This window comes from Cuculus canorus, chromosome 17 (assembly GCF_017976375.1).
Source record: "Cuculus canorus isolate bCucCan1 chromosome 17, bCucCan1.pri, whole genome shotgun sequence".
NCBI classification, from domain to species: Eukaryota; Metazoa; Chordata; class Aves; order Cuculiformes; family Cuculidae; genus Cuculus; species Cuculus canorus.
The window spans coordinates 4,289,257-4,577,614 of NC_071417.1; the positions used below are offsets into that span (position 1 = coordinate 4,289,257).

The 288,358-nt window shown below is 40.9% G+C and overlaps 1 protein-coding gene across 1 annotated transcript; it reads right to left on the minus strand.

Moving 5' to 3' along the window:
- Window positions 1-9,243: 9,243 nt before the first annotated feature.
- TMEM132C (transmembrane protein 132C) lies at window positions 9,244-225,193 on the minus strand. Its single transcript, XM_054082172.1, has 9 exons — window positions 224,940-225,193; window positions 162,551-163,436; window positions 104,392-104,538; window positions 65,284-65,467; window positions 37,864-38,007; window positions 22,052-22,257; window positions 21,299-21,572; window positions 20,040-20,231; window positions 9,244-10,498 (listed from the first exon to the last, which is right to left on the minus strand). Exons 1-9 carry the CDS (start codon window positions 224,986-224,988, stop codon window positions 9,305-9,307), a joined length of 3,276 nt encoding a protein of 1,091 aa, XP_053938147.1. The 5' UTR covers window positions 224,989-225,193; the 3' UTR covers window positions 9,244-9,304.
- Between the last annotated feature and the right edge of the window lie 63,165 nt (window positions 225,194-288,358).

Below are 288,358 nucleotides of genomic sequence, written 5' to 3' on the forward strand. Positions count from 1 at the left end.
CTAATGTCCAGTCTAAATCTGCCCCTCTCCAGTTTACACAGCCCCTCCCCAGCTTTCATAGAATCATAGAATCACCAGGTTGGAAAGGACCCACTGGATCCTTGAGTCCAACTATTCCTAACACTCCGTTAAACCATGTCCCTAAGCACTTCATCAACCCTTTCCTTAAACGCCTCCAGGGAAGGTGACTCAACCCCCTCCCTGGGCAGCCTGTTCCAGTGCCCAATGACTCTTTCTGTGAAGAATTTTTCTCTGATATCCAGCCTTTCTTGCAGCCCCTTCAGGTACTGGAGGTATTTTCCCCCTCCCCAGCAGCTTACGCATAACTTGCTGCAGGTCCACCCAAGCTACGTGATTCTACTTAGGGACCCGACGAATGCAGGAATATTTAAACACGGTACAGCTGGCCATGCCCTCCAGGTGCCACCCCCATGCCATCGCCTCAGCCCCTAGGTCCCACATCTCGGACTGCAGTTACAGGATGAGCTTACCATGGCAGTCTTTGGGTCACTGAAAAACTGTGGGACATCCCCACACCTGCTCTGATGAACAGAATGGCACTGAGAAGAGGCACTGAACATCTGCATCTTCAGCCTTGCACTTCCAGCTACTTCAGTTTAACTAGACTAGATTTTTTAGCCCAGCTTGACCCCACTGTAGATAGCAGGGGAGAAAATTTGAAGGGGAAAAAATGCACCTCTGTGTCTTTAGCCTTTTCTAAACAGAAGAATCGTGTTTTGATCTGCTGCTTTTACAGGTAGCAGCTGAATAAATATGAGTCCTACGATAGCAATTACTTCATGGACAGATGATGCTGCTGGAAGGACTGCCAGGAGGAAACCTGAAACATGGAAGGCTCTCCAAAATCCTGTATTACAAGAGGTCTGTTCTCACAGCCGTGCATGAATATGAAGCTCTGTGAAACTTAAGGGGAAATGCTACACTTTGTAACCATTCATTGCTGAACCACAGCACTCAACTCACGATCACACATTATCCCAGGTGATAATTCCACTCCAGCCACTTCTCAGAATGACACATTCATCATTTTTTTTATAAATATTTAATTCCTTCCTACTTGATATAAGCTGGATACCTCCTTAGTACATTTCTAGGCACCTTCCCTTTAACCACAAGTGTCAGGTTTTATCACCAGAGTCCACAGGCTTCTGTTCAGAGAGCAGGAACCAGGGCAGCCTCATGAGATGTTGAAGTTGGAGCACAGACACACAGGTTCCCTTATTTCCTCAGAGCTATTTGCAACTCATGCAGCAGTGAAACCCTCAGTCACACGTACTTGACTGTAGCTATTTGGGTCTCCTTGGTACTACCTGAGGGAAAGGGCAGGTCTACAGATAACACTGCAGAATTCTGGTAATCATGGGTAATGCTGCGGTGAACAGCATTCCCTCTATGGGGGAATATGTCTGGATTTAGAAATGGTAGTTTCTTCCTAACTGGGAACAAATCCCTTTTGCTCCACATTTGGGGAAAACTTCCATTTTAGTCTGCTTGGTGGGTTTCCAACAAGCCCTGAAGTTGTAGGTTATCAGACCTGCCATTTCCCTCTTCATAGAATCACCAGGTTGAAAAAGACCTCTTGGATCATTGATTCCAACCATTCCTAATTGCCACTAAACCGTTTCTGTAATAACAGGCTTTAAACTAGTAAGATGCAATGCCTTACAAAGCAGACACTACGCTCTTGAAGCACTTGCAAATATACCAAAAGTGTTTAAAATTCCTGCCATGCTGATGGATGTGGTATGACGAACCTAGAGGCGTGATGGAGAAAGTAAATGGCAGATCCCAAAACGCAGGGGTGGAGCGGAAGAATAGGAAATGGTGACTTGAGTTGCCAAAGTGTTTCTACTAAAGAATATTAATCTTTTCAGACAACCCATGAAAAGGCCCTGTAGCAATTTCATATTAAATTAATAGAGTCTCATCATTATGGTAACCTCAGCTCAGTTTTATAAGATGTATAGTGTCATCATAACCAAAGAAGAGTCCCCAGATAATTTGCTCCTATAGCGATTGCTACTAAATGACACTGAAGTGACAATCCTTAGCCACACAGCATTTTGGGTGCCCGTCTGTCTCAAATGGTGCTTTCTGCCCGCAGTGCAGTTGTCCAACCGGAGCCTCAAAAGCTGTACAGTTCAGTTTGGGAATCACAGTCTTCCCCATCATCAGAAAATGTACATTTTGGCCTGTCCATAGAATAAGTCACTATCACATTCAGCCAGATTATCAGCTATATGAACAGCCCTTACCAGCAGTACTGATCATCAGAGTGTTCCTCAGGTGTCAGCACAGATCAACAGAGTGGAGGCTCTGGTACGTGCTGTGCTGCTCCCTCTCCACGCAACAAGAGCCATCCTAAGCCTCAGGAGAGTTGCGTAGATCTTACCCTCAAACCAGGAAAATTATGACTCCAAACCAAGAAAGACCACAACAGTCAGGGAAATCGTACATAAATTACAGAAGGAAAACGAAGAAAGCAATGCTAGCCTTTACAACTTAAGTCTTTATCTTTTTTTCTCATGGGACTTGGCTCTTATTCTTCAGTTCCACAACATAAACTATCCACATCTTTTTACACCTTCCCTCTCCTCAAAGTCTACAGTAGGAGATCTGAATAACACGAATTCGTGCCAGTGGCTTTTTATTAGTAATGCAGAAAGTCAAACCAGCAGCCTCAGGAAGCTAGATGGCAGCTAAAAATAGCCAAGAGGGGAAGAAACAAGCAGCGAATGAGTGGAGTTTGATATGGCCGATGGCAGAACAGACATTTCACAGCCAGGTGCCTCTTAGGCCATGTGCGAGACTGGCAAAACCAGCAAAAGCCTCCTGTAAGATTTCCCTCCTGTCCTGCATTCATAGGCAGACAGAAGCGCCCACATTATTACGGTGCTGCAATCAATTTTTGAAGGACTCCAACCTAAATTGTGTCTTACAGGAATTCAGCTGCTACTCCCACTATTTGAACTCAAGGGTTCAAATTTGACCCTTGCAGGTAGCTGACAGCAAAAGGCTCAGAAGCTGCTCCAGCAGCCAGGGCACAACACCACCTCCGTGTCCCCTGCACCCCGAATAGCCACAGAGCACAGTGGAAACCGGCTGCCTGAAAACCTCCAGATACAAGCTCAAGGCTCAAGGAGAAAACATAGAGAAGGAGGATAGCCAGGTAGGTAGTTACTAACTATCTCTAAGCATGATACTGCACCTCCAGAGAGATGCACAATTGGCTGCAAGGTGCCCGATAGCGCACTGAACAACCCCTCCAGCAGCCAAGGGGATGATTAGCACAGGGTGTCTTTGCAACCTGATGTGGCTCAGCTGAGCATCAGACATATTGTCTCCAAGTTGCTCGTGGCTGACTTTGACACCATCGCTTCACACAAAGAGCTTTAATCCTTCCCTAGCATAAGCATAAAGAGAATGGGTTTGAGTTTGTCCAAAATAAGTAATCAAGAGGGAGAGTTATCTGGTAATTTGCATCATTATCTCTGTCTGCTGCTGCATCTTTGCTGACAGCTTATTTTTAAGCACTAAAATCCAGCTTAGGAGTCTTTCCAACAGAGTAACACACTTGCTCCTATGTCTACTTGTGTTTGGAGCTTGGCAAGAAGGAAAGAAGAAATATATGTGCAAGCACTGTCCTGTTTCCAACCCAGCAAGCTGGATGTAGGACCATGAACTAACAGCATCCCTGCTTTCCAAAAGAAAGAGCCTTTTTCAGGTCATCTCTCAAATTTAATCAACATCAAAGTATTTCCAGAAGCTGAGGGCGAGTCAGCACGCTCACTGGTTGAGGGAATATGGACTTCCTGGCAGCTAACCATATCAGAAGGATTCGGGATCCAGCATCTGATGCAGGATGTGCTGTGTTGACTTTGCACTATGAAGCATTTCCATGCACATGTATCAGGCAAACTTATTCCCTCAGCAGCACCCTTCCCAAGGCATAACCAACTCACATTTTCTCTTACTGATTCCCAAACTCGGGAAGGCTAAGCAAGCAAAAAGATTGCTCCTTCCCCTCAAGCACATCCCAGTAATAAAAAAAATAAACCCAAATCTTGCACAACGCATTTTTTCACCAAGATCCATTCTGTACCAGTAGCCGGTGACCTCACAGCAACAGGAGAGCTTCACTTCTCTCCCCTCCTCTTCCTGCACCCACCTCTCTCCCATCCCACAGGTGCCTCTTGTCACACAGCACCACCCCACCAGCTGCACAGCTTTCACACAATGCTTGACCTTCACCTGCAACAACTGAAACGCTCTCTTCTCCGGCAGCTGGCTGGGCTGCACCAGGTGATTTCACTACATCCCTCCCAGTGTGCTCTTGGACCTTGAGAAGGGGAGCATTCACCCTGTGCTGTCTCGTTTCTGAAAGCAGGGCCCCTTCAGCCAGCTCACATTCTTATCCTTTACCAACAACTGGAAGTGACCGAGATTTTCAGATGAAAGGCTCTCCTCTAAGTGCAAATTATTATTAATGAATTTCCATCTTGGCTCCTTGACAGAAAAATGTACCTTGCAGCGTGTTATCTTTGCAGCCATGCACCCCTGGCACTCAGATTCCCTCATCTGGCGAGTAGGGTGTGCTGCCAAGAGTGATGTTCAGAGCAGCTCTCTGCACCCGATCCCAGTGCCTTTGTAACTGCGGCACAGCGAAGCTTAAGAAATGTAAATCCTGGCATTTGACCCAATGTGAATTTCTCAAATAAATGATATTTCACAGCCCGGTGGTTTCCTCCCTGCTGAGATGATCATTTACGGTGGCTCACTCAGAATTGGGCTTTGACAGAATTTTTGGTCGGTGGAAGATAAATTGAAAAAATTCAGTATCTGCCTCTGTCTCTGAAGCACCATGTTCTGTAGGTTCAGAAAAATTAAATGTGAAGGCAGGGCCGAGATTTTTTCTTTATTTAATTCCCTTTTAATTCTCTCTGTTGTCTCCTCAAATACAGACTTCCTTTGCAAAGATCATGCCATTTTGAGGACATGCTCCTGCTCAGCCATGAGTCATAGGAGTCAAAATCAGTGGCCTCCTCTAAGCTTCCTCTGGGATTAAGACCTACGAAGAGTGCAGAGAAACACAGCACCAGGATTTCCAGGGCAGACAGCGAGCCTCTCTGCAGCTCAGCCAGCCCAGACCTGGGCAGCAGGTACACACGGCATCCTGAACAGCCAGGCTGGCTGGTGATAGTAAAGGAAATATCAATACACAGGAAACAATTCCTGCTGCTGAGGAAGAGAGCAGGCTGTGCCAGGAGAGGCAGGCATTGTCCCCATCCCACCCAAGTCTCCAGAGCACTCCTGGTAGCCCTATCTCTACCCACTTCCACGGCAGGGGCAAACAAACCTACATATATGGAACAGAACCTGGAGCAGTGGTTCATCTTCTTTGCTGCAATATGATGGAGGCAGTACGTCAGGTGTCTTCATCTTACAGCCTCAAAACCCCACTGTGGTGCCACTGTGGAGGCAGCTGAAGTCCATTAGTTGACAACTAAAAGACATCGATGACAGGCATGTATTAGTGAAAAAAAACAGAAGAGAAACCCATTTTATATGCTTCAGGGAAGTAATATTGCCATTCTGTTTGCTGAGCGAAAGAGCCCACGCTGATCGCCCCAAGTCCTGCAGCACTTGAGAAACCGCTTTTAAGCCTCTCACTTCAGCCATGCAAGTCCTCACGTTGGCTGTTGTATATGATTATCAGCGTTTCCAAGGTGCTTATTATGACACAGACAAGATGAAGACTTAGTCAGAACTGTATCAAACGCCCATGGTGATCTCCAGCGTGCATGAATTGCTGTATTTCTGAATGCCAAGTGTCCGAGCCAGCGCTGCACGCTGTGGTCAATGGATCCATGTGTGCAAGCCTCCGAAAACACCCACTCTGGAGAGACTCCACAGAGACTATTTTTTCTAATTCCAACATAATGACAAAATATTGTCACTGAGATGTGACACATGGGTAGCAGTCAATGAGATCGTGCTCCCAAGGGGGCATCATGTGTGTACTGGCCAATGCCACAACGATCATCACTGTATATTAAATATTTTTCCAAAGAGGAGTTATTTCAAACAAACAGCCTAGTCTGGATCGACAGACAAAAGAGAACTATACATGCAGACAACAAACAAAAAGCAAAACCACCCAGTGACTATTTTAATGAATATTGAAACAATAAATAAATTATAATTTTCCTATTCCTAACAGAAGAGCTCTGCTCCTCTTTGGGAATGTTGAATTCAGTCTGAGTTACACTAATACAGGAGTGTTTTTCAACAGAAATTTACATCTCCGGTTTTGAAAAGGAATTTCAAAATAGTTTTTCACAGGAAACTTTGGTTCTCTTACCCCCTTCCCTTTTAATTTCAACGAAGACATCCTTCTTTCTTGATAAAAGTACTTGAGATTTTGGAGAGGAGGTCAATTAGGAATTTCATTCACTGTGGAATACTTTCCTTAGATAATGTGGTGAGATAGCAAGATCAGGAAAGGCACACACGTCATCATGAAAATAGAGAGCAAGATGAATTCTGCTCAGAAGGTTTTCTTCAGGAGCTGGCTGTTTATGTTGGATGGAGATACCCTTTTCTCCTCTGATCCTATAAAGCCTCAGCTGCCAAAAGGAAAGAGGAAACTCAGGATGCCTGGACTAGAAACAGTGATTTAGTAATTACACCTTTCCTCTCCAGCCAGTGCTGTACCAGCATCCCAAAAAAAGCTTGGGAGCCGTGGGTTACTGGAGAAGCCAGTCTTCTTCGGTTGCTCAACAGCCCCTGTAACAGCACATTAACAGCCTTCTTAAAAATGCACTTTAAACAATAATATTCTGTGCTACCATGGTGTATTAGTTTTGCTCCATACAATTTGTCTTGTTCCTCTGCTGTTGTATTTTGCAGCTCTGTGCTGCTAATGCCTTTTTCACCTCAGAGACACCTGCATTTTCCCAGGAAGATATAGTGATCCCTGAGGTGTGGCTGATGCATCACTGTGCTTAGCTTGTAAAGCAGCCTGGGGTCCTTTGGGATACAGGGTGCTTTGCATATGTCAGTTGTGATTCAGTGAAACTTGCTTCCATCTGAACCTACTCTATCAATCAGGGAAGCAACCTAATTAATTATGACTGAGCTGCGCAGAAGTTGCACATATCAAAAGCAAAGAGTCCTGGAGTTGTTCTTGCTGATGGTAGGCATGAGGAGGAACAAGATGAATTGTGCACTGCCACGAACTGTGTCTGACTGCTGTCTTCTCCTGCCATCCATCATCATCACCACATGCTGGGTGGGAAGGGGAAGCAGCTCGCCAAAGAAGGGTCAGAGCAGTGAAAAACTTGGATACATCTTTATCTTTCTCCCTTCAAAAAGCAGCTTAAATTCTGTTGCAGCTGATAGACAGTGGATGAAATACCTCAACACAGAAATGACAGGAGACCCTCTCCTCAGAAAAGAGAGGTGAATTTGTCAAGCCATGTAAAGCATTTTAATTACAATTCGTATAACATGTATAAATAAATATTACATTCTTTCAGTCTACAATGCATACTAGGCATATCTTGTTAAAACATCCATCTATGTTACTGGGTGGCAGGGTTGGTTTTGTCCAAGTAAAAAAACCAAACTACTGAGTTTAGTAATAAAAAAAAAAAAAAAAAGAAATACATGGGTAAAGACAGGACAATGCAAGTGCTTCTGGCTAACAGTCAGGACATAATACTGCTTTCCAAAAGGCTGGATATACCATCTTCCTTTCAATTACAAAAGGTTTTGGATGACAGTGGTTTCCTCATTGTATAGATTCTGATCTGCATCCTCCACTAGCATAAACTGGCACTGAGTCAACACAGTCCTGCCAGATTACACAATGAATCTACAACTCTATTTTGCATTTGCTTCAGAATTATCACTGGGTTTGTATTTGTTTATTCCAAACATCGGCTTTTACAATCTAGTCTAAAATTTTCAGTCTCAGCTGGTCCGATGGCAAAAAAAAATAAAAAAGTCTACAGAATAGCTTTTTCGATCTTGCTTCAGCAATATTTCCCTCCCTCCCAGCGGTCTGTCCAGAGGCCAGCTCTCGCAGTATAAGGAAATAAAAATCTGGGGACAATCGGTGTCTTTCTCTCTGTTCTTCTTCTAGCTTTCAGAACTTGATGACAGCTGGTGACATTAGAATAAACAGAACATTACAGAACAAAATTACGAATTCATGGACTTGGCAAAACCCCCAAATCCAGGCTGTACATATTTGGCCTGTGATGGTCTCCATTCCAGGTACATTTAAAATGCACCAGCGGGGCACTCCTCTCGGTTGTTCCTGCTAAAAGCTAACATAACCCAGCACCTTCTTCCCTTGGTGAAACATGGGAACTTTGGTTGTGGAAATTGCAAACGAACAACTAAATAAACAATCCAAACCTGAAAGTAAAATGAATACTACTTCCAAACAGAACACAGTTCTAGCTAAGGTGAAACAATGGAAGCTTATGCTTTCAGAAGAGACACCACATGGAAATTATTAGTCAACACTTATCCCCTGCATTCTTTAAATGACAGGGGAATATTCATTGCTAACTTAGAATGTTCTTGGTCCACTGTGAACTTGGTGAACTGAAAATTTTCCTGGTTTTAAGATACTTAAAAGAAAAACACAAGAGGGAAAATTATTCTGTTTCAATTTACAAGACAAACAAAAAAGTAAAAATAAAAATACCAGGTAATTTCTTCCTCCTTCATGTGTAATGCCAAAGACTCATCATCACTTCAAATGAAGGAATAAAACCAAACAGGTTGAGTAACAATTTAAGAAGTGTCCTTGTGGGTCATATGTCCACAAGTATGATGTTTTATCAGAAATACAGACAAGTTATTGTTTGTCTGGCTTATTCTTTTCATGCTCTTATAAGCTCTCTTTTTTTACAAATATTTTTGGTACTTTGAGACATTACTATCATTATTACTTGTATGACCCATAAAATAAACTTTCACAACCTTATCCTGCCCAGTTCATCATAGTGATCAAACCATTTCCTTGTTCCTTTCTGCTATTTATAATCCACTTCATAAATCCATGAGTAGCAGAATAACTGCTGGAAAAACAAAACAAATGAAAACCAAAAACAAACCATGGACCGTTTGGCAAATTTCTTTCCCTGATTATAAAAACTGCCTCATCATTTCTCCTGGTGATTCCTTCCCCTCCCCCTCTTCTGTCCCAATATATACTGTAGAACTGAAGGCATCAAGGTGTGGTTAAACCCAAAAAACCAGCAAGGAGCTACACTTTGAACTTCTCCATGTAGTTTTGTATCTCTTTGGAGTCCCCCAGGTCCATATCCTGGCACACCCACTTAATGTCATCGTCATTGCTACTTAGGATTGAGTTGACAGTAGGACAACCATCATCAGGTGGGATGGTAGTGAACGTTGTGAATTTTACCCGCTTCCGTTTAGATGTCGGTGAATGTAAAGGCTCAGATTTCTGCTCCTTTCCAAGCTTGCCCCCTGAGTCAGCACACCTGTGAACCTGGCTCTGAATGTTCTTCTGAGCACTGCCATTGAGAAGCTGGTTGCTCTCTTCGCAACCCGAGCCTCGGTCGATAATGGTTGTGTGCTCATCCTGCTGAGGTGATGACTCTGTTGTGTTCTCCAGCAGTTCTGCTTCATTACCCAGCCAGACCCAGTCATGGGAATGGGTCATGGTGGCCTGTCCTTCCACCAGAACCTGCTTGTGACGGTACTTCAGTGCAAATGTTGCACAGTTTATTAGGAAGACTAGAATTGCCAGGCAGAAGACCCCTAGCAGAGCATACATCCCGATCTCCAGATCGCTAAGGCCCCTAGGTGTCTGCACCAGGTCATTTTCCTCCATGCCTGTATTGCCTTTTGGGAGGTCTACTTGACCAGGGAAGTTGGTAAAGTCAATAGGAATGTTCTGCAGCTGGCTATCATCTGAGAGTTTGCCACCATCCAGCCTATTGTTTTTAATTACTTTATTTTTTATTACAGATTTTGCTGTGGTGCTGACTTTCCTCATGGCTCCTTCCTCTCGCTCTGCTGATGAGCTACCATAATATCGTCCATCCTGGCCATACCGTTCCTGATCTGACACTTTGTGCCTCCGGTCGCTAGCGTGGTTTTCAATCTCATCAGCATCATAATCTCCACCTGTATCAGAGTCTGCATCATTCTGGCCAAACTTGACTTTGACATTGCCGTTCCCCACAGCCAGGACACTTTTCCTCTTGGACTTTTGGCAGGCTTCAGAAATCATCATGTCCACTTTGATTAACGTGCCCTGACCTTCACCTTCTGCTGCCACAACTGGCCATTTAACGGCAGCGTTCTGGTGGATTGAGACCACAGCTTCGTCTAACGATACTGCAGAAAGGGAGAAGTCCTTAGAGTCATAAATGTCCAGCGGAGTAACAGAGCTGTCACTGAACTGAATCCAGGTGCTTACTACAGCTTCCTGAAAGGAGAGGGATATGGTTAAAGACAGGGTCTTAAATAAAACAGCTCAACCATTGCAGCTCATCAATCTCCCAGCTCTGTATGGCAGCTGGAGGAAATGGAAGACAATGGCTCTGCACTGCATTTAAAGTGAACCAAGCTTCAACTGATGGGGCAGAAAATTGGTCACATTTTTCAAGAAAGGTTCCACTGTTACCCTTCCTGTAAATGTTTTGCAAAAGAACATATATAATAACTGATATGAGAGGTCTGTAATATCAAAGTGCCCGTTAACAAGCTACAATTTACATGATTTATTAAAAAAAAGTCATCCCTGTTGTACAAAACCTGAAAGAGACAAACCAGAAAAATTACTAGAGGCACTTGACAGAACACTTATTTTCCTCATGTTCCCCATGCACAGGTGTCACAGAGAGCTGTCAAATTAAACAAGGCATAAAAATCTTAGCAGGAATAAGGAGCCACCACAGTATCTCGAAAATGGCTGGAGCAGAACATTCACCTGAAAGAAGACTCATGGAACAATTGCCATTTTGCTGGAGAAAGGTTTGCTCAAAGTAAAGCACACTTTATCCTTGATATAATTTAGAAGTCCACTGCATTTCTGTGTCAAGGAGAGCAGAATGGGGATTCTGGTATTATCTCTACAATAAAAATACAAATGGCCTGGATTTAATTGGACTATCTTTGTTCTCTGCAGGTAGCACTGTTAGAAGTCATCATAAGATGCAAACACAAAGCTACAGGTCAGCTCTTTGCCATTTGAAATCCTTTCCAGACGATATAGATATTTACTTCTCCACGTCTCAGTAGCTTTCTTTGCAGGAGATTTCTTTATTTTTTCATTTGCTCTATGTCTTGCCTGTTTAGCCAGCAGACGCGCGGGCAGATTGCCGGAGTGCAACTTCACACAAAACTGAAGTTCTTTTCTTCCCAGGCTTAAACCGCAGATGGCCCTAATAACTTTACACTTGGGTACGTGAGAACAAGTGGACTAAAAATCACCATCGGGAAAAAAACATGGCCACTCTGTTAACATCCAGTCATAATACAAATTTACAACCTAATATGTTTTTCAATTGGCAACAATTTGTTATGCTATGGTCATAAACAAAGGGAATTGCTACCCTTCCAGTCAAATTTAAAGCTTTTCAATGAAAACAGCAAGGGGCACTTAGCTGCACAGAAGGTTGAACTACACTGAATATTTGATTTCCAAAGTGCTATCAGCAAGTTCTTGAGGGACTGAAAGAAGAAAAATAAGTCATGGCACAACAGGGAAGAAGGCAAAGTTCTCCGTGATTCAAATGCACTTCAAACAGCTGAAATGGAGCCAATGTAGCTCAGATGCTGGGAAGGGTGAATTGAGTAAGGAAATTAAAACAGCTGATCTTTCATTAGAGAAGCAATCCTGAAATGGCTGAACAGACAGAAACATAAAGCTGCAGGGCACAGTCTAAATTTATATCATAGAAATCTTTAGCAGAGCAAACCTAGAGGTGGGAAGGTAAAGGATTATTTCTTTATAATGGATACGTGCAGAGAGAAAGAGATGCATCTCCTCCAGCAATTCAACACCCTGTTGCCTTTCTTCTCCCTAGAACAAGAGGACAGGCTTGCATATCATTGGGGAGGTCTGCAAGATACACTCACTTTTCATCAGCCTACGGAAGGCAAAACCACCAGCCTAATTTCAAGCATATATCACAACAGGCTTGGCGCTGTCTGCCAGTGGTACTGACGCTCAGGGAGCAGAATGAGAAAGTAAGTGCAGAATTTTGCATACTTAAGGTTAAGGCCTATGCCTCCTCCCAGCTCTCCGGGGGACTTGCATAGTTCCACAACTCTACAGAAGTATTTACATTACTAAATCCTTTATGCAGTCCCTAACAGCCAAACACAGCATTGCAGAGCCCCAGATCTGATGATGGTCCTCTAAGGGATCTGTGGTCTCTGTCCAGACATGGGAAAGAAACACCTACGAGGAGCCATATATTCTTTGAATTCTTCAAGACCTCCATATCTCTGTTTGGTTTTCTTACCTTTTCTCCTTCCTGCTTTAACAGTCCTCAGGCACCTTTCAGGTTAGGAGATGATGAGCATAGAAAAATTCAGCCCAAATAGCTAGAATTTGACAAAGTAGTAAGCAACTTTAAAACAACTTTTATTCTTTACACTATTTCTCCACTATTCTGTATTCCTGGTTTTATGAAGCAGAAAAATGAAATGGCAGTAAGCTGAAATTCGCAGGCACACGTGTGATTTACTATAGATAACAGAGGTGTGCAACAGCTGAGTCATGATTTTCAGCCACCATTGGGTGTTTTTTATTTTCAAGAGATATTTGTTTCATAAGAAGAAACAAATTTTTCACAATACAACATTGTCATTCTTATAGAATCATAGAAACCTCGAATCATAGAATAGTTAGGGTTGGAAGGGACCTTAAAGATCATCCAGTTCCAACCCCCCTGCCATGGGGGGAGAACAGTGCCTCCCACTGGCTCAGGCTGCCCAAGGCCCATCCAACCTGGCCTGGAACCCCTCCAGGGATGGGGCAGCCACAGCTTCCCTGGGCAGCCTGGGCCAGGGCCTCACCACTCTCATGGGGAAGAAATTCTTCCTTATGTCCAGTCTAAATCCGCCCCTCTCCAGTTTATACCCATTCCCCCTGGTCCTAGCGCCACAAGACTTTATGAATAGCCCCTCCCCAGCTTTCCTGTAGCCCCTTCAGGTACTGGAAAGTCGCTATAAGATCTCCTCTGAGCCTTCTCTTCTCCAGTCTGAACACCCCCACTCTCTCAGCCTGTCCTCATATGGGAGGTGCTCCAGCCCTCGGATCATCTCTGTAGCCTCCTCTGGACCCATTCCAACAGCTCCACTATTATGCTATAGACAGTATTAATTAAAAGGGAAATAAAACAAATGAGAGAAAGAGAGACAGAATCTCAAATCCTGCTGAAATATATTGTATCAGCTCAAATATTCTGTCTGGCAAGAGATCATCTCCTCTCACACACATTGTTAAAGGAAAGATGAAGGCAGGGGAAGAAAGTGAATTTCCCAAATGATTACAAATTCTGAAAGGCTAAAAGAAAGAAACAAAGAAATGATTTAGTACCATGTCCTTCAAAGAGCTGTTTCTGCAAATCCTATGTACCGCATCAATAAATCCCCTCCGAATCTCTGACAAGGTCCTCCAATTACTATCAGCAGATGAAAATGGATTGGAGGATTCTTACCTGCAAAGTTGCTGCCCTAGTTTGAGGCCCTCAACACTGAGGTGACAAATGCTTGTGCCCATTAATTATGAAGCATAAACAAATAGTTTGAGGTATTATCTGGCTCTCCAGTTTTCTTTCCTCCACTTTTTCCCCTCTTTCACATATGCACGCGCACACACACACACACACACTCACTTGCATTCTCAGAACAAATGAACCACAGCTACACACTTACAGAACAGGATGATATATACAGTCACTATGATGATGTGAAGTGAGTCAGATAATGTACATTTGATCATGTTAATGATAGCAAAATGCACTCCAGAGGAGAGGAAGAAACTGCTTCACAAAACCACTGTTGATTATCAAATATCACATTTTTCCTAAGCACATAAAAACTTTCTTTATGAAGACACATTTCGCCTAGATTTTCCCTTTTGCCTTTGCTGTTCTTTTCCTCCACTTCAGGCATAACTACATGCCAGACCAGCAAGTTGGCCAGTTCTTCTTTATCTGCTGCAGCTCCACCACCTTTTCAGGCCTTGAATTACATTGCTGCTTATCAGTTCAATGATGCCACTTGATAAACCTTCTTGGACAAACTTGCAGTTTGCTTTTTGTTAGTAGTTTTAGCTCCCTTGTAATCCACTGCTATGTTTAGGTGGGTAAAACAATGGGGAAATTACCAGGGTATACTAGAAACATGGCACTAGTGGAAACCAACAGTCCCCAAGGAGCTCTGTATTGCCTAACCTGTAAGGCTTCAAATCCTGCTATATGAGTTACCTCAGGCACTATTGTTTGCTGGCTAGGTCTGTTCCACCTAGATAAAACAAGAAGGCTCACACTTCAGAAGGCAAACTGAATGCAGGCAGCAGAGCTGGTCTGGAAGCTCTGTAGAAAGCCCATCATACAGAGATCTAATGAGTCCCACTGTGCTGGGACTCACACGCATTACCTGGGAGCCAAAGTGATGATTATTTTGCCCTTTAAAGCATCACACAACATTTGAAAGTCTGCTTATGTTAGGACGTTCCACTGAGCCCACCTGTAGCATCACAGTCAGTGATTACCAAGCATCCTTCACTGCCTCCTCAAAAAGGACGGGGTCAGCTTGATACCAGGGCAAACTATCCTGTATTCTTCAAGAAAAAAATAGGGGAGTACAGTGTGCAGGACTGGTTGCATTTTAGAGAATTCTGCTGCTTAGAAACACCGATGTGCAGACTGATCAGTATATTTGATTTTATTCCACACTGAGAATAAAGAGCCCTTTTAATGGTCTTCATTCACTAAAGCTCAAATAAAAGTAGTTGTGAATAAGCCCTCAGTTGCTGGGGTCAGCTGCAATAGTCCTGGAGTGAGGAGGGAGACCAAAGGAAAGAAACGGATTGCTGGATGGCTCTGCAGAAAACAAATACATCCCTTCCTCAAATAAAGGCAAGGGGATATTGTTCTCAGCAGCTTCTATTAGACCAGCTCTGATTGTTCTGTCTGAGGACTCGAAGGCTGAAATGCATTTTCCTAGCAATTTTATCACATGAAATATCAAAGTATTACAAGTGCATTTATTTTTAAGCCTGTGGCTTGTGTAGCAAAAATTGGGCTTGATCGTTATGATGTGGAAATGAAAGACAGCCAAGACTCAGATCTTAATTCAAACCATGCTCTCCCCTACTGTGTATTTCTTTCTCTCCTTTTTGTCCAATCTGCTAATGTGACATTCCTTTCCAGTGGGAATTTGCTTGTATTTGCAAGGGAAGAATTTAGAATCTCACCTAACAATAAATCCTTTCTCCCCTTCCCATGCTGCTTAGTTCCTTTGTCACCCTTGTGAGGCATTACATGGCTCTGTCAGTTTTAAGAAGATATAAATACAATTTAAGTGTAATTTACACTGCCAGAATGGGGTAATGAATACACACCATAAAAATACTCCTAATATCTGTTACTTAACTGTGAGATGTCAGTAAATTCCCAGAACTGGTTTGCATGAAGGACATAAGCTAAACCAGGACAGAATTCAAAGTGAAGCCCTGGAACAGAGAGGTTATGGAGTCTCCTCCTCTGGAGATACTCAAAACCCACCTTGAAGCATCCCTGTGCAACCGGCTCTGGGTGAACCTGCTTTAGCAGTGGGGTTGGACTGGATGATCTCCAGAGGTCCCTTCCAACCCCAACCATTTTGTGATTCTATATCATGTCAACCGAAAAGGCAGAGACATGCAAGAGATTTTAGCTTGTTGCCCTCATTCAGGTGGTGCTGAGCACCCTCACCTTCTATCAGGGTGAGAGCTGATATCTTGGAGGACACTTCCTGAGTTTAGGTATGACCTTAAAGGGTTGGGGCTTGTCACTGTTAAGAAAGAGAAGAATTTGGCCTTTAGAAAGAACTAACATAGTGGTTCTTTCCGTGAAGAAAATGTCTGCAGTTTCCCAGAGAATTGAGATATATATTAATACACAGAGCTATTTATTAAAGGCTCTCTTTTTTTCTTCCTTTTACTCCATCCATTCCCTCATTTCAGTTCATTAGACCACATGCAATACCCTACGGCAATGAAAAAGCTATGATATGACTGTGAGTTTCCCTGCAGAGCCAGCTGAAATGTAAGAGTCCTTGAAGCTCACTCAGATCAGAAAGCACTTAAAACACTGTACGTTTTCTTTTATTTACATTTTGGAGAGGTCTTTAAGAAGGCACTGTTGATTTTAACAATGGCCAACAAGCCAAACGGAACAGCACTCCTACCTGAGCAGGCGGCTGCTAAAAATACGACTGCTCAGAGCTACAGTTCCCAAATTTTGGGAAGATATTTCAAATTTGATAGTTAAAGGTTGGTCAACCTGCCTTTATTTTTAGGCCCCTGAATCATTGATTCACTTTTCAATGCCAATGAGCTCCCCATTGATTTAAAAGAAAGGGATTATGGGCTCAGCATCCCTCAAGGTCACCTCATCACCTCAGTTAATTCGTTGCCCAACTGTAGATAAAGCTAAATAACTTAAGGCATCCAAGATAAAAGAATTTAGTTTATCTACTTTAGATTGCTAAGTATTTGGTGAAACTACCAGCTTTTCAGGACTTGTGTTTTGGCTGCTTTGTGCTACTTATGCAGATGTGGTCACTATAATCAAGGAAATAATCTAGTTATTATAGTCATTGAAAGCGAGTCAATGTAAAAATACTAAATTAATTCCTGTATTAGAAAGATGTGTAATAGCACAATCTGTATAATGCTCTCCATTGCACTATACAGATGTACTGATTAATCTGCTAAGGACAATATCATGCTTACCAGAGCACCAATTACCCAAGGGCGTTTGCTAATCTGTGTTGCAGCTTGGCTACTGAAGGTGCTAAAGTCGAGCCAAGGAAGACATTTGGCTAGGATCACATGGACTATTTCTTCCATATAACAATGCTGAGAAAAAAATAAAACTTTCAGCTATCTTAACTGTTATTTTGATTTTCAGTTGCATCAGTAAGGTTTGCATGAGTTACTTAGACCTTTTAATAAATTTGTTTGAGAGGAAAAGACACAAATAATGAAGGCCTAAGTATATGCTTAGTTCTGGCCATCCTCTTGAAGAAACCTCTCTTTCAAAAGGGTCTGATTTTCAGAAAACACTCAGCACCTGCCTTCTGAACTTCCAGCTCTGTAGGGATCTCAGCTGGTATACTCTAAATCACGAGTCTCTTCTTGCAAAATGTAGCCACAAGCATTTCTACATTTGCATGAATTCTTCTAAGAGCAAGCGATTTAAATGTTCTATCCTTCATCAGACTGCAAATGAAAAGACGTATGTGACTCGATAGGCCACTCCTATGCTCAGACTATTTCCTTCAACGCATTTGCTAGTGGAAAATCTATTTCTCTTATTATTTGTGAAGTCCCTAAGGTCTCTTTTCAATACTTCCTTGGGCAAGTCCTGTCTATAGGCTGAGTAAGATTTAGGCCTGAGGACAAATGAGTGGCTTGTGATGAGGTAGGAAGTGAACCGCACAGTATGTGGAATGAGCTCAGGTCTCCGGGATGAAGCCACTGTGAAAGCGCCCAGTAACGAGGGACTGTGCTCAGGTTCCACAGGACCTGGCGTGACCAGGATCAGGATTGCAGACACACTGCTTGAGCAGGAATTGATCCTCACAAATACGTGAGGAGTGATGCTCCCAGTAAGGCCTTCTGTTGGGAAGCAAGCAGGATACTTGTCTTTCTCCTGGTGAAGAGGAGGCGGTAGAAAGACAAGCAGCGGCAGTGGGAGTGCACAGGCTGCAGACTGGATGAGACGGAAGGAGAAACAGAGGCTGAAGTGGGATTCCATGAGAACATGCTGCTCTACGTTTGCATGAAACTGGGACAGAAGATACCATGCATAGAAACAGTGGGAAAAAAAATGACTAAATTGGGACTGCTACTAAGCAACCAGATTTTCCTGGGTGTTACAGATCTTTGTGTAGAAACCACCAGGTTTTCCACTGCTGTCTAATAGAGTCTAAGTCTTGCTTTTTGCCAGACAGAGTGAAGAGAAGAAAGAACAGTTTTTAAACATCTTTTACTGAGAAAAAGGTGTTTGATTTTCTCTTGCTTCTTGTTTTACAGTCTGTATCTTCAGTGAGCATGATGCAGCAGTGCTATCTGCAGGCCCAGGAAGGGGACAGCAGAGACAGCAGCATCCCTCACTGCTCAGCAGTCCCTGAAGCGAAGGCATCACTCGGAATGGGAGCCCGATATGCCCAGTCCCTCTATATCAGAAACGTGCCGCTCTGACAAAACTGAAATTACCTTGCAAAAGGACATCAGCTTTAACAAAACATTTCACTAAAATCATTCCATAACAGAGATGTTAATGATAATGATGATAATTTCAAAGCAAACCACATTTACATATTTTTACTTTTTGTATTATTTCATAACTTGCTGATTGTAGTGATATTCAATGAGGCATCATATCATCTCACCGTGCCAAAATACAATATGAGATGCCATGTCGTGCGCTACTGAAATGCCCTGTCATAACCTGCCATAACCTGATCTTGATAAATATCTTTGCATACTCAGGACAGATTATCTACAAACCTGAGAAGCTGACAATATATCTGCGCAACGTTTCCAGTCTCAAAAGCTCTCTTATCTGCAATCAGAGCCATCATTCTTCCAATGGTACTGCAGGACAAATGGTGCTCTGTACTACCTAATAGAATTGGGTTACGCGTGCTTCAGCTTTTGCTTTTACAGTTTTTGTCTGAAGATAGCGTGTCAGAGATGGCTTCTAAGCCCTGGAGAAGGGTATAAATGGGTTAATTACATAATATTCTTATGTTTACAGGATGCAGTAAATGGAACAGATGGGCAACATGTCCTTCTAGCTTGGATATTTTCCTGTCACTAAGTTATAAAACAATCTAAATTATTTTTATGTTCCAGAAAATTAGGTAGCAATAATCATGAAAATGGGCCATAAAACTTGACTTGAGATCTCTCTCTACCTATGTGAGATGAAATACAGTTTCTGCAAGAAAAGAGCTGTGGGCAGAGATAATTCAATGGTCCCCAGTCCCACTCTTCAAATCAACTGACTGAAAGAGCTATGAACACACAGCTTGTTCCACTCTTACTGACCCTTGGTTTTAATCTGTTCCAGAACAACTATTTGGCTTGATCTGGCGGTATTCTCCAATCTTCTTTTCCATGTAGGTTGTGACTTGAAACATGCTGTTCGAAAGACTCCCTTTACAGAGATGGAAATTTGCTGCCTTAAATTAAGTAGGATCAGCACAGTGATACCCTAATGAACTTAATGACAAACCCTCTAAAACCCATCTAAAATATGAAAGGAGAGAGGAGCCTGGCAGTCTGCCATGACTCCAGGAGGGAAAAGAGATGTTTCGGCTATCTTCTGCCTCTATTTTATAGCTCTTCAAAATATTAAATTGTTGTGACACACAGAGCTCTGTGCTCTCTGGCATGGAAAACAAGGGCATGCTCATTTAGCAAATAAGGATCACTGTCCACAGACTGACTGTGTCACAAAAATAACAGATGTTGCATCATTTAAAGAAAATTAAAAAATGTGAATAATCTAAACTTGAGTGTAGTCGGAACTTTCACTGCAGATTAAGTCCGTATTTGAAAGAAAGAAATGCGAAGACAATTCCAGAGTACCTCTAGAGGAAAGCAATTCCCGTGGCCAGGTGCCACTTCAAAGTCTAACTTCTAAACTTGTTATGAATTATCACCTGTACTTCACATTGATTAAACAGTGCCCCATTCCAAAAGGCAATAACAGTAAATACGGAGTGTACATTACCTGCTTAGGAGTATGAAGCAGCTCTTGGGCAATGGTTGTAGCCACAATAGCCCGACTACTTGCTGCACTTGGCTGAAGAAAGAGCGAAAGCCCAGCCACCAGCTGGACTCCAAGGTCTGTTATAGTCACTTTGTCATCTAGCACAGTCACTGTCTTCTCTGCCAGGATGGAGTCGGACAAAGGAGACAAAACCTTTGGAAAAACACAAAATAACCAGCTTAGGAAAAGGCTGATCAATTAAAATAATCTTTCTTAAGGTCATCATCCCTTCTTGTCTCCAGAGCTTTTTGCGTAGAAATGAAATGGCAGAAGACATTGAAAAGGCAGTCTGATTTCATTAGCAGGGTCAGATAAACATTCAATAGAGAGTTTATGGCTGAGAACATTGCATCCAATACTGAGAGCTGTACTATCTCACTTATGCTATTTGCATCATTTCACTAGAAGAGCTGATTCAAAACTTTCTTCCTTTCTATTCTATGTCCCAGTATCAAGCAGCTCATCAGATTTACTTCCCAACCATTTCAAAAGGAGGCTAGCAACATCCAGGATTTTAATTTCACTTCTTCGCTTGGAAATTCTCATTTCTCTACTTTTTCTGTTTCAGGTGGAACGTGAAGGTAGTAAGATTTCCTTTTTCTTTAATGAAACTAAGGGCCATACTGCTATCTTTAGAGAACTAAGGATAGTTGGTTCACGCACATACTGTCTTCTTGACCTTCCCCATCTCCCACCTACAGCCTACATTAGCTATACCCACTCTTTGTGCATTGGCTTTAGTAAAGATTCAGCTGGGACAGAACTAGGAAATGGTCTTGGCCTCTTGTGCCTTTCAGGGTTATTAATGAGGTTAGTAGTTTTTGGTTTTTTTTCTCCTGAATTAATGCTTAAATAAGTCAAAACTTGGAACAACTTAAGATCTCTGTATGAAACAGTCAAAAGGGTGGCCAGCAACTGACTGGTGGTAATCTGCATCCATCTGGGGCAAGAGTTCTGACTTCTCAATAACCCTGGAAGTGCTGCCTCTCCTAAACACCCCTGAAGGCTCTATGGCTTACCCCTCCTGGCCATCCTGCATGTCTTGGACCTTGTCTAGCTTGCATCACTGCCACTGCATTAACATTGTGTGTGACACTCTAGAAGGTCACGGGAACGTAATGAAAAATTAACCTGTTTCAAAACAGCAGAACTGTTGGATTTATAGCCCCACACAGGTTCTCTATTGGAATGGCAGAATGTGGCAGTCTACAGCACAGTACCTGCATTGTTGTCATTCCTACTTCCCGTCCGATCAAAATCCTGCCTTCTTGCAGCTTGGCAACGTGAGGATCCTCCAGTTTCATAAAATCCATCACCAGGTCTGTAATGTCAAACTGCCAGTCTGAGCCCAGCAGGTAGTTCAGGTGGCCCCAAGGGTTAGAATCCTCAGCTACGAATTGTGTGAGGACTCGCACCATGGCGTGCTGGTACTGCAGAGTGCACCCTCTTCCCTTCCGCTCATCTTCATCCTCATCATCGCTGTCTCTGGTGGGTCTTTTTTCATAAGAAAATGAAGCATAAAGAAATATTTTCAAGAACATTAGTGAAAACTAACATTAGCGTGCTAATGGAGAGCACCCCCTCGAATAGCAGCCCTCCCTTGTTTTGCTGGAACATTGCTGATTTATGGCTACCTCGCATGACAAAGCACCATACGAATGGCTATAGCACTTCTTCATCTAAGTTAGTATGTCTGAACACCATCACCACTATAAGTGGTCCTCAGCAGAGCACCGCACTGTACTCTGCCGCACAGAACAAACACAGGCACAGAAGCAAAAATCCCACATATTTTAAAAGCTTTATTATATCTTCAGATATCTGGTACACCAGGTGCGGATTCCAGTACTGCTGTTCCTCAGGGAAAGATGTTGCCTTTTGGGTGCAGGTGCTGCAGCTGTTCTTGCTAAGAGTTAAAATCAGCTCCGTTCATTTTACAAAAACACCCAAGAAATTTAGCAACTCAAACCCACCTCTTGTTGGAAACAACAGGGACTCGCCAACCTTTTATTTGGCTCAGCTCTGTGTCTGAAATGTCGATCTGAAGAGGCAGGCGTGGAACCCAGACCGTGATTTGCAGAGGAGCGCTCAGATATTGATACGTGAAGTTCACAAGTGCATTCACCTTGCCTTTCATTTCTTTGCCATTGACAAAAACATAGTCACATCTGTCAGAAACCTGAGATGGGAGGGAGAGAGAGGGAGAGAGAAAGAAGAAAAGGTAATCACTGTGACAAAACAAGCTCAAAGTGTAACCCTGGCATCTCAAAACCAAACCAAAACAAAAAAGGCTCCCTTTCCTTTATGCATGTTAATGATAGCCTTTTACAACGGGAGCAGCTGAACACAAAATTCCTTCATTGGCTCAGGAGGCATAATTATGCTGGAGATGCCTCAAGACAGGATACTATTTATGAAGCGGTGCTTGATTTTCAGTTCGTTATGCAGTCAGCCACTAGGCGACCACAGTGCTGTGGGATTTATAATGAGCAAGACTCCTCCACAGCTTGGTCAAGAGAAACCCAACAAGGCAAAACAGGTCTCAGTGCGGGCAAGAAGCAGATCTACCTTGATGAGTACATACATCAGGGGGTGAGTGATGCTGCTTTCACACTTCAAGACAAAGCTGGCTCTGGAGTGGATTTTCGACCACAATAAACCTTATCTGTTTATAAATGTTTACATTTTGATTAAAGCTGCAAAGTATTTCTAAACACTACAGTAGATTTATCATTAACGTGTAAATGCTGTCCTGAAATATAAGCAAGCATTATCACAGTCATGTAAGAGTTATATCAGTAATCACTTTAATCAATGTTGTAATTTACAGACCATTGAGTTTTCTCATTTATTACGTTACTGAGTACTAGTGATAAAATCACTCCTGAATATATAAATCATTAAGAGAGATGCAGATAGTATGAAGTGACTCCATGTGATAAAGTCATTGTCGTATCTATTCCTAAAGGTGTCATAAACGTCTAGGGAAATCTTGTGGCACATTAATCATACATTAAGTGGCTAGCAATGGGAGCTGTTACATTTCTAAATGAGCTGGTATGTCTGCAGAAATTAACAGTGAACCCAGCAGATCTCTTCAACGCCTGCTCTTGCTCCCGTCCCTTTAGAACTCTACTTCATCACCCATAACGAGTATCGTTTGTGGTGGCAATGTGTGTCCCCACCTGAACATATATTTATATTATCATCTGCTCCCTTTTATCCCCACTCCCATTCCCAATGCCATTTTAATCAAATGAAGATTATCAGATGGAAGCTTATTGTCCTCAGGCTAACCAAACAGATGGGTGTCCTTGTGCCCACAGATACAGGAGCTAAACTGTTCCTAGGTTGGCATATACATTCTGGTTTTATTCTGTCAGGTTTAGGCACTGCTCACATTCTGGTTAAAAAAAAATAATAAAAAAAATCAATGGCGAGATAGCAAAAGGAAACTTCAGAGAACACCATACAAACATTTTTATGACTCATTCTCTAAGAGGGTTATCCCGTAACAGGGCTCTGTTGACTGTAAACAGTACTGCATACTACAATACCGGCCCCATCTGTCTGTTTAGGCTTCTCTCTCAGACCATCTGAGACAGGTTTGAAAGTCTGAAGGTGGCAGAAATGTCTTCATTTTATCACTGTATATGGCATGCCCTATTTTTACAGGTATTAACTTGAATGGCAATACAGAAAGGGGTCTACTTCACACTGGGCTGTTTCAGAATGCCTGTTTGAGCTAATCTAACCGTTACTATGCAGCAGAGGTACATAATAGAATACAATATAAGATAATATGCAGTAATTCAGAACTCTTTCCTCAATGGGCCATTATTTCTTTCTATGGTGCCACTGCATCAGCTTCATCCTGGAAGAGGAAAGACAATGAAAATGTTTCTCAGGCGAACAACTCCAACTGTATAGGCAAGCAAGGGCTACATGTCAGGAGTTACAGTCTTGGCTCTCTGATCATGAAGTCATTTCTGCCTAGAGCCACACTCTGGGATCCACCAGGGGGATTCAGCTACTGTCTTTGAGCTGCTGATGTTTAACACAAGCCCGTTGTCTTGCTGCTGTCTCAGTTGCATGGAATCAGGAATGGCCAGTGGGTGACTCTCCTCGCAATGCCTGGCAGTGTGACTATCCCTCTCCATGTAGCTGCTCATGTCTCTCCACCAGAGAGGGAGATGAAGTATCTCAGACCAGATCTTGGGTATCTTAGACCAGATACCTAGTTCTGAGATGGCTGAAGTTAAAAGGAATTCATAGAATCACAGAATAGTTTGAGTTGAAAGGGACCTTAAAATCATCCTGTTCCAGCCCCCCGTGCCATGGGCAGGGACACCTCCCACCAGATCAGGGGCTGCAAGCCCCATCCAACCTGGCCTGGAACCCCTCCAGGATAGAGCAGCCACAGCTTCCCTGGGCAACCTGGGCCAGGGCCTCACCACTCTGATGGTGAAGAGATATCTAAACAATATCTCACATATGAATGTTACCTATTGCACAACAGTAAGATCGAATGGAATTCTGCTTGGAGCAGCAGCAATTGTCATCCTGAAATTGGTTCCATTCTACTCATGTCTGTAGAGTTGATCCCAAAGACAAAGGAATGAACTTACTGAGGTAGTTGTACAAGTTGCTTATTTATGCACATAGTAAACCACATACACACGCTGATAAAAGATTTCTGATGACACACGCAGCTTCAGACTGACCACGTCTAATCTAGATGTATGTTTTACTGTTATCTAAAGCCCAGTGTTGTCAGTAACAGAACAAATGCAACTGTGAGAAAAAAAAACCCAGTAACAATAGCAGCAAAACTGCAATTCCTAAATGGTTCTGGGCTGAGATCCAATCTCCATCTGTATTTGTAAAGCTGCTATATGCTTTTATGGGTATGCAACAAACAAATGGCTAAACAAATACACACAGCATCCTAAGGAGGTGGCTGCTGTAGCTACTACACAGCCTTTAAAATTGCTACAGGATAATATTTATTACTGGTCATGCATCAGCAATAGTGGCAGGTCTTTATGAGTTGCGTTGAGAAAAACATTACTCTTTTCACCAAGTACAAGCATTGCTAATGTCCTTACACATGTTCTTTCCTCTGTTCCTCTATTTCTGATAAAGAGGGAGCACACAGAGAGTACAGGAGGAACAAAGCTTATATCGTACTGCAGTGTCGTATGCATTTTAACTATTGTGCTTTCAGGTACCTGTTCTTGATGCAACACTGATGGATTTTGACAAAGAAAGGCAACAGACTTCCCAACTACAGCCATATAGGGGATGAAAGGCAGAAGGGAAGAGCATCTCGGCGACTAATTCATGGTGTGTGTGCTCTCTGTATGTACAGGATTAAGGATACTCCTCAAGAAACATTAAATTAAAGCTATTCCACCATCTACAACTTCCGTAAGCAACACATCTCAGCTAAGCTTAGCTTTAGCGGGCTAAGAAGAATAAGAGCAAGTAGGTTTGCTTCCCTCGTCCGTATCTCACACAGTGTCACTTTGAAAAAATAAATAAAACCCATTTCTTAGCCTTAGAGAACAAATCCAGGTGTACTGATTCTGCTCTAATTTACACCATCAGCAAGTCACGTGTAAGGTCTGATCTGCTAAGCAGACAGTCCTCGCGAAACAAGGGTATCCAGATCCCCTTAGCTCAGATTAACTCTGATGGAAACAACATCAGTCAACTTGGTTTTGGAGTTATTCAAAGCAGACTTGGCAAAACGATTTTGATCTGTTCATGTATGAGGTTAAAGGAGATAGAAACACAAGACCAGTAGGGACAATCTAAGCCACTGCTGAATGGCATCATGGAGAAAGGATAGATGGGAGATTAAAAAGTGTAATCAATTAAACTGGATCATATTAGAACACAAGTTCTTTTTAATTAAAAAAGTATATTTGTTTAAGCAGTTTTGACAGATAGAAGTATCCCTCTGCTTCCCTCCAGGGTTTCAAATGCTTCTGTAAGGTCACTGAACAGGACAGTGACTGGGTCTCATCCGTGAGTCCTGCCCACAGAAGACTAAGGGGATTTCTAATAGAGGCTGAGGCTCTGTGAACAGTGATCTGTCTCTCATCTCCTGTAGCAGATGAAGTAGTTTTCACTATGAAAACATTTTCCTTCTGAAAGTGTTTTTTTATCTTTGGCATCAGAAGTGAGAGATGACGAAGGCAAAGCCTGCTTAGCCACCACCGTTAAGTGACTGCTTTTTCCCATTCTGCATCGCAGATCAGCAAGAAATTTTGCATTATAAAGAGCTTTCTGATGCTATTTCAGCAGTTTCTTTCATTATTAAGCTGCATTCAGCTACTTTCCCACTTTTTTCTTACTTTTCTAATGTCTTTCTCCAGATTAAAACTAAAGTAAAGAAGCTAGACAGCAAAAGACAGGGCTAAGCAAAATTCTCTAGAGGCTTCTTCTTTGTCTTCTCTTTTTCTGGCATTATATTTTTGTGCCCCTTTGTAACAAAGGCCACTGCCTTTCCAAATGATTCGGAAAGACTCTCTCTACAACAAATGACACTTTGTTGAGCTGACAGAGAAAACTACTACCTGAAAATCAAGAGTCACTCCTGAATCACCACCTACAGCACAAAGTGACTGTCATCTGGGGAGTGAAGGCACCTTTCCGTCTGGTAACGAACACATTAGCTGCGGTGAATATTAAGAAGATTCCTAGAACCGTGATTAGTCAAATGACAAAACTCCGCATCTGCCTTTACTTACTCCTCGCAGATTAAGGTTGTGATCCCACAACGAGCTCTGTATTGCAGAACTGCAAGAAGAGAGCATGAACTGCTTGAAGTCACCGTGAAGGATGTGACAATGTGCTGCCTTGGACTCTGTTGCCATAAAGGGGCTGTTGACACTTCTGTAAGAATATCCCTGGTTTGCTGTATTAAATTCCACCACAGATTCCTGCAAAATCTTTGTTCAATTACTGGTAGAGGGAGATAGTTTATGAAAGACACATTTCATGTCAAATATAAGCTAAGACTGTCTTTCAATAGAAGGTGAACTCAAACAATGTCTGTTCTGTTTCATATCTGTTGTACACAGGAGTGGAAAGAATGACTATAAGACCTAAAAATAAATGAATGTTAGCAATTCTGTGAGTCTAGTCTAAGCTTGCTTATTCTCCTAGTGGTTTTTCACCTCTGGAGACATCAACCCATACCAGAGGATCTCTGAAGGAAAGTTCTGAAGGACAAAAAGAAGCTTTTAATATGGCAATCCTGTCAAGTTTATGAACACCACAAATTTGTGAGGCATCAGACCATTTTCTAGGTAGAAGTCTGTGTAGTTTGCCCTTAATTAAATGCCCCGAGGCTTAAAACATCTCAGAACTTTAAGACTGGACAGAAATGAGGAGATATGATGATGGCAAATGTCCTGCTTGCATTCATCAGATTCAGAATCTTGTATTTTGGTATGTAAACCCATTTACCCGTTTCTGTTACACTAATGTAAATGTTGCTAAAATATTCAAAGGTTACATAAATGTTTAAATATTTATGAAAGCAACTCCATGGGCAAAATTTTTTTTCCATTATTTCTTAAAGGAATCTCAATTTCAATGACAAAAATGTCAAGATAATTATTAAAGAACAGTGATGTTCAGCACTTTTCAAATATACGACACTCCTAGTATTACAGCTCAGTATCATCACTCTTACATACCAGAAGGGCAACTGAAGCTCATGAAGGTTAAGCTTTGTGAACAAAGTCATTTATTCCACTAAGGAATAGAGAGCATCAGAATGACCTATCCACAGAATATACTGACACTGGTATAATATATAGAAAATATTAGCCAGTGATAATCATTCCACAAGCTTTCTGGACATTCCTTTAGAAATTTGTAATATTCATGTCCTCGCTATAGAATTTATTCTAAGATTTTTTTTTTAACAATATCCACTGTAAAAAAGGAATTATCCTCTATTAAATTCTAGAGGTTTTGAGGGACTCTATAAAACTCTCTAGCCTGGATTCCAATTAAACACTATGGTTTTATACATAAAGGAAATCCTATGCTGCGTGAACATTAGGTGAGGACAACTGTTTCATAAGAAGGATTTCAATGCCTGGATGCGTAATCCTGAATACTCAATAACCTACCACTGGAAAATGGAAGCTGTCTCAAGGCCCATACTATGCATTTTTTCACGTTAAACTCTTTTAAGTCTGGTAAGAGTTAAAGCATCAGACCTGAGCTCTTCCATCATCTCTAGAATGACATTTGCAGCATTGTGACACCGTTAGATCAGCCTTTAAAATGGAAGCATTCATTATAGGAGTTGCTAATTGCCAGCGTTACTTGACTTGCCAGAGCCACCCGTCATTCCCACCGACTACAGCTGGAGCTGTGCTCAGTCACTCGGAAAGTCAAGCTAAAAGCTCCTCTCACAGGGTGAGCATAAAGGTATATTGAGAAATCACAGATTCATAGGATAGTTTGGGTTGGAAGGGACCTTAAAGCCCATCCAGTTCCACCCCCTGCCATGGGCAGGGACACCTCCCACTGGCTCAGGCTGCCCAAGGCCCATCCAACCTGGCCTGGAACCCCTCCAGGGATGGGGCAGCCACAGCTTCCCTGGGCAACCTGGGCCTCACCACCCTCATCATGGAGAAATTCCTCCTTATATCCAGTCTAAATAGAGAAATGAAGCCTTAATAGTGATAAGAATGTCATCTTTGTATAAAAAGGAAAGGCTTAATTTTTCACATTATGTGCAAGAATAACCCTGAAAGTTGTTTTGACCTACAGCCCACCAAAAGAGAAAGAACGAATTTGTTTCTTGTAATAGTTGAGGAATAACTACTCCCATTCTGGAAACGGCTATGCGGGAGCAGGTATTACACCTTAAAAACTGATTAAAGCCTCTTTACATTCTGCCTCTCTTAAAATTAACTGCCTGCAGTTTTCAATGGGCAGCACGGCTTGAGTGTCGGTGTTGCTTTGTGCTTGAAAGCAGCTGTCACATTCCAAATGTGGTTGCCATCCCTGCGATCAACTCTCAGGCCAAGTTCCCAGCAACCTCCTCTAATAACACAGGGATTGAGCCCTGAGTGCTGCAGAAGAGAATTCTGTAAAATTTGGCTCATGGTTTATAAGCTATTTGGACTTTCTCTGCGGAGAAGGGTCTGCATTTTCAGTATCTGCAGCTAGATTAGCAAAACTAAGTAGAAACCCCCCCAAAGCTAGAGAGCTTTTCTTAGGGAAAAGGCTGTACATTATCTAATCTCATTACAAAGATTTTGCTGGCAGCTTTGCAGAGCAGAAGCAGTACACTTAACTAACTGAATATCATTCCCTACGACAGAACTGAGAGAGTAAAAGGGGCACAAAATGCCAGCTGAGACTGGAGGGCATCTATTTGCTCCCAAATGACCAGCTTTTAAAGCTGAACTGTAGCTGCGCTGAGCCACGGGAGCTCTCTGCAGCTGGCATCATCACGTACAACAAAATCTGTCTTGTTTTGTGCACTCTCGAGTCAAGTAATTTCTGAAAATGGGGCTGAACAGAGAGTTTGGCTCCTACCCACCAGGGACATGCCAGACTATATATGCAGCATGGCCCCAAATATCTTGCTTGGCAAAGCAGCATCACGAGGCGAATGCTGGGACTAAAGATTCCATCTACACACTTTGGACAGTAGCTGCGTATTTGAGAACATCACACACTGCTTGTCATTTTCTAACTTACCACGTATCTACAGTATACGAACTCACAATGCGCAAATTACGGCTATTGGCAAAAAAGGAAAGGAGAACTGAACCATCGTTTCTTTTGTATTACTCAAAAAGGTCTGGAGAAAGCTCCTTATCTTCCTATTGTACCTCTAGATATCGGAAAACTAAACGTTTACTTTCTGGGTCTTGATCTTGCAGCTTTGAAGTTTCACTCACTTTCTATGGAACCTGAAGCAACGTTACTACCACTCTGCTTTGATTTTTCATTTGGGAGGTATGGGTTTTCCATACTGCCATCACCAACACAGGTAGTGAGCTGTTTGAAGGTATGAGATGATTGGGAACGCAGCCTGCAAGGACAGAGTTTAAAAGTTTCTACAGCTGCCCTTGAAATTTTTGCATTTACGTGATGGCAAAGTATTTACAACTTTTATCGCTGAAGTTAAGTATCGCAGACCATGTCAGTCTTGAGTTTCAATTTCCACAGAACTGGCTGCTTGGGGAGTAGTGGGATCCATTAATGATGCAATGTATTCTATGAAAGCTCAATACATTGCTGGCTTATACGCCGTATTTGCATCTGACAGAAGTGTGCAGTAAAGCTTCATTTTTCCAAAGCTCTTCTGAAGTTTTTCTGCTCTTCCGATGTATATTGATCTCAGTAAATCACAGGGCTATGAAAAATATGGAGGAGGGCAAGGAGGTGGACTTTCTATTTGCAATTCTGCTCAGAATATAATATTAGATTTACCAGAAGAAAAGCCTAAAGAGTCACAGGGCTTTAGAACAGCCAAACAAGGGAATTTCCATGTTGTGACTTTCTTTGATGTTTTTAGAACTTTACAATTTTTATGCAAAAGTAAGGAAAACGTAGTACTGGAAGAGAAGCCAACAGAGAAATAGTTTTTGGACACAGAAAGAGATACAGCTTCTGCTTTGGAGGGCTTTCAAGGCTGTATTAGGGTGTGGTGAGCAGGGACTTTATTTGCAGTTCATCAGCAAACATAAACTTCGGGAAGGTCATTTGTGGTGGCCCTTGAGGGCATCTGCACCGCGCAGTGGATGTGACAGAGACCCCACGCTTGTTCTGAGGCTGCTGGCGTGCTCCTAGCGAGGGGACGCAGCCCCGCACAGAGAGCTCAGCTCAGGAACCTAAAGCAGCACCGCCGTGTTGGCTTTCAGCACAGCGTCACACAGACTGAGCTTTCAGCTCCTGATTCTGGTGCTAACCAAGAGCAGACTCGCAAGCCTGAGAATGAACACACCGGTACCTTACAGTAGTAGTCCAACTTTTATATATTCCTTCCAGAAAGTTATAGAACTGCTTTATTTTTTTTTTTTTTAAATTAAAGCACTCCTACAATTTTAACTGTGTGGGCTGAAATACCTGAAAGAGGCGTCAACCCTCCATGGGCACTGCCTGTGCATTACCGTGGAGGAGGACTGGCAGCAGCTGCTCTCTGTTTAGATTGACCCCCTCCCACTTTCACTGAATCTTGCAGGACTGCCATAAAACCACAGAAGAGAGCATTACATTAAAGCGACTGCACAGAATACAGCCTGTCTATTATTAGACCACACCAGATTCCTGGAAACCCCATCTAGCGTGATTTTTCATTTCTGCCTTTGTTTCATAGGGCTGAGACTTGCATTCATCAGAAGTTTATCCACCTACTCATTATTCAGCATGCTCAGCTCTACAACAGTTACACCTAGCTAACAAAGAGCAAATAGAGTATTATTTGACCTAAGTGAAAAATAAGCAATAAATCAATTGCATTATATTCACTGTAGGAGCTTTCTATTGGAAGTTCGTGTTCTTCCTTGATCAAAATAGCTGGTAGGAACAACCAGTTCTTTCTAGTCAGCCCCGCGCTTTTATTTTCTCCTATAACTTGCACTAAAAACATAATACGAAGCCCTAAATCCTCTGAGTCTTGAAGGCTCTGCAATAAAGCTCTATACAAAGAATATATGTGTACGCAGAGGTGCAGAAACCCAATGCAAGTTTGGATGCTTACCCTGCCGTATGCAGCAGGAGATGAAAGGTATGAGGGAAAATATAATGTGCCTGTGACGTGCCAGGGTTTTGAATGGGACCAAATCTCCCAAAACATTGCTTCCTCTTGAAATCACCATATGCATCACACTTCATCACAATCCACCACATCATCACCTGCCCCCAGATGCTGCTTTTAAGAAAGCATAGGGAAGAAACCTTAGATGCCACGGGAAGCTTTGTTTCGAGCAGACTTAGCTTTCCTCTGACAGGTCTCAAGAGATTATATTTTGGCAGTATCTGTAATAAAGTTTCGCTAAACCAAGTACGATTATCTCAAAGCTATATTTAGGACCAAAAGCACTGATTCTCTACAAGATCAGTTCTGTAATGCTCACTGTGTAACACTTCAATTTCAATAGGAAAGGGACCAGATCTTAAATTAGCCCTGCGGAGAGCAACACACCAAATATTTAGGTCCTTCCTGAACAACCTCAAGCATTTCTGTATCCTTTAGCACTGCAGTGCTCCAGGGAAGGGCAGTCACAGCCCGATTCCCATTCATCTTCATACAGGTTGTGACAGACTTCAGCACTAGCTCCGTCTTTACTGTAACACTACACATCCTTCCATCACACCAATGTTTGTCATCACCTCTTCCCACACCACCGTTCCCTGGGTGCCTGTTTTGCACTCTCAGTCGCATGTCTGGAAAGTTCCAGTGGATCCAGGGACCACCTGAGCCCTTACACTAAGCAGATCACAGAGCAGAAGCTCGTGCTGCAGGAGGACGTTATCCCCCGTCAGTCCACCTGCTGTGGGGAGAAGCTGATTCCCATTCCAGTCAATATATGTCAGAAGGTCAGCCTTGCTTATGTATGGATAAACACACTTTTCTAGGTAGGGTTGATATAATAAAGGGTAAGATGATTTCCTTTACTGGTGGAAGGCTGCTTTTGAATGACAAAGTTTGCATCCAGCCCCCATACTCAGAGAAAAAGTGATCATATTGCACCTAAAACACAGCCACTAATTCAAGTCAGAGTAAGCATTATATCGTTCTATTTTATCCCTAAATAACACGATGAAGAGGCATCCCTAGATACATAATCCTGTATTTATTAAGATTTTTTTTCCTCTGGGATAGCCGTAGTACTATGATGAAACACTAAGGCGCTTGAGGAACTGTCCCCATACCATTAAAATTTCAGGGTCAGCTTTCCTGATGGCCTTAATGAGTGCAGCACTTTAATGAGTGCAGGATCGAGGCTTAAGAGTTCAATTCTTTTAACAGCTCAGCCACTCAGCTTGGAGCCGCATTCGCCTACTGCTAGGAAAATGCATAATTCAACTTTCAATAAAAATATCTACGGATGCTCCTAAGTAGTGGTTCCTTCTTAAAGGGAATATAGTGCTTCTCTATCCAGAGGCTGAAGTACTGCCATTTGTGTAAGATTTGGTATGTTAAGACAACAGCAAAGTATGATCTAAATAATGAAGTGCTGATGACTCTTGCTTAGTAGACAGGGTCTTGTGATATGGTTCCAGATGTACAAATTTTAAACTAAATTACTACACAACTATTTATTTATCTCTTATGAAAACGTCCATCTGTCAGCCTCCTTATCAGCAAACTGAGAGTTTCCTACATCGGGCACCTACATGCAGCATCCAGATTGGCCTTTAATCTGAATAGATTCACAAATGAACAGCAGACACTTCAACAGGACTTGACATCTATGTAGGAAGAACTAATTTCATTTCGTAAACCGCTGCCACCACAAATGGCAAAATCTCTGAAACGTTTTTGAACCCTAAATGACTGTTTCACATGAGTTTGCTTCCCCGATGTCAGCAGTAAAGTTACTCATGTGTGTCAAATATTCTTGGATTGGGCATTTAAGAATCGTAACCTTGACAGGTGTCTGCAAGTCCCATCACTACTGCTTTGGAAGTATTGGTACCAGCAGCAGCTCCAGCTATTGAGTTTGGGTTCAGCCACAACCCCCTATGCCAGAACTTCAGCCCCAACAGTTCAGGGTTGCTTTGAGCTGGGGTTTTGTTTCAAGTTCCTGCGATAGGAGAGGGACAGCTGTGACGCTGTCCTGGATTTTAGCTCCTAACAGGAATTCCTAACATTCTCTGCACTTAATGTCTCCCTCTTCTTATCAGTCCCATGAATCAAGAGCTGCTATTAACAACTACTGAGGGAGTCAGAGTCGCGTTTCCATTTCCAGTGATGACCACGGCAGCCTCGTGTGAAGACGAACACCATCTGAATCCATGTTTTGATCTGAATTCATCTCAAAGCTATTAACGCCGAGTAAAAATTAAAATAAACTAGTAAATAAGGTTCAAGGCTAATCCACAGACTAGAATCCAGCTTTAAATTTACCAATTATAAATAGCAGCAATACAAAAAGAATATAATACCACGTATACAGCATCCCCTCACGTAGCGATGGGACAAAAGCTATTTCAAGAACGGTGAAACAGAAACCCAAAAAATTACAGTAGCTTCTGAAAGTCACACAGCGTTTAAGATTTTTGAACTCAGGTTATTTTAATGGAAAAAAAAATCCTCACATTAGTAAACATTATCAAGAGTTTTCAGTCTGGGAATGTTCCAAGGTATTTTCAAGTTTCCTGAAACTCTACTGCTTTTCATAGCATGAAACCACAACTGTTGGAGCAGCCAGGTGACCCAGGAGCCCGGAGCAGTGTTTGCTCTTGAGTAACTGCACAAAAGCACCAGTAAAACCGGCTGCGTTCCACTTGAATTTCCAGGAGATGAAAAGGAGCCTATGAAGGCAACTGCAATTACTATTAATGGAACCAGATATATGGATCCTATCGGTAAATTCCAGCTTAGCAAAGTAAAATTTGGCTGTTGCTTGATTTTTAGTATCATAATAAATTTTCTGTCTACTTTTAAAAGGTTGGACCACTGTGTGAAGGTCTAGAGCATTCAAAGTTCATGAAATCAATTGTAAATTTGGAAGTAAAGAGTTGAAACTATGAGACAATAAAAAAAGTAAAAGGGGCAGTAGTCAGCGGATTAAGACAGGACACAAACTGTGCGCCGAGCTGCCTCGAGACCATGATTATCATTGGTGAAACTATTACCTGTTACTTGCAAATATATCTTAGGGTTTAGATTTCCACTGGGTTCTGTTACTGAGAATAATGCATTGCAGCCAAACTGAAGGCACTGTAAAACTTATAAATAAGCTTTTATTTGATCGCCATTCAAATTGCTGGACAAAAACATTATCTTATGGGTCTTTACATGAACCATACAAATGGACATTTATTTATTTGATGACCAAATATTACAAGCTGAGTGCTAATAGGCACCAATCACCTTTAATTTCTAGCCTAACTCTGTACATTTGCATGAGTCCAAAGTTATTGGAGAATCCACATAACTCAACTTTAACAAAAGTATCTGTATGGACCTCCAAAAGATCATATACTTGTATATTAAATAATTCTCATCAATAACTCCTTATTTTTCTTATTTTGTGGTTTAAACTCATCTATGGGCTTTCATGCCTGTAAATATGTTTTGGTTCTGCTTTGATAGGGATGCTTGGGAACACAGGTACGCATTCATTGTTGAAGATACCATGAACTCTTCCCAACAGATATAATTTATGATGACTGGACTTTTGGTTTTTTTTTTAAACAAAAAGTTACTTCCAACAAGGTATTTAAACCAGTATTTTACTGAGGAAGATGATACATCCAAAGAGTTTAACATAAAAGCTTGATGGAGAATTTCAAAATGAATTAAAGATGAAAGAGGCCTTTGTGCTCCATTTGAAGCTGAGTGTTTTTTCAAATCATAGCCAATATGAACACATCAATTTGACTTGAACCCCAAACTTCATTTCCCCATATAGAGAAATTGCCTGGAAATTGGAACATCTAGGTGAAAAAAAAAATAGTCCTTTTTTCCTTTATGATGAGATGATAAAACCTTTTTGTTCAAAGTATTTCATTGAACTTTTAACTAGCTGTACATCTCACAGCAGTTAGCACTCGTGTCACAGACACATTACTCTAGAGATTCTGCATGTATTTCTAAATACATGGAAGACAGTTCCTCTATTCATCTCAGCAATTTCAAAACATTTCTGAAGAGAAAGAAATTACGCCTGAAAAATTTCTCTAGTCGATTCCAATAAACACAGTGTGTTAGCCTCCAGTTATTTGTTTCACTTCAACTTCAGAGTGGCTAGATAGGGAGGCTTCTAGAAGGCACTTAAAGACATTCCAGTAGTGCAAACAGGCTCCATTTTACGGAACCCTTTTAGTGGAGATAAATTATTTCTGTAGAAAATAAGAGGAGAGCACAGCAGGGTCCCAAGTGCTAATCAAAGGACATAGTGCATCAAGAAAACATTCTTTCCAAACAAATTGTTGGAGAACTGCAGTAGTCCAGCTGTACTGCACTTACCACAAAAACACTCTCCTTTTTTATGAGATTTAGGAATTTCATTTCTTCTTGATCCATACACTCCAAAGCTATAAAGCTCAGAAGTAATTTTTGCAGCGGGATTTTTATATGGGAAATCATTGTGCTGCCATGTTCTATGCATCGTTTCCTGATGTACAGCAAATGTCCAAACATATTTTCTTTTCCTGGACCTGACTCTTCCTCTGAATGGAAGAATTCAACACTGGTCATTTTCACTGTTGGAAAGAAGAAATCCCCATTGGGCTGGAATGTTTTGGTAGAATTTTGTAAGCTGTTTAAGCAAGATGGCTACTCTGGTTGATGCAAGTAGTCCTCTTCTAAATTTGTTTTTTTATCTGTAAATGCTATCTTGTGTTTTCACTTATTCAGGAATGTGGTTTCCAATTAGGTTACAATCAGGATGATCCCTAAACTAATTTCCAGCTTTTACTTTCATTTGTAGCTAAGTGGCTACCTAGGGAAAACGCTTAACAGGAATTATTTGAGATTAGAAACTTTGTAAAGTATCTGATATACTGGAGCCCTTTTTGCTCCAGCAAACCAGAAATTTGTTTGGCTTTGAAGGATCCACTGAAAGGAGAAAGCTTTCTGTAAAAGTCTTCTCTGATGGCTTTGTTAGTTCAAAGTATGACTGTTTTTCCCACCTACTTGGTTACTGGTATAACAAATGCTCCTACATAATTTCTACGATAGTGGAGCAAACTGTTGGATCCTGCAGGTTCAACGAAGTCTTATTTCTTTCCATGAACATACAAACTGAACTGACATAATGCTGTGGCATTACTTCTTGTATACCGTCCATCCAAGAGAACCGACAGCATATTAAAGATACCAAAGAAGTATCACCACAAAGGCCGGTGCTGCAAAATCACAGAATGTAATAAACATCTCTGATCAAAAGAGCTTATAGACCAAGGGCAAAATCAGCCTTGCGTAAAGATCATGCACCACACGTGTCCTGTGTGGAAAGTGCAACAGGATTCATGCAGAGCCGTGTCTTTGTACTGACCCCCCTGCACAACTGTGGATTTCCTTCAGGGTTTTGAGTACACGTCCACAGCAGAAATAGCTGCGTTGCCTTAAGACAATACAACCCCACCGGTGTTTGTTACTGTGTGACATTAAGCTGCTAGTGCTAAATTGATGGACCAGTCATGTGAATGCTTTCTAGCTGCTTCTGTGCAGAATCAAGTCATTAATTCAAAACAGCTCTCAGCAGAATGTGAAGTCGACCAGGATGACATTGCATTGCAGTTGCCGGGGAAAACTCATCCAATCCACTCCATTAGTGCAGCTGTGGAGGTGATAATCACAGCTGGAAACTGATAACAAACATCTGGAGAGGCAGCACTAACAGAACAAACTGTGCAAAGAGGACTGTGGTGACATTACCAAGACATTTTAAAATTAGGACACAAATAAAAATGAAACACTGAATTCTACTGGAACTCAGTGTGGTGGCTGTATTGTTGCACCTAACTCTGTTTTCTTACAAACTCCCTCCCTTAGGCTTTTGAAACAGTAGTACGATTAATTTGGAGGAGTTGACTTAGTAGTTACATGGCATGAACTTACTTTTATGACATCTTCATCAGAAGATTTGCACTCAACTGATTCAGAGATGTCTGTCACAGCGCTGTTCTCCTCAATCGAGACCACTTTGATGGGCACTGCCACTGTTTTTCCCGTGAGAATTGCGGTGTTCATAATTTCCGTGTCCTGAGAACAAAACAAAGCACAGCATTTTTCAGAGTCAGCTAAAGAGATTTCCAAAAGGCAAACATCAGCTCTTCAACTGGACTTATACTCAAGAAAGATGCATTAGTTCTCCATGGCCAATGATCTAATCTCATCTTCAAATAGGTATAACTCGGTAAAACTTCTTAAAATCCCAATTATATTTTACCTGCTAAATAAACACAGTCAGCTGCATTTCATGCTGTTACATGACTGTGGCTAAATTCCATCCAGGCAGGCAAACGTAACAGGTAGCTTGTGTTTTTAAACAGTGGAGCTTTTCCCAGTATTTACCTTTCAAAACATGAATTTAGAGCTTTGACTAAATTGCATTGAATCGTCACCGTTTGGGACAGGGTGCAAGAGCCTGGAAAGTAAAAATACTGCTCTTTAAATCTAAGCCCATTGCAAAGATGGGGCCTCTCTGTGAACCTTCTATCTGGAACGGTTTCAAGAGTGTTTAATTTCCTTTGATGTGACCAATGAAGCAATGTAGGGAATCCAGAAGGAGTTAGTATTGCTATTAACTGCAGGGAAAATAACAGGGAAATCTGAAGTTTGAACTTGAGTCATGGTGTATAAAAGCCTTTCAATGCACCATCATCTAAGCTAACACTTCTAAACTCCTGAACTGTTTCAGCATCATTGTATTTCCAAGATTCCCAAGAACAACTTTGAAGTTTTCTCCAAGTTCTCAAGTTCCCATTCTAAAAAATGACTAAAATATTTAGCAAAATCCTCAGCACTGAAGTCATGAGGACTGCAACCATCGATGTAAAGGGGAGCAAAATGGGACACTGATGCTATTGATACTGTTTTCAATTCAAATTTCAAAATTTGAAGTCTACATCAGATTTTCTTTTCATCTTGCAACTTATTATTTCTCAGGTTCTCTGACAGCTCTCACAAGAAATGCTATCACACTTAAAAAAAAAACCCACAAACCCTGTCAAAACAGGAATGTTGACTGTTCTAGAAAAGTAAGAGCCCTAAATAATTCCTACAGCATATACAAAAACAAAGCTGCCCAAGTAGAGCCACATCAATAAATAACACTATTGGAAAGTTTAAGGCCATTCTCAGAAACTCCTGATGTTCAAAGGCAGAGCCCACCCTGGCTGCCCCCCCCAACCCAGCTGCGTACTTGACATTTTTGAGCAACAGAGCACTGTACAGAAACACATGGCTTTTGCAATTTGACTTCTGTCATCCAAACTTGAAGATATTCCAGTGCCTAAAGGGGCTACAGGAAAGCTGGAGAGGGGCTGTTCACAAAGGCTCATAGTGACAGGACGAGGGGCAGTGGGTATAAACTGGAGAGGGGCAGATTTAGAGTGGACATAAGGAGGAATTTCTTCCCCCATGAGGGTGGTGAGGCCCTGGCCCAGGTTGCCCAGGGAAGCTGTGGCTGCCCCATCCCTGGAGGGGTTCCAGGCCAGGTTGGATGGGCCTTGGGCAGCCTGAGCCAGTGGGAGGTGTCCCTGCCCATGGCAGGGGGTGAAACTGGGTGGGCTTTAATGTTCCTTCCAACCCAAACTATTCCATGATTCTATGATTCTGTTCCAAAAGTATTTATTGCCATGTACTGGTATTTTTTTTTTTAAGTCCAGAAACAGATCCAAAGGAGTAGATCTCTATCTTTGTGAAAAAAACCCTCAGTAACAAACCCATCTTTCTCTTCCATCTGCAGACTTCCAAAACAAGAAGCACTGAATAACTCACCAGGTTCACCAAAAGGCAGGTTCTACATATTTTTTGCTGTGTATTTGGCTACTGCAAGGGCCGTATGTCCTTTGAAATTAATCTTTTGCCTTGATTCCTTGAAGTCTTATTTTTTGTGACTTTCAGTGTTAAACACTGTGAACTAGGGACTCCAGGGCAAAGGAGCAGTAAGAGAATTTGTGGAAATGACAGGACATCTTTTCAGGCTATCGCAGCTCTGCTTTGAAATGATTCTACTCAGATTCAGTTTTTCCCTGGCCACTGATACGTATTATCGATAGAGAAATCTAATTTAAAGGGACAGATTCAAAGGAAGAGAAATCCCATAAATAGAAATGAGTTTCAGATGTAAAACATACTCTGTGGCTTGGGGATTTACCCATATTTGCATTTAATAGTAATTTATGAAGTTCAAGACATGCCCGAAAATCACATATACACAAACCAATAAAGAAACAAGCCCCGTGCCACTGCCCAAAGGATAAAAACAAGACCTGATTATGCAATGAGGTGAAACTTTTGTGCCATAAGCAGCAGAGTAAATTCCTCCTCTAGGTTTAACTTGCAACAAACTGCCTGGGTGTCACTGGAACTTCCTGCAGGTGAGCTTTGCTCGTGCCTGCAGCATTGAGTAATCATTGGCCTCAATGTGATATCACATATTAAGAAAAGCAGCACAATAGTGGGAAGCCCAGCAGGCAAGACCACGAGGCACTCCGACACACAATGAGGATCCTGGTTCCCCAGCCCTGCATATCACCAGGAAAAGACCAACTGCTTAGTCCGCTCTGGCATTACCCTGGGTGACGGTGAGACTCCCAGCAGTACCACGTTAAATCATATTTGCTGCATCACCAGCCATGGCTGCAGCCGAGCTCTGAGCCTATGCTACAGCATCGCAAGAACACCAGAGGACAGGATTAGAATCCAGCATCGGAAATAAGGTTTAAAAAACCGGGATGCATTAAAGTTAAATGCAAGATGCTACTTTTCTGTGGGAACAACAAATCCTATAAATATAGGATGGAAAATATTCAACAGGAAAAGCTGCTCTCAGAAAAGCATTTGGAGTCTATAAAAGATCACAAGTTGAATATAAGTTTGCAATTGCATGCTGCTGCGGTTAAAAACCGTAACTCAATCAACGAAAGAACCCTCCTGCAATAAATTGTGTAAAGAGGAGTATTGATGTAAGATGCAAAGTATTCCTCCTCAGCACTAGCAAGGCCTCAGCCAAAGAACTATCTCCAATTCTGAGAACTGAAAGAAAATCCTTCCTAAGTGAAGGGAAATAAAAAAGAACACCGAAAGAACTGGGACTGTTCAGCTTAGAAAAGATTAAAGATGATCACTATCTCTGTACACTTAAAAGTCTTCCAAAAATGAGTAAGAATAAACTGTTTTCCATGTTCATGGACGGACCTCAAAGCAGCTTAAGCTGCAACAGGGAAGATTTATTTGACATTAGGACAGCCTTCCTTATAAAAATAATGATAGAGAATTGATAGAATAAGTTGTCTGGGGCAGAACAAAATGCACAGTCTAACCTAAGAGATCTTCGATGAACAGGTTAAACATCATTCAGCAATAACATAGGCTCTTTGAGTCAAGTAGAAAAGGAAAGTAAGCAGATGACCTCTTGTGGTTCCCTCCACCCCTGTATCTTAGTAGTCTCTTTTTTTCAAAATTAAACAATACTATGAAAACCTACATATCTGGTATTTGAAGAAGATCCTGCTCCAATTAACATGCTCATTCTTCACTGGAAAACAGAAATTTTCCTTTAAATTTCTTTTAAATACTTTTAAAATGGAAAAGCCTGACAGGTAAATGTGACTGATACACCTGCCTTCTGCACTCTGTCGTGCACAACTGATGTACCAATTGTTAAGTAATAATATGTTGCTTCTGTTTCTCTTTCCAGTAGGTCATTATTAGCGTATCTGACTTCTAAGTGGCTTTGATAGAAAGCCATTATTACAAAGGTTAAAAAACCTTTTCAAATTTCCCAAGACCTTTCTGGAGAGAAGGCAGAAAATTTGGCTACTGGCACATTACCAGCAATTAGAAATCTCAATCTTCTGCCCTTTGCTAATGGTTTCATTAAAGGCAGTAATGTGCATCTGAATGAATTTATTTTGATTAATTACTTCAGAGATGCATCTGCCCCCAAAACTATAAAAAGCATCGTTTGCCATAATAAAGGGCTAACTGAAATTTCACATTCCTTCTCTGTAGCCCAATATGAACTTCAGGAATTTCAAATTCATGATGTGCATAAAGGAGATGGAAACACATTGTAGATATTCTCTAATGGCTTCACAGCCAGTATCGCTACAACCATTAGAGATCCTCAGCATTAGAAGCACCACCTTGCTACAGCTTTGAGCAGAGTTGGAAATCTTTATGTTTCACATAAGCAGTCATAACTCATTGGTTCTACAGAGATTAAGACATACTGAGGTATAAGCAATTAATATATTACATAGTATAATAAAAGCAATTTGCAAATGTGCCACTTCCCTTAGTCCATAAGTCCCCTCTACTATTCTATTGTCTTTTTGTTTAGGACTAAAATAGAAAAACAGGTATCCTATATCCCTGTATATGGAATAGCCTTATGGAACAACTTCCGCCTCCTCTGTGTTTCCTTTATATTGCTGCAATAAAGCCTAAGGCTTTAATGTAACAGAGAACTGACCCACTGTCTGCACCCGTACACGAGCTGTTAGGCAGAAAACTCTAAACAATGTATAAAAGATCCATGGTCCAAGACTCCTCAAAAGCTGAGCTGAAACTCATAAAAATAAAAGGAGTTTAAATAGAACTCTGTCTGCCCTGCAATACTGAGCACTCTGGACGTGCACTGCAGACAAGAGGGTCCAATTCAGCACCCAAACCCTTGTACTCTGCCACCTCCTGCAGTGCCCTGAGCTTATCCACTGATAAGCAGACATAGCAGTTGAATCTTTAAGATTATGTCAAACAACATTAAGAAAAAAATTGTTTTCACGTCAGAATAGGAAACACAACAGTTGTTATAGGTGGTGATTTTGCTTTTAAACACAGTATACTACCCCATTTGCCTGCTAATTTGGGAGTAAACAAACAAGATGACTAAGAAAGCTTTAGAGAGACACAACTCATCTAAAATGTAGGCGCTTTTCAAAATCACAATATCTTGGCCATTTCTACATTCTTTAATTTTTAAAAATCCCCCAAGAACTAATCTACTTTCTGTGCAGGCAGCAACTAAAGTTTTAAAATCAAATTTATTTGGTGTGGCAGAAGACTGAAAGCACTGGATAGCAATGTTTGGACTTGTTCTCAATAAATTCAAAACACAGAAAATAGTGTAAAGTAAATTGAAAAAGCAGGAAGAGGATGAGTTATAAGTAAGCATCAATATCCATGCTGGAAAGAAGTTTCTGTAAGTGTATTACAAACTCTAAAAAAGCAAGGGTTGTCATTTCCAAAGCAGAATTGGGAGAGCCACACATATAATTCTAATTGACACAAAAGGGAGTTTTGAGCTCTGAACTTCTTTGGAAGCCTGAAACTGTCTTTGCAGTGCAACGACTGAATCCCAAAAGCCGTCCCTCACATTGCAGAGACAGAGTTGGTTTTCTTTTTTGACGACAAACTCCCAATTAGGACGGTTCTTTCCTGTTACCAGGGCATTCCTTCAATGAATACAGCACATGAAGAAAACCATCACTATTTAAACATATTTAATTAACAAACAGTAGCATTAAGGAATATTTTTTCTTGCTCTTCTAATGGTTAGAGGAATACTCTAGCAGTTAGACATAAGGTTCTAATTAAAGATGTTCAAAAACAATCCACTGAATTGTGTCATAAGAAATTACTTTCAACATTTATTGATAAGCTTTAATGTCCAACTAGCTATGAAACACAACAGAGTAAATGCCTTTGCTCAACAATTTTCATTATCCACCACCAAAACATCTACTCCTTCCCAGCCCAGACAATATCTTGTGTACTGATCAGCTCAAATCAGCACTACGTTTGCTTGAATGGAAACCCAACCTTCTGCAAAGCACCTGAACCCTCGGACTCTGCATCAAAGACACAGAATTGTACCTCTGCTACACAAACCTTGCTTCAGCGACTTCAGAAATGAAGCCCCGAGGTCACAACCTGATACCTACTGCAGATAAAGTCAAGCTCCTCTGCTGCCATATGTACGCAGCAAGCGTGGCATGAAATCTTCCCAGCACAAGCAACTCACAATGTTAATCAGCCTTTCCCAAGCAAACAAAGAAAGTAAGAGTGCTGGGTGGCCTTCCCACCTCTTTACAGTTAAGCACTTGATAGGTTGTGACTCAAGTGTAACTAGTTAGAAGGAAGAGGAACTGCCATTCGCTTCCCTCCATCAAGGAAAAAACCCAACAGATTTAACGAAGAAGCCCACGGGCTCTAAGTTATATCAGCCTCGTGGTTTGCAACTTCTCTGTCTGTGCCTGTACCCACCTACCACAGTTACAAATCTTGATATTACGTTTAATAAATAAGTAAGGAAAAAATTAATTGGCATGTCAAAGAAGAATGGGGAGATCAGAGTCAGGAAGGGAGGCAGACACTACATTATATTGCACCAAGACCTGAGTTCAGCCAGACCATTATCTAGAATTTGAAGCATGTAACAGGACTCTACAGACGACTCAGAGCTTTCCTTCTAGAATGGATGTTATGATTCAGAGTACCATAAACTTTTGTTCATACTCTGGTCTTGGTTACAGGCTTGATTTGAGTTAAGTCCACTAGAAGTAGAGTTGGTTTAAACATTTTCTTCCACAGCTGTACTCATTGTTTCACAGTAAAGTCAGCAGCCTGGTATTCAGAAAAATCAGTACTTTTCAGAAAGGGAAAACAACATCCATAGAGCTAATGTATTCTAGCCAGAGCTGAGAAGAAGCACATCATCACATTTGGTCATTTGAAGTTAGGTAACACTATGATTGACTGCAGGAATCTCACATTTTATTCCGCCCCTGTTTCAGTTGGGGAACTTCCACCAATGTCAGTGGAAGTTCTGTGCAAAAAGCAAGAATGCAAAATACGAGCCTCAGTTGCTTGAATTTAGCTGAAGAGCAAACCTTATGTTCATCCAAGCTCTCAATTGTAAGAAGGCAAGCATTCAGCCATGACTAATTTAGGAACTAATTCAACATTAAATTGCGGCAGAATGAGGAAATAAAGTGACAGCTGTTTAATTAAACTCTAAATCCTATTAGATGGTGTTATCAAGAGAAATCCATGTGAGCCTGAGGTCATGAGAATGGTCCTGTTTACAGGCTGAAAATTCTGTACGTGGAATCTCACAGAATGATGTTCATTGTAGCTTAGAATTCAGATTTCTCCCTCACACAAACACACAGCCTTGTGAGTAACAAACTTATGCTGTAGATCTGAAGGAGTGACACAGAAAAAACAGTCATGTTTTACTTTTTAGGGGAAGTTTCTTGAAAAAAGATTGTGGAAAAGAGGCAGTTGGGCACTTTCTACCTTAAAATCAAAACAGTATTTGTCTTAGGGGAAAAGCACAGAAGCAGTAAGCCCTTGCATGCTGCTGACAGCCCTTGAATCAGTGTAGACAATGCCTAAGCAGGAGAGCTCCAGGACCTGTACAGTGCTTCCAAGTATTGTTCAACCCATCATCCTTGATAAACAGTGACACCTTGGCAACACATTTACAAGAGAAGAAGATGGAGATGAGGGACATCAAAAGTAAACTCCACTGCCGACTGCAAACACCGTAAGTAGGCTGCTGATGGCACTAAGTTATGCATCACAAGGTTCCAGGGCATCCTAGTTAGAGTTGTACTGCACTGCAGACAATTGTTATGCTGATTTGTGAGTCTGGTAACACAATGGTTGTAGATTTGAGTTATTAAGACTACTAAGATTACAGCTGATTAACAAAATAACATTGTTAGGCAGCAGACACTGTTTATCTGTATAATCCCATGATAAAAAGTAAATTATACATTGTGCTTTCTGCCAACTGGATCCTATGACACTCCCCATTCACAGAGTACAGACAACAGAAAGAAGCTGATGTTCTGTTTTTAAACTCTCAGCACAGGCTTCAGAAGAACCCGAGTGTTTCTGCAGATCAAAGAGTTTGCATTACGACTGAGAACTTTCCCGAGGCAAATTCTCTCCATAGCACGCAATGGGGAAGGGCAAATTTTGTTGGCTGGATTTTGGTTTGCTTTTTTTCTTTCACAGGATTCCAATGCTATTGGCCCATCACATTGGCCCAAATCCTGCTCTGCGTCAGTCATCAGTTTATAACATGTGGACTTTTACTTCATGAGTAATATCCCAATGCAAAAGAAATGGGGTGGGCTGGTAAGCAGTCAAACCAAAGGGGGTCAACCTGCTAACTTAATAGCACCCCTCAGTATTCAAACATAGATCCAGATGGAATCCAGGTTACTCCACAGCTCTAAGACCCGTAGTGCCAAGGAAAATGTAAACTAATGAACAATTTAGCAGCGGCGAAAAATTAGGCCACTCAAAATCTATGTAAGAATAAGAGTTATTCAAGAGAAGTTGCAATTTCTGCATATTGTTTCTGATGAGGATAGTAGAACAAAGCATCTCATGGTTTCTCATGGATGCTAATGCTTTTTGACACACCACAACACTGTGAGGTAGATTCTCTTTATTAAATCTTTGTTAAATGGCCAACAATGTACATGGCACAAAAATTAAGGACAATACCTGCCCTGAAGAACAAATAATGCAGAAGTCAAACACAGATAAAACATCACCCATGGAAAGACCCAAAGGTGGATGTTGGCATTGTTCTGTCCCTAGCATGCACAACATTTGTTTGAGGAGCTTGATCAACATGATGTCTGTGGGTTTCCAGGAGTCTTAAAGAAGCTAAATGGAGGACATGTGGAAACAGGGACTTAAAGAAGGGATTCACATCCATATTTCTCATCTCCTGGAAGAGTGATTTTGACTTTTATCAGTACAGGGGCAAAGCCCATCACTGCTAGGCTGGGAGACCTCACCAACTTCTCCTGGAGCTGGACCACTGCAAGGTAAACGGTGGCAAATTCCTGGGGCCAGAAGGAGAGAAAGACGGAGGTGCTCTGTAGGCATAAAATATTCCACTACCATGTGCATGCTAACGTGAGCGGCCGATGCCTTAGCATACCCATGGTATCGCCAGCAAGCACAGAGCCAGCGGCCGAGGCCCTGAAGCTTGCTAGAAGACCTTGGAATCATTAAAAGAATGCGCAACTCCACACAGAAAACCAAAACATGAAGAGAAGGACCACAGCTGCAGCATTAGTCATTGTTCGGTGGAAATTCACTGGGGTAGATGTTAGCTGGGTACAGAGGGACTATATAAGCCTTTGCCTTTTCACATTAAAATGATTTTGTTTGTCACCCCCAAATGGAGTCCTTGCCTTTATTCCTACAGGTGCTCAGCTGGGAGGGGAAAGTCTCGAGCCCAGCAAAATCTTCCCTATAGTTTTTGCAAACACCACAATTTATGACAAAGATCTGAGTGTCTTTTCAAAATGGGAACTCAGTGTTCTGGAAGTGCAATGCCTTTTTAATCAGTGATCTTGTCTCTGTTTACAGTCTCCACAATGAGATAAATCTTAATTACTGGTCCTCTACATTAGCAACAGACAGTTTCCTTTTCTTACCTGCTTGTACAGTTTTCAAATGTCCTGCTAGTGGAATTTTTTGAGTCCTGATAAATTACACTCTGCAGACAGGAAAGAGGAATGCAGAATATATTAACAGATAGGGATGCAGAAAAATATATTTGGATCCTTGGATGACTAATCCACACCTTCCTTGCACTGAATCTACCCTGTCAGCAGTCAAACCTGCAAAAGAGCACACAGCCAATGATTACTTTGATTTAGCAGAATCAGGCTGTGTTGCTACACGTCATTCTATCACCACCCAAAAGTGCGTATCTCTTTTTAAAAGTAAAAAGAGACTTTAGGAACTGAACAAAATTAACGATGCTTTTAATTGTGTTGTTCTTTTTACTGTTGGTGACGTAAAATGAAGGAAACGTTATACAGCCATTACTCATATCTGTGTATTGGTCTGAAGGCTCTATCGTCTTAAGGTCAGGTAAGGAGGTCTGGACTCTACCCAGGTTATTAACACAACAGGATCTCACTTCTTATAGTTTATAAATTTGAATAAAAAAGTAAACTCTTATCAGCATAAACTGTTCCCGTGTGCAAAGTCCACAAACAACATTCTGGCTAGCAGAAAAACATGCAATAGATGCTGCCTGTTTTATAACAAGGATGAAGCTTCCAAAAAAAACTGAGAATCACTCTCTTTCAAGCTTTGGGCTAATGAATACTCTTTCTTCAGAGCTTATGGAAACAGCAATTATACTAGCAGGCGAGGTGGCCTCCTGTGAGCTGTTAAAGAGGGATAATCAGTCTCAGTCTCTTTACTTCCAGTGTGTTTCCAACTAGATGGAATGAAGAAACCTTATTAACAGTAGGTCTAGAAAGGTATAATGCCTCTGAAGGTCCTGTCACTTCTTCCACTTGTGAACAACGGATAACCAAATTCGGATTTCTTTTAACAAATCTGTTTCAGAAAGTCGATGTTTACTTTATTGTATTTGTTATACTAAGTTTATCATATACAGTTCACAATGCCAATTCAAAACTTGATTTTAGAGCTGTAATAGTTTGGCACAGGCACTGAGACTAACCAGGAGATCTTATTTCCTCTCCCTTGAGGAATCAGAATCCAAGCACTTCCATTAATATTTCTCCCAGTAAAGTTCCACTGCCTGAATACTGATGCTACTTGTGTTTATTATCTGTATAAAAGTAACGCCATTCTGGCTTCACATGATAGCTGGATGTCAATATGCTGAGCAGTGACTATAATAAGAGACTGTTTCTACACCAAGGAGGAAAAAAGGGCAACCAGATCAATTGATTCTCAGCACATCTTGTTGAATAACTGACTGTTGTTGTTTTCTGAACAGATCAAGGAATGAGAAAAATCATTCCCACACCACCTGGCACAGTTTGGGTTTCATTTTCTTGCTGAATAAAATACTTCAAAACCACTGAAGTTTTCTAGTTTTCTTTCTATTTTATTTTCCAATAATATTTGTGCAAATTTATCACCCCTATGCTATATCAAAACAACAACAAACCCCCCATATTATTTATAAAATATGGACCCTCAGGTACCAGTTTCACTAAATAGGTCTTGATTTGATCCCTTATGGCTCTTTCAATTTTTAATATATAAAATCCTTGTATTATTTTAACTCGAAACCTTCCTTTTCCCACAGAGAGCATGGATTCAGTTAAAGCAATGATTATTTGACTCCTTGGAGAACCTGCATCCTTGCAGGAGCTTCGAAGACCCAGACATCTAAATTGTGAGGGGCCAGATTGTCTAATTACTGAGGATATAGGACAGGCATTCCCTTTAGCAGTGACAACCAGCATCCCTTCTGCAAGGAAAAGAGATGTCAGACAGATTCCCTCAAGACTGCGGACAAGCAACTACAGTCTCCAACAACCCTTCCTTCCACCTGTCACAAGAACTGTTACCCTGCTTGAATCAGGCCGAGCCACATGTTTAGCTCACACATGACAATGTTTTACTCTTCCAGTCAACACTTTTTTTTTTTCAATGAATGAAGTCCTCAAGAATTAACTTCAAACCTTCTCTACCACCATCAATAACTCCGACAAGATCTCATTAGATAACCTAACCCCCTAGGTGATGGAGTATGCAAATTAATAAGGACATGAATTAAATCAACTGAACATTTTCATGCTTGATTGTGCCTTCCTTTACCATCTGAAAAGCTGTAAAAGTGCACAGTTTGTCTTTTTGAAGCGTTTATCATAATCAATGTGTATCAACAGTGACTGACCCTTCGGCTGGAGGCCTCTCTCTTTTGTAGGAGCTGTGAAAGCAAATTCAACAGGTACAGCTCACCAAAAAAAACCCCAGTATTATGCTGAAGCTTTCTCTGTTTGCTGTTGACTGGACGGATAAGTCATGACCCAGGGGCCAATAGGTATTTTCAAAGAAAGATGGCATTTCCTGCCATGTGGAGGAAGCATCTGAAAATAACTTCAAAGGAAATAATTCTGGAACCACTTAAAACGTAGAAAGTTTGAAGGACAACTGCAGGAGATGGGAAGCAGAAGCACATATTTAAGCTTTCTTTAACCGCTTAAAATATAGAATAAAGACATAAAGGTGATTGTAGAAGATGGGAAGCAGAAGCCCACATATTATTTCTCTATTCTTAGACATAAAAAAACAACTCCCCTGATTTTTTCAAAGATGCATATGTGTATCACAGAAAATTGCCTGCTTCTCTTCATGAAATTTCATTCCTTACTTTCAGTATTTTGCTAAATTGACTTAGAAATGAAAGCACTTATATAAGGATAAAATTATCTGGAGAGAAAAAAAAAATTAGTTATGGGTTGAAATGTGAGCGATTACCTGAGATAGTCCAACTCCAGTACCATTACTGGTTATTTTGAGCATAGAAAATGCGAACAGATGAAAAGCTGTGAAGTGAAAGGTTAAAAGCCCCTATTCTGAGACCAACATACTTGAGATCCATCACCGTTGTTTCAGAGCATCGCTACTTATGGATAGAAGTATACTTACAGATACTTATGAATACACTTGCAATTGTCCTAAGTTCTCTTGAAAACTTTTGTTTTTATACATTTATGCAGTACATAAATTAAACATATTTAATCCGTAGTAGACGTCTGACAACACCCACAATATGTACTCATACATATAATTTTTTATCTAACAAGCATCTTAGTCACGTGCTTGGAAAACAGACTGGAGAGAAACATATTAAGCACATTAGTTCAGTGACTTTAGCTACTTACAACATTCCCAAGAAAGGATAAATATTTATTACAGATACCAAAATCTATGCCAATAAAATGGTCTCAGAAACTGCAACCTATTCTATCCTTTCTAATCACAAAAATAGCTTTTCATTTACTGAAACATCTAAGGAATAACTGTCTGTGAAAGCCTTCAGCTATGATGAACACCTCTCATGTTTTCTCCATTGCTGAATGGACCTATTAAGTTTATCACAGATGGGAGTGGGCATATTGGTAAAGCCTGAATGGGAGAGAAAGGCAATAGCCACCTGGTGATCTTATAATGGAAAAGTTCATGGATGCTTAAGCAGGCATGGATGGAGCTATATAATATCTTCTCGCTGAAATAATTTCATGGCTTACAGTTCTCTTTTGTTATAAAAAGACTAATATGTGAAATTTTTCAATTTAAGGGTATTTTCTGGGCTCAAGATCTGTCAGTCATTTACTTTCCTTTTTCACGAGCCTGGAGAAATTATTTGGAAATGGACTGCCAGTTCAACCGGGTTTGCTCTACCATTAAGCAGAACCAGCACAGCTCTGGTGATGTCTCCAGTCTGTGATGACCGTGGGAATATAGCTGGTAGTAAAAAGGCAATTTCATTAGCAATTTGGAATTCTTCCCATGTTCATTTCAATTAAACCTGTGGCCCCGTTATATAGTTGGCTATATTTCTATAATAATATTACTGTAATAGCTGTAATCAATAGACAGTTGCAGATTGAAAATATACAAGCATATTAGGACACATGCATGGATTCACACAATATTATACACTACATGTATATATGGGAGTGATCTATACGCATGCAAACACATACGCATCTATAATGAGGCATCCTGTGTTAACAGAAGCCATAGACTTAATTATAGGCAGAGACTGTACTTTTCCTTTTGTTTATAACACATTTCTATCACAGATATTTATTACTGTAAATATTGGGCAAACATAATTTATTAAATCCTGACCCTACTGAAATCAACAGTGATTTTGCCCGTGGCTTTGGTAAAGCCCATTCTAACAAGCATTACGGAGTGAACTCTAAAGAGTTGTCCCTAATGTGCTTTCCTTTAGTCAGAACCAAGCACTTCTACAAACCTCTGCCTCCTTCTATCTGAAGGATATGAGTCCTAATCCTCAGACAAAACGGATTGAAGCTGGAGAACCGGGGCTGTGAGAACCTCATGAGGTTCAACAATGCCAAGTGCAAGGTCCTACACCTGGGTCGGGGCAATCTGTGGTTTTAATACAGGATGGGGAATGATGTGATTGAGAACAGCCCTGAGGAGAAGGACTTGGGGTGCTGGGGATGAGAAGCTTGAAATGAGCCGGCAACGTGTGCTCACAGCCCAGAAACCATGAATGTCTGGAGCTGCATGCAAAGCAGCGTGGCCAGCAGGGCGAGGGAGGGGATTCTGCCCCTCTGCTCCTCTCTTGGGAGACCTCATCTGGAGGACTGTGTCCAGCTCTGGAATCCTCAATATAAGAAGGAGATGGAGCTGTTGGAATGGGTCCAGAGGAGGCTACAAAGATGATCCGAGGGCTGGAGCACCTTCCATACGAAGATAGGCTGAGAGAGTTGGGTTTGTTCAGCCTGGAGAAGAGAAAGTTCCAAGCAGCCCTTATAGCGACCTTCCAGTACCTGAAAGGGCTACAAGAAAGCTGGGGAGGGGCTTGTGGTGACAGGACGAGGAGCAATGGGTATAAACTGGAGAGAGGCAGATTTAGACTGGACATAAGGAGGAATTTCTTCATCATGAGGGTGGTGAGGCCCTGGCCCAGGTTGCCCAGGGAAGCTGTGGCTGCCCCATCCCTGGAGGTGTTCCAGGCCAGGTTGGATGGGCCTTGGGCAGCCTGAGCCAGAGGGAGGTGTCCCTGCTCATGCAGAGGCTGGAACTGGATGGGCTTTAAGGTCCCTTCCAACCCAAACTGTTCTCTGATTCTATGATTTAATTGGCTGTCATGCTAAAACGATATGACAGATACAAAAAGTCTTCTACCACTTAATGATCTGGATCATGGTGATACTCTTGGTTTGGCGCATTCATTGTTTAACATGTTGCAGATGCTCAGGTTGATATAAAACCAGCATCATCACTGAGACACGTGGAGCCCGTAGAGACAGAGTGTGTAACAGCAGCACAAAGTCATGCTGGGCAGCAAAGACAAATATCTTAACATGGGTTCTGAGTGATGGGAGTCACGAACAGCTTAACGAAGCCTTATAGTGAGGGTCTGATGTTTAAAAGTACTTGTGAGTGCTTTCTATCTGCTTTACTTTGTAGTATTGTTCAGCAGTAGCAGGAAAAGCAGGAAGTATATTTTGATAAATTAAACTATACACTGAAGACACCAGCAGAGTTACAGACAAAAAAAAAAAAAGATAGCATTTTTGGGGATGTGCTTCACAACAGATCCAATTCACAATTTGCAGCTCTGGAAAAAGACTGTGATGCCTAAGAACAGAAAGGCATTTAGATGCTCATAGGTATCATGCCTGGACACCAGATGCTCTTCCATAAGGGTAGAGGTCTCCCGTAGGTCCTGTGTCATACCGGGTAGTCCTGGATGGATGGCTCAGGCTCTATGGCATCTTTAATGGCATTACACCTGACCACCTCCTTCTTCCTTCTCCTTGAATTAACTTGTGCAAATTAAGTTTCCAACCTGCCTTCTTTATGCTCCCCGTTTACAGAGGGGCTCCTGTCCTCACCCCATTTCCTTACAATGGAAGTAGAAACATAGTAAATGAAAATATGTTGCTTATTATAACCTCCTCCTGCAATTTCAGCTGGAGCCCCCAGATTCTACTGAATATGAACCAAGATTTTTATAGTGCTACAAACCATGATGATGATTATAATAAACTGGTCAGTTTGGAAAATCAAGCTAAATTTTTATCTAACCTGATTGTTTCAAGGGAACAGCATAGTACTGATCACAGCATAGGGTGGATGCACTCTATAGCTAGGCTGAAGCAATTTTAAATGCTTTATGGACTTTAAAGATTAAGTCCCAAGGACAATTTCTTGGTTTAAGTAACTGGGGTAACTGTATGATACATGGATGATTTTTATGGCTGCTGTGGAGGGTTGTGAACTTGTTTTATTTGTGTAGATTAATATGTCATGGATTATTAATGAGTTACTTTCTCTTTCTAATAGGCAGTATTCATCTTCTATAAGTTCCTTAAGGTCCTCAGTTTTCAGCTGTGAAGTGCACATGACCACTTGGCTCAAGTTTGTGGATGGCAGAACTCTAAACCACAGTGGAAGTGAAGCAGGCAGCTTCTGCTGGATTATTTCTATTTAATTTACTCTATTTTGAACACAGCAAGAGAAAATTTCTACTTGCTCTTTTCTTATTTTGCTGTACAGTTTTAATTTTCAATAAGCAAAATCCATAACAAAGACACAACAGAGATTCTTACAAAACGGCTACGAAAAAGCAGTCATAAAAATGCAGAAAATAGTCATTATTATTTCCTGTCCTTGCCCTCAGATTATTTTTCCTTTTCAAATAGTTTATTCATTTCACTGACTTCATAGCAGGTCCACATAAGCAAAGCACATAGAGGGCAGGAACATGATTACTGTATTAATGAGAGCAGATACTGTACAGACATCAGAAATTGTAGAGGTAAAACAATGAGAGAGTGAGAAAATTAAAATACTGATCAAATACATGTCTACAGACTAGTGGGCCTTACAACATGTAAGAGCTAAACCCAGCATACATGTATTAGGAGACAAAGTAAATCTATTAAGTATGTATAATCACAGGTGTAATTATTTCCTCCTTACTCAAGCACTATGTTTTACCTTCAGAGGCTGCTTCGCAAGAGCGCACTGGCTAGAGAAGCATCCTTGAAACAGGTTGTTGTGATCACTGTATAAGTCAATGATATGAAGGACAAAAGGATCAAATCCATTTGTTTAAAGCAGTATTTTATTCGTTAGTTTAACCTGGAGCAACCACAGTGACCATTATCTTTATCTGAGCATCTCACAGTAACTCACAGCACTGAAAAAGGCCTGAAAAAAAGATTTGGGTGCTTGAAAGCTTGGCCATTTTTTTCTGGCTCTATTGGATAGCCAATAAAAGACATTACCTCTAGCCACAAACCTTGCTGCACTTATATTTTCACTCTTCAGGACTAGAACATTGCCAGGAGGAGAGACTAGAATTCATGTTTGATCTGGGAATTCTCCTTTATAAAGAATCGGCAGTATAGAATGATTTCGTAAGCCAAACACTTGCATCGTACCACTGGAAACATTAACTACTGTGTCCATTTTAAAAATGGGTAAACTGCTGTGGATCGGAGTGTTGCCAAAGATCCAAAAGAGGCAGAAACTAAACCCAGACACGTGACGCCCAGTCCATCAGACAACTCCTATTTTTGCACATCACAATCTCCCAGTGCTTAATGAGTAGTCCATAATTTGAAGCAGTGAGGAGGAATTACTGAGTCTCAAATGACTTATTTATTACCACACCGAGCTTATTCCTGAAGCTTCCAGGCATTCTTAAAACATATGCCGCAGGATCCCTTGTGCCAGCTGGCAGCTCCGCTGTTAGTCACTGCTTTTCAGTGCTCGCAATTGACATTTTGTCCCAGATCCAGAATCTAAAACATAGTCTTCTCTGTTGGCTCAATCGAAGTTTCGAGCCATATAAAAACTTCTTAGTATTGGCACACAGACGTGGAGTACCCTATACAAAATGATTCCAAAGTACATCCAGGTCTTAGACTGATCGCTTTGGTTTCTGCTGCTGACACAATATATGCTGCAGGAGGCCTTCTACCTTCTGTTAGCTCTCCAAAATGAGAACTCAAGATCACAAAGAGGTTATAGCAAGGCTTTTGGATTTCATTCAAATGTGTGCTGTTTCAGAACACAAAAGGAAGAGAATTCACCTTTAAATGACAAAAGGTGATTTTGTCCACTTGCTCTTTCTCCAGCTACATCCTGGTAAAATCTAGTCTATGCAAACAGAAATAAGTGTTATGCCAAGGTAGAAAATTGCCACACTAAAGAAAAATAAAAGAAAGAAAAAAAAAAAGATAAAGTACTTCTTCCTGGAATGGCATCTTGAGAGTAAAATTCAATAATGAACCCGAAGGTTTGACCTGTCAGAAGTAGTTTGGGGGCAGACAGTACAGATAAATGGGCTACGCTGCAGAACCGCACCACACCACACACAACCACACTATGCGGTGCACGAACACAGCGGTGTGTTTTTTCATTACAGAATTTACAGGCTAATGTTTCCCTCTATCATTTTCTCAAACTCCCTCGTGAATTTGAATGATATCTTTTTACACTTATTTAATTTCATCCAAACACTCATTTCACAACCTCCAAAACACGCGTAGCTCTGGTCCTATAGGGCCTTGGAGAGCAGGGTACAACACAGGCACTAATCTTGATAGTGACAGTCAGCATTCAATATCCAACTACTGTAATTAATAAAACTGCGCTGTTGCTATTTTTCACTAATAGAGGATTTCCAAAAGCAAATTGCAGCAATAAATTACATCATTACAGCCCGTATTATTGTTCCTGGAGGTAACAAATCTTGCAGAAAGACAATCAGTTTGCTAGAGCAAAAAATGCAGAGGACCAATCAGATGACTAGGACCTGATTAAAATTAATGTCAGCGTTACTTTTGTTTCCATTTGCTTGCTGAATTCCTCACTCTCAGCAGCACAATGACTTGCTGATGCTCACGCTGCAGGGCTGGTGCTCTAAATATTAGGCATGATTTGTTTCTGAGGGGAAAAACAATCTCAATAGTCTCACTGTCTGTGCTGATGTACATTGCTGGGCCCTGCAGGTTAACTCTGGGCTAAAGCCCACACCATAGCCACGGGGCCACTGTTGGTGCCCTGAAGTTTTGGTCTGTTAATTCGTTTAGTATATGAGCATCAACGTGGAGAGGTTGGGCATTGCAGAAAGATCTTTGCATACAGCCCCTCAGCTTAGCACAGCAGGTTTTGTTACCAGCCCAGTCTTGGTGCATTCTTGGTACTCGAGAAGCTCAGCATGAGCCAGGAATGTGCGCTCGCATCCCAGAAGGCCAACCGTATCCCGGGCTGCATCCAAAGAAACATGGTCAGCAGGGCGAGGGAGGGGATTCTGCCCCTCTATTCCTCTCTTGGGAGACCTCATCTGGAGGACTGTGTCCAGTTCTGGAATCCTCAACAAAAGAAGGAGATGGAGCTGTTGGAACAGGTCCAGAGGAGGCTACAAAGATGATGAGAGGACTGGAGCACCTTTCCTATGAGGACAGGCTGAGAGAGTAGGGGTTGTTCAGCCTGGAGAAGAGAAGGCTCTGAGGAGATCTTAGAGCGACCTTCCAGTACCTGAAGGGGCTACAGGAAAGCTGGAGAGGGACTGTTTACAAAGGGTTGTAGTGATAGGATGAGGGGGAATGGGTATGAACTGAAGAGGGACAGATTTGGACTAGACATAAGGAGGAATTTCTTCACCATGAGAGTGGTGAGGCCCTGGCCCAGGTTGCCCAGGGAAGCTGTGGCTGCCCCATCCCTGGGGGTGTTCCAGGTCAGGTTGGATGGGCCTTGGGCAGCCTGAGCCAGTGGGAGGTGTCCCTACCCATGGCAGGGGCGTTGGAAAGGGATGATCTTTGAGGTCCTTTCCAACTCAAACTATTCTACGACTCTATGATTCTATGAAACATGGTACTAGCTTTCTCCCCAGAACCATACTGAACTCTGTCCTAGGTTTTAGTGGTTTATCACCTCAAGCAGAACTCCTGAGTTTGAAGTACAGATTCCTAATGAATTCCATGACAAACATCCTCAGTGCTGAGAGCCTGGCTGGATAATGAACCGTAAACTGAAAATGGGGTAAGGCAAACATGCATCTAACAGCAAACCAAAGGTGAGAAGTTGCTGTGCTTTTTATGCTCGGGATAGCTCATTATAACACTGAGACTTATAAAAGCCTTGGTGATTTTTTTTTCCCCAGGCTTACTCATTATCTTCCATTATAGTAAAGCATCTCCTTATTGCCTACATAGTCTCATCATCCAAGCTGGAGCACCACAGGACCTCATTAATTAGAGTCCAGCCTAAACAAATGATAATTCTGCTAGGCGAGTATTTCACCTGATTGTGAAAATTGAGGTATTCCCCAGAAATATTAAAGCTCCCTTTACAGCTCAAAATTATCATTAGAAGTCACAAATTAAGAGAAATTGTTCCTGGTTTTGGTATGGGTCACAGCAACGCTCTTAATGCTCAGCTGTCGGAAGCACTGACCTGTTTGCAAACATACCTACCTGGTCTGCTCCGGCAGTCACTATTCAGTCTGGCATCTCTTTTTAAGTGATGGCTTGAGAAGGCGGAAACCGTTTACCCTCTATGGTAAACCACAAATGTTTGTTGTCTGGAATAAGTTTGGGGAATGCCTGGACTTGTATTTATCAGTTAAATCAAGACAACTGATTGTTAGCTAAAGCTAATGAGAAAGCACTAGTTTAGATGAAAACTAGTATATTAACTGCCATAAAAGAGGACACAATCTAGTAATCAAGATTGCCAAGTTCCATTCCCCTTCCAGCTCTGCCAGCACCTCACAAACAAACTCATGCAATGTCCTCTCTCTCCTTTCATTCTTCTGAATCCTTGAGAGCAGAAGCGCAGTGCTACAGGGGCACAGCATTCGCCTCCCATCCTTAGTCGTAGGTGAACTCTGGTCGAAGTCTCAAGTGCTTAATGCACGCTATAGTCTTACAAATTAATAACTTCTCTGCCTTTAAATTCCAGTTCTGTTTCTGCTGCAAACTTGTGCAGAATACCAACCTCTGAAATTGGTCTCCTGCTCCTGCTGAGAAGTGCTTCTCTGCCCTCCTCCATCTGATGTGGCAGTGAAGGCAGCAGTGGGGGGCACACAGGGCGAGTACAATCCTTAGCAGAAACAGCATCAAAGTACACAGCCCTGGAATGTCCTTCTTAAGCACTATCATCTGGGCCCAGAGCTCACTGTCTGCTGGCTCACGCTGATGCCTCTGCATGGTCTCTGCTCACATGTGTATGGCAGCTGTGGAATTGCCATTGTGGTTATGTTAAACGATCGCAATGTAATCAGCTGTCATTTTGAATATAAATTGCTATTTAAGATGCTTTTTTTCTGATGGAGCAGTTATCACCAGTCTGACCCACGACTCAAAGCAGTCCCAAAATCCTGCCCAATACATCACAAGAACAAAGGAATCTCCAGACTTCGTGTTACACACAATGCAGTGACGTGAACCAATAGCACTATTATCTGCAGCAGATCGTGGACTTGACTCAGGCGAACTTGCAATGCTGAGAATCAGTGTCGAAGCACCTGGCCATCTCCACGCAGCCCGGCACTGTGCCATGCTGCCAGAAGAAAGAGCCCACACAGTACTCTTCCAACATGTACAAGTGATTGGCATCAAGCACGGACTGGCAGGGGATCTCCAATCCCCATGCCTGCTGTGTTAGGGAAAAAGTGGGATCCTACGTCCCGGTGTCAGCTGTGCTGTCCCCCCTTTCCCATTACTGGAGTTCAGTTTCATCTAACCTTCAACAACACTTTGACTTTCATCAGCAGCGCCTATGGACTGAATTTTCTAGAGGTTTCTGACTTGGCTGTCATTTGTCTGTGAAGCATTTAGCAGTCCGAGACACTTCTCTTCAAGGGGAGCATTTAGGTATTACCCCAACACCAAGCATCCAATAATTAAGTCCCAGGCTGTCTCACTGCACGTTCTCATTGTTCTGCAGTTTCTTGTTTGGTTTGCAGGATTTCTCTCCTGTCGAGCCTAAGAAGGATATTAATCCTCATAGTAATATCTCTCTACTACAGGCAGGAAAATTAGCAAAGAAAACCACAAGTTCTCTAGATGGCAAAGATCTTTAAAAATCTGGAAGCGAGCTGACCCCATCTCTCCTCGGCATTTTAAAAATCTCAAAGTAATCCATTCAATAGCACTGTCAGCTATGAGGGATGCTGGAAGAGGAAATTATACTTACTGTTGTGCTGCACAGAAAATGACATACAACTTGATTCAATAGGAAAATTAATTCTAGCCAGCTGAGATAGCCTCATTGATCCATCCTCATTTCCTGAAGAAGGCAGGACTCAATGTGATTGTAGTAAAAAAAAGGAAAACAGGAACTACAGGGAAAAGTGCAAGGGCTGTAGAAATGATGACTGGGATTTAAAAAGGCGCTGTTAAATTGAGCCACTTTGAATTCTTTACGTTGTCTGCATCTTCTGACCAATTTAAGATCAATGAACAACAGTTCATCCTTTTTCTGCTTTTGTTTCCTGATGGGCAGACAACAAAAAAGCGAGTCCTTAAGAGACAAGGTTAATCGATGCGCGTTGCTAGTCACGGCTCAATGCACTACGTGACACAGGCAATGGACAAGGGAGGATGCAGGCTTGTGAGTTCATCTGGGATAAATATAGAGCTATGACACCAACTTTAGTGAAATCATGTGCACCATCAATCTAAAGGAAGAAACGCTCTCCTCATTTAAACAATTGTAACCTGCCATGATGGAAGCTGTAGGCATATAAGTGATCTCAGTTACTGCTTCTCCCTCAACGTCAGAAGACTGAAACTATTTTTTAAGCAAAGAATTCAGTCTTGTAACTGAATGCTAAAAGCACTTGACTTCTTGGCATAATTTAGGGCTTCATAGTTGATTTAACTTGTCCCAGTTAGTATTACTAATAGTAAAAGGATAGTTTTACATCAAATACATTTCCTTCAATTCACAGCGTTTATTTGATTTGATTCATAATTAAATTAACTAAGACAGTATCTGTAAGCTAAAAAGTCTGCTATGTAGATTATTTGTTTATATAGAGCGTCGAATTTCATATTCTGGAAAGCTCCTCAGTGCCTGTTGCCCCCCTGCTTCATTCAAGACAGAAAGATTAACAAGAGTGAGAATTTTGCACTTCTGTGACCTTGAAACAGAGCTTTACAGTTTGAAGTCACAGCCTGTGAAGGGATGGAAACTCTAAGTTATTTAGGCACATATTTTAAAACGGTATTACAGGGCCTTCATTACAATGAAATACCTTAAAAATTCTTTACCCCAGGGAACACAGACATAAATGCCTATGTAAAACAAATATTGCTTTGGGAGCTATATTTTCAATCATCTGTGGTTTCATGGAAAGCAAGTTAACAAGGATAGAGAAAAATGGCAAAAAGTGGTTCAGGCTGAGTTACAGCTCTGCTTCTTGGATGTCCGTTCACTCATTCCTGCAGCAGAACTGTCGATACATTGAGTTCTGAATGTAAAGAAAGGTACACACAAACCAAGGACTTCCTAATGAAATGACATCAGTAGAAATGCAGGACGTGTAGAGATAGATATCTTTTATTAGACCCACTGATGCAGGTGGGGAGAACTGACAACGTGAGGTCTGATACAGCAGCAATGACCTTCAAGAAATGCCTGAGAGCTGTTCCAACTTTGATTTGCTTGTAAGCAGTTATCAATGGATTACAGAGCCTGATAAAGGAAACCTGAAAACTTAGTATTAGTGTTATTTTAAGGAGGAAATATGCATGGATGAGCAAGTTTTATGGCTTCCCATAGTGGCAAATGCCTTTTGGAGTAAATTCAGATTAGAACTCTCAGATTAGACTCCTGAGACTGAGTTTATGCTTCAGCACATTAAATATTTGGATTTCAAATAAGTCACAGTTAGAGATGAACTAATTCGGAGGGAGTTTATCCTGCCATTGAAGGACTACTACTTCAGTTCTGTATACAGGGACTTAGATGGTCTTCCATAAATATTACACCATTAATTTGCCAATCTACCTCCCAGGAAGGAGTTCTTTAATACTGCTGTGTCTTACTGGCATCAAACAATGAAGCTATACGTTGGTCTTCTACCTTGCCCTAGCCAAAAGCAAAATGTAATGGTATTAAAACAGCGTATTACCCATTTAAATTACGAAAAGAAATTTCCTAAAACATGGTCCCATGTAGAACAGAAGCATACAGAGTTCTTCAGTGGGACCTGTTTGCGCAAGCATACAACAAATGTGAACAATTTTGGTTTTCCTTTTTAATCCAGGCAAGTGCAAAATCAATACAGTTGGCTGCATGATGGGATAGTATCTGAGGAAATGTGGGAAGCAAGTTAAACAACCTTGTACACCTTAATTAGCAAGTTTTGAGGTTAGTTGTGATTAATTGAGGAGGTTTTCAAAAGCAGCTTAGCAGATAATTAATTAAGCTTCTATGAAAGCACTTTCCTAATTGATCCTGCAACAAGTAACATGAAATCAGAAATTCCAGAATAGGGCACAACTTGGATAGCAGGTTTTCTCTACTGGAAGATTAAATCTCTGGGGTAGATTTTGCCTGCCATCACACAGTGGGATATATTTGCTGAGAGCAAACAGAAACAGTAACAATTAAATTTCCTTAACTTTTTTGTCTCATTTTTCTCTCTAAATACCTTGAAGGGTGAAATGTCCTCCAAAATTACTCAGATTGATTAACTTCTGAGCTGAGGAAAAAAATACACTTACCTCAAATTTACATCTCATTTTTTTTCCAGGAAAAAGTCCTTACACTTATTTTCAGCCCAGTAGTTTTGGTATCTCTTGCTTATTTTATTTCACGCTAGTCGCATCACTGTGGTATTGTTTCTTGTTTGTATACACTAGTTAGCCCAGTAGTTAGGCACACAGAATATGGCTTGTACTAAACCCCTATCGTTTGACTCCATGATGAATTTCCATTGAGTTTTCAGCAGCCGTACCCTACCACTTGCTCCACTGGTCCAAGTCCTATAAGGCTCTTTTAAAATTCCAGGTTCAGTTGTTACTGACAATGCCAATTCTTTAAATTCCAAAATACTGTAGCAACAATTGCACTGAGCTTTGAAGGTCCACTTGGTTTTCATATTACTTCTTTTTTTGTAATGTAGTCAAGCATAGGCCTATAAAGGATACATGGTCTTTTTTGCTTCTTAAGTTTGGAATGGCTCACATGAGACGTGACTTACTCTGAGTCAGAGACAACCTTTATAATAAAACAAGCAGAAGTTTGCTGCTTACATCCCCAAATGACTGATTAGGATGCCCATCAGACCAATGGCAGAGACTCAATCAGATCCTACATCCTGGTCCAGTACAATCCCTTTGGGCAGTTTTCTCTTTTCCTTTTTTTTTGGCCACCTTTAAAAATTCTGAATGACCGATCCTACCATGGATGTTAGCCCTTTTGGGGGAGGAACACCCCCTGCTTAAATCAACAAAATCTACTTTACCCTCTAGAGGATTATGAAACACACTTGCTGATAAACATTGAGATTTAATTTCTGTGCAGTATAATATGCTGTTGCTTTACGGTGAGTGGTTCAGATAAAGAGAGCGGTCTGACTTCTCAGTAAATACAGTATCACACTCTTTCTTTTCAGTGTGACTCGTTTCTGAACAGGAGAACTGCCAAGTAATCACCTCAGCTAGAGATTAATGCATAAATGAAGAAAGCCCCTGGCTGGATACGCAGTGTTAGCCAACAGAAAATTCTGAGAATTCCCTTTATCTACCAATATCCTGCTAGCAAAGCCAATTTTGCATCAGTATCCCGTTCGACTGGATTCTGTTAACACAGTATATTTTGGCTCCAGCCAAGTGTTATCACAAGGTACAGAAATGAGATAAACACAAGAAAGCTTTGCAAAGAGAAAGGTTTAATGCTTTCATTGTTGGAACCTTTTGCACAGCCCAGAGAGCCTAATGGTACATCTGCTGGGAATAAAGGATCTCACCTTACATGATTTATACACTGCTAAATTCATTAATTCAGATTTCCAGTTCTTAAAGGAATCCTTGTAAGTGGATGAATTTTAATCTAGAACAGACATAAGTCTGAAAGTAAATCTTAAGCCTTCTATGCACGTGCAAAGGCATTAGACCCTGATACAAGACATGTAAACAAAACTCCTTGATTTCCTCTGATATGGAATATAGAGAAGAAGCTCATGAATCCTTTCAAAAAATGAACAAGAAGATGTCGAGTCTGCCGGTAGACAGATGTCTATCATTTGGTACTGGAAGCTACAGAAGACATCTAACTCAAGATAAAATCTGACCAGAAAAGCCTTCTTTATGCACGTTCTCAAGTCTTTAGAGGGCAGAAGCTCAAATAGTATTCCCTGTTCAGCTCCACAGGTAATGAGGACAATTATTTCCTTCTCAGTATGGAATGTAGCAGAGGCTTTCTGCTGACTTAACAGACTTTGGGTCAGGAAATTTGGGTGCATGACCTCATTTGATATGAGCAGGAGTTTTACTCTTCAAAGGGGAAAAATATATTGAAGGCTAGGACTTCCAGGAAATAATACTCCTCTAATTATCTGCTGCAAACCACTGAAACACTGTTCAAAGAGAAGACTGCCAGAATTTCACCACCAAGATTATGCACAGGACAGGCAGAATGCACAAGTGGGATGGATATGTCTAACTTTTCTTCCAAATCCTGACTTCGGACACTGACTAATGGTAGCATGTGCAGTTCCTCTATTTAACTGCCGGTTGGTCCAGCTTTGAGCTTCTCCCTTTCCTGAGGTTCAGCAGGACTTTCAAAATAAATGCTCAGTGCCTACTTCGCCTGTGAGCACAGAGAAAGTTCTCAGCATGTACCTTAATACCATAGAAAATAAAATGCCTATGTAAAAACAGTGCACTTCAGATGTTGGAGGCTCCAGTGAATTGTCTTCTCTGCTTGATTTGGTGCAGGAATTTAGTCCTAGGGTATTCACTCGCAGGAGGGGGCTCTAACTGCTAAGTCTCAGTGCTCTCGCTGTCTCAGCCTTGCTTTACAGAAGTTACTGCATCTTCACTAGGTCGGAGGAAGAGAATGAGACACTGCTTCCAAAAATAAGATTTGGTAGCCTTGTAAAGACAAGCAATGGGTATGATTTCACGGGGAGGTACGTAGCCTACAGGTGGGGCTACAGCACAAAGCAGAGCAAGCAGATTTTAATCCGAGGCATTTTCCATGTAAGCCTATACTTCATTTTTAAAAATTGTGTTACCGAGGCTATTACTATTTTCAGTTTCTTATTTGAAACAGGAGTTTCTTATGCTATTGGGGAAACAGCCAGGGTAATTAGTGTCAGCCTCAGCCTACTAAGGACCAAGCAACTTAGTCTTCAGCAGAAGGTGCTCGAGGCCCTCTAAAGTTGCTCTACAGCTTGCTAGTTCAAGCCATGTAATGGTAATTAGAATGGGAAGGTAAATTTACTTAGCTTTGCGTTACCAGCTGGTAGCCTAGAGGGAACAGGGCACGACAGAAATTCAGGATTTAAAGTCTGAGAGAGATTTTTCAAGTGGCAGCATCTGTCTTCTCTGTGGTAAGTATATAAGAAATGAAATTGTATAATGTGTACAGACCATTAACTGCGGGCATGATTTTAACGATTAGTCCTGTACAGCTATAAAATGGGGAGGCAGGGTGGAGAGCACTCCTTCGCAAGTCTGGCTGAATCCTGGTGTACGCTTTCTTAGACCACATACAGATCGGATGGAGCAACATGTTGAAACAATTTCTTACCATCGCCAATGGCACAATTCCAACAAGATCCTTCTGGCAGATGAAGATTTCAGACAAGGTTATGTCTGTTGTCCCCTTCCGAGGGTATTCCACCTGCCAAGTGATGGGCTGTGTTCCAGAAAGGCTGCTGAAACTGGCTATTTCAAAGTTCATCTGCACGACCTCATTGAACAAACTGTTACTTCTGAAAAGAGGAAAACAAGGAAAGGGAAGAACTATTACTTTCACTGAAGAAGGCAAATAAAGTAAATCATATTAGGCACTTGAAAATGCAGCTATTTGCATGCAGCTATAACACAAGGCCTTTTTCAATCCACAACTTCTTCATTTCTTCCACTCAGAACACTATGTGCAGGGAAAAGAGCCAGGATATTGTATCTGATGAAAGCAAAATCCACTTTATTCCATTACACGTTTTTTACGACTTTGCAAGTATGAGTCGACCCTACTGTAAGTTGGATTTGACCTCAATCAACCAAAGTTAAGTTCAGTGCAGCTCAGGAAGACTAAAGAGCCCAGCATTAGCGTGGCCAGAAAGGAAACCAATATTCATTGTATGCACCCATAATCAAAATAGTATAAACCCTCAGCAATGAAACTCGGTGCAACTGAAGTTCCTACATGCTGCATGGAAGCCGTTAAACAAAATTAGCATGATTGAATAGCAAAAGGACAATACCAGATTAAACTTAGAGGTATGCTCTGGAAATAAAAACCTACGCAGGTGAGACTGAGGAGAAAGAACAACACTATGTCAGGTAAAATATACTATGAAGTCAGGAGGCATAATTTCAATAACAAATATGAAACAACATGCTGAAATTCTTTCTCTTGCGTTAAATTTCTTTAATGACATCAGAAATAAAAAGAATATATGAAAGAAATTTGCTGGACTATCTCCTAGTTTAATTGCATTAAAAAAAAAGCACAGATTATTTGCATCAGAAAATATACATTAACATGGGAACTTTCCAAATGTTTGCCACAGTGCTGAAAGTCTTGCTATTTCACAGAATATTACTTCAAGCTAACCCTACACAGTAATAATTTTAAAATTAAGAAAAGACAGGCATCTTCCGAGCTTCAGTAACCCAATCCCAGCTTCATCACAACGCTGGATGCATTCATTTATCACATAAGAGCTTCAATTTTTCCTCTCTTTTTTTTTTTTTATGTACAATACACGAAGGCCCATTTCAGAGAAAATCCATCAAGAGCTGATCATGTACAAAGCACTTATATTCTCAAGTGCTAGACTTTCTTTTTACCTCTTGAACAGAAATCACCATGTTTTATTACTTAAGACATATTCTGTGCTTTACTTTGCATGATTACTTTGAAAGCAAAAGTGTTCCCCTGGTAATTATTACTTTGATTATGGGTTTTCATTTGGATGGCTTACTCTGAAAAGTCTTAATACTGCCTAACGCTTTAAATTTATTTTCTTGCTGGTTTCTTGCTGTGTCAAAAGAGAGACGTTGTAACACTTTTGCAATAGCAGTATACTTCCTCCATGCATTTAAAGAGTGATTTTTGTGTGGTAATGCAATAGATGGATGGGTTGAGCAATTCATAACTCAAGACCAACCTATTCCCATTTGAAGAGTTCCTACTAAATAAATCTTACAGCTTGTAAATACAAGGCAACGGCGATAACTGTAGTTTACACACTTCTGGGACATCCCAAAACGAATACATACAGGATTGAACTTTGTAATTTATTTGAAAGCATGATTATATGCAAAGATACCTGAATCACCTGAGCTACCGCGTTCATTTAGCTGTTAAAAGTGCCATTATGGCTTAGATTAATGACACCTGAAATGCCATTATTTTCAACACTTCTAGATCTGATGCTTAGTAACTGACAGAGAAAAAGTTTTTACACGTGATTGACTATCTCAGTGCTTTTACTTATGTTAAATAGAGAATAAATTTTTGCACACAATCAAATCTGTTCTAAGAGATAATATAAGTCAGGGAAGTTTTCCTGATCCAGAAGCCTACACTCCTCTAAATAGCTTCAAAGCAGATGTGAAATGGGTAGCTTTAGAACTCTACTGGTAGGATACAGCTCTAGGTAGGAAGCTGTAGGTGGGAAAGAGCTCATTTCCAACTGATTCATAGAATCACAGAATCATACAGTAGTTTGGGTTGAAAGGGATCTTAAAGATCGTCTAGTTCCAACCCTCCTGCCATGGGCAGGGACAGCTCACTAAATCAGGTTGCCCAGGGATTCCTGATTTAGGTGAGGGCTTGATCACCTCTTTCCGGCTCCCAGCTCTCAATTCACAACACCTGATTCTCCCTGGTCCTTCAGACATTTCCTAAGAGCTGGCTGGTGTTCTGCTCATGAGCTGCCCATACTGTCTACCTACAGCACACAGCCTGGCTTTGAGCTACCCTGTGGAAATACCCAGAATAAAATCTTTGAGCATCCTGTTTCTACACAGCATTAACTGCAGTGTGGACAGACCACAGCCTGCTGAAGCCGCCCCTATCTAGAGATCCACACACCCTTGTAATGATGTTGTCCAACCAAAACCAGGCTGTATGAGGTGACCACATCTTTTCAACATAATTCCTGAGACCACCTGCAGCATGATCCTTAGTTCTAGCTAGCTACAGTTACCATGGACACATGCAGACACATCGGGAGGTTCCACGGATCGTGTTGCAGGCAGGGACTCCTCAGCTCTTAGTGTAAAAACAGTTTTTTAAAGTTCCTGTCTCAGTATCTGTATTCCATATTTCATACATGTATGCATATTCTGAAGTGCACATGTGAAAGTATTCAAGAGATTCTTCTTTTATTCCACCAAACAATACATAGGAAGACCGTACTATGTCTTTTGGATTTTGTATTAAAAGTCCACGACGCTCAATGACTTTGATTACCACAACCAAAGAAACTTTCAACATTTTTTCGTCTATTATGAACACACATACACATTTCGGGGACTACAGAGCACACTGCACAGCTGGAATGTAAATTGCACTTGACTGCTACCACCTCAGCAATATTATCTTCACCGGAGCCATGAACAACAGCCTGTATCTCTGAGAAGCACTGAACTCCACCATAAACAAGTCTGACATAAACCGAGTTCCTTAGTCCCAAATGTAGAATTATCGGCATCACTTTTTCACCACTCTGTGTGATCTTCAAGGACTGAAATGAGGGACTAACTGTCCATGTCCTATTTATATACCATCTGTTGCAGTGAGGCTTGACGGTCATACACTCCTAAATCTCTTCTTTGTTTCACTGTAGACGTAGCTATCTCCTTTTGCACGTGAGGACTGAAGGGGAGGCTATATGATGCACACAAGGTTATGTGGAAGACTGGGACAGGGTAAGGAAACGATCTGCACTTTTCCAAATCTCTCGTTAATGATGGGATCATCATTTTGGTACCAATGGAAATGGGAACCATACCACTTGACTCTATAGACTTCAATGGTCATCGGTGTATGAATCTTGAATTTCAACACCATTCTGCATGAGGCATATTTTTGATAATTGAGGAGCTAGTCTGTGAAATAAAACACTGCAAAGGAGGCTACAAAGATGATCCAAGGGCTGGAACACCTTCCATACGAGGACAGGCTGAGCGAGGTGGGCTTGTTCAGCCTGGAGAAAAGAAGGTTCTGAGGAGATCTTATAGCGACCTTCCAGTACCTGAAGGGGCTACAAGAAAGCTGGAGAGGGGCTGTTCACAAAGGCTTGTGGTGATAGGATGGGGGGCAATGGGTATAAACTGGAGAGGGGCAGATTTAGACTGGACACAAGGAGGAATTTCTTCACTATGAGGGTGGTGAGGCCCTGGCCCAGGTTGCCCAGGGAAGCTGTGGCTGCCCCATCCCTGGAGGGGTTCCAGGCCAGGTTGGATGGGCCTTGGGCAGCCAGAGCCAGTGGGAGGTGTCCCTGCCCATGGCAGAGGGGTTGGAACTGGATGATCTTTAATGTCCCTTCCAATCCAAACTATTCTATGATTCTATTGCCATCTACAGCACTGCTTCAAATACATGTGCTTAAGTTGGATTTCCAGTTCTCACTGAGCATCCAGAACCACTCATTGAGCTATGTCAGCCAAGCATCTTCTCGACGCATGACAAAGATAGGCTGCGTCTTCCCAAGGTATTTTGTTGTAGTGGTGGAGAGATACAAAAATGGTACAAAAATTCTTATACAGAATTTGGAAAAATATTGCTAAAATAGTTCAACTGTAAAATATGTGACAGAAAAATGTCAAAAAATATGCATGGCATAAGAAAAGTACCTATTGGCACTTTCTCAGAATGACCTTCAAAATTATTTAAAAGCTTGCATTTGTGCGTAATGCACCCATCTCCCTCCATGGCAATAAAACCTTTAAACAGTGTCACCCTATCATCAGTTTCCTCCTTCTCTCTTCATACAGAAGAAACAGAGAGATGATCAACAGCTGGGAAAGCATCCACTTGAAAAAAAATATGCCTTTAGAGATGTGTAATGGCTGAGAAAAAAAACTTCTCATGAAGCACATTTAATGTTCAGAGCTTGTTCACTGACTGAAACAGCAATTCCTTAATATCTAACATTTAGAACTGCTCAGCAGCCGGAACAGCAAGTAATTATAAAACTTTTCTAAAGTACACAGCACGTAGCGATTACAAATGAAGCTTCGTGAAGGCAGGGCTTCTAAGGAATTGCTCTGGGGTGGATATATGAGTCTAATTTGATTGGATTAAGAGTTCCCCTGGGCCAGTTCACTCTTTGGATTTACTTTAATTTAGAAATATGCTAATCATTCAGGGTTAGATTGGACCACGTGCTTGCACGAGGCAGTAAGGACTCCCTTTGATCTGCTAAACAGCCACTCCGACTCTGGGTCTGAGCACACGGGCATGAGTGAGGAGCATCGAACCCATGGTTACCCTTTGCTGAAGCAGATGGGCAATGATTAGGTGCTACTTATTGGTTACAGCAGCTGAACCAGCAAGTTAGTGATGGGGTTAGTAATTTACTACCAGCATAGGCTAGCAGTGAAGTGCTGTCCCAGGAGAATGAGGAGGAACCGTGCTGCAGAGATGTGTGAATGCTTCTGAGGAGCACAGTTATAGAAAAAGAAGGTGGAACAGAAATATTCTGCTAATGGAAAGATAATAAAAAATGCATAAAAGGCAAAACAGAAGTGACATAAGGAGAAACTGCAATGGAACTCACCAGCTCTTGCCAACCATATGGACAGAACACACATTTTTGATATCAGTTAGTGTTAATTTAGCCAGGATTCATGATTTTAGAACGTTTTTGAGTTGGATATTAAGCATTCCTTTGCACCTATTTATTGATTATTCAAACCTTCAATGCCCTGAGAAATATTTACCCTTGGAAGGAGACTCTTCTTATATGGATACCCAGGACTGGCTGCATCAAAAGCTGCATTTAACCCTCTCTTTAACATGCAGGATTTAAAAGATGCTATCATGTATACACAACCCACACATAAGCCCATGGCTAGACTCATACGTGGGTAACACCACAGATGCAGGAACGCAAAATAGATTCTGTTTCTCTGCAGTGATCTCTTAAGAGGTGGAATGATGTTCAACCTGCCAGTGCTAAAACGGCGTGTAGTGGCCACGCATGGCCAGGGCTCAGCTGAGCCCAGAAATAACGAACCACAGGCCCAGTGCTGCAAAGGCTTTCACAGGGTGCAGTGGGAGAAGGAAGGCAGATAATTACTAAGAAAAGCAGTGCAGAAATCTCAGCTGATGTAAGATCCATAACAAACGGAAATCTTTGTTGAATGCCTGTCTACATGTGTGGACCAGGAGTCTCTGATGAGAGATTTCAAAGTGTTGGGTTATTGCTCTGAGTAATAGAGTGGTTTCGACTCTTAAATGAGTGAATCTTAGGACTGCTACAGGCTAAATCAATAATTTCGATTTATTACAGTAGCTCTCAAAAGAGAAATTTTTAAAAGCCTAGATTAAAAACATTTTTTAGCCATCCTTTATTCCAACAGATTTTTACTGAAAGTACCTAGGGATCCGAGAATACTTCGACCTGCTGAAAATTTAGCAAGTCTTTTCCTCTTTAATGCTATCTAGTTTGACAGTGACATCTTAATGCAAGATCAGCACTTACTAAATGACATAAAAAACTGGAAAGAGTACAAACCCCATTATCCATCAGTTATAGTGCACATCCTACTCTTCACTACAAAATTACCGTATTGAAGTATGTTTCTACCACATATAGAGACAAACTCTCATCAAAAGCCAATGGTCAAACTGGACCCCAGAGCAGTTTGTACTTCAGCCCACTCACATGTGTAAACCTACGTCTCTTCCTGTCTTAGAGAAGACTATAATGGGCTACAAGACATATGTTCCTCTATTCCTGCTATTTTCACTTACACAGTCAACACTGAAAGCTAACGAAGTGTGGGTCATTATCAAGCTGGGTTGCTTGGAATTAAGATATCCATAAGCTAAACACTGTAATATCCACCACCAGGACCTTGAGCCATTCATTTCCTTTCTGAAAGACTTGATCAAATGGAGTACAAATGCTTAATATGTTTCTTTCAGCAGGTCCTTAATAAGAGCTGTTACAAAGGTAATCCTCTTGAAAAACTGTGGAAAGGATGTGGTAATTGAAGAAGAATGCCAACTACTGGAGACAAAATGCAGTTTAAATATCTTATTTTGCAATATTAGCCTAGCTTTCATCTTTAAACCATAAAAATCAGCAGAGGAGAAAGAAAAATACGATCTATTTTGGCAATTAAAAGACGGGAAGGACATAATTTAATGGAAAACTACCGTACTATAAGTATTATAAAGGTCTTCAAAGGAAAACACCTGAGGTATAACTCATCAAACTCTTGAGCAACATAACATAATACATATATATGTCTTCAAAAGGATGACATAACGCTGTGCTTGACTTCTTCATACAGTCCAGATGAGAGTTAAGATTAGTTAATAAGGTTTCTTAGCTTCCCTGTCATAAACTATGATATAAACCATAGCTTTTTGATTAAGGTATTGGACTGAGACAGGAAATCTCATTTCACCTCCCAGCATTTCCACGGCATCCTTTAGTGACCTCAGGCAAGACACCAGGGTACACATCTTTGCAGCTAAAATAAAATCAATAGGAATTAGGCATCATAGAGCATTAAAAAACCTCCTGTGTTTGTCTACCATTTTAGGCACCTGAATATGGTACCTTTTGGTCCTAAGCCTCAGAATCTCAGCTGGGTTTGACAATATGCCAGGTAAGAAAGAGATGACTACTCATGCTTCAGCTGCTGTCTCATGTTGAGAGTTCCCACTTGTAAGGGAAATTCTTAGCTGATGAAATATCCACTGTCCGGGTGGTATAAGGTAGAGAGAGACTGGGGTGTTATCTTTCTGTGCCTTTATTTCCCAGTTGAACAAGGCGAATATTTTTTTCTTCTCGACTCAAAAAAATGAACAGTATGCAGTGTCTACCTAACTTCTCTGTAGCCTCACTGATCTCAGTGATGTTAACCGCCATCCTAGAAGAAACAGCTTTAGTCATGTTGCTATTCAGAGTACAGAAAACCAGAAATGTTTCTCTCTTGGACAGGCAGAAAGCTAAATAGTCGCTAAAGGAGAGAGACCTGACTGAGGATCACAATAACTCACCAATTTCTTTCTTCTATGCAGAGCATTCTTTTAGAGTCACTAGTCACCAATAAATGTTGCAGTCAAGCTAGCAGGCTCATTAGTCTTCTCTGATACTACATCACAGCCAGGCACAAGGTAGATGAGATTGATTTTTCCCTTTTCCCAAAGGAAGCAGGTGTGTGACTCTCTGCCGCAGGCTGGTGCTATCGTACAAAGGCTACATGCAAATCCCAGTACTGAGCTATCACCATCTCCCATCTTTATTTCACTTTCCATTCAGTTTGCACAAGATATTAGTCTGCTAATGTCTTCAGTATAATTTCAGATAACAAAATACTTAAGCAGATTGGTCAAGAAATAAGCTTTCACAGTGATTCATCATCTCTTCCTGCCTCTGAGAAGGACATTTTCTACTTAGTATTCATTCTGAATGTCTCCAGAATCACTGTAAGTAACGAGTATTTTCCTCTTTTGGAGACAGCAAATGTGTAAGTACTAAAAATCTTCCAAGGGACATCACTGGAAAGGAGACTCTAAGCAGAGATTTTAAGAGAGATTAGCTCCAAACTCAGAGCTCTGACATGGAGAAAGGAAGTCAGAATCATTCTGATCATCAGCATTAGATTATACGGCTCTTTCATCCTGCTAAAAGTGGCCAGATGAGACGAAATACACAAAAGCATGTTTTATCATTCACTTTTAATTGCTTACGTTAACAGTTTGGGAGCAGCCAGTGAAACACATTCAGAGACAGGAGTCACTTTTGAAAAAGCAGACAGTATAACATATTTTCTGATTACAAATATCTTGTGTGTGTGTTTATTTTCATTTATAAGCAACAGCATCCCTGGAATTGATAGAGAACAAGGTACCCCGTTTACTAAATCCATTTACGCAGGGGGCAGACTCAGCCTCGTCTTCCAGCCTCCATTGAGTCTGTCATTCTTACAAAGACCTGCTTGCAGAAACTACAACGCAGCATGACTCGAGAGACGGGTTATGAGCATGAACTCCCATGTGCTGAACTGGTATTCTGTGGGGAGGGTTATAAAACAAATCAAGGTACACACAACTGGCAATGAGATTTTGGAAATATGACCAAAACAGCAGAGAGATGTGGAAGGGTCCGGTTACTGGAGCAGCCCCAAACAGTGGCATCACCAGTTGATTTCTGTAATAACTGGTTGCTGATACTGGACAGACACCTGCAGTCTGTCATCCTCTCAGATGACACATTGATCAAAGACAGGGATGCAGCCTAACCGCTGATCGCTATGCGTAACATCCCTCTGGGTATGGCTCACGTAGATGCAAGTGCATCAGGAATTCACACCTGCTTTGAAACAAACTGAAGATGAAACTACGCTATGAATCAGGTGGCAAGACAAATGACACTTATATGAAACCGCAGATGGAAATGAGATGAGTGAAATGCACATCTAATTTACAAGTCAGGTGCCTTCAGATTCCAGTTCCCGTAGTTTCTGCTGAGGGTTCTTTTTATAGTGCTCTGCTCTGCCAGTGTATCTGTTTTTGGGCTGCGCTTGAAACTCCAGCAATACAGCACACTAAGATCCCCATTCCTCTTCTATGGAGTAGCAGCACTTGCCTACTGCAAAAACACCTACAAAGTTAATAATTCGCCAACCACGTAAAGTTGATAAAATATCTGCATTTCATGGAGGCAATGGATGTAAAAAAAGCACACAATGGCATAGTAAATGGAAAAAACATTTAAGTCAGTGCCGAACATTACCGTGAAATGATGAAGAAAATAATCCAAAGGTGAACTAATGTAGTTTTTCAAACTTACTGGCTGCGAACAAAGTTCATAGGGCAATAAGAGGCCAAGTTGGTGGGTGACAGCCACATGCCCTCCCTTGCATTCCACTGGGGCACAACTGCACCTCTTCAAGGTCAAGTGCACAAAGAAGGTAAAGGGATTTTTCAGATCAATGATCAACATTTGGTTTGTGGCAGCTATCTGGAGAGACCTCCAATTTAGCCAAAGAGCTTCCAAGGTGTCTGTGCAGCGGCCTGAACAGACAGGATAAGATCTTGAAATGAGCTGCATCCTCTGAGAAATAAGCTCAACTGCTGCAGTTCCATTCACCACAGAGCAAACTGAATTTATGTGAAGTCCCTTGGACTAGAAGCTACAGGGAACTGAATAATACTGTGTACAATCTTGAGCTAGAGAGTATCAGCCTGAGGAAGCTGGAGAAGTAGTTTTATTTCTAGAAAGTCAATATATTTTTTCAAGCATCACTAAGGAGCAGTCTGCAGCAGGAATATATTCCTTTCCCCCAACCTCAGATCACATCTCCTGTCTCAGACCATGTCATTCCCTCTTATTAGTATTTGTACAATATATGATACACTCCTTTAATCCTACTCTTTTCTTGCCAATTTTCTTTAATGTTGTAAGCTAAAGTAAAAACAATGAGGGTAAACGAGAAACCCAAACAAGTCTAAGGAAAAGAGCAGCAATAGTGTGACTCCTGCACTTGGGGCACAACAACCCTATGCAGCGCTACAGACTGGGGGAAGAATGGCTGGAGAGCTGCACGGAAGAGAAGGACCTGGGGGTGCTGGTTGACAGCCGACTGAACATGAGCCAGCAGTGTGCCCAGGGGGCCAAGAAGGTCAACGGCATCTTGGCTTGTATCAGAAATGGGGTCACCAGCAGGTCCAGGGAGGTTATTCTCCCTCTGTACTCAGCACTGGTGAGACCGTACCTTGAGTACTGTGTTCATTTCTGGGCCCCTCACCACAAGAAGGATGTTGAGGCTCTGGAGTGTGTCCAGAGAAGAGCAATGAAGCTGGTGAGGGGGCTGGAGAACAAGTCTTATGAGGAGCGGCTGAGAGAACTGGGGTTGTTTAGCCTGGAGAAGAGGAGGCTGTGGGGAGACCTTATTACTCTCTACAACTACCTGAAAGGAGGTTGTGGAGAGGAGGGAGCTGGGCTCTTCTCCCAAGTGACAGGGGACAGGACAAGGGGGAATGGCCTGAAGCTCCGTCAGGGGAGGTTCAGGTTGGATATCAGAAAAAAATTCTTCACAGAAAGAGTCATGGGGCACTGGAACAGCTGCCCAGGGAGGGGGTCGAGTCGCCTTCCCTGGAGGCGTTTAAGGAACGGGTGGATGAAGTGCTGAGGGACATGGTTTAGGGAGTGTTAGGAATGGTTGGACTCGATGATCCAATGGGTCCTTTCCAACCTTGTGATTCTGTGATCTGTGACAAACGTTGTGCTCAGCTGAAACACCACGTAAGTGGGAATAACATAGGTGAAGATTAACAGGAGAGCAGAGTGAGGTACAGTGGTCTAATGCAGATCTACTAATTATTTGCAGGTATACATACACTTTAAGACACTGTCCTGGATAACTCTAAAGAGTGGTCCACTCTGAATACATATATCTGTAGGTTATTATGACAAGGCTGAGTAATACTATTTTGTTCTTTTACAATCTCTGTCAACTTCAACTATGCAGTACGATCTTGCAAGGTCAGATTTGCAAAGGAACATTTTACCATCTCTGTTTTGCTGCAGAGTATTGAGAGTTTACGGTACAAAATGTGACAAGCATTGTAAAACCAAGGCTGTGCATGGAAAAGTGTGAAAAACAGAAAGGCGGAGGGAGTTGTGGAAGTGTTGCTCATATTAAGTCTTCCATCCCCCAATTCACTGCTTTGGCATCATCAGGATGGCCTTCACATAGTGACCATAAAAAAAAAAAAGGCTTAGATATGATAGAATCATAGAATAGTTTGGGTTTGAAGGGACCTTAGCGATCATCCAGTTCCAACCCCCCTGCGATGTTTTTTTTCTCAGCCATTACACATCTCTAAAGGCATATTTTTTTTCAAGTGGATGCTTTCCCAGCTGTTGATCATCTCTCTGTTTCTTCTGTATGAAGAGAGAAGGAGGAAACTGATGATAGGGTGACACTGTTTAAAGGCTTTATTGCCATGGAGGGAGATGGGTGCATTACGCACAAATGCAAGCTTTTAAATAATTTTGCAGGTCATTCTGAGAAAGTGCCAATAGGTGATTCATCCTGATCCTCAGGTGTGTGAAGGTGGCCCAGCTGTCAAATGTGGTTAGGAAAAGGTACTTTTCTTATGCCATGCATATTTTTGGACATTTTTCTGTCACATATTTTACAGATGAAATATTTTAGCAGTATTTTTCCAAATTACGTATAAGAATTTTGTACCATTTTTGTATTTCTCCACCACTAGAACAAAATACTTTGGGAAGAAGCAGCCTATCTTTCTCATGGGTCAAGAAGATTCTGACTCTCTCAGCCTGTCCTCGTATGAGAGGTGCTCCAGCCCTCTGATCAGCTTTGTAGCCTCCTCTGGACCCGTTCCAACAGCTCCATCTCCTTCTTATGTTGAGGATTCCAGAACTGGACACAATCCTCCAGATGAGGTCTCCCAAGAGAGGAATAGAGGGGCAGAATCCCCTCCCTCGCCCTGCTGGCCACGCTGCTTGGGATGCAGCCCAGGACACGGGTGGTTTCTGGGCTATGATAGCACATTGTCCGCTCATGTAGAGCTTCTCATCAACCTGCACCCTCAAGTCCCTCTCCTCAGGGCTTCTCTCAATCACACCATCCCCCATCCTGTATTGAAACCGGGGATTGCCCTGACCCAGGTGTAGGATCTTCCACTTGGCATTGTTGAACCTCATGAGGAGCGAAGTTGAACCTCATAAGGAGAGAAGTTCCATAAACTAAGATAGAGGCAATACAGGTTAGATAGCAATAAAAAATGGAAGTATTAGCTTTCTCTATCTTTTTCTTTCCCCTGAAGGGGTTAAGAGGGAGAGGCAGCTGCAGGAGCCATCCTGGACAAAGCACCTCCATTTTGAGTTCACCATGGCAAATCCTAAAATGCTGTGCTGCCGGAGTGTTTGATTCCATTTTCCCTTTCCCTTCTTCTTCCCTGGCTATTTTCCTTTTCTTTTACCTTTCTCCTTCTTTATTCATGTTTAAAACAAAAATGTATGACACAGAGAGCTGACACTAGTGAACAGACAAAAATATGACCAACTTCTTCAGTGTGCTGCTATAAACCAGCTCTTATTCAAATTTACAAAAACCATGGACCCCAGGGCTTTCAGCACCTGTACTTCCGAAGTCTGATGGACAAACCTTTATTTTACAGTCCATAAAGCAAAGTTTAACAACGCTGCCTTTCTAATTCCATCCACTGCTCTCATTCATTGTAAATGTAAAAAGAAGCTTATTAAAAGTGAGACCAACATAAATATTGGAGGTAGATCCATTATATTTCATGATACAGTTATTTGGTGGCTAATTCCAGTAGTTCACTTCTCCTGTTCAAGGATAATAAAAGGAAAAATGTCTCCATGACATTCAATGGCAGAAATGTCATTGCTGAAGTGCCAATGATGTGCAATTAACATTTTTAAGGAGTCATTTAAAAGGATACTGTCAAGGCTGACAGATTTGAGATTACACCAACTATGTATGCTTGGATTTTTGCCTAATTCAGCATCTCCCTACCGAGTTCACCCTTTCACCTCTAAATATTTACATTTTTATTTCTCCTTAAGCCTACTATATTGAGGGTATTATTTATCATTGACTTCTCGCCCACTGCAATACCATAATGCTGTGCCACCAGACTTTCTACCCAGAAAGTTTTCATTTTTTTTTTTTTAAATGTTCCACTTTCTTCAATCAAGTTGTAGTTTTCACTATATTTTGTTTTGGAGCAAAAAAAGTTGTGGGGCAAAAGCAGTCTGGTGTTACAGCGGAGTTAAACAAGAAGCAGTAAAGTCATTCTGTGTTACTAACGAAGACATTGCCACCAGCAGGATGGAGATATGTTTGTGTTGAGAAAAGAAGTCCTGGATCTTTGTTTCTTGGCAGTTGTATCTGACATTTCTGCTTAACAGAATGAAAAAGCAGGAAAATAGAGAAGGCGTTTGCTAGAGTAGAAAAACTATCCTTAAGCAAGGTGTTCATCAAAGTTTCTAGGAGATCCCAGATACTTTTTAAAGATTTCATTGAGCGACGACTGAATGTATTCGGGGCTAAAACGTTTCTTCTAAGAGCTGATAGCGGACATCAGTTTTCAGGCAGAGTACAGACGTTCCTGTCTGACTGTCAGGCACATGAAGATCAATGTGTCCTCAATATTTCAAGAAGACAAATGAAGGAGACACGATCCTAATGTTAAATGGCCTGTGAGAAAAGCAAGTGCCTACTCGACTGACAAAACACTTACAGATAAATTCTAAGAGCAACTTTGATGTGATGATTCTGACATCTCTGGTTCTGTCCAAATCTGTTCTTTTCCCTACAGCATCTCAATTAGAAAATAACTATGTCTAATTTGTTGGGAAGCCACAAATTTGCAAGATTAGGTCCCTATTCAAAGCAAGAAAACAGAATGGATTTGGATGAGGCTTTTGAGATATGTCATGCTTTACAGAGGTGACTTTCTATTGCTAGGAAAAAAAATTTCATTTTAACTTGACTCCCAGAAAGAATGCAGAAGCGCTAGGGGCAACCATAAGCTGCATGGTAGCAGAATAGTCTTTAAACAACTGCAAGTTTTTATTGTGGACAGTAATAGACAAGAGTCCAGCCCAGAATCTCTCTATGCACCATATAGTTGCACATTTGTCTCACAGCCCAGAGCAAAGATTTGAAAATCTACTGGGATTTTTTTCCTAAGCAATTACTACTACCTTTTTATACTCTTCTCTCTATGCCCTTCAGTATGATACGAATCAAAATAGGTTTCCATGTAAGTATACAAATGACACGTAGGAGACACTGTTAAAAAGAAGGAAAAAAGATCCTAAAGAACAAGTCTTGCCTTTTTTATTGAAATCTTCAGTGATATTAGTTGCCGTTCCTGCTCTTTGCTGACTTTTGACACTTTGCTTCTTTAGATAGGTGGAATCAGACAGCTGATAATCCAGTTTTCCAACGTTCTGAAGAAATGCAAAGTCAACAGGAAACGTTCATCTACACAAATAGCGTGGGCACATGGGATTTGAGTGGTAGAACAGTCAGTGAGATGAGAAAGAGCACAAAGAAGCAGGTGTAACTATGTTCACAAGGTTCAGATAACGAGCCTGTGATAATATTATTTCTTATGAAATCATAATCTGCAGGCTGATGGCAGCCCAGATCCAAAACAGCTGTTTGGGATGCATGGGAAGAAGTAGTGGAAATGAAAGATTTGCGATCATGTGCAATTCACTGTGTGAATTTGTCCTACCTAAATCAATGCACTGGAGCTCAACTCTGAGAGTCAGACTGCAGACAAGGAGAACATCTGCCCACTGACTCCTGAATCACAGATAGGCTTCCTTCAGCTGCTTCAATCTAACCAGTAGATAAGTAAGCCAAATTAGTTTTATTTCCAAACTAAAATTAAGGGTTATCTACTCTCTAAGTGAAAACGGAACATGAAAATAACAGAAAACCAATCCTACAGGGAAATCCTCATGAACGTGTACGTTATCAGATTCCTAGTGCTCTCCTCCTGGAAGGTACTTGCAGGAGGCGATAAAGCTTGATGAGATTTGCAGGGGTGAATGCCACATGCTCAGGTTTTTTTTGCCAGTTTCTAGGGGTGAAGTTTATTTTAAAGGAACTGCCTGCTTCCCACTCTGCACTTTGCGCTACAGATTGTCTGACATGATTTGAGTTTATACATAAAGGTCTCCATTTTATAAACAAGAATTAATTTGGATCAGTAGTAACTACTTGCTAATTCTATTTCTACCAAATCTCTAGATCTCCAAATCCTATCAATTCATCTATATCAGTCATCTATTGGCCTGATTTATCCCCCTAAAACGCTGCTTCAACTACTTTTGCAATAAGCAAACCCGCAATGCCAGCAGACACTTTAAAAATTACAGATGTCCTTAGCAGGTTTTACCTTAACTCCAGGTCAGAAAGCCTCTCCTAACAAGTGCAAAGGACCATGTTACTGTGGATTCCCAAAGTACCATTGCTCAGCTGAGTCCCAGTAGTTCACCTCAGTGTGCTGCTCAACGGGACTAATCCATTTGCATTTACACCTTTGTCTCCATATTAAGAAATCTTTTTATACTTGTTAATTGCTCCTGCATGAGAACACCAGCAGAATTGACTCCACAGCTGTGTGAATGGCGGAGAAGAGAGAATTCTTAAAGACAACCATTAGACGTCTGTCAGCCCAAGCTGTGCTGTGCTCTCATCTGAACAGCGATTGGGAAAATGCATTTATAGCTGTATGCGGAGAAAGCCCAAGAATGCTGTCAGGGATTCTTATTTGATAAAGCAGCCTTGCAGCAGCAATATTAAAAAAAGGTTTAAAAGGGGAAAGGATGACAGCCAACTAGATCGGGTGGTCTTGAAAACTAACAGCACATACATAAAGGAGTTTGCCCCTTCCGGCCTCTTCCCAGCTACAGATGCTTAATTTAGTTTGATTTTCCTGGGGTAGTAATCTGTCAGATGCATCTCCTTCAAAATATGATTACAAAAGGAGTGAATCATGGACACATTATTATTCCCCTCAGCATGCGGCATTTTTTCTTTAAATACAGAAACTGTAGTGTGTAGGAAATGATCCATCTCTGAAAATTTGTGTCAACATCCCCCAAAACTCTTGAAGCTGTACAGTGAATACTGCTAACCATTCTCCTGTGTCTGAAAAATCAGTAGGAAGACAAGACTGAAATATGTTACACGCAACACTTTGGTCCTGACCTTACTCTCACTCTAGTCAATCGGAGTTCTGCTTTTGATTTTGATGGGAGTGGGGCCACTGTTCCATTGTCATCTCTCTTGTACCCTCAGGCGCTCTCTCCAGCAGCACTGTCAGCTTAGAGAAGCCAGGGCAATTTCAAAGTATTTACTGATGCCCAAGGCAAACCAAGAGATGACCTTTTCCACCAGCAGAGAGCTGCTTATAGGCTGCTATTGAACATTCCACCGACAGTAACACTGCTTCCAGAGCTGACATGACTGCACTGGGTTTTCCTTTTGCTGTCCCTCTCCTTCCCCCTAATTCAATGAACTGGGATCACACTCCGATTCTCCCGTGTTCTGCACTTTTGTTATTGCCTTCACCTGGGAAAAGCCCTACGGTTTAGCATCACTTGGCAGATTATTCAACATCAGGCTGCAAAGGACCAGATAACAAACAGTAAAGCTTTCTTTGCTTGGGGATTATTTCAACAGACAGAGATTCCAAGAGGCTGAGTGATTGGTCATGCTTGGCCATGAGATGTATGTGTTTGTACCCAAATTTTTATTGTCACAAAATAAGAAAAAAAGTGATAGCTGAAGTGACCTGAATCATTAGGTGAATCATTCAGGTTACCTGAAACACCCTGATCAATACGGTGCCTCGATATCACAACAGAAATGCAGCTATTGTTGGTTCAATGGAATTGATGCTAAAATCCCTGAACAAAAACTTTCACCAGCAGAGATTTTTACATCCTGGCTAATGGAGAGATAAAATCTCTGTAGAGCCATCTGACATTAAGAGTTGGGTTTCCAGGAGCGTTCAACCCTGCTTCTCTGGGGAGGGAGCAGTGCTAAGCCAACATGGTACACACAGAACTGTCAAATAGGGGCTATAAATTGCGGCAAATATCCTAGCGTTGATGAGTGCAGAATAGACAATTTGTACAAGAAAGAAAGAGGTTAATGTATTCTGGACGGGACAGTCCTCAGAGTCTGTTAGACATTCTCAACGTGCTCATATCTACACGACTTTCAATCGAAAAGATTTTCGAAAATGGACAAATATTCTCTTAATAATTTTCAGCAGCACTGTCAACTCTTCCAAGAATCACATTTCGCTAGGAAGTTAGCTGTTATATTTGCAGATAGGATGTCTGTGCTATCCAATTATTTCTATAAAGAGACTTGGCCTTTATGACTAATTTAAAGGGTTTCCCAAAGCAGATGGGGCGTTTTGAATATAAAAACATGGATTTACAGATACTGAGCCCCAAGCATTCAAATATAAAGACAGAATTGTGTCTAAGGTAACACTGGGAAGTAAGGGGTGCTCTAGGCTATGGGAAATTCTCTTTTCATCCTCATTAGACGTCACGTAGTATAAATTGATATTATTTCCTGACATCAGCAGATTTTTATTCAATTCCTCTTGCTGATGATCTGATTCACAGAATTAAAATGTCTTGAACAGAGAAAGGAAAGAGAAAAAACAGTGACTATCTTAGCTGGCCATATTAAATTATTGTACACTACTTCCATGTTCTAGCTATGCCAGCAGACAAAAAAAGGCTTCTGGAATCATTGATGTAATTTACTGGCAAGCACAAAAGCATCTGTGACAAGCCAAAGAACTGTGAATATCGAACTTATGAATGAAATACTCTGTGTGTGTGCATGTGTATACATTTATATACAGTGGGAAGTAACAGAGACACAAGAAAACATGTTGGACATGCTGAATTTGTCAAGCTTAAATTGCACTTACTTCCCTTCCCCATTCTCAGCTCTCAAATTATGCATTAGATTTACATTATCCTTCGCTAGCCAAGGTCTACTGTCAACCGCCTATGATATTAACCACACAACCTGGGCCCTTTCCAGGCAGGGGAGCGTTGCCAAAGGGGATTCAGATCAAAACTTCTGTTGACAGAGAAATTCTCCTTGCTCACTTGCTGCCCCTTTCTCTCTCCCTACTTCAAAGCTCTGGTAACTGCTCCCGGGTTAAGCAACAGGCGTCTCCGTTAGCTGTACGCTGCTGGCTCACACACGGACCACGTGGTCCGATGTTAAGAGTCTGTGTCAAAGCCCTTTCTGGGGTCATGGACTGACTATGATCTCACACCAGTCATTTGTCTTGCCTGTCCTTCTATTAAGCCTGTCAAGAGAATTGGTTCAATAGAAGAAAAACAGGAGCTCCTTAAAAATGTATTGGCACATCTGAGTTGAACTTTTTGGGGGTGAAGAAGTCATAACAATGACTCTGCAGTGAGTGCTGAACTGCTTTTTGTGGCGTGAAGCCTTGCAAAGGGAAAATGATGTGCATTTAAGAAACATTTTCAGAACTACTTATATTCAGGACTGAGTGATGAGAAATGTTTAAAAATTATTAAGGCTGCCTAAATATCTGTTATCCAGCAAGCCAAAGTCACAGTTTAAATCCCGGCTATATATTTATCAATATTTTCATTCCCAGTTACATTTCCTGACATTTATGCCAAAACCAAAAGGTCACAGGAGGACTCAAGTGTTATTAAGTGTATAAACTAACAAACAAAATAAATGACCTTCATTCATACTTGCCTGATCGTTCCACGAACTCGCAAACAATAGATCCTCAGCACTTTCTCAGACTCAAAACAATATCCATCTTGAGTGAAATCAACCATATGCAGAGAGTCAGCAGCAGTTTTAAATGCCTCTAACATACTTCAAAGTAGGACGGAATTACAGCTTAGACTCTTTGTAACTATTCTTCCTTTCCATTTACAGTATTCCACTGAATGCGGACACACCGTTGTGCTTAATGCTACGTTATACAGTAGATGGTTTCACATACCAGGAGACTTCGTGCCCCACACAGGAAAACCAAACCAGAAAAGGATTGAAAGGACGCTTATTAGTTTCATTTATAAATGAAAAAATCAGGTCCAGAGAAAACAGTGACATGTTCCAGATCACACCAAATATGTGCAGCAGCTAAAAACTGGACCTAGACCCCATTTCAGTGCCTGGAGTGAAGGACTACCCCTTCCTCCCACACCCCTGAGTACAACTTACAAAGGTAACACAGGAAATCTGTGGGTGATGTGTGAACTGAAGCTCTAGCTTCAAATCACTGTTTGGTGGCTTTGCTGCAAGACTAAACTTGTGCTTTCTTTTCCACGAGTACATTTCATTTCTCTCCCACTGCATCTCAGACTTTTGGGGAATTCCATAATACCACACCAAAAGCTCCCAATAGCAGGCAGAATTGCTTTTACTGCCGTTTAATACAGTATTTAATTTAAATGGCTAATGTATATGCCTCTCTTACACATGAACACAAACTGCTGCAAAGCAAAACTTTAATTAATCAAATTAAAATGCACTATAGCATGAATTTGTTGTATCACTGCTCATAAATGTTTTTATGCATTTGATTTCTTCTGGTCTTTTATAGTTTTGGCAGTAGATGGAAAGCAATCAAGGTTCCATTTGAAGCAGCCGTGAAGCAATTCTCATTTAACAGAAGACAATGAAAAATTAATCTAAAATGACTGTAACTAAGTTTTCATAGAAACAACAAAACCACTCAGACATTATCATCTTCAACAGCTGTTTACTGTCTTCATTTACAAAATTACCTGTCAGATTTTACTATTTTCCCCAGGGAGAAAAAAGCGCCAATCCCAAGCGCCTCTCTTGAGTTAATAAAAAGGTCCGTGTGTAACAGGCATATTTAAGATCTCTTTTTTGCAATTATAATACTTAGCAAGGATGACTGAGATGAAGTAATGTTCAACAGTCCCTCTCCTGCAGGTTTCAATTCTACACCTTTAATTAAAGGAAAAAAACTCAAACATGGCTGATGGGTAAAAGCCTGGGTATTTTCCTCTGACTCCCGAAGCATCTGTCTCCTCTTCTCATTGGACAAAGCAACATTTGTCATTCCTGGAGAGCTGCTTACTATAACCCAAACACAATGTTCTCAACATAAAATGAAAACACTTGAAGGAATCACAAAAAGGAATAAGAGCGGAACAGAATATTCTTCTGGTCAGAAGCTTTATCATCTGGGGATGCGTCTCCCACTACCAGTTTCTGTCAGAGATCACTTTGGTCTGAAGAATTTGTTTGGGCAGAACACATGCAGTTGGTGAGTACTACACAATGCGCATGATGGGAACAATGCCAAATAAACATCAAATAAACATCAGACGGAAATCAAAGGGTGCAGAAAATTTGCTGCCTGGCAGTCATGCCCTGGCTCAGAAGTCAACAGGGGATGGGCCAACCTTCTGATAGCTGCAGGAGTGGTTCCTTACTCAGCAACAACCAAGTCAGCAGCGTAGTATCTCAGGAAAGGGGGGGAAAGACAAAAGTAAGAAGACAAATACATGATGAGTGAATTAATTGTCCTTCACATGTGTATTCCTAGGCTGAATGCTCTCAAAGGCTGTCTCAAGCGCTGTTGCAGTGCCTGACTCCAGACTTAGGAGATGGGAAGGAGTTAATTGTTGAAGGGCAGCTACAGGGAGTGGGAGGCAGAGCTCCTATTGACTTCCTTAATGGTGGAAAAATGTGCAAATCCTGTGGACTGTAGCTGAATTTAAATTACAATGATTGCAAAATATAAAGCCTAAAAAAGAGGATTTATACTTGAGCAGATTTAACTGAGACACAGACTCCCTCAAGACCTACATTTTGTTTACATGCAAAGTAGACTACGCCTCCTGAATGACTTTAAATCCCGATGACAATTATTTATATATCTATCCACTCTCCTAACACAGTTCTGACCTATAACTCCTGCTGTTAAATGCCCTGGGGAACATCTACTAGTTATAGGTTCATCTCTGTTTTCTGGCTGTTGTCCAGCAAACCACTTTCAATGTGTAAACATTCCTGCTGCCTTCGGTGGGTCTGCTCATATGATGCATAAGACCACAAGAACGCGTTGCTTAAATAAAAGCATAATATCAACAACAATAGCAATAATGACGTTCTCTTACTGCTTTCAGACAGAATATTTTATGCTCTGCTCTTGAGAGCAAAGTGCTATTAGCTTGTTTTATGATACGCAAGCTGGGGAATAGGAAAATGAAGTGACTTGCCCAAGGTGATACAGGACTCCATCAGAGAAATGGGGACACAAACAATAACAGTGCAGTTAAATTGAGTACCGAAGATGTTGCAGAGCTCTGCCTACTATTTGAGTGAGGCTTTGAGAGCTCTAACGCTGTTATATAGGAAATTAGTGAGGTCATATAGTGGGAATCAAATATCTTAGTATTTATTTGCATCTACTATCACACTAACCAGTCCAGTTCTGTCTTATCCAGAAAGTGCAATGAATATTTAATATATGTTGCAGCTAAGAAATCACAAAACAAAGACTCTTAAATACTCTTGATTCAGCTGCAGGAATAAACTTGAAATCGTTCTAGATTCCTTAACAACACTCAATATACAGTTAACTATAACGGATTTTAGAAAAGCCCTATGCAGTATCATCTTTAAAAAAAAAACTATTAGCTTTAAAGGTTTTAAATCCTGAAAGTGGGAAATACATCTTGAGAAAGAGAAGTGGCAACACACCCCATCAAGCCCTCAGTCTCCTACAAAGATTTTTATCCATAGTCATATCCATATGGATTTTCCATTGTCTCTCGGTCATACCTGTCAAAGACTTTGTATATCATCAAGCCGACTGGTGTGGAAAATGTTAACAGGAAAACCTGCTACAATCTGTACGCAGCAAAATGAACCAGAGGTAGACTCAGACCCATCATTCCGTCTGGCTTCCACTGGCATGGTACTGTAATAAATCTTGGCAGTTTGTATCCGTGTCGTGGGGATCAGGAGTAAGCCTGAGAACAGGCTGAAGTTTGCCACCTGCATTTTTGTCATCAAAAAATGCAATGGCATCAAAATAGAACAGTTCACACCAAGCACCACAAGTATGAAAAAGAACACAGTGCTTAAAATTACATAGCCTTCCAGATTTTATTGTCTTCCTGGTCAAGGAATATCACAGGGGAGGACCAGTAAGAAGTCGCTGTTGTTCCTTATGTATTTGATCAACAAACTCTCATACAGTTTGCAAAGCTGTCAAAACAATCATTCCTCAGCAGCATCAAATTCACCATCACATTGAAAAGGAAGGAAGGTGACAATCCTGGAAAGTTACGGAGACCACCCCAAATAAAATTAGGCACTGAAACATTATGAAGATGGGCCAGGGCACTGAGAGCTCTCATTACGAGCCTCCCCTGATGCTAAATGGCCTGGAGACAGCTGTTCAAACTGCATTGTGTGCTGTTTCCTTAGACTAGTCATTTCCTTCGAGGGACAAAATTAAAGTAGTGATGGATGGACTACTCCGCTGTTTATTTGGCCCAATTTCACAATGTGGCAGTAAGGAACTGTTGAACTCCAGTTAAAACAAAGGAGGTGCAATATAAAGTTTCTATGAACATCTTTACTGAGCTTATAGGAAGAGTTTATTATCACTAAGTCACATAGCAGAGAGTGAAAGATGGGAACGAGGACTGTCACCTGCTTACACCAGAAAGGAACACAAACAAATATAACTATCGATTTCACATTAACGTTGCTATTTTCAGCTGTCTCCCAGCTTGCTGCTCCCCCTCCTGCTTCAAAGAGTGGACACCAGCCAGGGCACTCTGGGCAGCCAACAAAGGACTGATCCACTGCTCCCAGAGCGTGTTCATCTCAGCCCAGCTTGCCCCTGCAGCTCCACGTGGCAGCTCTGGAGCAGGTCCCTGCACCTCCTCCCTTACTTCTTTTCATTTTAATGGCACAGATCTCTTTGCACTTCCTCTGCTTTGACCCACATAGCTCCCTGACTCTCCTACATCTCATGAATGTTGCTACCACTCGTCCTAAGCTAGACTTCTAAACCATCTATTCTTTTATGTTCTCTGCTCCTTCATCTCAAGTGTTCTGTCTTCTCTGTTGTTAAGTTCAAAATAGAACTCTTTTATTAATGCCAAGTTCTTTCCAAATCATTCTTACTATCCCTCCCATGCCAGAGCACAGCTCAAAAGCTGGCGCGCACCCTCTGTGCTGGACTGTAGCCATATCTGCCTTTCCTGCCCATGTTCAACTTGAACTGATAACAGAAACAGCTTCCCCAGTGCCTCAAATACTCATTTTTTTTCAGCCTCAACAGTATCCTCCATGAACAGTCTCAGAATCTATTGAAAAAATTGCAACAGGAGGTTTTTATTACATATGCTGACAGTTCACATCTCAATTTTCTACCCCATTTCAGGAAATACTCTTTGTTTTCAGGTTCTGTTGTCAGACGTCTGGTGTGGAAGGCTCTTAGTTCCACTTTCAAAAGTGATGGGGTGGCTCTGGGGTTTGCAAAAGCACAAGTTCCTTTCACCCTCCAGTTGCTTTTGAACACATCTGCTTTCTCCCAGGCAGAGGAATTTGAGGCCCCAGAGCTTCTAAAAATTCCAACGGGCATCAAACTGTTGAAATAACTGGTTTTTTTTTTAAATGTAGGTATTACAAACCATAGTCATCAAAGTATTATGCATTGCTTCACTTGGCACTGCAAAGCCTAAGTGAAACAGATGGCCCACTCAGGTTTCCAAAAGTGACTCAGATACTCAGGAGCCCAACTCACACAGGAAGTCAATACCAGTTAATCTGCTAAATGTCAAATGGCACTTCTGAAAAGAGTACTTTCCATTACCAATAAGGACCGGAAACTTTGTGCTTTTTAAATGTTTGCTTTGTACCAAGTAATACCCCAGGCTCCACCTGTCTGTCTTTTCCTGTTCAAACGACAAGTGAATACTTGAGTAACGCACTCCTTACAGGCAGGTTACCCGCAAACCAACCAGCTCTGCCGATTGTAAAGGGCATTTTTAAGCAACAAGCTTAAGGCTTAGTGAGGGAGACAGAGCTAAAGAACTTAGACTTAGCAGCATGGCCTTCCCTTGCTTGCCGTAGCTTTGCTTGTAAAGTGCAGAGACTGCAACCAACCCACATAAGAGCAAAGTTCTTACCTTTGGGGTCTTAATCAATGTTTAACAGAAATTTAAGCCGAATGAAGGAGGGCTGTATTAGACAAGCCTGGATGGTCTTAATGATAATGGGTTATTAATACACGGGCACTGCTGAGGCTTCCTCTTGATCCGCTGTGACATATAAACCAGTTCTTTTACAGAACACCACTCCCAGAGCATGGATGGCTTTCTCGTCATCGTTATACAGTGGCAGACTAAGACAGAGGAGGTTGAAAGATTAAGAATTAAGAAATGTTTGGATGCTATCCCATAATACAACACCTAGGAGAAAGGGCATTGGGTTTAAAGTAAACGTTATGGATACGAGATATTAACCGCTTCGACTTCTGACACTATCGATGCTGAAACCGGTACAGGCCAACTCTCTGCTTGTGACGGAGAGTTCCCATGTATCAGCCATTAGATGATCTAGAGGTCACCCGAGCAATTGCCAGTACATTTCTGCTGCAAACGGGTAATTAATCAAATCAATGTCCTCCCCAGAAATTGACTGAAACTAGAGGGTGTTCTGAGTCGAGTGCATTTGGTATTTTTAACCTGGAATGTCAAGCAGAGGAATAATAGCCGTTATCTCCAGTAAATTTCTTAGAAAAGGGAAAAGTTAGGGAGGTCATTTCTACCCACATCAGTAAGCCTAAGACAGAGTAAAAAGAGATATGAATGTGGAAACTGGTTTTCAGAAGAGACTAGAGGGATGCCAGTCCTACAAAGACTTTGAAGGTTAACTTCACACTCTTTTAGGAAACTCTGGAATAGTTTGCAGACCTAAGTTTTCAGGTACCATCACAGTTATTTCATTTTAAATGGAAACAGATTTGCGTTTGGATATAATATGTCACCTTGTGCAAATGTCAAAACAGCATCACTGACTGATGGCAATATGGAAACTCTCTGCTTCCTTGGCCTAGTGGATAGGAACGGACAGAAGGAAGCCAACACCATAAACAGTGTACAGGAAATTACCAAGTTTTATATTTTAAGTATATGTTCTCCTGCTAATAACTTAGATCTCTACTCTTTACATAGAACTATTATGTTTTCACTACAAACAAATGACCTTATAGTATTAGCTCCTAGGACAAATGTGACTTCCCTCAGAAAAAGAACCACCATTACAGTTTTCATTTCCCTTCCAAGCACAGTGATTTCAATACCTTAATTTAAAATTTAAATTACATCCAGTTAGCAAAGAGAAAATTACTTTTGGCATATTTTTCCTGCATCTAATAATCACTTCCTTTCACTAAAACTATCTTTTTCACCACAGAGGATTATTGTCATTAAGCTACTCAGAGTGTGACAATAATTGAGAAGTTTTGGCTATAGGAGTTAGAAGCATTAAGATTTCAGAAAGAGCAATACAGAGACATGGAAGACATAAGCTGAAATGCTCACATAATCGACATGATTTAATTAAAGGCAGAAAACTCTAAAAGTTCAAGAGAGATTTGGTCTGGACAAGCATCTCTGCTTGTTTCCTACTCATGGTTACGGAGCGCTTCTCCTCCCTTCAGCCCTACCAAGCCTGACCACTTGGTGACCCAGCTAATTAGCCCCTCCAACTCTTCTTTTCTTCAAATCCTCATTGCTGAGACAAGGTGCACAGAGTCTTAGTGCACAGTTCAGTGCTAATCAGTAGAGCATCATAGGCTCTGAATTGTGGAAAAGCCGTGAGATACGAAGATCCAAGCTCTGTGCTCTTAGGGTTTAGTGTATGTTTTGCAGTAAGAAGCAAGTAACACCAGCAAGCAACACCTGCAATCAGACTTTAAGCTCCACAACGAGTGCTTCAGAGCTGTTTCTTCCTTGTCCTCGACCCCTCAAGATCATTCATGCTCATTCTCCCATGTAGTTGTTTCCACAAGTAAGAATTTTGGCTGTTAGACTCCAGTAACGAAACAGAGAGCATTTGCCCATCAAGAAGGTGGAAACTAAAAGGTAATTAACTTGTGCTCAGTGCTGTGCATAGTTAAAAGTTGCATTCTCAAATGTATTTAGGATGTACAAGCTGTTCTAAAGTTGTTCATCAAAAGCGGGACTCAATGCTGATGGACCGTCTTTTCCAAACTTCACTGAATACTGAATCAGGGTCAAAATTCAAATCTTGTTTATTTCTTTCTGTCCTGATAGGTATTAACTCCTATTAAAAAGCATAAGTTCCTCTACTGCCAATTACAGATACATCTTTTCCAAACCATTGTTGAGGTGTAGCACTCAAAGGGAAGCAAGTGAAATCAGTGTTCCTCTGGGAGCAGATAATGGTGAATAGTTCAGACTTTTGAGACATTTATAAAATCAGAGTGTATTCATGCACATGGTCGGCAGGGTCTGTAAAAACCACTGCCCTCAAATGTCCTGCGTTCCGCTCTAAATCGAAATCTCTTCTTTGACTATAGGTATCTTCTGCATTTTGTTTAATAAACCCACATGGTAAATTTATATGCGATCCACAGTGAACCACAACAAATCTCTGTTGATTTGCATCACTGAAGGATGTGGCAATTATATGACATTTGATGACTACGTGTTTCATCTCACCTCAGCAATTCTACCAGCCCTAGGAATACTGAAAAGAGCAGGAGAGGCTGCCTGTCACAATGATTCATATAGATCTGATTAACAGAACATGGCAACAATCCCCTTCTCAGATGATTCTGGGAGTAATGCTAGTGAAAGCTGAGTTTCTAGCCAATTCTTCATGAACAAGTACCCTACACTTACCGTGACATTTCTAGGTTAAGTTTTCTAAATAAGTGTAGTGTTGAGAACGGTTTGTATTTACTATGCATTTAAATAGTGTTCATCTGTAATGCACAGGAGTTTACTAGTGCCCTGCATGAAAATTGCAGTACTGATAACCAAACTGATAACTATGCAAGTATAGATAGACAAAAAGATATACAGCAATTAACAAGATCTGCCTTTAAGTATTCCTTCCTAGTCAATCTCATTAAATCTCTGAACGTTTCTCAAGATGAAAATAGACAAATAGCATCTCCAAGCGGAGAACCTCATCATCCTGTTACATTTTTTCAGAGATGACAAAAACGCCATGAGGAATGACAATCAGATATAATTAAAACCTCTAAACCTAGCTGAACAATTGCTAAACTAACCAGAGAGATTATGTTTCTTTGGGGATTGTCAGTGGTACTTGTCGAGCTCTGATTTGGTTGAAATCTAGTAGTTATAACAGAATACTTCATGCAGATTATACGTATCAGAGATTTCATTTGCCTATTATGTTTCAATGAACATTGCGACATGGAAGCTGTAAACTATTTTGGGTAAGAGAACAGATACAAACATTGAAATTCTTGTTAGCGGTCTATCAGTAATGCTTTGGTTGACAGGGCACCTTGCTTTCAAGCCATCTGATGGCATTGCTAAATATGCCAGTCTCATTAAAAACACCAGAAATAGGAATGAATTCAGGGGCTGAGGTCACTCAAGTACTCTGGCAGAGTCAGTATTGAATTTCTACTAGTGTGATTACCCAGAGTGCATGCTCAGTCCATTAATTTGCAGCATGGAAACCAAAAATCAATGGGGTGCTACTTAAAACTCCTTTTGTGATAATTACCATCATGTATGCAGATATACACATGGAAGCAGAGCATCTAAGCTGTTCATGGCCTTGAACAGGAAACAAATTATCTGGCAGTCGGACCACCGATCATTATCTAAGTCCCTTTCAAATGAAACATCCTATCCTATCCTATCCTATCCTATCCTATCCTATCCTATCCTATCCTATCCTGTCCTAGTTTTCCGAGTTGTATGTCAGAGACAAGGAAGGAGAGAAGACTAAAAATTTAGTATAAAGTTGGGGGAAATTCAGACTGCAAAGGAAATTTTGTCATTTGCTTCAACGAAGCTAAGGTTCTTCCCTGGAAATGTAACTGGAACTGAAATTCCTGGCAAGTAATCACGAATTCAGCATCAATCTCTCCAAAAACAAGCATCTCGGTTCCCTTTAATAAACTTGTTTCCCCATGAATTTACTAGCATGTTGGCAAAGTAATAACGGGAAAGTTGCATGAGTTTCCCCTGAGTGATAGTGGCACAAGCTGGTATACACTGTTCAGCAGATCTACGCTGATTTATACCAGCTCTTCACACTTGTCATTTTGACCTCTCAAAGTAATAAGAATGCATCACAGATTTTTTTTCTGGGGAAAAGTACTGAATTTCCTAGCTTAAGGAAAACGTGTATTGAAAAAAGAGGCACGTTCCTTATAATACTGCTATTCTCATTTTGGTTTTCATTCTCAATTTTTATAGTGGTTCAAAAGAATACGCTTACAGCTCTCATTATCCAATCTTGCCTACTGAAAGAAACAGAACCCCAGGGGTCTTACTTAGCCAGGATTTGATGGATCTTAATAAATTTCTTTGAGAACTCAGAGACATCCACTAACTTTCCAAAGAGAAGCCCACCTCCACCTTGTTCAATTGCCAGGAAATACACGGTATCTTCCAAACACTTCCTATGTTCCCTCCCACCAGGTGATTCATAGCAACACTTGACACGGCAGGACAAATTCTGCACTGATTTACACTTAAGGAACAGCGGTTGCACAGCTCTGGGGGGAAAAAAAAAGATGTTGCCTTTTAAAATGTCATTATTCATATGATATTAACCATAAATAATGGTTAATATCATATGAATAATATGATTCCTTCCTTCGTTCCCAGAATGTGAAACAACAGAGGTCTCCTTAATTGTAGATAAATTATGACCTTCAAATTATGTTACAGAAGCCAACAGAGTAACTACTCTTTCTAGTGTAAGGCAGTTATGTGTGGAGAACTGCAGTGATCTCTGATGGACGGTAGTTTTTTAGACTATAAAAGATTTATAAAAGATAAACGATTTTTACTTTCTAAATTTGCAAATGCATGAATTATCTCTGTCTACTATGAAAACTGTACAGGGGGGAAATGAATAGAATCCATCATAACAGAATGTGAGAAGCCCTTCATTTGGCATAGCTGCGTTAAGTCCAGCTTGAATTACATAAACTGCTGTGTTTGCTACCAGTGCTCACAGGTGTCTGCAGAACAGTAACGCTGCTTCACTCAGTCTGAAGCGCTGGTAACGCGCCCTGTTAGTAGTCATGCAACAAAATGGTATTGTTCTCATAGCAGTCTGCAAAAGTTTCACATCAGGAAATGCATCCATTCAACTATTTTCAGGCAGAGACAGAATTAACGAGATAAAGGAGATGACAATTAAGAGTAGGAGCCTTGCCACAGGCGAGGAACCTGCTGCATAGTGTACAAGTAATGAACATGCTGCCTGCTTCAGCGAGCCGACTAGCACAGCAGACGGACGGAGACAAGAGTGCATGGAAATCCCGGATTTCAGTACACGATGGGGATGATGTGATTGAGAGCAGCCCTGCAGAGAAGGACCTGGGGGTGCTGGTCAATGAGAAGCTCGACATAAGCCAACAATGCATGCTCACAGCCCAGAAGGCCAACTGTGTCCTGGGCTGCATCCCAAGCAGCGTGGCCAGCAGGGCAAGGGAGGGGAGTCTGCCCCTCTACTTCTCTCTTGGGAGACCTCATTTGGAGGATTGTGTCCAGCTCTGGAGCCCTCAACGTAAGAAGGAGATGGAGCTGTTGGAATGGGTCCAGAGGAGGCTACAAAGATGATCTGAGGGCTGGAGCTCCTGTATGAGGACAGGCTGAGAGAGTTGGGGTTGTTCAGCCTGGAGAAGAGAAGGCTCTGAGGAGACCTTATAGCGACCTTCCAGTACCTGAAGGGGCTACAGGAAAGCTGGAGAGGGGCTGTTCATAAAGGCTTGTGGGGATGGGACGAGGGGGAGCAGGTATAAACTGGAGAGGAGCAGATTTAGACTGGACATAAGGAGGAATTTCTTCCCCATGAGGGTGGTGAGGCCCTGGCCCAGGCTGCCCAGGGAAGCTGTGGCTGCCCCATCCCTGGAGGGGTTCCAGGCCAGGTTGGATGGGCCTTGGGCAGCCTGAGCCAGTGGGAGGTGTCCCTGCCCATGGCAGGGGGTTGGAACTGGATGGGCTTTAAGGTCCCTTCCAACCCAAACTATCCTATCTTTTTATGAAATACTGACAAACACACTAGAGAGCTGTAGGACAAGAGCAGTATTTATTAGCATCCCAGCTATTGCAAGCATATTTCTAAGACGACTGAAGATGATCAAGGTTTCCTAAGCCTGAGATGCGAGTGTCACAAAGAAGCAAACACACCTGGACCGAGGCACTAACACAACTATGAGCTCAGGTCTTCAAATTGTTTGAGTTCAGCACCTCATGCTGGTTTGTGATTACAAGTAAATTTAAGCAAGAATCTTAGGATCACATAAGGCAAAGTGAGAATCAGCAGATTAATTTCATTCAAGCCGGTGGAGCTAAACCAATGTAAAACTGCAGCTAATGAGACAACATTTAAGTTTGCCAAGTGTTTATGAAGACTCAACTTCCTCTGTAAACCCTGTACTAATCAAGGAAGTGATTTTATGTGATAATTTTAATGTGCTTATGAAATGATTTTTTCATTAAAACTATCTCCAACTGGAGGATAGGTGATGGATGTAATGGTAGAGGCTAATGAAATACTTTTAAACTTGTTTTATATTTTAAAAAGGGAGAAAAAAATTTGCAGATTGTAAAAAACACTGTCTTTCTATTATTTAAACCTGGTGAGAGGTACAACAACAAAAGACAGACGATGCGGTCTCTGAACAAAGAAGGCAGCAGGAGGTTTAACTGCCCCTCCCTGCAAGTGTACAAGTAACATCACTTATTTAATTACATACACAGGTCAACTGGGAATAGAACTTAATGATCTGAACCAAAGTGACAGCACGACGGGTGACTTGGAGGGAGAGCTCTGCTACAAGCGGGCAGTAGGAGCCCACAGCAACACGCCGTGAAACCCTCAGCAGTTACCATGATCCGCTGGTTTTCTTACCAACCTTGCTTAAATTGTAAGACTTATAACAAAGACTTAGCACCTATATAATAACTTTCCACCTGTCTCATGAAGCAGTCACTGTTATTATATAACAAGAGAAAGAAATAGAGAAGATATTTTTATCTGTACTTTAAACAGGCAGTAACTCATCAAACTAAAGTAACTTTGAGAGGAAAAGTAAATCTCAGTAAGTCAGTGCAGAAACGAACGGTTCACCTGTCTAATATACTGCGCTTTGGCTTGCTATTGTTTTTTGAAATGGAAAGATATCAGATAAATGGTGATACTTTACCACTGTCATTGGTTAGCTGCCTCTGATCTGACAGAGGCATGAGATCAGAAAAATGATTAAACCCATCTAATTCTCTTTTATGAGATTGTAGCCTATTTTCCAGAGGTCTCTCCTGACCAGTTTTAAGTATTTTGAGTTCAGAGGAATTTTCTTACCATGAAACTCCTCAAGCAGCAATGGTACAGAGGGCTTATGTGTATAAAAAATATATTTCAATTTGCTCTGCCGAATACTAACAAAGATCTTATTCACTTTTTTTCTAGAAAGGTTTGCCTTTTGGCATTTTTTCCCAAATTTTCTTCATTCTTTATTGCCTGACTGATTTATTTCCTTTGCTGTGAAAGCTATAGAGGAAAGCAGAGTTGCTTGGCAGCCTGATGTGGTATTGCTGAACTCAGCTGTTTATGGCTTTCAGCAGATGTTTCTGCTTCAAAGACAGTGTGAGAAAAAATACATATGCACAATTCCTCCCCCCAATTCTTCATCTTTTGTCTCTTATCTTCTACTGCCTCCAAATCACAAGGAAGGCTGCACTACAATAGCTGCTAAAACACCCGAACCATGCCAACTGTCACAGATAAATAAGAGCTGACCTCACCCCAAATTAGAACTCATGATTTAAAGTGCAATGAGAAAAAGTACCAGAAGTATCAGTCCATGAATGTGCTGCATCAGAAGGAGATTTTCACAGATAACCTTGGTATGAACTACAGCTTATTAAAATGAGAAGAAATTGGGATTGCTGTGTGCAAGAGGCAAGAGGGAAGCAGTTTTCAGCAGATGCAAGTGAGACAGCCAGCCTTTCCTACTGCATATTCCAGGAGCCCTGCAACACACACGCTCAGAGAAAAGTCAAGGGCTGAAAAGCAGACCATATGTTTTCTACTCACTCTCTGAGAAATGATTACTTTGTCAGATATCAAAAAATAATCTCAACCTGGACATCAGGAATTACAGTTATTATTGAACTCATCTGTCAGTCTGAAACAGATATAAAGGTGTTGTCCCATTATTCCACGATTGCACATCCTATTCAATTTATTATGTGTAGACCTCTGCTTTATTTACATAATCACAAAATAAAACAATACATGCAACCTGATGGGAAAGCAGGGAAGGCACTGACAGCAAGCAAGACAGCTTCCTCAGCAAGGCTGGGTTATTGCATGCGTTGGCTAAGCCTCCAGTATTTGGTTTTGATAAGCATGTAAAAAGCTTTTCCAAACTATACAGATTTGCTGAGCAAACAAATCTGATGCTTTCATTTGGGCAAGAAATATGTGAAGAATGACCTTTCTTTTGGTGCTTCAGCCCTTCTGCTTCCCAACAGACCCAGGGACTCTGAACCAGACAGGAGAAAAAAGAATTTATTGGAAGTGGGCTGGAACGTCTGTAGAGATCACGGAAAGATCTTATTTCATGCATTTCGTTATCTCATCTCTTCTAATTAATTTTTTTTTCGGAGAGAAAACTCCTGGGAATGCCTTACTTCTTGGCTCATACTATGTTAAGGTTATATGTAAGAACAAGACAGTATTTTTGGAATGATCACGACTCAATCTAACACTAGTTCTGTTGAAATCGAACAGGAAAATTCATTTCAATATTGCCTAACAACAGGTTTTCAAAAACCTCATCTTAGATTATAATACCTTTCTTTGAATTTCAAACAGAAGAGAGAATATTTCAACATACCTGCCAAGAAAGCAATGCTTTCGATTATTATCTTCCGCAATACTTGTGCAGACCTTGCTGGTTTTCTGACTCAGCCTTTGTCTGTTGTAAGGCAGGTATTTATGCTGATGACAAGATAAACACAAATTTCTACTGAAACAATTGACTGATAATAGTGTTATTTATTTGGATTATGGTAGGGCCAACACTCTAGTCATGGATCAAGTCCTTGCAATGGTAGATGCCAGATGAAAACTAGAGAGACGTATGTTGTTGCTATGACAGTTGCTATAGCTATCTCAAATTTGATCCTTCTGACCTTGCATTACTGAAAGCATTGAAAAGAAAGGGTCCTTCAGGCTCAGTGAGAGTCCTTGTCCATGAGGGCTCCCACAGAATTCTCTTTTCCTTAATGCAAGTGAGAGCTGCCCATTAAGTCGAAACCACTCCAGATTCATAAGGTTCAACAAGTTGCCATGCTCCCACAAGTACCAGTAAGACAGTAAGGCGTAAGAAACAGATATTCCCTCTCAAGACAGTTTGTGCAGACACTTGCTCAGACATTGTGGCAGAGAGAGAGTGAAGCAACAGCAACGGAGCATCCACCTTCCTGCAGGCAGCCTGCTCCTGAAAGAGACACGAGAGACATTCTTCATCCTTCCTCCCTCCCTAGCTCAGGGCTTTGATAAATACTCCTAACATTCAAAGCAGCAAAAGAGGAGCCATATGAAAGGCTCCTTTGGGAAGCAACCTTCTAACCCTAGTCTTCTATGCCCTAGAAAAGATATTGTTACAAGGCACAGCTGGCTGATCCTCCACCATATGTGCAGATGTCCAGTGCATCTTTGGAACCTACAATGTGCACTGGAGACATCTGTGCCCTAATTTGACCCGAAGCAGGGATCTTAACATAAAGAGAAACCTTAAAATGCAAAGACAGCAAGCAGAGATAAATTGTTTGGGAAATCAGATGGGAAAGGATGGAGGGAAAGGATCTTTAAAGCAGTAGGTAAAGGCTTAACTATATTATTCCCGATCCTGCTATTAACAGCTACATGCATATGTTCCCATGTGTCATTTTAAGCAGACAGACGCACATCACTGGAATGACAAGCCTTGGAAGCTCTGAGAGTTGCACTGGCAATTTGCCAGCAGCCTAAAAGGCTACACCTAATTTGCACCAAAATATGCATGATGCTTAAACCAAAACACTCAGGAGGCCATAACGTTTGTTCATAAGTGACTTTCTCATAAATGAATGGAAATTGTTTCTATTTCAGAGTTCAACGGCAAAAGAAGTCCACAACTGATGTCTTCCTCTCAAAGTATCTATGGTTTGTACAGATTGGTTTCTGCAGACATAAATGTAACCTGAAGATATGTGCAATTTCCTCAGCATCTACTACTACACAAGTGACACGCACCGTCTCAGTTCTGCCCTTGCCTCAGTTATCAGTCACAAGGACAAGCAACTGTAATGAAAAAATCCTGACCTGTGAGCACCAAAACCAGTGTCCTCTGCTCAGACTGCAAGGTTTTGAGGTCAGCAGCCACCGCTGCCCCTCTGCTGAGCTCTGCAAATCACCCTGACCCAAAACTGTGCCAGAGGAAGATGACCTAGATTCTAAAAGAATTAATTACCCCCTGCTCATAATGCGTGAATACTTATCTCTGTGTCTATATACTCGGCACAGACTGATTGTCTTCAGGTATAACGAGACACACTCACACCACATGGCTTTCAGGTTTTTGAGTTTGAGGCACGTTGTACGTATATGCTTTACTTTTATTTTTCAGTCACAAGAGAACTCATTTCACTGACGCCCTTTGGCAGCCTATAGTCCTGCCAGACAGAGAAGAGACCTGCATGGAACTGTCACGGCTTTGTTGCTTTCCTCCATGCCCCGGTGATATCAAACACAACCTGGTTACATCATGAGCTGTTTCCATATGAATGCAATCACACCCAGACAGTGTTAAAAAAGCCCCAAAACCAACTAAAAAAAAAGCGTGCGCGTGCAGCGGGGGGAATAAATGATTGTGACACAGTCTGAAACATAAACATAACATCTGGAAGCACTCTTCGTGAGTCTGCTTCTTTATCAGACAGATGGCTGGAGAGAGCTGTAAGCCCATGGGCCTCTCAAAAGGTTCAAGGCCAAGAGGATAAAGTGCTACATCACAGCAGTTTTCCATTATGTCAGTTTTTCTAAACATCTCTCCGTTCTCCCACACTAAGTTGTTCTACTCAGTTGACAGAAATCAAAAGCACTGAGTGACTCCATTCCTCCGTAAGGAAAATACAACATCCACAGGCAGAAATATCAGCCCAAGAATGGACCGAAGGCAGCTTGTTCCAGACTGTTTCCAGGTCTCAAGGAGGAAGAGGTCTTAGGCCTGGATTAGCCCCGACTGCTGCTTCTTAGTTCTTAGTAACTGCAGTTATAGAATGCTCTGGCTTTGGCAGAGAAGCCAGTTTAAGAAATTCCACTAACCCTCCTTTCCTACCCTTAATCCATCTTTCTCATCACCACAGCTGACAGCACAGCAGCCAGTGGAGGTACGCCATTAAAAACCAAACAAACAAGAAAACCCACACCAAACCTACAAAAATTAGGTAGGTTAAAAATAATTCTTGCTCTGTCTTGGAACAGCTCTTACACCCTATGGTGATAATCCAGAATAAATACAAGCCCTTTCGCTGAAGCTGTTCTGAGGTAGATGCAGTCCATCGTAAATCAACCATAAATCTGCCTTAGGGCAGAACCAAACACAGGTAAGACTAAGATACAGAGATGAATGTAACAGTAACCAAAAATATCGCTTCATCTGACTCGAAGACACATTTCAAACACACCAGCTTTCCTCCAGAAATGAGAAACAACAAGGGAAAACAAGTGACCAAGCAGTAGCCTAAGCCTTGTTTTCACCAATCAACACTTGTTATCCTCATCATTGCTTGAATCTCAGCACAAATTGCATTATGAGGCACACAAACATCGCTGATTTCAAGCTGTTTTCAGTTCCTTCCTATAGTGCTAAAGTCTTTCTGAATAAAGCTAAGAAGCTATGGCTCTTGGTTTTAGCAGCACAAATTCAAAGAGAACAAGTGTTATTTAAAAAAGGGGAAAAAGAAGCATGACCCACTTAAATTCTCAAATGGCAAACAATTATTGATATGGTGTATCTAAAATATGTACTTTGGTTTTTATTATTTATATAATGTGAAAGGTATATTAGCTGCTAAGTGGTGTTGCACTCAGCTATAAACTACTCGTTCCAAAGTGCTTACAATGTAGTTATATCCATACACTAATGGTAGTAGAAATATGCAAGAATGGAAAAGCAACATCGGAAACAAAAATGAGTAGATTTGTTGAAAATGAGCATTTGTTTCCAGGGATGCAAAGGGGAGAGAATTCAGTGGTTCTCCATGGTTCATAAGGGAGATTCCCAAGCAAATGAGAGCATACAGAGAAGGTCAGAATTTCCTGTTCACGTACGTAACAACTCAGCATAACGCTTTGGCCATTATGGCTAGAATGAATCCTGGATGCAGCTTTATCTGCGTACCACAAAACAGTTTGTAGGAGGCAACACTCTAATGCACTGAGACTCTATTATGAATTTAAGTAATATTCTGACTGACTTCACGACCAACTGAGGACAACTGTGACAATAATGGGCAGAACCAACTTCCTCTTGTTGGTGGCAACAGAGGAATAAAGCACAACTGCAGAAGACCCTTCATTCTCCTCTCTTGCTAGGTGATTCTCTGAGCTGTGGTAGAAGTAGCTGGTCATGTGAAGAAAAATAACATCCTGTCATCTTCTTGACAAGCTGTGTGAATGCTTACAAAGCATTCAGGAACGCCAAAATTTCATTTACTTGCTTTTCAGAAGCTCTTTGGCAAAGACAGTGGAAAACACCTCTCTGCTTAAATTAACCAACATATTTATGAGTTGTCTGAGTTTGCTGCAGGAGATTTAGCCTGTGTTGATGCAAGTACTCCAGAGCAGTACTGCACATTGATGCTGACCCTGCTATACAACTGCACCTCACCCAAGCGTACTGTGCTGCTAAACTAGCCTGAAAAAGCTGGTGACAGCACAGGAAGATCCCATTAGGGACTCGCAATTCTCAACCAAATTAAATTAGCGTAATAGAATATTTGTGCTCTGTGCAGAGAGCTCCAAGTAATTGTAATGCCCACTACATCGTCTGATTTTTCACTGGGATCTCAGTACACACATGCCCAAGTTTCCCTATCCAGCTCTTCCTTGTACACAAACATTTCATTCAAACCTAGGTTCGTCATGCTTTCAGGAGACAGCAACTATTTACATACACAAATGAAAGAGGCATTAATTAAAACATTGACTTTTATTTGCATAATTAGTGCTAAAAATATTTTTATGGGTTAATTAGACTTCATGCAAATTGGATTGAGAAGATTTAATTGGGGTTTGATAACCTGACTATTATAGTTCCGTAGTTGCAAATACACTCATAGTTACATGCCGTTTAAAAGCCACATTGTTCCTTTCAAACTGGTTTTTTTCCACTTCTGGCAGGCTCAAAGGATGTATTTTCCCTTTCCCTTTCACCTCCCCCCAATTCTCCACTGAAAATCTCACTAACTGCAATGATACCAAGTGTAAATACATTGAATCAGTGAGCTGCTTATGACAAGAGAAATTTCCACACTTTATAGAAGTCTAATATTTCCCAGGCACTCTGACTGGGCACAGAATACAAATGCTAAAATCTGCTCAGGTTTCTGTGCCTGAAGACAGTACAAACCAACTGCATGAGAAAGCAATAACTCACCCAGCATCCACTGAAGAATTTATGATGCTCTTCAATAAACCGAGGTTTGAGGCTAATAATAAGCGTAGAGCTAGGGAAGCATTGCTCAGATCTGTACAGGGAATATGCTTGGCATGGGCTAATGTACAGCAGCAGCGTGAGAATTCGTTAAGATGATACCCAGCAAGAGCAAAATAATTTCCACTGAAAGCAGCAATAAATGACTTCAGTATCTTTCACACAAGACAATCATACTTACTGGAAAAGTACTGCTTTTATGTCTGTAGAACAACTAGACCAAGTCTGAGTAAAAACATACTTAAGAGGAAAGCAGGCACTGGCAGGCCAGTTCATACCAGTGCTGCCTGGAGTGCACTGCTCTGCCTCTGAGAGCCATCTGGCACAGGAACCACCAATTCTGAAAGAAGGAACTGTTTGCAAAAGGAGATTCTTCTGCATTACATATAAAACACTGAAAACTGAAAGCTTTAAATTATCCTGTATCAGCGCTTGAAAGTTACAGTGGTTCACCGTGGAAGAATTCATTGCTTGCTTGATGAACCAACCACAGAGGCTGTGATACGTTCAGAGAAACAAGGTCAAAACTATCAAGCCAAAAAAATTATGTTCAGTAAAAACCTTTAAAAGTAAAGATATTCATATTCATGCCAAAATGACGCTCCCTCTCACCACCACCCCCTTCAGTGTAGGCCTATTCTATTAATTTTTTAATTTAAACTGATGAATTTTATTACCTGGAAACTGAGATGCCCTGTCGTAGATCAGCAGATGGTACTGCAGTTAACATAAGTGTCTCCAGATTTCCAGGCTACAGGTTTAATAGCTATGAATAGTGGTAATATGAGCCCTAAGTCTTTCAACCAATGAATGGTACCATGGATATAAATGAGTTTAATGTGCTGAGAATATGAAGTTTCATACCTGTTCCTTGAACTTGGTGCCATCCTCTGACAAATAACTGTTGTGGTTGAATGCTTTCCACCATTCCCCACCTCTTGTTTCACATCCCACTGCTGGGGGTCACTTGTCTTTGCACTGAGAATGTTTACACCTTTCTTCACCTTTGCCCTGTTGGAAACAGCAGTTGTAGAAAAGTTTACAAGAGGTCATTCAGGACTGTGATCTTCCAAGCGCAGCTCAGGCATGCAAACCTCAATAGAGCAGTTTTAAGCAAAGTATTAGATACATTTCTAATTCACCAGTAAACAAGACAGTGGTATCATCAATGCAGATCTAAGGTATCGTGTCACTTTTTCAGGGCAGTCAGCTAAGTGTGTGTCTTTATCTGTACCGCCAACAGCAGGATGGAGTAATGATTAAGACTGAACCTACAGGAAAATCTGCACTGAAGGTTCTTCTCTCTCCTCTGGCAATAATTTCACCCAAAGAGAAATTTGTCCCAATGCAGAAGACACGGGAAGGTTCTAATGATCCATATCAAGACAAACTTGTGCCTAATCATTGCACAGAGGAATACTTCACTGGAGTTTTTTAAATAACCCTTTTTTATTTCATATGATATTCTTCCAGACATCAGTGGACGGGTTGTTGCTTTTCTGCCTGACAACTCCCTCTTTGTGACAGCTTCCCAAGGAAATCTCTGTTTGAAATCTCCAGCCTTGAGAGAACACAGCTGTTAGACAAGACTTCATAACTCAGAGATGTTCTTATCAGATGCAACTTTCTGCCACTGTTAGTTGTCAAAACTGAAAAAAAAGAAAAGTTAACTGTGTTTATCTAGTGATGCTAATAACCTCAGCAATAATTGTAAGGAGGGTTAATTAAAGAGCACTTCCTTAATTAAGGAGCATGTCTGTAAAGAAGTCACAGCAAAGATGCTATTTGGCTGAAGAACAATTAACTGCTCATCTCCAGCACTGTTACAAAGCATCAGGAATGAGAAGTAAAGATACTTATACAGCATTTCTCTTCAAAAGACACTGAGGGAGAAACGTCCACCAGACTCATGTAAGACGACGAGTGTGTGGGGAGCACGATGTCAGAAGTACATGGCTCCGTGAGTAGCTCTGCCTCAGCAGCGGATGGAGAGGGCAAAGGGCTGCCTAACTTCACACCATCAGAGCACGTTCATCATGGTGTCTGCTCAGAAGGAACTGGCTTCACCATAGCAAGGAAGCATGACGAAAAAACATATTTTTCTAAAATACTTATGCCACACAAAATGTGAGTTAATGAGCAGGAGTTATCATCTAACAAGATGTTGATACCTTCATGACGTTTATGAGGACCCAGCACCTAAGTTCCATAGAAAAAACTCCTATTTTTTGCAACTTTAGACACTAAAACACTTTAAAGCGTAGTCATGAATGATTGAGAGAACCTGTTTTCTCGTTGCCGTTTTTCAGTGGTGATACAAAATACAAGTTATTTACGGCATTGGAAAAGAAAACTTTTTTTCTCAGCATAAAAGCATAACAGTTTAATTCTCTCGTTTGCAATGTGAAACACCGTGGATTCACAGATTACGGTGTCATTCTAGTAAATCTAGCACAAACCTGATGGACCTCTCATGCCTTCAGTTGAATTACTCAGAAATCAAAATGGAAAAAGGGAAGAGTCAAATCTGTTACTAAAAGTTCATTAAAGCTTTAAGAAGTTTTTCAGCATATTACAATTCAAATAGGTGAACAATAAACAAACATTTCATTAATAAGAAAACAGCACCACCAATCTTGAAATCTTTAGAAGTCCATCAGTACATTTTTGGCAGAATGCGTTTTAGGACATATTTGGGTGTATTTTAGAATACTGTTATTTAGCAACTGGAGAGAAGTAAAACTGACCATTTAGATACTTTGTTCAGCTGTTCGTGAGATGGGCTCTGAAACGGCAGAAAGTCCGTCAAAATAAGGTTCCTCATGTTTGGATTTTCAACAGAATTACAATTCTGTTAGCAGCTGCAAATTGCTCTTTCCACCATGTCGCGTGACATAGTCAATACCTGAGCTCCTGTTAATTAGGACAGACATTTTGTATGGCCAAGGTTAGGGGTAAAATACACTGCCAGAGGACGAAAGACGATGGCTACATTGCCATTTTGTTAATTAACTACAGTATGGGGCATTAAGTTGAGTGGTTTTCACATATGCCATTATATAAAGCCCATTAAACAAAAAAAATTCCATCCCAGGGTAAAGTAGGTTATGTTTAGTGAGAAAAATCAATGTTGTGATTGCACTTAGCACTGGAATTAGGGTATGAACACCCAGAAGATTGAACTTCCTAAATAAATATGCAGAAGCACAATTTGCAACTCTCCCTCTAAAAAGGGCATCGAGTTTTATATAACAAGGTCAATGCATGAATCAGAATTAAGTCAGGCAGTACCAAGCTCCATGCATTTTTAAATGCAGCCTGTACACATATGCTACTAATGATTTCACTTAAATTTTTGTTTACTTAGTGTTTGAGTGCTAGCAAGGAAAAGTCTATCTAATCCCTTACCAAAGATTCGTTGACCTTGTTGTATGCTTTGTGATTAAATATTAATTTTTTAAATCAATAGTGCCAACTTTGTACATAAAAATTTGTAAGTTATAGTATCCCAATAAACCCCAAGGCCGGGGTCCTGGAGGCCAAATTGCTTGACGATCTCCTGTATTTACCCACCTAATCAATGCAGTATATATACATTTACCGTGTTTGCATTAGGGAGGCAGGTACGGTGACAACAGACACGAGATGACAAACAGCTGAAGTACTCCAGGTTTCCTTAGTGCGTGGCTCCCCATTCCAACTAGAAAACCTTCCCCTTTGCCATGTCTCATGAGTAGATGGTTGTCCTCACACAGGTTTTTCTGCACAGCTCTACAACCTGGATGCATCCACCAGCCATAACTCGTCAGCTTGAACTTCCACCCCAAGTGAAGGCAGAACTTTCCTATCCGACAGTATTCTCGACGCTTATTGTATTTACTGTGGGTGTAACTAAATAGGCTCTGTCGCTTTGGCTACATGCTCCACAGTAGCAGTACCCAAACCAAGACCCCAATTCTGCTGCCCAGTAACAAAAATCATGCTTGCCTTTTTCTGGATGTAAACACTGACCCGACTAAGCAAGACACCTACATATGCACGAAACCTACGGGCTGCAGCTCATTTATGCGAGTTTGATTGTCTATGTGCTGAAAGTTAAGCACAGTTTTCTGATCTTTGGACAAAACCAGACCTTGCAATGGAAAGATGAAAAAAAAGACCATCATTAAGAACAGCACAGAACACCAAAGGTCAGCCTCAATCCCACTGTGTCAGAGGACTCCAACTGAATGGGTTTTCAAAGCTTTAGGAACACATGGTGGCCAGAACGGTGAAAAACATTCTTGCTTGAACTTCTAAGATTATGAATTCATAGCACAGGAAATCCCTGCCTCAGCTCTGTCTCAAAATAACTGTTTCCCTTTAGATTTCTCAAGTGGAGAATTAGAACATTTTGCTAGCATGCAGAAGAAGCAGCGCCTCAAAGTCATGACGGATAAAGTCTCCAACAGCTTACGTAGAAATAATTTCTTAATTTTTGTCAAGACCAAGTAAAAATATTTACTTACATAATCTCACAGCAAACACACCTGTGTAAATGTGCAATTTCCAAGCAAAAGTTTCATGTCCAAATCAAAGCTTCTAGTTGAACACAAATATTTCCATTCAGCACCTTATCTTCCTAATACATCACACTTAGAAATGATGCTTCTAATTAATACATTCTGATCAATTACAGATGAAAATCTAGACATTCCATTTCACCGTCCTCAACTTAAAAATCTCAGCAGTGTTTAGATATAACGCTGTATAGCTGATAAAGACAGGAAATGAAAGGCAATTGAATTAGCCAGAGCTGAAGATATGATTTCAGGAGCTCAAACCATAGTTTTCTATTTAAATTTAAATTTTAATCTTGCATAATTCCTATGGCCGTGGAAGGGCTCTGCCATCTGCGGAAGCGCAATACGGGGGGCAGAGTGCTAAGTACTCCACACAGCTCTTCCCACGCTGCCGTATGCTAACCCTAGAGAGCATCACCTCTCTTAGTGCAGTGAAGGTCATCCTCAAAGCACAGAGCCAAGTGGGGCTGCATTGCCTGGGTGTGCTGTGATACACAGAAGTAAATTACCAGGAAAAGAAGAGTCTGAATTTACAGGTAGGCTCACAAGACACGAAGCTGATTAGGAGCCCCTGTCTGTACACATCCCTATCTATCTCCCTTCAGCAGCACTTACACCCAGCTGATTCACTGCAAGCCAAGCTGGTAACGTTAATCAGTGGATGATACAGCTTCCTGGATGGTTCACTGCAAGATCAGGGAGGTGGAGAAGCACAAAGCAAGGAGTAGAAAGGGGACAAGACAGTATCCTCAGCAGCAGCAGGTACCTCCTACACGGGGTTAGCAGTCCTGTCAAACTGCACCTCAACAGAAAGCTTACACAGCAGCTTGGGTAGACTATGAAGGCTGCACTAACAAATAAAAATCTAAATTGATACTAAATTCCTATAATCAGTGAGCTTCATAATATCTAGAATAGTGTTTCAGACACTAAACCTTTGGGTTACTGTTAGACTGTTTGGTTTTCAGAGGGTTACACTTAGCTCTGCATCTTCCGTGTTCCTCATAAATGCCACGCTATTCTCGGCATGCTGTATTTTCATCTGACTGAAGTCTGGTTTTAGATCAGTGACCACTGCTCTGCACAGACAGTCTCTTCAGCTCACATCTGTTTTCCAAGCTGCTGTGCCAGAAGACTTTTCTTTAGGAAGTATTTGAAACGTAAATATTAGAGATGGATGCAGGTTCAGTCTAAGCAGGGGGATCGTCTCATCTGTATGGTCATCCCTGGGTCACGCGAGCCGACCGTAGGCATGCCCTACTTCACCATGTTGGGCAAGGGAGAGGATGCTGGTGCTAAATCCTCTGCATTTCCTCCTCTGTTTGGATTTATCAAGTTAGTGTTTCAACTGAACAAACACTGACCCCTTTTGGTCAGCCTTCTCTGGAGCCTCAACGTTTCTTGCAACTCTGCTCATCCTCCCTCAGTTGCCCAGACGAGAAGCCCGTGACATTACTGACTGTAAAGGTCACATAGTAAGAAATTATTTTACTGTATCTCCTGAAACCAAAGGACCCTCTCCTGGTGGCCTGTTTCTGGGCTGCTCTTTACAGTAAGTCTCTACCCTTCCCGAGTTCTGCCAAAAAAATTTCAGCTTCTTCCTGCCGTGATTTAAGTTCACTCCTTTCCTTCTTTGTTCCCAGAGTAAATCAGGAGATTAAAGCCAGCTGCAGGAACCCATAAAATCCATGCAGGAGACTAACCACAGCAATTAAGCGAGATTTGTTTTATTAAGTAAATCTTTTTCCTTTCATCTTTCCATGTGAAATGAGTTGCTACGCTCACCACAGCTCTGAATCAACAGGACAGACATCTGCCTGGCAAAACAGCATTCATTAAAAGCCTCATTGCTGGCCTTAGTTGAGAAGCCAAAAGCAGAACAGAAAAGTATGACCTGTTTAGCCATGTCGACCTTTCAAATATGCTCCTTTAATTTGCAAAATACATGAACAAAGTAAGTGTGATTAAGCAGCTACAGCTCTGCTTAGGGAATATGGGGGTTCAGGTATTGGCTTCAGGCTTCCTGCACAACTCCGCAGGAACCCCGTTTGCCTCCATCCCAATCTCGCAAGATTCCCGTCTGTGCTTACACACGGCCACCTCTTTGCTGTAACAGCCATATATGCAGGTAAGCAGCAAAAGAAATGCCCCATCTCAACTGGGAAATTTAAGTACTATATTTATTAGGTAACAAATTACTATTAATAGTAGTATTTCAGATTTGAAGGCTAATCCAAAGGGCCATCCATGCAAGATTTTTGTTTTCTTTGATTTCTATATTTACAACATTGTCTAATCACTAGTAAAAGAAAAGATATTGCTTCTTCAGGCATCCTTTCTTCTTCAGGCATTTTCTTTCTCATGGAGTATCCAGAAAAGGCTTTCAGTAAACAGCTTTTGTACAAAAGGGTAAACGCTCTTTGAAATGTCAAAACAGCTACTCTCTAGGTCTTGCTCCTCCCTCCTTCCCCTTTTCCTTTCACTTCTTAGAATGCTGTTCTATTTGAAACAACTAAAAAAATGCACGTGAAAACAAACAAGCAAACAAAAAATTGAAATATTTTACTTTGAAAATGCAGCAATCAAATCTTAAATATCTCCAAACCAGAATGTTCGAGTTGCTCGAATATAGGTGTAATTGTGCGAGCAGCTGATAAGATTTCAGTATTTCTGAAACCTCCTCTGTCAGCTGAATTGGACTAAACTCAGCTTCCCCAAAACTGCATATTTTGGTGACTTCACTGTCCAACAAAATTATATAAATTCCTTCCATTGACAGTGAAGAATCCTGGGATTCAAAACTGCTCAGGGCCTGTTCTTTTGTAGTGTTTCTTACATAACTGAAATTCTCTGAGACACCTGGAAAATCAGCTGTCTTGTATTTCCAGAATAGGTGGTTCACATCCCTTAGGAAGCTTTGAAGAGCTCAGCTGCAAGACACGAGGTGGATGCTGTCAGCTGCATTTTATATATTCTTCTGCCAATGCAGAAATCCAATGTGCTTTGGGATGTTCCAGTGACAGAGTTCTTTGCTTTGGGTTCATTTTTGTGCTTAACTCTTTGTTAGCATTACCAGTCCTCTTGTGATGTCAAGGGTCCTGTTATTTATTCCAAAAAAAAAAGGAAAAAGAGGTGCTTTCTGTGAAGCTTGGACACCACTACTTAAGCGTCAGAGATAGTCATTTAACCTCCTGATATAACTCATGACAAAACTGCTTTCTCCAGCACAGACTGTTAACAGCACTGGCTTAGGGATCACAGGAAAGGCAGGAGAGTGGAAAAAAAAAAGATAGGTATTGATAAAAGCAGGGAGAGAACCGCACAAAACAGAGAATCTGGATTTGTCTTCCAAGGAAACCCAAACCGAATTTACAACCTGCTAACGTTCTGCCTCCAGCAAAGATAAACACTGTGAACTCCTGGTGTTCACAGAGGCTGTCACAGAGCTGCCACTGCATTTAACTCCAGCTCATTCTGCTTTCAGAGAACAAGTCACGTTTCAGCCCGGATATTACTGAGGGGTTCTCACATCCACTGGTCAAGCTGAGTATTGAGACCTATGGCAGCTCACAGGAGCTCAACATCTAAAGGAGTTCAAAATGTAAGTGAGCTCTTGCAGTGCCCTCTGCCTTGGCTAACTGCATTTCTAGGTCCACTTGGGTAGCAAAACCACTGTCAGTGAGCTCCAATTATTAGAGCAGTAAGAACACAGGAAGCAAGATGGTAGAAAAAAAGCAAAATCATGTGCCAAATAACTCCAATTTAGCATACACCTTCCTTTTCTCAACTCCCTAATCCATAGCTTCAAGAATTTCTCTAGACTTACTCCCAATTCCGTGAAGTATTGCTGGGTTTAGATATTATTGTTTTTAAGCCTCACCTCCCAGAGTAATTTGGGAGGAATCCCCACTATTAAGAAATATGGAATAGGGAAAACTAAAAGCAGAATAAGTGTTTTCAACAAAAAGAACCCTACATTTGTTCTTCTTGTAATCCTTAATATTCCTGTAACACTTGAGGTTGACACACAAAATACAAAAATCCATCCCCATTAGGAAGCACTGTGATAAGCACTGTCCAGGTACAGTGCAGTGAGACCTCCACCTCCTCCTCCTCCTCATTTACAATGTATAATCAGCAGATGGGAACATATCCTTTGGGAGTACAAAAACACAAGGGAAAAGACTGCTCTATTCACAAGCCCCTTTTCAATGCCCTTTACTTGTTGTTCATGGAATCAGCAAAAATATCTGATTCACAAGATATGCAATTGCACAAGCAATTCTCTTACTGAGAAGACCAAAGTCTTACAGTGCCCGAGAGGTATTTGCAGCAGCGCTTCAAAACTGTTCTACTCCTTATGCTAAGCATTTTAGCTGCTTAATCTTAACTGACTAGAGGACAGTCTGAGTTTGCAGGTTTCTTGTGACTTACTCCCCCTTTCCATTTCCCTAAAGAGTGACTAAGTAGAAAAGCTCTTTTATAACTTGAAACTCAAAATAACCAATAGGTACAAGTCAAAGATCCACCTCATGGACTCTGCAAGGAACTGGAAGAAGCTGATGCATAATCACATCTAGGTAAAGAACCTGAAAAGTCTTTGCTAGAGGATCAGTATCTGAGAGAACACTCATTTATAAATTCCTTATACAAGGAAACATTGGACACCATGCTGTCTGCCCTGCTGTCTGTTGAAAAGTGAGTTGGAACAAGCATCTGTCTCACACCAACACATGCTTGCAGAGAGAAGCAGAAGAGAGAGACAGAAATGGGTGTTGAGTAAACAAAAATCCTACCAGGATGAATCCAGACTGCAGATTCTGCTGCACATGCTAAATACAGGCTCATCGCCACCACAGATCTATTTTACAGGACCAGAGACACTTTTTAGATAAGTAAATGCTTTGAGATTATATTCCCTACTACATGCAGTTTCTATTATTACAAAAAAAAATCTCTAAGCTGCATATTTGTGACATTCCCCCAGCTGGCAGAGCAATAGCAGTGCTGAGGAAAATACTTACTGTTTGCAGTGGTTATTAGGATTATTACTTAGACCCCAAGTGACTTTCTGAAGTAATCTTCCCGGGCAGTGCCTTTGTGTTTTTAATCCCATCCGCACTCCCCCTTCAGCAGCTGTTATGTATACAAATTTGCCATCAGCCATGGAGCTACTACAGTTGTTCCCTTTTCCCTTAGCAAAATAGAACATTCCTGAGATGAACTGCTAGAAAGAGGTGGCAATTGTTTTTAAAACATCAAGAAAGAGAGAACCCATTCAGCCAAATAATTGTTTCAAATTTTATATACTATACCAGGTATTTGTACAAGCAATGAAAGAGAAGGTTGATTTTTAGGTGGTTCATCCCCAAGATGCAGCACTATCTCCTTTGTACTCTAATTAGGCTAAGTTAAATTGACTCAAGGATGGTTCATTTCCCCATTGCCCCGGAGAGAACTCTTTCCAGACAGTAGGGAGTTTGCTGACTCGATGGAGGCTATAAGAACATGTGCTTCCATCCATTTAGTCCTGTTTCCTATCCCTCTCTCTTTGAAGCACCAAGCGGCACCAACCAGGGGCAAACTTTTGGCACAGAGGAGTGCCAAAATGGCAATCGACACAGTGGTAGAACTGCTAAGAAGGATAATTAGAATAAAACAAGAATTACAACAATGTTTCCCTTATATACCTCATGATGCCAATATTCGGTAATGCTCCTTGCTTTGCTCATCATAATCCTCACACTTACACACAGTCCCTTCAAGGCACACTAACGCTGCTGCTATCCTTGATTTTGTTTCAGAACAAGCACACCTTATCTTATAACTTGCATGCAAGAGCATGATAGAAGCGCTACAGAGATGGTCTAGGGGGATACAGCAGACAGAACTGCTATCTGTTAAGTTTGAATTGAGTCTTAATCTAGTAAATGCTGGCAGTGATCTGTACTATAGCCTCCAAATTGGGTTCTTTCATGCTTTAAGTTTACCCAGGAACCGCACAAATCCTTGCGCCTGAGATAGTTGCTTGTAGTTTGTGTATTTAGGCACAGATCTGAAGCCCCCGAGACTTCTGTAAGTCAGCAAAAACCCTCCTGCTGACCTCAAGGGCCTTGGATCAGATGCATCGAGCACATCTGGGTTTCCATGGGGTCACCACCTGGGCTGTCAGAGCCAGTGGGCACTGTCAGCAGGCAGGGCACGTGACGGAAGCTCATGGGGCTCAGGAGCAAGAAAGCAACACTAATAAATCACCGATGGGATGTGGCTCATGGAGTTCAAATAAAGTAGGAAACTACTCTTATCCTCTTGCAGCTTGTTTTGTAATTTAAACCAATATTTCTCTTTTTTCCTGGAAGTGAATGAGTAAAGACAGACATCATTTTCTAATCATTAAAAAATACTTCAAAAGCTAGTGGGTTTTACCTTGTATGTCCATGTATACACTTGTCCATAGATACAAAGAGTATCCCTCTGCATCTCCTCTTGTAACACTCTTTTTTCGCTTCTCTCACATTTAACTTCACCTTCTTCTTTCATTAGAAATTTGACTAAACCAGCCAAGTCACCACCAAGGAACAGTTAAAAATCCATCCCATCCATCCCTGCCTCTCTTTAGCTGCACTGAAAGGGCACGCTGAATCCAGTCCTAAATCTTCAGCCTCTTATTTGTCTGACCTCTGTGTGCAGCTGTGCCACATCACAGTGCAAAGGCTTTTATTTTATTTGATTTTGTTCTCCAAAAGAAACATAATGCCAGGAAAAAAAAAAAAAAAAAAGAAGTACAGTTGTTTTCAATAAGCTTGAACTCACGGACAATTCATCGAGGCTGCCAGATGATAAAAAAACAGACAATGAAGAGTCTCCTTAAGATTAAGAAGCTTTTGTGCACAAAAGCATTTGCGAAGTTAAATGAAAATTTTCTCTCAATTCCTACACAATTCCTTAGCAGAGAAACCATGTCTCCACCTCATGATTACGCCTGCCGTCTCCCCTAATGAGCTACCTGCTCCTCTCCAGGACACCCTGCTTCTGACTTTGTGAGACACTGTCAGAAAGTGGACTCTGTCTTAGCTGGTTCCAAATAGCCTTTCTTGACTTATCCCAACAAAGGGAGCCCCTAAAGTCTTTCCACATTCGGTAAGTGGTATCTAACTCCTGTTACAGAAAACCAGGAATAAATATAAGAGAAAGGAGCCTGTCCACCTGCAGAACTGTTACACCAAAGGATTAGGTACAGGAGCTTGGGCAGCAATTCACTTGCAAGTTGCTTTCCCTTTTGTGTGTTTGGCTTGTGTTCCTCCAGGCTCAACTATCTTAAGTGCAACAGCTTTCTCTGCCCAGAGAGGGCTACCAAAGAAAGGACTCTTCCTATAGAAACTCACCAGCAAGAAAGAAAGGGAATAAGAACTGCAATCAAAATAAAAGCATGACTTGACACCTTTTTAAACAAGGCACTGTTTGCTCTTTTCAAAAGGCTGAACATTTTTTGCACGGAGAAGGGGTTTCCTTAGGAGTAAGCAGGCAGAGGTGTGTGCGTAAGAAACCGCAAGCTGCCTGTTTATTGCTGTACTGTTACAGGACTGGGCTTTGCATGTTTAATTTGCCAGGCCCATTTAGGTCATCAATATTACCTCAACAACCATTGCTGGACACGCTCAAGGGCAACAGCTCCCTTGGGCCACCATCAGCCATTTCAACCGGACCTTTCAAGGACCCTTTTTTTTGAAGCTGATCCTGCACTTGAGGACAACTGTGGACTCCTGAAGCCATAATGAACCGAGTGAAGTCTTGAGAGGTCAACGAACTGCTGAGCTCCTTTGACATACTGCAGGAATCAGCGGGAAGATTCTGGGATGTATCAAAAGAAAACCAGCTGTCGGTGAAAGCCAGGGGCAACAGCTTGTTCCTGGATGCAGATATCAAGGTCACGATACACTTAAAACATGAAAAAACACCCACAAGATAAAACAGATCAATACATTCGAAACTCCCATTGTGTTTATGCCTTCTTTTTGTGAGGATTACAAATCAGCATAAATCACATTCCCTTTATCATCTCCTGGGAAGTCTTTCTTTTTCCCCTCGATGACTCTCCGTAGAAGTCATTTCAATTCATCCAACGGCAGCCAGCTACTAACTGCAGGGATGAAAATCATTTTGTTTCAGCTTGATGCAGCAGAAAAGCACTAGACCTAAATAGCATATGACAGGGCAGAGCAGGAGCACCTGATTTAGGGCTGCACAGGCTTCAGCAGCAACAAAGGATGTGCCTTCTGAATATACAGAAGGAGCTACTCCCAATACCTTTTGTATCCAACAAATAACATCCAAAATGAAATGCTGAGTAAACAAGAGCATGCATGGATAAGCGAACATGCACGCGGAGCATCCCCTGCAACCAGACTTTAAGTCCTGCTACAGAACCTTGATCGTGCCCTCTTGAGACCTCCAACCTCCTATTCAATTTCTGTTTATACTTAAAGCCATCTCTAGAGACAGGAGTCTTAGGCTGTAGAGGTAAGGTTGGAAACACCGTGAGTGCACCATCATGGTTAAAACAGCAGTCGGAACAAAAAGAGAACTAATATGCAGCATTTTGCATCTTCCCCCACTAATTTTGGGGCACCTGCCTGATAACTTTCAGATGCTCAGGACTGGCAAAACTGCTGCCCATTCTTCTTGAGGGGGCAAAACCCAAAGAAAAACAGTGTGGGTTTGCAATGATCCTCTGCTCCATTTCTATGCCATTCCGCAGAGTACTTCTAGAAATAGGTGAGAAAAACTTGGTCTACAGGCCTCCTGTTTTTATAGCCACAACCAGCTTGTCGATGTGAGGGATGTTTCAGCACTGGCCTCTATCTACCAGAAAGCTGATGAGGTTGCTCAGCAGCCACGGAGGGGGGTGTTACTGGACTTGCACGGTACATATGCCAGCCTATTTAATGCCTTAGCAAACTTCTATCAGTCTCCCAAGCCATTCACTTCCTTATTTGAAAGGCCTTAGAAAAACCACTAAGAGTTATGGGGTATCCGACAACCAAGGATATAGAGAAATGACAAGTACAAAGAGGCGAATATGAAAAATATACAGAAGAAGCCATTATTCTATGTACTGAGGGAAAGTGTTTCTGCTCCTTACAAAAGGAAGGATTTATCTTCCCCTGAGCAGAGGTGACAACGCTAGAATGCTAATGCTAGAAAAACACAGGGAGGGCAGGAAGAAGGCTGCCAGCAATTTCACTTTGATTTCATCAGCCAATCATGCAATTATACATTTATATTTTGCGAGCAGCAGACACTTTCACACTTGAAGTGTCCCAGGGGAGAGACAAATTACTAAGTGTCACAGGTCCTTCTATAAAATCCCACACATATTTCAGTCAAGCAAGACATTGATGTTGTCGATCTCTTGTCCTTAAGGCCTGACACAGCTCGTGTTACTGACTTCAAAGGGGACAAGACTAGTCATCAGGTGCTAAACCCTCTCTCAGTGACATAAGTTTCATATGGACATAATTCAGGGCCAGCTCTGATTCTGCCTTGCTATGGATGATAATCATCATGTACTTAAACTTTAGTTACTGAACCCCCTTAAAATTACCTTCTTGCCATCTATCACCTTGTACTCCTCTGCTCCATTCCACTCCTGTATCCCTGTGAATTTGCAGCTGGGGTGGTCTATTAGCTCTCAGCAACGTCAGAAAACATTATATGGATGCAATTGTAATATTCTACACCAAACGCAGCTCCTATGCAGCCGCTATATGCTCTGCTTTAACGCTCACAGTGCTGAGTTTAATATAAATGCAACCACGTCCCCGCGAGTGTATCTCCAGCAAACACCAAGGTGATAAGGCAACCCAAATGAGACTGGAGATTGGACCACATCATTATTATTAACAGAAATAGCAGCTTCAAGAGACAAGCTAGAAGCTCTGCTATGCTGTCATACTAATGCATTATTAGAGAGTTTATAGCCCCAAAGGGTTTGTTGAAGGCAAAAGGAAGGGAAAAATTCATAGCATAAATTGCTGGAAGAGCCCTGATTTTCTTTGGATCAAACTCCTTAAGGTGCAGGTATTACCTATTTGCACATGGAGCTGAGAATTTATCACAACCCCACAGACTCATTGCTTCTCTCACTGGCAGGGAAAGTAGGTGCTAATTTTCAGCACAGAGAACCACTAGGCTGAATAAATATTAGCAGTACAGTTGTATGATATGGAGCAAAGCTGCCATGCAGTTAATATGCAGAAAGTGTGCCAGCCTTGCAATAAACCAATATTGCTCTGTTGTAATATCAAACCATGCACAGCAGTCTGCCAGTCCACAAGATCGTTTGTGACTTCATTTTATGTCATATGCTGCTAGGCCATTTTCTCCCTTTTTATGGAATCTTAAGGCCATCTTTTCAGCATATAAAAAGCACCAAAAGAAGATGAGACAGGCTATTTCAAATGTTTAATTATTGTTACAGCAAAGTAGTAGAGGGAAGTATCAAAAAAACCCTCTCAAAATTAGCACTGAATCAAGTATTTTGGTCAGGTATGGAAACCTGGGACACCCTCATTAGCACCAAGCAGATATATCAGAAACAAAGAGGTAGGCTGCAGGGTTGGCTTCTTCAGCAGCCAGTGCAACACAGTTACTAAAGTATGCTTTTAGTTGTCATCTAATTTAGCTTTTCACTACAAAACCCCTGCTCTCTCAATCCAATTTTACTAATTTTTACGAACTTTTGCCCTCCTAATCCTATTATATTGGTGATTCTGAAAAACCAACATTACCCCTGCCACCTGCTTCCACTCCTTGTTCTCCCTGAAAATGATGATCTTCCACATTAAGTCCCAAAACCTCTTTGGTACTTTGGAATTTCTCTGGAAACAGATGCTTACTTTTTGCCTTTTTGCACAGCTCTTCTGGTTGGAATTTCTCAGCCTCTGTTGCAAGGGTGGCATTTGGAAGACCGGTGACCTATTTTTTTTATTTTTTATTTATACCTCTGCTATCCACAAAGCTTAAGAGCCCCAGGATGAATGCATCACCCCCAGTGCATGCTGGATCCTCTACTGGCTAATGACATTTGTCTAAAGCTTCTGGTAAAAACAAGGACTGAGAGCTGAGCTGCAGTAATACCAGGGCTAATGTGAGCTTCACAAAGGCAATAAATCCATCATGTGAATGGCAGTGGGGAGATTTACTTTTTAGTGATAAGGCAGAGAACTGGGAGGTTATGAAATCATGACCGGAGAGGAGAGAGGTTTAAAAGAACAAAATTGTTGTTATTTCAACATTTGTATAAAAAATTTTTCAAATAGAGTCAAATGAAGGAAGAAAAGCAGAGAAATAGTAATTTTACTACTGAATATTGGTAGCGTATTCTAATTATTAAGATTTGACCTTTACACACATGTTAAATAGAAGCAGTAAATAATGTAAACTTTACACAAAAACATGAAGTCACCTTGCAGAGGGGGAATGGAACATGTGAGCTGTTCTGTGCCTTCTTTATTGTGATTTTGATATAAGAATGAAAAGGCTGCTTTCACAGACAGGGCTGAAGCCTACGGGCACACAGCCTGAAAAATAACACCACCTTTTCATTTGTAATCTGAACAAATTTAACGTAGAAGCTATTGATGGAAAATGAACTTAGAACCTCACATTTCTATTTTTTCCAGGGTAGAACTGCACTTTTAAGTCCCAGGCTTTATTAATGGTATAAGTGCATTTGTCTCTGGCAGGTCTGAAAAATAAAGCACTGAGAGGTAACATATGGAATGTGCCTTGAGCGAGAGATTTTCTCCTGGTATTGCCATTTTTCTAATAAAACTGAAATCATGGCAAGAGCGCATGTGTTCCTGCAAAGTGTTTCACAGGGGGTGGCCTAAAAGAAAGGCACCCAAACCCCACAAATATTTTTTATAATATTGCTAATCCCAGCCGTTCAAAACACAGTGATCTCGGACCCCTAAACTTGTGAGATGTGGAGTTCTTTTTATTTCCTCCCAAGTTCCTCACGTTTGAGTCTGTCTGTCCAATCAGATTCTGGTGGAAACGTCTCTGGGTTTCCTCTGTAAATGCAAGGGCTGAAAACTTCATTTTATAATAGGAAGTTGCAATCCTCCTGCCGCCCCACAACTGCAGCAGGGGATACTCCTATAAAAATAATCACGAAGATTGAAATTCCTTATTAAACTGTGAAAATTCGCAAAAGCGATGCTAAAATGCATGGTGGGTGCAACATTATAATTCTACAAATTCAATTGAGCTTTCCAGGCACATGAAATGACTGTGAGAGCAGACATATGCATCTTAGAAAGCTTAGAATCATAGAATCACTAGGTTGGAAAAGACCTCTTGGATCATCAAGTCCAACCGTTCCTATCTGCTATTAAACCATGTCCCTGAGCTTATATCAATTGAAAGTTTCCCACTGATACATCTTAGGCCTTTGAAACTTTGCTCCAAGATTTAAAGATATAAAGCTATCAGTAGCTCTTCTGGCAATTCTCTGCCTTAATTTCCCCATCTTCTTATAGGTAGCGTTTCACTACCTGACCTCAGAGCTCTGTTGCAGTCTTTCAGTCAGCAAAGAGCTTCAGGGCAGAGGCAGATAAGCATTCAAAGTACAATGACTACAGAAGAGCCTCAGGCGCTGAGATTGCCTTTACTTTTCAACATCTTTGATGCAAGATCCTGGAAAAGCAACACAGTTGTCTTACGCTCGGTAAAACTGTATGTTCTTCCATTCTTGTCCCAGTATCTTGCTAAGCCTAAAACTGAAAAACCTGGAAAAAGTGATTCCAGTTGCGACATTCAAGAGGGCTTTTCTTCTTGAAGACAGTAGTGCGATGGATCTGTTGGGTTAAAAAATGTCCAACCAGTTTAACTTCCATTGAGTCTACTTTGATTTCAAACTCACAGCGTCAATGAATCCAAAGGAAAATGCTTTCTGGTTTCTTCTTTCACACTTACAGAGTAGCTGATTGAAAACCTAGGCAGGGAGAGAAGCTGGAGGCTCTGAAATGCTACAGAACAGGGATGTTTTGCAACAAACAGTCTTATACAACATCAAACCACTTAGAATTGCAGTGGACATCACTATCTCTTACTTTTAGCTCTTCAGTTACATACAGTGATCCACAGACCCTACAGATACTGTCTCTGTATTTTTCTCCACAAAAATTAAGAAGAAATCAAACGGATACCTTTCCAGCTTCAGTTTTCACTGGAAAACAGTTACCTTAAGTGGAGTTATTTCTTCCAAGCCAATGAGTTAACAGTTCATGGTTTTGTTTAATAAGCTGGGATAAGAACTATAATCTGAATAACAACAAAAGGAAAAATCCCAGAGATCTGAAAACCTACAGAAAAATGTACTGAGCAGAGACAGCAGGGGCTACAGTGACAGAACCCCTCTGTTCCAAGGTAAGCAGAAAAGACAGGGGTTTAGAACTGTTCAGCCCCTAGGGAATAAATGAAAGTTTTCATGAAGCTACATCAGGCGTACTACGCTGTCGTATTTACGATAGTTAAGAGAACCCCATCTCACACCAATGAAATGCATGCATTATCTAGCACCAAGAAAGAATACCTCTTGTCTGTGCTGATCCATAACCTCTAAGAGAACATCTTAACTAACAAGCAAAAAAAACTGGAATGGAAGTTTCACTCCTCAAGGTTTCAAAAATCCTGGTTCTAATAAAATACAGACAAGTTAGTTGCCCCCTCCTTCTTTTCACTGTTAGCATCAGATTTCTCAAGAAATATCTATCGTGGAACCCATCTGATGACTCCCATTTGCTATTAAGCATCAAGACCTTGTGTTTATACCATATGTGTACGTGGTATACGTGGTACCTTATGTAGAATAGTTAACATTAGCAAACAGGTCTTGTGAACTGCAAAATATATATTAAAAAAAAATAATCTCTTCTGTAAATGTTTTGGCAGCAAAAAAATGTTTTGCATAAACTCCAGATTCCATGGGCACATATCACTGTCTTAAAGGACACATGCAGTTCTCCTGAAGAAGCAGAAATATAATTAATTAAATGGAGAAGACAATGAACAACAGAATTTAACAAGCCAAGTTGTGATTAATGTCCTGTTCCCTTCCGAGAATTTAGGTAATGAATCTGATTTTACACTTCACATCTTCAACAATGTCTGCAGAGATAAAGTAATGGAATGTCCATTACTCTGGGGTAAGATTGACATATTCTGATAAAATGCTTGGCGATTGTATAAATAGAATTGAACAAGGAAAAATCAAGAGCATACAGCACGTATAAAATGTCCATAGACACCTCATTTTTTTCTATTCAGCAGGAAGCAGCAATGGAAGCACAGAATTGGAGGGTACATTAAGAGGCATTTGTGCATTTCAGCATTTCTGTCTTACCTGAAAGTGCTTTATAAATCCAATGCATATAAATAAAAAGGAGAGGGAATGGAGTACAGGAGGTCCACAGTGCTGATGCAGACTTTTCAATGCTATGGTTCTAATTCAAATACAGTCTATATTAATATTATTTACAGATAATTATCAAAGGCGTAGCACTTGCAGGCAGGAAGAGGATTTTTCCTTGTGATCCAAGCCATGCTAGCACTGTTTTGCAGAGGGCAGGCAGCTCAAAAAGGCTGAATGACTTACCCAGGGTCACACACTGACTAAATTGAAAATAAAGGAATGCAATGCATAACACCTGATTTCCTTTCACACGCTGTCTTGTACACCATGGAATCTAATGTTATCAAGTGACTGGTTTGTATATTTGAGTTGGGAGTGTGTCCACTCAACAGCAGGAAATATCTCCTGTTTATTGGACTCTCCAAGCAAAGGTCAAAGAGCAAATAAATGACTGAATTTAAAGCAAGACAACTGCACTATGAAATGCCTGGGTGAGATACTATTAATAAAACGTAAAGCTTTCCTTTATTATACTCCACAGCCATGTAAACAGATGAAGTATTCCAGGTCAGAGGCATTTCCCAAACTAATTATGCCATCTGAGACACAAACAAATAGTGAAAGCTGAGCATTCTGATAGCTCGGTCCAGAATATTTACCTGGTGTTGTTGGTTACAACTGAGACTGACACAGTAATTTGCTCTCTTATTCTGCAAGTTACTCAGTTTATGAAACTGTCACTCCTTCGTGACACCTGCAGCAGCTTTTATAGGATGAAGATCAAATTTTTTTAGTGTCTCAACGTCAAATATTTTGTGAACATAGTTGGATGATGTGGCATTTCCAAAAAAAGCTTTGGAAATGGTGCAATCATTTCCTCTCCCCATTTCAGGATGGGATAAGCTTAATGAAAGGTACAGAACCGCACTAGACTAAGCCCGGCTTGTTTCTGATGAGACTTTAACTCACCCTGAGTGAAATTCACTCTCTTACACACCACCAGCCTGAAGCCTATTCTTCAAAATAGGATTAAGGGATTTAAGAGGCACAAAGCTTTGCATTTTCCATCTCGTTTCTTAATGAATTTTTGCATTAATAGGAACGAGCGTTACAGACAAGCATACAAGTTTCTCAACAGGGCTGTGTCAAGCGTTCGGAGCAGACAGTTCCAACCACGGAGAATGCATGACGTCTCCAACGTTGAGCAGCAAAATGTTGTTTGCTTTTGTGCTGAGACAGGATTTGAACTAAGATACACAGAAGTGAAATCTAAAGTGATGAATTTTTCCTACCTTTTCATTGTTACAAGGAATTTTTTAGCTTGCTGGTTCTGACTGGCACTAAAAGCCAGTCTTGAATAGCTTACTACACACTATCCTGTAAACAGATCTAACTTAGAAGCAGTTCTTGATGGTCTCAGCAGCCCACATCCACAACAAAGACATTTAAGAGAGAAAAATGAACTGCCCACATTAATTGGCCACTATTTATTCCTTTTAATAAGCAGACACATAAAAATGAAAACTGGAAGTCACCCCATCATCACAGGCCATGCTAACCTCAAGCACTCTGCTACACAGAATTTTCAAACTACACTTCTTGACACTTCATGAATGCACACAGGCAGACTTATCTAAGGATCTGAACACAGCGTACAAGCATTACCTAATTAGATCTCTTGCAACCACTCTAATATCTGAAGCACTTAAAAGAAAGATAAAGGTAGGGTTAAACCACAGAATCAGGTCTCATGAGACCCACATATCAAACGGAACTCTACCACGGGCTGTCTGTACAACCACTGGACTTTTCCCATGCTTCAGCTCCATAACAGCATTTTTCCCAGCTCTCATAGGTAGATTTCTTGTTCTGTAGTATTATATACCCTGAGGCACCAGGCACAATCAAAACACTAGATGAACTGGTAGGAGAAGAAATTTCTACCTGCATTTCAAGGTGACAAGTCCAAAAGATGCGGTATGCTGCACCATGCCTAGAGATATAGAATCACAGAATCATAGAATAGTTAGGGTTGGAAGGGACCTTAAAGATCTTCTAGTTCCAAGGCCCATCCAACCTGGCCTTGAACACCTACAGGGATGCGGAAGTCACAACCTCCCTGTGCAACCTGGGCCAGTGTCTCACCACTCTCATAGTGAAAAAATTCTTCCTAATGTCCAGTCTAAATCTGCCCCCCTCCAGCTTATACCAGTTCCAGCTTGTCCTATCACCACAAGCCTTTATGAACAGCCCCTCCCCAGCTTTCTTGTAGCCCCTTCACGTACTGGAAGGTCATTATAAGTCCTCCTCTGAGTCTTCTCTTCTCCAGGTTGAACAACCCCAACTCTCTCAGCCTGGCCTTGTATGGGAGGTGCTCCAGCCCTCGGACCGTCTTTGTAGGCTCCTCTGGACCCATTCCAACAGCTCCATCTCCTTCTTACGTTGAGGATTCCAGAACTGAACACAATCTTCCAGATGAGGTCTCCCAAGAGAGGAACAGAGGGGCAGAATCCCCTCCCTCCTTGCTGGCCACGCTGCTTTGGATGCAGCCCAGGACACGGTTGGTTTCTGAGCTGCGAGTGCACGTTGCCGGCTCACGTCAAGCTTCTCATCAACCGTCACCCCCAAGTCCTTCTCTGCAGGGCTGTTCTTCATCACATCATCTCCCATCTTGTGCTGCTTTGTCTAACTTGCCTCAATCTGAAGGAGAAACATAAACTGCAGCGCTGCTTCCTATGTCCTTACTTGCCAACATCATGAAGTCCACACTCACACAAATTACCTGTGCAGGTACATCCTAAGTTTGGTACAGACACATCTGGTGTTGTGCATGCACAATGCAAAATCTGCACGCAGAGGGTAAATGTTTATCTAGAGTTCATGAAAAGCTATTGGCAACCACCTCTTACCATTCATACAATTACATCTCCTAGATAAGCTACTTAATGCTTGGATGGGAGCAGAATGGCAAAGTAAGTAGTGAGTATATGTAAACCTGTAAAAACAGTAGCTTTCCACTCCCAACTAGTAGAGATGAATTACACATCTAATCCCTTAAGTGCAGTACCAGCTTATTGTCATTATTTCAGATGGTAAAGTGTTAGGAAATATTCTTTTATGAGTTAAAATGTAAGTACAAACCAGTCTCACTAAGATGCAATTCACTGAAGATGAGACATCAAAAAAGGAGGAGTGAAAGGAAGAGACAGCTCCGAATAGAATGAGGCTGCCCTATTTTCTCTTAACTTCATGGAACATTTCAGAAGAAAATAAATGCAATATGAGCATAAAGAGGTCTAGTCGCTAAACCAGACATACACCTGCATCTCATTAGAGGTCCTGGGAGATGGAAGCAAGCATGTCAGGAGAACCAGACCCTATGAAAAAGTAGTGATATAAAATCCCAGATCACTCCAGAGAGGCAATAAAAATAATATGGAATATTTATAACAATCCGGTGTAATTGTTCCAAGGTAACTGCTGCAAGGACTTTTATGAGGCTTGTAAAGGTTTCTCAACTGATAAAAAAGCTACACTGTTTTTAAGATGGGATCATTTAAAGCACTGTTCAGCACAGCTTTGCAGGAAAATAGGATACTGATGAGCATGTGTTGGTTGCTGACCTTCCAATGTAAATTTAAAGAGAAAGCATTCTTGCTAATAATATATATTTTTTTTTGCACAAAGCATTTTTAAACAGAAAATCCCTTCAATCCCTTTAAAATTGCACAGATAAACACTAAATAATACGTTTGCAGGTATGAGACTGACAGCTTTGATTGGGTCTTGATCTATGACCTTTTCAGAGCATTAAGCAAGAAAGTTACAGCCCCCGTACTGGTCTGAGTCCTGCAATGAAAGCATAGCTCAGCACCTTTATAGTACAAGAATGCTCATCTTCGATCACACAGGCCCGGGAAGTGATGCATTTGGTAGCTGGAGTTGGGGACTTTGAATGATGTTGTCTATTCCTTTCTCTATTATTTACTCACCCTGCAACTAAGTTGTTTTACCTTTTTATGCATCAGGCTACTCGTTAATTAGAGCAGTTATGAACACAGCATTAAATAGCATAGAGGTGCGCTGCTAAGGCTCAAAAGAATACATTTAATTTTTAATCGAAAGTCACTACATGCTGCCTCCCAAGAATCTAAAAATTACCATTGTTTGCAAAAAAGTCCAGCCTGTTCTGAATTCCACTGTACTCTTGAAAACAGCATTATCACCTGAAAAGCAGTCTTTCGTATTTAAAATAATTCCTAGCTTCAGGAGATCTAAATTTAAGATCTTATTTTTCCCTTGAATATTCAATTCCCTCTGAATACTTTCCTAGTCGATTCAATTACTTCAGAATTTTTCTCTGTTATTAGCAATGTTTCATTTAGCCTCATTTTTGTTTTAATCATAACAGACCCAGGCCAGGTGCCCGTGCCTTTATCTGATAAACGTCTTGCTTCGATATGTGCATAGATAAATATTAGCAGAAAGCAGCACAGCAACTATTATATTCAAAAAGAAGCAGTAAATATTCTGGGGTAAAATATCTCTCACTGGGAAGGAACATCAATACTGAAGGCATAAAACATACAACAGGTCTTTTACAGCATGTTTATTTGTAATAATATAGTTGTCACGTTTACTTGTTTATGCCTCCTTTGAATTTTCTGAAATTACTGATAGAAAATGTTAAAGCCAAAAAGGTAATTACAATCACCAAACCTTGCCATCAATGACTCAAAGAAATGGAGCAAACCTGTAAATTATAGAAGCTTAAATCAAGCTTAAGCCATGAAGAGTAGCATGAACTATAATTACACTCTCTGGCCAAGGCACAGACAGCGAGGAAGCAAGCAAGCTCCTCTCTTTGAAACATCCAGTGTGCTGCAAATGAGGTGTCAAAGCATGCATATAATTTGGTGAGCCTTCAACAGCATCCTTGGCTGCCCGGTGAGCGAGGCCACAGTGATATGCAGAGGGCGATACGTGTAGGCACTGTTGCCAGCTTTGGGAATAGGCAGTAGGAATACAAATATCACACAGGTACAGATTCACCGGGGAAATCGAGGGAGCCTTTGTCTCTCCACCAGCACAAGTGACTGATGTAGTCGTGGCTATGCAGGTACCTCTCCACCAGCGATGCTGCCCAGATTCACCGGCGTCCTCTTATCAGTACACTGGGAATGAGAACTCCTGTGTGACGGATTAAGTCATGGAAAGGTAAGGACCAATATCCCAAGCGGCTTTCTAAGAAGAAAAAAGCCTGCCTTTTTTCTGCCACGAAGTGAGGCTTTTATATGCTGGAAATATTGGGTTTTAGACCAAACTACTTAAAATTAGAAACATAGAAAACCAGGGATAAGACACTGAGATCATTAAATCTTTATAGGTACCTTAAAATTCTATTGGTGAGATGTAACAGAGATTTAACAAACGGATGGAAACATGGTAGCCAACAGCTACTGTATCACAGTCAAAAAGCAAGAAAGAGGATTATTTGCAAAAGTCATAGGTAATTCTGACTTAACTTGCTGATCTACTTTTTATACTAATTGGCAAACGAAAAGTTGATGCATTAAGACAGATAGTGCTTAAGTGATCCATATTTTATTACAGATAGCTTTATGCTCTCTTATTGATTTTGTACATCTATACTCATACTTCCCCTTCAACCTTGTCCAGATCTCTTTCTCATTGGTATTCTTTCCATAGCATAACAGAATAATACAGGTTAAGGGTCCTTCGGAGACATCTAGTCCAGTCCCCTCCTCAAAGCAGGTTCAACACTGAATTCAGACCAGGGTGCTTAGGGCTGCTGGATTTTTAAATCCTCCAAGAATATCAATTCTACAACCTCTCTGGGCTCCCTTTTCATTCTTTGCTCTTCTCCAGCCCAGGGCTGTCACGCTGTCCTCTCAGAGACCACCAGTATAGGACACTGATTTTCGGTACTTCCCAGAAACAGCCTTACTTCCTCATCTCTTCTGAACTTTTACTTTCATTCCTACAGTAAACATGGAGACAGAAGCATAGCTGAATCAGAGAAACTCAGTGAGACCACATGCAGGAAATCATGATGAGGACTCACAGCCTACTGATGTGCATCTGAAAGGCAGTGGCATACTGGTTTGAAAAGATTGAAAAAAAACTCTAGAAGCAGCACTGTGTATAAATAAATGCCTTGCCTGCACACAAGACATCTGATCATAGACTATGTTTGAAAAGTGAGCACTAAGGTTGAGATCAGCTTTTTGACTCTGTCCAGATGAATCATTGCGTTGTCCATTTCTGAAATGAAATCAACCAGTAGAACATCAATGCTGTCTTCCAAACATGAACTGAAATATTTGAGTATCCCTGGGAAGGCAATTTTTTCTTGACTCAACACTTGGCCATCTAACCTTGAAATGCTGGATGTTGTAAAGATGATATACTGCTGCTATAAAAGTAGGGGAAAGTGTCTGAAATTCAAAATGAGAAGGCAGTAGGAGGAGAATTTCCCCCCACCTTCCTGCTAGATCATTTTGATACTTAAAAATAAAATCCCCAAACATGATCTTGCACTACAAAAGTAGTCATTTGCACATATTTCAAATTGCCTAAGTCAATATTTAATGCTGTTCTACCAGTTAAAGTACTTTTCATATTCCCTTTGCCCAGATGTCACATTATTAGTGAAAACTTGCTGCAATCAATGGCCATCCAGTGAATTGTGGTAGCCTCTGGAGCAACAGACGTAGTTTACGAGGCACAAAATCTTCTGGATACGTTTGAGTGGAACAGAAATTCATTGGTTTGGGATTCTTCTTTCACATTTCATTTCAACAAGGTATTGTATTAATACCATAATTGATAGACCTATGGCTGATGACTTTTGTTAACGGCTTCCCTCTCAGAACAGTAAGAAATCTGTGTATCTTCTATATTGAGGCTTTCTTCCCTCACTAAGAGTTGAAATCTTAACAAGATATGTATGAAATCAGAAAACCATACTGGGCTTCTTGTACTCTTGATGTTTCGAGTCTTTGAGGCATACATTACAAAACCGGCAACACATCTGTACATGTAGGACGTTGGGGTTTTGTATCTTTGAAAAGCAACTTCAAAATAAATAATGGTTAGAACTTTCTCCTTGAAAGCCTGTACAAAGGCCTTTAAGTCCTTAAAAGTGCCGGCAACCTCCTTGATAACACCTTCTATAATAGAGCATAAGTTATCCTCAATCATTCTTTATTTGCAGTTGTAGCAGTGGCTGCTCAGGGCTATGACTGTTGCTATGATAATTTAAGAGATTTTATCATTTTCTGTAGCAGATCTAAGATTATGAATAGTATTGCCGAGTCACGGTGATCAGTATTTCATAATGTCTGGTGTCACCTTCGATACACTAGAAATGCTATATGGATATACCAGAATATTAGCTGTTATTTTTAGAACACATTTAACTTCATAGCTGGGCATGCTTGAGCATGTAAAATTCATATGTTCCAAACACAAATCCAACTAATTCCAAGTCCAAATTGTTAAAAAAATTCTCTGCAAACTGCATGGTTGGACTCGATGATCTTGGAGGTCTTTTCCAACCCAGTGATTCTATGATTTCTGGGGGGGTTGGGACTTTGGTCTGAAATGCCTGAAGTAGGCATTATACTCTGAACGGGAATCAGTTGCATGTAAGTAGAACAACTACATACCATGACGGAGAATTTGCTGTTCCAAATGTTTACGCATTTGCCAAAGTTTCCTCCTACTGAAGAAAGCCAAAAGATTCCAAAACACACAGTCTTAACAAGATTCAAATGCTCCTGCTTTTTCCTTATATAATCCATCTCTTCTCCTGTTTGGTTACTAAAGGCTGCCTCTTCCTTTCTCTTTCCTCTTTTCTACCTCTGCTTTGTTATCATTAACAGCCAAATGCTGGAAGCAAAGAAGGGAAACAGAGTTTTTAGAATACAGTTTTATTTTAAAGTGTTTGCTTTAGAATAGACAGAAAGATTCAAAGCCCAACTTTAAAATTTGAGTCCTTGGGGAACGCCAATCTGAATTTGCACAACAGCACTTCCAGTAAACCTCATTAATACAGAATCATCTCAGTGGAAACAGTAGAGGCATTTTTTTCCTTTTTCCTGAAAAAAAATCCATTCTACTTCTAACTAAATATGAAATATTCTCTCTACAAAGCACAGAGCTAAAAGTTGATGAACCAAGATAAAAAAGGAAACCTTCAACCACCCTACCCCAAATGTAGGTACACACAACTCCCTTTGCGGTCAGAACTACTTAGGTTTCTAAACATCTTACGCTTCTCCTCCCACCCCCAAATCTGCCCATAAATCATTCTGTAATGTCAGGATGGGAGTATAAATCACAGTAGGTTCTTCAGGAGAAAGTCTTGCTTTCAGTATGCAATGCCTGTCTGGCACCCCTAAGGCTCTACTAAGCTACAATATTTCTATGAATATTTTACCTGTAATGGAGGGCTTTAAGGAATTGATAGCCATTTGTTAATGATTTTCTAAGAGGAGCCTAAATAATCTTATTTAAAAAGCAAAGCATGCAACACCAGCCAAAAGAGAGCTTCTAATACTACTTAGCCCTACTTTAAGTACAAGCTGTGATGGCTGTGTGAAGTACTAGATCTCTAAAAGACAAACTTCAGCTTCAGTGTTGCCCCAGGTGCTGTATATGACACACACTTTCAGTGCCACAGCCCTGACTGTGACTTCAGTTCTGCTCTTGCTCATCACCCAGCTCTCAGGTCCTATAGCTCTTACAGCTTACAGTGATTTCACTGCTCCCAGGCATACCAGAACTACGACAGACTCTTTCTTGTGCAAAACTAGGATAATTCTCAGATATCCAATAAACTGCTCTGCATATAGTTAGCTGCAACAAACAGAACTTTCAAAATTTATTGAACTAGGTTACATGGTTTACTCCTAACCGTCCTCTTTGTTCAACTCTGCTTCTCTATCCTCTTTTCTTTTTTTTTCAGTTTTCTTTTTATACTACCGCAAAAAGAGCAAGAACAGTTTGACTGAGCAAGGGTTGGGTAATCAGTCTTGAACCTCCCAGGCAGAGACACAAGTCAATGCTCAGACATCCACAAAACCCAGGAAGGTAATCAAAGGAACCCATGGGTCATTCCCACAGCAAGATAAGCCATCTGGTACAACACTGGTCTCCTAGAACACCAGTTTGCATGCTTGCAAAGTTTGTTTGAAATCAAAGGCTGATTAAAAATGGAGCCAAAGAATCCCTTCTAAAATATACTTTACTCTTAGGTTTCCTCGCAGGCTATGGATTTTGCACTATACATCTAACAGCTGAGGAACAATTAGAAAGCTTAGTGGAGAATGGTTCAGCAAATACAACAGCCAATATGTCAAAGCGTAAGAAGTAGCGGGAAAGCCAATGTGAATTAAAGAAAGTTTGTTTTACTGCCACAGTTCTTGCTGGTGTCAAATCCAGGAAGAACAACTGCATTCTCTAATTCTTGGCCTAATTCCAATGTAGTAACAACAGATTAGCCATATCAGTGACTTTACGTAGGCCTCCCTATCATCAATAGATTTAGTCCCACACAAGTCTCATTAAATAGTTTAGTACTGTCACGTTAACAGACAAACCCATGAAGAGTAAAGTGACTCCAGGGATTTGTCCATCATAAAAGAGAATTTGGTACTGAGACAGCAAAAAACATAAACTCCCAAATTTCAGGCTGATATCAGATGACTCCCTCACTCCAACCTCCGAATCCAGGACAGAGGGACCCTCCAAGCACCCTACAAGCAGCTGCAACGGCTACCAGTGCCGTTTGTGTGGGTGGGTGAGGTGTCTTAGTAGAGAGAACAGAAAAGCAATCACATAGAAAAATTTAATAGAATTTAAGGTAATTGGGAGGGAAAAATAACAACTTTATATATATATATATATATATGTACACACACACAGTTAGATAATAGCACCATCAAAGGAGTCAGAACAGCAGAATACTTTACTGCTCCAAAACATCCACATAATTTGATCTCTTAACCTGCGCTCTAGTGCTGAGATCCATAAGCAGGCAGAACTGACTGTTTATGCTGCTCTATCCAACCTTTGAATGGGAATTTCTGATACTGGATCCAAAATAAAATAAAACTGCTTAACCTCTGTATTTTACTACCTGACCTTCAAAGCTGATAAAAGCATATTTTTCCGCTTGAAAAGAAATAACGCCATTAGGCAGCCAGGAAGTGCTTTATCTTCATCTCATGACTCTCACCCAAAAGCTTACATTACATTTTGCTTTCTCATTTGTGCCAGTTTGGTAATGTGATTAAGGGGTGGTATCACTGGCTCAAGCATGGCCACTACACAAAAACTTGCCCTCTCTTCCAAAGAAGAAAGTCCATGTGAAAGATGCATTGGTCTGAAGACTCAAAGGGAAATTTGGTAGAGATTTCCAAACCTAACATGTCCTCCCATACGAGGACAGGCTGACAGAGTTGGGGTTGTTCAGCCTGGAGAAGAGAAGGCTCCGAGGAGACCTTATAGTGACCTTCCAGTACCTGAAGGGGCTACAAGAAAGCTGGAGAGGGGCTGTTCATAAAGGCTTGTGGGGATAGAATGAGGGGCAATGGGTATAGACTGGAGAGAGGCAGAGTTAGACTAGATGTAAGGAGGAATTTCTTCACTATGAGAGCAGTGAAGCACTGGAACAGTTTGCCCAGGGAAGCTGTGGCTGCCCCATCCCTGGAGGTGTTCAAGGCCAGGTTGGATGGGCCTTGGAACTAGATGACCTTTAAGGTCCCTTCCAACCCTAACTATTCAATGATTCTATATCTCTAGGCATGGTGCAGCACACCGCATCTTTTGGACTTGTCACCTTGATATGCAGGTGTGGTTGTCCCATCCCTGGAGGTGTTCCAGGCCAGGCTGGATGGGCCTTGGGCAACCTGAGCCAGTGGGAGGTGTCCCTGCCCATTGCAGAGGTTGGAACTGGATGATCTTTAAGGTCCCTTCCAATGCGAACTTTTCTATGATTCTATGATAACGGTGCTGAAGTAACAGCATTTCGATTTCCTTCACGCCTAAGTATGAAGTCAATTCTCTTACAGAATAATTGCATAGTGCCATCTTTAACATGATTCATATACAAAAGCACTTTCTTTCATGATAGGTTGAATCTTGTACACTCATGTAACAAAAGCAGGTAATAATGCCTTCAATAACTACATCTTCCATTTAATTAAAGAGCGTGATTGCTTAATGGAAATTAGAAGTTTAGACTTCCAAATGTTTGTGTTTAATTGAGAAAATCGCCTGCTTTGAGGAAAGGGTGTAATTCACTGTGGAATAACCTATCTCCGGCCATCTTAGAGCTGTCACCCTATTTCACTACCAACAAGAGGCCTTGCCTTTAAAGATAAATTAGTTTTGTAGGGAAAAAATACCAGAAAGCTATGAGAAGAGTTTGGGTAACTTGAGTAGATGCAGCAGGGATGGTTTATAATCATTAATTAAAGGAAATAACCACTCATCAAGAAGATAAACAGGAATCTAAATATATTCTCTCAATATGACCACAACACATTATGCAACACTCACACTGTGGGTTCTGCAGTGCCTGGTCTTCAAGGACACTCCACTTACTCATTTCTATCACTACTTTTTGGACATGATTAAGTTCAGCAGTGCCCAACAGTGGCAGAGAAAATCATGTCCATGTGACAGCATAATGAGTTAGTATTCATTAATTTTAGGGATTTTGTCTTGCTAGAAAGAGAATGTTTGAACCACAATACAGACATTGAATCTACTGAGGGTTCTACTTAACGCTGCTCTTGTTCATGCAGGTACTGCTTGACTCCAGGGTTTAGGAGATTTTGTCCCACCACCTAGGATACAAAATCCGATTTGCTCTTTTGCTGGGGGAGGTTCCAAAGATGCAGGTTTTGTCACTTGACTTTTTCCATCTCTTCTATGTTTAGATTATCTCAAATGCTGAATGCTCTCTGCAGCTGCATAATGTACCACAGATGCACAGTAAGCTCCTCTCTATATAGCAGCATTGTGTCACAGCATGGTGCAATGGATAGGAAGCTATTCCTGGATACGAGACCAACTTCTTGTGTGACATTGGACGAGGCCTCTCAACCTCTCTGTTCTTCATCCTTCTTCTCCAAAATGCTGAAGATAACATAAGCCCACTTGATTGCAAAGAACTTTGAAATCAAAGGAGAACATTTCAAAATAAACGCTATTTATTTCTCTACCAAAACATGCACATCTGTGACGAAGGAAGACACTGCTCTCCAAATCCGTGTCTTCATCCAGCACCGAGATGCTGGGTTTTTTCCTCCTCAATTTTCTCTCCAGCTCTCTCACCTTCCTTAATCCCTCACAGCCTTGCTACAGACTTTGAAATTTGGCCCTATTTTTTTTTTATAAAGAGCTGTATGAGCATCCACTCTGAAATGGAATAATGACAGTGCCAACTTCAGAGCATGCCAACTTCAGAGCAAGCCAACTACTGCGAGACCAAGAGTGCTGCTGTTCTGCCAAAGAGCATCTGCTTTGTCTGACTTCACACCTGTTGTCTTAAGGGATAATCCTTCAACATAGCGTAGGCATATTTAACATACAAGTTATATGTATGAAAATGCAATAATTTTAATTGCTCATCTCATACATCTGTACCTTAAAATAAAAGACACAGTCACAAGTGATGGGACCTGTTTTTCAGAAGAAGCACTCTTGTAAACAGGGCTGAACCGTCTGTACAGGTGTAAATAGGTAATTATCTAATTGACTCCTGCTTCATACAAGTATTAGATAACCAATCAGGCAGGTAAAAATCCAGCAACTGCTTACTTTGCAACTCCATCAATATTTAAGAAGATGGACAACTACATGAAAATAATTCTTAAAAGTTGTTGGGATTTGTAAGTGAAAGTACGGGAAAATAAAATAAAATAAAAGCACTGCCACTAAGAATTAGAGAAAACATTTTCAAACAATAAAAGAGAATCTATCATAGCCAGTGATTTCTGGCCAAAATTATATCTGCATATCAGCCCAGGAAAGGTGTCACTCATGCTTCAGCCTAGTTCCATAATAAATGTGAAATGGCAAAGAACGTTTTGACTTTTCAAGATCTTAGTAATCACAGAATCATAGAATAGTTTGGGTTGGAAGGGACCTTAAAGACCATCCAGTTCCACCCCCCATGCCACGGGCAGGGACATCCCACTAGACCAAGCTGCCCAAGGTCCATCCAACCTGGCCTTGGACACCTCCAGGGATGGGGCATTGCCCCTCGTCCTAGCAATAAACGCCTTTGTAAACAGTCCCTCCCCAATCTTGTCTTCCTCATTCAAGGACAGTTGGTTTCCATCACACTTGGGAACTTGAGGTTTTCTGGCAAGAGGGAGTGACTTGGAAAAAACCTCACTGCATAAGAGACAGTCTGGCAACAGCAGGAATACAACTGCAAAGACAGCAGTTGCCCCAGTAGGATACTTTAAATTGCAAAAAGAGCTCACAGCGTTTTTAAAGGATATTAAAAACTAAACGCTCAGAAATAGAACTTCATGAGTAATTGATTTGGGGTTTGCTGGTCAGACTAAACCACTAACAAAGGTAAAATTACTACTGTCAACACTTAATGGTTTGGGGGATTGTTGCTTACCAGAATACAGGAAAATAATTAGTGAAGTGATTTTTTTTTCTTTTTACTCTCACAAACTGAAAGGCTCTGTTTCGTTTTCAGTTCTTTCGGATTTTTCTTAAAATTTGACATATTAATTTCTTTGGCTGCCTCAGAGTTGTACTCTTCACTGAACACATCATTTTGCCAAGTATTTGAGCCAAACTCAGCTCCTAATAATCCTGAGCTATAAACACCAGAACAATGAAGTTTTTCCCATTATTGGAAAGAGGGAGCTATATAGCATTTCATAGAAATAATACTAGAGGCGAGAACAGAATTGTTTATAGAATTGCAGCTAGAGAAAGGATTTTGAGAAGATAAAAGATCTGAGGTATCAAAGACAATATGGCCTTAAAATGCTACATCTGAAAAGGAGCAAGGATGTTTTTAAATGACCATAGTTAGCAAGGCTTTAGATAGCATCCCACCTAAAAATCAGCCTCTATCACAAGAACAAGATTTCTAAATACTTAGAGGAAGAAGCTCACTCTCTTGATGCACTCTGTACTTTCATCACATATGTTAAAACTTTAATTTACGTATTCAAATGGACCAATAATATGTTGTTACATTCATGAGAATCAGAAGGCAGAAAGAGTTCAGACTCTTCCTAAATTTTCTGTTCTCATTTATAGTGTCATCTTCCATTTTTTGCTTCTGCAGTAGACCATGAACTGTCCTAGGAATAGTATTGCAAAATGATAAATACTTGAGTCTGGCATTACGCATCACCCTTTGCTACAAAGAGAATAGTTTCCTGTGATTGTGAAATACATCGCTTGCAATCTAGCAGACACAGTCATTTGTTCAGTTCAAAGCTGTTAATAGAATATTCATACTTCATATATTTTATGCCGATAGCGTATGAACTAATCAAATCCACATCTTATCTGTGTCATAGGAAACAAAACCTTCTTTAGACACATTATTTTCCTTTTCCAATCTGAAAACATCAGATTCACAGGCCAGACATTTTGCTTGGCACTATGCTGTCGTGAATGGAAGTTCCGATTGTAATTTCAACCATGATAAAAACTCTACGTAGATACAGCGTTCATACTGGACTCAAAGGCAACACTTGATCCTGCTCAGTCCTTTATTCTTAGTATTTACTCCCCATGCACATGGGATTACTGCTTTGATGACCGAATTATTTCTGTTTGCACTTTCATGACTTCTCACAGATTGATTGTTACAGGGAGAAAGTTGATGAAATGCAGCTTAAAAATTTTTTACTGCCCTAAAATTACAAGAACTGGTGGTAACATCTAGGTTGGTTTCTTACATGAATGCCATTTTTTTCTGCAAATTACTACCTGTAGTGCTGCTTTTTTCCAACAGCATTTCAGAGCATTTTCCTACTTGAAGGAAAATGGGGGCTTTTCAGATCACTTCTAATGTAGCAATGGGAAAACTAATTCTAGCCAGACGAGCTACACCAATTATTTGGGGCATGGTGCTAGATTCTACTGCTCACAGAAGGTAAGCAATTTTTGCAATGAGTGAGAAAGACAGCATTGTCTATCATTACCATTCTAGTAAAGATACAGAAAGAGGTTTCAGTTCTGAGGTCACACATTTGAGTAACAATCTTGCAAGATAGACTTGGTGACTAATTTGGAATAATTTAAGAAAAGACCAGTTATTTGTAGTGACTATTTACCTGAGGCACCTGATCTGAGAAACTATAAAGGAGGATGAAGTACAGTTCTTCCTGTTAAGAGTGTCTTACCTTGGCCATAAAAAAACCCAAAACAAAAGAAAAAGAAAAATCCTTCCAAAATCACAGTAAAACTTATCCAGATTTTAAAAGGTATTAAGACAGCCAAAAATCTAGAAAAGGATCTTAGAAACGTAGACTCACCGGGTTGGAAAGACCTCTAGGATCATTGAGTCCAACCATTCCTATCTGCCACTAAACCATGTCCCTGAGCACCTCATCTACCCATCTTTTAAACTCCTCCAGGGATGGTGACTCCACCCCCTCCCTGGGCAGCCTCTGCCAGTGCCCCATGACCCTTTCTGTGAAAATTTTTTTCCTGATGTCCAGTCTGACCCTCCCCTGGCACAGCTTGAGGCCATTCCCCCTTGTCCTGTGCCCTGTCACTGTGAGAAGAGCCCAGCTCCCAGGATGTCACACAAGATGCAGCTCTAAGAGGAGACAATCATTTCATGTTGGGTATCTTATATCCTCCTTTCAGGCATCACAAAAAGATAATCTTCTGAAAACTTATCTAGCCTTAGTTAATGAAAAGAATCTGCATTTGAGTTTTTCAGTGTTGTACTTGGCTTCTTGGGGAACAGATGTGTTTTCATCATGATTTAATGATAAAAAATAGTGTTGGAAGGGGAGCTTATGGTTTGCCTGTACTTCAAAGACTTTGCAAAAATATCAACCAGCTGCAACGTGGGAAAAAGTTAGAGATGAGGGACGAGATGCTACAATGCCAGATTACCTTTAGGCACATCTCATGTAAAAGAGAAATAAATGTGTCTAAACATATATACTCTGTGATCACATCAGGAAGTCATATTGGGAATCTCGCTACCTCTGACTCTTTCCCTTACCTACTAGGTCATGCTAAAAGATATAAGCCTAAGCATAGGGTGGTAGCATCTGCCTTTCTTTCTCACACTGCTGTTTGTACTGCAGACTTTTAGGGATGCTTTTGTCCCTTGGAAGGGGCCAGCAAAGTAATTTTATGTGGTTTCTAGTCTGAGTGGCATGATCATCTGTCTTTTGTTACTATGGAAATCACTATATAGCGAAACTGTGGGGGCGGCAAATTAAAATGTCAATAAAAGTAAATACATTTAAAGAGGTCACATCCATGCATTATGCAATGAGGGGAGAAAAAAAGGCTTATGTTTGTATCATGCTAATTAAATTGACATGGTTATTGCAAGTCATTTTGTTTCACCTGGAGCTGTAATTAAGTGACACCACTCCTGACTAAACGTGCTTCTGTAGTAAAGCTCCTCTGACAATGAAAGATGTTTCTGTTTACATTTTTCATCACTTCAATACCAATGTCTTTTCAGTGAGGTAAACACTGTTTTTTAAAATAAACAACTATGAGGATTTGTAATTTTGGGCAGCCTTTAGTCTAACTTTTCACTGGCTATTTTGCACGCCAAAAGAAAAAAAAAAAGAACATTGAAATAATCCACTATTTCTCCTAAAGACAGATTTTTAAATAGTAAAGCACCAAAGTAATCAACACAAAAATGAAAGCTTTAATTGCTTTTCCAGTAGGCCCTATTTAATCTTGCCGGCCAAATTCTGTTCTCTTTGATGGTGATTTTACTGGGATTATTCCCCATTTAGAGCAGATTTAAAAAGCAATTTGCCCTCAAAACTTCCAAAAGAAGTTCGTATAGTCAGAAATTCAGAATTATTCCTATTGAGAGCTGATATACTATACAGAGACAAGATAGAGAGAGATTAACAAAGCTTCACTCTACTATTTCTTTCAACTCTGATTCCTTTGCTTTAAGCTATAGTCTTTCACCTGAATGCAGAAAACACACCAAGTTTATTTTAAGGTACAGCAACAGCTTCTGCTGACATCTCCTGCCACTGCGTGGAAGTGTGATGGATGGCAGTAAGACGACGTATAAATGAGGCTTCAAAGATTGTGCCGGCATCAGCCACACTAACCATATGTCCCCAATTTGCATAGCCAAACTTGGCAGAACTATTTTATTACGGTTTATTTTGTGGTCTCTGCAGATCCTATAAATATTTTCCTACCCAGAGAAGTCTTGCCACATTAATTATAATAGGATTGTGTTGCTAGGCAAGTGGGACTACTGCCATGATCTAATAATTTGGCATTTTGGTGCTTAATATTCAAGACAACGCAAATAGAAGATGTGTCTGGAATGCCTGCTGGATCTTTCAAGTGCGCCGTCAAATCTGGATCTCAAATGATTTTTTTTTTTTTATGCTTTCAAACTTGAAAGTGAATTCAGTGCTTTTAGAAAAGAACGATAAATAGAAATGCTCTGAGCCAGGAACACTGCTGGCAGAGTCTGTGAAAACTCTTTCACCCATTTCTGTGAGAAAGATACTATTTTTATCCTGGGCTGCTCTTGAAAAAAAGACCATCCTTCAGGTTTACTGCGTAACGCAGTCAGAACAAGACTGGGAAGGAAGTCTGACAGATTTAAAATTATTCTGGAAATTGTATTTCCTAAGCAAAACCCAGGTATGTCTGGAGAGAAGTCTCACTAGAAAAGGCTCACTGCGACACTTCACCTCCTTTATTATTGCTCCCAGAGATAGCTCAGAATCTCTTCATATCTTTATGTTAGCCAGAATGAATTTTCTTAAATCTGTCTTTAGCTGAAAGGCTGAAAACCAATACTGATTCCTGACAAAATGAAATGTTACGATTGTTATGACATCAAGATGTGTGTATCTGAATGACAGTGAATAAAGATGAGGCTCAACTCTAAGGAATCCTAAAAGTGAACTCACTCTTAAAAGGAAAACTGATTTCCATCACTCAAGGTAATAAAAATCTCAAATATAGCTAGTTTTTTGGTCATTTTGGACTCGAAACACTCAGGAGACCTCAAGATCTGTAAAACTAAAGCCCAGCACTCACCAAGTTCAATACAGAAGACCAAACATCACTTTACATGTGGTCTGCACACAAGCAGTGCCTCCATGGCAGACCCCCAAATCTTTCAGCTCAAGTTTAGCACCAGCTGTGAGGAAATATTTAAAGAACATACATGTTCCCTTCTGGGTAAAGCAGCCCAGCAGTGGCAAGGATTTTGATCTCAACGTGTGTTAAACACAATCTGTGCACATTTACTCCCTTATCAGTTACCTCAAATCATGAATGCAGTACTGTAAAAATAAGACAGACCAAATTAGATTTCAGGACATACAATGCACCGAGAGCCCCACTGTGGCTGCATACCTTGTTAAACTTGATTAGAAGTCATTTAATATCCGCTTACAACAAGGTACTGTCAAAAGTCAGAATAGCAAGGTTCAGTCACTTCATCACCAAAGGTGGGTAACCAATGTTCTCGCAAGACAGTCGGCTGTCTTGAGATCCGTCGCTGGCACTACATGCTAATAAGTGCTTGCAACCATCCATCTTCACAGGCAGATCTGTCTGCTGTCTGCAAATCACTACGCAAAATGGCAAATAGCCAAAGCCTCTGCTCTTTCTCTCCCTCCCATTTGTTGGGCCAGAGAGAGAGAAAGGAAACAATGCCAAGACAACCTTGGCAATCCTCCTCGTGTTTGTCACTACTATCTCATTTTAGCCATTAAAAGTATTGCAACACACACACAGAGGCAAGAGCAGCATCCGCATGGAGGGGAAGGCAAATGCTTTGACCACAAGCCCTATCCTTTGCCTAAATCTAGTCCCAAGCATTAGACAGCACGTTGACAGGGAATCCAAAAGTGAAGTCTGGGGAACAGGTATCAGCCTGCTATATACTTACATTGTCTACTTTTGGTGCTTCTAAAAAATATATATATGGGTGTATTTGTATATAAGGATATACCTTTATATACTGACCTTTATGTCAGTAAGCACCAAGGTAATAAAAATACAGACCAAGAGATTGAAACCGTTCTCCTGCAGGCTAGAGGCTATTATTCCAGCTAGGAGCCTGCCCATCTTTTTGCACCAAGGCTTTGAAAGGTTTGTATCAATTCTGTTGACTGTAATCCTTTGATGACAGTCACAATCAGTGTTTTAAATGCACTTAACTTGATTAGGTCTCAGTGGATTGTTTGCTTTTCCAACTATCATACACTTAGGAAGAGTGGAATATAAGCCTGTCCAGCTCTCAGGCACTCTTCTGTTGATCCCGACTCTGTTATCCTGAAGGTGGTGAAGCTCCCACTGACATCAATGAGAGCTCTTTGCCTGTGTGAAAGAGAAGCGTGTCATATGTTTATTTTAAAATAAACAAAGTGAACTGAATCAAAGAGAGTGCTGGGTGTTTGGCCTTAGTATTTGGAAAAAAACCCAAGCTTTATTCCAGCCTAGCTGAGGCACTGGAACCAGAATGGTTCCATGAATAGGACCTGATTTGCTTCTATCCTGCCCTACCTTCAAATTTCAACTAGTGGATATTATTTTGAAAGCACAGCCAGAGAGGATTCTTGAGTTACTGCTACCCAAATGTTTTCTGTAATAGCCAACCAGTTTGAAAAATGACTTTCAATAACTACAAACCTCAGGCAGCTTCAGGGCCACCGCACCCTATAGAAGTTTTCACAGTACAGCCTCCCACCACTGCCCCTACTCCTACAGACCTCTGCATATAAAGCATAACCAATGAAGAAAGGTTCTTTTAATCACCTTTCTCTTTCTAAAAAAAAAAAAAAAAAGCAATAACAGCAACTTATTTTAATAACAATCACATTTTAAGCTTAAGATAGAGCCAACAGGAGAAAATAAAAAATTTACTACAAAAGGCAGGAGCTAGAAGTCATGCGGCTGAAACTAATAGAGACCATATTTCAGTTAAGTATGTGTATTTAAGTGTTTCAGGTTTAGGATAAGATCCCCTTTGCCAAAAATGTGGCAGCTATATTTGCTGGTCTCCTTGGGAAACGTTATACAGAATCAAAAGCAAACAAATTTTCCTTTCAAATAAACTTGACCGGTATGTCTCAGACATATGTTTCCCTTTGAAACCTTGTCCTTCTTTGATGGTGCTACATACTTTTCTCCCTTTAAGAGCAAATAGTTTGTTGTTACAGCAATACTTTCCCACAATTCTACCACAAGGGCCTCCCTGGTTTCCGATGTCAGGGCTCAAAAGTCATCTTCACTCCTTACACAGTGCTTCTCGAGGCAGGGTGCCTCAAACCTTTTCAACTGTTCTCCACGCAAATTTTATCTGTTGTATTCAGAAGAGAAAATATCTCAGTGGTGTGCAATCATCAACAATAACTCAGCGCAGAGGGAAACAGGATTCACTTCTGTATTATCTATGAATCCTTGTGCCTTTCTGTTCTTCCTTCTTGCACACTAATTGATGTATTGTTTCTCCTCTTGTTCCCTAACTCTTTGTATGGAATTAGCTCTTCTACCAAGGATGATAATTTTTTTATGACAGCTGAAAAACATCTTGTCTCACTGTAGCTTACAAAACTTTTGGATGGTTAACAACATTCTTGTTAGTTTAGAAATGTACCCCACCCAAATTAATGCATCAGGCAAGAGGTTGCCACGGCATCGTACTGGACTGTCCAGCAGGAATGAACACAAGACCTTAGAATCTAGAAGTAGAAAATCACAATTGTAAGTAAGAGGACTTTAATCCTTTCCTTGTGAGCAACAGCAAATTTAGATTTCGCTATTAAACCCACCCAGCACAGGGAGAAAAAGGCTCACTCCAGTAAAAAAGTTATGGTGCTGCTTTCCCCAACTTACTTCTGCATCTCCTCTTCAGCCTCACTTTCTACTTGCCCTCAGTAGCAATTCCGTATGAATGCCTCCATAGGGAGTCTGGCAATTCAGAAGTTACTTCTCTTTCTGGACATGTCTTGTTTTAATTACCTGCTTTTATCAGAATGACTAATTGCTGAAAGAGGAAACAATGATAATCGGGAGCTGGAGTGTGGTGTTACAGGCTACTAATTCTCAGAACAAGCACTCAATGGTTGACCTGATCGTGTCCTGACTGTAGTCGATGGAAGCTTTGACACAGATTTAAATTGTCACGGGATCAGATATTGGATCAATTGAGATCTGTGTCATTAACTGTAACCTTTATATAGCATTTACATGCATCAGTAGCAGAATTCTATGGTACTATCACAACACTCCAAAAAATCCTGGGTCAGAAATGGGTGAGGTCATTAGCCTGAAATAATTCTTACTATTATCTATAGCAAGCATTTATCACTGATTGCAACAGGACTAATGCTGTGCATGTGGTAAAAGTGATTTTTATAAAGAACCAAGATGACTGTATTTAATGAAAAGCACATTTTTTGCTCCTCCATCTCCAACACTTTATCTGTCAATGTGGAAAGTCCACATCTGGGAATTTCATGGTTTCTGAAAGGAAATATTTCCGGATGAAACTCCTTGTTATAACAGGCATTTCAACAAAGTTCAGAAGAAAGCATGTTCTGATGAAGGGAACCAGAATATTGTGAAGTAGAAATCCCTCATGAAAACACATGACTGTAAAAGTTTTAACAGGGCAGAAAAGGTTCCAGTCAGGACCCAAGTTCATCATACCTGACAAAGTACAAACACATCCCCAGACCTTTCTCTCTTGACGCTGTTCTCCTAGATAATGTGCATGGAAGGAGAAGATAACTGGCTGGTCTGCTTTGCAGATGAAACAGATAGCTCTCAGGAGAATTTAATCTTGCAAAATAAATGAGCATGTTTATCTAAAATCAGTTACATGTGTCATCTAAAAGCTAAGCTTATTTAATTTCTTGTACAGGCCAGAGGCCTCAAGAGAAATCTACCTTGCACTTACACTGCTCTTCTAGTTTCTTCTCACTTTCCCTTCTCATCTTCTTTCCCCTCTCTCTCACTATATATATATATATATACAGAAGGTCTGACACAAACCCACCAAGACTGTGCCTATAACTCTTTTCATTTAACAAATTAAGAAAATCAACTACTATCAAATAATATTATAGTATCAAATACTATTTGATATCAATAGTATCAAATACTATTCCAAACAATTTCCCTCCTATTCGATACACGGCTGCATACGATGCTGCCAGTGTTCAAACCAATTCCACAGATCATTTTCTGAAAGGCAGTTGAGGATCTCTGTCATTTTTGCTTTCACATCTTCTACTGACAAAAAAATGTGTTTCTTTTAGCCCCAACTTGATCTTTGAGTAAAGGCGTAAATCACAGGGAGCCAGGTCTGGTGACTAGGGTGGGTGCTCAATCACAGCAATGTTCTTACTGTTGTTACTTCACAAAGTATTGTGGGCTGGTGTACACTGACATTTTCTGACTGAGGGTAAGAAAAGGTCTCTATTTGCACACATGTTCACATGTACTAAGTGAAGCGATCAAGTTGAGCCCTGTCTCACTGCGACGGGTTAGCACATGTTCTACAACCATCTCTTTGTCTCTCTCCTCTCACTCTTGGTTCCCAAGCTATAGGGCGAGTCTTGATTTTTTTTGTCTGTCAGTCCTCGTATACACACACACACAGAGAAAATAAACTTCTCTGTCATTCAGCTGTTGCATAGGGCTCGGCAACCAATTTGGATATTGGTGAATACATAAGCAATATCCAGAAGACCACAGCCAAGGAAAAAACACAACTAGTCCTCTTCCCTACCATCTCTGCTGATGCTACTGGGGCCCCTCAGCAGTAGTTCCTGGTACCACCAAGATGTAGGTGGTCTAGCTGAACATTTGCTTTCTCATCTATTTGCACTGCAATCTCAAGGAAAATTGTTCTTTGGGAATGACGACGCTCTCTGCACGCAGGACAGCCAAGGTGTCCAGCAGACAGGTTTCAAATATGAACACTGGCCCTAGAAAGAATTAACATAAGCTTTCCTTAATTCAGATGTCCTCTGCTTGTACCTTCTTACTTGAGGCTCAATGCTTGTTAAAGCATTTTATATTTAAACCATAATACAGTATAATATATAAAATAATATAATTCAATTTATATTTCATATATATTCATATTGTACACAGAAATATCTTTACATTCAGCTTACTAGCCACTAAAAAATTTGGCCCTAAAGAATTTTCATTCAACAAGCAAGCAAAACCAGAAAACACCAAGAAAAGCTTGCTGATAAATGTGCCCGTTCACAGCGCTCTCACTAGCTGAGTTCAGAATGACAAATGAAAGACTTCAGATCCATTTTTTCTTTTCAATAAAAATCTTGTTTAACAGTGTCATGAATATTCATGGTTTTGGCACGGCTCCAGATTAAGCAAGAAGAGCCAAATCAAACAAGAAAACAACAGTCAGCTTGGCTCTACAAAAGGATGCACTGGGTTTTGTATGCTAAAGCACACACTTAAAGAAAGGTACAAATCAAACTTTGTTGTGACTGTGCTCAAAGGAAAATAAATTCCCTCTACAGCAAAAGCAACCTCTTAGTATGCAAAAATAATAACGATGGGCAGTAGTTACCAACTGATCCGAAGTCCACTGGCATCAGTAATGTGTCATATTGATATCACAGCAGTGCAAAGGCTGAGGAGCTGCTGGTCTGCAGCTACTGCTCATGGTCACAGTAGTGGCAGAGATGACCCAAAGCAGCCGTTTCTGGAGGCCTTTTGGCTAAGACAGGTGTGTTGCCTCTGGCAGTGCTGCAGAGTGGTCCTAGAGGTGCTGCCTGCAAACCTCCAACCCCTCTTGGTGGTGGAGAGGGTTATAAATTGTGCTTTCTCAGAGGCCATCTACCAGCCATCTGTGGTGGCTCCAACCAGTCCTTGTATTTAGGTAGGTCAAGGACTGAATTTGCAACAAAAGCTTTCTGCAACAATAAATGAGACAAACATTACGCCTAGCATAGGTTGGGTTTTTTTCTCTCCTGAGTCTCTTGCATGGAAGAGTCACAACACCTCTCAGAAAGATCACCAGGTCTGTTGTGAGCAGATTCAGTGTTACAGTCCCAGCACGCTGATAGATGTGAGCGACAGGGAAGGACCACCTGAGTAACAAAACACTGCAGTTTCATCTGGTGGCTCTGCGCAAAGCATCTTACTCCATGACCTACTGCCTTAACCATTTAGTACCACTTGCGCCGAGGAAGCATACTTCTACATATATTTATGTAATAAACACATAACACATTCACTTTATTACAATAAAGGATAAGAAAGACAACTTGTCTGAAAGATTATTATTTTAGAGAAGTCAGAGTCCTTCTCACCGTTATTATTTTTAAGCCCAACCACATGGAAATTTAATATACAAACACTGGAATTGTGATAACATTCTGTCCCCTCTCATCACATGCTGGAAAGCTATTACACTCCTGTGTAAGACAGCCCGGGTGATATCACATCAAATGCAAGTCTCACATTGTGTTTAATCAGACAAGAGAAATTACAGCTCCAATCTCCGTATTTCTCTCTCCAGTCAGAATATAAGGAGTGCAGGATACAGATAAAGCAAAAAGATGAATAGGTTTCTTAAAGAGAAAGAAAAAGAAAGACTTAGCCAAAGAGTTGGGTGCAACATAAATCTCACGCTCCAGTGCAACCAACACTTACTCAGTTACATAGATTTATTTGTATCAGAATATAAAGCTTAATTGACATTATCTCATAAGGATCTGCACAAGAAGCATACTGCAAGTGAAAAACAAAAATTAAGGTTCCACTTAAGAAAAAGCTGGAAAGCATCATCCTTTCTCTCTATAGAGTGTGGGAAAAAAGCATACAATTCAAAGCTGCAGTTTCCCAGTCTCTGTTCCACACATACATATCTGACAGTTACACTTCTGCAATGACATCATCCTTGTGCCTAGAAGAAAATCTGCTTTAGAAATATTTCACAGCAGGGTAGGGGTCCTGGCAAACACTGTTCAGGGACTTATGTTAAGTCTCTCTCGGGCACAGACAACAGGCAGGCAGTGAAACTATTTACTAGGTCTGAGAGCAGTCAGAAAGCAGCAGCACATACTCTTTGCTGAGGGAGCAGTACCAAGACAGCCTTCTGCACACACCCTTCCCTACACCCAATGGAGGAAGAAGATGAGCTGTCTCTTGTGCAGTCGGTAATTAATGGAGTAATGTGGATTGATCGTGGCATGAAGGAAACAGAGGATACTGCAGCGGAAAGAGTAATACGGAAACACTACACTAAGAACATGAACATTTATGGTGATAAAGAAGCGTGCCTGAAGCTCAATTCAGCCCAAGATTTTAAATCATCAATCCATCCACTTGAGCTGGGCATCTCTATCCTACACATTGGTACCTTTGTGCTGGATCTCCTCTTTCTAAAGCATCAGAGAACAGCACAAAGACACAGCATCCCAAAATTCCTTCCTATCTGATAAGTATGGCTGTGCAAGTCTCTTTACTCAGATGAGCAATCTCTACTCACAGAACCTGCCCCAAAGTTCTTACAATTGTCCACATTAATTAATCTGCCTTGATGATATAAGGATTTCCGGACTCAAACACTGCAGAGTCGCTTTTGATCACAGGGGATGACTAAAACGCTTAGATCAGAACAACAATAAACCTCTTGTCTGGTTATTAATTACAATCAACTTCGCCCACCAGATCAGGAACACTCCCTTGGGGTCTTAGAAGGAACACTTCTCTAAGGGTGTTTGAGACTTAGGTAACATAAGGGAAGACATACAAAGCATAAATGGTCAGTTTTAAGAATCCCTACCAAAATCAGTTCAGGTTCAAATTTTCTCCAAAATGCCTGTCTGGAATGAATTCCCGCACAAAGCTCTTTTCTGCTCTGAATGACCAAGCTCTTAAATGGAACAAAGAATAGTTTGCCATTTTTTTTGGATTGTACAAATGTGCTTAGACTGAGTTAAACTCATTTTGTGCGTTTGTGTTCATTTTTCTTCCCTTTTTATATTTACATAAAAGAGAAATAAAATATAAAAACATTTATCCATTGAACAAACTCTTGAGTATGTGTATACTTCAGAGTGGCAACTGTGATTTTACTAGAACTGATTAATTTTCTCTCTGTTTGCAAAGACTCAGTTACTACAGTCCTCTTGTATTTTTTCCTCTCTTCTTTAATGTGTCTGACTCTGAATCAATTGAGTGTTTGGTGAAAAGGCAAATCTTAGACCCATGTAACTAGCCCTGAGCGGCCTTAAGCACCATTTAAACAATTATCAAAGCAAAATTCTTTATCCTTTGAGACGTTTTTTTTTTTCCTGAGCAGAGAAGGATGCAGGATATTCACTTGGTCTTGCCATGAATCTGTTAAATTTCCTCCTTGAATAGCTAGGACTTAAATTAAAAGACATAATAGAAATGAACAGCAGTGGGATATGTGGAGGCGGATATAATTATGCAACACAACAGGACCATCATTGCCTTTCTGAACAATTAGAGCTTCCTAGAACAAGAAGTTCTTGACCATTTCCCATTCCCAGGCATCGCTCTCCCATCCAGCCGGGATCTAGGCATGACTCACACTCATTTAGCTCGATGAGAACAAGAGAGTAGTTGTGGCTCTTTCGATTGCGTATTAGCTTTACTAACAGCGAAAAAAGGAGTCCTACCCTTACACCAGAATCATCAGTAATATTCCAAATGATTCTTTTCCTTTATGATTCTTTCGCTTTAAAATAACTGCAGGAGTAGGGAAGTATCATCTGATTCACATCAAATGGGTAAGCAATTAGACCCCTTTCAACAATATTCATCGCAACGACGTAGCACGTTCCCATCTACAGGATAAAAAAGCATTTCATAAAGCATGATTTGATTCTAAAAGCTGCTGCATATGTTTAGCTCTGGCCACAGCACATACAGCTAAGTGAACGAATAGTCTTTCCGCGGGACTGGGGCTTACAACTCCAATCCTGCAAACGCTTCTATCCACACACAGCATTTTCAATGTCATCACTCCTAAAAGAACAGTCTGTCAGATTAAATTGTGGTTGATTTTAGTGCAGGGTGGTACACAGTGATTCCCTCATGGGAAATCCCTATAACAACTAATAGATATGAACCTAAGAGAGCTATAAAGATGTTTAATGAGGTTCCATCTGAATCACTCTAAAAGCATATAGAATGTAATACAGAACATGCAAGCCTCTTATGTAGAAAAAATTAGCTTTTTTCCTCTCTAAAGCAAAAAGACGATTGCTACATTTATCAGAAAATTGGGACAGAGAGCAGAGAGACCCTAGAAAAGACTCGCAGAAAGAATTTTTCCAACATTTTTCCTTCCAAAAGCAGCCAGATCTCACAGGTCTTCTGGCTGGGGGTGTCACAGGGACTGCCAGGTGTCAGGTCTGAGAGCAAATCACCTCCCCTACCACGAGGGAGGAACTGTAACACTTCATTCTGCATTTGCAACGCTCCACACAGGTTTTGATGAACCACAGCCTGGAAGGAATTGGGTAGTACAGCTTCGTGGAGGAGACTGGGGCTACCAGAGCTCCTTACAGCTTTTCAGGAGACATTTGGGCTTTTTACAGCAACAAAACAGAAGCAGTAAGAGAGGAAAAGAACTGCTATTCCCACCATTAGCGCTCAGAAAAAGGATAGGAGGGATTTTGAACAACTGCCAAAAGTTCAAGGGATCAATTCAACTTAAAAATGGAGCTGTTCAAGAGCAAAAACTAAGTTAGCATGCCTCATCTGCTATGAGATCCCATTTCCCTTAAGCACTCACCAACACACAGTCAGGGACTGTGTTTCCACAATGAAGTATCTGATATCTAATTAAACACGGGTAGGAGTAAAACCAAAGTTGAAGTAGCTGACATAAAATTATGCACGTGTTGAAAGGCGAAACCAGTTATATACCAGGGCACTAGACCTTCAGTTTATTACTCTCTCTCCACTACAATCATGACATATTTGCACAGCTATGGCATCCTTTATGCGTACACAAGGAATAAAAGAATACATTGCAGTGGGGTTTATGTCAATGTTTACTTTGAGTAAGATATAAAACCAGCTGTTACCATAGCAATGGACAAAGCACCCATCACCTGAGATGCTAAAATTAAGGAATGCAAACTATGGATGACAGCACTGCCATACTTCAGTAACATGAAGGAGAGATGAGGCATATTAACTTCTGAACAACTATTTAGGATTTCTTTTTTTAAAGGTACTTCAGAAAACATTAAAATTAACCATCACTGTCTAAGCCAGCCACCTGATAAAATCTTTGCTCAACTATGTCAATATTTCTGCTCAGTGTTAATTACAATAGCATTGTCTCAGACAGATAAGAGAAAAATTCTTAAGCAATACCCTGGAATCTTAGAAAACTGAGATTACACAGCATCTTCATGCATTTCCATCCAGGCTAGACTGTTGCTTGCAATATCCTTTCTAGGGCTTTGAACAGCATGATTTAAGATACTAACACTTCACCACAAAGTCACTGATGAGTTGCTTTGAAGCTCCATGTCACCAAGCTCAGTCTATAATGGATGTAAGCCACAAGGTTGCTGCTAAACATCCCTTCAGAGGCTCTGTTGTGAAGCTGAGCTCGTTAGGTGTGGAATCACCACGTTCACGGGTCACCACCAGGACAGCAGCATCCACCAGTAATTAAAAGGCCAGTGTCAAGGACCCAAGTCACCCATGTGAATGCTGCCACAAAGTTACCTACAAGGCTGGTGACCCTCCTGACACTACAGCTGACTTGTGTAACACTGCCTGCTCTCTCTCCTGGTATTTGCCCTGAGCCTGTCTGTTCCGACCAGCTCTGTCCTCTTCCCAGAGTAACACATAGACAAATTAAAACTTTAACACCATCAGGGTTTTTATCATCTTCTGTCTCAGGGAAAAAAACCCTAAAATACACGTAAGCGTATATTGTCCACTATCATCATCATCCAATCAACAGCAATTAAGTACATAAAAAAAGATAATTTGGCTCTTCCCCTTCTACTGGAGAACTGTAATCAGATTGCTACAGAAGACAGAAGCAGAACCTGGTGCTAATGTGGCCTCTAATGAATGTCTCAAATCCAGAGGGATAAAAAGCAGCCTAAAGTCTATGAGTATTCTCATTACTTTTGACAAGCCTAAATTTGGGTACGTTCTTTAGTGACGGGCTCCTGCTGTGGGTTGGTGTTTCCCTTCCATAGGAAGAACTCTTTTTGCAATCAGGGCTTTTTCTAAGCTAGACATAACCTCAAGCAGAAAAATATTTTTGCTGCTGCTGGTGGTATTTCTCCAGGCTGCTGAGACGCGGCACACCAAGTGACTCAGTGACTCCAGCAATTAGCACCACAGCAGCTATTTTTTTAAAAGCTATAGCAAAGCACAGAGTCCTGAGTAAGCAGCCGTGCAATCCATAGGAAAATTCAGTTTTCTCAAAATAGGATCCATAAATGTCAATACGCCAATATTCCACCCCCTTTAGGCTGGTCAGCAACATTTGTACCTTCAGGAGGTTGTAGAGAGGAGGGTGCTGGGCTCTTCTCCCGAGTGACAGGGGACAGGACAAGGGGGAATGGCCTCAAGCTCCACCAGGGGAGGGTCAGACTGGATATCAGGAAAAAAATTTTCACAGAAAGGGTCATGGGGCCCTGGCAGAGACTGCCCAGGGAGGGAGTGGAGTCACCTTCCCTGGAGGGGTTTAAAAGACGGGTAGATGAGGTGCTCAGGAACATGGTTTAGTGGCAGATGGGAATGGTTGGACTCGATGATCCAAGAGGTCTTCTCCAACCTGGTGATTCTACGATTCTATGATCACCCATAGGACTGAACTGCCTTCCCCAGACTCCTCAGACAAATGAAAGACTAAGTATGACTTTACGGTCTAGTATGTCAGGAACACTTTTATCTGCAAAAATCAAGTGGTGATTCATGATCCACAACTATTTGTGTGTTCCGTTTAACAAGTAATCCGGGAGGTTGAGGAATCGAGCTCTAGACTTTGGTGTGGAAGTACCACATTTTCCTGTTAATGAGCCTGTCTCTTTTGTACAAAGAGCTCAGTCTCACAGCACTTCGAATATCAAGGCTTACATCTTCGAGCCAGAGCTTGTAAGAAAAGGCAAATCTTTTTCAGCAGCCTGACAGCTGATAATGCAGAGGGCTGTGTCTGAAATGCTTCCTCCTCGTTTTTCTTTTTTTTTTTCCCCCCCTTTTTTTCCTAAGATATGCACTATTTCTCAAGTCGTCTTTTCTCTAGTCTTGCTGATCTAAGCAGCAATATGAAAACCTAAAATGATGTTGTTGGAGATGATTAGACTGTTAGTGCAAATTAACCCCCTGGCAGCTTTGTTAATAGAGACATTTTGTAACACACCAGGAACCAGACAAACAAACAAAAAAAAGATGCTGAATTTCTTTTTAGCCCAGTCTCATCTAAACTATGAATTCATCAGCTTTTCTATGCACTCGATGTCTATAGAAATGCAACTTTCTTTTCAAGAAAATACTACACACAACAGCACGCATCTCTCTGGAGAGGCAGCACATACAGAGCAGGGTGATGTTTCAGGGAAGTCCAGTGCGCTCCAGTGGGGTCCCAAAGGGAACAGTGACATAAGTTGGAGTCAAATGCACTGTACCTTACAGAAAAGCTCAGCATTCTGTAGGATTAACTCTTCAGAGCACAGCAGCACTTTCTGCCATCCCCAAGCCTTCTCTGGAAGTTTTAACTGTTAAGTGCCATAAAAACATATAAGCAATTGAAGTCCTTTGTGTATGTGCTGTCACAAGTGAGGAACAGGAGTCTGTCAAAATAGAGATTTCAATCAATCTAATTTAAGACAGTTCCTCTTAAATAATGAGCCCCATATGCACTAATAAAAATACAGCTAAAACCAGCAGATTTTACAGTTCTACTGGGCCAGGTACCAACTCTTGGATTATTCCTCACACTCCCACCCTATCCCAAATCCTGCCCGCTGCAAGCCCTGAGACATAACTTGCTGATGTCCCTCCCAGTGTCATTCCAGCAAGCCACTGCCACTTTTACAGCTGCATTAGGTTTATAACTCCTGCCATACAATTTTTCTAAGGGATATTCATTTCTATTCAGACCTGCAGGCTCACACTCATTCTTCCTTCCCGTGGCCTTGGAACCCAACAGCTTGTCAGATAATCACGCTGAGGGTTCCCAGGAGATTCCTTAATGCATAAGATCACAGCCTTTTTCAGACAGCCAGAAAACATTATCTTGGTTCAACTAAAATCCACTCCGAGTAGTATGAAATTTCCCTCTCTTCTGCTGGTTTGGGAGGACCACGGTTTACGTGGAATGATCTTTAAATGTGCCACCATTGTTTCTAATTAGGCAAGTAACCAAGGATTTAATTAACTATTGTAACTTGAGTCACTCAAGTGGCCAATAGTCTAAACAGAAATTAAGCAGAGGTGCCTTATCTCATCTCTAACCAGCCTTGCACATGCACAGGATTTCGCAAAGGTCATGCAGAGCAGAAGCCAGCAGGAGACACACCGCACCTCTGGTGGCGTCTCAAAACAGAAGGAAAAGAGCCAGTACCACCAGCGTGTCCTTAGCTACGTGTGCTGCAGTGTGCTTGGAAAAGAAGCCAGGAATGACTTCACTAGGTTGCTTAGACTAAAGAGAATGGGAAGGGAAACTACTTACAAGAGGGGATTTTAATAAGATGCCTCAATATAAAGTTTCTGAAACTCAGACACGCATATGCGTTTGCCAAAAGTTAACCAAAACTTTCAGTTCCCGCACTTGAAGCAGCATTGATGGCTTGCAGCGCTCTGGCTGACCCCTGATGCAATATTTTTTTCACTCCCGTTCATGGTCTGCCCCACAACGGCCACAATCAATTCCTTCTATTTCTATTATCAAACTCGGGAAAGTGTTCAAATGCATCAGCCTGAACTGCAAAAGCCTAAATGTGTTTTATAGTTGGGTTATATAAAGTTATTACATAAACTATACATAAGTTCAGGTTTGTCTGTGCTTAACTGACTGAATACATGTCTTAGTCCACATCTAGAAAAATGTAGGTGTTACCGGTCACGTAACCGGGAAGGCTGACAATCATATGGCGACAGCCCCGGGTTTGGCTCAAGAAACCCCCAGGCTCCATTGAACTCACGATGCGTTTTGGAAACATACCTTGTGGTCTGCTTTCGCAATACAAAGCACACTCCTACAAGTACTATGCTACTGCTCTAGTTAAATCTTGTAAGCCTCCTGCATGACAGGAATTCCACTTTACAGACTGATTAGGGTGTTAAGGATAACTTTGGATTCTCCGTGCCGAGTACTCCATGGACTTCGGCACCATTGAACCTCATCGCTCAGCTCCTGAACGTACTCGGGTCTAAAAGTCTCTTCCCGGTTCACTGGTTGCAAAGTTGTGCTCCAGCGACTCAGTCACAGTCAATCAGCAAATGATTTCCAAAGCAAGGAACACAGACTCAGCCTTCTAACAACAAATCCATGGTCTATTCTCAGTACCAAGGAGTACATTGCATTAGAGATGTCAATAGAATTGTTCAGAAGGTTTCTCAAGCACCAGATTTTTTTTAAAGGCTTTTTAAAGAGTATCAGGAGAAGAGTTCCTATTCTCTCACTTCTAGCTTCGAGTTAATAATCAGTGCCTTTTTAAGCTTTACCAAAGCTAATGCACTGTTATCACCAGCTCAAGTGAGCTCTTCACCTCTTCACTTGTTCTGGTGAGAAGCACCTTTTCTCAATCCCTGTTCAAAGGGCGTCCTCACCAGCTTAGCATTTTTGAGAATGAGTCATTTGTTTGGAGGACCCAGCTGGCTCTGACATGACACTGATGCCCATGACAACTGCCAGCTAAGGGCCAGTGGAATTAACTGGAGTGCGATACCATTCTCTCAAAATAGCACTAACACATCCTATTCTTTGAAAAAGTGGTTTTTATATTGCAAATGCTTTCTAAGTTAATTTGGGAAATATTTATCCTTTTACTGTTAGTCTGTCATAGTCTCTGTAAATGAGAACTCTGAGTATTTTAACAGACTATGTTCCCATTGCTTACTGAAGCAGAATATAAAAACGATAACATGATTGCTATGAATTTTTAACCATGCATTTACTTCGGAGAAATCTTAACAAAGCACTTGCCCGGTGCTATTATACTTTGTTACTTGCAAAAAACCATAATCCCCTCAGTGTAACAACTTCCGTATGACTGTATGATGCCACTTGTATTATGTATTGCACAGATGCCCTCTGGGGCTCAAAGGTTCACTGAATGATGCACTCAGCACAGCCCAGTCTCTTCCTCGAGTTGTGCGTGGTACAAACAAGTAACCCAAGAAGGTGAAGATATAAGAAGGGATAAAACAGTACGCCTAAATTAACACAGCAAGACCTGAACAGAAAAAGATTTCGGGTCTCTTGACTTCCTAATTAGAGTGCAACAAGGACCAGACTGCTGCCTTTGTTTCATTAAGATGCCCCATTGCAGACTTTTGGCTGAATTGTTAGTAATCATTCTATAGAGGGAAAAACCAAAACCAAAACAACCAATCAATGAGAATTAAAAGTTTCACAAGGCTAAACACTAGACAATGAAATACAACAGTGAAGGACTTGGGGTGCTGGTTGATGAGAATCTCAACATGACCCAGCAACGTGCGCTTGCAGCCCAGAAACGAATCGTATCTCGGGCTGCATCCCAAGCAGCGTGGCCAGCAGGGCCAGAGAGGGGATTCTGCCCCTCTATTCTGCTCTTGTGAGACCTCATCTGGAGTATTGTGTCCAGTTCTGGAATCCTCAACAGAAGAAGCAGATGGAGCTGTTGGAATGGGTCCAGAGGAGCCTACAAAGCTGATCCGAGGGCTGGAGCACCTCCTATCTGAGGCCAGGCTGAGAGAGTTGGGGGTTGTTCAGCCTGGAGAAGAGAAGGCTCTGAGGAGACCTTATAGAGACCTTCCAGTACCTGAAGGGGCTACAAGAAAGCTGGGGAGGGGCTGTTCACAAAGGCTTGTGGGGATAGGACGAGGGGCAATGGGTATAAACTGGAGAGGGGCAGATTTAGACTGGACATAAGGAGGAATTTCTTCCCCATGAGAGTGGTGAGGCCCTGGCCCAGGTTGCCCAGGGAAGCTGTGGCTGCCCCATCCCTGGAGGGGTTCCAGGCCAGGTTGGATGGGCCTTGGGCAGCCTGAGCCAGTGGGAGGTGTCCCTGCCCATGGCAGGGGGATGGAACTGGATGATCTTTAAGGTCCCTTCCAACCCAAACTATTCTATGATTCTATGAAACATGGTACTAGCTTTCTCCCCAGAACCATACTGAACTCTGTCCTAGGTTTTAGTGCAATTTTTTACATTCATGCAATAGGTAAAGCAGTGGAAGTGAGTTTTTTGAAATGAGATGTTCTTTTCAATTGAAAACATACCATGAAATAATGAATCAACAGAAGCAAGTCTGAGGGCTTCAAACTCCTCGCCCTCTAGATATCAACTGAAATGCTTTTGTGCAGTGAAATAACTTTTAAATATTTAAGTAATGCAAAGCTGCATAGGAAATGAAAAATGTTTTGTTGCAATTCACGTCTGGAGAAGTGCATGTACGCCCAGAAGAGCATCCCACCAAATCATTCTGTCTCTCTTCATTTCACTCAGAGCTGCATTAGTTTTAAAATATGAAGCAGTATTTAAAAAGCACACTCTTCATTTCACAGTTGGAAATCAGCATTCCATTTACTGTGGAAAACAGGTACTTGGGATAACATCTCCCGAATTATGGGTTAACACGAAACACAGTGAACTCAGCTCCGGGTGAACACAGGATGAACTGAGCTAACTTCAGTTTCAGTTAGTCATTACAAGGTCACTGGTGTTTGCAGTAATGCTACCACACTGCAGCATTAAAAACCGATAAACCACCAATTAGGCACAAGTTAATTTCAGAGTACTAAAGGTAAGATAATCGTAAGGTAAAAATAAATGTCAGTATCTAAAATTAAGCAGTCATTGATTGAAAATGTTATTACTTTTGTTTTACTCACATACAGCAGGTAGAATAGCCGAGGGCAGTGCCAAGTACAATTGGCTCCTCTCAGTGATTTACTCCCTAGGGAGACTCAAATAGCTCCTCCACGCAAAAAGGGCGGAATTAGTGCTCAAGATCCCCCTTTTTCATGACCAACTCTGCCAAAATGGCTATTTATGGCCAGATCACAGAATATAGTATTTGAAATATTAAGATTTACAAGCAGACAGTACATAGATGTTACAGCTGGTTTTTTTGCTAAGGCTGTTCTGTGGTGCTGCTCTTGCACCTTCCTCTAGGTTTTTAGCAGTTCTCAATGCCACCTAGCACACAGCACTGCTGTCAATACTCATTAGGAACTGAAATATAAAGCTGTCTCAGCTGATGGGTTTAATAGCTTTCCTCACTGCATTTATCCTTTATCCTTCTTCCAATCTGTAGATTTACTATTACGACTAATTATCCATTGTCTTCTGTTGATTTGTTTGCTGGACAAAGGTAATTCAGTAACACTGTTTACAGTCTACATCCCTTCAGGTGCAATGAGTTGCACTGCAAAACCTGTAATAAGAGCCCTGAAGGGAGTTAAAAAAAAGTACCACTGTTTTTCACCTCTTTAATCAGGACAGATAACTTCATCCCCTTTCTCTTTACTTATCCTGCTCTACACCTCCTGTAAATCCAGTTATCTGCTGGTTCAACACCTTCTAGAGCAAGTTAGAGATTAGCTGTTGCCCAGCAGGGTAACATAAACCACTTAGCACCCCCATACCTTTTGCGTTTGGCCCTGTGCTGTACCGTGCTCTGCCAGATCAAACGTGGCACGTCACGCCTTGAAAAACAGACCGAAGGATCCTTTAATGTAGTAGCTGGGAATATATTTCGAGCTACAGAACAAATACAGCAATGCACACAGGCCAACCTTCTCAAAGCTGCCTACTGCATTCAGCTCCCCAGAACTACAAAGAGAAACCAAGTGCTCAGCTTCCTATTTACCTTCAAATGTCTCAGCCTACACACACGGCTACGTGGCACTTTCTGAAAGTTAACCTCACAAAAATAGCTTATTTTCAATATGGTTATTGTTATCCCCCTTATTTGTTGCCTGCTGGGTGTGAGAGCAGTTCATAAAAGCACTCAAGAACAGGGTCTTGCCCTAAGCATTTTGCTTTCTAATCCTTGCAGGCAATGCACCCAAAATGATGACTCGGATTAGAAAAGAGTGTGTACACAGCAACCGGGTAAGTGTCAATCAATCTTGTAGCTCTGCTGAAGACAGTAGTGTTAATTTATAACAGCTCTGCAAAGTGCACAGAAGACCTACATGATCTTTACTTTAAATATTCCTAGTTTTTTGCTTGACTTTCCTGTACTAACGTTATTTTTCTTACGTTCATACTTTACCCAACTGCTAGAGGTAACTGTAATTTTCCTTACTGAGCAGTCAGCAGTAAGTGTAATTCATCTCTCTTTCGGGGGTCCAGAAAGCCTTCCCAATGGCAGGAATGCAGCACAATATTTTCTCCCCACCTTCTTTATTTCTTCAGCAATTTTATCAAGATTTTCCCTTTCATATTACCGTTGATAATATATGAAAAACCCAAAACCCCTTCCATCAGAGGAAACAGAATTCTTAGGAGTGGGAAACCTGTTTCAATCCTGAGAGTATGGGAAGGTTGTTTCAGTCCTGAGAGTGATGCTGAGCAAATGTTCACATCTTTTACGTTGCATATAGAAAATTCCTGTGGAGACTTACCAGAGGTGACACAGCAGGACAGGAACAGGCCTGTGAACAGAACCTATATCCTATAACCTGCAAGTATTGTTTGAACTGCTTTCACAATAGCCCTGTGCTGACTAGATGCAAGAAAGGAAGATCTGTGTTTATCCAGACCGTGTTCCTACTGCATTAATGTACTACCACGCATAATCCGCTTCTCTCCCTGTCCTATTAGTCATTCTCTTTGACTTACTGGTGTTCTTGGGCTGATAAATTTATAGATACAGTAATAGGATTCTGAATTAAGACACAATTTAAGAACACAGTTTCAATTGCAATGATTTGTGGATATGAGGTCATTTAGACCAGTCCTTTCCTTTTGCCAGAGAAGATTTGTAGCTATTCTTTTGCTCCCCCCCCCAAAGCAATGATCACATGCTATTTGCTTCAGCACTGACTGCTGCAATACCTCAATGAATAATATACAAGAAGCTGAAAATAAACAAACCCACTCTGCCTGGGGATAATGTGTGGTGTGTTTCTCTTTAGGATGATTAAATGTGAATGCATGTCATAGGATGTAGGGATTGCTCTGCTGGGAACCCGTGAGTACGAGGGCATACAGCCCTCTAACCAACCAGCAAATGGCCATGGAGAAGGTTAAAGGAGTCCCTAGGCAGGCCCAGCACACGCACTGGCTTCTCCCTGGCTGCCGTATTCACTTGCCTTTTTTTCCCTGTAAGATACACGCACTTCCCTAGATTCCTGGGTGAAATTCCATACTCTGTCATACCTAGGAAGTTTCACTGAAGACAACAGATTTCCACCACAGAACCAGGAAGCTCAAATTGGTTTTGCCAGCTTTCCAACAGCCCTCTGCCACCAAAATCACGAAAGAAACCTTTGCAGCCGACAGAATGGGCCATACAGTTTGTGACTGGTGAGATGGTCCCTCATCAAATTTCTCGTGGGTATGAACTGTCCCTTCCTGTTGCAGCAACAGGAAAACAGTTAAAACCATTTCCTTTACTTTTATGTTGAATTACCTTCCTGTGCACCCTAAGCAAAGCTTCCATCGGCACAGATCAGCATCTTTGGTAGATATAAGAGACTAACGTGCCTGCAAGACAAAGTTTTCAAAACCAAGACTGCTTTGGAATATCTCACATTGATTTTCTTGCCTTTGGTGATGGAGAGGAGGAAACACAATGAGCAGTGCTGATTTTCAGTACAGGAGTCATGCTCTGTAGCTCTACGTTACACCTCAGGACAACGATCACCTGCCCATCCTCGCTAGAAGGAAGCAAAAGCTATTTAAAAATAAATAAATAAATAAAATCTTGGTCTCTTCAGACTCTTGTGGTTTTGTGCCTGGTTCAAAGTAATTTTAAGAAAAAATACAAATTTTCTTTTCACTAAAAGGGTTACCAGCAAGAGAACGTGGACTTAGTTCTGCATTTGTGATAATAAAGAACCACCAATACACCAACAAATATCAGATTATTCACTTCAAGTAGATCAGTCACCTGTTCTCAAAACCCAAGCCAATCCATTCTGTCCAGAACAGCAAGTCACACGGGCAAGTACTGACTCCCCACATTATCATCTCTATTCGCTGCACCCCTTAGCATGCAAATGATATCCTTGCCCAGGCAGTCAGAGTCATTCCTGAGCAAAGAAATACATCACCAGATTTCAACCAGGTTGTTAATCTTCACTCACTTTTCAGGAAAATAAAGACTGTGATATAGACCTTCAAAGGGTGATCTCCTCTCCCATCTACCCAGCAAATACCTAGTTCATTGCCTTTGGATTTCTTCTGTCACCACGGCTATGCTTGTTATGTGGAAAAGTATTCTGCTCCTACTACTTTGTGAAAGAGGATTTTCAATAAAAGATAAGTAACAATGTCAGAAAAGACTCCTATAACGGAGGTTTCACTCAGTAAACAGGTGTCTTGGAGATTATCTCGCCAACTTAAACAAAGTTACAACCATCAGAATGAATCTGGGATGACTAAAATCCTTCTTTTTTTAAAGTAAAAGCCTTTTATCTGCCAAGCGACGCTTCCTATTCTGAAGGCTACTCTCCTTGGTAGTTGTCAACTATGTATTAATCTAATTCATATAAGCCTTAGAAATAAATACTTTCATGTGCAGAATCTTTTGGGAAACTCTGATTCCCTGAGGCTTTAAAGAGCAATTGTTCCTTATCACCGTGGAAATTTCCCTTGAATTTAAAGCCTGGTAATAAGGGAAAAAAAAAAACCCAACCATCAAATATTTCAGTGATTAACAAGTTTCCCAGTCTTTGTTATTCTCAAAGACTTTTCATCTGATCAGTAAGGAAACTGCTAAAGAAGAAAATAAAAGGAAAGTGATCTGACTCAGCAAGGCAGTTCTTGTGTTCCCAGGTCCTGTATTCTCCCCTCCTGTCCAAAATAATGGCACTCATTTCTAACAGTCCTTTAAAATCGACAGTGATATCAAACAGATTTTAAAGGGTATATGTGTTGGAAAAGACAAACGTTACTTAACTACAAGTAGATAGTTAAACCCCTCCCTAAAGAGCCCTCATAACAAAATCACTCTGTGTGGGAGAGGCAAGGCACTGCCAGAGCACTTAAAGAAAAGCAGGTAATTGAAATTTTTCTACATTTAAACTCCATGCCTGTGCAATAAGGATCTTATTTTAAAAGCCCTGTAAAGCAGAGAACTTTTCTGGGGCCTCACTATCTGCCACTGTGCAGAAATGGCCCTGCTAAAGCGGCAAATTGCTTGGTTTTGTCCCTTGTTGCATAATGTGGGCATGAGATAAATAGCATGGCACACGTGTTAAAAACATGATGTGATGGAGGCTTTCAGTCCTCTTCATAGCGTTCAAGGAAGAAAATGGCATATTTCAGTGTCCAGAAGCAACCTTCAATGCGGATTAATTTCAAATTGGCTGACATTCATCCCAAGTCCCCAACATCTTTGTGTACTGCCACATTAAAAACATGCGGAAACAACTACTGTACCTGAGTATGAACTGATCCACCGTAGAGTTGTTGGCAATTGTCACATAAACATTCACAACCTCCCCTTGTTTGACAGGCTTTGAGGGCAACCAGACAACAATATTATTATCCAGCCGTAGCTCTGTTAGCTGAGAAGACTCTTGGCCTCGATAGAGGCTGACAGATCCAATCCTCTGTAAGTGGGACATGGTTTCATCCATGCCATCTTTTCCTGGCCGGATGGCATTTCCCTTCCTTATATCCTCAGCAGTACAATCTCCCTTCTCGTCTCCCAGTTGAATGGTATAATAAAGCTCCACAGGACTCCCTTCAAACTGATCCGGTGACTTCTTACGGCCCGTGAGAACCGTGGGGGGGTTAAACCAGCTTGGCAGGAGCTCCAGCTCTGCCACACACAACCCCAGATCTCCTTTCAGCCTACAGCTGCCTCTGACTTCCCGCGTCTCTCGGAAGGCGAACACCCGCAGGCAGGGCAGTCGTTCCGTGGTGCTGTAGTCATCCCAGTCCCTGCCCACGATATAGAACAGGACCTGGACTTTGGGCTTGCTTAGGTAAATCTTGTTGCTCATGATGTAGGCCTGAAGTTTCCAGTTATAAGTAAACTTGTTGGCAGATCCAAAAAAGCTGGAAGTTAACATTAGGTCTTGGGGCACAACTTGTTCGACAGAAAAAGGTCCATAGCTGGCATTTAATACAGGTGGTCTCTTGGCTTTATATGGGAAGAACGATTCCACCCTGGACCGCAAACTGGAATTTCTCATAAAGTCCTGGTTGGCTTCTTTGAGAAAGAAAGTCTCAGCGCTGAAGATCCGATAGCTCACAGGGAGGTACGTTGGTAATGAAGAAAATCTCTGATTATGGTCCAAGACCCCTCGACACTCTGTCACTAATAAAAGAAAAGGTGATGTCAGATTAAATCTGCTTATAGGTTCAAAAGGACACAACTCTAACGGAGCTACCTGATAAGTTACGGACAAGCATTATCTCATTCAAAACAACATTTATATTGCAGTAATATTGTAATTCTTTTTTGCATTCACAAAAGAAAAAGACGTGCGGGCTTTAATGCTACCTTGCATTTATCTATGATAAATGTTTCGTCACACAGGTGATGTACAAACGGTGTTTTCAGCACAATCAATTATTCATACTCCCAGAGGGAGCAGGAATAGAAAGGTTCACACAGAAGACGCAATGCTTGCCCCAACAGTCGTTTCACATGGCTGAACTGAACTGCAGCAGTGCTTTGCTGATACACAGTCTATAAAATACTCATCGAATTCTTCGACTATCACCTGGATGAGAAATAAAGAGATTACTTGTCACTCCCATGCAATGTCTCACCTCCCTAACAAAACTTCAAGCAAACTTGCATAAAAATTTGCACACACTTCTCTTAAGGACTGGCCACAAATCAAAGTCAAAGCCTCCCAAATGCAATTCCCTAAATAAACAGAGTGTCTTTTAAACCACCCACGCGCTCACCTTCCCTGCTCTTTTTCTGGTCACACAATCCCCTTCTAAACTTTCCACCAAGAAGCTTCCCTCCTTTCTTTGCAATCCTTCTGTTCAGTTACAGCATGCATAAAGTATTCGGTAAGTCAGTACAGTCCACTGAACCACAGCCCCCAAAGGACTGCTAATCACTATCCCTGCAGGAACACTGGCCAGGAGATCAAAGACAGTTTTTGTTCTACAGCCAAAGACAGAAACAGCTTTTCTAAGAACTAATACACACTTTATTTCACTCTCTTCCTTCATCAAGAAACCTTGCTCTCGTGTTACTGTTTCTAGCAGTAAGGTCTGCGCCTGCTATAATTTAATAACGACAGTGCCTCAGCTTTCTAAGCTATTTAAATGCAGATGCACATCACAGGCTAGAAACATTTCAACAAGTACTAATATACAAGATGCACCCAGAGAAAAATTAGTACATAGCGGCCAATTTTAGACTTCAGCTGAATAGCAGATCCCTTTTGAACTCAATGTTGTTTTCCTGCTACGGAGATTAACAATACATTGTTGAAAGGTAAAATTTATTACCTAAATTAGGGCAGATAACAATGCAGAACAGTTAAAATACACGTGCATTATATTATATTACTCACGACCCCTTTTCCTAACTCATACTGAAGAGACTAGCTGTGGGTACAAAGGGTAAATGAACGATGGTGCAGGTAGTACTAGACTGTCAAATATTTAAAAACACAACTTGCCCTCAGATATATACCAGTTCTAATGTCTTTGGGAAACACAATCACAGTCAGGATTTAAGGTTCTGTGTAAGTTCAGCTCTTTTAAGAAGAAAGGCAACCATAAGCGCAACGCTTAATGCACAGATTCATAGGAAACTGGGAACACCTGAAGACCTCTATGAAGCCCTACAGAAACAGACTTTTCTGTCAGCTCTCTCAGAGGTCGGCAGCTCGAGGAGTTTTGCAAATAATGGATTTGCTGTCTTTCTAGCATGCCTGGCTGCTAGCATGCTAATTACGGAGTCAAATTTAATTAAACGTTTTCAAGTAATAAATAATCAATATCTGTCATCATACTAAATGACTACTGCTGACAGACAGCTTCGCTACAATCCCGCTGAGTGTGCTGGCATTAGTTGGTGCTGGGAGAGAATAGCTTTGGAAGGCAGGTGTTCGGCAATTGAGGAAAAAGGAAAGAAGGTAGAAGAGGAAGAAATCAGAGCTCTCAAGAGGACAGCAGCCATAAACTTGAAATAAGGAATTAAGATGTGTTCACTCATGTTTAATTCACACAGCACCACTGGATGGTAGGGTTATTCTCATAAATGAGTAAAATGCCATGACTGGACAAAATTTTAAAAATGGAGATGGCAAAAACAAGAAAAAGAAAAAGGTAAGAGGCCTGCCAACAAAAACACCAGCATGCAGTGAATTACCAGCGCAACACCCTCTCTGTCAAGGAGATTTGTGTTTAAAATAGAACACCAGTGTAACAATCCTGTAAGTCTCCAGTCCTCGGCATACATTTTAGTTCTGCTGGAAAGGAATTTACAAATGCCATCTCCTGAGCTGACTAATTTCCCCTTAGCCAAATCAACATATTTATCTCTTAGGGCTACATCCCAAAGTGCTATAACGCTGAAATACAAAGACTATCCACTTTGACCATCGATCTTTCAAGAAAACAGCAAAGCCTACATGTTTCTTCTGCACCAGAAGCAGAACAAGAACTTAGTTTACTGGAACAGTAGCATTTTGGTCTCACTTTGCTCTCTAAATCCCTTCACTTGCCTAGGAGGAACCTGCTGAGATTTGGACGGCTTCCTCCAGTTCTTTGTAATAAGGAACTGTTGATGATTACCTGACAGATACCACCATTCTTATAAAAGAAAAATATATTTGCTACATAAGTCAGTCTCTTACTGGTCAGTTCGGCTACTGAATTCAATCTGATAAATCATTATAATTTCTTTATTAGGCATCCTCTTGTATCAGGCAGCAATAGTGGAGGGCAGCAAGCTCTCATTAAAGAAAGCACATAAGCACGTCTGTGAGTGTTAATTGGCTTAAGCACACAGGTAGATTTTGCTCAAGCGTTTCCTTGAATAGAGATACTCTAGATTTAGCACCATGGCTACTGAGGGAATACCTCTGGCTGCAACAGATCTGCAAATAAACCCCCAGAAAGAAACTTCACATGCTGCGGAGACAAGTGAAGTCCTGTGATTTCAGAGGGCTGTTGATCAGAATCCATGCTTGAAACGTAACAGCTGGTTTTCGGCAATTCCCAGGACTTTTGCTGTAGTACATCATCCGCAGAGAGACGGTGGTCTCATTTTCGCAGGCACTTCATTTATCCTGGATCAATCACATGGATGAGGTACATAGGACTTGGCTCAATATTAAGGCAAACAGCCACGTAACTTCTGCTTTAATAAGCTGAAGGTATACAGTAAAGCCTAAGTGGTCAGACTGACAGCAAAAAGAAGAAAAAACTTCACTTTTTTATTGTAATCTAAAGATTTCTACCCACTTTTCTGCCCACATAATGGGGTGCTATATTTCTATAGTGATGGCTGTACTCTAGACAATTTATTTAAGCACTTTAAGAATTTAACTGACTCAACTGGTAGTTAAAACTGCTCGTTTTATTTAGAATATGAAGCATGCACATTGGCAACTACAGGCCATCATTTAAGGGATTTGTTCTATATACTCTTCACCTATACCCACTAGCCTTCAGGTCCTGGTACAATTAACCGATGTTTCCAGAGAACATTTCCGTGTGCTTGATCAGCTCAGCTACAAAGTTCTTTAATTTATCAGAGAATCTATTTAAACTAGATGTCAAGGTTTTTCTGAGTTTCACATCACAAAAAAAAACCTATTTTAAATAATCATAAGATTATTTTGTCTACCTGAAAAATCATAAATAGACTGCTTGCTAGGGGGAGAAATAAATAAATAAATAAATAAATAAATAAATAAATAAATAAATAAAACCAAAATCCCCCATGCCTGTCAGGGCTTTCAGGTGCTCTGGAGCAGACTTCTCCATTTGAAATCTTTTTCTGCTCCACCATGGAAACATTTCCAGAGCTTCCTGATAAAGTGAGGAGTAGATTTAAGCATTTTATCCCTATCAGTATCAGTTGTGGGAGCAATATTTCAGTGTCAGTTCAGCCTCTAACGTGTGTACAATTGTATCGGGAAGATGGAACTGAGACTCTGACGTGAGTGCTAAAAGTACATTATACCAACAGAACTGACATCATGAAAGTTGAACTTCCTCAGCTTAGTTAAATGGTCTAAATATCCTGAGAAGTCCTGGATGCTTCATCTAAGAGCCCTGATCCTTAAAGACAGATGCATACGGAACTTCCAGTTAGGTTCAAACAAGTAAGACTCACATTGCATGATGGCTTTTACAAACTGAAATGGAAATGAAGACTACAAGCAAGGGTGAGAAAGGAAACGCAGAAACACGGTTTCTGTACCGAAGACTAAGTCAGATTACAGCAAGTCTGACTTGCAAGTAGGCAGTAAGTGCTTTACCCTTCTACATTACCAAACAAGAGTTACAACTTGTCCAGAGATTAAGTTCAGCATGGAAAAGATTAGGAATCATCAAACAAAGCTAGTATTAGCCAAGAACAAAAGTTAAGGCTTACAAGTAATTACTCCTCCTTTGTAACTGACTGGTGACTTTTTAATCCTCCTTCTGGCATCATATGCTTCTGCAGCACTTCATCTGAACCCAAACCTGCATCCATTAAGCACATCATCTGGATATGAAATGGTGAGTTCTGACCTGTATTATTATTTCTCAGATTCCAGTGTAAGAGGAATTTTCTTTGGAAGTATTTCACATGGAGCTGGAGCCCCGAGTGCTGGATTCACTGGAACAGTTCTAAAAACATGGTATTTTTAAGCCATTCTTTTATGAGGTCAGTTCGAAACAACTTTCTTTTCCACTAGGAACTACGGTTTAGACTGTGGGTGAGAGATTACTGGCCAATGACCATCTATCTTCACTGACTGACGTTTGACCAAGCCTTCAAGGAAACCATCTGCCTGTTCCCTCTGTCGGAAGGCTCCTAGCCAGAGAAAGCCAGTGAGAAGCAGAAGACATCTGCCTATGAGAAGAAGGAGTAGTGTGAGAAGCTTTCTCTGCACCCTGTATGGCCCTCACAAAGGCATGTTTCTAATAACACTTTCCAGGAAACGAACCATACGAAAGACAAATTTCTATCCCTCTGTGTTCTCCTAATACATCAGTACAACTGAAGCTTCCACCAAGAGTTCTGTAACTTTTAAGGCAGGATCTTTTCCTTCCTCTTTATAACAGCTTTATCCACTCCCTTGTTCCTCCATTCCCAAACCCAGCAATAATTCAATGCTGCACCATATTGATTTTCTTTGGTCCAAACTCCATGCCGCCAGGGTTCTAAGAAAAAAAATCCTAATATTACTTACATCACCACCACCACCTAAAATCCTGCAAATCCCATAATTATTATCCCTCGTCCTTGCATAGACTCCCATTCCCATGCTGCCCCTGCACCCTCAGAGGCACATTATACAAACCAATGCTTTCACAGAAGTCCCCATACTTGAACTCTCTTCTGTAACTCCATCTTCCACTACAAACCTGTCCAGCTCTTGCACTGCAAATCACATATTCCAGCTCAGGAAATACAGAGTAGGGAGAGAATAAAAGTAGAAAAGGTGCACTTCAATCAGCACTGGTACTTCCTTCACCACAAAACATCAACAGCTGTTTTCTGGTTCATTTTCTACACCAGCACCAAATTTAGTGACTTCAACGTGTATGAAATCTTCATTGCAAGTACTTTGCTGAGAACTAGAGCTCAGCAGATACATTCATTTAGACTCCAGAATGACCTTAGCTGTACTCTCATCCCCTTCAAGTTCCCTTTTCTTAAGACTGAGAAAAGGGAATTCTGCTGTTATAAATGCTGAGTGGAACTTAAAACCAAACAAGCTCCAATTCAGAATATTGAATGTATTTTTAACAATGAAATTAACTATTGCAGCAAAGGGAGCAATGGCTTGTCTGTGTTTTCACATCAAGAAGAGATTCCTTTGCAGAAGGCACTTTTTTCTCAGCACAAGTTATTGTTTAAATACAGGGATAACTGGACCTCACGCTCCTTTCTGGCTTATGACCATTAAGAAAAATCAGTTGGAAAACCTACATGACAGGGTAATTGGAGAAGCCACATTTTCTTTTTCTCACGCTTGCCCATCAGATATGCTTTCTCATCCAGTGAGAAAGAACAGAGAGACTCTTTCACTAATTGTACACAGACGATGTCAAGTATCAAATGCTTATGGTGAATGTTTGAGACCAATTTGTGAAGTTAAAAATAAACTAGAGAAACAAAACTGCCAAAGAAATCCATACAGCAAATATTTGAGGGAAATTGCAGCCTGTTCTTAAATATTCTGTGAGCATGCAATGAGGTCAATTTTGTCAAATAAACGATGGCTAACAAAATTATTTTCTTAGTTCTTTTTAGAATTCAGGTTTCATTAAATAGAGACCTGAAGTTTATAACTGCAGCATCTTGTTTATTGACCTGGGATTGTATATTCCTATTGGCATAAATGGGAGTACACATCCAGACAGAAATAAGCCCAGATGTAGACAGAACCTTATTTAGCCTAGATCCAAGTTCAATTAAACCACATCAGAAAGATTGTCAGAAGGCATTATAACAAGTTATTTTGAACAATTTCCAATTTTATTTCAATACGACAGATCAACTTATTTCACTCTGTATATTGTTAAATGGAGAATCATAGACTCATAGAATCACTAATGTTATTAAATAGGCTTCTCTCACCCACTGAGAGTAAATCCTTAATGAAATTATCCTTTGTACATTACTACAGCCAAAATCTTCACTAAACCTCAGATATTCATGGATTTAGTACAAAAGTGAACACATCACCCGTTCTTTTCCAGCACAGGCAGAACACGGGCATTTCAGAACTGTCAGAAAAAATGACAAAAGTACTTGAAACAATGAACGAGCAAATGTGCGCCAGAAACTTCTGCCCTTCTCTAAAACACAAAACAGGATGGTCACCGAAACTAAGCGATGGGAAATCGAAGTGGATAAAAAAATATTACATACAGCGTGTGATTAAATGAGAATAAGCATTGCCAGGGAAGAAAGCACAGATGCCAAGAACTTATCCAGACTTAAATTAATGATCTGAATGTCTGGAAAGATATGCAGACCATCTAGAGTAATGTCATTAACTACATGTAAAACTCCTTGTATTCGTATTTATCTATTAGAAACCAGGATTAAAACTCTGCATTATAAAGCATTATCCAACATCTGTCAGGTTGTTCTATTTTCCTCAGGATTACTGACACAACGGGCACATGTACATAAACCACAAATAGCTGTTTTGTGATGTACAGCCCTTTCACAAACAGAAAAGGGGATCTTTGAAGTCTAATTTGGAAACACAAAGAAAACTTTCAGAAAGCTTCACATTAGAAATGCTTTTCCAATCTCTTAATGAGAGCCTATGAGCCCAAATTTTTGATGGTGGCAGTTCTATAGATCTCATCCTTTGACTGCAGGCATTCAAAAATACCCTTTTTATTGCAAAGCTATCTTCTCCATCACCCTCAACTCATATAACAGAGACGTGTTAGTCAAAGACTGTCTGACATTCAGGACTGAAATCTATAAACTCTTTTCTCAGACTGGTTGATGACCTTAAAAGTCTGTAAAACAACAGTGTATACGCAAAGGTCAGTGAAGGTTTCAGAAATCACTCCTACTCCCAGTGCTGACATTACCAAATGTCTGTACTGCTGAGGCTATCTGACATATTTGAGCTAGTTTACTGTTTAGAATCAAAGATAAATATCTGGAACTCGAATTTTCACTAATGAAAGCTTTTGTTAAGAGATAAGGTTTGGTAAACTTCTATATAGACACCATTCAAGTACTCGGGCTTTCTTCTCCTTGCTAGGAGCTGCAAATGTCAGTGTCCTGTGAGCAACATACAGTAGGTAAAATGTCACATGGTGGCCTTTCATCCCAACGCTGTTTGTCCCATTGTAGTAAACTCCATGGATCCTGCATTCACTCATTGTGTCAGCACTAAAGTCCAAAGCAAATAACACTTAAGCTGATTTTGTCTGATAGCTGTAGAGAAGGGAAGGATTGAGGACACCAGAGTTTATTCCCAGCTCCATCAAAAACATATGGTATCCACAGGAAACCTCTGCAACCCAGTTTTTCAACCAATGAAATGAGAGAAACTATCGATAAATTAGATTGACCTGTGATTAAAAACCACACTAAGTTCATCAGACAAAAGACTAGGTGAAACGCTGCCTTCGTTATTTTTTTACTTGCTTTAAAGCAGGCAAAAATAACCCTGTGTAAGTCACAACGGGGAGAATAAGTAGATAATATGGTCAGGATTTTTTAACTTAACCAGTAACTTTTCAAAGATATGGACTGTTTAACTGCCACTGAAGATGCTCTGCTGAAGTAGTCTAATTTTCACGGGCACACAATTATGTGAACGACAGAGGATGTCCCAAATTTAGCATTACAGAATGTCTCGCGAAACAAACAAAAAAATTTAAACCTCAGCCAGAATGACACAATGATCATTTACATGAATATCAGCTAAATTAGTTTCTTTATGTATTTACTAAAGTGTCAAAAATGAGAACTGTAAGATGCAAGTTAAAAACATGAAACAAATAGTTCTGGCCTTGGCAATGTATCAGTCCTTGTGCTGTGTCTCTTTCTCTAATTGTTAATAGCACTGAGCTTCCTCTGCTGTTTAAGTCTTTGTTAGATGTTGATAGGCCCTCACTCCTCTGTTTAGACATTAAATTGCTTTACACAGGCTCCTTATTTAAGAAGAGATTAGTGTCCTAGAACCCGAATGCTGCAATTTGCTCCGCACTCTCTACTGCCACAAAAATCAACGAGAAAGGAGACTACAACAGTCAGCAGGAAGAGCTCAGACCTGTGCAGGATGGAGCTTTCACCTAGAAAGAGGACACAGAGGACTCGATAAATGAATTACAATATTTTTCCCACCACTACTCCGTAAGAAAACGGAAGAATAGTTTTTCTGGTAAATAGGTACATTTTGAGAAGCAAATTAAAAATAGAGCCAACCAGCGACAACAACAACAGCACTTTGTATTACATCGGTGCCAACTGCCCACACTGAGATTCAGTGTCCATTATGCTCTGCATAAAGGACATTACTCATGAGCTAGGTATAACCTGGCAGTGAATAATTCCAAGGCTGAAAATGAAAAAAAGGATTTCTTGCCATCAGATCTGAACCAGGCTTTCCTCTGGGGTCAATAATATACATTTGGCATACATCCTGACACGTTCATAACTGGCATCTCACATTTCAGCACCTGTAATCTCAGGGTCCTGGACTCTGCCATGAAATAAACCCCTTCCAGACCCACCACCCCATCTCAGCAGTTAAATACACAACAGAGGGAAGATTTTTGCCCCACTATCTAGATCGTGAACAGAGGCAGTGTAATTAAACGGAGTTTTCCAGGAGTTTCTATCCAAGCCAAGCACAGAAGTTGGACAACTTTAGACTCATGTCGTCATCGACAAATCCAATCCACAAATCCAAACCTCCCATTTCACACAGACTGATAACAAACATGTCAGAAACTGCATGATTTTTTTTTAGAGGCTGAGCAATTTAAACTTGCTCCTGGAAACAGCCAATAATCCCATGCAAGCTGATGGGAACACTCTGCAGCCACAGGAATTCCTGGTGTGTGGAAAGAGTTGCAGATTTGGGCGTCACATCTGGGAAAGAATTGTTTTCAAGATCACATATTTACAATACTCCACGAAGCCCCACACCACTGGAAATGCTGAAATAAGCTCTTAGTGAGGTGTGGTCCATTCCTTAATGCAAGCACTCGTATGTTTTAAAGACAATCTGAGCTACCATTAAGCCTGGTGAACTATGCTAATTGCCACATGGATTCTCTGGGGGGTGTTTACATGGCTGAGTTTTCTGTGCTCCAATGGACTCTGCATCGGGAACCCTTAAGATACTCGCAGCAGAGCAAAATCCCTCCTGCAGAGCACTTTCCTTTCTTCAACAGCACTTTCCTTGGGCCTGTCAACACGAGAACATTTCCACAAGCGCAGTGATAAGGGACTGAAAGGGTATTTGACTTAGATCAGTGGCAGTTTTAAAAGACTGCCTTCAACAAACCTTTCAGGTTCCTACCTTATAGTATTGAGAGAGCTTTACTTCTCAGAGAAAGATATTCTTATTAGCAAAAGCCATTTCCATCGTCCTACCTAGTAGCTGTTGTACTATCCCTTGGTTTTTTTGTCTTAATTTTAGGTCTGCAAAGCTTGAGCTTGGCAGCAGACCTCTCTGTGCCTTCCAAGATCCACACACAGAGTCACACAGAAAAGATTTTGATGACTGCCTAAGGCAGTGCCCCATGACGTAGCAATTGCGCTGGTTTGCATTGTGGGGAGATGTAACGCAGCAGGTCACTCCAATCCCAGTAGCTGCTCGTGGCACGTGAAGCAGAAGACAGAGCCATTACACTGAACGTGTATCAGGTGAAAGCATCAAAGGAACGCTGTCTAAGAAGGTAAGATGATGTAGGAATCTTACCGTTAATGTATGAACCTCAGCAAAACGAGGTATCGAATGCTTCCAAGATTAGACTCTAGCCTGTAAACTTCTCCAAGCGCTAAATAAGGCCCTCAATCTCTGCTATATGGTGTCTCCAGGAATCTGTGCAAATTTGATGTAAAATATCTCATTTGTGGAAAAACAGACCATGGAAGCACTGACTTAGACTACTTTTAACTGTTGCAAAATTTCACCCATAGCAAATTTTCACTACTGGTATAAATCAATGAAGTTCCACAAAAGTCACGAAAACTACCGTGCACTACACTAGCGATATCCTAACCCAAAGGCTTTCTCATTGCTTCCTGGAAAAAAACCAAACTTTATTATTTATATGAAAATTTAATTTAAGAAAGAAGACAGACACTTATTCTTCTTTACTCTCTCCTCTTCCATGGAGGAATCTGGACGAGTAACAGACATAATGCACGCACATTTTCTATACTTGCATGTATTAAATATTTGCATGTATGTTTGGATTTAAAACATGCCAGAATATCCCAATATCCTGGCTACAACCCTGCTAATCATCTCTATTTCAAAAACGCAATGAGGATTTATGAGGAGATTAATTGAGAAGTGAGGCTGAGGGGGTGAGGGGCAGCCTTGCTCGTTTGGGAAATGCACTCAGCGTCACCTTTAACCTCCAAGTCATTCTTTGTCACAGAGCACAAAGCAACTCATCATACCAGAACAGCAGCAGGACTGAAGCCATGCTGAAATCTATCTGGTTAAACACCTTCTTTCCCAGGGATTAAAGGGATGGTCAAAGCACTGATGTTATTGTGGTCATAGCACCTCTAAGGGCTGTTTTTAAGGTGATAAATCCCAAAGGATGACCGAGCTGCTGCTACTAACGGAGCAAAGGCCAATGGATGGTAGAGTGAGCAGCTGCTCCCCAAACCCTGAATTGCTATTTCTCCCAAGTATCCCGTCCTGACTCAAAAGCTTTGTGGCAGCATCCCAGCTCTCTACAGCAACCACTCGGCAGTCTGTTTGGCGATATTGGTACTCAGGGGCAGAAGCAGGAGCAAAATGGCTCCTTTAGCCCCAGTCCCCACAGCAGCTGAATGTTGGCCATTCCATAATCTGTTCTCCCTACTTTACTTGCAACAGAGAAGCGAATGGGTGAGAAATGACAGGAAGAACAAAGCCATACATTGGTTTTGCTGTTAGAACTGGCATGGGAAAGTCAAACCTACAAAACTAAGAATAAGATCTAGAAGAAGGAATCCTCCAGAGAGACAGAAGCAGTCCTGACAGAATGCTAAATCGTAGCAAGGAGGAAATGCAGAAAAAGAATTATGTACACGTGGTTTTAATTTTATTTCTATTGTATTTAGAAGTCCCTCTCTAAAGTCTTTTATTTGCACACCAGTTTTGTGACTGGATGCAGAAGCCAATGAGACCAATTTCTTCTTTCCAAGACAAGGTTTGTACCAAAGCAATAAATTCAGAAGCCAAAACCCAAGGCATGCCTAAGACAAAGATTCCCTACAAGAACCTGGATCGAGTGTAGAAAGCAGAGCAACAATCCGGTGAGTCTTCAAGAAGGAATAACAAAGTACATTAACGGAAATGGCAAAATTGGCCTGCACACTTCTGCACAAAGTAGCTCTGTGTGTTCTGCAGCCAGTAGAAACCAGAATCCTTTTCTACGGATCCTACCTGACTGTTGCTTCTCCAATGTCCTTAAAGTCATCAGTAAAGACAAACAATGATGACTGATGCAAGTTTGTTATGCTGAGTGCCACAAAACTGTGCATGCAAGTGACCTGCACCGTCTTTCTAAGAGGTTAAACATGTCGTGCTCCTAAAGTGCTGTTGCTGAAGAATCAGCGAGACCTCCCTGCAAATCAATGAAAGAGAGCCTTGCTATACATTTTGTAAGAACTATTTTTGTCCTTTCCTAATATAACTTCTTCCTCCCCCATGTCCCTGCCACAGATCCCTAATTCACACAGCTAAGAACACATAGTGCCTCCTACAATTTTTCCAACAGGTGCAGTCCTTAAAGATAAAATTAATTTTTTCCTTTCTTTGAAAATCATCCTCATTCAGCCTGGCTCCTCAGGGAAATTAATGAGTGCTCATCGACTATGTTTGCATAAGATCTCCTCAGGATTTATACTGTTGAACATTAGGAGTGTTTTAATCTGCCCTCTAAGGGCCAGAGAAGCTGATGTGGCTGGCTAAAGACATCTCCACACAATGAATGCTGTCCAGTGACTCCTGGCAGCACTGTCGGCTCTGCAGCAGGCAACCACATTGGCTTTGGTGACAAAGGAACCAGCAGCAGAGGATGGCGTTACTGCTGAACAAAAGCTGCTGATTTAATCAGAAGCATTCAGGGCTCCACTGTCAGTAAAATGTTGCAAGAACAAGGCATACTCAAAGCCCAGCAGGCTGGCAGACCCTGGCTTTGAGCTTCCACTGGCCCCTCAGCTGGCCCCACTGCCAGCAGCAGGGACCTGACACGCTCACGCACGGGAAGGGAAGCCTGTGGCACTCCTACAGAAACACACAAAGAAGCCTACTGCACGCTTCTGCATACCCACATGTATTCTCTCACACTGATCTATATATACAGCACCCCAACTGCTCGTTCCCAGACACCGCTTCTCAGAAAAGTCTTTCTGCAATAGGCATAGGACTCCACAACCACTGCTTGGTCTATTCTATCCGATATAGGCTCCTTCAGCCGTCAAAAAATTCTTTTGCTAGTTCTTATTTTACATAAAAGAAATAATATAGTTCTTTACGTAACAACAATAGTATGTACCATTGTAACAAAACACCTACTTGTGCACTGGGAGCATAGATGCAGCACGGATTTACGCACACACAGGCACAGTTGATTTCAATATGAAACTGTAAATCCAACTCTTAATCCTAACGCTCAGAGTGACTGGTCATGTCACATCTGAGCAAGGAAAATACCTTCCCTTTGTTGTAACTTTTCTGATGTAAGACACCTGGCTTCAGTAAAGCCTGTGGTCTGGTGTGGCTATTGGATCAAGTCAATATGATTCCAGCACTGGTTAAAGAAGCCTGTGACTTCTGGGCACACAGGAACAAAGGAAAACCCTCTGTTAGAAGAGTGGTTAGAGAAAATTCACTGTTGCCTCCACATTTGCAGTTTTGTCTCCTTCATTAGCCAACAAAACAATAAACTCAGAAAAACTCATACTAGTTTCCTTTGTCATTTAATTAATCTAAGTGTCAGTCAAATACTGATCAGCTTATAATGCCCGTCCTGCAGTTCCTTTTGACTCCATGTTTCCCATGTAAAGGCATCTAAAGCAGAGTAGCACGAGAGCAACTACATCATGCAAATTCAAGAAACAAAACTTTAATGGGAATAATTTTTATTTTCAATAAAGAAATATAAAGCCAATGCCACCCTGAAGTCCCAAAGTACTGTATTTAACACTCTCATCAGCCGTAGGGCTTTTGGATGGCAATATATACATTTCTTTTTTTTTTTAATAGGTCTATTAAACCTGTCTGCATTTCAGTTTGCTAAAACCGTTCAGCTACGTATGAACTCCATTCATGGCCAGCTATAATAAATGTCACATGCCGTAATCCAAGCAGGCAGTTGTGCTAGTTTGCTGTAGATCCTAATTAAAAAAAAAAGAAAGGAAGAAAACAAGAGCAGTTTTAGAGATGCTGTAAATGCTGAGGTGTTCGCTATGAAAACTAATGCATAGTACTTGTTCTCCACAGAAGGACAAAGACTGCAAGACGGGTAGGAGGGAAGCCCATTTAAACCAGGCTCCTCTGCACTAGCAACTTATTTGTGATAATTTACTTTAGGTGCAATATAATGCATTTGATATAAAGAGAGATAAGCATTTTGGACCCTTAATAGATACACAGCAGAGTACATAAAACTCCTGCCCTGTGGGCTGCACGGTGAAGAACAGAGTAAGTCTCTTCTTGGTATAAATGTAAAGGGAGAACCTACAATATGGAGAAATCTTCAAAGAACAGTCAGGTTTCCAGTCCAACAACCCTGCCAAATGTTCCTTTAATCCTTTATTTACCAGTAAATCTACTGCTCTGTTCGGCAGGCTTTTATTAGTATTAGGTTTCAGCTTGAAATCCAAAAGCTGTAAGCATATGCTATGTAGCCCTAATGAGAAACTCAATCTATTAATGGGTAGACCTTCTCCACAGGACCAGGTCTTGGCAACATGAGTCAGTTCCTGAACTTTCACCTCCCACTTGGCAGCATACCAGACTAACTCCACATCTCTCAGCTGGCTTACATTATCAGCTCATTATTAACATACATCAGGGCCAGATCTCTTTTACATGCACCCAGCAAACAGGAAACTACACAAGGGGAGGGCTCCTCATTTTTGTCTGACTCTGGAGCTCATAAAAATGACTAATTAGAACCAGCTACAGCGGAGGCACTCTGCAGATTTGCTTGCATGCTCTTTGCCTGCATACCTTAGCCCTGACTTGGGATAAACACCATGAAAAGCTCTAGTAGTTCATAGCAGGCTGCAGTAATTGAGCATCCCTTCCTTCTGCCACAGTATCTTATAGTTCTTATCACCAAGAGCTTATGTGAGGCAGAGATGTGCTATTCTCCTTACTTTGCAGCAGAAGAATCATTATGCAGACAAAATAAACAGCAAAGAATGCTGAGTTTCTTGAAATCATTTCCTCAGCATGGACTCCCCTCTGCAGGAAAGAGAACTGTGGGAACTCTTTGCAGCCAATTTCAAAAGAGAATGGTGTATATTTTAGATCTACACGCTTCCATGATTCGGAGACCTGGGTTCAGAGTTTCACTTTGAAGTGGCCTGCAAACCACCAGCAATGTACACACCACGCTTTGGGAAAGCATTACAGGGAGTCTCTCATGATGAGAGTTGTCTCCCATCAAGCACGGAAGATGACTCTCTTGCACAGTAAGCACTATCCTTAGTGACATGCTACTATTTGTTATGAGTTGTTCCACTTTTTTTTTCCCCCTCCTTACACAATTAGCATTCTTTAAATTTGTTTTTTAGTCATTCCCTCTTAGCAGTCATCCTTATGCTTACATTTGGCAGAACATAAGAACTTCTCCTCCAGCTGCCTGGTTCAAATCCAGCCCAGCCAGGCAGTAACTCAAAAGTTGCACCAACCTGAAAACTGTTTTGATACTATCTGAACACAGATGGCAGCGCACAAGTGGTGCCCACCGTAGAAAATGTAAAAAGACACACACTCAGGGAGCAAGAAAGGTCATAAAAGTCTCCTCAGGTCAGGAGCAAGGGGTGGGATATTAATAAGGTGGATTAACCTAATGCTGTTAACGCAGCGTTCTGTACCTGTAGTTATCTTAATGTGCCCATCCTCTTCATGCATAGAGCCCACACTCGATTTGAAACAAACTTTCAAGAAAATAAGCCTTAACGCAAATCTGTATAAAATCTGTCAAAAATTTAAGAGCTTACATGAGCCCCTGATATTCTCTGGCTGCTCAAAAGGTGGCAATTTATATTCTTATTCTAAAATTAGCTGTGGTTAGTATTATTTTTCAGAGCTGATCTCGTAGCTTGCCTTCTATTCAAACTGAATTTATGCACAGATGTTTAGAGGCAAAAATCTGTTCTCATTTAATCCACAGCAGAACAGGTAAAAAGTAAATATATTCCACACAGGTTCTTGTCGTGCTGCTTCAGCCTCCCATAGCACAGCAGTAGGCGCAACGAACTTGGCAGCCAAATGACCTGCTGTTCCAACAGGTTTTTGTCAGCTCTGTGCCTCTGAAAGTTTTCATGCTGATAACTAGAGGAAAACTAATACAAAATAGTCTTATAGGACCACAATCTTTCAAATGCAAAAGAGCTGGAAACAGATTAACTGTTTAAAAAGAGCCATCATTTCCAAAACTATAGCTCAGAAGCCTGCAGTGATCATAAGCCAAGTGACTCTTTGTGAAAGTAATGGTGATCAGAAAAACAGAATGCTTCAGATCAGCTGGTCAAGAATAAACCATACAACTCTTCACAGTCCGGTGCCTGCATATGGATTTACCAATTTTACTCTAGTTTACCCAATTAGAAAAACATTGGCTCTTCTCTTTTCTTAAATGCTTTCAAATTAATGAAAAAAAACCCCAACCATGTAGCAATGGCTGAATGAAGATTGGTACCCGACAGAATTTGCACGTAATTCTGCCGAGATCCAATTTGAAAGCAGAAGCAAACTTAAGCAAAATGTTTAGTGCTCAGCATTTCAAAACACAAAAAACTTAAAGGTTTTTTATCAGTGTGTACGGTGTTTTTGTTCAAAAGCTAGAAGCTTTGTTGAGTAAGTTACCAGCTATCATTACTAAAACCACCTGCCCTAACACCAAAGCCAAATACAGCAAATGAGGTGCCGGCTCATGGCTGTGCTATTATCCTTATCTCCTCAGTCTACCTTGAACTTTCTCATTGCATATTCAAACCCAACACTGAAAAGGCAAACAGACAGGTGGTTTTGCATCCAAGAATCTCTTCCGCCCTGGCTACCAGCCAGTAGAGAAGCCCTTTGAGTAACTAAACCAGCAACCTGCCTGCAACACCAAGGCAGCATCTCCAGCAAGCAACATGGCAAAATGAGCTCATCCACCTCCAGACCTCTCAATCAGACACATCTTTCAGAAATTATCCGAGAGCGAGTGCCTGTACAACAGTAACTGCTTCTCCCACCACTATTCCAAACTGCCATCAAGGGCTTTCCGCACTGTTAGATATTGCAAAACACTGCTGCATAATGACAGTTGGTGCAGAATAATCTTACAGTAACCAACACCCTTCCTGGTCAAGGCCCCAGCAGAGAGGGTTCTGGTCACAGGAAAAAAACCTACTGCAACAATTTAATATCTGATCTCCATTAAGTAGAATATAAGAAGATGAGTGATAACATGTTCAAGAAAGCAACATAACATTAAAGGATGTCTAATAGTCCCTGATAGCTTCTGATTTTCTTGCAAGCCCAGAAAAAGTGAGAAAGTCTTGACTACAGTTAAGCAGAAAATATGAGAGAATAAACATTAATCAAATTATTTCCCAAACCATATTCTTTTTCACAGCTGGCAAGCCAAGGAATAACCTATATGTAAATAATGGAACCTATATGTAAAAACACATGAATCTTATTGAGTCCACATTAGAATCATTGAATGGTTAGGGTTGGAAGGGATCTCGAAGCCCATCCAGTTCCACCCCCTGCTATGGGCAGGGACACCTCCCAGTGGCTCAGGCTGCCCAAGGCCCATCCAACCTGGCCTGGAACCCCTCCAGGGATGGGGCAGCCACAGCTTCCCTGGGCAACCTGGGCCAGGGCCTCACCATTCTCATTGTGAAGAAATTCCTCCTTTTGTCCAGTCTAAATCTGTCCCTCTCCAGTTTATACCCGTTCCCCCTCATCCTATCACTACAAACCTTTGTAAACAGTCCCCCCCGGCTTTCTTGCAGCCCCTTCAGGTACTGGACAATACACTGCTTTTTGCTGAATAAGTTATCAAATATCATTATTAAATGTATGCTACAGTACAGTAGTGCACTAGCCAAGTACACTACTGAGTTCTAAAAGATAAATGGCAATTGTCAGAGCTACCTGCAAGTTTCCAGTACTTAGACAAACTGCAGCTATGAAAATTTCTACCAACCTCAACCACGTACAGCGTAGATGACTCTTCTTCTTTGGCCATTCCATCCATGTAGAGCACAGGAAGAAACCCAGTTCCTGTGGATGCTGTACCAGATAATGTGTGCTTGGAATGACAGGAATAGACCTACTGAATATTTTCTGGCAAATATCTCTGTCCCATAGCTGCAGTTACAGGATCAGCTCTTAGAAACCTGCACCTGATGTGGGATAGGAACATTTCCTAAGACCTGAAAGTTTCAGCTTCGTTTCCTTTAAGAAAAACAACTCTTCCAATTTTCCTTCGAGTTTATATACTTGAGTTCCTTGAACGCTTCAAGGGCAACAAGCCATAACCACAACAGATTTGTGAAATATTAGTGGTACTATTAATGTAAATAAATGGTTTTCTGATAGCATTTTTAAAGTTACTAATACAACAGCAAAAATAAGCCCCTTTGGTGGAATATTAGTAGTAGATGTTGGTAGGAGTCCATTTCATGATATAGTCAAGTAGGGAACTTCTTGGGCATACTTAATTCTGTAACTGGCAAATAATAGCATGAACAAATTTGTCCTGTTAAATCTCCTTCCGCTCTATATTTTCCATTCATTTCATTTCAGTCTGAACACTATCACCAACCCAAAATGCTTCTATTGAATCATAACCAACCTCACAACAAAAAACCTCAGGAACTGAAGTTGTTAAATGTTCCTTTGGCTTTTTAAACGTTCCTTTGGCTTTTTAAACTTCTGCAGTTCTCATTAGACATTGAATGCTGCCCATTGAAACAAATCTTTAAAGATGAGCGTGGTCAGAGCAGTGAACTGTAAGTTGACACACGAGTTTTTTCTGCCATCTCCAGATTATTCACTAAGATATTAGATACTGTTTGTTTTCAATCTCATTTACCTAGTAACTACTTGCACTCAGGATCCTATTCTTCATACAAAGGAGGATGAAACTCTTACTATGACTGACACGCAGTAAATAACAGATTTCCTGCCTACACAAGATAATGCCCATCCTCACCACAGCTGCGTTCATGCTTTCAGCACGCCGCAGAAAAGAGACCAGAGACACATACAGCACTACAGCTTCTTCAGTCCTTCAGAACTGCCTTTCCAATCAAAAAAACCTGCATTTTCAGCAGAAAAACAGCAAATACAAACATTTCACCCGGTTAGTCTTTCTTTCTAAGCCCTTTCAAATCCCATATTTTACATACAAATCCTTATTCCCGTCTCCCCGAATTCCCTTGCATCCACTATGAAAGCATCCTGAAACACCTGGGGGAGGAAAGCAACACAGTTGATCAAAATCATGATTAAACCAGCATTTTTCCATGGCAGGTTTAGATCTGTCTAGGTTGTTGTAACTACAAATACAAGAGGAATTACTGAGTGTGTCAAACCTTACCAGACGGGACACTCAATAGCAAAGGAAAAGAATTCAAGAAGCAAAAAGGCAACTGCTTCAGGAAAAATAAAAGCCAGCCCCATGAGCAGAGAATAAGCTTGCAGTACGTCTCTTCTTTTTCAGTGTGCCTGTGAGGTTGAATAAAGCACTTTTGAAATTCAATAATTAATTTTAATTTATTATTTCTATTAATTTCATATTTATATTATTTAATTTAATATTTGTTTTGGTTACCACCAAAGAAGTTCTGAGAAATGTGTTAAGTATTTTCCTACTTAAGCATCCGAAATGTGACAGTAGAACCTTGCCACTATATACTAAAAATTTATCGAAGATTTAACTGCTAGACTGCCAATGTTAAAATCCTATGCAGTACTACAGCATGTTAGAACTGAATTATGGGCTTTTTAACTTCTGCTAGATGGAAAGAGGTACAACAAACTGCTTTCCAGGTTTTGTACACACAGCAAAAAGACAGACTCATTCTAAAACAGGAACAATACCACTGACTTTCTTTTTTTGTGGGTTTTTCATTATTTACATCACCTGTCCGAGCTCTACATGCAGTCAACTGCTGGAGTAAACGTATTGTTATATCTGCATCTCCCCAAAAAGGAAGAGCTCTGAAGTAAAGGTGTTCTTTATTTATTTATTTATAAGTTCTACTAATCGTGCCATTTAAATCTCAGTTATACGCATTTTACTATTAGATACATCAGCTATACTTAAGAAACGTAGACCTGCTGCAACCACTTGTTATGCTTCAGCATCACTTCCCTCCCCAGTGGAAATTAGTATTATTTTCATAGTTTAACAGATGGTGAAAACGATGAACAGGTGAAAGTATGCCCAGTTCACAACAACAGTAAGAACAAAATCTATCAGGATTGAGACAGCAATTGCACAAGACTTCAGACACCAAGAATAATAGTACTGTTTTGAGCAGTTTTTCTGTTCTGCAAAAGGACAATTACACTGGTGCAAGTTCGTATCAAAAGAACTGTATCTATTTTACACATCTCACAAGGAAGTTAACAGCCAGATTTAAAAGAGAAATCCTATCTGAACTATTTACAAAATTTTCTCCTTCCTTCCTTCAAAGGCATCTGAGATGAGTGTTGCTCTAGTTCTTGCCCCCATCAGAAACTTAGCTAAATTCTGTCTTCTGGGTATGTAACCATCGCACATTAATGTGCTTCTGAAACAGAAGGTTCTTCTGGTGTTAAATTCCCTAGTCACCCAGATAACTGCTTTCTCTGTTCATTTGCTAGTTGCTAGGAATCTGAGGGTTCAGTGGTAATTGCAGTGGTTAAGACTGAATTCGGCGCTACTGGAAATGAACCAAAGTCTCTGAAGTGCAGTGGGAGGTGCAGACTGTCCTGGTACATTCACTGCTTGTCCCGATAGTTCCCTCCCACCATTAATGAGGTTTGAGATTTTTCAAACGGCAGAGTGTTTCCCTTGAAACTTTTACGGGATTCCAGAAAACACAATGGCCTCTTGCTTCAGAAAGACATGCTCAGGAGATCTGGAAAACAGAAATATCCTGAGGGCACAAAGAAATAGCTTTGAACTCAAGGATGATATCATTAGTAGAAGGAAAAGAGCGTACCATATCATTCATTTTACTGCTTATTTTTGGTTACTCGTAATACATGAGATTCAAAGAGAAAAACTACTTTCTCTACAGATTTCAAATCTCCAAACTTACAACAATGTATTCAATGTTCAGGTTTTTGCCCTCTTATTAAAAAAAAAAAAAGAAAGAAACATTCTTAGTATGGTTTAGGAACCTCGAGATCTGCTCTAGAAAACCAAAAGAAAGTATTAGAATACACCAAGAACTTCATAACAACTGAACAAACATAAGACAGGTATTACCCACATTAAAATGAAATTATAGTCTTTGATATGGCTGCACACATGCTACAGAATGAATGCAATACTGAATGCATATTCAAGCTCCATATAAAACCTATGCCAAAAGAAAAAGTTACAAGAACCATAAATTAGGAAGTGCAAGAATTTGATCTACATGCAAACTTAATTCCCCTCTGTTGTGTATACATAATTCTGGATTATGTGACTACTCAGCAACTTCACAGTACCCATTTCATTGTATAAAATGGCATGAAAATAAACTTTCCCATCACTTTTCAAGTCCTTTCTCTTCAGAGCACAAAGGCTTTGATGAGTCTCAATGAAAAGATATTAATAAAAGGTTATCAGACAAAACAGTTTTCCTTTAATTTCTTCCTCAAACTGAATAGCGTTCGCTTTTCAAAATTCACCCAGACAACTGGTACAGAAAAGTTCAGTTCCAATTACGATGTACTCGCGAACAGAAAAAGACCCAATAACAAGAAGTGCAAGGCAGCCTCAACTCTAGGTGGCGTTGCCAGCTCCTCTTAGAGCTCATCAGCTTGCTCCAAGGTATCAAACTCATTGTAATTTAGACTGATATAGTCTTAGTGCAGTCAAAAAGTATTTTTACTGAATTAACTGGATAATTAGGGAAGTCTGTGTTTAGTAATTCTGAAAGCGTTGAACAGCTAAGGATTTACTAGTTTTGTTAAGAATTAGTAGTATATTCCCAAACTTAATTAACTATTAGAAGCTATTTCTAGATTTTGGTGGACAATTATTATGCCACTAAGCACGAACTGTGAATGAACGTAATATGTACTATATTGACTAGGTACAAGTCAAACAGTATCATTTCACTCCCCTGATTAGGATTCACAGGTGTCAAAATTATGAGTGAACTACAAATTCCTTCAATAGACCATTTGCATTTTTCATTCTGTGACTGAGTTGATTCGCCCAAACAGGAATCCCAAAATACCATGATTCCTTTTATGCTTAACCAACGCAACTACTAAACAAAAAGCCTGATTTACTTCTCATCAATGCTTCTAGCAAGGTGATATCTTCTAGGAGATGCGGTTAAGGACCTCATCTTGGCAAGGATCATAACTTTCAATTTCTGCTGATGGTGCTACAACGCTGCAATGAAGGAAGGAAACGTACTGAGGGAGAAGCAGGCAGGGCACGTGCCTATCAGGTTGGGAAACAGAGGCTTCCAGGATGGTGAAGGCTGGGAATTAGTGATCTCTGGCACCAGGAGGCAGGTCTCTTCACCTGCTCATCTGCAATGACAAAACAGACTCGGTGTTCTGGCAGCAGAAGAGGGGCTGGGAAGTCTTTCCAGCCAACCATCAGTGCTAGCTAAGCTTGAACTACAGAGGAGCACTGGGTGTAGCGGCAGACTACCTGTTCTGGTGGACAAAAGCCCCCATTTGCCAACCCGATGTGCTGTCTAGGGAAATTTGCTGGTTGTGAGGGACATTGTAGAAGAACACCTGCTCTTTCACACTGGTATTCACAGCTAATGAAGACCTAGAAGAGATCAAGAATTAATTGAGGAGCGGCTGAGGGACCTGGGGTTGTTTAGCCTGGAGAAGAGGAGGCTGAGGGGAGTCCTTATTGCTCTCTACAACTACATGAAAGGAGGTTGTGGAGAGGAGGGAGCTGGGCTCTTCTCCCAAGTGAGAGCGGACAGGACAAGAGGGAATGGCCTCAAGCTGTGCCAGGGGAGGTTCAGACTGGATATCAGGAAAAAAATTTTCACAGAAAGGGTCACGGGGCCCTGGCAGAGGCTGCCCAGGGAGGGGGTGGAGTCTCCATCCCTGGAGGGATTTAAAAAGACAGGTAGATGAGGTGCTCAGGGACATGGTTTAGTGGCAGATAGGAATGGTTGGACTCGATCTAAGAGTTCTTTTTCAACCTAGTGATTCTATGATTCTATGAATATGCAGCCCTAGGGATGATAGTCAAAGTATGGGGATCAAAAGTGATTTTCCTCCTTGATTTCATCAAAACACTGCCTGCAGGTAGAGGGAGGCAGTCCTCCACACCAGCGAGGCCACACTGGCACTACTGTGTCCAGTTCTGTGTTCTCCAGTAGACAACAGACATAGTGACCCCTTTGTATGTCAGATGCTCCAGTCCCTTAATCACCTTAGACACAACGCAGACCAGCAACGACTGCATCTAAGCATCGCAGTCTGGCCACTTCTCTGCACTGACCAAATATCATCTGATTTCGTCAAAGCAAGTTGAGGTTCCCATCGTTACTCAAAGCTCTCTAGTCCTCACCTCTAAGAGAAGTGACAGAACCTTTACAGACTCCCCTTGAGCTGGCTGACTGCTGTAACTGCCCATCACTGAACAGCAGGAAGACAGGTATACAATGGGAAAACCTGAACACAGTTTCACTGTCTAAAATCAGTTAGTGTTTACAGCACTCAGGTGTTCTAGTCAGTTCAGACACGTGTACAATGCAACGGTGCCCTTAAGCCATACACTTAAAAAAGTGGATATGGAAAAGAATGTAAATATTCTTTCAGCTTTGCCATGTTGTTCATTATTTTTAATTTATTACTGTTCGGCTGGCACATTTCTTTACTGTAGAGAACCAATTCAGTAACAGAAATAGCTCATACAACCAGCCAGAACTGATAGACTTACTTTGCACATGGTTCCAGGGCAGATTCCAGGAGCGGTCTGGCTGCCTTGTGATCTCACAAATGACATCTCTCTAACTTCCAGAAGAGATAAAAATCATGCACAAGGCATATGTGACTACTCAGGTGAGTATGACCAAGATCTGAGGACCTTTTCTTTCTGTCTGGGGGAGAGTTTCGTCATCCTGCCCACCGCACAGGTGCCTTTGATATCACATTGAAATGCTGCTTAAGTCCACTTCTGTGACAACTCTTTATTTCAAATGATTGTTTATGAAATGTAATAGCAGCAGTTCATTCCTGGGTGATGGTGTCTTTGACACAGAACACTTAAAGTGAAATGTGAGTGACAGTTTAGCATTGCTCCTGTACTAAATATGATAGCATCACTGGCTAATTAAAGTGCAGATGAGCTGTCATTAGGTCTGTATGAGTTAATTGCCCTTCTCAGGCACCAAAATTAAAGTTATAACACATCTAGGGTGCAATCTTGCAGGCATTAACTTGCATTATGACACTTGAGGTCTAAGAGCAGCTACCACCCAGAGGCAGTAACTCTGAAACTCAACCTACAGGGCTCTAGAAATCTGGAGTCTCCTCACTACAAATAAAGAGTCTGAAGTATATAAGGTTTTTGGGTTTTTTTTTCACCCTTTCTATTCCTAACTATAGTTGATTTTGCAGTATCACTACTAATTTACCAGTTTAGACAAAGGGAGCTCAAAAAATAGCCTGAAACTTTTTTCTTCAACACAGCTTGGTAAAAAAATTGCCTTCTTATTTTTTGTTCCTAATCTAGATAAGTGTAAAACCATCTACATGAGAAAGAGCTAAGGAAAAAGTAATCTCTCCGGTAGCATTAATCAGATCCCAATCAGTAGGAAGCAGGAAGAACCAGCTGCAGCAGAATGTAACTGTAAAATGGTCAGGCTGTTATGCAGACTGAATAGTTCATTTAAACAAAAGCACCCAATGCTTCCCTGCTCTTCGTCCCCTAGGTTTTTTGTCTTCATTCTTTCTGAGAGTAAGAGTCTCTCAAACTACATCCATGAAAAAAAATACTAAATCAGCACTGCAATTGTTCAGGTTCTGGGCACACACAGGAATTTCAGAGAACTTATAGATATGAAGATAGTTAACTGCTGAACAACCTTAATATTTATGGTAGTTTCCCACTTATGAGCTAACAAAAAAAAAAAAAGCAAGCTTTTCCCTAAATTAAGTAAGTTTTCCCTTGATTTGGGTGCTTACAGGATATACCACGTCAAGAGAAAACCACACTGATGCCTGAAGGTTGGTGTCGCCTAGTGCCAGCCTTTGTAAGCTGTATTGAATGTCACCTATTTGCTGTTGCTTTCCATCCACTAAAATCCACTCGGCTAGATTCATTCATTTACTTTTAGTTTTGCCTTTAAGCATCTCTCTAGATGTCTGAAAAGAAAGAGATAAAGCAATTACTTGATTTCATCCTTGGGATTTTAGCTCTCAGTCTCGGCGTGGTGCCTCTTTAGTGCTTGATTAGTGTCTAAATTCTTCACAGATTAAAGAGGGTTGTCTTCTTTCTGAGTGCATTATACCATGGAAGAGAAAAGAAAAATCAAAGGGGTCCAAACTTCAGCAGGCGTAAATCAGCTCAGTTTCTTCCAGCTCTAGAGAGGCTGTGCCAATTCACACATGGTACAAATCCGTCTCAAAATATTTTTCCAGCAGATATATACATTTAAGTGTGCCATAAAGTGTTAGCTATGATTTTAGAGTCTGAATTAATTTCATAATAAATAGCCTCTTTTGAAGACATAAATATGCTCTCATGAAGTCAGCTTTCAGAATAAACTCTGCAGGATGTTTTGAATCTGTGCCCCAGAGATCATTGACTGTAAATTGGAAGAAGAGAAATGGTTTGCTCAATACATGGAGTAGGACTGAGCACAGAAAAATAATTAGAGAAAGCTACCGTTGTAGTTCTTCAGTTTATTTCTGTCTGAAAGTCCCTGAATAATGATCCAAAACATACCACTGGTGATTACTGTTTCCCAGTGATTAATCAGCTGCAAAATCGTCATCTTTTTTCTTCTTCATCATCTCCTTGAAAACAGAGAAAGAAGCCATGGAGTGGCTTTTTGAAATGAAGCATTTTGTTCAGCTGCTCTGTATGAGTCCCACATGGGGACCATACATTTCAGACTTCAGCCCCTCTTTCTGGTCCGAAATCCTTCATCTGCGAATTATTTTTACAAATGGGGATTAAAAAGAATTTGTGCTCTTCCCCAGAGCCTCCTCACAGTCTGTTTCAGAAGCACTTCTTTTCTACTCTGTAAAACATCTGCAACAAATCCAACAAAACTTAGGAGTAGGAGGGAATGTCATCGATAAGACCTCTCTTAAACAAATTCCAGTCTTACAGAGATCAGACCTGACCCCTCCGGCTATTTTCAGATCTCTCAGCATCAGAGGATTGTGGCATAAGCATTTTGAGGTCCTCAAACTTCCAGACCCCAACTGGACTGGTTCACAGGGCTCCTGAATTTACACCAGCTATTTAGTCAAAGATAACAGCAATAAATTCAGAAGTTCTTCTTTTCTATGACTTATAACTACCATGACTTATTCTGCTATAGTCAGCATCAACATTTTAAACCAGTTTCAAGGAATCAGATATAAGTGTTAGAACTAGGTATATTAATAGTACACAATAATCCAGTTTTAAGCTTGTATAAATATTCTATTATCATATCAATTCCAAGCGTTTTTCCTTTTTTTCAGTTTTTCTGTGAATATAGAATATATAGAAATATATAGAATATATAGAAAATATATTTCACGTTTCTTTTGGAAAGCCCACAAATGAAAGAAATAAGATTAGACATGAAAATGATTGACAGAAATGAAGCAATTGAATGTGAGTATATATATATATATTATAAAAAGCAGAACTGCTAAGTTTCCAACTCCTTTTACTTAATAAAGAGCATTGTAAATGAACTTGCATTGTATTTTTCATTTTATAATCTCCTTTTTTTCAGATGGGAATGATCTTACTGATGGTACACTGAGATCACTGTGTAAACTTTTATTACGGAAACTGGGGAATCTGTTCTAAAAGCATTCCTACTCAGACACACACTTCAGCCCTTTCTTAGGAGGCCTTGGTTCTTACTAGCAAGAGAATTCTCACTAATAGAAGCCTTGTGGAGTTTTCTGAATGGCTTTTAAAATGAAGGGCTATAAATTTGAAGTCTAAAATCCTTATCTGCAATACAGTTTCAGAGATAACGTACACACCTGTCAGAGCACAACTCCGCTTTGATACCAGAGGCACAGGCACACCATGGAAATAATAGAGAGGAACCAAATGTTATCCTAAAACCACATTTCTGACAACAACACTCAATAAAACCCTCAAAACACTGGCATTTAGCACTCCACCCACTAGTAAGTCCTATGTTAAACATAACAAGCACAAAGTCAATACCAAAAAACCACCCCAAGAAATCCAAACCTGAACCTTATGAGGAAAAATACAGGATGTAGATTTCAGGAATAAAAGCTGTAAGAGCAGTCTGAGAATCATTTCCATCTCCACAGTGCAAGGTTACCTGATGTTTGCCATTTCTAACAATAACGGCTGCAGTTAACACATTCCAGCTGGGAATTACTAGGATCATGATGTTAAAAAAAACTCAGCCTTTGATGCTCTGGTGAAACAGAACTTGGGGTTTTTTTCCAGCTTCACAAACCACCTTTACAGAGCACTGTTAGGTACTGTAATCAGTCATTCTTTTGGTCATTCCCAGCTGGGATGAGAACTGTGTGGCCATAGGATAACTCTCTCCTTAAGCCTGGAAATACAACAAAGGTATAATCTACAGATAAAAAGAAAGAGGGAAAAACACAGCTTTTAAGTTTTATTCAGAAAGTGACAACTAGAGGTTTAGTTGAGCTCCGTCATTAAAAAGGGAGCAGATTATTTCACAGCGTTGGGTGTTACTTTAACACCCATATTAATGCCCTTTAAAATATTTAGATGTGGCTTTTAGTATTTTGAAAGGTACATTTCAGCTTGTTATTCATGTCCAAAATTGTGATAAAAAAATGAAAAACAAAAGTCTTCTCGTCAGCTGTTGACAGGGTTTTGTTTTATTTAAAGACAGACACACAAAAATCATAGGAAACCTCTATGCTTCTCTCCCTTCCTAACATAACTCGACCAGAGAATTCAAAGGGGTCAGACCACAGAAATACATGAATCGCATTTGATCCTGGTTTATACAAGTCAACAGAGTCAAACCACAGATGGCCTTTAAATCTGCTCTGACCTGAAGGATTCATCAAATATAAGTTAAAGAACACTGGATTTTTTTTTCCTTTTGCCACTGTCACCATAATATTTTAATCTTGAACGTGCTTCGTTTCAAAGCACCTCTATGAGACTATCTATCCCTTCTTGTGTCAGGTGAACACCGACGTGATTTGCCCAGGGTTACACAGCTTGTGGTAGCAAAGCAGGGCAGTTAGCTACATCTTCTAATTTTACATTTACAAATGTAATACCAGCAGAGGCAGATAAGATAGAAAGTTCTTCTTACTCATAGTAGTGAACCCTTACCCACAAAAATTAGTCACTAGACTATTTGAAGATCATGAGTCTACAGCCAGGCTCAACAGCACAGAACAAGTTATGCACCTGTAAGTGCCTATTATAGTTTTTACTTAATATAATCTTAGGAAAGACTGCTCCAAACTCCAGTTAGAATCTCAGATTTTTTTTTTATTACTCATTTTAGGACAAGTAAACACTAGTATTAATGAGGTAAAAAATGGTATTCTACATCATGAAATTCAGTCAAAATGAGGACTAATCTAAGAAAGATCAGAAACTGAATGTCATTTAAATTCAAAGCCACAAACCCAGATCAGATGGTTTTCTACCTTAAGGGTAGTCCAAGTCGGAAATTTGTGATGAAACTTGAGACCAGTGAAAGTCAGATGTGCTGTTGCCAACACAGTCAAGACAAGAGTCACAGACACTATTGTGCATTTCAAGTAGGAAGAATATTGTGGCTCTAGAACTGTATCGGCACCCACCCTTTTCAGAAAGGAAATTCCACGTGAAAGCTGCTGAATGGACAGCAAAAAAAGGAGAGGATGGAAGAAACTGAAGAAATCTGATGAAAGAAAATAAATCCAATTACAGAACAAAATCAGTGTGGTGTTACATACAGAGTTTTAGGCATAAGGGCAGGTCCATCAGGTGTCAGTAGGAGCTAGGTGATTATCTCTGGTGGTTCCCTTGGCAAATTTAACCCCCATCTTCTCTGCAGGTTCATCTACTCATGCACTAAATGAATTACACTATAGATTTTGCCCTCTTCAATTCCTTTATACTGAAGGGAGTATAAATATTCTTGAACGGCTCTCACACCATTTTCTCATTCACTGAAAGGAGTAAGAAAGAAAGGGAAAAAAAAAAAAAGGAAAAAGTACTCAGTTTAGTTTTCCCATTTTAAAATCCACATCTTTCCTCCCTGCCCTCAGCAATGGGAAACAGATCCAGACAGCCTTAAAACACTATCTCAGCAACAAAGCATGCAATGTGCTCCATCTCATCTCTCCACTCCAACAGAGTTTACAGCAGTGGGTGGTTTTCAAACCTAACATTTGATCAAAATGAAAAACTGGGCATTCCTTTCACCCCATGACAGGCAGGCTGATACAAATCACAGCCTTCCCAGCAAGGGTCCTTCTACAGACAATGAGTTGTGGCAGTGCCTCAAAGCTCAGCCTGGCCATTGTAAGAGAAAATTTCAGGTTTTTAAAGCAGGCCTGGGCTTTTTACAACAGCACTAAAACCCAAAGAGGGAGAAGATTTATGGCACGGTTGTTTGAGGGGTGAAGGAGGTGGTGTTTCCCCTTAAGACGTTGCATTTTCACTGCATTGCTCTGGGTGTGTTAGTGCCAGTTTGTGATCTTATTATTTGTATTTCAATAGCACTGAAATCTCCAAACTGGGGCAGCCTCACAGCATTTTATACACAAATATATATATACACACACATATATATACACATACACACACAGAGAGAACTCAACACGCTTACAGAGGAAGTCAGAGTTCATGCATTGATCCTTCATTGTTTTGTGAGTAAAAAGAACTGCTTCATTAGCCACAACCTCCGGAAAAGCTCTCCGATGCGCCTGCACGGAGAGGACTGTATTGCACAGACGCTCTCTGGTTCTGATTTAGGAATCCTGGTAGCATAGGTAAGTATTAAGGAGTAGCTATCAAATTCATGTGTGTGCGTGCACACCACTACAATATCTGATCAAAGCAAAGCCGATAACACACACACACTGGTAGTGCTTTTCCTCGCTAACCCAGTAACCTATTAGAAATGCCCTCCAGACTCAACAATTTTAAGCCTTGACTTCAAAAGATCAGCTTATCCTTCAGGGCTAAGCTGACTGACAGGTGGAGGTCAGGAAGAAATCCAGTCCCCTCCCTCCAGCCGGATGGTGTAGAGTTGCACAATCGGCTGGGCACGTTAGGGGGTTTCTTCTGCATTCCTCTGAGGCATTATGACAAAGGCCACCTCCAGAGCTCACGCACCATATTTGATGGACCACTCGGCTGTTCCTCCATCCCAGCTTTGCGCAACAATAGCTAAGTTTACAGGCTGGCTGTACCACGAAGAGGCAAGGAGTTGATGCTGGTGTAGAAGCTACTGTAATATGCAGTCTCACTGCTTTTGGAGACCTACATACCTGCCAGAGGTGGAGGATGTAAGCGGGCTTCGAGCAGCACTGTATGTATCAGCTGGTCTCACTTTTTAACAGATGCTTTCCTCAAACCCTTGCGGAATCAAGCAAGTATTTGAAAGGATGTCTATCCTAAAAATCTACAGTGCTGCAGAACAGTAAGCATTAACAGCACTAAGAGTACAATGAACGTAATGAATGCAGATTAGAAGAAAGACAAAGCAGACAGCTTAAGAACAAGCCTTGACAAAAGAGGCAGCAACGGGAGATAAACAAGAAAACAAAAAAATATATATAGTGCACACGGAGAACCGGGAGAAAAGATGAGGTCTCAGTGCAGAGAGGTTTTAGAGCCATCCACTGAGGTGCGCATAGAAAGGCACTCAAAGATTTTCCCCTTTGGGTGTACATAACTGTGATCAAAAGGTCAAGAAGTACTGCAACAGACACTATGGTACAACTGAGTCGGGAGCTTTGTGCTCTACAGCTCTGTAGTGCAGGTGACACACGTCACACCTGGTCAGCATTAGTGTTGAAAAAGCACACAAATGCCCTCCACCAACAGGCTCCAATTGCACTTTTCCTCCCCAGGACTGTTTCCTAAAAAGAAGGAATATTAGGGTAAGAATCTCATGGAGTTGGAGATTTCCACACACGGAGTTGTTAATTCACACTGAGTTTATGGATGCTCCTTTCTACCAATGGTAGTTTTTCTTCCCAGAAGTGTATCAGTTAACTGGAAGCACTTTGCTGACTAAGCAGAGGCCAGGACTATATTCCAGCAACACAAGAGTGGTTTCCATCAGTTGGGAACACACTCTGCTTCACCTTATCAATTTTGGCCACATTATTCCTGTTCAAGTAACACATTCGTATTCAAATCATTTGCAGTGCAAAATGTAAGAGATGCAATAGTAGATATACACCTCAAGTTCATTTTTTCCCCTCAAACCGTATGCTAAACTTCTTCTCATAGATCTATCCAAGCATGGCAAACAAGGCTAATAGTTCCCTAATGAACACAGTGTTTCTCCAAGAGAGACTAGAATCTGCTGTACAGAAACCTACAACCGTGTTTTCTGCCACAAAATACAGGAATCTAGAGGAAAAAACACGGAAGAAATTATTTATTCAGAATCCAGGTAATTAGGGGGCAATTCAAAATGGCAGGGAAAGCAGCTTGTTCATTCTTAGAAAGAGGTGCACGTAAAGCAGGCTTTAAAAGACTTTTCCAGGTTTCAGTCACAATTTGGATTTCTACAGCCCACTGCTATATGAACCAGGCCACAGCTTCAAATTCAACAGCCACTTCACCACTATCAGATCTTTCCAGTCGCTGAACTTCAGTTCTGTGAAGTCCCAGTGTAAAACAATGCAGGAATATAAACTGGAGTCCTGGAGCGGCGAGCTCAGCATCCTCCAATCCCAGGCAGCTGTACTGGGGTTACTCTAAAGGTTCACAGAACATCATTCCCATGGCATTGCTCATCGCTCCGCATGTCTAATAACTGATTTTTTTTTTTTTTAAATATGACAAAAAAAGCATAATGAGCCACAGGAGAGCAGGAAACAACACAGGCACATGACAAAATCAGCTGAGCAATTTAAGTTCTGTGACTGTCAGCATTTTAAAACTTAATGAACGAATACACCAGTCTTCCCGAAAACTCCTAGTGAGCAAGATAAGAAACAATACTTGTCTGTATTCACATTTAGCTATGCTTTAAAATAACATTTCCTTTCTCATAGCAGCACCATGTCAGTACTACCTGGTGTATGAATTGATGCTAATACACAGGACCAGATCCTCAGCTGATTTACATCACTAATTTTAAATAACAATGCATGAATGGACAAAGTGCCCGTTTTATAGAATCCTCCCTTTCAGCTTTTCCCTTGTCTCAGTTCATTTCCCCGTGGCATGCTTTGTTCTTAAAGCAGTCTTAACCACTCGTACATCAAAATATTTAATCAACATTTCTTAGTCAGAAAATAATCCTGCTTTAGAGTGATTCAGTGGGAGACTCCGCAGTGGATTCAACATAAAAAAGGGTCAGAATGCATTTCCGAGGGTGCTTTAGAAAAATCAATGCTGACAAGTTTTTAATGGAAATCAATAAGTGACATTAGATAATGAAACAAACATCCAGCGGCATTGCGGGAAGGCCACGGAGACAATCGCAGTCTCAGAAGCGACCAGCGAGTTAACGCTTGAGCGTAAATTAACGCCTTTAAATACTTCTTTCTTAAATGAGAATTTCAAAAAAAATCTGTTTCCTGTGAACAATGACTCAAGGGCTTACAATTTCCCTTCTCCCTATTCTTTCACTCCGCCCAACTCCAAGTAAATCAGCCTTAGGAACCAGTGTCACGGCTCCTCTAACACTGTCTGTCCATTGGGAAGCACTGACCCGTGGAGCCGCTGCGAATGCTTTGACAAGCTGCGGTGCAGCCTCAGCGGGGGACAGAGATCCATTAAAAGCTGAAGTTGTGAAACTCTTTAGAAGAGGCCTGTCCCTTCTCGGAGTAATTAATTCTTTGACTGCCACACTGAGATGCAATGAATGAACACATACTCTCGGGAGTAACAACTATGCTAATAGGGAGAAGCTGTGTAGACAAAGAATACAAGTGCTCACTTGAATTGTGTTAGACTCTATATGTAAAACAACGGTGCTACGCACATGCCTGAAAATCAACAGCACTCAGAAGAAACCTACCTTATAGACCAATATTTACAACGGACAGTAGTTTACATACGCATATTTGTCTACAACCTGTGGGAGCCACTAAAAACGCTTCCACATCACCGATTCCAATCCTTTCATCAGCTCATAACCTATAAAGTACATTCCCAAGCTTTGGATGTATGCACACGCAAGATCTCTTCCAGCCACAAAGATGGTCCTCTCAGGGCAACTACAACGTAGCCACCACTCCATCAAAACACAGTATGCAGATCTGCTGAGTGAAACCACGTGCCTGAAGAGCATTGCTCTGGCCACTGTAGGACTTCTTGCAGCATATTACTGCAACACAATTTGTCTCACGTGTGCTTTTTATGCAGGGGAGGAGGGATTTCATTTACTTAGGCTCTGTGCATTTGATTACAATCGGAATAAGCCATTCTCAATACCAAACAGTCTCTGAACTCGGTCAGTATCTTCCCAGGTCTAACTGCAAAAAGTTCTAAAACTAAAAGCTAAAACAAAATAAAACCAATAATCAACCAATTTGGTAGCAAAATCTAAATCAAATTAAGGCAAACACACACATGCAAAAGTTACTGACCAGAACACAGAAGCAACTGTTCATGTGTTCACTATTAAGTTACCAAGAAACCAGGGGCGGCAAGAATAAGCGTTTCCACATAGAGAGACAAAGCAAATGCTCACTTCTGTGCTAGTCATGTGTGACACACAGCTTAAAAAACCTCACAATGCGTACTGTAGAAAATAAACAGCTCTAGTGATTTCCACTGGTTTAAAGTCCACTGTTCCAAAACTAATAAGGAAGCAGAGAAAAAAATTCCCTGAAGTATTCACGCTTTCCAGGAAAGTTGGCAAATTGAGCACACCCAAGCACAAATGTAGGATGCATTGTACGTTTCAATGAAAACGAGCAATATTTGAGGAGAGATTTGGAACAAAAGCCTACCCACGGAGTCAACAAGACGACTGCAAGATTCATTACAAAGTCAGACATGGTGTTTTGGCTTCTGGCTGGACAGAAGGCTGTAGCATTAACACACGGTTCATTACAACAGAATTAGAGCCTGGTTATTCAGTACTGCAGAAATTAGGAATGGTACACATCAAACGGATTTTCCCATGAAAATACTGGGCCTCCAGTCCAACCCTAGAAAAATCACTAATTATGGTGTAGAACCTATTTACATTCACAGAATACAACTTCTGTTTGTCAGCTCTTTGTCTTGATTTTCTTCCGCTGCAAAGGATTTCAAAGTCATCCTGATGAAAAGATGTCATTCAATATTTTTCTGTATTACAGCTGAAATTTGAACGGAATTAAGATATAAAAATACACAGTAACAAGAATGAATTTAATATTTCCTCTTAGCAAGGGTACAACGATGTTTTATTAGCAGGATAAATTACTTTGCACCTCATAAGCGATGACTGTTGCATTGAATTACTGTTGCAATTCAGACACTTACATGTAATCAATCAAAGATGATTTTAAGTCCTTGCTATTTAATGGCTAATTCCTCAAAGCACAAAATATGTGAGCTCATGCAATTAGTCTCCTACAGAATGTAAGTAATGAAGATGTCACAAAATAGGTAAATGTTTGAAAGTAAAGAAACTCGGAGATCTCGAGGGAAAAGGGGAGCTTCCTCAGTATTAATAAAACACTTAAAATACTTCTAAGAAGTACAGTATTCTATATTGATTCCAATTGAAGCTGTCATGGTAAAATATGCTTCTCAGTATAATGAAGAACACTGCTATCTCATTTAGCAAGTTAGGACACATCTGAAGAGTTTTTACTGAAAATAAGTTCAAGTCACTAAGAGTGGAAAATGTAACTGTATGAATGTCTCCATTCTCTTAACCACTATTATTGCTCGTGTTTAAATACTGTAATCAGCAATTAAAAAAAAGGCTTCTTCCACTAAAAAAAAAAACCAAAAAGCACTAAAAGTACCCAGCTTTTGAGCATTTTCTTCATTAATAGTCTTTTATACAACTTCAGATTCTCAATTGGTACGAGTCAAAGGGCTCCTTCAATATTAACAAGAGATATCATATTTTTTACTCCAGCTAAACTTTTGTGGCATTTTAATTATACACAGTGCTTTACAGACAATTCTGATAAACGAGGCACTGTCTCAATAGCATATATCTCTTATCCCTCTATTTCCTTCTGAAAAGGAATAAATCATGGGTTTGATGCCATTAGGAATCCAGTTTTTATGTTCAGCTTCCAGTGAGCTCATAAGCCCATTTCTGAGCGCCACTCTCCTTAGCTTGCACATTGTCCCCCTCCCCACTGCCTGGAGCTGAGCTGGCCCCACTCCTCCTAACAAAGGCAGGATAAAAAGAAGTGACAAGGGATGCAAATACAGGTGTTTCCAGGATTCACAGGTGAAAGTATCCAGAGTTTTCTTGGAGCTCATGAGCCTTTAAAGAAGGTGACAAGGGGGTAATTGATGAGGGATGGTTAGCAGTACAGAAAACAATATGAAAGGAAGCAACAGAATAAGCCTTAACCATTCCAAATGACCCACATACAGGTATTAACATGAAGGTGTAACCGTGCTAGAACAAATACACTGCTAATTGTTTATAACTTGAAATGACATTCACTAAAAACACTAGTTAATATAGTTATTTGTGACCAACTGTTTCTCCTTTACCTGGGCTACTTTATCTCGCAGACATTTGGTCAGTTCTCTTCTTGATGCTTGCTTAACTAATCATTAGATAAATTAATCCCCAGAAGCAGGTAGCACATTTTCTAAATGGCTGGAAATTTTCTCCACGGTATCGCTCCAGCTGACTCAGCTGGATGGATGCCTGGCTCTCCCCAGAGGATACCCAAATGAATGGCTTTATAGCCCTTGTTCCCCTGGCAATCTGTCATTCAGCTTAAAAGCAACCGTCCAATTCCTCATCCCTACTGGTTATAAACCAGTGTATCATTAAGCAAATAAACCTGAGGTAACATCCCCGGCACCTTTCGAGACACAAACTTGTGAGTGCCAAATGTAAGTCAGACACAGAAGCAGTTCACAAATATATTTTTACGTGTATATTCACACACATACAGGTTTTGAATACACACATACACTATATACACACACAAAGTATTTTTTGCAGAAAATGAAGGAGCAAAGGGAAAAAAAAGAATCAGGAATACAGTTTGAGTATGTATTTTTAGCATAAAAAAATACCAAAGTAAACATATAAATTAACATACTGGTTTCTCTGACATAATGTATCTTGATTACAGTAAGGGAAAATGAAGCCTCATTCTCTTACAAAAGGAAGAGGATAATGACTTCCATAGCAAATTTACCCTCTCTAATGCAACACTTAAAGCATGCTCACTCCATTTTCAGTTTAGGTTTTACTTTACATTCAAGTACCAGATGAGGAACAGCCAGAATATCGTAAGCCTTCTTCCAAAGAATCACTTGGATCTAGCCTTTCACTAACAACCCCTCTCTGGATCTGGGATTCTTAACACACCCCTCTCAGAGCTCACTACCTTCCAGTATGAACTCGAAAGCTGTACAGATTCATTATGAGCTTCTCAAGCTCCACCATTTACCAGCATAGCGATTATATTCACAGATCTCAATAAACATAGCAAATATTTAATTGGACAAGAATTATTAAAAAAAAAAGTTAACTCAGGCACTGAGAGGGAGAAATCTTAAAGGATTTTTGCTCCTCCCTCCTTCTCCTGAATAACATGATTCCATTTCATAAAAGACCAAGAGGGACCTTCTGTGTCAATCTGAACTAATGAAAGTAAAGTGAAAAAAGTCAGCCACTTCCTCAGTTACTGTGAGGTAACATAAATGAATTCCACAAAGGAACAACTGAAAGCAATCAGAGTCACCTTCTGCACAGTTGGGAGAAATGCAATGCTCTTACTTAAGAAAAAAGGATTAAAAGAAAAACTTAAATTTGCTTTCTTTAGAACCATCAATCTGTTGGAATGAAGAGAGGCCACCTTTCAACTACAAATTGGCAAAAGTAGTGAATCATCACAGCAAGTCCTGTGCCCTTCAAAGCTACTATAAAAAGTCCTCTAGGCTTTTCAGAGGTAGAAATCTCCACATCTTCTACTATCAACGTATTCTTTTGTCCACTGCAAACTGATGCCCCTGTTTCCTTGCTGTGGCTGGACAGAGGTCCTAACGGAACACATTGCAATCTAGATGCTCAGCTTATATCCTGTCTCAGAACTACAGTTATTAGCTCAATTTTCTTGCAAGTGACATTTGAGAGGACCCTCCCAGACAACATTCTGCATCATCCTGTATCTGGCCATATCGTGCCAAACACCAGTACCACAGTTCGATGTATCTGAACAGTCAATTATCAATGACAGCATCACTGTAACTACTGAGTATGTCCAAAGAGCCCTTCTAAACAATTCTTATAATAGCTTTCTGTACTTGGCAATTTGGTGAGGTGGATACTTAGCGTCTCTCCAGATAGCGCTTTCAGACGTAGCAGGATATGAAGCTCTGGCTCACATGGCAAGAAAACTCGTGTGGAAAAGGGCTGGCTGAGAGACAAAGGGCAAACAGTAGCACTACTACTAATACAATTAGCCTGAAGCAATTCGGCACATCCTCACCCTCTGAAGTCACCATGTGGAAGAGCCAATAAGAAAAATACATGTGCTGATCATCTAAACAATGTCCACTGATACTGACGGATACCTCATCTGGGGTGCACAGGATTTGCCAACTGAGTTATTCAGTCCAGTCATGCTGGCGAACTGCCTCCTTACTTGGACTAATACCTTCATACAGTAAAGGCATTCAAACCCAAGGAATAGAGACTTTTCCCTAGAACTGCATCAAAGCCCATTCCTTGATGCGTCAGCTTCTGAAAGAGGAGCTGAAGGTCAGGGGAATAACTAGAATCCACTTAGCATAGACGAAACCCACAGCTTAGCTACGCGTGCAGCTGTGAAAAGCGCTCACTAATTAAATACTCCAAGGGAGCAGAGTAGACCAAGTCAGTCCTTCCCACACTGAATTTAGACTTCACTAATGAATATATTACACTTGGGACTGTAAAAAGTAAATCCCAGGCTGAGTGAGCTTCTTACCTTGACTGAACAGTTCCTGGTTCCACCACTGTCACAGATGGCAAATAGGATCATGGTAAGAATAGCATTTAGCCGTCATTTTTAAAGATAGAGCACTGAAACAGTCTTTTACCAAGAACTGTAATACCTCTATTCCAGGTATGCCAGTACTGTAAGCTTTTTCTGCTGGTATTGAAAGCCCAATCAAATGGAAATGACTGCCAGTAAGTATCAATGCTATATTTTCAGAGGCCTTACAAAGAACACACCAACCCTCTTCTCATAGTTTGTTCCATGCCATGCATTTATTAAAGAATTAGGAGGAATTGGCTGATGATCAAGTACTTGGACACAACTGAGTACAAGTCCTCTTTGGGAATCATCAGGAGGCAGACGCCCATACCCCACGCAATTGTCACACACAAGCAAAAAAGGTACTCATCTAAACATGTTCTGTTAGTAGCTACCATATAATTTTAAACATCAAGTAGATTTTGATCTTCAACTGGTGGCAAATACCTCATCAGCATGGAATTAGAGTCCCCTGTGCTTCTCCAGACTTCTCCTCGCCCCAGGCAAAGCTGCCCAGCGCTCAGCTAGAGGAAGGATCACTGCCCGCGACAAAGTGCTTTCAGCATATGAGGTTATTACCATAACTGCAGGTACTCCCAGCAAAAAAATAAAGTTTTAAATGGTAGATCATACAGTGAGATGGAAGAGGAAAAACCAGATTCTGCCAGGGGAGGGATGGACCTGGAGGAGAGGACTATTTCCAACAGATGGGGGTAGCAAGATGAAGTAGAGTAGTGAAGCTCTAATTCTGAGCTGTTAGATGTGATCTGTTACTTCAGGGGTATCCATAAGAACATTGGTGATGAACAGGGAATGATGTGCTACACATTGCTTGGATCCACTTGCTTGGATCCAATCCCTATGTACCTGGCAGTATTCCCTAGACGCTCACCAGTTGCTGTTAGAGAGAATACCAACTCTGTGCAATCTGAATGGGGAGAGGAGGAAAAGGGAGGAAGTGAAAGATAGATGTAGAATTACTTTTTCATTCAAATGTGAAAATTTAGAAATACACAGGGGTACAAGTAAGGGCAGAATAGAGCCTTAACTATTTAGTCTTTGAAGCTTTCACACTAAACATTTAAGCCAACCCAACACCTTAAAAATCTACAGAATTATCCCAAGCCTTTCTGTTCAGCTACTTCTAAAGATACAATCAGTTCCTCTCCTGCCCTGACATCGCACAAAGTGACTCAGGCAGCAGTTAATAAATCTAAGCCCCTGTGATAGATTTCATCTTCCACAGGAAAAAAAAAGGCTGGAGAGGAAACAAAAAAAAAGAAAAGAAAAAAACAAGAGAGGAGCTGAGGAAAATCTATTCATTGATCAGGAGAACGAGAGTACTAAATTCAGCTGGCAAACAGCAGCCTGGCAAAGCACTCATCGAGACCACTTCCGAGTGTACTGTCGCAGCTTTGTCCTGTATCACAGCAGCTAACTCAGCGAGCAGCGCGGTGTGATTTTATACGCACCCATCCAGCACCGCAATAGTCAGACCTCCGAGATTCAATTTTTTGATCCATTCAAAACAGCACTGTTGTGCAAATCCAGACTCAGATTCTAAAATTTCTCATTGCTGAAAATGTGTCAAATGGCTAAAAGATCTGGAATTGTCATATCGTAGCGAAGAAATCCCCATGTTCCGTAACAGAATGGAAAGACGGTCACTTCCTTTTCACTGATCTCCCTAAAAGACTTCATAGTAATCCAACATCTAAAAAAAAATATAAATTTAGAAGCCATAAAAGAAAGCAGCATTTCTCCTGTACTAAAGAGGATCACACGTATATTCAAGCACAGCCTTGTGGCACAGAAGAGTGGAAGAGGTTAAAATTTGTAGAGAATGAGAAAGAAGGCTAAAAAGCACCACTACAGTTAACGTTGAAAACACCAATTTCAGTCCATTTGTGCATCCAGAGCCATTCTGCTTTGAATTTCTTCACTGAAACCAGGGGATGCTGTCATACCAGAATGCATATACAGGGAAAAAACCCATACATAACCGAGAGACAAAAAGCTTCACAGGGACTTAATACTATCTAGTTTCTCTGTCATTGCATATAATCAAGTAGATGTTATAACACTGAGACAGCATGTTACAGAAACAGCTGTAGTAATTAGAGCTTTAACAAAACACTACAACACAGCAGTGTCATGATCATCTTCACTCCATCTGAGAGGAGAGGTTGTGCTTATATTAGCACACCACTTATCTAGTTTCTAAAAGCAGAATTAAAGCCTTCTGCCATGTGCTGACACCTGGCTGCTGTCCAGGCTCGTACATCATTTTGTATTATCACTAAAAAACAGAAGGCTTCAACAAATCTGGAGGGAGATGAGAAGAAAGACGGTTGCCCGTTACTGTCAGTTCTATGTGTCCAATCCTACAGCCTTCCAGAGAAGGAATCTTCCAGAAATGACATGTCAAGGGAAAATTTGGTTTACTAAATTCACTAATTCAGGTTACTGTTCCCCTTTTCTTGTCCCCAAAGTTCATCACAGCATTGATTCTCTGCAAGAAGCCTGGATGTAAGTTTAATCTCGATGCTGAATTTTCTGGGTCTGTAACACATTCTTTGTGCATAACTGTGTGCTTCCTGACTTCTTAGAAGAGAAGATGAGCATTTTCTGGAAAGGCTTTGCATGAGCCTTCTAACATTGCTTCCCACCAACTGACTCCTGCAATACTACTCCAATACTATTTAGTATAGAAACAAGTTATTCACCTCCATCCCAGCTCTATTCAGTGATATAACGGACATTATTCAACGCAGGCCAGCCTGGGAGCACTAACTCTGTGACAAGTAATTGTTTTTAGTTCCAATACCTTTTATTTTTCTCAACCACAGCATTTCTGCTTCATTGTTAAATCCTCTATTTCCCACATTCCTGGGAATATAAGTGGTAGAATTACCATTTACCTAGTTTGTGAGCCTCCAGCATTCCTGTTTTCTGCATTCCAAAATGTCCCAGAACTTTGGCAGAGCAGCAGTGGTTTGCATGCTCAGCCTAGCCAGATGACAGAAACATGAATATGGTGATTTGTTCATCAATTTGCATACATATCCAATAAGGATAACATGAGAAAATTAATGAACAAAGAACACAGTAGTCCATAAAAGAAAAGGTGAATAAAAGATCAAGCAGGCAGAGTAATATATTTCAGTGAAGTTTCCTACCTGTTTATTAATTAACAGACAACTTTTCAGAAACCTTACAGCAACGGGAGTTGTCACTTATTTAACATGAGCACAATTTAACTGCTGAAGACCTCTACTTGGAGGAAAGTATTTCTGATGTCAAAGCACAGAAAAATGTAAAGATCGCACATTTCAAGAAACGGAAAGAGACTGAGGTTAAGAAAAATACCATCTTAGTCTGTCATAAACACATGAAGGTCCTACACCAAGGGGAAGGAGTCTCCTCCACTCTTTCACCACACTATCTCACCTGCTGAATAGTTTACTTCATGAAGTTATCACTTTGCATTCACCATTCCCATATCCCTACAGATATGAGAGAGCCTGACCTGCAAAACACGTGCATCCCAACACCTCTTCCAGGAGCAATACCATTCATGGAGAAAGAAAGCGTAAGTCCTGGCTATTATTATCCTTCATCATCCTTTTGACAACCAGAAAGTAAGCTTGACGTGCACTCTCTTCATCCAGTCTCACCCTTTCTCTCACTGAGTCCGTACAGTGCATGGGGGTAATTAAAGTATTTTACTGACAGACTGACGGCCCAGCACTCCATTGAGCTACACAGCTATTAAAAGGCAGGCGTATTCCAGAAGGAACGCAAACAGCCATAGCAAAATACTCAGCAGTCACCTATATCAGCATTCCTAAAAAGTCAGGCAATGCTCTGCAGAACTTCCTTTCCCCTTTCCATTGATTTTTACCTTAAAAAATCAAATCCGGTCTCCAGTGAACAAAGATAAGACCATGAACGTTCTTATTTTCCTCTAAGCATTCAATTTGCTAATGAATTTTAGCAAAAATTCCTGCTTAGTCACGCCTGACACAATCTAGTCTTTTAGGCAAACATTCCCTCCATTCTATGTGCTACGGCTGCCAGCCAGTTCTCTGTTGATGTACTCACTGTTTTTCTGCTTGTGTCCAAGCACAGAGAGATCTCTTAAGCCTCCTCGCACACAGCAGTTTTACCCTTGCATATGCTCTCCATTTATAAACAAACCATACGTATATATATGTGCAGGCAGGTCCATGTGCACTTTAATTTTAGAGATATCAACCAGAAGAGTCAGATTCTCTAACTCGGGCTGCACATAGGAAATATAAGAACCCTATATCCTGAAATAAATCAATCTTTCTACAAACAGAAAATGGACGTTGTTCTTTACCTTGGAATTAAAGCTTTGTTGCAGGTTGATTTAAAAGAAAGACTCTACGGAAAAATACCAATAGAAAAATACAATAATACTTTCCATTTTAGCAAACACACATGCAAAAGCAAACAACTTGCAACGCGTCTACAAAAGGAAAGCAAAAGAGAGACAGAATCAAATCTCCCGATTAGACATCAGCCTCAGAAATTCTGCCACTGAAAACATCGTTCAGTAGCATTTTCTTCTTGGATAACTCCTTTAAAAATCCAGTAAGTTCTGTATAAGATCAAAGACAATATTTTTGTCAAAAGGAAAAAAGATGCCCCATGTGTGGGCCCATTAACGGATCATCATTCTTACTACCACATCCTGGCTAATTTAGCTAACTGCTCAGTCTTGATATTAAGGGCAAGAGTGGCCTAACATATTCAGAAAAAGAGAAAAGAGGTAACATTTTCTCCCGTTACCTGCAATAGTGTTCCTTGGATGGTAGACGGCAAAGCAGCAGTCCAAAAAATCCGCCACGTCCATATAGGCAGGTGGAAATTAGGCAGAAAGTTCAACAAGTCCAACTTGCAACCCATTCTCACTGGTGGCAGGTAGTAGGCAATTCCACCGGGGTCAAGAAAAGCTCGGGAAGAACTCAGCTCCTGAGGTCTCCAGTAACCTCTTCCATTCTTGGTAAAATACAGCCATGCCTCGTCCTTCTCAATACTCATGAAAGTCTACGGTTCTCGGTTCTCTCCCTGTGCTATTCTTAGGTTTCTGATGCCTGAAGCTTCAGGATATCAAGTTTCCTTAGGCTGAGAGAGGACTGTGAACCTCTCTGAGCATTCAAATCTTTCTTCTCTTTGAAGAGCAGAAAGCCCTCTCTACAACTGTGCCTGTTCAAGGATTTTTCAGAAATGCAGCAGAACAGCTCCTGCTCTGGAAACTGTTAATTGTTCCCCAAAATGTGATTCATTTCTGAGTGATTGTTTTAAGATAGTTGGTCTGTTGCCTCGGTTCTAATTACATTTCTCATGTCAATTAATTAAAACCATGCTAAATGAAATACCAGTTTTTATTTAAAGTTTAGGGGGAAAGAAATCATGGGACACAATTAGATGTTACCAGACGTGATCTCAGCAGGTTTTCAATTATTCTATGTATAATAGTTCCCTAATTCAATACAAAGCTGTAATTAAGAATGTAATTAACTTCTGGCATTCTACTGATGTCATACACCATAGGAACACATAATGAGCTACAGTTTTTGGTGCAGAATCCGTAATGGATTGGTCTGTTTCATTGAGAACGAATTAGGTACATAAAAATAATTTACTATGGGAACTCAGCCAACATAATGGTCACATTTTAAAAAAAAAACCAAGCAGAGTATAAAACAAGAGTCAATAAACTTTGTCCTGTAAAGGACAATCCGGCCAGAACCCAAATCTGCACCTGGCACCCACGGCATGGAACTGGTGGACTTACCTTCATACCTAAGAGCTCACTGGCTGTATCCACACAGCTCTCAAACAGGTCTGGGGATCGGCAAGAAGCACAGCATGCTTTGCAGATGTATCTCCTTATGATCTGGACGTGGGCAGCCTGTCTGAGTAGGAATAGCAGCAAATTAAGCTGCCTGATGTTGTTTTGGTGATATACTGAGCTGTTCTATGTACACAGCAGACAGTCTCATGTGCTTTGCAGATCATCTTCCAGACTTCAATGAAGCAGAGCACCTAGGTTCACTGTCTGCATTAAAATTCTGGATTTCAGTCTGGGTTTTATAATATACCACGATGCATCCAATCTCTGTGATACCACACCACTCACTGAACGGATGAGAAACCCTCCAGGTCACTTCTGCTTATTGAAGGAAAGCTTGTGCTTCTGAGACAGTCTGTACCGCTGCGCTGCCTAAGCCAAATATTTCTGTTCTCAGTTACAATTATTTGAACACCATCATTTCCTTAGATTTTATTTCTTTTTAAACTGGATGACATTTACAGTGGGGAAAAAGTGAGAGAATAAGGTAAGTTTCCTGAGGAAACTACAACAGGTTCCAGAAACAAGCCATGAGAACTACAAACAACTGGTCTATGTTCACACAGTGAAAACAAAAGAGCTTACAAAATATTTTTTTCTTTCAAGTAAAGCCCTCTTGCAAGAGGGATATGAGGATAAAAGCCTGATATATCAGCTAAGGAATCTCCTGCACTGCAGTTTGCTGGTGATGTGTAAGTAAATAGATGAAAACATAATCATGTAAGGGACTGACAGGCACTCTAGGATATCCAGGAACTCTGCAGACATTGAACACACTTGTCCAGGTCTTTTAAAAAAAAAAAAAAAAAACCAAAAAAATCCCAGGATACTGTTTTTCTCTCTCTTTACACACTTAATATTTCCCCCTCTTTTGGAAAAAAAAAGCTGAAGTAATTAATGGACTGTCTTATTACTATAGTTCTGCTACCTACCGAAGGAAATTACCACTTCGATATTCAAAGAACAAGGTTTTATTTTGTGCGCTGACTGTAAGAACTTCTTAACACAGCAGACAAAGCATTCTCAAAACGTTAACCACTACATTTTAACATCAAATAGATTCTCCCTACTTCACTCTTAATAGCTTAATTAGTAGGAATATTTACAAAGATCTTAAAGGCATTCGGACTGCTCTGTTGTAGAAGCCTCAAAAATTTCTTAAATGTAGATAAAAAATGCACATCAGAGCAAAAACTGGGAGAGGTTCTCACTGTATTTTTATCAATCACACAGGTCGGTACCATTTTTGACCTTGAACGCGCTCAGCCTTTCCTGTAAGGTGTTGAAACCTCATTCCTTGACAGCAGCAAAGAACTTCTAGGAGATGCTATAGCATCTGAAATCATGCAGTGTGATACAATGGAATGCAATAAAGTAGGAAGTGATAAACGTGTGCACAGATTGATGACATTAAATCTACGCATTTAGATTAGCTTCTCCTTCAGCCCTTCCTATAATCAAGTTCAGAAGTCAGATCTCAGATGGTCTCAATCACTATGCAGTGTTGTCTTTCAGGCATAGAACTTGGTCCTCCTCTTCTTATATAAGGTAGTTCCTGAATAACTGTTGTAAAATAAGTCAAAGTCTGTTTCATGACTAACTCAGTTGCTGTAAGTAACTTCATTTCTCTGAAAACTAACTGCACGTTTTTGAGATAGCGTTCTTGTCTACAGTGATCACACAGGGCACTGGCACGCAAAAAAGACCAACGCTTATATTTAACCAAGGCCATCCTCAAACTGCCAGAAAAGGAGCTGCACCTTCGAGGAGGGGTGAATAGGGCAGGTGACCCTAAACCGACCATTAGAGGAATCCATCCCATGTATGTCATACTCTGTATAAATTGAGACATCATGAGGGTCTCGCTCTTCTGCGATAGCCAAAATCCAGTGAAGACCTCATCTGTCTGGTTGCTCCTGATCCCAGATCCATGCATCCCTAAATCCATTTCCTGAGCCCAGGTCCCTCCCAGTCATGGACCCATTTGTGTCTGCTCTGCAGCATTTGTGGTGATGTGTTGTCACCGAGAGGTGGGTAGTGGGCGTCATCTCATATCTGTGTATATTATTACTTCCTAATTATTTTCATTATCATCATTATCACTTCATTAAAGCTGTAGTTCTAGTTGCCAACCCGCAAGTCTCTTTCCTCTCATTTCTCCCTGTGCTTTCCTGAGGGGTTGGGAAGCAGAAGGCATTTTGGAGGATCAACTGCAGTTTTAGCTGCTGAATTTGGCCACGTAGGGCTAAACCGTGACAATAACACATTTCAGTTAGTAATTGCAATCAGATTAAAAGAATCCACTAACTGACCCGCTGAAAGATAACAAAGAATTATTACAGAACACCAACATTAACTGAACTTTAAGGTAGGAAATCCCTGCACTGTATTAGCTGCGAGTTCAATACCAAGACTACCGACCTTGGCAAGATCAAGCCTTGAGTTGCAGCTTTGACATCTGTGCTGCCACAGGGTCCAACTCCTTTCAATCCCAGCTTCTCAAGCTACGCCCTTATCATTTTTCACGCAGGTCAATAAAGTTACACGGCTAAGAGACAGGAAGTCTCATCATTTATTTGTGTAAGTTTCTGCTGCTCCATCTCAACTGAAAGCCCTCTTATAAAAGCATTTCTAAATCAGAGATATTTCTGAAACAACTCCGAGTACATACAGCAAGTCATAAATGTGGCCACTTGACTGGTTTATAGGGAAGCATTGCTTTGATTTTCTTTTTTTTCCTTGCACTCTGTTCAAAGACCTAATGAAAAGAAGCCAGAAAGTTCCAGGTTCTTCTTGTGTGACCTCTGTGGCTGGTAAATTTTCAAAACATGCACTGCTCCAAGCTGGCTGCATTGCGGGTCCACCACCATCTCCTATAGATGTGCCAGATATCCTAACATCCTTCCACTGAACTAGTCACTTCCATTTTGTTTCCTTACAACTTCATTCTTCTGTGATGAACTGTTAGGCAGTGAAATGGAAACACACATTGACCCATCCTACACCAGGACGTTAATCATGTGAATGTCTCTAATATAAAAATATTCTTGAATGTGTACCTACAGAGCATTTTCTCCAACTAGTTATCACTTACAGACATGTTCAAATGTTAGCCGAGAAACCTCTTAGTTTCCCAAAACATCATTCCATTACACCTGACCCATATGCTGTCTTTACATAATGTTGCTAACACTATCCATTTTTAATCAAAATAGAACTGATCAAATTAATGGCCTTAATTGATAGTAAAGGTTCTTTGAATCTCAAGATTTCTCTTTCAGATCAAAGTGGTACAGAAAGAGTCCGAGTTCAAATCTATTCCCATGTATCCAGGGTCTGTCTTTAGGATTCTTACTCTTTTTCCACAGCTCAAGATGTTGGCACTTCATGAATCAATCTCAAAGGATATTAAAAGCAGCAGGAATAGCCTACAATGAGCCAGAAAGTTCCTTTACAAAAGAGAAGGTTAAGTTTGCCAAGGAAAGCACTAAAAAAGTAATAAGGAAATCCAGACTTAAACTTGATTCATCCCACATACATATGCATTAAGACACAGCCTTTCAGGACATATTATTTCTTCTAAAGAATTTCTGCCTAAGGCTGACAGACTGGACAGCTGCTCACCATTTCTTTACCATTATGTATAACCCTATGCGTTAATTCAAGACAATATTTAACTGTTGCACTGAATTACCAGAATTTTGATAAACTTTTTATGCAGATTATCATACTGTACAGAACGCTTCAGAAATACTGATACACTTACTCACGCAATGCTTTCCCGGAACAGAATTTTCTATGATTTTAAAGGGTGAAGTGCAGCACAGCAAAATTAATAACTACATTCTCAGAAGCATCTGCTAATACAGACGCCCAGTTTAGAAAACCAGTGGCCCAATCTTCCAGAGAATACAGTATTAGTATATATTCTGAGCAAATCTCTTGCTCAAGTTAAGCATAGCTATAAAAATATATGAAAGCATAACAAAAAAAATGCCATTTTTTTTTCCCCCGAAGTGTAGCACAGGAACAAAACCAGACTATAATTACAGAATAGAAATCCCCAGAGTAATATTCCTTTTTATCTTTCTATAACCTTTCACGATATCCAAGCTAACCTGCAAACTTAGGCAGCATGTCTGGCTACAGCAAGGAAAGATAAAGGAGGGATTGGGAAAAGGAGTCCTGAACACCAAGGGAAGTTTCTGAGTGGTAACATAAGATGCCCAGAACCAGATATCCTCTGGGCATCTTCCTTCTGTAGTTCGCATTTGACTCGTGAGGACAATATTGTGGCTTTTGAAGGGCTATTAAAAATATGTTCTATGATGCTGTCGCCAACACAGAGCGTGAGAAACAGTGACAGCCACCGAGGCTGTTTATAGTCAAAACTGCCAAAGGTCCTCTCTGCATAGATTCAGAAGTTAAACTCACACTGAGCCCGTTACATCTACACACCTTCCAGCGTCTGTAACAAATGAAGCAGAAGTTCACAGACAATAACCTCCTTCAGTACAAAAACTGGGATTTTTTTCCGCCCCGGAAGCTATCCATCCTCTGTAGGAAAGGAGACAGCAGTAGATAACCACCTGTTCCTTAACCCTTGTCATGCCCTGAGATTGCTTCCTCCTCCTCTTCTGCATGTGTGCAAGAGCCTCTGCGGCTCCACAGCTTTTGCCCTGGAAACTGGGTCCACGAGGGCTTACGTTAAAGAGGAACACACCCAAGAAAATCCGTATGCGGCTTTGCTGTCTGAGACGCAGCGTTCTCCACAAAGACAGCATCTCAGAATAACGCTGCTGCCACCCTCTCAATTCTGCATTCAGAACAGACTAAACCAAATTTTCAGACTCTGAGGTCTGGCAACTTTGAATAGACTTTTCAAGGAATTAGACCAAAAGCTATATCGCTTCAAAAATATTTTTATTTTCATTTTATGTGCCTTTTTTTTTAATGCAGGGACACGTTTGCAGGAGTTATCTGCAGTCCTGAATCTTACTCAGTAAAAATGAATGCTAGCATTCATACATCATCACTTCAGAAAGAGATATTAAGGCACCATCCATCTTTGCCTCTAAATGAAAATTACAGGATTTAATTCAACTGGTGCTGCTCATGGAAATTATCCTATCTGGCTAGAACTCAAGATTTCTAGCTAGCTTTGTTCTCAGAAACAACTGAGCCACTTCACAGAGGCTTTCCCAAATCAGTCAGAAAAACGCAGCATGGAAAACTTCAGCTATAACTGTTACAGCTTGAGAAAGTCCCGTTTAAATGGTTATTATAGTGAAAAGGTTTGAACGTTTAATCTAGGACTGATTTTCTGATATACAGGTATCTGCCACTTTAAGGCAGAAAACTGTGATTAAACTCATGTTTTAAACAAATGATTCAGACAGAAGAAAAAAAATCCTCTCAATTTTACTGCACTTCCCCAACTTCTTTTTCAATATAACACTGATCCACTAGGAAATATCACATATGCAACGAATTAGACCATAGACCTTTCATCTCAAACTGCTTTGAAATGCTGCTTCGTAAACCCAGCAGAGTTCATTTTTCCAATGAAGAAAGATTTCTTCACTAAGTCTTCACATTGTGAGTGTACCATGTGGTTTGCATTTTCTGTTTCTTCGAAGCAGTTTCCCAAAGGCTTACACTGTTTGATTTCAGTTTCAGTTAAGAGGAGCTAAAATCTGAGGTGCAGTGAGAAATTCAAAACTACAAGGTATGGGAGGGGTCATATTCACCCTGTACTCACGTAGAGTGCTCTTTACTTTTGCGCCATGTTGGTTTTATATTGACATTTCAATTCTATACTAAGTACATTCATTCAAAGTTAATTGGAAATTAATACAATCATAGGCTGGCAACACTCAACTCGCCTTTTAAGTGTGTGGAAGGTCAAATGACATATATTAGAGTAACAGCTTTGGATAACCAAATCCACAAAACAGAGGACAGGTAACAGAAAAGGGAACTTTCCAGCTATGTCCTTTCACATTTAATGCATAGAAATACTAAGTGATGTGTTTCATCTATTTTCAAGCTTGGGGGATTTTTCTGTTGTGTGTGTACAACTTCAGCCACTCACAACTAGACTCATCTACGTAAGTGAAGTACCTAAAAGTGGACCTTACTTGTCCAAGACTTCAATGGTGGAAGAATAAAGGCCCTTTTGGAATCAAGACATGACAGCTATCGGAATCACTCTCTGGAAGCACTGCTTCCTTTTCCATGATCATAGGAACACATTTCTTATTTTCACAACAGTCTACAGTCATAAAATAATGTACTACAAAAAGTCAAGAGAAATGAATACACACTGGTGAACCAAGGCTTCAGTTTGACACACTCTTAACTGGTAAGTAAAGGGAGTACCTGCAAGAGCCACAACGGACAAGAAAGGTCAGAACTTTCCTGAAGTTTAAGTGGGCTTGGACAACTGTTAGTTTGATTCAATACAGAAAGTTGAGAAATCCATTTCAGGGTCCAGGTCAGGAGCGAAAATTTTATAGGTGCTCAGAGCGGTAGATTCAACTACAACTTTATATATCTATGCCACTATCAAAAGTGGATCCTTTTCCTCTCCCTAAATAAAACAAAACCAAAACAATATACTCTCCAAATAAGCTAGTTCCATTTTGTGACTTTCCTGGACAAAATCACCTGAAGGCATGATTCTTCCTCAAACCAGTTCTGACATTACTGCATTCCATGACCACATTTAAATGTCATCTGATGATTCCTATTAAAGTGCCACAGTTTCATCACTACAGCTAATTTAATTCTAAATGAATTTTCAAAACCAAGACTAAAGTTCAATGGAAGCCTGAAGCTCTGAGGACTTGTGAAGCTTGGAACCTGAAATATAGTCATATCCAACTCTAAGCTGTGAAATAACCAAGGCAACACCATGAATCTATGGTCCTTTGAACAACTGTATAGTGTAATAAAGTAAGACCTTCCAGGTGGACATTGCACTGTAGGTGTTTTCAGACCAGTGTTTGTCTTTCAAGACCAGTAAGCACCATCCTTTTATCTCCAAACTGCTTGTGACACTCCAAAGGAAAATCAAAGTATACTAATTGCACTGTGCCACACACAATTGAGAAACGTTCCTTCTACTATCTTGCTGACATTCTAAAGCACAACAGATTAGTCATATTTTCATACTTATTCCATACACTAATGTGCACCTCCAGTGAATTGCTGAGTACCATCAACCATCACATGGTACTGGTCTTGTGTTGGAGTGGTTTTTTTCCCTGAATAAAAGGTGAAACAGTAATGTGAATTAATTATTACTATCTAATCCGTTGCAGATGCTCTTGTAAAAAAACTCGCGCTATTATGCCAAAGAAAAAATATTTTTCCACCCATATTATAATAACAAAAAGGTAATCAATAGCTACAGTCACCTCCATCTTACAGATCAACAAACTAAATCCGAGAGGTTACCTAAGCTTTCACATTTGCAATATGGCTAAAGAAAGAGTTAAAGAAAACAGGAGAAAAGAGGAAACTCTACTTACAATTTCTTGTTCTTATTAAAAAAATCCCATTTCTCACCAAGATGGAACGACACCAGAGCATGCTAAACCAGTATATGGGAAGAGTTCTGTATTTCTGAATTCTTTTAACAGATTTCTTTCAGAAATTGCCAATGGGATGATTATGGACAACATAAGCACAAAGGCATTTGAAACAGTATGAGCTCAATAATGTGTCTCATAAAAGACTTCTTTTGAATGCCTACAGGATGGAAAATACAACGATCAGTCACCCTGCCAAATAAAACACTTTTTTTTTCTTTTTAAATAGCAAGCTTTGTGATCTAACAGACTAAGATTCAAAGAGATACAATACAGACATACCAGGATAGACACATGAGGTCAGTCAAGAATAATCACAAACTTATGTAATGTCGCATCGGCTTTTCCAAGAGGACCACACTTCACCTCTTCTCCTTTGGCTATTGGTGCCAAAGTGTGTCACACAAAAATTCACTGAGCGAGCATTTTATAGCACAGATGCTGTCTCCAGAAAAAGTGGAGTCCTTTCTAATTATGCTACATATACTCCATATGACTCAAGTCCAAATCCAAAATTACAGCTACACGTGCAGAGAAGCATCTTTTCCAACTCAACAGTTCAATACTGCACACCTGGAGCTGTGAAACACAGCATCAAGTTTCAAAGTAGCCCCCAGATAAGCAAAGCGGGTAAAAAAATCAATCCTAAATTAAAATCATCATTAAAAATGCAGAAATACGAAGAACAACAGCCTGAAGTTACTAGGAAATATAACAGAAGTAGAATACAAATTGTTCCTCTACAAGTCGCCTTCCCTGGAAGTGTTTAAGGGACGGGTGGACAAGGTGCTGAGGGGCATGGATTAGGAATTGTTAGGAATAGTTGGACTTGACGACCCAGTGGGTCCCTTCCAACCTAGTGATTCTATGACTCTAAGTTTCTACATAAGATCTGTTGCAAAACTGAAGCCCTCCTGAGTTTTCAGGCTAATACCAGTCAGAAGCAGGTATTCACCCCCACTAAGGGGCAGCCAAATTTAATCTCCCTCTTCCTTGATGTTCTGATCAGCAAAAATTAACAGGTACTGAGAAGTCAATACTATATTACCTTCTCCACAGTAGGTATTTCTTGTATTTGCTCCTCTTTATCTCATGCCAGCAGAGCAATAAGCCATTCGATTCTGCAGAGCAGAAACAAATATTCTGGACTTTCTTACAGAGATATGAAATTAAAAAGAAAAATATCACCACATCAAGTCATGCAAAACCGAATCAGATTTAAAAGAGAAAAGATGGCTACAGCGTAATTACTTTCTCCCCCGGCACGCACACACCATCAGCCAAGCAAACAACCGGAGATGAGAGCACAGGCAGCAAACACACCGTAGCAGCCCAGTAAACACAGGCCACTGGGCAGTCAGCTTTCACTGCCTCCACGCCAGTCTAATGGCGTTGTACAACGACTGACAGAGTAATTCAGCTGCAGACAACAAGAATTAAGATCATTAATTAAACCAGAAAACAGTTAGGCCTGTCTTCATACCTACAGATGGCAAAAGGAAGATTCGACCCGATTACCATGAGCACTGGAGCAGGAGACATTGCAGCAGACCTGCACCCCCCATCCAACTCCCTTTCTCCTCTTTGATACACCACATTACTACTACAGGAATGCATTTTGCATCCTAGGCTGTGACAAAAAAAAGCACATACTCTAGCAGCTGTGTATTTCTATGTCCATTTATGCCCGAGCCCTTTTTTCCATCAGTTCATGACCAAAATCCATACATGCTCCCCAATATGTTTCTGCTAACTTGTCACTCCAGTTACAGCCCCAACTTCCCAGGACATTCCCTTACCTAGCCTTGACCTTTCCTCAGTATTTTTCTCCCAAGGTTCTCATCTTCCTGCAAACCCTCATCCTCACTTTTTCCTCCACACCACCTTCCACACCACTTTCCACACCTACCCCAATTAGACCTATTCCTGCTTACCCAGAAGCCCGACTCTCCCTCTCACTTGTCCTCACATTCTTGTCCGTACTTTCCTGCCCCATTCTCCTTTTGCCCACTTCTCTCCCCATCTTAAGATCCAGCTTTGCCCTCTCTATTCCAACCAGGCAGTTTCCCCTTCCAGGAATCACCCCTGCACTTAGGGAAGGTGATGGAGCACAGAGAGCACAAGGATGGACACTGTCCCTACCAACACCTCTTACGTTTTGCCCAGGTGAGACTTCAGCAATGAAGATCTGCAACTGCAAGGAACACAGAGCTCATCCTGACATGCCGTACGCCCCCTGCATAGCAATTTTCGTAGAATTTAGCTCTAAGGACACATCAAGTCTTTCCTTGTCATAAGCAAATTCATTCTTTCAAACATTGCTCACTTGACATCCCATCAAATCAACCGTGGACTGTTTTCTCAGCAATCTCACACGTCTCCTCCTGGGAGGTTTCATTGGGGTATCAGTGCTTCTCAAAGAAGAGGTCAGCAACTATTTCCAAACAAAGGAAAATTCAGTTTCCCTCGCCTCCACTGGCTCTGTTCTTGTAAACTGCTGAACTGTTGGCTGAAGTTTTGGAGAAGAAAAAATGTATTTGATCTGAGGCAGATATTCAGCATGGAATATTTTAGCTGAAACAGTTAATGGTCAGGGAATTTATAAGAAACTAAAGCCAAACTCTTTTAACAGCAATTCTCATAAGAAGCAGCGCTACCAGTCCTGTTGGTAAAACTAGTGGAAGAAAGTTAGATTTGAGGCTTTTCCCGTTTTGCTGGGGGGTGGTGGTGATCATGTGTATTTGGTTTGACTTCAGGAAATTGTTTTATCTTAAGTCTCAAAATTGCATTCTACTTGAATGAGGAAACAGTGATACATTAAGGTAAGCCTCCCTTTTAGTTGTTCAAAATGATACAGAATCGGCAAAACGAGGAAAAAAACACCACCCAATACAGAAATCAAAGCTGCGTAGTTTACCAAGTGCCTCATGTTCTCTAACCTTTCAGTGTTTAATATCCTGCACTGGATATATAATGTAAGCAACTCCCATAACAATCTCTTTTTTCACTATCGTGTCCCATGAACAAATTAAAGCCATACCGCTGCAAGCGCTAAGCTGTCTGCAGTATCGGACTATCTAAGCCACATCCCTCCCCCACGTGGGCCCATCCTTTTTTGCTTATACAAGCAGTCAGATGATCTCAAGGTGATGCAAAGTTACCCCTTATAAAAAAATAAATTAAAAAGGTATTTTAAGTGCTCCATCTTCCTGAAGCAGCTTACAGAGGAATTAGAGGCTTGCCAAAGTTGGCTCAAAAAGAGAATTGCTCAGTTTGGGAGAGGGCAGAAACCTGGCAGCGTCATTTTACATTGGCTCAAGCTGCTGAGGAAATGCACCCTCAGGCAATACAACTGGTTGAAAAACGGAATTTCACAAGGCCAGAAAGGAACATTTTTGAAGTTTACTTTCATTCTCAATCAAAAGAAAAAAAAAAAATTAAATTGTCACGTAAAGTCAAAACGCTTTTCAAAAGTAATTTGGAATGATAATTCTTTCCACGGCGGTTACAAAAAACTGGTTCATGTTTTTAATATCAAAACAATATTATCAAAAAATACTAATGATTTGCTCCATAGAGAATCTATCAGTTTGTATTTGAATATATTTACTAGAAGTCAAAATGCTAGTTTTACATGAAATAGCTAACATTACGAAACACCTAATTATCTACAGAAATTCCAGATGCAAGCACAATTTAAAAAGTAAACTGTTCTGTGAATTTCATCGGTTTCGAACATACTTTGAAATGAAGAACTGCCGAGTTGAAAAATTTTTATCAAGTAGAAAAATACAGCAATTACATAAATAAAACAACATCGGAAGTATTGGGAGATGTATTTCAACACCTCTATTCTGACTGCATGTTGCAGTTAATGAGCAGAATCTAGCGGACCAACCCCTCTGTTGCATCAATGTTATGGGGTATCAGCTTACCTTTTACTTACTTAAGATTTCCTCTTCATGCACGAAGAACCCGACTTTTAGATGTGCTCAGGAGACCATTAAGGATTTGTTCCATCCAAAAGCACAAACTTGTTTCAAAGTCTTTTTTTTCATAATTAGGCAAGCTTCCCCCCTTTCACATTCTTATTTAACTTCAAAGCTTTCCTATAGATGTCAAATTCCCAACCGCTGTTTTGGGGCTCAGTATTTGCTTCGTATTATTGAAAAGGGCAATTCACCGACTGCCTCCCCTTGCAGCAGCTTTGTGCTTTCTGATCTTAAAGAGGAACATACAACTAAAAGCACCAAATGCAGAAATTCTCCTAGCATCAAACATTCATGTATTTATCATAAAAGTTTTTATTATTTCAAACTGTCCTTCCACAAAATTGTAGAGATTATATAACCATTGTAGAAGAAAACTGAAAAACGTTACGTGAGAAGAAACAATTAACAAAAGGCATTTGATTTTGCAGGTGACACCTGTAACACTAGCAGATGACAAGAATAGATTAAATTCTTACTGCAGCATATAATAAAAGAGCAGTCCACTTAAGGAGAGTCATATAGCTGTTTACATCTGCCCAGCTGCTAAAACTGCACAGCTGTAAGAGAACACTTCCGATAATGGCAGTGGAACTACAATTAATACCCCCTCTCTTTTATTCAAGAAAAGGAAGTGCCAGAAAAGGTTGTCTCCGAGCAGAAAGTTACTGACCCAAGATGTCAGTGATGTAACAGTAAGACATTAGCACATTTCTTAAGTGTAGTGGCAAAGAACCACTTAGTCAAAACGTACTCCCCTAAAGAAAAGTTCACCTAATTGACCAGCGCTGCAAAGACGCCTGCAATTTTAGTGATGGGGATGACACTTTGTTTATGGAATTCAAGCTCAACAGATTAATATGCTTTAAAACAGCAAAGAAAACAGAAGAGTAGACTCACTGGGTCATTTCGCTAGATGGAGCCGAAAAGAAAAATGTTGACCTGAGGCTGTGTATTGACCCAAAAAACATGAACAAATAGATAAAGGAGAGAGTATTTCCATTTGCTAACTAAAACAGACACAGGCACTACTGAACTGAAATTATTTCTAAAGCTAGATGCATCCGCAGGCTTTCACCAGATACCTCTAAGTGAGGAGACTGCAGAAGCTATGAACTTTCAATGCACCATTTGTCCGTCCCTGTTTCAAAGGGGTCACATCTGTCACTAGAGCCTGAGCCAGTCCACAGAACACAAAACAGTACAACTGCTTGAAGAGCTGAACACTGTGAAACTGTTTTGCTAGGGTACTGAGTCTGTAAGGAAGACGGAATAAAATACAGAGGACTCAGGCCTGTAAGAGCAAGTCAGGAAGAGTTTCGACTAGACAAAAGCAAGTTTTCTGGCCACAAAGTTATCGCTTATCACTATAAAAGACAGAGCACCCAAATTTCAGCCAAGCACATTAACAACTTAAAACATCGCAGAATATTATCTGTATTTGTATCACTGTAGTGTTTCCTTCTTAAGAAAATAAAAAGGTCCTACTCAAAGTGGCCAAGCCAGGACCAAGCCTTGCACTGATGAAACAACAATCACAGCGAATGAGAGACAGGGAGAGAAAGAAAGAAATGACTAACACCAGGAAGACAGCGGTATTCCTGGAAGGAGAGGCAAGGTCCAATGCCTGCTACGCAGCTTCTCTTTCACTAAGTCCAATCTCCTCTTTGGTGTCGAATCTACCTTGCATACAGTAAACGCCTCCTTCCAACTGGGAGACGAGTCTTATTTTAAATCACCTACAGTATGCGCTTACTTCCTCTTACATCCTCAGTTTAGCTTTTTAACATCCATATTAGATGATTTTCTCTCCTTACACACTTCGGTTCTTTCAACTTGTTGCCATTTTACTTCTACGTCTTTTATCATAATATGCCTTTTGTCTCTCACGACTAGCTAGGACACATCTAGCCGAGCCTGCCAGATGTGAACTGCTGCCAAAATCTCAGTGTGTCAGCACAAACCCGCATGCAGCATATGAGAGTAACTCAAAGAATTTACCAAAGAGAACCAGAATTCAGGACAAGAAGTCCCTGATGCTTCTTCAATGGTGGGATCGTACTCTGAAGATTTCAAGCGTTCATGTATTTGTCTCTTGACTAACTGCCCTAAACAGGTGCGACCCTAAGCACAGTCACAAACAGCTCAGGGATATTTACTGCAGAGGGGCATTACCTTGAAAACTCTACCCAGGAAAGTTTGTATACCAACACTTTTAGCAAATTCACAGATTTTTCTAGCTATTCCTTCCGAGCCACCTTTCCAGGGGCACTGAACTTTGGCAGCAGCGTGTAAGAACAGCGCAGATCCCAGTTCTCAATGAATTTCCCATCCTTTCATCTCAGTGAACCTAGTTTGTCAATAATGCTGTGCTGTTTATTACTTCATTACTTTCATACAAATAGTTTCCCAAATCAAGAGCCAGATTTATGCATCAGAAAAGCAATTACAGCTATGACATCTTATATCACACAGTCACGTATTCAGAAGCATGCTTATAATACAACTCCTGGGTATTGTACTAGGTAAGTACAGTGTCTAATAAACTCTAAGATCTACTACTGAATATGAAAACAAAGTAAATTAGAATATTAATAGCGCTATCTCCATCTTGAAATTGTTATAGCCCAAAGAGAGATTAGCCACTTCTAAAACTCCATGCAGCTATAATTTAACATAATGCAAGTCCCTGCTGTGTTCTTATTTAGCACTAACGTGATGAAATCGAGGAAAAAGAAAATCTAGACGCTGTATAGAAAACCAGGGTATGCCATGCTATTGGACTCTCAAAGTAAGATACAAAGAACCTCACTGCTCAAAGAATTTAAATTCAGAATGAAACAATATTGAAAATCAAGGTACTCAGTTTCTACGCCAGAATAACTAAAACGAGCAGGTACAGCACGACTGTGGTATAAACAAGAGCAGAACCAAAGCAGGTGCTGCACCAACCTTCAGATGCACAACTGCGTTTGTGGTCAAGTACTCCTTAAGTACCTAAAATTCCAGTAACTTCATGCACCTTTAATATCTGCTCACATCCACTGCTTCCTTGCACACGCGTTTCTTCTGCAAATGAATCAATGCTCTAGCTTAAACTCCTTAAACTCTTTTTCAGGGCTCACTAGTTTCTGTATTTCCAGTTTCTGTGATTCTTGTTCTAGTTCACAGTCAACACGCAACTGAAGATTGCCAGTTATCTACACATTATCATAAAGATAATCTGTATGCTTGGGTTTGCATTTATGTTCTGATTCAAGAAAATATTTTTAGGGGAAAAAAAAAGAAAAAAAATATCTTTCTTCAAACTCAGGAATCACTCCCTCGGCTATAAAGAGGCTTAAGCACACGTATTAGCACTTGGCTGAAAAGAGGTCATTTCTTGAGAGGAATGCATATACACTTGGGATTTACTTATGCAAATACGATTTTACACATCTCCGCCGAGGGAACAGACACACAAACACCACTATGTAAAACGTGCGCCTGTACCTACCTATATGCAAGAGCACTTTTGCACATTGGCTTTTTATACATCCTGGTCTGGCTAGAGGCATGGCTTAAATGAAATGCCAAGTTTCTTTCTTGAGATTGAACGAATTAACATTATTAGCCAGATAATAACCACAGCATAATGGCACGCTGAAGCCTAAGGCAACATTTCAGGAGAATTTTCTTAGAAATTCTGGTCTGATAAGAGATGCTAATGAGTTCAGAGAAGTAAATATAGGTCTTTAAATAGCAAATGACAACTTGTCTATAATAGTAAGTTTCTCAGCACATTTACAAACGTTTTCGCTTACGAGCTATAAAGTGACTTTCATTTAGTTGGACTTCAGCTCTCAAGAACAATCGCTATCCTAACACGCCAACAAAAAGAGTGCAAATACACAAGGGGAGCACAAATGAAATGCTTGTTAAGGCCTCACAAGGAAACCACACAAACACCTGATTTAATAAGTTTAATTAACCGGCTCTTTTCTAAGTCATACGGTGCCCAGCAATGCTGAGAGGCAAATTCCCTGCTCAGAAGCTCCGCTTTTCTTCCCTGAAGGAAAGTAATCTTCTCAAAGAGCAGAGCCCAGAAGCCCCAGCAGCTGCTGTAGCGGTGGGAGCTGTGCCACTGCTCCTGACTTTTTTACGGCACAGCAGAGGCTACGCTGACCCAGGTTCCAGCAGAAGAAATGCCTTATAATATGCGGCTGGGTTGTTTATAACCTCTCACCGTAGCACTTTCGCTCCGTAACCTACGTATTTCTCTTATAAAAATATTTTCAAATAGAAAATGCCCATACATCAGCTCCTGACTCAATACATAAAGTGTAATACAAAGTCTTACTGGAGAAGATGCATTTGGGGTTGTCAAAGCTGCCTGGCAGAAGGGACGCTGCCCACTAAGATGTCAGAGCCCCTCCACGAGTCTCAATCTCAGAGTCTCCAAAAGTGAGCATGAGGCTAATGCCAATCTCACCTCCAGACTGCAGCGACCAAAACAGAAACACGGATTTTAGACTCTTTACATCAGCACTTTCAAAGCACGTCGAGTCACTGAGATGTCCATTAATTTTAATGCACTATATTAAGATGAGCGGCATTAAGAGGCCACGCAATTTCCTGCCAAGTACTTTGTTTTGCCCATCGCTTGCAGTCCCTTTATGAATTGCTACCGATTCTGCCCTCGCTTCGCTCTGGAGATACTCCTGTCTATCTGACAGCTGCCTCTACAATCAGCTATCCTGGGAGAGAGGTTGGCAGGACCGGACCAAACCAAACAATGAAGAATCTTTTATTAGTATCCTTCTTATGTCAGTCAAACAGCACCACCGATACCAGCAGGATAAAAGGCAAAATTATATTTTTTATTCCTAGGGATGGCATCAACAGCAAGAATCGCAGAGAGATTAAGTCTCCATCCGTCCCCCCCACCTCCCAACAGGGGAGAAAGAAACGATGTTAAAAAATACCCCCACGTATCACGGTCTGAGCAAGAAAACATCAAGTGTGGAGGCACGGCAGTCACCTACAGCCCTGCAGGGACACCTCCCTTTCCACCGGGCAGGATGTGCATCCCCGCATCAGTTCAAAGGGACTGCGACCGCAGAAGTTCAACGATGGGGGGGAAACAAACCAACGAACCCACAACAGACGGTTCCAACGACCCCCGTGCAGAGCCCCGGCGCTCCGGCGGGCGCGGGGCGCGCCTCCCCGCACAAGCCCGGCAGAGGATGCTCTGCCCGAACAGCCGCCGCAGCTCCCGCCGCCCCCCAAAGCCCATCCTCAGCTCGGACTAGGACAGAGGAGCCTCCTCGAACACAAAGATGCATTCGTAAACACCCTCAGCGTTCAGGCAGAAGGAAAGGAAACTTTGCCCGTTTCTCTTTTTGGCCAAAGGCAGGCTCGCAGGGTTCGCGAAGGCACGCGAGGAAAAAGGAGGAGGAGGAGGAAGAGAGAGGGGTTTTTTAAAGCAGCGGGGAGACAGAGGCAGGGTGGAAGGAGAAGGAAGGAGCGGCTCACCTCGGCAGAGCAGCGCCCCGAGCAGCGCCCCGAGCAGCGCCCCCGCCATGCCTCGGGGGCTCGGCCGGCGCCGCTACCTCCGCCCGCCCATCGCCCGCACCGGGGCGCCGGGACGGCCAACCCAGAAACTTTGCCGAGCGCGGCGCGTGCGGCGGGGCTGGCGGGTGGCCCGAGCGGCGCTGGGCCGGGCCGGTCCGCTCGAGCTCGGCGCGCCCCGCGCTCCCCCTGCCTTTATCCGCGCCGCCGCGCGCGCAGTTTCCCACGGCGGGAGGGGGGGCGGGGAGCGATGCTGCTCCCTGGTGCTCAGCCCACCCCTCGCCGGTGCTGAGTCCACCCCCCTCTCAGTGCTCAGCCCAACCCCTGCCACCGGCAGGTACTGAGACCGCCCCCCCCCCCCCCTTGGTGCTGAAACCGCCCCGTTAGTGCTGAGCCCAACACTCCCCCTTGTGCTGAGCCCACACCCAGGCGCTGAGCCTGCTCCCCTAATGCAGGTGCTGAGCCCACCCCCCTTAGTGCTGAGCCCACACCCCTTAGTGCTGAGCCTGCTCCCTCAACGCAGGTGCTGAGCCCACACATCCCTGTGGTGCTGAGCCTCCACCTCCCTTAGTGCTGCTGAGCCCACACCCTTCTGGTGCTGAGCCCACCACCCTCCGGTGCTGAGTCCCCACCCACATCCTCAGCCTACTCCCCTAATCCTGGTGCTGATCCCCCACAACCTTCTGGTGCTGAGCCCCCACACCCCTCTGGCGCTGAGCCCCCACAACCTTCTGGTGCTGAGCCCCCACAACCTTCTTGTGCTGAGCCCCCACACCCCTCTGGTGCTGAGCCCCCACAACCTTCTGGTGCTGAGCCCCCACAACCTTCTTGTGCTGAGCCCCCACACCCCTCTGGTGCTGAGCCCCCCTCACCCCGGTGCTGAGCCCTCTCCCCCCTTTTGCTAAATCCACCCCCAGATGCTGAGCCCAACCCCCCCCCTCCGTGGTGCTGAGCCCACTTTCCCCGTGCAAAGCAAGTTGCAGGTTAGTAAGAACTGTGTTAAGTATTTTGGTGTAGTGAGTATTGAATACAGGAATCGCCTAAGCAGGGACACAACCCCTACCAGCCTCAAAATCAGAGAATGGTTTGAGGTGGAAGGGACCTTAACAGCCCACCTGGTTCCAATCCGCTGCCACTGGATCAGGTTGCTCAAAGCCCCATTCAACCTGGTCTTGAGCATCTCCAGGGATGGAGCAGCCACAACCTCTCTGGGCAACCTGTTCCACTTAAAATAGTAAGTTTTTTTTTCCCCGATCTGCTGCTTTTTATCCTGAGAAACTGGACTCTGCTCCTTCCGGCAAATACTCACAGCCAGTCCTGTATGGCTGGTTAATCAACCAAAATCGGTGAGGGTCTCTCCATCTGTGGTCAGTTACCGAGACAGATGTCAAAGTTTATCATTAGCTATTACCCTAAACAAAATGAGTAAAACATATTTTGGCTGGTTCTAAAAAGCCTACAGCTTATGCAAGATATTATTCCCAGTTCGAAAAGCCAAGTCAAGAAAGACTACCTTAACGAAGAGTTTTCTGATGACAAACTGCAGAGAACTCTATCAGGAGTAAGCTTTGTACCGTCATGGTTTATGTGATTTTATTTTCAGTAGCAGCTAATTCAACTGGGGGAAAAGCAGAAAGAAAATATCGTATGGATGTAATTTTAACATAATTTTTCTCACAAGAACGGAAAGACGCATTTCTCAGCGCAAAACTCATTCAAAAATGTGTAACAGCTTTAGCCTCTTCTGCTTGATTGTAAATTGTGGTAGACACTACAAACACTTGTTAGACGAGTTTAAATATAAGAATCCAGCCGTCAACAGTAAAACACAGCAGCTAACAAACATTTATGTCCTACACTTGAGTTTGTAGATAATGCATGCTTACAATCCATCTGATTTATTAGAGAAAGCAGATACAGGGAAGACAAATGCTGTTTCTTTCCAAGGCAACTTTTACTAAGGGATCAAAACCCAATCCGATCATCATTCACCAACTACCAACATCTGTCTTCTTTGAATTGTGAAGAAAATTTCAATATGTCATAAATTAGATGGAACATGAGATTATTTGGAAATACTGACAAGTAGGATATATCCTATTTATCAAATCTGAACTGGAGTGTAGGTGTTATTTGCATAACCTTCTCCAAAGGAAGTTTTGGAAGTTGCACATAGAACCCATTGGCAGAGACTTTCATGAATAAGAAGTAGAAGTCAAATAGCAAGGCGATAAATATGGTAAAGAAGTCTGGACAGAATAGGTTTTCCTACAGCTATTCTTGTTGCTTGAAATTTGATTTCTTGTCCTTGTAGGTACAATATTTCAGTACCAGAAATTTCAACAGAAGCCGTGCCTAAGGTGATTTGTTTAGGCCAGTGTGTTTAAGGGAAACTAATGGAATTAAATACACAAATCACACTAAAATTAAAAAAAAAAACCTGCTTTAATTTCTTTCTTAATGAATTTATAATGAAAATATGAGCTGCTGTGAGCAATTTATGGTACCAATACAATTGACACCAAGCACAAAACCAGCAAAGAGGTGTGTGTGCAGGCAAGGGAGAGTGTATATGGAGTGCTGAAAGAGGAAACCTTAACATTGAGATTAAAAAATTTGGAAATCGTCTTTACTTGACTTCGATACTGTCCAAATTATGTCTCTAAACAGGTAAGCAAAGGCACACCCTGGATGTCAAATTATATGTAATCCTGAATCTGTTTGGATTTTTATGTTTTGTTGATCCAGAGTAGTTCTGTGTGCTTAAAGTTAGGTTCTGGAATTTTATTCTTGTTGGTTATTATGCTACTCCTCAGCTGTAATCAAGTAGGTTAGTTTGTAGAAACTATATAGCATTATTTTAATTTGGTCCAAAGAGTTCAATTCTGTTCCCACTGAAGTTTATGGAAATTTTATCCCAAAGTCTAGGCCTTACCCCATCAAAGGGTTTCTCAAGTGAGCAAGGAGAATTGGTCAGGTATTTTTCTTTCCAGTGATTTTTACCAGTGAGTTAGACTTCAGCACATCCTAGTGATGATGTGTCAAGGTATTTGTCTTGAATATAGGGAATGAATAGTATGAATTTCATTTTGAATAGTATGTAACAATTTTGCATAGATTTGGTCATTTTTCTGTTTCTAATTGTAGTAGATATTTCATCATCAGCTACTTCTAATGTAATTACATGATTTTGTTTCTTCGAAGGAATCTCAGGAGTTTAAGTTTTGAAGTCTTATGGGCTCTTGTAATTGGCAAAACTGAAATTTTCAGTCTACTTGGGGCATATTCCCTTCGGTAAGTGTAAAGAAATAAAGAACCTGCTCAGAAACCAAGAGTGACAGTGGGCCAAAGTAGACTTCGTAGGGTCAGTCAGCCTCCTAAAGTTCTCAAAAGTATCATACGGTGTACGTCGGGCAGAAAATGCCGCCTACGTTGAGATCTCTCTTTAAATTTTGCCAGCCATCCTTAAGTCACATGCCAACTCACTGACCCAATATTAAAAAGTGAAAGCAGAAAAAAAGAGTGAAAGCAAAGCATATATTGGCACGTGCAGATAGCAATTAACAGCAGAACTCTCTGCCCTGTAGGCATGCGTTGAGATATTTTGTATGCTTTGTTGATGCGTCTGCTGCATCCATGCGGAAGTTCTGTATAGCAAATACATCACACCAGCATTTCTCAGGTGAAAACACGGTCATATACTTTGGGGAGTAGCATATTGTATAGGTGACTGAGTGTAACCATAGATACCTACAGCTATCCAAATTGCTATTTTTTGTGACAGAGTGAAAGAGCTATGAAGTTGTCCTATACTGAGCACGGGGATGTAGAACCAGAAAACAGTTGACATGCAAGACTTCAGACATTTTTTTCTTAATGTAAATATGTATTTTATAGGACAAAGAATGACCAAATTTTGTGTTATATAGACTTCCAGTAACAAAAGAAAATAAAAAACCTGTCAACCAACCCTAAGTCTGGATGGGAAGTAAAAGTGTGTCTGTCAGAAGGAATTATCTGATAGAACTTTAGAAAACAGATGTTGAGATTGTGATGTTGCCAAGAGTTTAGCACTCATGACATAAGCGAGTATAATAGATATTACAGCCTGTAATCTTTATTTTAATCATTCTGCAATGAAAACTAGTCTTTGACAGTAACACTGTAATTTAGCCAAAAACATAGATTGTCCTTGATATATGTGAGCGGTTTTGGATGTGATCATTTAGCACTGACTATGTCTACTACTTAAAGGCCCATTTAACTTGTTCTCTGTTTTAGCTTGCCATGTATTGTTATCTTTGGCAATATATCATACAAATGACTCTGTCTTTCAGTGTGACCTTAAACAAGTCACCTGTTCTATCCCTCAATGTCCATATGTGTATAATGGGATAATGACATCAAATACTTTCATCAAGTGCATAGGCACAAGGAGGAAAAAACTACATCTATATTCTACCATCTTTAAAATTAATGGAGATAGGTGAAAAAAATAGCTTTCTCACTTAATGTATGCCTCTGTGCTCACTTATTTGTAGTTATTCAGAATTATACTTTGATTAACTCGTTTTCTTTAAATGTAGGATTTTAAATCCCTGGAATGCGATCGTGGCCAGTTCACTGCAAGTGTCCATACCAATACTGCATTCTGCATTGTTCCATGTATACAAGGTTCCAAGAGAAAGAAAGGGAGAACGGTGCACCCCAAATTCTGCCAGAGATCTGAATTCACGTAAAGGAATAGAGTGAAAAAATGTTCAGCCCTCATTTCTTTCCCACCCTTGTACCTGGATGCATTATCATCTTTCTTCTGTCTTCTATACTTTGTTTTGCAGTTAGGAGTATTGCCATTTAAAGTGATTGTATTATACCTTAGTGTCAGCATTTATCCTTGAAATAGAGATATAACTTGTATCTCTCACAGTTACTCATTTGTGCTGCGTGCAGACGGTATGGCACGGGTTTATACTCGGCACATCTGAAATGTAATGGTCTACCAGAGTGCCTGGCATTGTCATCTTTTTGGTTGACAGATGTTTTTAACACGGACTTAGGATCACAATATACCATTATTCACAAAAGGAACCAGCTCACCTGGTCACTGTCATCTTTCCTAGATATACCTGTGACTGTAAGCAATGTACACGACGTGGATCAAACATTTGGGGTGCCATGGGTGCGTTCTCCTTGGTATTAGAGCTGGAGGTATGGCTTTTTTTGACCAAAAGACTATTCTTCAAAATATAATAAAGTATATAAAAAAGCAATAGATATTCAAATTGCTGGTATCAGAGGAATTTAATACGCAGCCTTCCCTCCTACCCTTCACCACTGCTACCAAAATGACGTATATTTTGGTAACAATGGAGGCAAAATACCATGTGGCTAACAATTGGTTTTTATTATCTACTGGTATTTTATTTTCTATTGGTATTTATTATCTACTTCACAGATATTTAGTATAAGGGAAGTATCTGTCCTCTGGCTCCTTGTTTTGCCAAATTTATTAGTGAGAAGCTTCATGGAAGCAGGTTCAGGAAAGCAAATGCAAAGTAATGGGTATATAATTCAAAATAGGACATTTGATAAAAAGCATATAATGATCTGTGAATCTTTTCAACGTTTTAATTTCTGATTGCAAAGGCTTCACCTGACGCATCAGCTTTAGAGAAGTCTTGCTGGATGTTGATTTAATTTTTTGCACTTACATAAAAAAAGATATGCATGCAAAAGCTTCTCCAAATTTTTCAATAACTGAAGTTTTTGAAGAATCTGATCTTTCTTCCTCTGTGCTAAGAATCTCTACGTACTGTCTCTACATACATAGTCAATAGTACTGACTGCACTGAGTCAGACCAAAGGTTCGCCTACCTTGTCTCTAACAGAGTCCCAAAACAGATGCCTTGGGAAGAGTACAAGAGGGCAGGTGAGCAGTGATAGTCCTTTCCCAGGCTCTGAAGATTTGAGGCTCAGAGAATTCCTGAGCCAACAACTGTATCATTGTCTTTGATGGATTTCTCTCCCCTGAATTTTTCCAACTGTTTTTGAACCATTCCATGTTTTTGAGTGTCCACTAATATGGTATCTATTCTGTGGCCAAATACCAGTGTCTTTATACATAATTAATAATGTTGTGTTCCTTAATTTTTTTTTTAATTCTAAAATCACGATAACTATATTATAAGGGTCAGATATTCAAGATATCTTTACTTTGAGTAAATATTCAAATTACCAGTAACTTTTGGTACTGGCAGCATCAAAAACATAAAATGCAAATATATCTTCATCATTTGTGGAAAGCAAATGCGAGCAGAATTTGAATGGAGCCGAGACTAAGTATTTGTTTTCATATAGCAAACACTGAGATCCCTGGCAGTGTTTTCTTTCATCTGTAAAGTTTCTTTTGTGTCTTTGTTTTATTTAAGTATTATAATCTGACTGCACACTTTTGGGAAGAACCAGGATGAACTAATTATGCCCAGGGAAGCTGTGGCTGCCCCATCCCTGGAGGGGTTCCAGGCCAGGTTGGATGGGCCTTGGGCAGCCTGAGCCAGTGGGAGGTGTCCCTGCCCATGGCAGGGGTGGGACTGGATGGGCTCTAAGGTCCCTTCCAACCGAAACAATTCTATGATTCTTCATGTGTATACATTGTGGCATTTACATAAATGAATAATCCTTGCAACAATTCATCTGCAAGTGTGTCTGATCCCTCTTATTCCTTCTTTTGTATTTATATGCATAAAGTAAAATAAATAAAGATATCTTGATAAACTTTATACGTATGTCATAAATCACTCTCTAGTGTGATTTCTGCAATGTGAATTAGTCACTTTAGTATGTACATATTAACTCAAGAAACAAACATTCTTACAGCTATTATACATTTATATACATTTATACACGTTCATAGGAGTTTGCTTTACTACTGCATATTTTGATGTGCTTGAGGTTAAGGCTTCGGAACACTCAGGACACATCTGTTGCAGGTTGAATTCTGCAAAAGGATAGCGGCTTCAAAGCGCTGTGCCCAGGATAAATTGCTGATCCCCGTGAACCCCTTGACATTTGGCTCGAGTTCAACTATTACTTTATACACGTGGTAGCAATTATTAGACGCAACTATTATTAGAGTTGTAGCATTCATCAATCCGGATCTGTGGTAACTGTGAGTGTTCACATTAATAGCAGATCCTCGGACAGGCGGGGTTGAGGTGACAGGAGCCAGGAGGTGCTGAGCTCGGGGTCCCTCGGGACAGGGGATGCTGAGCTCCGGTTCCCTCGGCTGGGGAGGATGCCGAGCTCGGGGTCCCTCGGAAGGAGGATGTTGAGCTGGAGGTCCCCCAGGGATGCTGAGCTTGGGGTCCCTCGGGAGGAGGATGTTGAGCTGGGGGTCCCCCGGGGATGCTGAGCTCGGGGTCCCTCGGGAGGAGGATGTTGAGCTGGGGGTCCCTCGGGAGGAGGATGCCGAGCTCGGGGTCACTTGTGGGGAGAGGGATGCTGAGCTCGGGGTCCCTCGAGGTGGGGAGGATGCTGAGCTCAGGGTCCCGCGGGGGATGATGCCGAGCTCGGGGTCACTTGTGGGGAGCGGGATGCCGAGCTCAGGATCCCTCGGGAGCAGGATGCCGAGCTCAGAGTCTCCGGGGGATGCCGAGCTCGGGGTCCCTCGGTGGGGAGATGCCATATCGGGGTCCCTCGGGGGGAGGATGCCGATCCCGGGGCGCCTCGGGGAAAGGATGCCGAGCTCGGGGTCCCTCGATGGGGAGATGCCATATCGGGGTCCTTCGGGAGCAGGATGCCGAGCCCGGAGTCACTTGTGGGGGGAGGGATGCCGAGCTCGGGGTCTCTCGGGGGAAGGATGCCGATCCCGGGACCCCTCGGGGGAAGGATGCCGATCCCGGGACCCCTCAGGGGGAGGATGCCGATCCCGGGGTCCTCCGGGGGGAGGATCTCGATCCCGGGGTCCCTCGGGGGGGAGGATGCCGATCCCGGGGTCCTCCGGGGGGAGGATCTCGATCCCGGGGTCCCTCGGGGGGAGGATGCCGATCCCGGGGTCCCCCGGGGGGAGGATGCCGAGCTCGGGCGGTCGCAGCGGCAGCAGCGCCCCCTGGCGGCCACCGGGGAAGAGCGGGGGGAGAGCGCCGAGCGGGGATGGCGATGGGTTCTTTGGGCACAACCAGCGTGTTGTCCTCGCTTAATGAACGGAACACGCCGCTTCTGCCGAGCCATTGTCAGTCTAGGATGCGCTATAATTAGCAGAGGTTCTCGTTTAATTACCTAGCATAATAGGACCAGAAATGCTGAATTTCAGCCTTTCATAGAACGACTGCTTTTCAGCGGTCCCCGAGGCTAATTAGGATAATGTTCCAACCTAATGCACGTTCTTTATAAAGAAAACCTTCCCCCCCAAAAAATATAAATTACACTCTTAGAGGAGTATAATAGTTCCAATTGCTTTAGGAGCTGCTTGATTCCCGTGGCCAATAACTGTTGTAAATTGGTGAAGATGCAATTAAATAGTCCTACTTAAAAATTAACAGCAATCTGGAGAGGGGTGGGAACTTCTAGATGTTACTTCTGCCTCTCTTTTTTCCCAGTCAAGTGAAGGAAACTGACCATAAACAGACTTGTAACAACATTTAATAATAAGAATACTGACTCTTGCCTGCTTTGGGATAGATTTGGTTTTCTTTTTAAAAAATAAAATGACTAGGGCACTATTAAACCCTCAGTTTAGGCATCTGATGGATTAAGACAACCATCTACACTGGAACTGGAATGGAACATATGCCTTTGCTGCAGGAACTTTTGCAGCCTCTTGGCACATCTGAAGATGCTACAGCCTTGCTTCTTTCTTCCTGTTTACTTTCAAAAACTTCCTCTGAGTACCTAAATCACAGAATCATAAACTCATAGAATAGTTTGGGTTGGAAGGGACCTTAAAGCCCATCCAGTTCCAACCCCCTGCCATGGGCAGGGACACCTCCCACTGGCTCAGGCTGCCCAAGGCCCATCCAACCTGGCCTGGAACCCCTTCAGGGATGAGGCAGCCACAACTTGTTCCAGTGCCTCCCCACTCTCATGGTGAAGAAATTCCTCCTTATGTCCAGCCTACATCTGCCCCTCTCCAGTTTATACCCATTCCCCCTCGTCCTATCCCCACAAGCCTTTGTGAACAGCCCCTCTTCAGCTTTCTCATAGCCCCTTTCAGGTATTGGAAGGTCACTATAAGGTCTCCCCTGAGCCTTCTTTTCTCCAGGCTGAACAAGTCCAACTTTTTCAGCCTGTCCTCATATGGGAGGTGCTCCAGCCCCATCATATCATAAAATTAAGCATTTGTAGAACTAAGCCATATCCTATGACTCTCTCCAGAAAATGCAAAACCTTCAAAATGGTGTTTACTATAGAGTGTTCATTGTTCAGCTGTTTTATTATGCATTGATTATTTGGTAGGCATGAAACAGGCCATGAAGTTCTTCTACCAGGGCATTCCAGTTTTCTGCAGAAACACTGAAATCACCTCAGATATAACCTGTGTCTCAAGGACTTGTGTTAGATGGCCTCCAGGGGTCTTTTTCATACTAGACCACTTTATGATTCTATCTCATGATTCTATCTGTTAATTTAATGAGAAGAAGAAGAAAAGGAGAAGAGTGATAACTGCCCTTGCTGTCCTCTCAATAAATACGTCTCTGGACTCATTCACATGAATGACAGGGCATAAACAGAAGGAACCTGGTTGTATTTTGATTTGCAAGTGTCACCAGTCCCACAGAAATCACTGGCATTGAAGGTAGGAGGTTAAAGCAAGGGAAGGACTTAACCCAAGATGCTTTAGAAAAGCAGGTCATTGGATTGATGGACTAGAATCAGCCCTGAGCGTTTCTTGCAGAAACCACCAGCACTGTTGCCATAATGAGACATTTAATTAAAAACGAAAGGCTCTACACATGAGCCACAGACTATTTATTATGTTCTCATTAAATATTTGTGGTCTGAAGACCACAGTTGGGCAGCCTCTGACATCCGCAGAGTTAGGACGTACACTTCATAGCATCCTCGGAGATCAATAGGAACTCATGAGGGAGTGTGTAAGTCTGTCTGCACTTCCCTCCTCCACTGCAGATACATTGGGCTTTGTGGTTATGAAAAGCAGCTCAATTTCCTGAAGTGATGTGTTTTATTTAGACTGAGCAGATCAAGGCAGAAAGCTCTCCACATAACTCTTCTGTCAGTACTCACTGTTTTTTTTTAACATCTTCGTCAAAGAGAGACGGTAGGAAAGAAGATGCCCAAAGCCAAATAGAACTTTTAGCTCTGTGGCCAATCTTTGATGTTCTAGGCTGCATCCATTCAGCAAACTAAGACTGGTAATCAATAGTTTAATTGGGCCTGTGTGGGGACCAGACATACTTGTTTAACTCTTGAATGTCAAATAAATCACAGTACTGGAGCAGGAGGACTTTTGCCTGTAGTACCAGGATGGAAATATGGCATTTTAGACTGAGAATTGTCTTTCCACTGAACTATGGCACACACAGAAATAGATTGTACATTACATTATTTTTGTCTGCTATCCCAAAAAACAGCTTTATACAGAATCCTGGAAGGCTTTTTAAACTTCCTTGATTAGTTTGTCTGCTCAAAAAATCTAGACTTGATGATTTATGTAATATCAGGATTGTTGTTTCCCCTCCCCTCTAAGTCCCCTGTTCACAAAGCAGGAATGGTCCAAATTTCCACAGCTGCATTCAAGCAGTATGTATCAGCCTGAATTAAAACTTCTCAATGAGACAACATTACCTTTTGCCTACACTGCCATCAGAAATAGCTACAGGGTAAGAAGAGTTAACAGTTAAAATATCATTTGCGGTAGAGATGATTTAATGACATAAATAAAGAATAATGATGTAAAGGTAAATCAAGAATTTCATTAATTTCTTAATTAATGCAAGGCCAAAGAGATATTCAATACAATTGCAAGACAGCAATTTTTGAATTGCCCTTATGAATAGGGGCATTGTCTGTAGAACCTCTTACCTCAGACACTATTAGGGAAGAGATGACTAGTAGTAAAAAAATACAGGAGATTTATATTGACGTTACCTGAAATTACAACAGTAGCATTTTCAGATATTTTATAAGCGCTCGTTCATCAGAGTATTAGCCACCTTTTAACCAAATAAATTAGGGAACTCTGTTTTGGGGGAAATTATCTTGTAGCAATAAACAACTACTCCTCATGTGCTACGTTGAAGCAAACACAATAAAGTATATCAGAAGAATTTTCTTGTCAATGACTTCCTAGGTTCATAATAACTAAAAAAAATTCATTAAAAATAAAAGACCATAATTTCCTGGTCTTTAATAGCTAATTAAATGTATAGATCTAACATGTAATTGAATTAGCAGTCAACTGCATTAATTTGATTCTCTTGCTGCAGCTGCTTCTGAGAGCATTGACCATGTGAGACCTTTGCTACTCTTTCCTAATTTTATCATGGGTCTTCATTTAAAACTACATATGACAGTATTCTAGAATATATTTATTTAATTGTCAATACAATAGAAACATTTTTACCATTAAAAGTTTCTTTTTATTGTTGTTTATTAATACTTATTTTATAATATCTATAATAATATGGATTGTAGAATCATAGGATGGTTTGAGTTGGAAGCAACCTTAAAGCTCATCTAATTCCAACTCCCCTACCATGGCCAAGGCATATTATTATTATTATTTTTATGCATTATTTTAGTAGTATTTTGTTATTGAATCATTATATTGCATTGTCACCTGCAGGCTGATGTACCATGTTTATCCCAGGTGGGGTAAAAAGCTGTGTTAGATAAGTCTTGGACACAAAGGTTTGCAATCAGCAGTGTGGGAATTGGACTTCTCTGTAATTTTCTGCTAAGAAGGAGTGTGCTGTACTTTCAAAGCACTGAATTAGAGTTCTGATTTCAAATATCAATTGCATTTTCTTGTCCAAAACATAGTAACTTTCATCCAGAGGAAGGAAAATCAACTGCATACTTACAACCTGTCTGTAAATAACACGCCTGTATTTTTTATGCAGGACTTTCTCTGTTCTGTGGGATGTTTTTGCTTGGCAGAACAGACTTAGAAATTTTTAATACTCCTTTCTTTCCCCTTAGAAGGCAGCAGTCTCAACCTTGTTCTCCAAAGCAGCTTTCAAATCCACCTTCTGACTTACAAGGACAGTAGCCGGTGTGTAGTTTTCACCGTCTTCTAGAATATCAGTTAGTGGACTTCTGTCATTTAATTCACAAAAGGTTACAGCATTCTTCCCCTCTGATTGGTGACAATGACTTAAACGTCACGTTCTGCTGAATTTTCTACGCTCACTGCTTGGATGAGTGAACTAACCCATTGTTCTTGTTAGTTTATTGTTTTGTCCACCATTCTTAGCTACCCAAGTTCTGTTCATTTGAAAGCTTTGATAAAAAGAAAGCTTAAAAAATATTTCAGCATCTCTGTTTTATTTGGATACCAAATTAAAAGAACCTGGACTTCAGTTTCTCTGTGTAACAGTTCTCTATGTTATAGGAAATAATAGCTTTTCCTTATCCTATCAGGTACTGCACAGATTCTGTTGTGAAGCTTGCAGGTACTATAGCAGTTAGGGCTGGTTATAAATTTCAGGTGAAGAAACAGAGAAGAGAGCATGATTACCTTTAATCTTCTTCCAGTTTCACTTCTCAGCCTTAGCAATTGTCAACACTAGAGAGAGTCATTTCAAAATTCTGCACATACATTGTTCCAAGACCACAATTCGGTCATCTTAGGACGTAAGAGTTTGATGCAGATTGAATTGGAATTGCTAGGAATATCAGAACTGTATTTCAGTGAACAAATTGAATGTGTTTCATATTGACAAAAGAGAAAAAAGATCCACTGCTTAAGCTATCAGTATGTAGTTTGAGCATTTAAGTAGCTGTTTGGTATAAACAACACCAATCCCATAAAAAAAAGCCATGTGAAGCGGGAAATTTTACTTGGTTTAATTTATGATAGTGAAAAGTGCCCATACATTTTAAGATGTTCTGACTGAGGTTATTACCTACAGAGCCTTATGATGACGCTTACTGGCAATTCAAAGTCAGAAGCTGTGCGGACTCAACGGTAGTTAAGTACTTTCTTCTAGATCAGACTTTTAATTGGCTTTAACAGTGGAAAAAAAATGGTGGAAGAGTATAAGGAGAGAGGAAGAATTTTGGTGCATTGATTGAGAAACCAAACAGAGCAATATTTTAAAGTGTAAAAGAAAAAACAAGGTTTTATGCTGGAGATCATAGTAGGTGGTGATGAATCTGTAGCAAAATAAGTTTCTCAGCTGTATACAAGCTATATGAATAAAGAGAAGAGTAATTAAGTCTGGAGCAGGTGATGTTTGTTCATAGCAGGAAGATTATTACAATCTCCTCAATTTCAGACCTATAGAATTACCGTATTATCGAAGGTAAAGGATGTTTAGTCAAAGAATGTCTTTAGTTTGTCTGCATTATCAGTTGTGCACAGTGCTAAGACTTTCCTTTGATAGAACTGAAGCTGCTGAATGTGGCGGGCTCCAAGCAGAGCAACTGCCCAGAGCCACGAAGAAAGCAACTGTCCAGAGCCATGAAGAAGGCAGCTGCCCAGAGCCACGAAGAAGGCAGCTGCTCAGAGCCATGAGGAAGGCAACTGCCCAGAGCCACGAAGAAGGCAACTGCCCAGAGCCACGAAGAAGGCAACTGCCCAGAGCCATGAGGAAGGCAACTGCCCAGAGCCACGAAGAAGGCAACTGCCCAGAGCCATGAGGAAGGCAACTGCCCAGAGCCATGAAGAAGGCAACTGTCCAGAGCCACGAAGAAGGCAGCTGCCCAGAGCCATGAAGAAGGCAGCTGCCCAGAGCCATGAAGAAGGCAGCTGCCCAGAGCCAAGAAGAAGGCAACTGCCTAGAGCCATGAGGAAGGCAACTGCCCAGAGCCATGAAGAAGGCAGCTGCCCAGAGCCAAGAAGAAGGCAACTGCCCAGAGCCATGAAGAAGGCAGCTGCCCAGAGCCAAGAAGAGCAACTGCCTAAAGCCATGAAGAAGAGCAACTGCCTAAAGCCATGAAGAAGGCAGCTGCCCAGAGCCATGAGGAAGGCAACTGCCCAGAGCCATGAGGAAGGCAAATGCCCAGAGCCATGAAGAAGGCAACTGCCCAGAGCCATGAAGAAGGCAGCTGCCCAGAGCCATGAGGAAGGCAACTGCCCAGAGCCATGAAGAAGGCAACTGCCCAGAGCCACGAGGAAGGCAACTGCCCAGAGCCACGAGGAAGGCAGCTGCCTTTGGCGACAGATTGCTGTTTGCTGGAGGTGCAGCAGAAGGCCTCAGCATGGCCAGTTGCTTTGGTAGTGCCATAAAGCTGGTGCGACAGCAGGAGGAACGCTCAGGCTGGATCAGTGGTGGGGACTGGTCCCAGAAAAGAAGGCAGAGGGGTTTGCTCCTCCTTGCAGCTGCAGCAGTCACTTTCTCCTCTCCTCACAGGGCAGGTCTTACACCCCACAGCTTTGTTTCCCGCCATATTTTTCTACAAGCTTCGCTGCTTCTCTTTACCTCCTCCCTGCGTGTCCCCTGGTACCTTTCCACTCAAGTTGGTGTTCAGTGGTTCTCCCACTAAAATGATTCCACTCACATGAGAAGGAAAACAAATAAAAGCTGATAAAGGAGACGTAAATACTTTTCTGCTTGGCTGACAAATTAAATCAGTTCAATGAAGATTCCAAAAAACCACCAGAGCCAGTGCAGCGGAGACACAGCTGTGAGCAGGCAGGTGGGATGGCAGAGGCAGAGAAGAAAAGAAGAAGAAACAGGTCCAGCCCTTTCAGGTACAGCAAGTTGTGAAGCTGCCTCAGCAGCGCTGTGGAACTGTTCCCCGAGCACAAGGAGAGGTCAAAAGGGTTCTTTCTGCAGCTATTATGATGGACTCAGAACCATCGGCAGCAGCATATCAGCAGTTCACAGATACAGAGGGAGAGCAAATTAGTTAGGATATTAATTGTCTTTTTTATATAGTTTCTATTCTTTTTCTAATTACAGAGTTAAGTGAGAGAAATGTTTTCAATCTATCCTAATTGGATTCAGAACAGTAGCTGAAATGAGAGAAGTTTCCTCTTAGGAGGGATCTCTTTACTGTGCATTCCAGGTGCCTGTTCATTTCTCTTTTGATCATGGAAATGTTTTACTTCAACTTTCATAAACAAACATTTGCCTTAGATAATATAGAAAAGCCTCACACTATTATGAAAGCACATTCCAGCACTACAGAGCGCTGTGAATGGCCACATTTACAAGGTCAAGCATTCTTGCCCCAAGACCAGAGAGACATATATTATTTAAACAGAGAAACAAAGGGCAAAAGGGCTCAGGCCGTTGAAAAGGCTATTGTCTCTCTTTCAAGAGACTGTGGAGTTCAGTTTATGAAACAGAAATCAGATCAGGCTGAGATCTAACCAGATGGCTTTGCCACCTGACAAGGTTAGGTGATCTATCTGACCTTGTTAGGAACCCAGAGTGAGTGGTAAATAATGCCCACTTGCCAATCGCTCCTAAAAAGGTTTTTAAACAACAGTGGAAACCTAACATGCCAATTATGGAGCTTACACCACTAGAACTAATGGGAGGATAATTTTACTGACCTGCTATGTTTATTCAATTATTACCATGAATTGCACGGCAGAGGGCCCTGTAGTACAGCTGCAGATAAAGAATGTTATTTTATAAACCTCCATTCATTTTCAGATGCTGAGATAGTTGTTTTAAGCAATTGAAGACTTGCTTGTATTTGTCCATACACAGTTGTTTTCTGTCACGTTGGAAACATCAGCCATTAGGAAAATGATGAGCAAATGCAGTTTTATTACATTAAAATTCATTACTCCATTGAACAAATAATATTTTCTGGCTCAGGGGATTCAAACTAGAAATGGGTTCTCCAATAACTCATGTAATCTTTTTACATCCCTGCAGAATATACACTGTGTTACAAAATTAGAATAGTGATATTATTCCACCTTAACACACACTATAAAAAGATGCAAAAGGATAGGGTTTTTGGAGTAACACAATGACAAATCAAAACTGGACTGGAACAGCTAGCAAAATATTTTTACAAAAGGCTGTGCAAACATATGAATGAATTTATCAAATATAGTATCTGAAACAACTTCTGACTTGTGTCCTAAGACTGGAATTTTACAAAGCTTCTGACTGCCAGAGAGGTTGCGAAATATTCTTTCATGACTTAACTGGGAAAATGAAAAGAGACTAAAATGGCCCAAATCTGAAGTTTCAAGAGTTGTTTTGGGACACTGTTTCCCAAAGTTTCCATGCTATGATCCTCACGCTACAACCAGACTGTGTTCAAGGACCAGTTTTGTTCAGCCACACAGAGCTGTTGTGGTTATGTGAGCCCTTGCTGTACTCTCTGGGATGAAAGACTGTGGGTTTGGCAAATTAGAAGGTCAACGACTCGAAGAAAGGGAGAAGGGAGTCATTAGTAGATGTGCCAAATGTCTGAACAGTAACCTGGTGTACGAGAGTGAACTCCAGGCTAGCGGAGTTCCTGTTCAGACCATCACCCACGAGCAGAGATGCAAATCTAATGCAGACATCACTTTTTCTTCTTCAAGATTTCACCAAGAAAATTAACCTGGAGCTGTTGTGTACTGTTTTTATGGAGAAGAGAAAGAAAAAAGGAGATGTAGGAAAAGGAACTAGATGAAGAGAGTTAACGGTCCTCCTCCTTACCTGGAGTAACAGCTGGACTTACTCTTACCTGGACTTTAAACGTTCTGGGTGTTTTGTTAACCTGAACACCGGGGGAATGAACTCATATTATCTCAGTCAATCCTTGGTACATGCAAGTGAGTTTAAAGGTAGAGTGCAGTGTTCTGATATCCGGTCGCACCTCAAGGAATAAGCATTATTAATCTGTGATTCTGTCTTTTTCTTCCTTGCAATTTCCTTTTTGTTGTTGTTGTAGAATGAGAAGTTTTTCTTTTGGATTTCTTTTCCAGATCTTCTTTTCCGGCTGTAGATAGCCACCACATTCCAGATTTCTTATTTGTGTTACCATTTAAGTTTGCAGTTTATCTCCTAACTATGATGCATTATTTTGATGCACTCAGTAACCCACTATCTGATTCACTGCATGTAATTGCATCCACAGGCTTAGCTCTACTGCCTCTAGTATCATCATATTGTCATCTCTATGAATTTGTATTAAAGAAACACCAAAACTTCCATATGCATCTGGCAAGAGATAAAGAAGTATGACATTAGTAAAGACTCGCAGGGTCTTGTATCCTGACAAAGTGTGTAAAGGTGCATTAAGAAAAATCTGTAGTTAAAAGTCCACAAGAACAAATACATTACATTATATCGACAGAGCTCTTACACATACATTATGTCAAACAATATGAAAATACTGGTGCTGATATTCTCCTACTGTGGGACAAAGTAAAAATTAAGCTTCTGTTGTAATACTGAATAGCTTTTTGATATGGTAAGTGCTAGACTTCATTAAAAATGAAGGGACTCATTACAGTCTTTGGATAGTGAGGAAAAGGACAAGGCTGATTTCATCATTGCATTCACAAATTACTTAAAATCCTTGTACTGATACAGCTCCTCTCTTAAAGATGCTGGTTTAGGATCTAAACAAATTAGACTACTAATAGGTTAGGATCTGTACTATGTGAACAGGTATAGTAGAAATGTTATTAAATGTTACTAACATCTCTTATTTACTTGTACTGTGATTAATGGTCTTGATCAAGACTAAAGTCTCACTTCAGCTGGCAGTTGGCGAGTTTACACCCCAATTAGAAAAAAATTTAAAAAGTAGAGGAGAAACAGGGAAGTAAAATGCCTTCTACAAGATCCCGTAGTACGTCAGGTAAAGCCAGTGAGTAAAATCTGATCCTGTTTTTAAGTACAAGGATGCATCCAAAAGCCTGGCTTGCCTCCTTGGAGCTGAAGTGAACCAAGGTCTGAAAATATGTAGTGTTGTTCTTGAGGAATGTGAGATTATGATTATTTGCTAGTTTTGGACTGGAAATGGCTTCTAGGACAGTGCTCTCTTCACTACTGCGTAACAGATTGTTTGGTCAGACCTTTTAGAAAAGTAGTGATTGCTGAAGAAAAGTCTTCAAATAGTGAATTGTTTGATAAGGACTGAACCCCCCTAAAAGGTTTGGAAAGGGTTCGCTTAGCGGGTGAAAGACTTTTCATTGACTTTCAAAAACAGCATGCCAGGCCTGTAACTGAGGAGTCAAAATTTGTCCCTTCAAGAGAGTGAATGCGTATCTAAGTCGATGTGCATCTGGATTCTAATATAGTTTTCATTATGCAAATTTGAGTAGCCAGATGTATAAATTTACAGATGAGAATAAATAGATTCTAGGCTATTATTTGTTAAACCTTTGCTCATAGCACTGCAGTTTAGCTGCTTTTATACAGAACTACAGCTGCAGAGAGGCCAGAAGAATTCAGCAATCAGATAACATAAGAACAGTGATTTCCAAAACATCACTGTAGATGCCCATATTACTAATTTTCTTCCCTTGTATCTTCCACTAGCAAGAGCAGCAGTAGGCTTGGATTGGATTGGATTGGATTCCTCTCCCCAGCTCCAGAGAAAGTGGGACTTGTAAAACCAGCATGACTATCCCTTCCCTTTTTACACAAACTAAAGTTGTCATTGATTTGTGGAGAACAAGTACACAGAAACATCTTTTTGCTTGCCTAGGGCCATTGTTATTTCCTTTCTTTCCAGGTTTCAATACTGAGTATGGGAAGCTGACGGGTTGAGTTGTCCACTTTATATTGGTATTAGCAGCGTGTTGGGCAGAAGCATTCCTCTGTGTTTTTATCAACGTCAGCTCTTCTAAAATTGGAAGGATCTCTTCCAAAGGAAACAAACAAATGCATTCTTCCTTCAGTTCTTGCTTTTTAAGCCTGGTACCTTTATGGTCAGTTCCTAAATTTGATTTTTCTGATGTGGACCCTCCTTATAGGTCAGCGGCATTTGCCCAAAGTATATCATAGCCATAAAATATTTTTTTTCATCGTACTACATGAACCTTAGATCAGTCCCCTGGAAAACTGGATCTCCCAGAATATTCCACATTGACAGAAAATGTTGCAGACCTCTGTATTATCTTTGTATTGTCTCTGAAAGCCTTTCCACAAGTAGTTTTCCACTAAGAAATGTTTTATGCCAGTATTGCAGTATTGGTGTTACCTGAAGCTTCTAGTCACTCTAGAAAAGACATCTCATTTTTTAATACAGAAATTGTTTTTTAAAGAAGTGAGTAATTGCCAGAGACACAGCGAATGGCTGAGGTATCGCTGTCATCAGTTATTCTCAGCTCAGTGTTATTTAGTTCATAGCGAACTGAGAGCTCACAACCTAACAGGAAAATCACTGAAAGTACAAGCTTAAAGATCTCCCTTCCCTTCTGGTCCTATCCTACAGCTGTCCACAGATGGTGAGCCCTGGAAGACTGCAGAGTACAATGACACTGGTGGTATTTCAACAAGAAAAGAAACACTTAAAAATTGTGCACTGGCTTGAAAAAAATACATCTTCGCCATCAAGAAAGAGGCTTGTGATCCTTTGTACTTCAAAGGCATGATGATAAATCTCACTTTTTAAGGATTACACACGAGTGTCTTATGCATACCAGGGACAATAGGTCAGGGAGCTACCAGAAGGAAAAAAAAAAAAGGCAGCAAAATAAAGAATTACTGGTATGAGTCATTAAACAAAATTCTAGTTATGTTTTATGTAGTGTTGAATAAAGAGCTCATTGTTATTTATTAGACTATCATCATTACTGAGATAAACTATGTTAGAAGAGGACAGATTTATTTTTGTTCCCATACAACTAAAAGGTTAACACCCTTCTGACTGCAAAATAATACACTTTCAGCTAATGGGAGCATTTAGCATTTAACAAAGGTATGAAAAAATGTCTTCAATATTTATTAATAGACTAATACCATTTTATAGGGCCAGCTCCTGCAATCTTCAGACACTAATCTGAGATTTAAAGCTTTTCTCTATTAGGATCTCTTGAATATTCTACTTGAAAATAATAATATATTAAAATATCAAAAAAGTATTGGCTCATATTGTTTAAAAAAAACTGTTGATAAACAGGTCAAGTTGAATAACTCACTTTCTGTTCCTATGATCATTACTACATACTATGATATATGAGGTGTCATGGCAATGATGCGACTATTAGAGTTACTCTTCAGGGTATAACTGAGTGTCATGTGAGTTTATTCACAATGACATAATGTCATTCTAATTAAAAAAGGCTGATGAAGAGGTGAATAAGCCACTTTAAAAATGTTCACCTGTCTGTCAGTTGGTGGAGATTCTTAGTTAAATCCAACAGCATCATCTTGGAGGGCTGGAGCACCTCCCATCCGAGGACAGGCTGAGAGCGTTGGGCTCGTTCAGCCTGGAGAAGAGAAGGCTTCGTGGAGACCTTATAGCGACCTTCCAGTACCTGAAGGCGCTACAAGAAAGCTGGAGAGGGACTATTTACAAAGGCTTGGAGTGACAGGACAAGAGGCAGTGGGTATAAACTGGAGAGGGGCAGATTTAGACTGTACATAAGGAAGAATTTCTTCACAATGAAGAAATTTGTTGAGTCCCTGGTCCAGGTTGCCCAGGGAAGCTGTGGCTGTCCCATCCCTGGAGGGGTTCAAGGCCAGGTTGGATGGGCCTTGGGCAGCCTAAGCCAGTGGGAGGTGTCCCTGCCCATGTCCGGGGAGTTGGAACTGGATGATCTTTAAGGTTCTTGCCAATCCAAACCATTCTAGGATTCTATGATCTTGTATTGCTGTTAAAAGCAGTGGTCTCAGTGAACGGACTATGGGGACTGAGTTTTATCATAAACAAGATATCGAAATTCCTGTGAGGGCATCTCTGAAGAGTAGAAGAAACTCTTCATGACATAGCTATTTTATTTACATTCTCTGGGCAAGAGCACTGAGATACTGAGGTCTGTCCAAGGCAGTGAGACTTCTGCTCTTACTAATTAAACAATGATAGTTATACCTCATGTGGTGCTGAAACCCTCAGCATACAATTTTTTATCCTTTGTCAGAATTTGGTAATCAGCGGTGTTGGTATCACCCCTAATGCACTCTTTTGGCCAGTCAGTATTGTCTACTCTTGCATAGCAACCTGTGAGTTTCATCAAATAGTCTTTCAAAAATTCTGGTTTTTCTTCCCTCATGTAAGCTAGTCAATGAATTTCCTTCACAGGTGATGGGTGTAAGTAGCTGCATCTTCCCCAAAATGAGTTCTTGTGCAGACCAATGGAAACACAATGCTAAATTTTAAATGCTTGGACATCAACTTTTCCCAAATCAGTATTTATTTCTTTTGTTTCTTTGTTATGGTAATTAGTTAGATTATGATGAGTAGTTTTCAGTTCGCAGACCACAGGTTGATAGAGACATCTCCTAGTAGGTGTGAAAGTTTAAGAAGAAAATGTGTTCAAATATGCGTATTTGTTCTGTAGAAGAAAGAAAGGAAAGAAGCTCTGTCTGAAAAGATTTTTACTGTCCTTCAAGTTAAAGAAAAGGAAAGGTACATTACTTGAGCCTTTTCTTTCATAGCCTTCTTTAGAGACTTAGAAGATGAAAGCAGGGTCTCTTTGAACATGAAAAACCTTGAAGTTAAACACGATTGTTTGATATTTAATAAAATAACTTAATGAACTCTTACTAGTATGTTCCTCATCCATCTTGATTTGGAGCACTTGCAATATACCCTAGTAGATCCAGAAAAAGTACTACATGTGTTCAAAAGAAACTGCTTTCCACTTTGTACTTCTGCATGTAAATTAAATTGCCTGAGCCATTAACACATTGGAGAAAACATGGGAGAAGATGGTTTTAAGCAAGTTGCAAATATTACTTAGTTCCCATAGGCATTTCACTGATGCCTTTTAGTACTTTAAAACTAGGGGTTTGGATACTGTGTATTTCTGTCCTTGTGTTTAAAATTTTATTCTCATTTATGGAAAACCATGGGACTCTACATTCTTCTCTTGCTGCAACAGTATTTTCTATAAATAAAACAAGTATATATTTGCTGGAGGTAGAGCTAACATCTGATACAGATCATGCACTTAAGTGTGACATGACATGATAGCCAGTTGGAGGGAGCTAATTATAATCAATGTGGGAGAACCGTAACTGAAGCAAGGAGGCGAGAAAACACTACAAACTAAACAGAAGTTGCTGTTTAAATGTTTACCCTTTAGAAATGGTTATATAGTTCATGTTCTATTTTCTTTTTTTTGTGGGGCCTTATATAACTACAACCATGACAATAGTTAGGTGTATTCTTACAGTGTAGCAGTAATAGAATCATAGAATAGTTTGTGTCGGAAGGGACCTTAAAGCCCGTCCAGTTCCAACCCCCTGCCATGGGCAGGGACACCTCCCACTGGCTCAGGCTGCCCAAGGCCCATCCAACCTGGCCTTGAATACCTCCAGGGATGGGGCAGCCACAGCTTCCCTGGGCAACCTGGGCCAGGGCCTCACAACTCACACAGTGAAAAATTCTTCCTTACATCTAGTCTAAATCTGCCCCTCTCCAGTTCATACCCATTGCCCCTCATCCTGTCATTACAAGCCTTTGTACACCGTCCTCTTGTAGCTCCTTCAGGTACTGGAAGGTCACTATAAGGTCTCCTTGGTGCCTTCCCTTCTCCAGGCTGAACAAGCCCAACGCTCTCAGCCTGTCTTCGGATAGGATCAGCCCTTGGATCACTTGCGAGTGCATAAACCTCAGAGTGTTCTATACAGTTGTGGTAGTTCTCCAGCTAAAATCCTGGTGATTTCCCTTTCCTTAAGCAGTAAAATACATTACCCTTTTTAATGAAGCTATCTCTGTAAGAGAGACATTCTGCTTGATTCCGTCCCTGCAAAGAGTCGATATTCTGCTGTCATTACCTAGCTCCAGAGAGCAGCTTGGATCTTGAACTCAGGCACTGTAGAAGTTTCAGACAGTTGTTGCATAACTAATGTGCTTAATCCACAGAGGGAAGAAAACATGTCAGAACTAAGATGGTGTGATAAACTAAAAATGTCATTTGGAGACAGAGTGAAAAGTAAATTAGTGAAATCAGAAAGCCATTTTTTTCCATGTCTAGCCACCATGATGATGACAGTAATTTGCCATTCACTCAGCCCTCTGTCCAAGCCTGATGTACAAGGAAGGGCACATCTGCCAAAAAAGGAGCATGTTTAATCAACTTATGCTATATTCCACTCTTTACTTGATGTAATGTTTGAACATCGTGGTGCAACATCATCATACTCATCCATATAAAAATTAGTGAATAAATTATTTTCCACTATGGCAGCCATACGAAGTCAATGGGCCTCAATGTGTAATAAAAGCAGAGACAAAAAGATATATAAAATTTCCCAGAAAGGGTTCTGATCCTGAATTTGTCAAAGCGACTGGAAAAATTCCCTTGATTTAAGTAAAATAATGCTTAATATTTGATTGTCACGGAGAAAACCATTATGCCTATTCGTACCATTGATGTGCATGACCCCAAAATGCATTACGAAGATTATAAAAATTGTTATCTTATTTTCTAAATGGCAAATCCCTTTCACAAGCAGAGATCTAATTCCACCTCTGTTTATTTTTCTTCAGGAATGAAGCCACGGATGTCTATAGTTAAAACTATGAGGCAGAAACAGAACTCTCTGATTTGGAGGCAGCAGAAGACTCAACCTTCTGTCTAGTGTTGACACAGGGTATTCCACTGTATTATGGATATCTTTTAGCGGCTGTGTCACAGTGGGATATCGGCTCTATCACAACAGGCAGCAGCTAATCAGGGTTTTCACTCCTGCACTAATCACTGGAATGAGAAATAGGAAAAGTGAGAACCAGGAGGCCACAACAGGTCTTTGGTTGACTTTCACTGATTTTTACTGCCAAGTAAACAGCTCACAAATCCTCTCTATGTTTAGACAACTTTAGGAAAAGACATTAAGGCAGAAGTTTTATAAGTGAATTGCTGACTTCTTTGAAGCTGATGCCTCCTGACATAACAACAGAGAAAACTTTTAAAAAACACTTCCTTTAAGAACATTTTAAAACTTGTTTTGATGCTACTCATATATTTTTTAAAAAAATGTTCACTTCCAACTTAACACAAGTGCTTCTGCAGTTATTGTCACGTACAGTGCATCCTGCTTCACCTTCGGAACAATAATCCTGTAAATATTGCACATGCAGCTCAGTGCATAATACAGACAGAAGCATCTTTCTGCACAGGTTTAAATACAAGTTTTAATCTCTCAATTTTTCTTTTGCTATCCTTTGTCTTTTTGTAATCATTTCCTTGGCTAGGAAATGACTTGTCCTTTACGAGTGCAACTACTCCCAGAGACTCAATCATTCACTCTCTCACAGGTGAAATTCACTTGATGTGTGGGGGGAAAGTACCAAAGGGCTAAATCTCTCCTGAATTAAGACTAATGTTATTACTCAGAAAATAAAATATAAATGAAAAAGGTATTCAGTCATCTCTACTCATTGCAACTTTCAGATTTTCTTGTGAGAGCAACTCAAGCTATATATTAGTTAAAGAGATTTAAGTATTTCTGTTATTCTGGTCTTATGTTTGTTAGGGTTGCCTTTCACAGGTTACTGAGGCTTTTTTTTTTTTTGTTTATGGTACTCAGATTTTGTCTTGCATTTGCAGTTTTTATAGGTCTAGCTAAACCTCTGTTCCCCTTCTGATTTTACGTGGTCTGTCTTGATCTTTTGTGGAGTGAAAATACCAACATTTTTCACATATCTTGATTGTACCCTACAATACCGAGATCTCAAGTATCTCTATGAAATACACGGCTAGACTCACAACTTAAGGTTCCTCCATTTGGGGGCTTGTCGTAAGTGGTCCTAAGTTCTGTTCTGGAATGTGGTTTAGGTGTCCTCTACAAGAAGCTCCACAGCACCAGATGTCGAATTATCCAGGTAAGGAGATTTATTGGAGGATCGCATGGCTCATTTCTGGCCCACGAGCTTAAGTTTCTTTTCAAATAATTCACTCTGTGGGAGCTGGAGGTGGTGTTTCCCCAGGTCTCATGCTGCCATGGAGTTCAGATGTTGCTGGAATGTTTAGACAGTCCAGGCTTCTATTCTTAAGTAGGGCCATAGCCATTGTGACCTTATAAAAATCAAAGTCTTCTTTTTACTAACAGGAATAAACTATGTGAGGAAAAAAATTATTTTCACTCAGCAGTCTATGTTCATAATTATTTTCTTGAAATTTAGTGTCATGAATTGACCTACGTTCTTCAGACAATTAATTGATTTCCTGTGTTTGTCTGAACTGCTGAAACAGCTTCTTTACAGCTGCTCCTCAGTGAAAAAACAAGGAGAAAGAAAGACTTTAATCCAGTTACAATCCCTTAGTTCTTGTTAACTCCTGGAGTTTTTCTTTTATCTGTCCAAAAAAATGAAATAGTCTCAGCAATGTACTGAGTTAGACTTCAGAACAAGTTCTGCTGCAGTCTTGTAAGCCCTAGTGGTTTGCTTAGGAATGCTTTGTTTAGGGCTATTTTCCTTCACCTGCCCTCAGTTGTTTCACTTGGTTCCTCACCTTTAAGTAAATTAATACACATCCTGGCAACAAAGCTGACATGTGATATTAAAAACAAACACAGGAAACATTTCTCTGGTGATTTTGCCAGCAAATTGAGATTGGATTTTCAGCAGTGACATATATATTTTTCCTTTTCCATCCCTGCAAGCCTAAGTTGTTTACAAAATAAAGCAAAGTGTCATTCTGATAGTTGAAATAACTTGTCCAAAACTAGTGTCCAAATATATTATTAGGAGTGCCTATTTTACTTACCTACCTATTTTATTGCACTTTAGCTTTCTTATCTCAACAAACGTCAATGAAATATCTTTTCAGTCTCTTCTATGAGCTTTATACATGCTACTCGGGGAAGCTGTGGCTGCCCCATCCCTGGAGGGGTTCCAGGCCAGGTTGGATGGGCCTTGGGCAGCCTGAGCCAGTGGGAGGTGTCCCTGCCCACGGCAGGGGGTGGAACTGGATGATCTTTAAGGCCCCTTCCAACCCAAACTATTCTATGTAGTACAATCCAGTAGATTCAATGATTCTACTCAATTCTATGGTTCTACTCCAGTAGATTCAATGATTCTTGAAAGATCTGTTGATAAAGCACTCTACTCCAACACCACACACATTTTGACACATTTTGAAGCCTAAGATATGAACTGCTCTGCCAGTTGTCTAAATTAGTCTTCATCATAAAGCATTGTTCATTTAAACTTCTGCCACAAAACCCACGTCACTGCAAAACTTTCACAGTATCCTGTCTCAAACTTCATTAGATCTAGACCACTGCCTAGCTGCATTTTATGCAATTTTTTAAATTATACTTTCAAGATGTTTAAAAGCTTCTGGGTCAGATTTAATTTTAAATATACCGAATCTGTGAAAATAACTCATGCTTCTTGTAATAACATTATCTAGAAGAACAACAGTGACAAAATCCTGTTGTAGATATACAAATGGCTTTTTCACACCTAAAGATAACAGTGCAAACTTCTGTAATTGCTTAGAGATATTGATTAGTGCTTTCAGGTACCTTAACATTGTCTTAAATTTTCTTCCCCGGACTTGCTGGGAGTTGTAGAGTTGATTTTAAGTGGAGTGGAGGGAAGGCAGGTGATGCTCATATCTTTGAAAGCTCAGATATTATCCTTCTTCTTTCTGAACCAAACAGGTGTTCCCTGTGGCTGTTTCGTTGACATGCTTGGTTTCTTTTCAGTATGAGGTTGCCTGAGAAAGGATCACACACTATCTTCACAACTGAATCAAAGACAAGTATTTACTAGAATTCCTGATCCTAATTTAACAGAGATGTTGGAATCTTGGGAGGAAATGTATTAATTGATGATTTATATATGGTTATGGCTGTATGAGGACCTAGCAATGTTTTAAGAGAGACCACAGAATTTGACCATACATATATGTATGCAGAGAAAAGAAAACAAGAGGGTCTTATTCTGGTCTTCTAGTTCATATGCGTGCATCTGTCTAATCTCAGACCTCTTCCAGTTTAATGTTAGTCATTTAGAACTCCCACTTAACTACTTGATTTCATAAGTTCAGATAGCAGACAAAACAGGTGTTGGAATAAAGGAAAATATGTTTTTCTCATTAGGAATACATTTTGTGTGTTAAGCAGGTTCATTCCTGTTAGAAATGTTTCTCTATTCAATTCAGTATTGCTTCCTGCCTGCATAGAGAGAGTTAAATCAAAGCAGGCTATTAAAGGGGTTGTTACAGCACTAAAGAGGAAATGTAAAACAATGACACAGATAAGAATGGCTTCAGATATGTAGCTTCAAAGTAGTTAAGATAATAATAGCTGGGTCATCACCTGAAGAAAAGCTAACGAGCTGGCTCCATCCAGGCTAGAATGGGTACTCTTTCTAAGGCTAAGTGGAGGATCAAAGAAGCCTAAAACCTCAAAGAACTGGAAAGGGGAAGGAGCTTTGTGGAAGCCAAGAGAGGTTTCCCAGAATGTGTCAATTACTGAACTGACAGACTGGGAAGACTCACAGACAGAAAGAATGTGCTGCAGACAATGTAGGCTGTTCCTCCTGAGAGGGAGACTAATCTGGATTTATGTAAATTATAGAGTGTGGAAGTTTAGACTAGGAACATGCATATAGAAGGAAAATGTTGCATTTTTGTTTTAACACCTGGCCCTGCAATCTTTGTTTCTTTGAATTAATGAACGACTAATATTTTGTTATTAAGTATGGTTTGTAGCTCTCTAATTAGCCTCTCTAGCAAAACTCCTTCAGTAACTGAACCCCAGTTAATCATATTGAAGTAATCCTGATGGTTACCCAGGAACTGTTACCCAGCTACAGAAGGGCGTACTGCCAAATTTCTGCTTGGAAAGTAAGTACCCTGGGCCTGACACCAGTGTAAGGACATAACCTTGAGAAGGAACAACATTCAATAACCATAAGGCTTTCTAACAGTAATGGACCAAAATGTGCTATGAATTTCTAAGTAGATCTTCTATGAAAGAGAAACAGTTCTACAGTAAGGGCTGGGGACAGCCCAACAGTGATGTAAGGGCTGGAGCACCTCCCATACAAGGACAGGCTGAGAGAGTTGGGCTTGTTCAGCCTGGAGAAGAGAAAGCTCTGAGGAGATCTAGTGACCTTCCAGTACCTGAAAGGCGCTACAAGAAAGCTGGGGAGGGGCTGTTTACAAAGGCTTGTGGGGATAGGACGAGGAAGAATAGGTATAAACTGGAGAGGGGCAGATTTAGGCTAGACATTAGGAAGAATTTCTTCACGATGAGAGTGGTGAGGCCCTGGCCCAGGTTGCCCAGGGAAGCTGTGGCTGCCCCATCCCTGGAGGGGTTCCAGGCCAGGTTGGATGGGCCTTGGGCAGCCTGAGCCAGTGGGAGGTGTCCCTGCCCATGGCAGGGGGGCTGGAACTGGATGATCTTTAAGGTCTCTTCCAACTCAAGCTATTCTGTGATTCTATGATTTGCGGATGTGTATTGTTAGGCACACACACTTAATTTGTTCAAGATATTTTTATTTTTTCATGGGGATTTTCTCTCGTATTCACTGCATCTTTTAAAGTAGCTGGCACATAGTTGAAGGCAAAGATGATTGTGAGTTCCTCCCCAAATGCTAGATGATGACCATGGAAGTACCAGCGAATACAGCAAGGATGCAGGTGTTCAATAGTACAGTTTGCAAAGCATTGCTAACTTTATTTCACAAATACCTTCAACTAGAAGGAGACAAATAATGTTCTTTGAAGAGGAAGAATTCTCTCTAGAGGATTTTTTATTTTATCACACTACAGAGGAAAACTAGGACATTTTGATGATCACTGTGGTAAAAGTCCCTCACTTTGTGCTCCCATCATACATCAACAAAGTTCTTTCCAGTTTGGCGCTGACAGCGCCGCATACTAAACTACAGTCATACAGTGCTGAAATGTGATAATGCCAAGACAATGCCAGATGAAATATGCAGCTGCTTTCTCCACATTCTCACATTGAGAATCTGGTGCAGTCTGTTGGTACAAACTAGCACTTGGATGGAGACTTGCCAACACAGCACATGGCTCAAGTGAAATAAATGAGCACTGAAGGACATCAAAATGCTGAAAATTACTTTTTAGATTTGTTATGTTGTTGCTTGTATACTTTTAGATTTTGCACATAAGTAACGTATCTAAAGAATCCAAGTATGACTCTTATACAGCCGATCCAAGACCAGATTAAAAAAACCCCAGTAATTTAGTCATTATTACACATTTTTTTTTAAAGCTGTCATTGAATCTACTGAGTTATGCCATTATAGAAACATCTATTTTCCTGGAATACAAGACTTCCCTATTGTAGATCAATGTCTCTCATTGGAAGCTGTTCATGAGTGGCAGTGACTGACTTAATGCATCTTTTCTCTAAGTGGGTTCTTCTCTATCAGAGATTTTTTTTAGTATTGTTATTATTAGCTTCCATAGAGATAACATTTTTAATAGCCTGTTCTATTTTAGGTCCATGCCTCAGTTCTATTAGAAAACGGTCTGCAGAGTCACTAGGGTGTAAGAATCTGATTAGAATTCTCAGTGCACTGTCTTTTTAGAAAGTGTCTTCCTTTGTGTTAAACATAGAAGAGGAAAATTAACTATCCAGGGAAGTTGTAATACACAAAACTAATTCAAAATTTCAGTGACTACTCGCTTATTCAAATGACTATTGTACATATTATATTATACATAGTACAGCAAAAAGGAAGAAACCCGTGTATGAGAACCTCTTGTACTCAATGCTTAAATTTATCAAGTGACAAACAAGTTAGATCAAAATATATATTCCCCCAGAGCAGTATCATTTCCCTGTAACTCACTTTTCCTAGAAAGAGAAGCTACGGCCTCTTTGCACTTTCATCCCCTTGCTTGCTACAGCAATTTTTTTAACATTTCTTTCTGCCGCCTTTCCTTCCATATCACATTTGTTCCATTTGTTCTTTCTCATATTCCTGAGCACTGAAATACCTTCTGTCTGGGAAGCCAGGATTCAAGTTGTCCTTCTGAATTTTTTTTTTTTCCAGACTTCAGCATAAACTGGACGTTGCTTATCCTAAAGTCACATTTCTGGTTGACTGACGAGTATAGCTGTGAGACATAAACTGGACTGAGTCAATTCTTTGCTCTGGGTAATAATTCCCATTGTCTTAGATTCTGACCTTCTACACTAATTTCTAGGATAAATTAAATAAAAGGTTTACAATTCTGTATGCTAATCACACCATATGCAATCTCTGGAAGATCTAATTATAGTAGAATTACCATTGAATTACTACAAAACTCCCAATCTATTGTGATATTTCTGTAACCAGAAAGTATTATCCTTCCAGTACCTGAAAGGGCTACAAGAAAGCTGGGGAGGGACTGTTTATAAAGGTGTGTAGGGATAGGAAGAGGGACAATGGGTATAAACTGGAGAGGGGCAGGTTTAGGCTGAACATAAGGAGGAATTTCTTCACCATGAGAGTGGAGAGGCCCTGGCCCAGGTTGCCCAGGGAAGCTGTGGCTGCCCCATCCCTAGAGGTATTCAAGGCCAGGTTGGATGGGCCTTGGGCAGCCTGAGCCAGTGGGAGGTGTCCCTGCCCATGGCAGGGGGGTTGGAACTGGATGATCTTTAAGGTTCCTTCCAACACAGACCATTCTATGATTCTATTTAAAAGTTGGCTGCTGTATTACACCACTTTCAACTACTGGGATGTTAACCATTGCCACTAAATGTACAAGCTAATGGCTGAGTGAGCCAGTAACTGAATAATAACTTGTTTAATAATCTTTTGTCAACTGTAGTATCTCATCTGGAGGGTTATCATAATAAAGACAATAATTATTTCTTCAAAGTAGCCATTAGAGAATTCTGTAACTGCTATCATTCTAATTAGAGCATTGGAGATGAATTTCAAGAACAATGTTCCCTAAGAGTTCAGTCACGGGAGTCCCTCATTTAGAAAAAAGTAATGTTGTCCATATTTATAAAGACTGGTCCCCATTAGGTGTTGTACTACTCACGCTTAATAAAGCAGGATACTATAGCAAGTAGAGATGAATAAAGTACTGAACTCATTTTTCCAAGGTCATTGGTCTGTCTGGAAACTGAAGAATTATTTCCTTAGTGTTTTCTAATGTTCAGTTCACTAAGATCTGCTGCATTTAACGTGTGTCCATTGAAGAAAATATTTCTTATCTGCTGAGAGTGCAATGACTCCAGGTGTACCTCTGGGAAAGAGACAAGCATGACGGTGGGTGACAGGCAACTTTTCCAGATGTACCTGGTACAAGCTGACCAAAACCCTATTTAACACATTAAGACTGATTTGCACAGGGAGTTTCCCGAGTTTTCTCATGCAGCACAAATTTGATTGCAGGCAAAAAGATATAAATCAGCCTCCTTTTGAAAACAAAGCAAACCTCAAATTCATCAGGGAACCCAGGGAACCCAGAATTCATCAGTTGTGGATCACAGGGAAAGAAGCAAATGGCATCATTTGTTCACTGTGAAAAGTTGGGACAGAGTAGCTGAAATGACAGGACATGACTGTTTCATACTGTGTTAATTTCTGTCTGTTCACTTCTTTAATCTCTACATTTGCAATAACTATAAAATCACTGAGAGACACCAGATGGTGCTATTGTAAATGGTCTTGCTACTTTTGATGACCTGCTGATATGGCAATTTGCTTCTGGAGAAACGCTTATGGTCAGCTGCAATGCATTCATTTTCAGAAGCTGAATGTACTACCAACAATAGTTTGGTTTGTACTGATCAGTGACAGAACACTTCTTAACTGCAGCAACGGCCTAGGAGCCCAAATAGAATCCTGACTTTAGTTTCCTATAAACGTAAGGGAAGCTGAGATTCCTGTTTGGATCTGATGCTTACCAAAAGAGACCTTTCTGTTTAGCCAGAACACCACCTGGTATGAGTCAGGATAATGCGGTATGTCCAGAAAAGGGAGTTCTAAAAGCTGCAAAACTGATTGCCGTCTACTAGTTCAGCGAGTAGTCTAAATGCTTTTGTTTTAGTACTGTGAAGGTATTGTATAAAACTTAATTTTAAAGTTGACATGCAAAACATTTGAGCAACTTGTGAGCACATATGCCCCAGTACTCCGCTGTCACCTTGGAATCCCCTAATACTATCCACTGAGAAATTAATATTTTTGTATCAGCTAATGTACAAGCTAAATACATAGTGATCCTCTTCAGAGTGATGGCAAATTGTGCTTTCTCAGGCATGAAGGTGTTCATATTACTGCTCACTGCGTAGCACATTTAAAACAGCCTTATTCTTGTCGATAGCTCTCAATTTTCATTTTAAATGCGAAAGACATGCACACCATTACTGCATTAAATTTTCTACATGTGCTGCAGTAATGTGCTGTCAGGTCCCATTGCCTGAATATTAATCCTTCTTTTGATGTGGGAAATTTTACATTTCAGTCAGCGTGTCTTAAATTTTGGTTTGCCAAACTCATGTATGAAAGAAATTCCCACAATATTCTCTTCTGCTTTTGACATAGTGTTGATTCTTCCAGTTTTTGGTAGTTCGATAACTCATGCTTTTCCTTGTTTCTTGCTTACTCACCCACACCCCTGCAACCAGCTACAATTCTAGTACATTCAATGAGATAATTTATCAGCTGAAGAGGATACTGGTGAAAGCACCACATTGTACCTCTCTAGAACTGCTGTCTTCTGATAGGTGACATGTTTCAGCCAACCTACTATCAAGAGGAAAGGAAGAATCCCCATAGTTTATGTTCTTATTTCAACTTCTTCCTATTCTAGCAATGGAAATATTCTCCCTCTGGAAGCTTTCTTTTCTGTTTTTAAACCATGAAATGAGCCGTAAGTCAGAAAAAATCTAAAATTTCAGAAGTACCGAAAAAACAACACAATCATCATGTTATGTAACTTCTTTCCACTGTCTGATCTCACAGGATAGCAGGAAATATAGTTGAAGATGATTCATCACATGCCCAAAACAGATGTTCTTCAATTTGAAATGTATCATCTCAGCCAAGCAAATAGAACTGTGGTAAATGTCAGATGCAGTTACATTTGCCTGACAGATAGGCCACACTTTGGAATAACATTACTGGTAATGATAGCTTACTGATGATGTGTAGTTCTTTGTTTTGCTGTTGATGTAGAGCAGTCAGGTCTGCTTGGCGCATGCATTAGCAGAAAAGCCTTGCGTGTGTGTGTGTGGTATTGCTAAATTGAATTCTAATGCAAAACACAGACGGCATCCTCACTTCATTTTTCAAACGTTGCCTGTGCAGTCACAAAAATAATTGTTAATAAAGCAAGTTACTCCTCTCCATGGAGTTAAACTGCCTGATTTATTGCCCTTTAGGATAGCAAATTTCTGTGATTGACCCTAGAGCAGAGTTGAAGTTACATCCCTATGCAACAGGCAAACCCTTGTGTGTGGCTACATCCCCACCTGATGGCTGGTGCCAATACTAGTTGTACTAGGACCAGCAGATACTGTCGTCTCTCAGAGATGTAAAGATTTCTTGCTCAGGACATGAAATGACAAAACGCCAGTCTCCACGTTCTCCTTTAGAAAATGCTTATCTAGCTTTGCATATTTCCTGTAAAGGATTTGATTTCTGTGCTGAAATGATAGGCCTTTATCATGTAAGTCAGGTAGCTATTCTCACAGCAAGCAACAGAGTAGGTGTAAAAACCTGGGTGCCAGTCAGCTACGTAGATACTAAGATCCACCAGGACAGCTGTCCAAAACTGGAGGGAGTATAAACCCAAGACTGAATATTTATACTGGAAAATGTTTAATAGGAGTTTTATGAGAATAAAAGACAGGAGCTCATCCTTCTTCCTTGATTGATGGGCAAAGTTTTGTGGACACCTTTTCTCCTGTTGCCCATTGGATTCTCAAGAAAATTCGCATGAAAGCATTGCGAGTCAACATAGTTCTGTATTCCTTATTGACCATGTGTTGGAGACCAAAATTGCAGCTTTTCCTTTGCTCTCCATGTTAACAAACTCTGGAGGAATGTTTATAGCTGAAGTCAAAGAAGTGGTAGTTTAGGAAATTTTGGCTTTATTTAGGATTATTTACCTTGTAATGCAACAGTAAAAGGCGGGGTTTGCTTGTTTGTCTGAGTTTGGGGTTTTTTTGGTAGTGGTTCTCTGTAGGAATATTTACAAATCTTCCTGGGACATCCTTTTAAAGAGTATACTGTTCACTGTGGGAGGTTAAAGGCTGGGAGTGCAATTAAAAAAGAAACATGTTTTTCAATTTTTTAAAGAACTTATGTAGTTAAACAGCAAAAGACATTGTCTGTTATCATTCAGTCGTTCACCATTAAAGAAAATGCATATTTATACTGGCTAGCAAAATTGACTTTTACTGTGGATAAGCAGTACATAGAAAATAAAGGTGACTGACAGCCAGAGAAAATTAAAAGTACACATATATTGTCAAACTGCTTTCTTTAGCAACAGATAACTGCATTAACAGTAGCCTAAAGGCATGGGTTGGCTTGTTTTGATTAGGCATAGCAATTTGCTATCTATCTTACATAGGGCTCTAATCACTTGTAATGGCAAATAGACTGATTTGCTAAACATACTGATAGCAACAACTGAAGTGAACGTTGAGGGACTGTCAGCTTCAAAATCAGCTTCTGGAAGTAGAGGAGTTGCCACTTGTAAGTTATACCTTCTCTCTTGTGTGCGCACATACGTGCCTTCCAGCCAGTATAATGAATGAATTAAAGCAGAAGAGAGAGAAACTTGAATAACATTGTGTTTCTCATGGGAGAACCTATACGTTCAGTTCTTCATGACATCTGAAATGAAAATGACTTCATGTTCCCGTAAACTTAAAAATTTCATGAAGGACATTAAATAGAGCTAAAACCAAGTTGAATGGAGGAGGGAGGGAATTAAATCCTTTTTTGTTTTTCTAACCATAAAAGGAACTTCAACACATCGAGGAATAAAATTTGAAAATGGCTGCTTGACAGTTTAACATAAACAATTCCAGTGATGAAAGCACAATATGGGGATAATTATCTGTTCAAATAAATCTGCTTGATGCTAATGAGCATTTGAACAACCCATTAAGCAGCCAGTTTTTTTTTCTGTGCAATTTTCTTTGGTAAGCAAAAAAGACACATCCAAAACTTTTATTAAGTATACTTTTTCCTCTCTGTATTTTCCAATCTTGTACACAGATCCATCTTTCCAAGAAGGTGTGGCATCTCCAGCTGAAAAGACACAGAACTTATTCTCACATAACAGATTGGCATAGTGACAGATGCTGGAGCTAAAAATCGGTTCTGAAGTGACTTGATGCTTCACACTGGTGTTGGTTTGTAGATGTAGACGAGAAGGAGAGACAGCACAGCCCTTCTATGGAGGTTTTATCCTGCTCAATGAAGGAGTGCTGTATGACTGTGCTGTAATTTAACTAGCTAGCAGGAACCTGGCAATCTAATGGATCTCTCTTTCTTCCTTTTCCCAGTCCTGGTCCACTCTATTTTTCATTAGCTTGTCCTCTTACACATGGTCAGTGAATTAGTTCTCAGCAAACATCCACAGCCACAAAAGTAAAAGCCGGATTTGCCTTCAAATCCAGAAAATATTCACCGGTTCATCCACTAGCTGTGAAACATGAGGATGAGAGCTGAGAAGAAAGTAAGCTTTCATGTAAACGTACTCCTGTCTGTTGTTAAAAATATAGTAAGCAAAAAATCCCAGAATTCATAGCATGTCAATCAGATTTAACTGGTGTTTAACTACAGATTGCAAATACTGGGCTGTTACATTGTCTGTCTATCTTCCCATAGATTTACTTTGAAACCCTCAGCTTCATATCTTGTGGCAATAGTGACTGATTGCTCAGAAATTTGTGCCAAAAGTTTTTATTTTTATTCCACTCTTTTCTCCAGATAAAACAGAAGTTGTAACCAAGCAATCAAAGACAGAGAAATGGTACCACATTGTTCCAAGAATAAATCGCATAAGGATGTGATAGAAAGAATGGCAAGAATTTATATAGTAGCCAGACTTCCTAATAAATTGCTATTACTAAGTATGCAGCAATTAGGACTGAACTGCATGTGATTTCTTAGCCAGGAGAGGGTAGAACTCATAGCTGTGCCTTACTAGCTCTAGTGTACAGCATTTCATCCTCAGAATAGATATTTGCTCACCATATGCATAACATACAGTATCACCTTGATTACCTGAAAAACTGGACAGATATTTGGCTTCTGCATTAAAGGGCACAAGTTTCTCTGCAGAATCTCTATGTGTACTGTCACGAGGTGGTCCTTTGTAAGGCAAGGGTTTTCTTCTGGATGTGAGAATCATCGAATAGTTTGGGTTGGAAGGGACCTTAAAGATCATCCCGTTCCAACCCCTGTGCGATGGGCAGGGACATCACACTAGATCAGGCTGCCCAAGGCCCTGTCCAATCTGGCCTTGAGAAGAATTGGTTCCATTGTAAAGCAGCTTTCAGTAATTATGTTAAAATCGTTATTTTGGAAGAGCCCTTTACTTAGGCAAATCCCAGTGCTGTGGTGCTAAAAACATGCTTCGGCCCCTGCTTGTTTCTGATATTGCATGTTATTCCACAAATAAGCATAGCTGCAGTACCTGCTGTTGAACTAGAACATGGTGCGCTATTAATTAGTTGATCCTCCTCCTTTCCAGTCATTTGAGAATCGGTTGTTGGAAAATGATTTCTTGATTTGCTGCATGTGACTTCAACAAAATGGAAAAACCAAGAAAGTAAAGACCTTAGCGCAACAGCATCTCGTAACTAATCCTTTCAGACAGTCAAGACAGGCTAAAGACCATAAAAGCGGCTATATACATGTTGAAGGACAAACGGAAGAGGCATAGATTTTAGTGAATCAAGGAATGTAAAGGGGATGGTGTTAACGGGAACGTGATAAAGTGTCAAAATGGAAAGGTGCCATTTCTATTTTTATACACAAGTGATAAAACAATGCAGTGGCTGTTGTGCCTCCTTTGAGAGCATAAGGGTTGTCAATTCCTTTAGAGTGCCTGATTGCCACAGGCAGTTCTGCAGCTGGCTGATGAGTGAGTTGGCAAGCAGGAATGGTGGCACCTCACCCCAAGTTTCCTGTTCTTACTTACTTTTCCAAATAATGATCCAACCTAGACAGAGTATTCAGCCACTATTCTAAGCACACATTGGCATAATGACTGGAGTGGGTCCTCTGGCTTAATGAAGTCCTACCAGCCGACAGAATTGAGGGCAAGAAGAACTGACCATGCAGTATTATTCTCAATTGAAAACATAGGCTGATTTGTCATCTGTAGATGCAAACCCATATTTTATCTATTGGTCCAAAAAGCTAAAGCTCATCTTGGGTTCACTTGTGGTCACTGCCCCACTGCTGCATCCCTCTTGAGGTCTAGGGGTCCAAGGGTAGAATTTGGTCTTTGTCTCAAGTGTGGTTGTGACTTTCTGTAACCAAACATTCCAGCAATCTTCACAAAGACCAAGATTTTTTTTAAGTGAGTAATGATTTAAAATATCCCAGTCTGGGAACGGCTACTTCAAGACATTAATTTTTAGTCTGTGGTTGGAATGTGTCATTGGAAGTTTTAGTCCTAAGGTGAAACTATTCTTTGTGTCTGATTTTGGAACCTAGGATCACTGCACAGTATCAGCAGACAGAATCTGAACTCATCAACTAAAAATCAGCTTTTTTGATGACATCTGAAAGGTAAAAAGTTTTAGACTATATTTGACTTTCCCTCCATTTTCCTATTGACTACTCACATTTATTTTTTATTATACATGTATTAAAAAAAAGTTTGAATCATAGAGGTATTTCCCCTTATTTATTTTTTTGTTCAAAGATATTTAATACGCTTACAATTTCTTAGAAAAGAGTGCCTCCAGCATGTATGTATCTTTCTAAATACTAATGAATTTTCTGACATGTGTCCTTCCCGCCAAGGGGTGATTTTAGTCATCAATAATCACTATTTATTAGAGTAAAAAAAAATTCTTTCCACAAAATTATTCAGTTAACTCATTCGTCCACTTCTGCATCTTGGTCTGTCGTAAATAAACAAGAATGTTTTATTTGAATTAATGTTGGTTGCTACTCCCAGTCTGAATCCATTTATGTCCCAGTGTAAGGACACACACTTAAGCAGTCATATATTTAGACTGCTTTAATCCTGTTTAAAAAAGTGCTCTTTCTGGGAGCACTTCCCTGAACGGTATGTGACATCTCCCAAGTAAATTCTGACGAGATTATGGTAGCAAAACCAGCCCTTTGATGCTCAAGAGATGCAGATAGGAGTGTCAGCTCTGGCCTGGAAGCTGTGGTATGGTGTTTGTGCAGGGCTGTTCCTGGCTGATGAGCAGTACTGAGAGGTTGGGTGTAGGAGCTTAGCAGAACAGCGATCCACTCAGTGTATAACCTGCACAGCTGACATTACTATCTCTACCCTTCTACCCCAAATTACCCCTTTTCTTATTTCTGTAGGCAAAGTCATCACTTTCTCTGATCTCCAGTCTTGCTAAAGAAGCAAAGATGCCTTGAGACACTGGGTTCTGTGCAGTCCAGGAGTGTGTGCCTCTTGCTGTCACAGAATCATAGAATCACTAGGTTGGAAAGGACCCACTGGATCATCGAGTCCAACCATTCCTAACACTCCCTAACCCATGCCCCTCAGCACCTCATCCACCCGTCCCTTAAACACCTCCAGGGAAGGTGACTCAACCCCCTCCCTGGGCAGCTGTTCCAGTACCCAATGACCCTTCCCATGAAAAATTTTTTCCTCATGTCCAGCCTGAACTTCCCCTGCCAGAGCTTGAGGCTATTCCCCCTTGTCCTCTCTCCTGTCACTTGGGAGAAGAGCCCAGCTCCCTCCTCTCCACAACCTCCTTTCAGGTAGTTGTAGAGAGTAATAAGGACTCCCCTCAGCCTCCTCTTCTCCAGGCTAAACAACCCCAGCTCTCTCAGCCGCTCCTTGTAAGATTTGTTCTCCAGCTCCCTCACCAGCTTCATTGCTCTTCTCTGGACACGCTCCAGAGCCTCAACATCCTTCTTGTGGTGACGGGCCCAGAACTGAACACAGAATTCAAGGTGCGGCCTCACCAGTGCCGAGTACAGAGGGAGAATAACCTCCAAGGATCTGCTGGTCATGCTGTTTCTGATACAAGCCAAGATGCCATTGGCCTTCTTGGCCCCCTGGGCACACTGCTGGCTCATGTTCGCTGTCGCTGTCAACCAACACCCCCAGGTCCTCCTCCAGGCAGCTTTCTAGCCAGACTTCTCCTAGTCTGTAGCACTGCATAGGGTTGTTGTGCCCCAAGTGCAGGACCCGGCATTTGGCCTTGTTAAACCTCATGCCATTGGTCTCAGCCCGTCGGTCCAGCCTGTTCAGATCCCTTTGCAGAGCCTCCCTACCCTCCAGCAGAGCCACGCTTCCACCCAGCTTAGTGTCATCTGCAAACTTGCTAAGGGTGCACTCAATGCCTTCATCCAGGTCATTGATAGAGACATTGAACAGGGCTGGACCCAGTACCGAGCCCTGAGGAACCCCACTTGTAACCGGCCTCCAGCTGGAGTTAACTCCATTGACCACCACTCTCTGGGCCATCCAACCAGTTTTCAACCCAGGAGAGTGTGCGCCTGTCCAGGCCAGAGGCTGACAGTTTCTGTACAAGAGTGCTGTGAGAAACTGTGTCAAAGGCTTTACTGAAGTCCAAGAACACTAACATCCACAGCCTTTCCCTCATCAAGTAGTCGAGTCACTTTGTCATAGAAGGTGATCAGGTTAGTTTGGCGAGACCTGCCTTTCATGAACCCATATTGACTGGGGCTGATCACCCGGTTCTCTTGCATGTGCTTCATGATAGCACTCAAGATCACCTGTTCCATGACTTTCCCTGGCACTGAGGTCAGACTGACAGGCCTGTAGTTCCCTGGATCCTCTCTGCAACCCTTCTTGTAGATGGGCACAACATCAGCCATCAGAACTTCCCCAGTCAGCCAGGACCGCTGGAAGAGGATGGAAAGGGGTTTGGAAAGGACACCCGCCAGCTCCTTCAATAGTCTTGAGTGGATCCCACCCACAGGTGTCCAGCTGGGCAAGCAAGTCTCTAACCGCCTCCTCTTGGGTCATGGGAGCCTCATTCTCCTCTAACTCCTGCCCACACTGCCCCATCACGGATGCCCCTTTCCCGGCGGCCTCCAGCGCGGGACGGCGCTGCCCCGCGGGGCCCACCTGAGGCGCGGGGGCGCTCCCCGAGCCGGTTCCAGCCCGGGCGGCCCCGGCGAGATCGGGGCGGGCGGCGCGGCGCCCCCCACCCGCGGCAGCGGACGGTCCCGCGCGGGGCCTGACGGGAGGGGGCGGTCCCGGCGGCACCGCGGGAGGTTCAAACGGTCCCGCTGGAGCGCGACGCGTTCGTGTAACGGCGCGGGTGGAGCGGCGGTTCGGGCAGGGAGGGCGCGGGGAGGGGCTGAGGCCGCCCAGAAGGGGCCGTGGTGGCTGCCCGGCGGGAGACTGAAACCGCTCCGGGTGCTGCAGCGGGCGGGGTGGGTGTTGCCCCCTGCAGAGCCTCAGTGGGCCCGTGCAGCTCCGCCGGCCCCGGGCTGGAGGCAGTGCCCCTCCGCACCGGCTCAGCCTCCGGCACCGCCTCCGCTCGTGCAGCGGTGCTCGCGGGGGGAACTCCTTCGCGCGGTGGCAGAGCTGAGGGAGGAGGTGAACAGACTACGGACCATCAGGGAACGTGAGAGGGAGATGGATCGCTGGAGCAGCGCCCTCGCACAAGCTCAGCAGCTGCTGGAGTCAGTGCGGCTGAGCAACGCCCACCTGCGAACTGCAAGATTGGGGGAACGAGAGACGGGGAATGGCAGCAGTTCCTGCCCAGTGCAGGAAACTGTTCTCCCCACCCAGACAACAAACCCCCAGAGCGCCCTGAGGAACAAATATGAAGCACTGCAGGTTGGAACCCATCCCCAAGGATGAAGAAGACAGCTCCCACAGCTTAGAAACGTTCCCTAGGCTGCGCCATCCTCAGATGACCATAGAAACATCCTCAGTGAATAAGAAGAGGAGAGTGATTGTCTTAGGGGATTCCCTCCTAAAAGGAAGAGAGGGACCCATCTCCCTCCACAGGGAGGTGTGCTGCTTATCAGGTGCATCAGTGAAGGATGCAACTAGAAAGCTTCCTTCCTTGGTGAGAGACAGATTATTACCCTTTGGTAGTATTTCAAATAGGCATTGATGACTTACAGTGCAGAAAGCTGAAAGCCATCAAGAGAGTCTTCAGGACTCCAGGGAGAACATTGGAGGGCTCTGGGGCACAAGTAGTGTTTAGTTCCATTCCAGTGCTAAGGAATGAGGAGCAGAAGGTCAAAGAGAAGCAGCTGATTAATGCCTGGCTCCGAGCCTGGTGTGAGGAGAAAGGCTTTGGGTTCTTTGATCATGGGGTGACCCACACACCCCCAGACTTTCTTACTAGGGATAGGACACGCTTGTCTCCAAGGGGGACTAAAGTCCTTACTAAAAATCTAGCGAGGCTCTTAAATAGAGCTTTAAACTAGATGTGAAGGGGGAGGGGGACGAGACCAGGCTAGTTGGGAGTGAGCCTGGAAGTGGGACTCCATTGACTGAGAGATGATGTGCTGGAGAGGACCGCCAGTACATCACCACAGAGCAAGTGGGGGCGATTACACCTGGAGACAGTAAGGATGAAACTGGCACTGTGGGGTTAGTTATTCCAAGGACGAATCAATTGGGAATGAACTCTATTCCCTTTATGAGGGCTGAAGGTTCGCCAGCCCAGCTGAAGTGCATTTACAGCAATGCACGCAGCATGGGCAATAAGAAGGAGGAGTTGGAAGCTGTTGTAGGGCAAGGTGACTACGATGTCGTTGCCATCACGGAAACATGGTGGGATGACTCGTATAACTGGAGCACAGCCATGGAGGGTATAAACTCTTCAGGTGGGACAGGAAGGGTAGGAGAGGAGGCGGTGTAGCCCTCTATGTTAGAGAGCGCTTTGATACCCTTGAGCTTAATTACAGTGAGGAAGGGACTGAGTGCCTGTGGGTTAAAGTCAGAAGAGTCCACAAGAAGGCAGATATTGTGATGGGAGTCTGTTACAGACCACCCAGCCAAGAAGAAGCAGCTGATGAGCTCTTCTGTAAACAGCTGGGGATGGTCTCTAGATCGCTACCTCTTGCCCTCGTGGGAGACTTAAGTCTTCCTGATATCTGCTGGATATACAATACAGCAGAAAGGAAACAGTGTAGGAGGTTCCTGGAGTGCGTGGAAGACAACTTCCTCACACAACTGCTAAGTGAGCCAACAAGGGAGGGTGCCCTCCTGGACCTGCTGTTTGTGAACAGAGAAGGCCTTGTGGGGGATGTGACGGTTGGAGGACGCCTGGGACAAAGCGATCATGAGATGATAGGGTTTTCAGTTCTAGGTGAGATGAAGAAGGGGATTAGCAAAACAGTCACATCAAACTTCCAGAGGGCAGACTTTGGACTGTTCAGAAGGCTGGTTGGCAAAGTCCCATGGAAGACAGTCCTTAAGGGCAAGGGAGCCTACGAAACCTGGGTGCTCTTCAAAAATGAAATCCTAGCAGCTGAGGAGCAAGCCATCTCCATGTTCTGGAAAAGGAGCCAGTGGGGGAAAAAACCAGCTTGGTTGAGTAGGGAGATCTTGAGAGGTATCGAAAAGAAGAGGAATGTCTATGAGCTTTGGAAGAAGGGACAGGCGTCTTGGGTGGACTACAGGGAGGAAGTGAGATTGTGCAGGGAAAAAATCAGGAGGGCTAAGGCACAACTAGTAATCAAATTGGCTAAGGCTGTGAAAGGTGTTAATGTATTTGTAGAAAGATTTTTTTTATCAAGAAAAAGAGGACTAGGGAGAATATTCAGTCCCTATTGGATGCAGAAGAACCAACAGTGAGGAGAGATGAGGACAAGGCTGAGGTACTTAATGCCTTCTTTGCCTCAGTCTTTAATAGTAAGGGAAGTTGTTCCCCCTGTGTACAAACCTAGGAGTTAGAGGAGCAGAATGAGGCTCCCATGATCCAAGATTGCGCCCAGGTGGCCAAGAAGGCCAATGGCATCTTGGCTTGTATCAGCAGGTCCAGGGAGGTTATTCTCACTCTGTACTTGGCACTGGGGAGACCACTCAGAACTGTGTTCAGTTCTGAGCCCTTCACCACAAGAAGGATGTTGAGGCTCTGGAGCGTGTCCAGAGAAGAGCAATGAAGCTGGTGAGGGGGCTGGAGAAAAAGTCTTACAAGGAGCGGCTGAGAGAGCTGGGGGTGTTTAGCCTGGAGAAGAGGAGGCTGAGGGGAGACCTTATTGCTCTCTACAACTACCTGAAAGGAGGTTGTGGAGAGGAGGGAGCTGGGCTCTTCTCCCAGTGACAGGGGCGGGACAAGGGGGAATAGCCTCAAGCTCTGGCAGGGGAAGTTCAGGCTGGACATGAGGAAAAAATTTTTCATGGAAAGGGTCATCGGGCACTGGAACAGCTGCCCAGGGAGGGGGTTGAGTCACCTTCCCTGGAGGTGTTTAAGGGACGGGTGGATGAGGTGCTGAGGGGCATGGGTTAGGGAGTGTTAGGAATGGTTGGACTCGAGGATCTAGTGGGTTCTTTCCAACCTAGTGATTCTATGATCAAAATAGCATCACCAGGAGCATAAGCAATGCAGGGGTGGGTAGCAAAATGGCTTTTGTTTAGTCCCTATAGTCACAATGGATTGGAGTGATACACCTTGCTTGATTGTCCTGTCACTTTAGCATACAGGTGAAAGAAGTCAATATGTCTAGGTAGATGCACAGAGAAGTGTTTTTGCTCCATTTTGAAAGTTATCATAGGACATAAACAAATAGTCGTTGCAGAGGGGTGAATTTCACTGTGTATGGTTCTGGGTTTTATTAGCTAGTGCAAAGGGACGTATTAAAAACCTTGAAAGTGTATCCAGCTTCACCTAATTCTCAAAGAGAAAAAGTTAAAAGCTCTTGTAGCTCAGCAGATGAGGAAAGCCTCTTTCTGGTTAAGCTCCAGTGGTCTAATGTATTTAGAACTGGATATAGATTTTTAAGAATTGGATATAGATTTTTAAAAGAAGCTCAGAAGATTTAATTCTTGACATGTACTTAGTCATAAAGAGCTATTTGTTCCAAAAAAGAGATGAAATGTTTTTAATCAAACTCTGAATTAATTTCAAGACACATTTTTCCCTTACATGAGAAACATTTTTTTGTATTTGCTTGTTTCATGCTTACATTCAAGAAAACTGACTTTCACAGAGACTCAGACACTGAGATTGCCTATGCTGTAATGATTTTTCTTTACATAGAAACCTCTCTTGATATAAGAAATAATGAATGCTTGTAATGAAAACGTATTTTAAAGCCATTTCTTTAAAAAGCCAGCAAAAGCTTAATAACAACTTAAAAATCTGTTAAGGTAAGATTTTCAGATTTGGAAGTGCATGCTGTAAACAATTTTTCCCCATATCTTGCCCTGGAGATCTAATTTGCTATTATTAAACATACTAAGGTGTGCTTGTTAAAAATAGGAGTAAAAATAGCCTTTCTGCTTGCTATTGCACTGCTATTTTTAAACTTTAAAAGCATTTATTCCTTTTACGAATTGCTGCTTCATATTAATTAATTTTCAGTGACTACATCATTTTATATTTGAGTGGCTTGATTCCAAAGAAATTTTATTTTGACAGATTTTCTGTGTTCTTTTCTCAGCTGTTACAGTATAGAAGAAAAATTTCTGCTGTAAAAAGAACAATACATTTGTTGATCAGCTGTTCCTTATTTGTCATTGCCAGCAGTACAACATTAGGTAGTTTACACCTGAAAATACAGCAGGATCCCAGAAAGTATGAAGTTGCAACAGGTATGTGATGCATGTAGTAGTAATCCAAATGATATGCTAATCATAGAATAGTTTGGGTTGGAAGAGACCTTAAAGATGACCCAGTTCCAACCCCCCTGCCATGGGCAGGGACACCTCCCACTGGCTCAGGCTGCCCAAGGCCCATCCAACCTGGCCTGGAACACCTCCAGGGATATGGCAGCCACAGCTTCCCTGGGCAACCTGGGCCAGGGCCTCACCACCCTCATGGTGAAGAAATTCCTCCTTATGTCTAGTCTAAATCTGCCCCTCTCCAGTTTATGCCCATTGCCCCTCATCCTATCACTACAAGCCTTCGTAAACAGTCCCTCCCCACCTTATTAGGAAGGCAGATGTACTCCACGCACAGTCAATGGTTTTAATTGCCTTTTTATATAGCAGAATAAATGACCAGGTGAGAGTCAAAGCGATCATGTCATTGTAAATCCCAGTTTTATTTAGATTCTGTTTGAATGATTAAAAGCTAATAATAGTGGTAACGTGATCGTTGGCTTATTTAATGAATACACTGAAACCTGATAATTTCTGAAAAAGCCCATTTGAAGGAAAAAAAATGTGGCTGTTTTGTAGGATCCTGAGCATTAACATACCACACAAATTGTTAGTGCGTGTAGTCTGAATTCCAATAATCAACCTCTTCTGATATGAGTAAGTGAAGTTGCTCAACTTGTTTACAACAGGACAGACCTATTGACTGAGAACAGTCAAACTGCAGGTGTTAGTGAATTCTGGTGTCAGTGGGTATCATCCTGTTCATTTCAGGAGCAGAGGGTCTAGTGCAAGCATCTGTCTTTAGTTCTGTGTTAATATGACCGAGAAGAGCATCATGGTAATCAAGTGGTGTTGTAGGAGGTGGTGTGGTAATTTGTTAAGTGTTGAAAGGTGTGTAAGTACATTTAGTATTTTAGCCTGAATAAAACCTCTTTCCATTCACAGGCATTGATCAACTTAGTTGTGAAATGTGTAGGTTTCTGTTGCCAGCTTACCCGAGCTGGTATAACATCAGATTTTACTTATATTACATTTTAATGAACCTACATTTTACTTTTAATACATCTATCATTTGCATTTACAGCACTCAGGCATTGGGAAATGTAATGCTAAGAAAACAAAATAAATAATTAATACTTTTTATAAAGCACTGTAATATAGGCAACCGAGCAAAGCCAAGTTTGCACTGTTGTTGGGCAACAACTGATCAAATATAGTAAAATACCTGTCCTTATTCTGGAGGGTTTCATGTTAAGGTAGAGTTTCAGACAGATAAATATAAGAAATATTGTTGTCTTAATTCCTGAACCTGTCTGTAAGCACAGCCAATTGCTCAAAACCTGCTGCTATTCCCTGTGATAGTCACTGCTTTATTTGTGTCATTCTTGGTGCTACTGGGCTGTATGGAGTAAAGATAGCTTCAGATGGGATCTACTGTTGTCTCTTTTTTCCCTTGGGCTGCATTTGGGGTGACCATCTCATGGCAAAGCATCTTCCTTAAAGTCAATCCCTTTGAAACCTCAGTGCTAGCGAAGCGCATTAGAAGTATTATGTTTTCTATAACGACTGGAGGGAGTGGGTAAACATGGAGAAGGCAGGACAAGTGAGGATGCTAGATGACATTAAGTTCTTTCCTGGTGTCCATGGAATGACACCAGGAAATGTGTTAAAATGAGGGAGAAAATGTATGCTAGCATGTTCTTTTCATGAAAGAGAGCATTGTAATAGCAAATAATGATGCAGTCAAAGGCTGAGGAATATCTTAGAAGTATTTGCTCTGAAGGCTTCACAGCGAAATGTAATAATAAAGGACTAGACTGAAATGGGTCACAGTCTTCTGCCTCTCATTGCTGTTATGTGCAAGGTTGGAGCACTTTATGATCTATATTCTACCTTTAATCTAATAACTAGAAAGAACCTTTTTTTTTTGCTATTACCTTTGTCAAGCTATCAGTAGATCAGTAGATCTAACACCAGCTGCTAATAGGGACAGCTCACTAGAATGTCAGGGGTACAGGATGTTATTTCTCACATCTATGGTTGTACAGCAACACTTGATTCCCCTTCTCCTAACCTCCAGAAGCTATAATCCTCAGTTTTGATCAGGTGGCTCTTGAGAAGTTGTATTTCTGTCATTCAGAGGTGGTTAAGGAGTATACATGAGCGATAGAGAAGCATTGGTGGTACCGCGTTTGTCAAGTCTTACTCTAGGGTGAGTGAGCAAGAATTTGGGTTTATTTGTTTGGTTTTTTAAATGTTCCCCCCTGCAGGCACTTTATCTCTGAGTCTGGGGTTTGAGAACAAGGGAGAGAATTTAGTAGTTCCTGGCTTCTAATCTCAAGGTTGACACTGACTTGCAACATGACCTCAACATCAAATTCACCTCTATTTCTACTCTCTGCAAAGTCAGTGTCATTATACTGAGAAGGTAATTTGTTCTCAATTCCCTAACATGTAATCCTCAGATAAGTGTTTCGTATTCCTCATGAATATTTTGCAAGAAAATATCTCTTTCTGGTTTTGCCAGAAGTCTGTATTTCAAAGTGGGCAAGTACTAGAGACTGCATCCTTCCTAAGTCTTTGGCTTTCAGTATTCCTGGTGGGACTCTGGATGGAAATAAAGACATAATTATAGACTTACGGAGAAAGATGCTCCTTATATCCTGTATGTCCTACATGGGAAAAGAGGGTAAGACAAATAATGTGAAGAAACACAAGCTGGAGTATTGAAGAGCAGCTTCCATAGCAAGAAGTAGTAGCTTGTTATGCTGATGACTTTTAATAAATCTTTTTCTTCTTCTTTTGAATAAATTGACTGCAACTTGAGAAATTCTGTTGGATCTCCAGTTACATTTCTGAATTACCTCCTAAAAACCCTGGAGAAGCTCAGGCTTTGGGGTTTTTTATGCTTTTTCCAGAAGAAAAATTATAAAACTAAGAGTTTTCCCAGCTGAAATATTGTAGTGCTGTCACAAAGTTAGGGATTTTTAATTGTGTATTCACTCACAGGCCAGGTGGCCTAAATAGCAATACCAGATCCTCTTACTGCTGAGGAAGAATTTTTCTTTCTCTGAGTTCTAGTAACATCGAAGATGATTTTTTTTGATGCTTCTTATGCCCTGTAATTATCTTCTCTTTTTTCTACTTCACTGATAGAAGAGTTAGCCATTGCCCTTTTATTCTTTAGAATATTTTTGAAATAATACCACTAAGAATTCTCCATTTTTTCTACGCTTCTGATTGTAGCCTATGTCCAAATTGCTAATTTGTTTGCAGTATAAAATCTGTCAATATGGTGTCTTGTTGTACTTTAAAGACTTTTTACTAGTATGAATGGGAACACTGCTCATGACAGGTACTCTTGGGAATTTGGGAACATTCATGCTGCAGCTGCAATGGCCTGGATCCATTTCATTCTTCCATTTGTCCTAGCTGGAAGTTGTTCAGCGTACTAGACTCCTCTGGAACAAAATGAAATCTGAGTTGAGTGACCGTAGAGCCAGCAGAGAGTTCATACCTGAGAGCTTCTCAATCAGTGCAAATCATTCAACAGTGACTGGAATTTACTATTCTTTGTCATCCACATGCTGGCTTCAATAAGCTTCAAAACTGCTTATTTTGCTGCCAAGGAAACTATTCATCCTCTTTCCAAAAGGATCTTATTTACTGTACATAGAAGCTTCAAAGGAGAGGGATGAGCTCATGTAGACAAGCAGCAGATTCTTCATTACTCCAGGGGTGGATATTGAACACTAGGTTCAATAAGGAGACAAAGCAAAGTTACCAAAGATTGTTCTGCTCTGTGCTCAGGACTTATCAATTGTTTGTGTTGAGCTAAGCACTGCGTGATTAAAGACCAAAATATTAGCTGGTTACCCATTCAAAAACTAGGACTGATCCATAGCACTAGTGATACAGCTACAAATGGTCAGTAGTGTCAGGGCATAACTTTTTCAGTTTAAATCCGCATCTCATTTGATTGACGTGATTTGTGAATTTGTGCTGAGTTTGTCAAATTACCTCAGCTAAAAGATTCATCAAGTCAAATAATTTTCATTTTGAGAGGTTTGATACAAACGAGATTTATATATTTCCCCATATTTTTGAACAACCTTTTTCTTTTTTTCCAGATGCATCTGAATGTTTTAAAACTGGTTAGTGCCTTACCAGGATGTTTTTTTGATGGGAGGGCAATTTTTTTTTTTTTTTTTTTTTTTCAGTACAGCTGTTTATGCAGGGAAATTAAAAAATCTAAATCAAACAAATTAATGGCACAACATGGCTTACTGAGTTGTAGAGACATGTAGGTGGTCCTTACTCTACAGCTACCAGGGACTACGGGCTTGAAGTTCCTCTATAAAATCTTTCCCAGAATTCCCAAATACTATTCTGCATCACTTAGTATACTCTTTAAGAGAAAGCCCCTATTTTGAGATACTTTCATCTTAAATGGACAAGGTAAATGATGAAATTGAGGCACTGAGAAGAAGATGTGATTCATGGACAACAGGAGAGAAATGACAGAAAAGGGCAAGGACCAAGCAGAAAAGCTCACTTAGTTGAAATACATTGTAGAGGAGGAGGTGCAGCCCTTTATTTCCTCTTTCTGTCACCTCTGAAAAAAGGTGCAGTTGGGAATGGTTTCCTACAACAGGTTAAAAAATGTGGAAATGTCATAAGAATATATATTGAAAGCCAAATAAGAGACTTTCTCCTTTGAAAAATGTTGAGCTGCTGAGGACTAAACCTGGAATTTTCTCTTGCATTGCTTTATGATGGAATCGTGGTGTAAATCCAAGCTTATCAGCCACATACTTGCTGTACCTACTCACTTTTTTTAGCTTTTTAGACCTAAATATTAACAACAATGAATTCAACTTCAGGTGAAGGCAATCTTGTTGCCTCAATCATGACAAATATTGAATGAAATCACCCCTTAGGATATTCGATTGCCTCTGGAGAAGAATTGTCTGTCATTGTAATCAACAAATGGCAAAAATATTCTTTTACTCTTTATTTGGGTGTTTTGTTTGCAGCCTGTAAGAGAAATCACCTTTAGTTTTCCAAGTATCGAATCAGAGACCTGGCGGTCCCATAACTTCTTTCAGCTAAGGGAGCACTCACTATAACATCGTGTGGACAGGAGTTTCATGGTAACTTCTGTTTTAGATGTGAATTGGAGCGAAGAGTTTGTAAGGGATTTTAACCTCAATGCAGGCTTGTAATTTGGCTCTATAAGCTCTCGCACCCTCCCTCAAATAAAATTAAATCTCTGTCTCCTGTTGCCCTTTGCAGTGGAGAACATGCGGAGACAAGGATTGTAAGACATTTGCTCAAGCTTTCATGGCTGGAAGCATATTATCCAGAGGTTCTGGGTCTCCTTGCAGAATCTGTGCAATGCACTGCTCTTCTGAAAGCTGGGCAGAGCCAGGAGCAGTATCGAGGTGCCCCATACATGCCAGACACTGGAGAAAATTTTCCAATCCTTTCTCACTGAGAAGAGAGCTTATTACATACAACTCAGGGATATTTTAGGAGTACAGGGGCATTTAAAGTGACAGGTGAGAGGAGTGGAAGGCAAAATGAGACACTATATCTTGGAGTACTTTTCTTCTTCATATATCTTTAAAAAACGGAGAAGATTAACTCAACTAGGTTTGGCAAAGTGGCATGTTGCTCCTTCGATAGCCAAGGTTATTATTTCAATGCTTACTCTGTTAGATCAGGAGAAGAATAATTTCCTCTAGCCATTGTGCTTCTTTTGATCTGCTGAGCAGGAAACTGAATCCTCAGCATTTATCCCAAAGGGAAGATGTGAATAAAAAAACAACTGCAGTTGTCTCTGTTTCCTTTTGCATTTTGCTTCACACTCCTTGCTGCACTGGCAAGTGTCACTATGGTCTTTGCTATATAGAAGCAGAGATGAGGAGGTGAGTGTTGGAGCAGGAAAGGGGAATAAAAAAGAACCCTAATCGTGATCATGAGTGTGCTTTTGCCACACCTCAACCTGGAGTATGTGATGCTGAGTTACGATCTCTTTGTGTTTTCAGTGGCAGGGCAACCTGAAATGACTTGTTAAATCTTTCACTCTGGAGGCATTTTAATGGTAGGATCATGTGGCAAAATCCAATTGTTTTTCTTTGTTTTGTTAGTATGGGGATGATTATTGCTTGGATTAATAATTTTCTAGATAGTCTGTTTGCTAAACCAAATCTTCAAGTTCAGCTTTTCATATTTGGGAGTGGAAGTTCATCGGGGCATATTGTTAGCTCTCTAGGAAAGAACTAGAAAATAAAATATTAATTTGGAAAAAAAGAATGAAATTAAATCTGTGACTATAATTTTATTTTTCCTCTGCTCTTTCAATGTTGTTGAATACTTTGGCACCGTTTTCAATGTATGTGATGTTAGATGGAAAGGTGTGAAAATAGAAATGCATTGGGGAAATGGAAAAACAGCAATATTCCTGTTACTGAAACAGAACTAAATTATTATGACAAATATTATCATGAATATGGAAAGGAAGCAAGATGGTGTTTTTGCTTCTCCAATTGCCTAGCTGCAATTTCTTGTTCCATAAAAAGGAAATTCAACAGTGTGCCCATGACATTGAAATGTTAGGCTCTGAAACCAATTAGATCTTCAGGAGACATAGAGCTCATTAAAAATATTAAAATATATTCTTCCCTTCCCTAGTGAAATATTTATTTTTAACCATTTTTACATAGCTGGTGTAGGTCATTACAAAATCCTAGAAATTACAACTAAAATACCTATGAATCTGTATGTGCAGGGTTGCTGTTTGAGTTAAATTATTAGCAGGGAAGGTGATAACTCCCCGTGTACCATTTTTTTTTTTTTTTGCATCTTCTCGAGTGTTGTATGAAGTATGGGAGCATGAGTACAACGGAAGGGAGGGATATCAGCCTGGGTAACAGTGTGCAGTGTCTTTGCAAAAGGAATGAATAGCTCAGAACAGACAGTCACTCTAGCGAAGTTTTGGATGTAGAAACCAAAAAACTGAGCTCCCTCTCGCATTCAGAATCTTGACAGCATTTGCTTTGTCAAGAGAAGCCTGATCTGGGCATGAGATTTGTCTTTCAGACTGTCGGCATTTCAGGGAAATGGAAAATGGAAATGGAAATGCACAAATGCATCCATTCCTCTTTTTAATTCATTCTTGCTTGCTGTAGCCGTGAACTGATGGAATCTTGCCTTTGCTAAGTAGCCTACAGAGTAACATTGACAACAGGAAGGATGAGTAACTTCAGGGAGGAGAATTAGAATTGTTTGACCTTTCATAGTCTCTTTTCATCAGCTATGCAGAAAAGAATGCCATAGCTCAAAGCTCTTGTTCCCTCAGGTTTCTTTCACTTTAATAACATTCCTGCATGGATGTAATAAAAGTCTCTTTTTTTGGTGAGCTCATTTTTCTCCCTTTATTTCTCCTCGCCATTCTTGACTTCAGAGATTATGATCAGGACAATTAATAAAGATCTCAGAGTATGTTGGAGGAGGCAGTATTCTTGTCTTAGCCATGAAGTTTCCCATTTCCATTGCATCTGTAATAATGTGTCTCGTAAGATCTACTTTTATAGATTCAGAAGTTCAGCTAGTTAGATGGCTTTGGAGAAATATCTGGAGTAATCCAAAGCTTGCTCATTACTACCCTAAACTTATAATCTTTGCTAAGCTATGGAATACTGCTTCTCCTGCAAATAAAATACCAAAAGGTAAATATTGGCATAAATTTCTTCTGCACAGAGTATTTGGTTGTGGTCTTCATCTTGCTAAGTAGCTTGTTCTTATATAGACCATCAGCTAATGTGTCAGTGGCACCTATACAATTCAAATTAATGAAGAATGTTAGTAATTATGGATTTGATTTTAAAGTTTCCTCTTAGAGACAGAAAATTATAGCACTGTCTGATGGAGTAAAATAAGGGAAAGGAAGTTTCCTACACATTTTTTGGGAAATGCCTACAACTTTTGTAGATGGTAGCTGTCATTTTTGAAGTGTTGCAACCATATGGATGGCCTGAACTGTGAGCGCTGTGGGAAAACTCTCGATTTTTCTTTTCAGAAGTGTTTATTGGTTCAAAACAGGAAATATAGACAGGAATAATGATGTTCTCTGGTGGTTTGAGAAGGCAAGTGATCTTCATTAGAAAAAAAATGATCTGTGGTATAATTATGAACTCTCTATACTTCACCCATATTTGCAAAATAAAGAATACAAGAATCAGCTGCTGGTTTTGAGCATCAAAATACCAATTTGAGATTGGTATTTGGGATTCTGGACATGGAAATTACAGTCCTCAAGCCAAGGCAATAGGTTAAAGTTGTACGTCCTCCACATTGACAGTCACTTCTTAGAGAGGTTCTCCCTATATATAATCATCTGTTAGTTCTAACTTTTTCCTTTATCTCAAAGGTACATGGTTCTCACCGCTCACACAGAAAATTAAGGCTGTTCTTTGACATCTGCTTTGTGACAGAGAGATACAGAGATGAACTTAGAAAACATTTGAAGAAGGCATATGAAATGTTCTTCTACATAGGGGAGTAGTTAATTTGAAATAAAATTTTTTTCTGCCCTTTTTGTAAGCTTGCTCCTCTTGTACTAGAGAGGATTGTTGTTCTAAAACACTGTTCACGTATAACAAGCATAAAGCAGCATGAATTCATTGACTTTATGGTCAGTTTATGGAATTCATTTACTCAGGAGGTCACCAAATCTTGTCTACTTGTCCGATTAGGGAAAAAACTCGTTAAAATTAAAAGTTTGACCAGAGAAGATCTCAAAACGGATTCGTTATTTTAGTCTGCTTCCCCAACCTCCCCCCTCCCCAGGTAGACATTTGCTCATTACCCGCTGCCACTTTGCATGCTTCAGTACTATTTGTGCTCCTGCTTTGAAAGAGAGGAGATAAAATGAGTGGGCTCTGTCTAACCCCTGAAATTGCAGTGATTTTGACCTGGTTTCTTTTAGAGTGATTCTAAATTGATATGAGCTAAACCGAAGGATCTGACCTTTTGCATTGGCGTGACTAAATGTGTTTAAAAACTCAACTCAGTCTGCAGGGGCACTTTTTTCTCAGAAACAAGACACAACGTCAGTACTTCTAGGTATAGTGTGATTTCTGGATCACGTGTCTTATACGACTACCCTGTACCAAATACAACATGCTTTTCTGCGTCAAAGACTTGCTATCCATGATTGGTTGTGGGTCAAAGGAGTGTCAGAGCATTTGTGAATTTTTTGCCATCACATTTTCATAATGTATGGCATATGACCTTTAAAAAGCTGTGGAAAATGAAGCGGTGTTCATCAACCAGTCTTGCTGATTGTAGAGTCTGGGCAACTGCTTCATGACTTATCCTGCCCCTCCTAGGACCCCAAGGCTCCTTGGTAGATGTGATGGGTGTGAACTATGTATTTCCCATCCCACCACAGTCCTGTGGTGTAGTCCTAAGGTGAAGAAAGCAAAGAAAGAGATGTAATCTTTTCTCCTTGTAAAATAACTCTGAAATTGGCTTAAAAAGTCTAATTCACTGGCAAGGACAAACTCGAACGTGCTGTCTGCCAGGTATGTCCAGCTGTATGTGTGCCACCTGCTCACCATGTGCCGTACAGGCAGGTTGCCATTTGCGTTGCTATTGTGTACTGAGACACATAATGGCATATAGCAGCCAGCCCAAAGGTAGGAAACCTCTCTTTTAGTCACCAACTTCTCCTCATTAGTTGACTTTTGTGCTTTGTTTGTGGTCTTTTATTCTGTCTTTTCAGAACCCTTGCCTTCCAGCTCTGAGAGCCAGCTATTTATAGGACTACTTGGAAGTTTTTAGATGTTTCAGAGCATACTGGAGTAGTTTCCTAAAATCTTGCTTCACACATCTGGAGGAGGGGGGCAGTTTTGACGCATCTGTCTTGCACATATTCATCATAGACTACCATAAAAAAAGGCACCGGCACTCAAGAAAGGGAAGATGTTGACGCACTGACACTTTTCTCAACTCATGTAATGAGCAAACGCTGCTCAGCAGACAGAACATGTGAAAATTAACCAAATCTCATAGGGGCCCGGAGTGCTTAAATCCTTATTACTGGTAAACTGTGGTGATAAAGAAACATTGTACTAAAATTAAAGAAATATTCTTAAGAAATACAACCATTATAGCACGTCCTCCAGAGTGAATAGCAAATGTGATTTCATAGCTGGAGCGCTTTTTACTTACAAATTTCATAAGATGTTTTAATCTTTTTTCATATCTAAAGCAATATTCTGCCATTTGGTTCTTAGAAATCTCTGTAATAAACAGTCTAGTAGCTCATTAAGTCTCACTAAAAACTTCTGTATTAAATAAGAGTTATTTCATATTTTAAATAGATAAACAGGCGCTGCATGCCTAAGTGACTTGTGTAAGATAATATATCACGTCTGTGGTGAATAAGCAGCGTGGCAAGTGCTTTCTTTGCGAAACAGAGGACACTGATATATTTTCATAACAGGAACACTCTTTTGTTTTAACCCCAAACCCAAGGAATGTAGAGTAAATCTGCTGTTTAACTGTGCTGGTTCCTTTTGACTAATGCTTAGCAGACTATGTCCCATACAGTAAATTACTGGAACACTCTTGTTTTAACCCCAAACCCAAGGAATGTAGAGTAAATCTGCTGTTTAACTGTGCTGGTTCCTTTTGACTAATGCTTAGCAGACTATGTCCCATACAGTAAATTACTGGAAGAAGAAATCTCCACCAAGGTAACAGGTGCCAAATAAAAATATACTAGTCAATAAAAAATCTATTAGAAAGCAAATCCTTTTAATGTGATTTACAGTAGGGTGAATTTACAAAACAGGAAATGGAAGGAAAGAAAATTACACCATGAGTGGTTAAGAGGACTACTGCCTTTGTGGTATGTATTGCAAAATGAAGAACAAAACAAGGTATTGACCATGGCCTGTTAGCATCATTCCCACAGGGAATGTTTGGAATTTGGAAGAGTGAGAACCAATGAGGTTGGGAGATTTATTCATTGTGGTCAAAGTCTCAGACACAGAGGCCATGATTACCTTACCCTGCTTTCCACAGCACTGGGTGATCAGAAGGATCTTTTGATGAGTAAGTTACTGTTTGATGTATATGAGGACACAGGGATTAAGAAGAGGAAGTATGATCAATTAATTACAATTCTTGACAAGACAAATTAACAATGCCTCACAAATGACTGCTGTTTAGAAGTTGCTGCTTGTATTGAGGGATCTAAACTTCACCCAAAGCAGTTGCTTGCTGGAGCACAAAACCACCGTTAAGAAAGCAGAAGTTCTGGTCACACCTGTGATAATGCCATTGTGCCTCAGTTTCCCCACCTGAGAAATGGAAAATGCTAACAATCACCTTTGTAAAGTAAGCATCAGTGAAAAAAAGTTATGTAATGGGTAGGTATCCTTAAATAAGGGAAACATAATTATTAGGATAAATCCAAACACAAAATGCTAATGTTGACAAAGGAGATTTCTACTGCTATGAAACAAAGTCTATTTGTACAATAGCTTAGAAGCAGGAAATCTGGAGGTGATGCTGCTAATGCATGCGCACAAGTTGCATGTTAGCTTAGCTTCTGGTTTGCAGCAGATCTTAGTCCCTTCGTAAAGTCTCACTCACAAAAGTAAAAAAAAAGGAAAAGGCTGTCTGGAAAAATTTTGTCTAAACAAAATTATATGGTTGTGTGTGGAGGCTGGAAGGTGGTAGGGGAAAAGGGGGGCAAAAACTTTGTCAGATTTAAACAGCTCACTTCGTACTCTGGGAAAGGCAAGTGTCTTGCATTTTGAATTGGTGCCACACTACTTGAATAAGAAGATAGTATAGTTTGCTGCAAAGGCAGGCAGCGCAAAATAAGTAATCTATGTATAGAGCTGCTTTTCTCGTTTACATGCAATGCCACTTTATAATGTAGAAAAACACTGCTAGAGCTACAGCTTTGTAATTAAATGATTATTTTACAGACATTTGCATTACAGCATCTGTATTACATTACATGACTGATATTCCGATAGCTTGAATTTATATAAAAATATTTTAGTGCCAGATTGATGTTAGTATATCAGAGGTTTGGAGATAAAGATTGTACTCATGCATGTCTCTCTTAAAATCTGCTAAACCTAATTAGTTTATTCTTGAGAAGAGCTGCAACCTGGCAGGGTGACACTGGAGGGAGAAAAAAAAACCCAGGAAAAAAAAAGAGATCTTTCCTGTTGAAATATATGGACAATGGAACAATACTTAATCTGTGATCTGATGTTTTCTTTCCTGGCTGTTGCCTTAGCTCAGCTTCACACTGCTCTCCACGAGCCAGTGGTACTTAGAAGACATACATAAATGCTGCCTCAACTGCTGAGCAAAGAGGATGTTCTAAGAGCCAAAATCAGCCTCCAAACTGAAGTCAAACAATTCTTGGGTAGCGGAGTGCCAGCTCCTCTGGTCTGGTAGGGGTTGCCTAATGGTGTGGAGGAGGAACTGCCATCTGAGCTGAGTTTGGTAAGGCAGATTGTAGAAAACAGGGTGACAGTGGCAGATGGCAGCTTTTTAGAAGCACTTAGTAACAGCTGATTCTGTGGAGCTCCAACCATCACAGCCTTCATCAAGTCAAATTTGGGACAGCAATTGTGTCTGTCAGAGTTCTAGTCTTTCTTTATAGGATAAAGTAGAGGAGGAAGGAGAGGAAGAAGAAAGTAGATGGGAAAGGAGTCTAGGAATAAAGTATGGAATGGAGAAGACAGTGTTATCAGTTATCAACACTGAAATTCTCTCTTAATTCCTCAGTTTGCTTAATGCCTAGTTCTGCATGACTGTGGACCTTCTTTAGGAAATACTGAGGGTTCTTAAGTCTCACTGGAGGTAATAAAGTCTGTTCCAGATACCTGTTTGCTTCATTCCTGGATCAGGGTCTGTTTCAAGTATTCTCTAAGCAACCTCCTTTTTTTCCGGAAAGGATCTTGTACATGCCTTACCAATATTTGACTTATTTCAGTCTGTAAATCTTTGACATTTTTACTGCTAAGGTACAGAAATATAAATTATGGTAAAAAAAGTTCCCCTTTCCTTAAATGTCACTGACTTCCATAGCAAAAGCTGCTTGTCAAGGGACTAAGCACTATTCTTGATAGAATTAGATATATTTTGCAAATACCAGGTTGAACAGGCAGTATCAGTTTTTGTGCTGCTTCTTTCATATTTTGTTTGTTTTCATATTTGGGCTACTACTGTAACCAGAGAGAAAACTCCCGAATAACAGTGTAGTTACTGAGCGGATTTGGGGGGTGGAATGAGAAGCGATTCTACCAAAATTCCTCTGGCTGATGTCACATAAATAAAGCTAAAAACTTCATCCTCCCTGCATTAGACTTAAGTCCTTACTCAAGCTTTTAGTCATGCTGTTGTCATGACTGTTTCTGTTTTGACCAGAAATGTCATCCTGCACCTGAGAAAGTTAAAAATATGATCGGTCCAGTGAAAGGCACAGATTTAGTGAAATCTATGTGGCTCAAAAAATTCCATCCTGCCCTAATAACAATACTGTAGGGTATCATTTGGTGCAAAGAATACTTGAATCCATGAATGAGAACTTATCCGTTCTTAAAATGCATTAATGGATCTTACCTCCCCAGAAGAAAAGCCAGGTCTCCTCTGTGACTGCTAGCAGTGAAATTTGCAGACTATGTTGTAGTCCAAAAGGAGACTGGAGTGAGTGAAAGAGAGTGAGAGCTGGGAACTGGTCCTGCAATCATTGCCAAGAGCAGCAAGGTGCAGGACCTTCACTTATTAACTTCAAGAGAAAGTATCAAAAGTATGTGGAAGCAAGGTTGTTGAAGTGGAAGAGGCTGTATCCTTTAGGATGCTTTTGCTCTGAAATGAAATGATGAATTTTAAAGTCTAACAAGTGAAGTGAGTATAATATCTGAAATATTTTTAGACCAAAAAGTGTCTTGGGAAACCAATTTTGAGAAGTGGTATAATCTGCCTCCTAGAAAGTTCAATTAAAGTCATAACATTTAGCATCATGAACTGTCTATTCCCTGTAGTTCAAATTTCCTATCTTTTACTAATCTGCAAAGTTGTGTCTCCTGGTACGGTGGGAAAACAATATGCAAAATATTTTATGAATGTGTAAGAAGCTTGAGATGATGTTAAAATAAATGTAAATGGAGTGAAAGAGATTATGCTGGCTGATTTTTTCAGCTGGCCACGAATCGCAGTAAAGGAGGCAGAACTGAATACTGAAGTACCGTTTGATATCACAGAAGAATTTGCTTCAATTTGCTTCAACTTTTTTTGATGATGGCTTAGTGCTGCAACCATTCGTTGATTTCAAAGGAGTGGAGGGTTAGTTTCGTGGATAAACCTGCTAACCCAGTTTTCTTGCCATGAATTGACACCTGTAATAAAATTTGATCAGGTAGAGTCGTAAGAGATTAAGAAATGACAACACCGTACATTTAGATGTGACAGGCCCTTCAAATCCAAGACAAAAGGTCTTGTTATCTTGGTAATTTTGCATGTGCCCAGACAAGGATAATGAATTAGTGAGCAAGTCAGTTATCTGGGTATCTTCAGTTGGGAAGGAACTTTGGGGAAACCCAGCAGGGGTTCAGTAGTGAAGAGAGTGAGACTGTAATTTGTTTGGCTGCCCAGGGTGCAAAGTCCCTGTGAACATGACTCAGTAATTGTGAAGAAAAGTCAGGATGAAGCACAGGAATGCAGGGAGCACTAGGGAAGTTTGAGATGCTGTAGAGCAGATAAGGAAGGAAATAAAAAGAATTGATGCAGGCAATTACTTTGTTTCTCCCATCGTCGGAATCAAGAATTTATATCTGGTAAATCCAATACATTGCACAAAGCATGGATTCTAATACTTGCTGTCTCAAACAGCTAATTGATGTGGAAATTACACCTCGATTTTGTCAAGGACCATTGCCTTGGATTTGATATAAGGATAATAATTTTCATGTATCTTAGGAAGCAAATGGATACAGAAAAGACATTTGGACAGCTAAAGAACGGTGAAATAATGGGACTGTCAAGAAAATCTGGAGTTCAGTCTGGCTCTTCTGAAGAGCACTGTAAAGATTGTGGGCCAGATCTTCATCTGCCTCAAAATAAATCAGGGCTTATACAAGCTGATGATCTGACCTGGAGCCACAAAGAAATTTTATAAATACATGTGACAAAGGATAATATTTGCAAATAACTCTTGGGAGTTCTGTATTGGTAATTTTGGCAATTCGTTGACTGCTCTCATATAGAAAACCCAGCAACCACATCACCTCCAGCTTTGATATACAGCTTTCATCTTCAAATAGGAAAAAGTGTGATATAGCATGTGTTTTTACACTGCTGTCATTTGCCATTAGAAATGATAAAAGGGGGATTAAAAAATATTGTGGTATCTTATTGGAGCTGCTGCCAGTGTTTGATCAGATGAGAAAATGGTTAAGAACTTTGCTTGATAAGGAAAAATCAAATTCCCTCGAACTATTGCTGTCAGAGGGTGTCCAGTCTAAGCATTTCCATTCATTTTATTCTGTGCTGTGTTAGCTCTTATGTTTCTGCTTTGTGTTACAGCAGTCTGTTGGTTATTCTTGGGTTTTACACTCTAATAGGTAGCCTCTGTAAGGTCTTGCGCTGTATAAGTAGGCTGATTACCTTGGTCTTCCTATTGCCAACCTACCATAAACCTTGTGGATGTCATTGCCAGCAGTACAACAGTAGGTAGTTTACACCTGAAAGTACAGCAGGATCCCAGAAAGTATGAAGGTGCAACAGGTATGTGATGCATGTAGTAGTGATAATCCAAGTGATATGCTGATCATAGAATCATAGAATCATGGAAGAATTTGGGTTGGAATGGACCTTAAAGATCATCCAGTCCACCCCCTCTACCATGGGCAGGGACACCTCCCACTGGCTCAGGCTGCCCAAGGCCCATCCAACCTGGCCTGGAACCCCTCCAGGGATGGGGCAGCCACAGCTTCCCTGGGCAACCTGGGCCAGGGCCTCACCACTCTCATGAGGAAGAAGTTCCTCATATCTAGTCTAAATCTGCCGCTCTCCAGTTTATACCCATTGCCCCTCATCCTGTCACCACAAGCCTTTGTAAACAGTCCCTCCCCAGGTTTCCTGTAGCCCCTTCAGGTACTGGAAGGTCGCTATAAGATCTCCTTGGAGCCTTCTCCAGGCTGAACAAGCCCAACTCTCACAGCCTGTCCTTGTATGGGAGGTGCTCCAGCCCTCGGATCATCCTTTTAGCCTCCTCTGGACCCGTTCCAACTGCTCCACATCCTTCTCATGTTGAGGATTCCAGAACTGGACACAATCCTCCAGATGAGATCTCACTAGAGAGGAAGAGATGGGCAGAATCTCTTCCCTTAACCTGCTGGCCACAACCTGCTGATGTATGAATGCAAGATAAAACTGGAAGGAAATAGAACTCCATGGCAAAAGTTGGTGCCCTGTGTTATGCTCTGAAAAATCCAGCCTTGCAGCCAAATTAGATATGATTCAAAGATAGTTTAAATTAACCAGGTATCTGTTGGTGCTGGCTGAAAAAACTATTGAAGTATTACCTGTATCGGCAGTATAGAAAGAACAAAACAAAACAAAACAAAAAATTGCATTTGCAAGCCTTATTGGCGCATGAAAATGTTACCTTATGATAAAAAAAAAACCATAGAAAATGCAATGAAACAGTACAACCTCAGAATGAATAACTTTCAAAATGAGGGAAGATCCTTTTGAGTATGCCAAAGTGCAATTTCATCTGAGGGAATTGAAGGGATCAATATTGTTCCTTTGAAAACCCTTTCATTGCACAGAGAAGAAAAATTAACTATAGATGGTTTTTAATTCACCATGGCTGTAGTTGGAGGTAGGTTGAATCTTACAGCTGCGTTCTTGGTTCAGAAACAGCAAAAATGGTTGCAAGTAAGCTATTACTGTAGTAGAGGTACACAAATGGAATGCCTGGGGCATTTTGGACCTGTAGACAATGTAGTCAGTAGATAGTGGCCCTTATTATACGCCTTCTGCTGATTCTCAGATTTGCTTGCCATCCTCAAGATATGTCTATTGAAAGAGAAAAACATTCTAAACTACCTTTTAAGAATACTGTGAGATGTGAATAATATTCATGGACATGTCGTGAGGTTTATATTTCTGAATTCTCTTTCAATTTGACGTGAATTGCTAAGAAATATAAATCACTTTATTTAAATTGTAGGCTAACATGATATATTTAATATTTACAATGATCTTCAATGAGAAAATACATAAAATATGTTTAAGAGATATTTATTTCCACATTCCATATGTTTAAGAAATATTTGGTACATTGTGTTTTCGTTTCTGATAAAAGTTCAGATGTGTGAATCTGATACACTTAAGGATTTAAAATTTCAGGCAAGTGTATCAGACCTTTGAAAATCCATAATATATATTCATGAATTGAGATGACAAAGAGTTAAGCAGGTTATCCAGATTAGGTTTGTACTACAAAGCCAATTCATTAATATAAAAGCTTCTTTCAGTTCTAAAATTATGTACTAACTTGTTTGCATAGCAAGCTGCTGATTCTTAATCAGCCTGTTTTAGCGAAGTCATCACATGAGGTAAAAGCCTAGGTGAAAGGCAGGTCATTTAGACATAGAATATCTAACAGGTAGGTGCATAAATAATGTAACTCTTGCAGTACTACCCACAAAACTGGAATGGTTTGTGGTGCTTTCCCTCCCCATCCACTGACCTCTCCAGTGCACTGTAGACACTTCAGAGCATCCCATCAGGATGGAGTTGACATCTGCCTGGAGGGGTGAAGGCACTTGAGTTTCATCTGAGCTTCTTGTGGCGGTGGTGGAGAGGCACACACCACTGGATGTTATTTTCCTGTCTCTAGAGGACAGTGACATACACATGTGCTCTCCAGGAGGGCAGATGTCACCGGCATGCTAATGTAATTCCCATTTACAGAGCAGAATGTGTGCTTTAAGGGAATGTATAGCACATTAAGGTCGTGCTAAGAATGCGAATGATTATTTTTAGTTTTCTGTTGTTTAGCTGTAAATTTGTTCTCTTATCTGCCTTGCATTCTGCAGGTTTAGGGATGGCAATATTGTTATGTATTACCACAAAATACTACAAAATAAATTTACAATCTAAGCCCGTGAGACCAGTTTTCAAAACA

Coding starts and splice junctions, on each gene's coding strand:
- TMEM132C (XM_054082172.1), bottom strand. CDS start 224,988: ATGGCGGGGGCGCTGCTCGGGGCGCTGCTCGGGGCGCTGCTCTGCCGA. Junction 104,539..162,550: donor GTGGATCAGTTCATACTCAG/GTACAGTAGTTG, acceptor TGTTTCCAACAG/GGCAAAGGTGAAGAAAGGTG. Junction 21,573..22,051: donor CCTGTTGTTTCCAACAAGAG/GTGGGTTTGAGT, acceptor TTATGAAAAAAG/ACCCACCAGAGACAGCGATG.